At 36.4% G+C, this 237,555-nt stretch overlaps 9 protein-coding genes, 1 long non-coding RNA gene and 1 pseudogene across 19 annotated transcripts in view; 4 read left to right on the top strand and 7 right to left on the bottom strand.

Moving 5' to 3' along the window:
- The first annotated feature begins 2,038 nt into the window (after nt 1-2,038).
- Nucleotides 2,039-9,009, top strand: vps72a (vacuolar protein sorting 72 homolog a). The gene is made up of 6 exons (XM_048203389.1): nt 2,039-2,446; nt 3,826-3,978; nt 4,059-4,170; nt 5,141-5,320; nt 5,404-5,548; nt 8,360-9,009. The coding sequence occupies exons 1-6, from the start codon at nt 2,330-2,332 to the stop codon at nt 8,763-8,765; spliced, it is 1,113 nt and encodes a 370-aa protein (XP_048059346.1). The 5' UTR covers nt 2,039-2,329; the 3' UTR covers nt 8,766-9,009.
- Nucleotides 9,010-9,783: 774 nt separating this feature from the next.
- Nucleotides 9,784-15,151, bottom strand: tnfaip8l2a (tumor necrosis factor, alpha-induced protein 8-like 2a). Its single transcript, XM_048203408.1, has 2 exons — nt 14,678-15,151; nt 9,784-10,519 (listed from the first exon to the last, which is right to left on the bottom strand). The coding sequence occupies exons 1-2, from the start codon at nt 14,993-14,995 to the stop codon at nt 10,277-10,279; spliced, it is 561 nt and encodes a 186-aa protein (XP_048059365.1). The 5' UTR covers nt 14,996-15,151; the 3' UTR covers nt 9,784-10,276.
- LOC125276001 (NACHT, LRR and PYD domains-containing protein 12-like) lies at nt 14,988-43,753 on the bottom strand. 3 transcript variants are annotated; one of them, XM_048203393.1, is made up of 12 exons: nt 43,414-43,753; nt 42,721-43,226; nt 34,480-34,565; nt 34,029-34,145; nt 29,793-31,532; nt 22,338-22,511; nt 21,809-21,982; nt 21,278-21,451; nt 20,802-20,975; nt 19,162-19,329; nt 15,275-15,498; nt 14,988-15,127 (listed from the first exon to the last, which is right to left on the bottom strand). In XM_048203393.1, the coding sequence occupies exons 3-11, from the start codon at nt 34,527-34,529 to the stop codon at nt 15,459-15,461; spliced, it is 2,811 nt and encodes a 936-aa protein (XP_048059350.1). In that variant the 5' UTR covers nt 34,530-34,565; nt 42,721-43,226; nt 43,414-43,753; the 3' UTR covers nt 14,988-15,127; nt 15,275-15,458. The 3 variants fall into 3 exon arrangements, with proteins under 3 accessions (XP_048059350.1, XP_048059351.1, XP_048059349.1); XM_048203394.1 differs by lacking the exon at nt 42,721-43,226; XM_048203392.1 differs by having other exon boundaries at nt 42,721-43,753.
- A 7,403-nt stretch (nt 43,754-51,156) lies between these two features.
- Nucleotides 51,157-83,139, bottom strand: LOC125276000 (NACHT, LRR and PYD domains-containing protein 12-like). Its single transcript, XM_048203391.1, is given in 12 exon segments — nt 51,157-52,458; nt 52,843-53,013; nt 53,327-53,500; nt 55,831-56,004; nt 56,385-56,558; nt 58,463-58,636; nt 75,260-75,427; nt 76,115-76,288; nt 77,193-78,847; nt 78,849-78,930; nt 80,433-80,549; nt 80,887-83,139. Coding segments are annotated over 12 exon segments (3,306 nt in total). The 5' UTR covers nt 80,937-83,139; the 3' UTR covers nt 51,157-52,265.
- Nucleotides 83,140-87,338: 4,199 nt separating this feature from the next.
- On the top strand, nt 87,339-95,667 carry LOC125276010. The gene is made up of 3 exons (XR_007186564.1): nt 87,339-87,450; nt 93,162-93,228; nt 93,348-95,667. It is a non-coding gene; the product is annotated as an uncharacterized LOC125276010 (long non-coding RNA).
- Nucleotides 95,668-96,627: 960 nt separating this feature from the next.
- LOC125276282 lies at nt 96,628-143,083 on the bottom strand. Its single transcript, XM_048203782.1, has 22 exons — nt 142,933-143,083; nt 140,003-140,079; nt 139,781-139,874; nt 138,557-138,642; nt 137,038-137,154; nt 135,880-135,939; nt 134,026-135,792; nt 132,238-132,411; nt 126,840-127,010; nt 126,297-126,470; nt 125,782-125,935; nt 108,801-108,840; nt 107,710-107,824; nt 106,978-107,037; nt 103,322-105,112; nt 102,716-102,889; nt 102,153-102,326; nt 99,160-99,333; nt 98,568-98,738; nt 98,107-98,280; nt 97,209-97,382; nt 96,628-96,676 (listed from the first exon to the last, which is right to left on the bottom strand). Exons 4-22 carry the CDS (start codon nt 138,604-138,606, stop codon nt 96,670-96,672), a joined length of 5,721 nt encoding a protein of 1,906 aa, XP_048059739.1. The 5' UTR covers nt 138,607-138,642; nt 139,781-139,874; nt 140,003-140,079; nt 142,933-143,083; the 3' UTR covers nt 96,628-96,669.
- A 2,930-nt stretch (nt 143,084-146,013) lies between these two features.
- On the bottom strand, nt 146,014-160,023 carry LOC125276004 (NLR family CARD domain-containing protein 3-like). 4 transcript variants are annotated; one of them, XM_048203401.1, is made up of 10 exons: nt 158,945-160,023; nt 158,436-158,503; nt 157,525-157,610; nt 156,948-157,064; nt 155,256-155,372; nt 153,109-154,899; nt 152,518-152,691; nt 147,588-147,764; nt 147,013-147,152; nt 146,038-146,557 (listed from the first exon to the last, which is right to left on the bottom strand). In XM_048203401.1, exons 3-9 carry the CDS (start codon nt 157,572-157,574, stop codon nt 147,050-147,052), a joined length of 2,529 nt encoding a protein of 842 aa, XP_048059358.1. In that variant the 5' UTR covers nt 157,575-157,610; nt 158,436-158,503; nt 158,945-160,023; the 3' UTR covers nt 146,038-146,557; nt 147,013-147,049. The 4 variants fall into 4 exon arrangements, with proteins under 4 accessions (XP_048059355.1, XP_048059358.1, XP_048059356.1 ...); XM_048203399.1 differs by having other exon boundaries at nt 158,436-158,515; XM_048203400.1 differs by having other exon boundaries at nt 157,525-157,633; nt 158,436-158,515.
- Nucleotides 160,024-165,162: 5,139 nt separating this feature from the next.
- On the top strand, nt 165,163-183,519 carry LOC125276005 (semaphorin-6D-like). 2 transcript variants are annotated; one of them, XM_048203402.1, is made up of 18 exons: nt 165,163-165,313; nt 167,397-167,566; nt 168,175-168,304; nt 168,770-168,884; nt 169,938-169,995; nt 170,099-170,155; nt 170,568-170,669; nt 170,763-170,853; nt 174,730-174,855; nt 174,968-175,056; nt 175,173-175,390; nt 175,459-175,590; nt 179,651-179,806; nt 179,922-180,095; nt 180,184-180,312; nt 180,473-180,550; nt 180,647-180,705; nt 183,370-183,519. In XM_048203402.1, the coding sequence occupies exons 2-18, from the start codon at nt 167,489-167,491 to the stop codon at nt 183,429-183,431; spliced, it is 1,854 nt and encodes a 617-aa protein (XP_048059359.1). In that variant the 5' UTR covers nt 165,163-165,313; nt 167,397-167,488; the 3' UTR covers nt 183,432-183,519. The 2 variants fall into 2 exon arrangements, with proteins under 2 accessions (XP_048059359.1, XP_048059360.1); XM_048203403.1 differs by lacking the exon at nt 183,370-183,519 and adding an exon at nt 183,212-183,346.
- Nucleotides 183,520-183,968: 449 nt separating this feature from the next.
- LOC125276003 lies at nt 183,969-203,970 on the bottom strand (annotated as a pseudogene).
- A 3,031-nt stretch (nt 203,971-207,001) lies between these two features.
- LOC125276002 (semaphorin-6D-like) lies at nt 207,002-237,177 on the top strand. 2 transcript variants are annotated; one of them, XM_048203395.1, is made up of 18 exons: nt 207,002-207,152; nt 217,942-218,071; nt 218,523-218,637; nt 219,498-219,555; nt 221,456-221,512; nt 221,926-222,027; nt 222,121-222,211; nt 227,834-227,959; nt 228,072-228,160; nt 228,277-228,494; nt 228,563-228,694; nt 231,472-231,627; nt 231,765-231,938; nt 232,026-232,154; nt 232,315-232,392; nt 232,489-232,547; nt 233,781-233,834; nt 234,360-237,177. In XM_048203395.1, exons 1-18 carry the CDS (start codon nt 207,129-207,131, stop codon nt 235,319-235,321), a joined length of 2,754 nt encoding a protein of 917 aa, XP_048059352.1. In that variant the 5' UTR covers nt 207,002-207,128; the 3' UTR covers nt 235,322-237,177. The 2 variants fall into 2 exon arrangements, with proteins under 2 accessions (XP_048059352.1, XP_048059353.1); XM_048203396.1 differs by lacking the exon at nt 207,002-207,152 and adding an exon at nt 207,291-207,546.
- An 80-nt stretch (nt 237,178-237,257) lies between these two features.
- dus3l (dihydrouridine synthase 3-like (S. cerevisiae)) overlaps nt 237,258-237,555 on the bottom strand; it is a 12,454-nt gene continuing 12,156 nt past the window's right edge. For all 3 annotated transcript variants that reach the window (XM_048203406.1, XM_048203404.1, XM_048203405.1), the window contains exon 15: nt 237,258-237,555. This exon is cut by the window's right edge and continues 128 nt beyond it. The gene's annotated coding sequence lies outside the window, so the exon portion shown is untranslated.

Below are 237,555 nucleotides of genomic sequence, written 5' to 3' on the forward strand. Positions count from 1 at the left end.
CACTGACTGACAACTCTTTTAAAAATCGCTGGCAGGGAAAGAGTTAAATGAGCTTCTCCAGCTGTTTTATTATTACCCAGTCATTCGACTGTGATAAACCTTCACCGACAGGTCATAGGTCATTTGATTAGAGCGTCTGATGATTTGCATTAGAGGCGCTGTAAATGAATTTGCATTCCACATCAAATATAAAACACTTTCATTCAGAGCGACCTACAAAATATGTGTGTTGGTATGTTGGTTTTGTTACGTGACTGAGGCGTGTTTGAGTCTTTGTGTAACTGAGACAGTTGAGGGTGTGTGTGTGTGTGTGATAAGATTGTGATGCACGTCCTCGATTCAATCAGTTTTATCTAAATGCATGTATGACAACAATGATCTCCAACATGAAAGAGAGTTCAGACCTCGACCAAAGATCCCGTCATGTCAAAGACAGAGTTAACTCTTTCACGACTGCTCTGAGATGAAGTTTAACCCTTTAATATATTAAAAACAACAAATATGAATGTTTCTTCAACATTTGGTCATCATGGTGGTTTGAACGTAACAAATTATCTCTGTTTGAATCTGTTCGATCAATTCTTTTATTGGAAATTATCCTAAACTAATTTGCATTTAAACACCTCTCCCCTTCGACTCTTGAGTCAGACGCAGGATTGCTTCGGAACGATCAGAATGCGGCTCGAACACCTTTCTAACCGGATCATGTGTCAGTTTCTATGCATTATGAGCTACACAGAAGACAATAGCACAAAACATGAATCCTAGCAACACATGTTAGAGTTAAAGTCACCATGAAATCAAAATTGATTGTATTTTTTAAATTAGAACAGGCTAATGCTTTAGTGTTTAACATAAATGATTTATCGGTGCACATCATTATTGTTTTAAATTCGTGTTCCTCATAATCTTGAATCAGAATATCTTCTCCTTCTCTTCTCTGATGACGAGGGCGGGGCAACCTGTCACTCACATGAGATCAACCAATAGCAAACCACAACCTTCCAATCAATTCCCCACAGACAAAACCAAGCCCCGCCCTACATTTGTTCTTGTTTGCAAAGCAGTTTCACTCGGATATAGACTTTCATGTGGACTTTAACACATTGTAAAAGCATTGTAAATGCATAAATTAACTTTATTCATTGTTAAATGAATAAAATCAGGCTTTTAACTGCTTCAAATACTCTCCAAATATGTATTGAATTGAGACTAATGAAAGTTCACTGATGTTGACAGGCATGTTTGTTTGCTGCCATCTTATGGAGCTCAAAGATGACATGCTTTTTCATATTTTACATTCCTGAACTTCTGCTCAACAATGAAAGCACTTGAAGAATCCAGGAAGAACTTCAGTTTCTCAATTCTATGAATGCAAAGAATGGACTTGCATTCTTGTGTGGACACGGATATTCCGGGCTTCCTTAAAAGAATGAACTCGGAACGACACGAGGAAACAGAACGTGTCTTTTGTGAGAATTGAGATGTCAGGCACATGTTATTCAGTGCAGCACCAGCCAATACACACAACAAATAAAACAGAACATCACAGATATCATAACTATTCACTCACATCAATGTTATTATTTGATATCTTTTTATTTTTACATGAGTATTTGCATACATTTGCATATTTAAGATTCTTTTAAATGTGCCAATTAAAAAGTACTGCATGCTTTCTGACACGTGATGACATGTGATATCACCCTGAAACACGTGATTCAGGAACGTCTAGAAATGAAAAGCACTTTCAAAACAAATTAATAAATAAATAATGGGCATGATGACACTATCAAATGGGATTTTTTTTTCTGTTTTCCCATCATTGCTGGACATGCATTGCTTTGGGAAAAATCACGTGGCTTTGGAATGCCAGTAAGTGTGACTCATGAAATGTCACGTGCAGATCTCAGTGTCCATGTTAGGATTCGTTAATACACATTTCAGTTAACCAATATTAAGTTTGAAATAATAAATTATTAACACTGCGTTAGTGTCTATCCGGACAGTGTTTGTGTTTGTTTAGGTCCTCCAGTCCAGACGGTGTCAGTATCGAGCTGTAAATGCTGGTGCACCGGAAGTGAGGTTTCCCTGCTCTCATTGTGTTGTGGTGATTAGCGTTGTGTGTTTTGACATTTAACATTTTCATTTATAAACGTGATTTTGTCAGGGATTTGATATTATTTTCTTCAGACTTTATGCTTTGTGTGCATATTTACAGCCGGGGAGGAGAAAAGTGTCTTCCTTCATCAACTGTAGCGTGTATTTACACTGAGAGTTAACGATAGAAATTAAACAGAGTATTATAGAGTTGATCATAACTGTAGAAATGAGTTTAGCGAACAGCAGAGAGCAGCGCAGCACTGCGGGAAACCGCATGTCGAAACTACTGGACGCTGAAGAGGAAGATGAGTTTTACAAGACCACATATGGAGGATTCAATGACGTCAGTATTATACTATATACATATTGTGTGTGTGTGTGTGTGTGTGTGTGTGTGTGTGTGTGTGTGTGTGTGTATGTGTATATATACAGTACAGTCCAAAAGTTTGGAACCACTAAGATTTTTAATGTTTTTAAAAGAAGTTTCGTCTGCTCACCAAGGCTACATTTATTTAATTAAAAATACAGTAAAAACAGTAATATTGTGAAATATTATTACAATTTAAAATAACTGTTTTCTATTTGAATATATTTCACAAAGTAATTTATTCCTGTGATCAAAGCTGAATTTTCAGCATCATTACTCCAGTCTTCAGTGTCACATGATCCTTCAGAAATCATTCTAATATGCTGATCTGCTGCTCAAGAAACATTTAATGTGTACAATTGTACAAAATATTTGTGTACAATATTTTTTTTCAGGATTATTTGATGAATAGAAAGTTCAAAAGAACAGTGTTTATCTGAAATCTAATCTTTTGTAACATTATAAATGTCTTTACTGCCACTTTTGATTGATTTAATGCATCCTTGCTGAATAAAAGTATTCATTTCTTTAATTTCTTTTCAAAAAAATAAAAATAAAAATTCTTACTGACCCCAAACTTTTGAACGGTAGTGTATAATGCTACAGAAGCTTTGTATTTCAGATAAATGCTGTTCTTTTGAACTTTCTATTCATCAAGGAATCCTGAAAAAAAAAAGTACACAACTGTTTTCAACATTGAAAATAATCATAAATGTTTATTGAGCAGCAGATCAGCATATTAGAATGATTTCTGAAGGATCATGTGACACTGAAGACTGGAGTAATGATGCTGAAAATTCAGCTTTGCATCACAGGAATAAATTACTTTGTGAAATATATTCAAATAGAAAACAGTTATTTTAAATTGTAATAATATTTCACAATATTACTGTTTTTTACTGTATTTTTAATTAAATAAATGTAGCCTTGGTGAGCAGACGAAACTTCTTTTAAAAACATTAAAAATCTTAGTGGTTCCAAACTTTTGGACTGTACTGTGTATATATACATACATACATACATATACACACACACGTTTTATATATATATATATATATAAAATGAAATGAAAATTATTATTGCTGTTCTTCAATGATAATGTCAAGTTACTTTAATGTAATTGCACCAAAAAATGATAAGAATTTATGCTGATATCATCCAAAACCACACTTTGCCAGGGGTGTTTCCAAACTTTTGGAGGGCAGTGTATATATATGTATATGTATATGTGTATGAAAAGAAAATCAGTTTGTGTGACTGAATATCTACTTCTATAGTTTTATTCTATTATCTACAGTTCTTTCAATATAAATACACAATAACACATGATGTGTGTGTGTGTGTGTGTTGAGCAGGAGTCAGGTGATGACGAGTACAGAGGCGATCACTCAGACACTGAGGATGAGGTGGACAGTGATTTTGACATCGATGAAGGAGACGAGCCCGACAGCGACCAGGAAGATGACGCCCCGCGCAGGAAGAGCCGCGTCGTCACTAAAGCGTACAAGGTCAGGCATCATCACACACACTCATATCACAGGATTCACCGCCGCCAACACGTCTGCTCACGTGTGTGTGTGTGTTTCAGGAGCCTCTGAAGGTCTCGAAGCCCAAAGTCAAGCGAGTGACTGAAGAATTAAAGACTGAACGACCCAAAATTGAGAGGCGCATCATTCAAGAGCTGCAGGAGTTTGGAGAAAGTGAGACACACACACCAGTATCACTGCGATATTATATTTTATTTTACATTTTTAATTTATATTTTAAAGTTCTAGTAATTTTGGCCTGTCACAATTATTGTTCTCTAATTGTGGTTATTTAATCTCATCGCAAATATTTGAGATAACTGCAATAATTGTGCATTTTAAATCTCAGGTTATCCAAATAAGGGAAGTTATATTGCTATTATATTATATAATTATTATATTATATTTTAAGTAACTAATTATATATAGGCAAATCATATGTGCCTATTTTTATTATAAATTGTATTTTATTATACTATATACTGTTTATTAAATAATTGCTGAATAAAATTAATCACAAATATTTTTTATGACAATTAATTGTCAGAACAAAATTCATAATCGTGACAGACTTGGTGTGTTTTTTAAATGTCTATATTATATTTTTATTTTTTATTTCAGTTTTAATTTTAGTTATTTTAGTACATCAAGTTAAACTAAATGAAAATGAGAAATGTTGCCTTAGCTGAAATAAAGATTTTTAATTGTTTAATTCCAGTTAATGTTTATTTTATGAAAATGTTCATAAAAGTTTAACACGTAGTGTTCGAGGTTTGATCACACTTGTACTAGTAATGATTGATTTAACCAGCATTTATAATATCAAAAATAAAACACAATAATCAGGGTTCTTTCGTTAATGGAAAACATGGAAGAATAAGTTATAAATCAGTTAAAATTTATTGCTCAAAAAGGTGTGGAAACTGATAACTGAGTTTAATAAATAAGGTTTCATTTGTTAACATGAACTAACATTAAACAATCGTTCTACAAATCAAAGTTGTATTTGTTAACACTGTGAACTAACATGGTAATTTTACTAAATAGCATAAACAAAGATTAATGAAAATATGTTGTTCATCCTTAGCTCATGTTAGCTAATGCAGAATTAACCAGTAGCGCTGTTCTTGTCGCTGTGTTTCAGTGCGTAAGTCGGTGCGTAAGTCGACGAGCGAACACACGCGCAAGACGAACGAGCGTCTCCAGGAGCGGCAGCAGGAAGCGCCGCGGAAGAGGAAAGGCGCGTCGAGTGATCGAGTGCTGACGCAGGACGAGCTGCTCGCCGAGGCCAAACTCACCGCTGAGATCAACCTGAGATCGCTGGGTACAGAACGGTCCACACCTCACGGGAATATCACATGTGTTCAGATCATAGTGTAAGTGTGTGTGTGTGTGTGTGTTCCTCAGAGAACTATGAGCGCTTAGAGGCGGATAAGAAGAAGCAGGTCCATAAGAAGAGAAAGTTTGAAGGGCCGACGATCCGCTATCACTCGGTGCTGATGCCGCTGATGCCCGACGCTCACATGAAGGAGGAGAACGTGGATGTGGAAGGGTAAATATATTCTGTACATCATAGTGAACTGTAATTAATCATTATAATTATGAGTGACACAAAAAAACTGTTTAAGCTTTACTGATATTACTGGAAAACTGTAGAGCCTGTTGCTGGAAAACTGCTGTCACTTCACTGACAGATGAGAGTTAGATGTGTGTAAACTAATGCACTGTTTCAGGGATTTCCAAATAGTTTAACACGGATGGATGGAAGCAGGGATTAATGGATTGATGGATGGATGGATGGATGGATGGATGGAAGGATGGATTGATGGATGGATGGATGATTGATAGAGAATGGATAATGGATGGATGGATTGGTGGATGAGTGATTGATAGAAAGATGGATGGATGGATTGAAGGATGGATGGATGGATGGATGGAAGGATGGATGATTGATAGGAGGATGGATGATGGATGGATGGATTGGTGGATGAGTGATTGATAGAAAGATAGATGGATGGAAGGATGGAGGATGGATTGATGGATGGATGGATGATTGATAGGAGGATGGATGGATGGATTGAAGGATGGATGGATGAATTGATGGATGGATAGAATAATAGATGAATGGATAGATAGATGAATGGATAAATAGAAGGATGATGGAAGGATGGATGGATGATAAATAGATGGAAAGATAGATGGATGATAAATAGATGGAAAGATGGATGATAGATGGAAAGATGGTTAGTTGGATAGATGGATGGATGGAAGGATGGATGGATGATTGATAGGAGGATGGAGGATGGATGGATGGATGGATGGATTGAAGGATGGATGGATGAATTGATGGATGGATAGAATAATAGATGAATGGATAGATAGATGGATGGATAAATAGAAGGATGATGGAAGGATGGATGGATGGATGTTAGAAGGATGGATTGATGGATGATGGAAAGATAGATGGATGGTTAAATAGATGGAAAGATGGATGATAAATGGAAAGATGGTTAGTTGGATAGATGGATGGAAGGATGGATTGATGGATGGATGGATGATTGATAGGAGGATGGAGGATGGATGGATGGATTGGTGGATGAGTGATTGATAGAAAGATAGATGGATGGATGGATTGAAGGATGGATGGATGGATGATTGATAGGAGGATGGATGATGGATGGATGGATGGATTGGTGGATGAGTGATTGATAGAAAGATAGATGGATGGATGGATTGATGGATGGATGGATGATTGATAGGAGGATGGAGGATGGATGGATGGATGGATTGGTGGATGAGTGATTGATAGAAACATAGATGGATGGATGGATTGAAGGATGGATGGATGAATGGATGGAAGGATGGATGGATGGATGGATGGATTGATGGATGGATGGATGATTGATTGGAGGATGGATGGATGGATTGGTGGATGAGTGATTGATAGAAAGATAGATGGATGGATGGATTGAAGGATGGATGGATGGATTGAAGGATGGATGGATGGATGAATGGATGGAAGCATGGATGGATGGATGATTGATAGGAGGATGGATGATGGATGGATGATGGATGGATGGATGGATGGATTGGTGGATGAGTGATTGATAGAAAGATGGATGGATGGATTGAAGGATGTATGGATGAATGGATGGATGGATAGAATAATAGATGAATGGATAGATAGATAGATGGATGGATGGATGGATAAATAGAAGGATGATGGAAGGATGGATGGATGGATGTTAGAAGGATGGATTGATGGATGATGGAAAGATAGATGGATGGATAAATAGATGGAAAGATGGTTATTTGGATGGATGGAAGGATGGATAGAAGGATGGATGGATGGATAGAAGAATGGATGGAATGATGAATAGATGGATGGATGGATAGATGGATGAGTGATTGATAGAAAGGGATGGACGGATGGATGGATAGAATAATAGAAGGATGGATGGATGGATGATTGATGGATGGATAGGTGGAAGGATGGATAGATTGCTAGATGGATAGATGGATGGATGGATGATTGAAAGAAGGATGGATGGATAGAAGAATGGATGGAATGATGAATAGATGGATGGATAGATGTATGAATGATTGATAGAAAAATGGATGGATGGAAAGAAGGATTGATAGAAGAATGGATGGAATGATGAATAGATGGATGAGTGATTGATAGAAAGAGATGGATGATGGATGGATGAATTGATGGATAGAATAATAGAAGGGTGGATGGATAAATAGAAGGATGATGGATGGATGATTGATGGATGGCTAGAAGAATGGATGGAATGATGAATAAATGGATGGATAGATGGATGAGTGATTGATAGAAAGAGATGGATGATGGATGGATGGATTGATGGATAGAATAATAGAAGGATGGATGGATAAATAGAAGGATGATGGATGGATGATTAATGGATGGAATGATGAATAAATGGATGGATAGATGGATGAGTGATTGAAAAATAGATGGATGGATGGAAAGAAGGATGGATGGATGGATGGATAGAAGAATAGATGGATGAGTAATTTTGTGTGCTTTTGTTATTTTTATTAGTTTTTTAAAATTTCTAAAAGGTTTTAATTATTTTTTCAGTTTCAGTTTTCAGTCAGCAATTTTAACATCAACTTAATCTTATTTCAGTCAGTTGCCAATGCAAGATTTCATCTAATATTTATATTCTATTTCAGCTTTAAATGCATGTGTGTGTGTGTGTGTGTATGTATATATATATATATATATATATATATATAATATAGTTTTAGTTGCACAATATTAAAACTAACGATATCAACACTGCTTCTAATAATTAGGACACCTGATAGTTTGACTCTCCGTCTCTTGTTATAGGCTGGACCAGGACACGCCCCAAGCCACACCCACTTCCTCTTCCTCTGCACAGGGGGCGGGGTCTCTGTGCTCACGCACTTACATCACCTTCAGCGACGATGATGCATTTAACTCCGCCTTCCCGCAGACGGCTCGCTCCAGCCCGCCGCAGCCCGTTCAGGAGGTGTGTCCCGTTACTCATAAACCCGCGCTGTATCGCGACCCCGTCACGGACATCCCGTACGCCAACGCCCGAGCCTTCCGCATCATTCGCGAGGCTTACCAGAAATACATTGCGGCGCACGGCTTTCCCAACGCTTCCGGAAGCTTTAGCGGAAACAGTGACGTGAGTGATTCACCGGCAGCAGCTGCAAACAAGAGCGCGCGGCCGAAAGCCGTCGTCAAACAGGCCGTAGCCGCCACCTAGAGGAGCAGATGACTGTGATACATGTGTTCAAACGCACATCACTCAGGCTTGACTGTGTTTGAGGAGGATTTTTGAGACTGTAAAGTGTCTGTAATCTCATGACTCCAGCTGAATTAAGCTGATCTGAAGACTGTAACACACATGATCACCAGCACCAGCTCTCACGTTTCTTATCTTCTGAGTTCTTCTTTTGTATTTTTCTAGGTGTTTGTTAAAAAAATTGCAATAAAAGCATAGCAATAAATAGTGTTTACCTCTATTTTTCAGTTTATTTTGCAATCCAAATGTGCACTGCAAAAAATGATTCTTCTTTTCTTTGTTTTCCAGTACAAATATTTAAACATTCTAAAATCATGATACTTGAACACAATTTACTGGAGAAGCAAAATGACTTCAGAAATTAAGTCTTGTTTAAAATGTATCAAAATGAAGTGAGTTTATCAGAAAAATTACATTAATTCAAAAGGAGAAACAAGTTTATTTTTCTCACTCCATTGGCAGATATTTGTTCTTGTTTAAAACACAAATATTTTTTTCATTCCTTCTCAAAGTAAATGTATCTTGATGTAAGAATTTTTATATATTTGTAATTTTAAACAAAACAAAAATACTAAGGAAACCATTTTTGCTGTGAATAAAAGTAGTAAAAATGCAGAAATCTGTTAATGAAAATCGACTTAAAATAAATTCAGCCTCTCAGTTTCCTGGTAAATTTAAGCCCTGTTTTATATTTTTCTTGTACAAATACAGAAGTAAAATGGGTTGCAAACACAGTTTATAGTAGTGCACTGGTCTTGCTCCAACTTTAAATCAGAAAACAAACCCACAAATTGTGCAATTTTAGTATTTGTCATTCTTTGAAAATGCAAACGACAGTCAGGTCTTGTGGACCTCGATGGACTAGATCTAAACCAGGGTAAGATCTTCTCCTGGAAGCAGGACTTAAATGACAGACATGAGGAGAAACGGACCAGATCTTCATATAAAGAAATTTTCAAAAGAGGCTCCTGAAGGAATATTTGAAATAAAATAAAACAATATTTTATTATTAAACTTCAATACTGTTGCTTTTGAAGAAAATGCAATGAAACATGAAAAGAGAAACAGAAGTGGGTTATTTCAGAACTGTACAAAAGTCCGGAGTTGCTCAAGATCTCTTTGGTTTTAGTTGGAAAGACTGATGGAGGGAAATCATGTTAAATTGCAGAAACAAAATCTTAATTGTATTAAAAAGCCATATTGTTTTTATTTTCTTAAAGAGACCTGCCTTTCTTCTGTGGAGCACAAAAGATGTTTTGACTAAATTTCAGTCCAATCTTTTGCATTCCACAGAAGAAAGTCAGTCATTTTTGAGTGAATTCTCCCTTCAAATTCTCCTCCTGAATCTGGGATGAAGCACGTGTTCTAGTGAGAATCGCTGGATCAGACAAGCGTCTCACTGCAGCGTCTCTGTGGACTTCAACTCTTCCCTTTTTCAGTCTCTCTGTGAATCTCCATCTCTCAGTCTCTGTTCAGAGTTTGCCCTCCTCGATCATGCGGTTCAGGCCGCTGCAGATCTTGCTCAGGTTGGTGCTCAGCGTCCCCTGTGGCTCGTACAGGTGTGTGAGGAGCTCCGGATCTGCGTAATGGTTAAACACGTGCCTGATGCGATCCAGAGATTTGGGCGTCAGGTGCTTCTCCACCAGCTTCAGCAGTAAATCACGACAGCCCTCCAGCAGTTCTATCATGACGTTCTTATCGAACGTGAACTCCACCTGATGGAGAGAGATGCGGACACTCATGTAATTACTATTGTTTTCAATTGATTAAAAAAAAAAAAAATTCTGTAATTAATCATGATTAATTGCACCTTACATTTAAATTTTTTATTGTTAAAATTTTTACTCCATGTGGCACTGGCACGCTGTCTGAAGCGGCTTTCTGAGTATGTGTTTTGGATGAGTGAATATAAGCCCTGTTTACACCGGTATTAAGATGCGTTTTGTTCGATCGGATCCGAAGTGGACGAGGGAGACATTCCGTTTACACCTGGTGTTGTAAAGGGTTAGTTCACCCAAAAATGAAAATTCTGTCATTAATTACTCACCCTCATGTCGTTCTATAACCGTAAGACCTTCGTTCATCTTCAGAACACAAATTAAGATATTTTTGAGGAAATCCGAGAGGTATATGACTCGTCCATAGACAGCAATATAATCAAGACTTGCAAGGTCCAGAAAGGTACTAAAGACATTGTTAAATCAGTGGTTCAACCTTAATGTTATGAAGAGACGAGAATACTTTTTGTGCGCAAAAACAACAAAAATAACGACTTTATTCAACAATTTCTTCTCTTCTGTGTCAATGTTGTTCTCCGTCAGAACGCTGACTCATTATTGGCCGGCTCCTGCATCACACGCATCACATGACCAGCTTTGGCCAATCCTGAGCCGGCATTTGGACGTAAACACTGAAGCCTTCACTGTGCTTACTGCGTAAGGATAATGACACAGACAAGAAGAGATTGTTAAATAAAGTCATTATTTTTGTTTTGTTTTTGCGCACAAAAAGTATTCTCGTCTCTTCATAACATTAAGGTTGAACCACTGCAGTCACATGACTGTTTTAACGATGTCTTTAGTACCTTTCTGGACCTTGAAAGTGTTGATTATATTGCTGTCTATGGACGAGTCATAAACCTCTGGGATTTCATCAAAAATATCTTCATTTGTGTTCTGAAGATGAACAAAGGTCTTACGTGGTGTGGAACGACATGAGGGTGAGTAATTAATGACAGAATTTTCATTTTTGGGTGAACTAACCCTTTTGTTCACTTTTAACCACTTCTGTCCTCATTTCTTCGAGGGGAGGATCTATGGGCGGGTAATTGTATGTTTTTTTTTTTCAGATCTCTTGATCTAATGGACAAAATAAGCTCATGCAATTTATATATAAACATGCACGCAGACGACGGAAAATCATGGAGAACAGCAGCTTTCGTTTCTGCTCTGTCAGCTGTGAGACTAGCCGAACGCTGTGAGTGTGTGTTAGAAATCAGGAATGGTGAGAGAACATTGTGCTTGGTGCGTTTTTTGACTTCAAACCAAACTTGGGTCTTCAGCCAACAAAGTTTAAATCCCGTTTGGCTAGCATGCTTACCATAATGTTTACGAGTTTGGTCAGTAGACGGAGAGTAGGTGGTCTTTTGTGCTGTTCGAACACATGAGTGTTCACACTACGAATGCATTCTGGTCGAATGCGTTTTCGAGTACCTCTGGAAGTGGTTGAAAGTGGACAAGCTCAAAACATTTTGCACCCCATTTATACCTGTATTTAGCGTCATCCACTTGTGATCTGATCGACCAAAACACATCTTAATACCATCTTAAACGGCCATATTGCCACTTCCCAGATGCGTGCCAGTACAGATTTGAGTTCTTTTTTTGGATTTTTTGTTGCTTTTATGGTTTAATAGCACTTGAATGAATGATAGACTACTGATATAACACTCTGAGCCAAAGTATGACAGAAAAAACGGATGCTACGTTAAATGTGAAAAAGGTTACAATGAAAAATTTGCAAAATTAACATATTTATTTTGACAGCCCTAGTTTTTACAATTACATTCGTGCATTTAGCAGACACTTTTATCCAAAGTTAAGACCGTTCACACCAAGAACGATAACTATATTAGCATCCATATTAATGCATGATATTGTTCTGTTTATTATAACCCACTGAGCAAATTACGTCCAGAAGACGTCTTTTTCAGGTCTTGTCTCAGGTTGAAAAGACGTCCACTGAGGGGCCAGAATGAAAGTTTTTATGACGTCTTTTTTGGACATCTTCTGGACATCTGGCTGTCAGTTTTTATCATTTGGAGAAATTGTGGAGAATTTTACAAAAACGTGAAAAATGTTTGTTTTTTCTAATGGTCCGTTTTTACCAAGCACGTTAACTATAAGAACAAAGATTTGTTTTAAAATTAGTTCTAAATGTGAAGACAGAGACTTCACACCACAACAATGATGATAACAACACAGAGGAATCACTTTCAGGACAATTTTTCCCAGCCGATGAATGCTGACAGCCAATCAGATCCACCAGACTTTACTTTGAGCATTTAAAGCAGCAGGTCTTGTCTCAGGTTGAAAAGACGTCCACTGAGGGGCCAGAATGAAAGTTTTTATGACGTCTTTTTTGGACGTCTTCTGAACATCCGATATAGACGAACACGCACAATCACCAAAGGAGAAAAATCACAATTTTTAAGCCACCATCGTGGAGATGAGTGTTTGCTTTAGTTGGGCTCTTGACCCTTGCCTTATTAATATTAGAGTTTGTTTGGGCAGTTAACTGAGTCATAACAGCCAAACAAGTAAAGAGAAATGATCAGGTGTTGGTTATGTTTCACATAATCATTATTAGACCTGAATCACTGAACTCATTTAGAGCCCAATCTCCGAGTTAGATTTACATTATTGATTATAGCATCACTGTGATTCTACAGCAGAAGATCAGCTTTATCAATATAATCTGAAGGATTTCACAAACAGTTGTTCTGAGCAAAAAAAAAAAAAAAAAAAAATTCTCTTAGGCACACACAGACATCAAGAATCAGCCTGTGAATCTCAACGACGGTGACAAGCAACATATTCTGATCAACAGATCAACTCTGAACATTAGAAAACAAGCTACTAAAAAGTCACATAAACAGAACAAAATAAAATATGAGAATAAAGGAAATTACTAAAACAATTAAGCTCATAATTTATTAATGCAGCAATGCATGATGGGAGCCATGGATGAATTTTGATTGGTTGCTCCCAGAATGCACTGCAACATGCTTTTTGATGGTCACCACTGTTGAGATTCACAGGATGATTCTTGATGTCTGTGTGCCTAAATTAGAAGCTTTTTTTTTTTGTTCAACACACCTTTTCTGAAATCATGTGAATCACATTGATAAAGCTGATCTTCCGCTATAGAATCACAGTGCTGCTGTAATCAATAATGTAAATCTAACTCAGAGATTGGGCTCCTCATGAGTTCAGTGATTCAGATCAAACAATGATTATGTGAAAACATAACCAACACCTGATCATTTCTTTTTGCTTGTTTGGCTGTTATGACTGAGTTAACAACCCAAACAAATTCTAATATTAATAAGGCAAGGGTCAAGAGCCCAACTAAAGCAAACACTCTCTCCACGATGGTGGCTTAAAAATTGTGATTTTTCTCCTTTGGTGATTGTGTGTGTTCGTCTATATCGGATGTTCAGAAGACGTCCAAAAAAGACGTCATAAAAACTTTCATTCTGGCCCCTCAGTGGACGTCTTTTCAACCTGAGACAAGACCTGAAAAAGACGTCTTCTGGACGTAATTTGCTCAGTGGGAAGCTTGTGCTGCAGTTTTGTCTCCTGCTGCTTTAAATGCTCAAAGTAAAGTCTGGTGGATCTGATTGGCTGTCAGCATTCATCGGCTGGGAAAAATTGTCCTGAAAGTGATTCCTCTGTGTTGTTATCATCATTGTTGTGGTGTGAAGTCTCTGTCTTCACATTTAGAACTAATTTTAAAACAAATCTTTGTTCTTATAGTTAACGTGCTTGGTAAAAACGGACCATTAGAAAAAACAAACATTTTTCACGTTTTTGTAAATTTCTCCACAATTTCTCCAAATGATAAAAACTGACAGCCAGTCAGAATTGTTCCTGCTTTAACGAGTTGCTAGAGTGTTCTGGTTGGTTGCTAGGGTGTTTTATGCAGTCACTTCCTGTCTGGTGTAAAACGACAGCACAGACGCTGCAGGGCTAAGCACACGCTGAACTTTAAGAGGTTTCAGTAGTAGCACCAGTGATGATTGACTTAAAAGCACACATTAATCATAATTCCCCAATAAGCATGCAAACATGAATAATAATTTAATGTTGCACCTCCTGGAAGCTGATGGCCGTCATGGCTCCGTGATGCAGCTTCTTCCTGAAGTCCTGTGCCGTACTCAGCTCATCCGCACTGAACTTGTCGTGTCGGAACAGAACTCCAACCTTCACAGCGATCTTGATCATGTTCTTCACCACCTTCTGGGCCTCATTGCGGTTCCCCGTGTGCTCTTTGGAGACACGGTACAGCTCGTCCAGAACCTCGCTGCTGTTGTCGTCGATGAACATCTGAGCCATGGACTTGCTGGCCATGTGACTGAGGATCTTCTTCTGGGCCTTCATGGCCATGTCCTTGGAGCTGAACGCCTCCATCCCACGTCCTGCGCTCAATGTCACTCCAGAGAACAGATGGACGCAGACATACAGTGTGTGTTTACCTGCGTCGTGCAGTCGGAGGAGAGTGTGGCGAGTCTGTTTGAGGAAGTGGCGTCTTCCGCTGTGTAACTGTGAGAGGAAACGTGTGATCGGAGGAGATATGTCACTTCTGCTTTCTATCTCTCTCACACACTTAAATGCTGAGTTTCAGACTCTTAAGAGACGTTTCATATCGTTCAGACCATTGAAAGTTTGACAGTAAGAACACAAACTAACCTGAAGGCATCACATCTAAACTTCACATCAACCTCCAGCATGAACATACATGAGGCAGTGAAAAATCACACCAGATCTATCTGCTATCTCTGTTTCTACACAGCAGCAATGAGATAGAAACAGAAAGCTTCACCCAGTTGTGCCTCCTCTAGAGCAGGGGTTTACAAACCAGGGTCCAGGGCCCTCAGGGGCCGCAAGGGTGCTGGAGATGCTTTAGAGAAAAACTGTGAAAAAAAAGAAGAAGAAGAAGAAGGAAAAAAGATTTAACTAAATAAAAAAATTGATTAAAATAAAAAAAGATTAAAATAAAAATGTATTTACATAAATTGTATTAAAATTAATAAATTGATCAACACAAATAAATATAGTTTTATTTAAATATAAAATAAATAAAACATTTGATTAAAATTAAAAAAAAAAATAATATTTATTTAATTAAAATAAACTGATACAAAATAATTTATTGATTTAAATAAATAATACATCTAACAGTACAGTGCCGAAAAGATGGAATGGTATAATGTAATAGAAACTACTGTAAATAAATAAATCAGGATTTAAATAAATTTGATTAAAATAAATTGATTTAAATAAACAGTAAATTGATAAATTAGATTTAAAATTGACAAACAAAATTTTATGTAAATAAAACAAAATTTGATTAAATAAAACATGATTATAATTACTTTAAATTTAAAAGTTGATTAAATAAATGAATTAAATAAATAATTAATTTTGATTAAAATGAATAAATTGATTAAAACAAATAAAATGTAATGTAAATAAATAACTAAACAATCAAAAATATTTCATTAAAATACATAAATAAAACTTGTTTTAAAAAATAATAAAACTTACATTTAAAAAAATGATAAAATGAAATTTATGTAAATAAACAAAAACATTTGATTAAAATAAATAAAACCTGATTATAATAAATAACTTATGTAAAACTTGATTAAATAAAAATGTAAAATAAAAATAATAAAATTAAATAATGTGATTAAAATTATTAATTTGATTAAAATAAAAATAAAAAATGTAAATAAATAATAGATTAATATATTTGACTAAAATTGTATTCAAATGAATAACACATCTAACATTACAATAAAAGAATGCAATGATGTAACGAAATAGAAACGAAGTAATTTCAAAATTATATTACACATATTTATATATATATATAATATATTATTTTTTCATATTAATTTGGTCTTTATACATGAAAATATATAGTTGCCAAAGGAGGATGATCATATTTTTGGATCCATGGATCTGAAAGATTGAAAAATCTTGATCTAGATCTCTATTATTGATAGAGCACATTTAAAAACAACAGGATTTTAACCAAAATGCTTTAAAATACACATTCAATCACAACATAATATACCCTTCTATAAATACCAAAAGTATAAAATATCTATAATTAACACATATTCAAAAGTTAAAGAATAAAAAAAAAAAAAAAAAAAGAAAATCTCAACAATGTCTCAAACTGTTCTCAGATCAGTCGACAGAGTTTCTGGTCTGATCAGTCATTCTTCTTAAATCAGATTTAACAATTAAAAGGAATGATCTGGGATGTTGTTTCCATCACAGTGGGTTTGTTCAGTGTAAATCACTGTTTATAGTGTAAATGTCTTGATTGCATGAATCTTTTTGTTATCTGATTGCTGTTTCATTGATGTGAAACAAATATCCTGATCCAAATATCCTTTAAATATCCTGCTGTCTGTAGTTGTGAGAATGAAACCATGAAAGAATCAGCAGTGAACCAGACGTCACGATCAGTCAATATATTACACACATATTGCATCATGTTTATTGCACTAGTCAGTGTCAGCCTCACACACTTAATCACACACAAGATGATTCATGACTGCTGTTTGTATGAGTAATCTGTGTTCGTCAGGATTGTGTGTCATTCAGATTGCATTTTTTTTTTTAAAGTGTTCAGTACTGTGAGGTAGAAACAGGAATTATATTATGCAGAACAATAATTTGTATTTAAATTGAAGGAAGCTGAATTACAGTGCAACTGCTGCAAGACTCATAACAGACACTGACATGTTCTTATACATACAGCTGTTATTTTATTCAGACACTGAATCTTCAGCAGATTTGATTTGAATCTGCTTTGAACCAGTTGAAACCCATGACTTAAAGAATAAAAAAGAGTCATGAACAAAAGAGAGTTGGTATAAGTAACATAACAGAACAGAACAGAGATAATAGAATAGAATTCAATTGAGACAAGAATTCATATAGTTAATGTAACATAGATAAACCTCACAGAAAGTTCAATCTATCTAGTTAATTGTCCATAAATTATGAATTCAGATTTAAAAATTAGATTTCCACTTTAAATTTAAAAGTGGCAATGCACAATTCCTTTTAAATAAAAATAAAATAAAATTCAATCGATGATTTCAGTGTGAATGTTACTATAATCTATAGACATTTGAATATGTTTAGAGGGCTGAATTACTCTAAAATTAAATATCCATTAAATAAATCTTAAACATGGAGATGTCTGTAGTAGAGCATTTGCCTGTTTAAATATCCATTCTTAAGAAATAGGTTTCCTTGTTTGACTTTGGATGATTCTGTAAAGTTACACAAATGCATCCATGTGTGCTGATCACTATGGGTTTGTGTCTGTTGATTCTGTTGAATATGATGTCTGTAGTGGCTCTTTATTCACCATCAGCTGATCCAGAGAAGGCAGGTGTAGCGTGGAGACGATTTTGGATTGCCTTTAAATGCCTTATTAAAGCTGCACTTGGATCTTACCATCTAGTCTCTGTGCCTTCCGTGACAGCGTGTACATGTTTAAATGTTCGTGCTCCCCACCCCCAAGCTCGCGACTCCCATTAAACATTGCATAAACAATAGAATAAGTTCAAACAGCTAATGTAACTTTCAAAATGGATCTTTACAAAGTGTTTGTGATACAGCAAGTCAGATCATGTATGGCATGTATTTGGTGGATGTTTACATTTGATTCTGAATGAGTCTGCTAGTGCTGCGTGGCTAATGGGGCTAAAGCTAAAGCTGTTGGAGAGATTTATAAAGAATGAAGATGCGTTTATGAATTATACAGACTGCAAGCGTTTAAAAGTGAAAATAACAACATGGCTCTGGAATACAGTAAGAAACAATGGTAACTCTAACCACATTTAACAGTTCATTAGCAACATGCTAACGAAACATTTAGAAAGACAATTTACAAATATCACTAAATATATAATGTATCATGAACAGTTATTATCGAGCCATCTGCCATTTTTGCTATTGTCCTTGCTTGCTTCACAATACCTGCATAACTTCTGATGATTCGGCTGTGCAGCTTCACAACGTCAATACTGGCTTGTCTAATGCTTAGAACATGGGCAGGCATATGCAAAAGTTGGGGGCGTACATATTAATGATCCCGACTGTTGCATCACAGTCGGTGTTATGTAGAGATTCGTATGTTTTTCAGTGGTCTTTTGCATGAACGAGATTTACATAAGAAGGAGGAAACAATGATGTTGTAGACTCACTTTATATCATTTCCATGTACAGAACTCTTATTATTAAACTATGCCAAGGTAAATTCAATTTTACAATCTAGGGCTCCTTTAAACATGTTTATAGTGTGTAAGAAACCATTACCAGGAAAGTAAACTAAGAAGAAAAAAAAAATTAACTTAAAATATGAAAATTTTTAATCATCACTACTAATGCTGGAGTACTAACTCCAGTTTACAATGTGGATCATAGTGTGATCCACATTATAGTGTGTAAGAAACCATTACCAGGAAAGTAAACTAAGAAGAAAAAAAAAATTAACTTAAAATATAAAAATTTTTAATCATCACTACTAATGCTGGAGTACTAACTCCAGTTTACAATGTGGATCATCCTCCAGTATGTCAGAGAGCAGCTTCACTCCTGAATCTCCTAGTGAATTCATTGCCAGATCCAGTTCTCTCAGGTGTGAGGGGTTTGATCTCAGAGCTGAAGCCAGAGTAGCACAACCTTCATCTGTGACACCACAACCACTCAACCTGTAGAGAACAATGACACTCTTCAGTCACTCAGCTCAGGATCTACAGCTCAGATAAGCAGGAACTTCACAATTAGAAAAAGAGACTTAAAAAAAAAATCATAAAAAATTTAAACCGAGGTACCATGTTCAACAGCAAACTCACAAATCATGTTTTTTCACCTTCACAACATCTCTAAAGAACATGAGACCTATGTTGTGTGAGGCTTTTTTTTTTGTCATTTCTATCCATTTTACACACTGTCCCGATCACGTTTTTTTGCCCTCGAGTCCGAGTCCGAGTCATTTGATTTTGAGTATCTACCGATACCGAGTCCCGATCCGATACTTCTATAATACATGAAAAAGAATAAAGAAGAGCGAAAAAAACAGATCCAGGAACAGTGCTTTTCAGGTTTTTCAGGAATCTAACAATCGTTTTCACGTACAGAAAATGGATAAAGTAATCAAATATAAAATATCACTGCATATTATCTTTACTGTATAAAATAAATAAAGATGAATCATTATTGAAGTTACAAAAACTATTCAGTCAAGAGCAGTGAGTGATTTCTTTGTTATTTGTTGTTTGATTTAACATTAAAAACAGGCAGCAGGAATAGTTTTTTTTCCCTACAAGACATGCACGATCCAGTACATATATTGTTACATATATTTTTCTCGACTAATATACGTTCACTTAAGACATAACCGACTATGTTTGCTAGGATACACGCTAAGTCGGGCATGTTGACATAATTTTTGTATGAATTTTTCCGCTGAAGCGCAAGACTTGAAAGAGAACTCGGTATTTGCGCGCTGACTGAAATAAGCGTGTGCGCGCTTCGGATGAGTGCACACAAATCTTCTCACAGCGTGTGCGAGTTCTCTTTCGCGTCTTGTTCTTGAAGGTTTAAATCAGCAAGGCTTAAATGAGTTAAACACAGACAGCAACATGTGCTGTTCAGGTCTCACCTGTATCAACACCCGGGTGATGACGGCGTAAATGACTGGACATTAGAGCATACGGCACTCGCAGTTAACAGTTTACAAAGAGTGACTGTTTTGTCCACACTTTCTGAACTGTTGTAACGTTTTGCGCATCCATCGACTAAAACATACATTATTTGAACTCTTGTCTGTCTGTTTTCCATGTTGCTATTTTAAACAAACCATATTAACCAATAGATGCGTCGTCATTCGAGATTGACCGCGGTGCAAGTGCGTACCTAACCGTAAGTGGAGAACCGTAGGGTTCGATTTTTTACTGAGAACCGTTGCACCCCTAATACATATATATCCGAGTCCTGATCGGGAGGTAACGTCCGATGCCGATCGAGTCTGAAACCACGTGATCGGCCCGATTTCCGATCACGTGATCGGATCTGGACATCCCTAAATAAAACTACAGATTGATCCTACTGATTATAAGAACTATTTTTGAACATTTTTTTGTGAGTACCAGTGTGTGTGATTCTCAGACAGATGATTTACCACAGTTTCTCCAGTTTACAGTGAGGATTCTTCAATCCCTTAGAGAACAGCTTCACCCCTGAATCTCTTAGGTTATTCCATGAAAAATCCAGTTCTCTCAGGTGTGAACAGTTTGATCTCAAAACTGAAACCAGAGCAGGACAACCTTCATCTGTAACACCACAAAGCCTCAACCTGTAGAGAACAATGGCACTCTTCAGACTCTCTGTTTAAGATCTACAGCTCAGATAAGTAGGAACTTTACAATCAGAGAGAGAAAGACTTAATCTACAGCACCATTAACAGTTCCAATCTAAGATTCAGATCCGCTTCTCCATGCAGCTTAATTTCAATATCATAAAAAGTTAAAAATCCTATGCACCACCCAGTTGTTTATCATAAATATAGTATGTAAGACCCATTTTGTTTTATTGTATATCATTCATTAATCCCAGTAGGAGGAGAATGAGAATGTGGAGAATATTACACAATCTTACCATAGTATCTCCAGTTTACAGTGAGGATCCTTCAGTCCTATAGACAGTAGTTTCACTCCTGAGTCTTTTAGATTATTTGCAGTCAGATTCAGTTCTCTCAGGTGTGAGGGGTTTGATCTCAGAACTGAAGCAAGAGCAGCACAACCTTCATCCTTGACACCACAATTACTCAAGCTGTAGAGGATGACACATAATCTACACATAGCTGAAGTGGATTGATATTGTCTTGGTCTGGAGCAAGGTTTATGTAAGGTAACGTGAAATCTGCCCCAATGGCTCTCAATTAGAGCATGCTGCAGTTACATTTTTAACCACAGATTTACATAGGAAATTTATGGAGCATTGTACAGCTGGGGAGGGCTCAGAGACCGGCTGCCCCACTTTGTATCATGATACATGCCTGCCGAATCCATGCGTTAAAAAACATTTACAATTTATTATTAATTGAGTGTATATAGAGGTCTATGTTTTGAGGAATATTTCGCACTTACAGATGAGCAGTGGCTGGTTGACACATTTATACAATCTTACCACAGTTTCTCCAGCTTACAGTGAGGATGTGTCAGTCCCTCAGAGAGCAGATTCACTCCTGATGCTCCTGGTTTATTTCCACTTAGATCTAGTTTTCTCAGGTGTGAGGGGTTTGATCTCAGAGCTGAAGCCAGAGCAGCAAAACCTTCATCTGTAACACCACAATAACTCAACCTGTAGAGCACACTGACATTCATCATTCTCTCAGTTCAGGATCTACAGCTCAGATAAGCAAGAACTTCAAAATCAGAAAGAGAGACTTAATCAGAGGCACCATTAACAGGTCCAGTCTAAGATCCATAAAAATGCAAAAATCTTTTATTAAAAATGCATCACCAAATTATGTTTATACTCTCATAAATATAATATGTAATATGTAAAATTGTATCAGACACTTTGTAAAGAACCTAAAGTGACACCCCATAATCTGACAGGACAAATTATTTGTGTTCATTTTATTCTGCTGTATGTAATTTACTAATCCCAGTAGGACGAGAATGAGAATGTAGATACTTTTACACAATTTTACCCCAGTGTTTCTATTTTACAGTCAGGATCCTTCAGTAGATCATAGAGCAGATTTACTCCTTGGTCTGTTAGGTTGTTAAATGACAGATCCAGTTCTTTCAGGTGTGAGGGGTTTGATCTCAGAGCTGAAGCCAGAGCACTACAACCTTCATCTGTAATACCACAATTGCTCAACCTGTAAAGAACAATGACACTCTTTAGACTCTCAGTTCAAGAAAAAACTGAACAAATGACATGATATATATGAATGTCTCCTTTTATTGCTTTGGTACAAAAACACATGCTAACATCATAAATGCGATCATGTTTTATTAGTGTAATTATTTTAGTGTGATGTAGCTTTTTGGCAGGCCTGAACTGGGTCTTCTCGAGTCTACTGTGGGACATGTTCAGAAAAAAAACAACAACCCCATAATATGGTGGTGTTTATTTATAAGTGCACCAAAAATCTAATAATCTAGCAGTCAAGATATATACACAAGTGTACAGTCCCGTAAAACAAAGTACCAAACCAACAAAAAACAAAAGATTCTCCACCGGGCCCTGTGAACTCTTAGTGACTGAACAGGAACAGAAGAATCACTCTGCTCCGAAGCAAAAAGCTGATTGTGCATTGCATCTGCTTCCGTATTTATACCTGTGCTGTGGGGCGGAGTGCAAGATGCAAATCTCACATGCCAATGTACACTGGTTTGTTTAGTTCTCTCAGGCAAGAGCCCAATTCATCCCAATTCGACTGAAAGGGAACAGCTTATTTTCTGTAGCTTTTATAAGCTTTCACTTTTGTGAGGCTGTTTAGCACTCCGTAGGAAAATTAGCCATTGTTTTGTGATCGATTACTATTTATATTACCTTAGTTTTCCGACAAATATCATCAAATTTAACATTGTATCTATAGTGTATAAGAAAACACAAAAAAACACAGCACACTCTGAAACATCCTGTGAAATCTATGCTTGCAAAGTCCATGCATGAAATCCGTTATGGACGACCCTCGTGTTAGTTAAGGCGAGACACTACAGGTGAATAGGGATTTTTTTTAAATTAGAAGATATCACTGTGAAACTTCTCCAGTTTATTACTGGCATAAACATAAGAAAAAAATGTATTACATTATATATGCTCATTTGCATACATTTCTGAAAATTGGAAAGGTCCAGGTTTAAAATTTTTGGTTATATTTGTTGACATATTAGATGAAAGGGCTTTTACAGAAGGGATTCTGGATATCTTATTTTGTGCTTTAGTAAATTAGAGAATACTGACAATAGCCTTAAAAAACCTATTTTCGCCATGTTTTTTTGAGTAAAATTACCTATAATTCAGGATAGGAATGCTATATCAACAAATCCCTCTGTAAAAGCCTTCAGAATATAGTTAAGTATAAGTCTGGAAAAGTTGGTGCTTGTAGGTGCTACTGAAGTGGATATATCTGACTCTGAGTGTGAGAAAAAACTAATTTTGAGAAAACGGCCTTTAAAGTTTTTATATTGTATAATTTCATTTATTTCTATTGAAACCACCAACCTAAAAACAAAATATATATTCAGTTTATTAATAGCAGTATTATGTAATATTTAAAACACATGGAAATTGATAAATGAATAAATTATTAATAACAATAGCCTTAAGCTGAAGAGAACTACCTTAACAAACACACATAACAGTCACAAAAACTGCAAACTTCTGCAGTAGTCTACCTATCTCTCTCACACAGACTACACTCCAGCAACACACTGCTACAGAACCCATGATTCTGTGGATCGATGTTAATTTTCAGCCCTGATCCAGCACAGTTAGGACAACACAAACCACTTACTAATTCATACAATCGTGTGACATGAATTATGAGCCATTCCTGTGTGGCGCGGCTGTCATTCCCTCCAACACACTCTTTCCCTTACCAAACAATAGGTTACGCGATGAGACACTCGCTGATGGGGTTTCATCGTCTAATCTGTTGTTTACTTTCATTTTACTAGCTCTTGCAAGTGACAGCCGTTGCCGTATTTTGATTTCGGTGTTGTTGGCATTTTCTCTCAGGCGCAGAATAAACAATGAAGCGTGACGCCTGATAACCAATCACGTAGTCGGAAATTCACATGATCAATCAGATGTGGTTTTCGGCTGTAGATTCCCCGGCAAACTTTCGCGGTTGGTTATTTCTACAAAGGAAATGTCCATATTTGGATTAGACAGCGCTGTTAATGAGACTGAGAGCTTTACAATGATACCAGGCATGACATGTTTCTGTGAATGGAGGCGGCACGGGAGCTCGCGTTAGAATGCTAACTTTTGTTGATTTCCGATAGAAATCTAAAGGCGCAAGTTGACAAAATATAATGAAATAACCACCTTAACACTCTGAGGTCTGAAGGTATCGCCGGCGATACCACCGTGGTTTTTTCTTATCAGTGTGAAAGAGACTCAAAATACTCCGTCAATGTTGCACATACAATTAAGAGTTATACACCATTTTAATCTGTGGAATATCTTCTTTCATTTGTGTACACTCAGAGTAAAAACAAAATGTTGTGCTCTTTGTAAAATAAAGAAAACTAATATGATGCATGATCTCTCCTCTCCCTCTGAACGAAGTCCAATCTGATAGTTCTTAGAAAATGAACTGTAACTTAGTGAATACTAATGACAAAAAAATTACACTTATGTCTAAAAAAACGTTAAGATGTCAGGTTTTAAAACATGTAAGTCAAATCGAAAACAAACCTTCTGTGTTTATGTAATCTGTATGAAAAGAGAGCCATGTCAGAAGTCCGTGATTCAGCTCATTATCTGCTAATGCGGCCACGCCCACGGAGCCAGCGCTATTCAGACGCAAATTCAGAGGCAATACATGCATTCATCATCTCAATCGTGTATTTATTGTCTTCAAAAGTGTTTTGAATAGCCATATTTAGCGATCTCTTGCCTCTGTTAGTTCCTTGATTGTCACATGATATTCCTCTTCTTTTACTGAGGCATTTGTGGACAAAAGGGGCAGAGCGCCCTCCGGCTGCAAGTATGAATGATGAAAACACAGTATCCAGCACTCATAGTAATGACAATAAATATAGAATAATAAATATTATCTCTGTATAGAAAATTGATATAAACATATGAGAATCCATAAATATTTCTCCAAATGTGTATGCTTTTAAGCATATTAAGAAATTATGGTCAATATAAGATTTTAAGAGTCAAAATGTGAAGCTTGAGTCTTAGATCTTTTTAATGATGTATAGTTTGTCAACTGCACATCAACATTTAGGCTCTATAATATAACAAATATAGTAGCCTATATGAAATGCCCTAGAGGTAGGAATGTTCAGACGCTTTGCATCACAGAAATACATTATATTTGAAAGTATATTAAAATAGAAAACCATTATTTGCTTAGAGACTTGAGACTTCTTTTAAAAACATTATAATGGCAATATAATGTGTTCAATCTTTTGACTGGTAGTGTAATTTAACATAGGCCTATACAAAATTTTCTTCATATCATGTGCAATAATACGTGCATGCATGAGATCACAAAAATCATGTTTTTTTTGTCCTGAGTGGACTTTAATCCTGTTATCACTATGATCACAGAGGGTTTTTTCACAGCCTACCTGACTGAAAGGCCTCATTAATATGCAAGTCATTTCAGGTCATTATTATTCAATTCTTTTGTCTTCTCAGGTGAGAATCACCCATTATACATGAGGATTCCCGCCTCCTCGCATACTGTGTTTCTTGACCAAAAGTGTCTTAGAAAATTTAAATCTCTCTATTGTTTTATATGAAGGAGTAGGAAGGATAATTTTTACTTCATTCTGAAGCAAAAACTCTAGTCTACAACCTCCAATACCTAGAAGTCTTATGAACACAGATTTAATATACTTTTTTTGGCCTTATTTCAGTGACTTAAGTTTTTTGTTTTTTCAATAACCACGCATAAACGTTATTCCTTCAAAAACACAAACATGTACATACATGTTCCTCACATATTATTGTAGCCTAGTTTGTGCTGAATACAGTGTAATGACACTTTTTCCATTAATATGTTTATGAACAACTGAAAAAAGCACAAATGTCAGGGCATGTCAAAACTTCTCCAGGGCCCCAAAAATCCTCAGACCCCTGAGGGTTAATGTGTAATGTTGACATATTTTTTATTTTGACATGAAAGCTTACATGTTAAGGGAGCAAACTGGCCCAAAATCTCAAAATTGACCACTGCATGAAAAAACGATGTTTTCACCTGCCGTGTCTCGCCTTAAAGGTGATAGAGAGGATTTTTTCATCGACTGAGAATCCAAAGACTGTTACCCTCCTTCACAGCTCATTTCAAAGGAATGCCTCCCAAAACTCGTGCACGAGTATTGAAACATGAGTGTTTACCACCGGCATTCGCTGTGTCGTGTTTTTTGGATTCATAATGTCGGACTCACTGCAGGTAACTCATAATCTGCAGTTGTTACTCCTGTCTCCTGACAAAAACATTGCATGCGGCGCCTGTAGAGTGTGGAAAGTTACTGGAGAGTGCAGCCGCGTAAACGATTGGCTGATGTTTTTAAGGCCCTACCTCGTGCACAGATGATGTATATTAATATTATTCCTTTCAGTGCACCTAATAAATAGTCTTTTATCAGTTAGTAAAGACAGTTTCTAGTAATATTGCAAAAATGTATAAAACAAAACATCCTCTTTAGCACCTTTAACATTGTCAGAGTCTGAATCATGCTCAAATTGGTTTGAAATTGACACCATTCTTAATGTTTACATCTGAGTACTAGAGCTTGCCGTTATGGAGGGGTGGGACATTTCCCGAACATGCACTAATGCTGGGTACACACTAACAGATTTTTAAAATCACATAAGATTTTAAAAATGTAAGAGACCACAAACATGAGGACAAAAAATCCTAGATTTAACCATTTTGCTCTTATAGTGTGTGGTGTGCCGTGATGTGACAAAAACAGCATACCACACACTAACAGATTTTCATCCAGAGTCCTGACTGTGAACACGGGAAATCTAGCAAAATCTCTCAAGACTTCAGAATAAACATGGTGGATGATAGGCAGGAGGAAATTACGATAATATGGTTTGGAATGATTTTTACAGAAAATTCATGGAAAAAAAGAAAAGGGTTTGGGTGAAGTCGTGGAGACTGCAGGAACATGGTCTTTACTTTGTGCTGCGCCATGACTGCATTTGTCATGCTTCCATCTTCTGTCAGCTCGCTTTTCTGATAGGCTCCAATGTTTCCCCAAGCAGATTCAGTTACTCTTAACACACCCCATTATGGAAGTGGAAGAATTGTCAACACCGGACGCGCGACGCGTCAAAAGATAATAGAACCCATTATAATCAGTAATATTGTCTACACTGTATGCGGCGCAGAAGACAGCTTCCAGAATCGACATGAGTTCAATGCTGGATTTGCACAAAGGCTATTACTGAAAGATGAAGCAGTTCCCACTTTAAAAGCAGAAGCTGTTGTTTATGGGCCCTAAACTGCAAGTATGTTTTACTTTTGTAAATTTTTGTACATGTCTTTTAAATGTATAGTTCTGTTGCTATTTTTAGGTTGCATCAATGATGTAAACAAAGACCAACACAGTTTGACTAGCCAGTTAGCTAAATTCTATTGCATATTTCTCCAACAAACGCCAACACACTTCTATGTTCATAGACAAACAGTTGTTAATGCTATAAATTAAACGATACCTTTACAAAAATGCTACTACCCAGCTAACAGGGAACGTTTCCATAACTTAAAGAGAATGTTAACAAAACGTTCTGACAACTCCTTTTTGTTAGCTGGGTACTCAGTCATGTATTCGGCTACAGTAAAGCTTTAATCAGGATAAAACCGTATATTGAAAGCTAACAAAAAGCAGTAACATTTACAAGTGACAGCATATCTAAACACTTTGACCACTTTGACCAATACTGATGCCATTATTTACATTTCCACCGAAAGCATGCAACTATTGCCCGTAATGGTAAGGGATGTGGCGTTTCCGTACAACATGCGCTAGATGCTTCAGCGAATCCAGAGCCATTGAAAAACATATTTAATGGCTCTGAGCGAATCACAATACACTGGGCCAGGTAACTAATCTGAGCCCATTGTGTATTTCGGAGGGAGTGGTATCATAGAACCAGGAAGTCAAAGCGGCTGTTCAAACTGACAATGGAGACTGCATTGTAGAGGTAAAACATATGAAAAATACGGCGTTTTTTAAAAACAAAGCATTAAGACATGTTAAACTGTGCCTCATTATATATGAAAGATTTGACTGCACACTCACTTGCAGAAAGTTTTTATTGACCCAACATTTCGGCACAAAGTCTTTGTCAAGATTTATACCTTGTCATACCTTGACAAAGGCTTTGTGCCGAAACGTTGTCAAGGTATGACAAGGTATAAACAAGGTATGGCATGGTCAATAAAAACTTTCTGCAAGTGAGTGTGCAGTCAAATCTTTCATATATATTTAGATTTATCTCTCTTGACCTGCACCTTGGATGGAGTGCGTTTGTTTATGTATCTCTTGAACTGTGCCCCACTAACACAATCAAGCCTAGAAAAAAAACTGTGAACCATCCCTTTAAGATCCTTTTTTTTTTTTTTGCATACAAGGCATTGCAAAATTTGGCCCCGGATTACATTTGTGATCTTATTAGGCCATACACAGCTTCAAAGTCATTAAAGATGGCCTAGAACTTAATTTCACAAGATGTAATACTAGCTTAATACAGACGTTAATACTGGCTTGCCTAATGCTTAGAATACGAGCTGGCATATGCAAATATTGGGGGCCTACATATTAATGATCCCAACTGTTGCGTCACAGTTGGTGTTATGTTGAGATTCGCCTGTTTTTCTGTGGTCTTTTGCACGAACAAGATTTACATAAGAAGGAGGAAACAATGGTGTTTGAGGCTCCCTGTATGTCATTTCCAAGTACAGAACTCTTGCCAAGGTAAATTCTAGGGAACCTTTAAGATCTTGTGATCAGTTACTTTTATCTGTTCCTAGTTCTCGTTATAAATCAAATGGTGATCGAGCTTTCTCTGTAGTTGCCCCAAAGCTCTGGAACAGTCTACCTTTGAACATCAGGGCCTCTCCATCCCTGGATGCTTTCAAATCCAGTTGAAAGACATTTTTTTACTTTCTAGTGTTCAAGTGATGCTGTGTATGTATGTATTTTGAATAGCTGGTGTTCTACATTATGTATGTATGTATGTATATTTTGATTGATTTTGATACTTGATTTTGATACTTGATTTTTACTTCTATTACTGTTTTTTTCTTGTCTCTTTTAAACTCTGATTCATTTTTATTGTAAAGCACTTTGGATCAACTACGGTTGTTCTCTATATATAAAGCCTGACTTGACTAAAATCATAAATGTGATCATGTTTTATCAGTGTAATGATTGTTGTCAGTGTGACTTACTGAACAGATCTGGATTCCTTAACCACAGGCAGCAGCCTCTGAAGAACTTCACTTGCTGTATTTTGTGCTCCAATAAACTGTTTTAGATCAAAAACATCCATCCTCTGCTCTGATGTCAGCAACACATAAATCAGAGCTGACCACTGTAAAGAGGAGAGATTGGTTCGTCTTATTTCTCCAGATTTCAGATAACGTTGGATCTTCCGCATCAGTGAATCATCACCCAGTTCATTCAGACAGTGGAACAGATTGATGGATCTCTCTGGAGAGCGATTCTCGCAAATCATCTGTTTGATGTGCTCAACTGTATCCTGTTTGTTGTAGGAGCAGTTTCCTGTCTTTGTCAGTAGTTCTCGTAAGAGAATCTGATTGGACTCCAATGAGAGACCCAGAAGGAAATTCAGGAAAAGGTCCAGATGTCCATTCTTACTCTTTAAGGCCTTTTTTAGGGCTCTCTGATGCAGCTCAGATAATGGATTAAGTGTTTTGCAGTTGTTTGTAAAGGAGTGGTGAGCATATAGAGCTGCTAGATGTTCCTGGATGCTCAGATGAACAAAGAAGAAGACTTTCCCCTGATACAAACCAAACTCCTCTCTGAAGATATGAGTGTACAATCCTGAGTACACTGATGCTTCTGTCACATCAATGCCACATTCTCTCAGGTCTTCCTCATAGAAAATCAGGTTGCCTTTCACAAGCTGCTGGAAAGCCAGTTTCCCCAGTTTGAGAATCATGTCTTCATTCTTCGCTTTCTTCTCATGGTCCTTCTCATGTTTGATATTGGTCTGAATGATCAGGAAGTGTGTGTACATCTGAGTGAGAGTCTTGGGAATCTCTCCTCTCTCTGGTTCACTCAACATCTTCTCTAGAAAAGTGGCTGAGATCCAGCAGAACACTGGGATGTGGCACATGATGTGGAGGCTCCTTGATGACTTCAGGTGTGTGATGATTGTATTGGCCAGACTCTGATCACTGATTCTCTTCCTGAAGTATTTCTCTTGCTGTGGCTCATTGAAGCCTCGTACCTCTGTCACTCGATGGACACACTCAGAAGGGATGAAATCAGCTGCTGCGGGTCTGGAGGTGATCCAGATGAGAGCAGAAGGAAGCAGATTTTCCACAATCAGGTTCATCAGAAGCACATCCACTGAGGATGATTCAGATATATTACACAGTTTCACTTTGCTCTTAAAGTCCAGAGACACACGACACTCATCGAGACCATCAAAGATGAACAACACTTTATACTCTTCACTGGATATTTCCATTTCTTTTGTTTCAGGGAAAAAGACATGAAGAAGATCTGAAAGACTGAGTGTTTTTTCCTTCATCAAGTTGATCTCTCTGAAAGGAAGTGGAAATATAAGCTGGATGTCCTGATTCTCTTTCCCTTCAGCCCAGTCCACAATGAACCTCTGCACAGAGACTGTTTTTCCAATGCCAGCGACTCCCTTTGTCAACACAGTTCTGATGGGTTTGTCTTGTCCAGGTAAAGGTCTAAAGATGTCATTGCATTTGATTGGTGTGTCTTCTGTTGCTGCTCTCCTGGATTGTGTCTCAATCTGTCTCACCTCATGCTCATTATTGATCTCTCCACTTTCACTCTCTGTGATGTAGAGCTCTGTGTAGATCTCATTCAGGAGTGTTGGGTTTCCCTGCTTTGCTGTTCCTTCAAACAGACACTGAAACTTCTTCAGCAGATTTGATTTAAATGTGCTTTGGACCAGTTGAGAATCACAACTGAAAGAATAGATTATTCGATTATAACATTGAAGAAGTAAAAGTGATAGTAAACTATCTTTATGTCTAGACAGATCAGATTAGATGACATGTGTCTTCCCCAAAATGTTCCTTGAGTGTCCATAGACTGTTCACTAATTATGGACAAACATGGACAGAACAGAGACTATTCAATTGAGAAGAGAAAACAGAGACAATAATTCATATGATGTCATTCTGCGTCACCTTAACCAGAGGTCCCTGGCCACACATGTTAATTTTGATTTATTTTTCTGGTGAAAGAGATTCATAAATGAAGAAGAAAGTAAATATTAATTCCTGGCATTTAATAGTAATTCACTATTAAATAGAGTGGGATCAAAATGACACAGAGATATGTAGGTCTATTTGTAAAATTTGATTTTAGCAGTCTTTGTTTCATTATATGCCAATGGTGACCGTTCAAAAATGGGACTCTGAAGCACCATCAAATTTTGCATGCCTGTAACTCAAGAAGTATTAAATATATCTTAATAGCCTTTTTCAATTCTTAACAAAATTTTCTTTTGGTATCTTACATTTTTAAGGCCCTATATCTGGGTATTTACTTTAAAGTTCCAAGAGGTCTGGTCTCTACATTTCTTCCCCAGTGGAGTTCTGGACAGTACTGTTTTGGATCAGTTATACATTTCCATTGGGCAACAGTAGTAGTTTGTAAAAGTAAAAAAATCTTAAACACTCAAAATAGTCATCAAAGATGAGAATCTTGGTCCCCGAGAGCCAAAGTTGTGATGTCTAAGAATTTTTACCAATATTCAACAAAAAAAAGTAAATCATTTTCCCAAATGGATATGAATATAAAAGGTTAAATCAAATGTTTTATCAGGCTATTTTTATGTATTTATTTATTTTGTATTTATTTTTTTACATTTAGACACCTACGTGTTGGACACCTTGGGACAGAAAACATACTGAAACATTAACTTAGTTGTCACAAACCTGTTTAGTTAAACGGTAGGAGACATCTGTATGACAGATAAAAACAGGAATTGTATTTTGCTGCATTCTCGTTTTCTGCAGCGTTTTAGCAAAAGAATCTTGACTAAAAACTTTCACTAAAAGTATTTTTCATGAGCAGATTGCTGAATTTGACCAATTTTCTGTGGTCAAAAACTAAATGTGAATTACTTCGCATAGAGCTAATACTTATTTAAAGAGGAATGTCTGAAGAACAAGTAGAGAAACGTTCCTTTATTCATTCATATAAAAAGAAGTGATAATTGAAAATTGTAATTTTCACTGCCCTTTACAAACAGGGGTTCCCACTCTTTCATGAACACCAGATTCAAGGACTTTCAAGGACTTTTTAAAGCACCGTTTATTTTATATCAAGCACCTATCAAATTCACATCACATACAGAGCGTCATGAAAGACCTCTTACAATTCTTAACATTTTAATCCTAGTATTGCATTTGCATCCATTTTAACCTGGAAGAGGTACAGAATCATTTGTACATTCATTTTGTAAATAATTTAAAACCGTTTGCAGCTTTCTTATCCCTAATGTTAACAATTATTCCATACTAATTTTGGTTTTCATTTTTTATGAATCATTACTTGAGTAAAAAACATTATAATATAGAGGGAATATTATAAAAATACATTTTGCAATTGAGTGAAAAAAAAAGTATTATATGGATCGTAATTATGGCTTAAAGTCAGAATATATACAATATATTATAGATATAAGCTTGCAATTCTGAGAAAAGAAAGTCAGAATTGAGAGATATAAATGAGCACTTCTGAGAAAAAAAAAATCAGAATTGCAATTTATATCTCACAATTCTGACTTTATAAGACACAATGGTGGTTTTATAATCATGCAATTTTGACATTTTAAAGGGTTAGTTCACTCAAAAATGAAAATTCTGTCATTTATTCACCTTCAAGTTGTTCCAAACCTGTTTGAATTTCATTATTCTGCTGAACACAAAGAAAGATATTTGGAAGAATGTCAATAAACAAAAAGATCTCGCCCCCCATTGACTACCATAGTAATTATTTTTCCTACTATGATAGTCTATGGGGGGGGGGGGGGGGGGTGATATCTGTTTGGTTCCAAAACAATATTCCAAAACAAATATACTAGGACTAAGAGGGGCGTGTTATAATTTTCACAAAATTTATTTCAAATTTCATTCAAGCACTTTCAAGAACCAATATTTGTTTTCAAGTACTTTCCAGGCCTTGAATTCATGTGTCTGAAATCCAAGTACTATCAAGTACTTTCAAGGCATGTGGGAACCCTGTACAAAATAGTGGATCATGCAGTAAATATTTGTCCATGAAAATTAATAAACAATTTTGGCTTTCATCAGTGTGTTTGTCTTCAGAAAAAAATATTAACAAAATAAAAAAAATTCCTGGGAAACCTTAATTTGGTTGATTTGACACGGAATGACCCTATAGTTAATTTTCCATGTAAATAAATTTAACATAGAGGACAATCTATATACCTCAGATCAGTTGATGTGTGTTTTCCCTCAAGGTTTATTGACTCTCCCACAGATACGTCACTCTTCATGGACACACAGCTGGGCTCCGGTGAGATTGATCTGTCACCCTCAAATTGACTTTAATAAAATAGAGACAACAGAATAGAGATAAGACAAGAATCAATAAATTCCACATAAGAAGGTTGTTTATCAAAAAAGCATAAGATAGTATGTTGAAGAGTGACGACACTGTCCAAGGATAATGTCATATATCATCTAGTGGTCTACAGTATCTGTGTGTCTTTGGACTGTGTTTAAAGATCCTGAGTGGGTCCAACTACTGTATATCCCAAACCAGAATATGATAGAGACAACAGATCACAATACCAACCCTGACAAACACCCACAACACCCTGTTATGTGCAGAAAATGTATCCTTTATAAAACTAAGATCATATGAAGATTTAAGTACCTGCATCCTGGAGAAAAATCTCCATGGCTGAATGTCTGTGTGTCGTCCATGATTCATTCAGTCTTCATGGAGCTACTTGGTTAAGTCTGATCAGAAACATACACTCAAGATATCAGAATATCAGATATCAGAAGATTAATTCGACTCACTGGATCGTATAGAACTGATAACAGAAACTAAAGAAAGAAAACAACTCACACTCATAGGTAATTAATTGCTAGGAAATTAAATGTATTATTATTGAGTAAATTAAGTGAACTGAATCTTTTGACAAATAAAATAATATGAATAAACCCAAATAAACAGCAACAATAACAATAATTCAGTTCACAATCAACACTTCAGTTCAATTTAGGAATTTAGATTTCAAAATCAGTATACAAGTTTCAAGAATAAATTTCCAAGTTCAAAATCAGTATCCACAGTCATGAAGAAAATGTTCAGGAATTTGATTCAATGTCCAGATGTCACTCAGTATTTTAGTTCAGTTTCAGTTCAACAGGAAAAAACCAATGAGTGATCCAAGGGAATTCCAGAGGGAAAAAAAATAGCACAGTTCAAGGTGAGTATGGTTTATCCTACCAGTTCAGCAAAATTATTGTTCTTTTCACAAGTAGTACTTCCATACAGTTATTATGAAAATACAGATTAGATTACCGTTTTCAGATGCAGTGTATAATCCGTGTATTCTTCGTTCAGTCGTTTTTTGATTTAATATTGAAAGTGGAAAAATTAGAAAATGGCTCCTTTTTTGTTTTTTAGCTTGTTTAAAAAAAAAAAACGAGAATTTAGCTTGATTTTTCGTTTTTCGTTCATAGGTAGAAAAATGAATAAACTTGAATATTCGATTTCTAGACATAGGCGGGAATTAAATGCCCCTTTCTGCTGAATCAGGGTATCTTCCGTTCATTCATGTTTTGATTTGATATTGAAATCAGAAAAATTAGAAAAACCACACTTTTTTTCGTTTTTCATTTTAAAAATGAAAATGAAAAAAAACAAAAAATTGGCTTGATTTTTCTTTTTTCGTTCTGGGGTTGGAAACAAATAAGCACTTTGAATATTTGATCTCTACATGTGGGCGGGAATGAAACACCTCTTTCCGCTTATTGGTCAACCAGGGTCCGTGTACGTTTTGATAGTTTGTTTTCCAATTTGAAATGAAATACGCAGAAACGAGAAAACGGTCGTTTCCCGTTTTTTCCTTTGTTAAAAAAAACGGAAAAAGGAGATTTTGACTCGATTTTCGTTTTTTTCGGGTCACGGATAGAAAACGGAAACACGACTTCAAAATTCGTTTTCCACATGTGGGCGGTCATTACACACCCCTTTCAGACGATTGGTCAATCAAATCTGAGCCAGTGACGTCATCTTCAGTTCGTTCAACAAAATAGTAGTCCTCTGCCGCTATATCAGTAGATGTCATAAATCGGCTTTCTTCTGTGCAACCTAACGCGTATTTCACAGAAATATGTTTGCACAGATAAAAAAAGTTTTAAATTTAAGTAAATTTAATTAAGTCTGTTTTTAAGCTGTCATTGTGTTTTTAAAATGTAAAATGTAAATTCTCTACATCTGTTACCAAGCGCATGACATCCTTTGGGATACTACCACCGATCAATAGGCTATACATAATGATAGACTATTCTCTATTATAGATCAGTGGCTACTGCACTCATTTTTTTTTTCTTATTTTAATGTTTTGTTTTATACATTTAAATTCAATCATTTAGCAGACGTATTCCTTGCAGTAGGCTATGCAGGCATATTAGAAAATAGGCTATCCACTAGGTGGCAACACCTAATAACGGTATCACCATCGGGGGGCTTTTTAGTTTTCCTTACTTATAAATGGCCATGCAGATTTTATCTCTTAAATTAAACACTTTTATGAACACAGTAAACATTATTATATGTCACAGTTTACTTGCTATCCTCACTTTTTCTGTCTTTCCTTCGCTTTTGAATGAATTAGCTATAAATGGCCCTGAACATTTTACTTTCAATTTCTATTTAAGGGCTATTGGCGATTCTGCGTCAACTGCTTTAGTGGACAACAGCAAAACAAAAACTCTCGTATATTGAACATAGAACTTTTATTATCTTTGTAATTATTTTATTATCTTTTATTATCTTTGTAATTATTTTATTTTGTAAATATTCGTGGCTTAAACAGCGGGAAAATTTACTGTATGCAGTTCTGTGGATGTTTTGAAAAACTTAAACTAAACGAAAATTATTGTTGCCTTGTCAATATAATTTCTGTTTTTTCCCCCTGACTTTCAACTGACACGATCATCGTTTCATTAACCGACAAGATTATATTAAATTAGAATTAAACGAAATTTGATAAATGTCTGTGAATCATTAAAAATCCCAGGGGGTTAGTTTTAGCCTATGAACAAATAGCAGAATAAACAACAGAACATGAGGATTCATCATCATCACGCACCTGCCGCGCTTCTGTGTACGGAGAAAAAAGGATTAAATTATACAAAAGGAATAAATAGCCTATGTCTATGCGCGAAAATTATTTCACTTAAGTAATTAACATATTACCAAAATGAAAGGGGAAAAAATGCGACAATATGAGTGTCGGTTCATTTTTGAGAAGTTCACAGAAAGGAAAACGAGACGGCAGAAAATTTCTTTGTTTATTTTACGAGCAATGTTTTGTTTTTATTGTGAGTGTACAAAAATAATAGGCCTATTTAACCCTTCACAGATTCGAATGGTGTTACATATATTTGACCATAAATGTCTGAGTATTTTAAGTTGTTTCCGCTTTTATAAGAAAATTCAAGTGAACGCGTCGGCGCCTCATGCGCACACACATCAGTTTTAGTAACTTGACATCACAAACTGTCAAAATAACATAGCCTACATTCAACCAAATATAAAAAGCTATACTGCTCATTTTAAGTCTGTGTAGGCTACAATAAAAGCGTTTAAATAATAAATATAGTTTAGCCTCCAAATCGTGAATATTGAAACATTTGGATTTGTGTCAAATTAGAGAGGTATAGTTATAACGCCGGTTTCTGTTTCAGTTCAGCTTTAAATTAATTCGTTTTGGCTTAACATTTATATATTATTTTTGTCATAACTAAAATAGCTATGTAGCTGTAATTTTGATCTTTAATGTTTGATCTTTACATATTCCCTCAATCTTTTAACCAAAGGGTTATTAACATTAGCCTATATTCAGCAGGCAATGTTAGGCTATATAAAATAAATAGAGAGATGAGCTATTGTTCGTTTTTCAAAACTGCTTACACTACTTATTTATTGTGATTTATTCTATTTATTCAAAATAGAATAAAATAAAAACTAGTTTTTTTTGTTGTTGTTTTTTTTTTTTTTTAAATCTGTGCTTTTCATCCGCTCCTCTGTGTGGGTAGCGCAGTTTCACCATGCATATTAAACTACAAACAGCATTACAACAGTCTGTGTGCTGATTATGTTAACATTTCTAAAATAAATATTCTGAAATAAATATTTCTGTGAAATACGCGTTAGGTTGCACAGAAGAAAGCCGATTTATGACATCTACTGATATAGCAGGAGAGGACTGTTATTTTGTTGAACGAACTGAAGATGACGTCACTGGCTCAGATTTGATTGACCAATCGGCTGAAAGGGGCGTGTAATGACCGCCCACATGTGGAAAACGAGTTTTGAAGTCGTGTTTCCGTTTTCTATCCGTGACCCGAAAAAACGAAAATCGAGTCAAAATCTCGTTTTTCCGTTTTTTTTTTAACAAAGGAAAAAACGGGAAACGACCGTTTTCTCGTTTCTGTGTATTTCATTTCAAATTGGAAAACAAACTATCAAAACGTACACGGACCAACCAGACATCAAACCATGTCGTCATCAGTTGTTCATCGGTTCAGCTCAACAGAATAAAAGTCCCTCGCTCTACAGCTGTACGGATTCTTAACGCATTTATTCTACATTTCATCTCTTTCTCATCAAATAGCCAGACTAGTGAATGGCTTGACACAAATCGTTCTGATGCAGAGTCAGGGCTTAATTCTGTGTAGACATTAATTCATCTCAAGAAATATTAGTTTATCTCATAGATATTAATTTACTTTGCAGCTGCACACAACTACCCCCAGCCTACAACTTTGATACATTGAGTGTAAAAATGTCTTTTGTTTTAGAAAACATGGGATGGATTTGAAATGATAGATAGGCTATGAAAAAAAAAAATAAATAAATAAATATATATATATATATATATATATATATATATATATATATATATATATATTTGTGTATTTTACAGTCACAGCACATCTATTATGCCTATTCTATTTTGAGTTTTTTTTTTTCATAGAGAAGTGTAGGACATGTCAAATGTCACATATTCAGTTATCCTTCTGTTTCATAATATATGTATATAATAGGCAACATGCTATTTTTTCCTTTTCTTAAAGCTATAACTTTTGTTTAAGGCAATATTCTGAGTTTATTTCATTAATATTGAGTATTAATGAATGTCACACAAACCGGTGTTTTAATTTCTCTGCCAACTAAACTTCCAATGCATATCAGAACCGTTGTGTGACTGACTCCTAGCGCACAGAGCAGTGTTTCATTCCTGAATGAATCAGAGTCTTTGAACAAATCAGTTGACAGAGATTCAATGGCCCAAAAGATTATAGAGATCCAATTGATATATTCTTGAATGAATCAGTGTTTTGAACGAATCGCTTAAATAAATGACTCAATCATTAACACAATGACTTGCTGACACCTACTGGCGACATTAATTTCATAATCCAATTATCGTTTCATTTTGTCATTTAAAATTTTCTGTATTCAAAATGATGTGTAAAACATTAATATCATTACATTATGCAATTGTAATTCGTACACATAAACTGCCCTCTCTGAGCACAACTCATAAATCTAAAAGCAACTTCAGATGGTGCTTCTTTGCTACCTCTGCAAGCCTTTGGTTGATACTGATTTAATTGGTAACAACCTATAGCATCATATTATTCTAATTTAAATGACTAAATTTAAGAACTTAACATTAAAGAAAGCATACATATTTAATAAGATTAGGAAAAAATCCTAAAATCCCCTGTAAATCAATTAATCAATTTAATCAATTACAGTTAATTTCTGACACAGACAGATGACAATAAATAGGCTATAAAAATACTCTTTATCTCATTATTGTTAGCGTTATTTCAGGGTTTTGATATATAGCCTAATATTGATAAAGTATAATTGATATCTTCTTAAGAGAGCACTATTATGGTTATTTTTTTAACACTGTTTTAACATTTTTCCCTTTACTTATTTATTTATTTTACTTTTTTTAAATGTGTGATAGCTTATTTCAAATTGGCATAAACGAGTTCACCTCCATCATCAAATCATCCAATTCGCATTTTAAGTCCATCTCTCTATAGCACCGCTTTGATGAACTAATAACATGTAATATATTTTCATATCTGTCATATTTCAAATTCCTCCCAGATCCCAAAACTCAGGGTGTTGTCTAAAACAAAAATTATGACTGCTGCATATTTACATCGGCTACTGATTTGCACTTTTTAATTCAATGTGTGCCTATACATTCGCTGCCCAGTGCGTTGAGCAGCTTCGTTAGATTTTTATAGTTGGTCACTTCAATAAAACAGGCATTGTGCCAACGTTGTAGAATGGGGGTAGTTGTGTGCAGCTGCAAAGTAAATTAATATTTCGTGAGAAAGAGATAAAATGTAGAATAAACGCGTTAAGAATCCGTACAGCTGTAGAGCGAGGGACTGATGACGACATGGTTTGACATCTGGTTGACCAATCAGTGGAAAGAGGCGTTTCATTCCCGTCCACATGTAGAGATCGAATATTCAAACTGCCTATTTGTTTCCAACCCCAGAACAAAAAAAGAAAAATCAAGCCAATTTTTTGTTTTTTCATTTTCATTTTGAAAATGAAAAACGAAAAAAAAAGTGGGGTTTTCTTCTTTTTCTGAAATGAAAAAGAAGCCATTTTCTCATTTTTCTACTTTCAATATTAAAGGTGCAATATGCAATATTTTTGCAGTAAAATATCCAAAATCCACTAGGCCAGTGTTATATATTTTGTTCACTTGAGTACTTACAATTTCCCAAATGTTTCCAACTATTTGTAAATCGTGAGAAAATTGCAATTTTAACCAAGGCTCCGGGACCTGTGAGGAGTCGCCTGTCAATTGCGTCATAACCGGTTTTATTTTGTAGAAACTATGGAAACACCAAAGACGCTTTAAAATATTACACATTTTAATAGACAAGGGAACATCTGTTTTGATATATTTATAGACAGAAAACAAATTGTTATATAGCTCAACACGTTTAGTCTTATTGTTTAAATCAATTTTCTTGTTTTTTTTTCGAGTACCATGCTTTACCATGCCTCAGAGAAAAACACTATTTTGTGAAGTAGCTAACATAGCATAATCAGATGCAGCTTTATTTTTATTAACAGTAATACATAATTTTCTCCATCATACAATAAGTTTTAAAATTAATTGCATTTATCAACAAAGACATCCAATATTTAATATGATATTCTAAAATCGATCTATCTTACTGCAGTGTGTAACAGTGTCTCACAGCAGCCGCTGAGCGAACGCACAGAGTAACGTTATAACATCATTTTCAACACTCTCAAATGTATCTAATATGATAAACAGAGCTGCATTACCTCATACTCATGACCGGAAAAGCGAAAGTGGCGCCGGCGACTGTGTCATAATAAAAGTCCCGCTGCTCGTGAGGCGTGTGTTGATCAATCGCTCCAGCTCCTTGTTCAGCTCCACAACACTCGCTCCTGCTCTGCTTCATACTACAGTAACATTAATAATCACATCCATGAACATGATTTGTTCCCGTCTGTTGAGATGGAGAAAACATGTCCCAAGATTCCACTCTAAAACTTGGCGTCATCAAGCTACGCCTTTGTTTTTAATAGGCTTCCAGTGACCTCTAGTGGACAAAATTACATATTGTACCTTTAAATCAAGAAACGACTGAACGAATGATACACAGATTTGTCACTCATTTTTTTTTAATATAGACACCTTTTTCGTTTTTCATTTTTTGCAAACAAAATGAAAAACAAGAATTCGGCTTGGGGTAGAAATTGATAAATAATTTGAATATTTGATCTCTACATGTGGGCGGGAATGAAACACCCCTTTCAGATGATTGGTTGACCAAACATTAAACTGAGCCGTCATCAGTTCTTCTGCAGTTCAGCGCAGCAGAATAATAGTCCTCCACTGCGATGGATTCTTAACACGTTCATTGCAACTACATTTAATCTCTTTCTTATGAAACAGCCAGACTAATGAATGGCTTGACACATACCGTACCGAGGTAGAACCTAGACAAGGCTTTTTTTTGTGTGTCCATAAATTCGGCAACCTATGCGTTTATCTCAGAAATATTATTATTATACTAGCTTATCTCAGAAATAACAATTTACTTCGCACCTGCACTCACAACTACCTAATAGCCAATACCTTTTTATTACTGCTGACCACCTAACAAAATCTGTGTGGCAACGCTGCGCGACTCACTGGACAGCACAGAGATAGTGAAGCCCAGACCAGTATCAATTTAAGTCATCATACACAGATGTCATAAATTCTTGTTTTTCGTTTATTTGAAAAAAACGAAAAAGGTGCCATTTTTCCGATTTCTATATCAAATAAAAAAACGACTGACCAAAAGATACAGTGACCCATTACTTTCACATTACATTTCAAATAATAACTCTCCATATTTCAAAACCACTTAAAGGGGGGGGTATCACACACAGATTCTGACAATCTCATGTTAATCTTGAATACCTATAGAGTAGTAGTTCATCCTTCATATCTCCAAAAAGTCTTAGTTTTATCATATTTATAAAAGATACATATGCTGTACCGAGTATTTCCGAAAACAGCCGAGCGCCTGGAGGCGTGTCCTGTGAGCGGAGATAGAGTGACGAGCTGTCACGAGCAATCGCAGCTTTTGCGTAAACTATCAATGGTCACTTAAACAGATGTATTTAAACACACAATACACCATCGCATTATCCATGGATAACTTTTGAATCACTATAATGAATATAGCGTATAGTGAATGATGGATAATGAATTTATGAATTCATTACATTTGTGTTCTTTACATCATATGCACTTAGGCGCCTATTGCCAACAAAACAGACACTTGAAGCAGTTTTACTCACCACCTGCTGTTTCGACTCATAACTGGGATCATTATCGCTGTGACCGCTCCATCTTTCAGTTTCAAATGATCTGTAAATCCAGCGCTGAACTGGGCCTTGTTTATAAAACCATAAGCACTGATCCTGAGGGCTCGAGCAGCCAGGGAAAAACACGAGATATTCTCCATTCATTTTAACCAATAAAAAATTGCAACTATCAGTTTCTATGGTTATTTCAATGACCAATATCGAGAGCGCATCAAAGTAATGCTTTGCATTAGAGAGAGCACAAAACTCTCAGCTCCACTTAAAACTGGGCTCTTTGGGAAGCAAGGTTATCTTTCCCTAACAAACACACTTCTTTGGTGACATTGTTGAATTCGTGCAGTCCTGTGACTGGGCGTGCTCTTGCTCTCTCGCGCTGGTCGACGTGTGCGCGTGCGCCCTTCCGGGAGAAGTGCCAGTACAAGGAATTCCAACCTTGTTGACATCGCTGAGGCACATACTGGAAAAAAAGATCCCAAATCCTTCAAGGATTTGGAAGAGAATTTTTGGCACAGAAATACTCCGTCATTCGTCCAACACGTGTTTTGAAACTTTGGCCATGTTTAGCATGAGAATCCAACTCTTTAACCATGTAAATAAGTCAGAATACATGAAACAGCATTATACCCCCCCCTTTAATACATACATTACAGTGAAAATGGTCCTCACCAAGGAAAGGGTAAATGAAAGAAGAAAATAAAATAAAGTTTTCCTTTGATTTTGCCTTAATCCAGATTTTGTGTTCTTTCGTGTGCATGTCTAACTTTTCCCATTCGTCTCGATCTCTCTTTCCGTCGGCTTCTATTACCCTTAAAGGATGACTTCTGAGGATATTTTTCACAAAATAATCTATTTTTAGATTATTTACATTCTCTTTTGAGAGCTCTGAACACGAATGCACTTTCTCGCGTCAGTCTGCATCTTTTTTTTTCTTCTGCGTCACACTGGGCTTGTTTGAGATGCGCCTCTCCTCGCCTCGCCTTAAATTCAGTCAAGAGCAGGCGGCTGCAGTGAGGGGAGGAGTGAACAAAGTGCAGGACAGATCTCTGTTCTCGTAGTGGATCAGACACATGCGAGATCAAAGGTGGATATCGCGGGATTCACACTCGTGCTCTGTGTTGTTAATAAAATGGATGTAATTTAAGTTCTTTTGCTTTTATATGAAAATTAACGTAATGAACAATACACACACACACACTTGTTAATTATTTCCATTCGAAAGATGTGTGTATCAATCATTTTTACTTTAATTACAGACATGTTGACCGGTTCTGCGCAGATTTTGCTCATCTTTAAAAAAGCCTATTTTCTGCTGCTCTCGTTGGCTGATAGACAGTATAGTATAGTTGTGCTGTAAAAACACGTTTTTACGGTGGCCGAGAGAGCTCAACGCGCTGCAAATAAAGAAAACATCTTCATCAGTTTGACAAATTCCACAACACTTACAAATAGACAAACGCGCTGCAAATAGCACATACCAGGCCCAGCGATCTCAAGTCCTTCTGAGCTAAATGATGATGATGACGGTGACGATATGATTAGGCTACTTTTAGAATTAAAATAATAATTTAATTTGCCCCGCAGTAATTTATAGTGCAACATGCATAACCGACGCGATGAGACTAGCTAATTAGAAAAACTCAGCTAAAATGAAAGTAAAAACTCAGCGATGAGAGCTCTACTTCAACATGTTCTGATAACTATTTAACCATAATTTATTTCTTAATATTTCTCTTGTGGCCCATATGTATTGAAAAAAAATGAAAAGAGATATAGGTGTTACTTTTTTTTTTTTTTTTTTAAGTAACACCTATATCTCTTCTCATTTTTTTTCAATACGTATAGGCCACAAGAGAAATTAAGAAATAAATTAAGGTTAAATAGTTATCAGAACATGTTGAAGTAGAGCTCTCATCGCTGAGTTTTTACTTTCACTTTCTGCAGTGAATAATTGACTGGGATTTGAGACATAAAATCAAGTAAATTATTAAAAAATATATATAATTTATTATTAATCATTTATTAATAATATTTTAACGCAAAATAATATCCCCCAAATCGTTTGTCCTGGCACCGAGACTGGCACAGACCACAACGAAAATGTTATAGGGAACACATTGACGTACCTGTCTGGGACCGCTGGCTGGGATTGTTCATGTTTACTCTTAGGTGGTGTGCACCTGAAAAGTGAGTTTTTTCGTTTTGTTTGTTAACATTCTGATTATGAGCAGTTCTATTTGAAGCGCGTTTGTCTATTTGTAAGTGTTGTGGAATTTGCAGCGCGTGTGTTGTCAAACTGATGAAGATGTTTTCTTTATTTGCAGCGCGTTTGTCTATTTGTAAGTGTTGTGGAATTTGCAGCGCATGTGTTGTCAAACTGATGAAGATGTTTTCTTTATTTGCAGCGCGTTTCACTATTTGTAAGTGTTGTGGAATTTGCAGCGCGTGTGTTGTCAAACTGATGAAGATGTTTTCTTTATTTGCAGCGCGTTTGTCTATTTGTAAGTGTTGTGGAATTTGCAGCGCATGTGTTGTCAAACTGATGAAGATGTTTTCTTTATTTGCATGTGTTTTCTTCATTTGCAGCGCGTTGAGCTCTCTTGGCCACCGTACGTTTTATTGTGTATAGCTGACAGGGGAGCCCTAGTAAGTACATGTATGTCAAATGGATTTACATAATTTCTAAACCATATATACATCATCAAGATGCTTACTAAATGTTTATTTAACATCTGACAGGAAAATCTTCAATAAGCATTGCAGATGATGAGCACATTACTACATGAAATAGAAATCTGAGTGGTTTATGTGTGCTTATTATGTAGAATTCACTGTTGTCAACACTGCCTACATTACATGTACAGCCTACATTTACATTATGTACACAATGTAAATAAACAAATGTACAAGTAACTAGACATAAGCTATCTGTTTTAGTTGTCCATTAGTAGTGTTGATAAATTAAGGAACATTTGTGTTGGATAAAAAGTGAGTTAACACATCATCAACTCCCTCAACATGTAAATGTACACTGTTAGCAATTTCTGTAAATTACACAGTATTTTACTGTAATATGAACTGTATTTTACTGTAAAACAGTTATACAGTATGTTACTGTATTTAAAAGTTGCATTATGGGAAATATCCCATTGGCGTCAATAAAATACAGTATTTTTCATTTACTGTAAACTGAAATACAGTAAAAACAAATGAGCGTGAAAACTGACCAATCACAGAGAGGCTTATTTTTCCGCTTGGAGAAAGAAGAAAAGGAAGATACCGATGCAAGAACCAGGCAGCAGCAAAGGTGTGTACAAATATTCCTGCTTTTTACTAAAATAATTTGTATTTTTGGTTTAACTAAAAGTGTACATATATGAGTCCATCTTGCCGAGTGTTAAAAATTAACAATGAAGCAGTGTTAAAGTTAATGGGATAATTTATTGATGATTGAGTGATGATTGACAATTAGTGGTGACACCTGATGTTAATAAGCAGAATCACTGAAGGAAACAGAGAAAAAAGGTGTTAATTAATGGAATTTTTCATTTCAAGTCACCATGAAAGAGGGCAGCGTTTGCTTTAGTTGGGCTCTTGACTCTTTACCTTTTATTATTAATTTTTCTCTGATTGCTCCAACTTTGTGTTTGTAAAGCACATTTGTTATGGTCAGAGAAAATATGATCTGGTCACAATATGTTTTGGTGATATTGTCATCATGTGATGACCTGATGTCGTTTAGTGTCGAAATCTCTGATCATATGCTTGATGTGTAGCTTTAGTATTAATGATTGTAGTCCTGTGTTTTTACAGCTTGAGATCCAACAGTAGTAGAAACTTCTTTTTTTAAGAAAAATACATTACACACTGAAGCTTCAGTGTTTAAACACACAGACATCAAGAGTCAGCATATGATTCTCAAGAACGGTGACGATAAATAAATACAAAATACTGACAAACAGATCAACTCTGAACATCACAAAACAAGCTACTGTCACAACAAAACAACAGAAAAATAAAGCAAACATGAACAATCTACGAAAATTACAGGACAATTCAGCTGCATAATTTATTCATGCAGCAATGCATGATGGGAGCCATGGATGAGATTTGATTGGTGGCTCCCATCATGCACTGCAACATGAAGCACTTTGTTTGATTGTCACCATTGTTGAGGGTCATATGCTGATTCTTGATGTCTGTGTATGTTTAAAAAAAACCCTTCTGATTACAAAAGCTCTGCTGGATCTCAAGTGGTAACAGTGATGTACTGTAAAGAAATATTATAAAATCTGTGTAACCGGTTAATACTGGATGTCTGCAATGAATCTGGCCATTTCACAATGTTAATAAATAGAGTCAAGAACCCAACTAAAGGAAATGCTTTTCACCATCATGGTGACTTCAAACTAAACTTTCATTAAAACATTAACATCTAAACATCAGTTAATTCTCAGTAAGAACTTTTGTTGATGTATGACAGAAATCAAATCAAACTGGTTAATAATAAGTGTAATAATGTTTAATGGCTGGAAGTCAGTTGTAGTTGTTGTGTCTCTCTCTTTTTCTCTTGTTGTTTCTTCAGTGATTCTGCTTATTAACATCAGGTGTCACCACTAATTGTCAATCATCACTCAATCATCAATCAATTATCTCATTAACTTTAACACCGCTTCAGTGTATGAGAGAAAACACATTCCACTGCGGAGAGTTATTTTAAATTTGTAAGTTTTTAACATTGTTCTTATGACTGAATTTGTTCATTAATTGTTTTAAAATGCTGTAATGTTAAGCGTTTATGTATAAATGTTACTGCAGGCTTGGGAAATATCCGATTTTGTGAAGAAAACTGAAAGTTCAGTCTGCAAGAATATTAAAATGTTATTTCAAGTATTACAATTGAACAATTAAAAACAAAATTATAAACGTTATACAGTTGTCATTGTCTTTTTATTATTTACTGAGACCTGTTAAAATACAGTAATTTACAATTTGTACAGCTTTATAGTAAATAGAAACAGTGGACAATGAATTACTGGAAATTTTACAGTGTAAAGTTATATGTTTTTGATTGCATTAAAATATATTTCTAGAGAAAAGACCTTAAAATTATTGTATTTTTTACAGCAAAAGAATACTATACTGTAAATATGTTTACAGCAAGTTAAATGGTACTGTAAATACTGTATTAATACAGTATTTTTACTGTAAGTTCAATTTACAGTAAGTTACTGGCAAACTGCTGCCAGTAAGTTACTGTAATTTCTACAGGAAGTTTTTTACTTTTTGAAAGGGTCGATATTGTCCCGACCACGTTTTGAAACCTCTCGCGGCATGGATATGTAATACAAAAGAAACAGCTCTAGTTGATTATCAATTTGAGTTAATAATAGGCGATCTGGCGCTAGAATGTGTTGTTTTTGAAATCTTGTTGAGCGCTCGCAACAGTGTTCTCTTGGTGCTCGTGCACACTGAGCCGTGTTCACACGGACGAGCGCTTCAATCTATCGCTCTGTTGCAGAGACTCTCTATTTGTTAGGTTGAAATCACAAAACAAAATAGCTACACATAAACGTATCCCTGCTCTTGATATACAATCACTGATGAACATCTTTGGTTTTAATGAGAAAAAAAAATCATTCATGGTTGGGTTAGAACCCAGAACCTCTTGCATGCTAAATGAAAATGCTACCACAAGGCTATCAGGACAACAAGGTATTAACAGCGGATCCTCGTATTTATTAACTAAAATACATACTCTCAGTACTAATGGCATATTGTATTATAGCAGATGTAAGGAAAAAACTATCATATTAATTTACGCCACTGCAAACAGCATCCCCAGCTTCACTTATTACTAACCAGGGCAGAGTTTCCCAAAAGCATCGTAAGCTTAAGTTGATCGTAGCTCCATTGTCACCAATGGAGCTACGATCAACTTAGACTTACGATGCTTTTGGGAAACACTGCCCAGATTGACTTGATTTATGTTAGACATCAACAAAGGTTGTTATTGAGAATTAACAGAGGTTTTAACTCTGTTTCATTTGAAGTCACCATAATGGTGAATAGCTGTTCCATTAGTTGGGCTCTTCACTCTTAATATTCATTTGTCATATCTGATTGCTGTGACAGTGCGTTTGTTAAACACATTTGCAGTAGTAATGAAAGCTAAACAAAATATCTTCAGGTGATGGTGGCTGTCTGTTGGTTGCTTTGTGGGCATCATGAAATGTATCTTCATTTGAATCTAACAACTGTGTTGTGTTATTGATTCATCTATATTATAAACTTTGCGCAGCAGGGGCGCCTGAAAAATACTGTAAAATAATGGAAAATAAGTGTCTTACTAAATGTTTTAGAATAACGGTTATTTTACATTATTTTCTGGCGCTCCTGCTGCCAGAAAAGTACTGTCTTTTCACTGGATTTTTTTACAGTTTATCTATGCTTTTTTTCTGACAGTATTTTTCTGTTTTTAAACTGACATTTTCTGGCGCCCCTGTGTACTGTAAATATGTTTACAGCAAGTTAAATGGTACTGTAAATATTAATACAGTATTTTTACTGTAAGTTCAATTTACTGTAAGTTACTGGCAACCTGCTGCCAGTAAGTTACTGTAATTTCTACAGGAAATTTTTTACAGTGTAGTATTGAGCAGTAAAATCTCGGAGGTAACTTGAATCTTGTCTGATGTTACAGGGACAGATGATCATAGGTGTGTTTATCCGGTGGAGAGAGGCGGATGAAGGAATGATGCCATCAAAGGCTTTGAGTGAGCATACTACAGAAATGAAAAAAAAAATCTATTTAAATATTAAGTTGTAGTTTTTTTTAAAATACTGTAATTTCAAAGAGTTATTACAGCACTTTTCTGATTTTTGATTTTTGTGCATTTGCTGCAGAGCTTTTGTGAAGGAGCAGGACCTGCAAGGAAAGGTGACTCCAGCATTTGTGGGGGAAAAAGAAACCAGTAGGACAAACTTGACCAAAATCACCCTTTGTGTTCAGAAAAAACAAAAAAAACAAAAAACAAAACAGGGATTGAACAGCATGAAGGTGAGTAAATAATGACTGAATTTATATGTTTGGGTGAACTAACCCTTTATGCCCCCAAATAGAATTTGTATGAAATGTATGTATGCATTTATATTATAGCAATACCTTGAAAAGTAAACTTTATGAAATAAGCAGCTTTTTTGAGCATTTGTGCCCGAGACACTAACAAAAAAGGATTAACAAAAATCACATTTATATTTATTTACATTTATGCATTTGGCAGCTCCTTTTGTCCAATGTGACTTACAGTGCTCTTATTACAGGGACGATCCCTGTGGAGCAACCTGGAGTAAAATATCTTGCTCAAGGACATACTGGTGGTGACGGCTGCGGAGATCGAACCAGCAACCTTCTGCTTACCCCCTGGATTTTCTCACTTCATTTGAGCAAGACGTTTCCTCTCAGAATGACTCTATAAAAATCTTTCATATACATCTGAAGATGTATATTTTAATTGTCCAGGCCAGGGACTTGTAAGTATGCTAACAGTCAACTATCTAAATCTGAGGTTCTCATAGATTAATTTAATTGAATTTAATCTAAACCAAACTCTACTTGTGATCACATTTAAAAAAATAGCTTCAAGCAGCAATTACGGAGCCAAGCACAAAAGAGGCACAGGAAGCCAGCCAACATGGCTGGGAACATCAGACCAACTGCACCAGTGAGCAATTAAAGACCTATTAAGATTCATTTTAGGCAAAAAAGCTGAAAAATCACAAATACAGTCAATAATAAAGATTTACTGGTTTATCACTTTCGACCAATAGGTGGAACTGTGATTAAATTAATGAAGTATGGTCAGAGTGAGGTGACAATGACACTCGCAAAGTTTGGTGTCAATATGTCAAAGCATTGCAGAGATACAGCCTCAAGAGTCATTTTGGCATTAAGCCTCTAATTTGTTGCTGTGGTAAATGAATACGGTTTCGTCTATCAACACGAAATCCAGAACATTTTACCAGCATGGTCTGAAGATGATAGGATTCGATTTTGGTGAAAATTGGACCAACGATCTAGGAGTAGTTTGAAAAAGTGTTTTTAAAGAAAATCAAAATGACTGACAGGAAGTTTGGCTGACTGTGGCAAAATTGGCATCAATGTTCTCAGCATGACCCATGAAATTTGTTTGTGGTCTCATTAAAAAAGACCACTTTTATATAAATCTATTAGCATTTTTAAAAATTTCAATATGACATTTGACCACAAGGAGGCACTGTCTCAAAACCTATTGTGTACCTTCAGAGCATGGTACCATTGGCACATCCTGAGTTTCGTAATGGTACATCAATGCATTCATATAATATAGCATTTTATATCATAATACTGTATTGCAGTTAATGGAAATTTCATGTTTTGTTTAATTATAGCGCCACCAGGAGGCACAATCACACCACTTTTTTATGTGTTCTCAGAGAGAGCCCATACATGTGTGTGTCAATTTTGGTGAAAATATCTCATTTTAAGAATATATCATAACATTATTTTACAATACTTTGCATTGTTTTTAATTTTATTTTATTGACCCCCCCCAACTCCCCGCAATTTACGCCTATGATCAGACTAACATCTAAACCTGTAAGAAATACATAGATCTTCAAATGTTTGCGACATTATTGCATTATCCACTTTAAAACAACGAATAGAAACTACTTAGAATATTAAGTGAGAGTTTATAATATAACACTGTGATACATGATTTTTAAAGCTGTTTTTAAACATTCTGATTTTGATTTTGCATCCAAATCACCATAAATAATGACCCTTCACCCTTATCTATAATCCTGTAATACTGCTCTTTCTATGACATTTGGTAAGTTTTTATTTATGGCAAAGAAAGTAAATACTGATAAATATTTACCATTATCTTCCATTGCAATTGACATTTTCTCAAAATACATCATTTAGGGATAAAAAGACAATGATAAAAGCAACATATTGAATTGTTTTAAAGCGAAACCTGAAGATACTTAATTGTTATTATAAACTGTTATGTCCAGTTTATTGTTTCATTTTTATTTTGAATTTTTATTTTGACTTGAATGAAGTTATTTATATTATAATTATGGTAAATATTCATTTATTTGTATTTACTTTTGTATTTTATGTATAATTCAATGTACTTATTTCTATTGAATTGCAATAGTGGCACCCCCTGTGGTGACACATATTTAACTAGTGACAGGAAATGGCAGTGAACCTGGTGTGTGTATGCTTTTCGAAGGAAATAAGACAATAAACTGCTTATTTGAAAGAGGAATTATTGGACTGCTTGTTGATACTAGCCCCCAATGGTAGAAGTCAAAACTTAAAGGTCCTATATTTTTACATAAACTATTATAAAAAATAAATCAATCATTATTAAACATGTTTATAGTGTGTAAGAAACCATTGCCAGGAAAGTAACCTAAGAAGAAAAAACTAAATGAACTTAAAATATGAAAAGTTTTAATCATCACTACTAATCCCAGTTGTGAGCAAGTATTAACTCCAGTTTATAATGTGGATCATCCTTTAGATCAAAGAGCAGCTTCACATCTGAGTGTCCTAGATCATTTCCAGTCAGATACAGTTTTCTTAGATGTGAGGGGTTTGATCTCAGAACTGAAGCCAGAGCAGCACAACCTTCATCTGTGACACCACAATTACTCAACCTGTAGAGAACAATGACACTCTTCAGTCTCTCAGTTCAGGATCTACAGCTCAGATAAGCAGGATAAAAAAATGTTCATAAAAAAAAAAAATTTCATAAGAAAATTTAATCTGAGTAACCATGTTTAACAGCAAACTCACAAATCGCGTTTGCAAAACAGCATTTTATCAACTTCACAACATCTCTAAAGAAAATGAGATTCACCTATGTTGTGTGTGAGGCTTTCTTTGTCATTTCTATCCATTTTACACTTGGTACATTTCCTGACGTGAATAAAACTCAACAGATTGATCCTGCTTGTCAGAAGAACTGCTACAACTATAAGCTATTTTTGAACATTTCTTTGTGTGTACCAGTGTGTGTGATTCTCAGACAGATGATTTACCGCAGTTCCTCCAGTTTACAGTGAGGATTCTTCAGTCCTTTAGAGAACAGCTTCACCCCTGAATCTCTTAGGTTGTTTCCTGACAGATCCAGTTCTCTCAAGTGTGAGTTTGATCTCAGAGCTGAAACCAGAGCAGGACAACCTTCCCCTGTAACACCACAACGCCACAACCTGTAGAGAACAATGACACTCTTCAGTCTCTTAGTTCATGAACTATAACTCAGATAAGCAGGAACTTCACAATCAGAAAGAGAGACCTAATCCACGACACCATTAACAACTCCAGTCTAAGATTCAGACCCGCTTCTACATGCAGCTTGAGCAGGTTAGTTTCAATATCATAAAAAAGTTAAAAATCCTATCCATCACCCAGTTATGTTTATCATAAAATATAGTATGTAAGACCAATTTTGTTTTATTGCATATCATTCATTAATCCCAGTAGGAGGAGAACGAGAATGTGGAGAATATTACACAATCTTACATCAATATCTCCAGTTTACAGTGAGGATCCTTCAGTCCTTCAGAAAGCAGCTTCAATCCTGAGTCTTTTAATTTATTTTCATTCAAATCCAAATTTCTCAGATGTGAGGAGTTTGATCTTAGAACTGAAGCAAGAGCAGCACAGCCTTCATCTTTGACACCACAATACCTCAAACTGTAAAGGATGACACAAAATGACATGAATGATCTTCAGTCTCTCAGTTCAGGATCTACAGCTCAGATAAGCAGGAACTTCACTATCAAAGAGAGAGACTTAATCCACGGCACCTTTAAAAGGTCAAGTCTAATTTAAGCATGGTCCTTTTTAAGTATTTATCCTAGAAGAAGTACTTTCTCCTAGCACTGCAGCATGACCATCCACTGACTGTGTGCGAAACCTCAGAGGCTTTTATAGTCAACCCACTCACCACTAGTATCTTTTGAAACAAGGCAGTTAGGAGAAAAAAATCGTATAACTCAACAGAATGTAGCAGTGGGACAGAAGTTGGGAAGAATTATACAGTATTAATTATATATATATATATATATATATATATATATATATATATATATATATATATAACACACATGTAAGATTCTGAAACAGTTTCAACTCAAATAAATATTTAATGTCCACAAAATTATTCATTTAGTAAAAAGCCATGTAATAAGTGTTGACTCTATATTATATGATTGTTTTGTTTGAGACTGTTTGTTCATTTTGGTTCAAATCTTCTTTCTAGGAAAAATTCTACTTGGCGGAAGCATTGAGTTTTGTGATAAGATATTTAAACTCAAATCAATATATTGTGTTCAATTATTTAATCATGTGGCAAGTAGGTGTATAATAAGTAGGCTAATATACATTTAAATGGTTCTCATCACAAAATAAAGCTGATCAGGACCCCAGCTCGAAACTTTAAGTGTTATAACCTACTATTAATGGACTATTAATAACATTTAATGGATGCAAATCATATTCTGTACCAGTGTCATAACTATCAAATTTTCATTTTTTAGTTATCAGAGAAGAAAGAAGGTTGTCAATCCTGATCATCCACCAATCCATACAATGACACAATCTGATGCTGAAAATACCTAAAGTGATGTAATGTTGTGATATTACTTTGTGAAAGATATCCAATGTTTTGTGATGATTTCAAGGAAGTTTGTTTATAGACTTTTTTGTACAATGTTTCTGAAATGTTTTGTAATAGCTTTGTTGAAATGTTCAATGCTGATTTAATCCTACATGAATGAAATTGTACCTCTTGCGTCAGATAAACTATGTTGCATAGTAAAGTCCATTTTCTTTATGTGTGTGGCGTATGGATCATCTCTCACATTTCAAATATCTTCTCTAGTTTTTTTTTACAAAGTTTTATAACTTAAAAAATAGATAAAAGAAAAATACTATTGCTGCTACCTATAAAAAATCATGGGATCAGTACTGTTATTGCTGAAGCACTCACATTTAATCAATATTTTTAGGCTGTAGTGATATGTGTCATTCAGAGTAACAAAATATTGTCATACAGTATAACACCAGTATTTTATTTTAAAATACAATAATTTTGTTTTATTGAGATGAAAACAAATCTCAAAGGATGAAGTGAAAGATAATTTTAATAGATTTTAGATTTTTTTTCAGTGTAAGACAGGAAGTATGTGGTATTCAAAATAAAGTAATGTAATTTTTTTCTGGGTAGCTATATTTCTACAAGTCTAAGCATGGATATATAACCTTGTGATTAAGTGTATTTAAAATATATATATAATTTTATGCTCATTTTCCATAGTGTTATACTGACTGACTTTTTTACCAGGGTACATTCATATCAGTAACTATAGAAATTAATTACTGGCTTTATTCTTGAATATAACTAATATAAGGGCATAAGTAACACTTCAATGAACATAAAAAACCTTTTAGGGAATTGTAATTGCTATTTTATTTTTTGCTACTTTGAAAACTTGATACATCTTTGACCCTTATACTTCCATTAACCTTATATGCTACTCGACATAGGATGAACAAACATGCCAACTAGTTACTGACCTGATGCAGACTAATCTACACATAGCTGAAGTGGATTGATATTGTCTTGGTTTGGAGCAAGGTTTATGTAAGGTAATGTGAAAATAAGTGGGGCAGTTTGAAATCTGCCCCAATGGCTCTCAATTAGAGCATGCTGCAGTTCCATTTTTCACCACAGATTTACATTGGGAATTTGGGGGGCGCTGTACAACTGGGGAGGGCTCCGAGACTGGCTGCCCCACTTTGTATCATGATACATGCCTGCTGAATCCATGCGCTAGATTTTATAAGTTAAAATATTCTAGAAAATCTGAAAAATATTTGTTGCAGAATGCTGAACACATTTACAATTTATTATTAATTCAGTGTATATAGAGGTCTATGTTTGGATGAATATTTTGGTGGAGCTCTATCCCACCTACCCTTACAGATGAGCGGTGGCTGTTGATGCATTTATATAATCTTACCACAGTTTTTCCAGTTTACAGTTTGGATCCGTCAGTCCACCAGAGAGCAGATTCACTCCCGATGCTCCTAGTTTATTTCCAGACAGATCCAGTTCTCTCAGGTGTGAGGGGTTTAATCTTAGAGCTGAAGCCAGAGCAGCACAACCTTCATCTGTAACACCACAATAACTCAACCTGTAGAGCACATTGACATTCTTCATTCTCTCAGTTCAGGATCTACAGCTCAGATAAGCAAGAACTTCACATTCAGAAAGAAAGACTTAATCAACGGCACCATTAACAGGTCCAGTCTAAGATCCAGACCTGCTTCTACATGCTGCTTGAGGGGGTTAGATCTGATATCATAAAAATATAAAAATATTTTTTTAAATGCATCACCCAGTTATGTTTATACTCTTATAAATATAGTATGTAAAATTATATCAGACACTTTGTAAAGAACCTAAAGCAACACCCCGTAATCTGATAGGACACATTTTTTTGGTCATTTTGATCTATTGTATATAATTTATTAATCCCAGAAGGATGAGAATGAGAATTTTACACAATCTTACCACAGTGTTTCTATTTTACAGTCAGGATCCTTTAGTCTATCACAGAGCAGATTCACTCCTTGGTCTGTTAGGTTGTTCGATGACAGATCCAGTTCTCTCAGGTGTGAGGGGTTTGATCTCAGAGCTGAAGCCAGAGCAGTACAACTTGCATTTGTAATACCACAATTCCTAAACCTGTAGAGAACAACGACACTCTTCAGGCTCTCAGTTCAGGAAACACTGATACAAATGACATAATATATGAATGTCTCCTTTTACTGCTTTGCTACGAAAACACATGCTAACATCATAAATGTGATCATGTTTTATCAGTGTAATTATTTTTATGTGATGCAGTAGCCTTTTGGCAGGCCTGAACTGGGTCTTCCCGAGCCTACTGTGGGACATGTAAATCTAGATATATACACAAGTGTAAAGTCCCGTAAAACAAAGTACCAAACCAACAAAAAACAAATATTTGTTTTCTGACAAATATTTGTTGTACGACAAATATCATCAAATATAACATTGTATGTATAGTGTATAAGAAAACACAAAAAACATAGCACACTCTGAAATGTACTGTAAAATCTGTGCTTGCAAAGTCTGTGCATGAAATCCGTTCTGTATGATCCTCTTGTTCGTTAACATTGTCAGAGTCTGAATTGGGCTCAAATTGGCTTTAAATTGACGCCATTCTGAATATCTGAGAACTAGAGCTTGCAGTTATGGAGGGGTAGGACATTTCCTGAACATGCGCTAATGCTGGGTACACACTAAAAGATTTTTAAAATATGAGTGTGACGAGCAGGGCGGGCGAGAGCCGTGAGGGAACGGTCCTCGAGTCTCTCACGGAGGAGCTCCGGAGGCATAAAAGGAGGAGCGACATCAGTGAAGGAGGAGAGAGGACCAGGCCTGGACTTTATTTTACGTTTTATTATGTTTGTGTGGCCGGCAGACGTCCGCGAGGGTCTGCCGGCATTACTTTCGTTTTGTTCTTTGTTTATTTTGAATTAAAGTTACGTTGAATGTTCGCCGGTTCCCGCCTCCTTCTTCCCACATCTATGAACCGTGTTACAATGAGAGACCACAAACATGAGGGCAAAAAATCCTAGATTTAACTGTTTTGCTCCTATAGTGTGTGGTGTGCCGTGATGTGAAACAGATTTTCATTCAGAGTCCCGACTGTGAACAAGGGGAATTTTGGCAAAATCTCTTGAGACTTCAGAATAAACATAGTGGATGATAGGCAGGAAGAAATTGCGATAATAGTGTTTGGAATGATTTTTTAAAGAAAATTCACAGAAAAAAAGAAAAGGGTTTGGGTGAAGTCATAGAAATGACAGGAACATGGTCTTAACTTTGTGCTGTGCCATGACTGCGTTTGTTATGCTTCCGTCTTCTGTCAGCTCGCTTTTTTGATTGGCTCTGACATTTCTCCAAGCAGATTCAGTTACTCTCAACATGCCCCACACCAAAGGAAAATCTGATAAGATAATCTGTTGAACCATCAAGATTATCAGGACATTACCTAGGATTGTCGGAAGGGGAGAATTCGGCCCAAAATCAGACTGATTATCTTGTGGTGTGTACCCAGCATAAGCAGTGTCAATCATAACACTCTGAGCCAGCAAACTAATTACAGCACATTTTGTATTTTGGGGCTTAATTGAAATTGGCGTGTTCGAGCCAGAATGGGGAGAGAGGTGCTGTAATAATGTAAAATTTGTGAAAAATATTGAATATTTTTGAACAATCAAGCATGAAAACATTCTAGTAAACCGCGAAAACAAAATCAAGACTTTGTTAAAGGACATAATAGGACCGCTTTCATTCATTCATTCATTTGACTCACTCAAATGGCTGATTCATTCAAATGGCTCTCTTTATGAATGGTCCATTGAATCATTGGTTCACCTGATTGATTGATTCAAAACGCAGATTCAGAAATGAAACGTGTGTTGCCGCTGTGTTTAAGAAGTTTAAGAAAACATTCACTTCAGTTATCTGAGGGTGCACTTTTTTTAGCTTTATTTTTTTTTATCATTCTTTATTCACAGTGGGATGAGAAATGATGTTGTAATTTAATACACTCTTACTTCAGTTTCTCCAATCTACAGTCAGGATCCTTCAGTCCATCAGAGAGCAGATTTGCTCCTCGGTCTGTTAGGTTGTTCGATGACAGATCCAGTTCTCTTAGGTGTGAGGGGTTTGATCTCAGAGCTGAAGCCAGAGCAGTAAAACCTATAATTGTAATACGACAAACACTCAACCTGTAGAGAACAACAACACTCTTCAGGCTCTCAGTTCAGGAAACACTGATACAAATGACATGAAATATATGAATGCCTACTTTTATAGCTTTGGTAGGAAAACAAATGCTAACATCATAAATGTGATCATGTTTTATCATTGTCATTATTTTTGTGTGATGCAGTAGCCTTTTGAACTGGGTCTCCTCAAGTCTACTGTGGGACATGTTCAAAAAACAACCCCATAGTATGGTGGTGTTTATTTATAAATGCACCAAAAATCCAATAATCTAGCAGTCAAGATATTTACACGAGTGTACAGTCCCGTGAAAAAAAGTACCAAACCAACAAAAAACAAAAGATTCTCCGCCCGGCCTTGTGGACTCTTAGTGACTGAACAGGAACAGAAGAACTGAATGTGCATTGCATCTACTTCTGTATTTATACCTGTGCTGCGGGGCGGAGCGCAAGATGCAAATCTTGCATGCCAATGTCCACTGGCTCATTTAGTTTACACTTAAAGGTGATTGGGCTATCAGGCGAGATCCCAATTAGACTGAAAGGGAACAGCTTGTTTTCTGTATCTTTTGTATGCTTTTGCTTTTGTAAGGCTGTTTAGCACATAGGAAAATTAGCCATGGGTTTGTGATCGATTACTCTTTGTATTACCTTTGTTTTCCAACAAATATCATCAAATATAACATTTTATCTATAGTGTATAAGAAAACACAAAAACATAGCACATTCTGAAATGTCCTGTAAAATCTGTGCTTGCAAAGTCCGTGTATGAAATTTGTTCTGGACGATCCTCTTGTTCGTTAACATTGTCAGAGTCTGAATCAGGCTCAGATTGGTTTTAAACTGACTCCATTTTTAACATTTACATCCGAGTACTTTGCAGTTATGAAGGGGTGGGACATTTCCAGAAACAATAACACAAAATAACACAATATTAACTTCTTATTTATTGAACTGTTGTATAAAATCTGTATCGCATTTGCACTTGTGCTATTCTGGACAGAAAAACAGAACTTGTGTGATTATTGCGCTTATTACTTGTGTGATATTGCTTAACGACACAGTGGGTAAAATAAGTATTGAAGCTGTCACCATTTTTCTCAGTCAATATATTGCTACTGACATGAAATTTTCACCAGATGTTTGTAACAACCCATGCAATCCACACATGCAAAGAAATCAAACCATAGATGTAAATTAAGTGTAATAATGTTAAATGACATAGGGAAAAAGTATTGAACACGCTTACTGAAATTTATTTAATACTTCGTACAAAACCCTTTGTTGGTAATGACAGCTTCAAGACGCCTCCTGTATGAAAAAACTAGTTGCATGCATTGCTCAGGTGTGATTTTGGCCCATTATTCCACAAAAAAAAACAGTCTTCAAATCTTGAAGGTTCCGTGGGCCTCTTCTATGATCTCTGATCTTTGGTTGTTTCCATAAAATTTTCAATTGGATTCAAGTCAGGTGATTTGCTGGGCCATTTGAGCAGCTTTATTTTCTTTCTCTGAAACCAGTTGAGTGTTTCCTTGGCTGTGTGTTTGGGATCATTGTCTTGCTGAAATGTCCACCCTCATTTCACCTTCATCACCCTGGTAGATGGCAGCAGATTTTAATCAAGAATGTCACTGTACATTTTTCCATTCATCCTTCCTTCAATTATATGAAGTTTGCCAGTACAGTATGCTGAAAAACAGCCCCACACCATGATGTTCCCACCTCCAAACTTCACTGTTGGTATGGTGTTTTTGGGGTGATGCACAGTGCCATTTCTCCTCCAAACATGGTGTGTATTATGGCACCCAAAGAGTCTCATCTGACCATACCATATTCTCCCAGTATTTCAAAGGCTTGTCCAAATGTTGTGCATCAAATTTTAAACGAGCTTCAACATGCTCTTTCTTCAGCAATATAGTCTTGCGTGGTGAGCGTGCATACAGGCCATGGTGGTTGAGTGCATTACTTATTGTTTTCTTTGAAACAATTGTACCTGCTAATCTTTCTGAAGCTGTCCACAAGTGGTCCTTGGCTCTTGGACAACTCTTCTGATAATTCTTTTCACTCCTCTGTCAGAAATCTTGCGAGGAGCACCTGGTCATGGCCAGTTTATTGTGAAATTATGTTCTTTCCTCTTCCGGATTATGGCCCTAACAGTGCTCATTGGAACATTTAGAAGTTTTGAAATCCTTCTGTAACCAATGCCATCAGTAGTTTTCGCCACAATAAGGTTGCGAAGGTCTTGAGAGAGCTCTTTGCTTTTACCTGTCATGTTTCTTGTGTGACACCTTGCTAATGACACACCTTTTTATAGGCCATCAGTTGGGACTGAACTAGCTGACATTAATTTGCACTGACAAGCAAAACATGATTGCTTTCTAATTACTGATTGTCTTGGCTTTCCATGCCTTTTTGCACCTCCCTTTCTTCATGTGTTCAATACATATTCCCTGTGTCATTTAACATTATTACACATTACTTAATTTATGGACATCTATAGTTTGATTTCTTTGCATGTGTGGATTGCATGGGTTGTTACTAGGGGTGTCTCGACTACGGATTTACGTAGTCGAATCCGATTCGAATCCGATTGCCTGTATTCGACTGACAGTCGAATCATAAAGGGGGGGGGTCCATTAGAGCACTAGAGAGTGCGCACGGACTTTGAAAGGTTCGCGCTGAACTGTGCACGAGATGGAGCGGGACACGTAAAATGAAGTAGGCCTGGCTATAGTCTACCCGCGGCTTAAGACAACTTTTATTTTCTTTCACACACAGCACAGAGAAACATCTTTCTATAAACCGACCAAACTGCCTGTCAAGTGATAGACGAAACTGACAATGATTTTATATTTTTTAAACAAATGAAAGGCAATGCGGATAAACATTCACAGCCACGATGTACAGAACACTCTCAAAGATATAGAAGAAAATGAATAAAAACATTTTGGATCAATAAACTTTATAATATATATATATATTAATAACTGCAGAAAGGCCACACTGCAGATATACATTTCATATGTCGGCAAATCAAATTACATCGGCTAAATTGTCTGTGCGAGCAAGCTTTAACTAATCTACAGCGAACATTGATGCACCAAAAACCATAATAACCAAATATATATATATATATATATTTTTTTTTTTATCAAACATTAATTTACAGAATTGAATTAGAACAGAATATACCGTTCTAATAAATGAAAATAGTCTAATTAAAAAAAATGCAAAATGCCTGAAGTGCAGGGGAACATATATTCAAAACACAAGCCAGAAATAGTTAAATTAAATAACCCAGAGTGATCAATAAATAAATTAAAATTAAAGAAATTATTAAAATAACAAAATTATAGCTAGAATTGTCAACTTGTCGTTTTAACTGCAGAGACAATAAACGCTAAACTGGAGTGGCAGTCTTTTTAGCTAAACATTAACAGCATCCAAAGTTTGTTTGTTTAAAGTTTGAAATCACTTGTAGCTACCCTACCTGACTGAGAGAGAAAAATCCAGTCTTTCATGCGATCTGCCTGTGTCCGTTTGAGTCTTTTCAAATAGCGCGCTATAGTCAGCTCCTTGGCCGGCAGAAGCGCGCCGCAGTGTTTGTTGTTGAGTTGTATAGGACATGTTGGCACAACTTGCATCATACGTTTTTTTGATCATATTTTACCATTTCAAAGTGCATCCAATTGTACACTTTATCCCAGACATTGTTGAAGATTTAATCCCTGCCGTAAAGATGCTCATCTGCCGGTCACGGATCATGGAAGTGAAACTTAAATCGGTCACAGGTTGTATTTATTCACGCACATTAAAAATATTTATTAAAAGCTTCTTTCTTTTCACATTTTTATTTATAGTATAGTTAACATAATAGGCTGTATATTAACCTATTGGGAAAGAACCGGTATGTCTATGTAAAATCAGATATTGAGCGCCCCATATCTCGTCTCATAACACCTCTGCGACGATTCGACTGTGAGATTGGTAGTCGAATCAGGCTCCTCCTATCGAAGATTCGAATCGTCGACTTTTCAGGGTCACCCCTAGTTGTTACCAACATCTGGTGAAAATTTCATATCAGTAGCACCTTTAGAAATGGGAGCGTTTAGCGGAAGTTCTACCCGGAAGTCTATAATGCACGTCATTGCTCATTTTCTAACCAATCATTACACGTCACCTGAGTATATAAGTTCTGTTCCCACCCACTATCGTGTTCGCATATACCATCGCTGGCGTTCCTCACGACACATGTACAGGCCTATAATTGTGATTATCTAAATATTCACACAGACAATGTTAACGGTAGTCTGATGTACAGTACTACAATGTGAAAATGTTTATTTTAGATGGGATATAATGCTGCAGCGTCATTAAGTTCATGTTAGCCTATCATTTTGAACGTTCATTGAAGCGGTCGCGCTATGAGAGTGATCGTATTCGCCGTCTCTAAATTTAAGAAGTGTGCAGGTCCACCCACGGATTCTATTTTCGAATTTAGTTTCAGCAGTATCAACAAAGGGCCTAGCTATCATCAAAGCAATCTTCAATATTCTCTCGTCATCACTACAACAGCCACCTCATCTCAGTGATAAGTATTTTCATCGTTTTATGCATTTTGATGTCGTTGGGTGTATAATCATACTCTTTTGCTCTTTACATAACATCAGCAGAGCCGTACAGTGCAGTCGCACGCATTTATTTGAGACGGAACGGTGCTCGTTCGCATTGTTACATTCATAGCATGTCGTAATGATCCGCTTGAAAGCGGAGTTGGACTCGTCGTCTAACAGCAGATAGAACGACACGCTTTGTAACTTGGGTATGCATGGCGCATAGTGTCGAGTGACTTCCCTTGTAACGATAGAGGCAGAAACATGATTATTTATGTCCTGCGTGGTAATAAGGCTATGTCGTATGCATACTGCTTATAAACGTGTTGAATGAGAGGAAAAAAAAAAAGTTACATTTCTGCAGTTAAAGTCTCCGTAGATGTCCTATGTGCTCAGCTTCATGCACGTGCACCAGATTTTCTTTGTGCAAAAAAGGGACAGTCGATTTCATTCCATAGATATTGCGTTATCTTTCTGCGACTAACGTCATATATTGTGATATGACAAATTTAACAGATTATTTGAATAACCCTTTTCGGAAAGTAGCCTAATTCTAGAACATTTAGGGTGATTTAAATGAAATAAATGGTGTTTTGCATATTTCAGGTAAGTATTCAGATCCAGGAAATGATTAATATAAAATGACACTACATAGTCTATACTGTATTAAATGAATTTAATTTACCTGTGCTCAGAGTTGGGTAATCCAGGGGTCAAAGAGTAAAAGTCCTGCCATATTTTTATTCCACCCACTGAAGCATTAATGAGATAAATAAGTGATTAATTGAGTGATGATTGACCATTATTGAAGACACCTGATGATAACAAGCAGAATCACCAAAGGAGAAAATCACAATTTTTAAGTTACCATCATCGAGGTCAGGGTTTGCTTTAGTTGGGCTCTTGACCCTTCACTTTTTAATATTAGAATTTGTTTGGGCAGTTTTAACTGCATTAAAACCAACCAGACAAGCAAAGATAAAATATGATCAGGTGGTGTTGGTTATGTTTTCATATAATCAATGTTTGATCTGAATCACTGAACTCATTTAGAGCTCAATCTCTGAGTTAGATTTACATTGTTGATTACAGCAGAACTGTGATTCTACAGAAGATCAGCTTATACAATACAGAATTTTTATTTAAAAAAGTTGTCCTTATCACATACAAAAAAAATAAATAAATTATTTTTGGCACACACAGACATCAAGAATCAGCCTGTGAATCTCAACAACGGTGACAAACAACATATTCTAATAAACTGATCAACTCTGAACATTAGAAAACAAGCTACTAAAAAGTCACATAAAAACAGAACAAAATAAAATAGTGAGAATAAAGGAAATTACTAAGACAATTCAGCTCATAATTTATTCATGCAGCAATGCATGATGGGAGCCATGGATGAGTTTTGATTGGTGGCTCCCAGAATGCACTGCAACATGCTTTATTATTCTCACCACTGTTGAGATTCACAGGCTGATTCTTGATGTCTGTGTGTTTAAATGAACTCTGTTTTTTTTTTAAATCAGAACTCTAAAAAAAAAAAATTGTATTGATAAAGCTGATCTTGTGCTGTAGAATCACAGTTCTGCTGTAATCAATAATGTAAATCTAACTCAGAGATTGGGCTCTAAATGAGTTCAGTGATTCAGATCAAATAATGATTATATGAAAACATAACCAACACCACCTGATCATATTTTATCTTCGCTTGTCTGGTTGGTTTTAATGCAGTTAAAACTGCCCAAACAAATTCTAATATTAAAAAGTGAAGGGTCAAGAGCCCAACTAAAGCAAACCCTGACCTCGATGATGGTAACTTAAAAATTGTGATTTTCTCCTTTGGTGATTCTGCTTGTTATCATCAGGTGTCTTCAATAATGGTCAATCATCACTCAATTAATCACTTATTTAGCTCATTAATGCTTCAGTGGGTGGAATAAAAATATGGCAGGACTTTTACTCTTTGACCCCTGGATTACCCAACTCTGCCTGTGCTAAAGGCACAATCTCGGCATGGAATCGCGGGCGTGATTGCCAACAAGAGACTGATTTCAGTGTCACACCCGAGTCCCAGCCTGCACTTCCAGGAATAGGAATGAGTCAATTCATTCTACTGAAGTACTTGCAAGTGCTTAAATACTACTCATACAGGTAAGTTTATTTTATGAATTAAACTGAAGTAACGCATCGCTGTTTCACTTGGTCTAACGTTACACTATCATATTAAATTGCATTTGAGTGTTAAAGTTGTAGACTGCTATCTATTAGTCTGTTGACCGTAAGCAAGATCAACAGCATGATATTGAGCCATCTATGGTGTTGAGCTACATAACATTAATTCGTCTCGTGTACTTTTGCTCACCTGTCCATTAATGTGCTAGAGCGGCATCTGTCAAGACGAGTTCGTCGCAAAGCTGTTGCATTTGGTAAACGCCATGTTGATGTTGATCCTCGCTCCAATTCTTATTCCAGTTTGCTTGCCATGTTCCATAGTGTTGGATGAAACCGTGTGCCACTAGCTGTCACGCAGCTGCACAGCAAAAACTGCAGTGTTAAATTAACTCTCCTGGGAGTACATGTGAGACCATACTCAAGAGTGTTAAAGTGTTAAAATAAGAGTGTTAAATTAACACTGAAGCGGTGTTAAAGTTAATGAGTTAATTAAGTGATTAACAGTGATGATTGAGCATTATTGAAGATACCTGATGATAACAAGCAGAATCCCCAAAGGAGAAAATCACAATTTTTAAGCCACCATCGTGGAGATGAGGGTTTGCTTTAGTTGGGCTCTTGACCCTTGACTTTTTAAAATAAAATTTTGTTTGGGCTGTTTTAACTGAGTTATAACATCCAGACAAACAAATGGAAAAGATGATCAGGTGGTGTTGGTGGTGTTGGTTTTCACATAATCATTATTTGATCTGAATCACTGAACTCATTTAGAGCCCAATCTCTGAGTTAGATTCACATTATTGATTACAGCAGCACTGTGATTCTACAGCAGAAGATCAGATTTATCAATATAATCTGAAGGATTTCTCAGAAGTTGTTCTGATTTTTTTTTTTTTTAAAGAGAGCTCTTTCATTTAGAGACACAGACATCAAGAATCAGCCTGTGAATCTCAACAGTGGTGAGAATAATAAAGCATGTTGCAGTGCATTCTGGGAGCCACCAATCAAAATTCATCCATGGCTCCCATCATGCATTGCTGCATGAATAAATTATGAGCTGAATTGTCTTAGTAATTTCTTTTATTCTCATATTTTATTTTGTTCTGTTTATGCGACTTTTTAGTAGCTTGTTTTTTAATGTTCAGAGTTGATCTGTTTATCAGAATATGTTTCTTGTCACCGTCATTGAGATACACAGACTGATTCTTGATGTCTGTGTGTGCCTAAAAGAACGATTTTTTTTTTGAGAAATCCTTCAGATTATATTGACAAAGCTGATCTTCTGCTGGAGAATCACAGTGCTGCTGTAATCAATAATGTAAATCTAACTCAGAGATTGGGCTCTAAATGAGTTCAGTGATTCAGATCAAATAATGATTATGTGAAAACATAACCAACACCACCTGATCATCTTTTCCATTTGTTTGTCTGGGCGTTATAACTCAGTTAAAACAACCCAAACAAAATTTTATTTTAAAAAGTCAAGGGTCAAGAGCCCAACTAAAGCAAACCCTCATCTCCACGATGGTGGCTTAAAAATTGTGATTTTCTCCTTTGGTGATTCTGCTTGTTATCATCAGGTATCTTCAATAATGGTCAATCATCACTGTTAATCACTTAATTAACTCATTAACTTTAACACCGCTTCAGTGTTAATTTAACACTCTTATTTTAACACTTTAACACTCTTGAGTATGGTCTCACATGTACTCCCAGGAGAGTTAATTTAACACTGCAGTTTTTGCTGTGTGTCAATGCCTGTTTCCACGGTTACTATCAAAGACTATAAAATAACACACGACGTGTCACTCGTTTTTGAATGGGAGAAAGTGTATTGCGCAATATGGCGGAATATGTCCCGCCTTCTAAATAAGAGCCAGTCGCCGACTGCTAAAGTCATCACGTCACAGCAGCGGCTCTTAGAAGCACCGGTTTCTATAGAAACGGTCAGACGCGCGCCTCAGAAAGGTCTGCGGGCGGTCGACATACGGAAGCTGTAAGCTTTAAAGTTATTGTTCTCACTTATGAGATTCCCGCTACAAGCTCGCAAATACGTGACGGCTCATGAAAGTAAACCGTTTGTTTCGCTTAATTTTAATAAAGTGATAACCTGAAGAAAGCCTGCAGTATATTTATTGGAATATAAAAAATCTTAACATTGACATAGCATGTAACACTAAGGCTACTCATTTTCATAAATACACACGGTGAAATAAAAATATAAAATTATATGAAAATAATGTCTAATAATTTGAAAGAAATCTTTTAATAGGTTATGACATTTGTTTGTGATGTTATGTTGTATTTATTGTGCATTAGCCTTATAATATGCTGGGGTGGTCAGTTGAGCTACAAGTTTGCAGCACATCTCAATTCTTAAACAATACGTTCTGTGTCCTTGCGTCCTTCCGAGTTCGTTCTTTCAGGTCGCTGGCAAGACCAGACTCCACAAGAACGCAAGTCTGCAACTCTGCGTTCTTGGAATTGAGAAACGGCCCGAGAGGCATTTCAAAGATGGCCGCCGAGTGAAATGACTGTCTTAAAGGGACTTGTTACTTTGCAGTACAAGAAGAATCCAGGGATAATGCAGAATTGCAGTTATTACGCCATTGACGGGCATTATTTTAAATTTGTGACTTTCTCTGAATTTACAAATCTTGGTAACATTAGGATATGTACGCGCACAATTTACATAAAGTGTTCTATATATTATAAAAAAAAAAATAAAATAAAAATAAAAATATCAGAGCAAGTGGTTTTATCTTTCATATCATCTCTAAAGCTGCAAAGTTATTTATCTGTACTTTGTTGGTTTACATGAATGACACAGACAGCAGCAAGCCTGCTGTAAGTTAAGATCGAATGCGTGGAAACCCTATAATGATACACATCAGTTCTTCTTCACGTTACCTAAGCCATATGCACTGCGTGTACAAGGACATTTTGACATAAATCTGCATGTACGTGTCTATCCAGGCAAAAATAGATGCATAGGTAAAGCAATTCGTCTTTAACGTGTGCGTACACAGAATAGCGCGTAAACTGACAGGACCTAAACATGTGCTCCTATGCTATCCTTGCGTCATGACTTGTGGATGCGCACATTGCGTCATATCTAAAGTGATATATTGTGCTGCCTACTACACATCGAACATCAGAGTTACTGTGCTCCGTAGGCTACTTCGCACCCGCCTGGTCATAAGCATTTCACTTGTGCTCATTGTGCCCCTTCTGTGCAGGGCACTCCCGAATATCTCTTTTCACTTTACTAAGGTATTGAACAACGATGCTCATGGTGTTATACTTTTGCAAAGGTTTGCTAGCTTCAGCCAGGTTCAGCATTGTCAAGTAAAGTGCTTCCCTTTTGCAAGGGCATCGTACAACAAGGTTTCTCAATCTTTATCTGCCCCATGCATTAAGTATTCTTGTACTTATGTCATGCCAAATTGGTTAATTTCTTTGGGGGTTCTCTTAGCAGGTTCTGACAGTTAGACAAAGTTCTCTCTGCTTAGTTCTATCTAGCCGTGAGTGGGAGTCACGCCTAAGCATATTGAATGAGTCTTTCCTATAGAAAATAAATATACCTTTCATTATTTACTTAAAATTACTCAAATGCTCATTCACTCATAGCAATCAAATTACGTCGATTATTGGCTGCTAGTTACTATCGGTGGTGTCATTGTTTTCTACTCCATCTTCAGCTTCCGTCTTCACAAATGTGTACCTTTTTATATCATTGGCTTATCGTGACATTTAATCAGCATTCATTATGGGCCTTTCGTGGCCTTTACTTATAACGGCCTAATCATGGTTTCGTGTAACATAGCACATTGTTACTTTGCTTGGAATGGCCCCATGACTTTTGCGTTACATAGAATATATCACACTATCATACTAAATTGCCTATTATTGCTTTGTCTCTTAGCATTATAGGTATATCGTTGTTATCAGGCTTACTGTTGACATCTCATAAAATCGCCTATCATTGCTTTACATTGTATGGCCTCTCATTGCATTCACATTAGATGGCAATCATAACTTTTAGCTACATGGAATATTGTTGCTATAACATTAAAGGTTTAATATAATGGCCATCATGACAGGTCGTCGTCATCAGGCATATCGTTGCCATCGGGCATATCGTTGCCATCGGGCAAATCGTTGCCATCGGGCAAATCGTTGCCATTGGGCAAATTGTTTGCATCGGGCATATCGTTGCCATCGGCCATTGGGCATATTGTTGCCATCACATCAAATGGCTTATTACCTCACATTAAATGGTTTTCATTTTTGCATCAAATGGCATATCGTGGTTCTACACAAAGGCCTGTCTTAGCTCTTCATATAATTAAAACCTGTCATGGCCACCAGGTAGTCTGTTTTACGTAACTCCAAGGTCTTCTCGAATTGGCCTATATTGACTTTTCAAGGTACAGGACCTTTGCTGTTTTTACACGTAAATCAGATTAACGTAGCCTCACTCCATATCTTTATCAGTCAATGTTATTCATTATGTATGCCATTTATTTGTCATAATTTAATACTAGTACGTTACTAATGCAAACTACTGGTGGTGGTGTTTTCATATGATTTAATATCACTCGTTATGATTTCCCTATACTCAGGGTCAAGTGAACGCTATCTCTATGGACCATGGTCCTCATATGCAGTCTTCTAGTATCGCAGACTAACTTGTCTTTCTGACCATAGCATCAAATCACTATTCACACATCACTGGTACTCTTTTGTTAATCTAGGATTACCAAGGCTATGTTTATAACAAGCATTAGGTAAGGTTATAGCTTATCACAAAATCCTATATTTAAATCTTCTGTGGTAAGTATCCTATTGAGACAAACTACCTGTTACGGCGTCAGTTTCTATTCCTACCATCTACATGGCATGTTTATACGCTGGCCTATCAGCCTACTTGGCTTTCATGCTCGACCTAATGTGGCAATGTTATGGCCTATGCGGCATTCTTGACATCCTTAAAGCTATGACATAATGATTCTTTCTGTTAATGATTAAACATTCATTAATGTCTGTCCATTCATTATCTCTTTCTCTTTGGTAATATTTAGGAACGTATTCAAAGAATCCTCCAACTGGTGCGTATTTCATTCACATTCCCAGTTCTTTTGGGGGTAGGCTCCGCCCCTGCCTTCATCTTCAGGCAGGATCTGCAAACGTCTGCTACCCTCCGGATTGTACTATGGATGGGGCCTACGCCAAAGAACTTTATCATTCTTTGATATTTACATTCATACTGTTCAATAAATTGTATTCCAACGTTTCTTTGCTTCCCGAGTCTTTCTGGTAGAAATATATTTACTGAGAAAAATGGTGACGCATTCAATACTTATTTTATCCGCTGTATAATAATATAAATGTCAAAAAACTCAAACTGGAGCATTTCTGCCCCCAATATCTTGAATTTTAGGGACTTTCTGACTGTATTATATATGCTCCATCACACAGTGAGTTGTTGCCATGCATCATATTCGTCATCAATCAACTGTATGAAATGTAAGATGACCTACATAGGTCTGGGGCGGGGCAAGTGCATTAAATGTGTTAATAATTTTAACATTTTATTTTTTACTGCAATTAATTAATCTAATTAACACATTAAATTGACAGCCCTAATCATTACACAACACTTCGAAATATTAGTCAATTCACTTATGAACACAACACAGATACTGACACTTCTTAATTTATTTTATGCATGCTTTGGATCAGTTGAGGGTCATTGAAAGATTAAATAACAGATTACAACATAAATTAAAGAGGTAAAAGTGGTTGTAACATAAATTAACACTTGCTAATCAAGTAATTCCCATGACCAAAGGTGCTGTTTTTCCAAATGTCAGCATGGCAGTGATTTGTCTGTAGGCATGAGGTTGCTGGTAATCAAAGTTGTGCTGATATTCAGACCAACAGCACGATTGTCAGTCTGGTAAGTTCAATAACCGCTGTACCTCAGAGCAGATGAAGTATGCTCATTTAAAAAATTCTCATAAAAAACAGAATCATTTAATTTTTTTGTGAGTACCTTAATATCCTCAACACATTTGTATGAACATGGCTGTAACATCTCATCCAATAATGTTTTATATTAAACTATAACCAAGAAAAATTATGTCAGACACATTGGAAAGAATCTAATGAAAATAAAAACAACATTCCCATTAGTAAAGTGCTGGTTCTACTTGACCTCAGTGCTGCGTTTGACACTGTCGATCACAACATTCTTCTTGAAAGGCTAGAAAACAAGGTTGGGCTTTCTGGGATGGTCCTTAAATGGTTCAGGTCATACTTAGAAGGGAGAGGTTATTATGTGAGTATCGGTGACCATAAGTCAGAGTGGACATCCATGACATGCGGAGTCCCTCAAGGTTCAATACTTGCACCCCTCCTGTTCAACCTATATATGCTGCCACTGAGCCAAATAATGAGAAAGAACCAAATTGCATATCACAGCTATGCAGATGACACCCAGATTTACCTAGCCCAATCACCCAACGACTACAACACCACTGACTCCCTGTGCCAATGCATTGATGAAATTAAAAAATGGATGTACCAATGTAAACTTCCTTCAGTTAAACAAAGACAAAACTGAAGTCATTGCATTTGGAAACAAAGATGAAGTTCTCAAAGTGAACACGTACCTTCACTCTTGGGGTCAAACTAAAAATCAAGTCAGGAATCTTGGTGTGATTTTGGATTCAGACCTGAGTTTCAGTAGTCATGTAAAGACAGTAACTAAATCAGCATATTATCATCTCAAAAATATTGCAAGAATTAGATGCTTTGTCTCCAGCCAAGACTTAGAGAAACTTGTTCATGCTTTCATCACCAGCAGGGTGGATTATTGTAATGGATAAGGGGACAAACCATGGGGAAATTTGAGCTGTGGTGCATGGTTAAGATATCTCTGGGTTACAGTCAGGACACTTTCCAAAGGGGAAATTTGAACTGCGTTGCATAGATAAGATATCCCAGGAAGGGGGATTAGGGCTGTGTGGCGCAGTTTAAGGTGTCTTGGCAAAAGGGGAGATTGAAACTTTGTTTATCAGTTTGAAGTGCCTAAACAGGTAGAGCTAGACAGCAGTCCTGTACTGTGAAGAAGATCTTTATGTAAAGCACTTTGAATTACCATTGTGTATGAACAGTGTTGGGGGTAACAAATTACAAAGTAATGGATTACAGTAACGATATTACTTTTTTGGGTAATGAAGTAAAGTAACGCATTACACTAATAATATTGGTAACTACACTACTTTACTAGACTATAGGAACGCGCTTTCCTTCGTTACCCAAGCGATGTTTGCCTGTGTGTAAAGTTCTGTCTGTTTAAGTGGTGCGTGCATGCGTGTGCCTGTATGTGTGCCGTTGCCATAGAGATCGATTTGACGTAGCTGCTGGAGCGGGAAATGGAGATGGAGACAGGGGGTTTCGGCAGGACTGGCACCACGAGGGGGCAAAAGGGGGCATATTGCCCCCTCAGATCTGATTTGTGCCCCCTCAGTTTCAATTTGTCCCCTTTCACCCGATTGATTTTAACTTTTTTAACGTGTACGATAACACCGGTGTGATGAGAACGTTCAATACGCTAAATTCAAACCTGCTTTCCCGCTGCCGGCGCTGAGCCAGAGATTGACGCGCTCTGTGCTTTTCATATTTCACAACTAAGTTTTCAACCACATGTTTATTTGAGGTTTCAGAAGTTTGAATGAGGACTAGGCTATATATAAAAAACACATTTATAGTTTGTTAAATGCAGATTCCACTCATATGGAAGCTGCAATAATCCTTTAAATTATAATTTGACGAAGTTGTTTATTCATATCAGATACAATGCGTATGAAACAAAGTTTACTCTCTTATCCCAGTTCACCAGCCACTTACGTTTATTTCGGGAAAAAATGATGAATTTATGTAATGTAAATCCGACAGACAAAGGTGTTTAAACAAAACACATTCACTTCCACATATATGACAATCAGACAATATCATATAATTCATGATATAGCCTAGTTAACAAGTTTGTGAATATTTTAAATAAAAAAGGAAAAACAAAATAAACGCGATACCTGTAGCTTGGCTGCATGACGCGTCGCCAAGGAATGAATGTAAATAATGTTCTAAAAAACAGGGCTTCCCAAACGGGGATTCGCGAGGGAATTGCAAGTTGATGACAAGCAATTAATTAAATTATAATTCAATCATTACAAATCAAACAAATAGACTAAATAATATTCAAATAAAAAAAAAAAAATCTAAATTTGGCAACAAAAGTTAGGCTAATATTTTATTTCTTTATTTTGCATGTGACCATTCAGTTACAGAACTGAACGCCACACTGTAAAACTCAATAAGTTCAGAATACTCAAAACATTTGAGGTAACTTATTACCTCAAAACATTTAAGTTAACTAACTTATTTTTTTTAAGTTAGTAGAACTTAATTTTTTTTGTGACAAGTGGGGCAGGGCCGAGAGCCATGGAAGTGGAGCAATGCCAGTGTGGTGCACAGGTGTCTCTCATTAACAATCACATCACTGGCATTCCTTCGCTCCCACAGTTCTCAGCCTCACCCTACTCAAGTACATATAGTTAATTTACATAAACATCACATTCAAATCTTGGTTAAATGTTAGTTAGCAAAAAACACATGCTATTATAATTATCAAAGAGACTGTCAATATATACTTGCATGTATATAATCAAACAACATACAGTATATGTGGTCTTAAAAGTTTTGCAGCCCATCCTCAACCTAACCACACGGTCTACTCTTCACCAGAATGGTAACCCTACAAAACTAACATAACAGAACCCCTTGTCAATCCCAACATAACACAACATTAAACACTAACTTATGTCTCCCTATGTTAATCTTATGCAAAAACACACAAAATAACACTTAATTTCAACATTTAGACAGTCTGATGCAAAGCATGCTGGGAATTAGAAATCTGCTGCAACTAAAACAGTTTAGTTTACTTGAAATATGTCAGTGCTGTGAACTCAAAAGTAAAAGAAAGTTTTAAATACTCATAACTGTTAATTTAACTGAACTAATTTGTTTAATTTAAGTTTGTCCTACTCAAACGAATTAAGTATTTTGAGCGTTAGGGTTTGCCTACGAGTTTGTCATTGATTGTATTGTTTTGTTGTTGGGTTTTTTATTAAGAATAATAATAAACTCATCATTAATGAACCCATCATTAAAATGCATTCACGGGCGAATCATAACCGTACGTGCATGTCCACTGGCGCAGTGCCGTTATGAATGCCCGTGCGGCCGTGAGCATTATACTTTCACTTTTGAATTAGTGATTCAAAGCCTGTGTTTTGAAACTTGTGTGTTGACACCATTTTAAAATGACCCCACCATAGACTTCTTTATTTCTGTTGTTTACAGTGAGGCATATTTCTTTGTGCAGACGGGGTTATTGTTCTTTCATATGGTTCAATATTTATACAATAAACTATGCAGAAAGGTTAAGTGATGATAGGGCTATGATGTTTGTCCATGTATCTACACGGTAAATTAAGAAAAAGTAAAGTAAAGTAATAAGTAGTGAAGTTACTTTTCAAATGCAGTAACTAGTAAAGTAATCTCATTACAATTTACAGAAGTAACTAGAAACTAATTAAATTTTTTGAGTAACTACCCCAACACTGTGTATAAAATGTACTATACAAATAAAATTTCCTTGCCTTGCCTTGCCATTAGTAATTTCACAGTAGATTTTTGATATGGCAGTCATTATTTACCATAAAAATAGAGGACGATGTTGAGAGATTTTATACAAACTTACCTCAGTATCTCCAATTTACAGTAAGGATACTGTAGCAGATCAGAAAGTTGCTTGACTCCAAAATCTCTCAAGAGATTTTCACTCAGATTCAGATGTCTCAGGTGTGAAGAGTTTGATCTCAGAGCTGAAGTCAGAGCAGCACAACATTTAATGCCACAATCACTCAACCTGTAGAGAACAATGACACTCTTCAGTCTCTCAGTTCAGGATCTACAGCTCAGACAAGCAGGAACTTCACAATCAGAAAGAGAGGATTAATCCATGGCATGATTAATGGGTCCACTGTAAGGTTCAGACCTGCTTCTACATGCAGTTTGAGGGGGTTAGTTTCAATTTCATATGAATGTAAATCTTTAAATTTTTCTGTGTGAAAACCTCAAAATACCCAACACATCGGTATGATATGAAAACAGTTTTCACATTTTCACTTCATCCAATCATCTTTACACTGTAAAAAGAATATTAATCAATCCTGTAGCTCAGAAAGGTAGATCATGGAGCAAACAACACCAAGGTCATGGGTTCAGTTCCCAGGGAATGCAAAACCTGATTAAATGTTTATCCTGAATGCAATGGAGGTCACTTTGTATAAAAACATCTGCAAAATGCATTAACTGTAATTATAATGTCAGACACTTTGAAAATAATCTAATTAAGTAATAATCTAATTAAGTTCAATCTAGGTGACATTCACTAAATTAAACGTGTGTTGCCGCTGTGGAAGTTTAAGAAGTTTAAGAAAACATTCACTTCAGTCATCTGAGGGTGCGCTCTTTTAGCTTTATTTTTTTACCATTCTTTTTTCACAGTGGGATGAGAATGAATAAGAATGATGTGGCACTATTACACTCTTACTTCAGTGTCTCCAATCTACAGTCAGGATCCTTCAGTCCATCAGAGAGCCGATTCACTCCTCGGTCTCTTAGTTTATTCCCTGTCAGATCCAGATGTCTTATGTGTGAGGGGTTTGATCTCAGGGCTGAAGCCAAAGCAGCACAACCTTCTTTTTTGACACCACACCTCTTCAACCTTTAGAAAACAATGACACTCTTCAGTCTCTCTGTTCAGGAAACACTGATAAATAATAACATATATATGAATTTATCCTTTTATTGCATTGGTCAGAAAGCACATGCTAAATTTTTTTCAACTCATATCTATAGCAAAACTGAAACACTTTCTTTCTAGTAAAGACCTTGAAATTGTGATTCATGAACTAATTTCTTCATGATTGGATTACTGTAACACTCTGTATGCTGGCCTACCTTAATCTATACTGTCTTGGTTACAGATGGTTCAAAATTCAGCAGCCAGATTGTTAACAGGAACCAAGAAAAGTGATCATATTTCTCCTGTCCTTGCCTCATTACATTGGCTCCCTATAAAATTTAGAGTCAACTTTAAGATCCTTCTTTTTGCATACAAGGCATTGCAAAATTTGGCCCCGGATTATAATTGCGATCTTATTAGGCCATACACAGAATCTTGGTCATTGAGATCTTGTGATCAGTTACTTTTATCTGTTCCTCATCAAGCTTTCCCTGTAGTTGCCCCAAAGCTCTGGAACAGCCTACCTTTGAATATCAGGGTCTCTCCATCACTGGATGCTTTTAAATCCAGTTTAAAGACTTATTTTTACTCTCTAGCATTCGAGTGATGCTGTGAATGTATGTATGAATAGCTGGTGTGTTCTACATTATGTATATATGTATGCATATACATTCTGATTGATTCTGATACTTGATTTTTATTTCTATTACTGTATTTTTCTTGTTTTCTCTTAAATTCTGATTCATTTTTATTGTAAAACACTTTGGATCAACTATGGTTGTGTTAAACTTGTGCTCTACAAATAAAACTTGACTTGACTTGACTAAAATCATAAATGTGATCATGTTTTATCAGTGTAATAATTGTTGTCAGTGTGACTTACTGAACTGATCTGTATTCCTTAACCACAGGCAGCAGCTTTTGAAGAACTTCATCTGCTGTATTTTGTACTCCAATAAACTGTTTTAGGTAAAACTCATCCATCTTCTGCTCTGATGTCAGCAACACATAAACCAGAGCTGACCACTGTAACGAGGAGAGATTGGTTTCTCCTATTTCTCCAGATTTCAGATAACGTTGAATCTCCTGCATTAGTGAATCATCACCCAGTTCATTCAGACAATGGAACAGATTGATGGATCTCTCTGGAGAGCAATTCTCGCTGATCTTCTGTTTGATGTACTCAACTGTTTCCTCTTTGTTGTAGAAGCAGCTTCCTGTCTGTGTCAGTAGTTTTCGTAAGAGAGTCTGATTGGACTCCAATGAGAGACCCAGAAGGAAACGCAGGAAAAGGTCCAGATGTCCATTCTTACTCTTTAAGGCCTTTTTTAGGGCTCTCTGATGCAGCTCAGATAATGGATTAAGTGTTTTGCAGTTGTTTGTAAAGGAAATGTGTGCATATAGAGCTGCTAGATGTTCCTGGATGCTCAGATGAACAAAGAAGAAGACTTTCCCTTGATACAAGCCAAACTCCTCTCTGAAGATATGAGTGCACAATCCTGAGTACACTGATGCTTCTGTAACATCAATGCCACATTCTCTCAGGTCTTCCTCATAGAAAATCAGGTTGCCTTTCACAAGCTGCTGGAAAGCCAGTTTTCCCAGTTTGAGAATCATGTCTTCATTCTTCGCTTTCTTCTTATGGTCCTTCTCATGTTTGATGTTGGTCTGAGTGATCAGGAAGTGTGTGTACATTTGAGTGAGAGTCTTGGGAATCTCTCCACTCTCTGCTTCACTCAACATCTTCTCTAGAACAGTGGCTGAGATCCAGCAGAACACTGGGATGTGGCACATTATGTGGAAGATCCGTGATGACTTCAGGTGTGTGATGATTGTATTGGCCAGACTCTGATCACTGATTCTCTTCCTGAAGTATTTCTCTTGCTGTGGCTCATTGAAGCCTCGTACCTCTGTCACTCGATGGACACACTCAGAAGGGATGAAATCAGCTGCTGCGGGTCTGGAGGTGATCCAGATGAGAGCAGAAGGAAGCAGATTTCCCACAATCAGGTTCATCAGAAGCACGTCCACTGAGGCTGATTCAGATATATTATGCTTCACTTTGCTCTTAAAGTCCAGAGACACATGAAACTCATCCAGACCATCAAAGATGAACAACACTTTATGTTCTTCACTGGATATTTCCATTTCTTTTGTTTCAGGGAAAAAGACATGAAGAAGATCTGAAAGACTGAGTGTTTTTTCCTTCATCAAGTTGATCTCTCTGAAAGGAAGTGGAAATATAAGCTGGATGTCCTGATTCTCTTTCCCTTCAGCCCAGTCCACAATGAACTTCTGCACAGAGACTGTTTTTCCAATGCCAGCGACTCCCTTTGTCAGCACAGTTCTGATGGGTTTTTCTTGTCCAGGTAAAGGTCTAAAGATGTCATTGCATTTAATTGGTGTGTCTTCTGTTGCTACTCTCCTGGATTGTGTCTCAATCTGTCTCACCTCATGCTCATTATTGATCTCTCCACTTTCACTCTCTGTGATGTAGAGCTCTGTGTAGATCTCATTCAGGAGTGTTGGGTTTCCGCTGCTTTGCTGTTCCTTCAAACAGACACTGAAACTTCTTCAGCAGATTTGATTTAAATGTGCTTTGGACCAGTTGAGAATCACAACTGAAAGAATAGATTATTCGATTATAACATTGAAGGAAGTAAAAGTGATAGTAAACTATCTTTATGTCTAGACAGATCAGATTAGATGACATGTGTCTTCCCCAAAATGTTCCTTGAGTGTCCATAGACTGTTCACTAATTATGGACAAACATGGACAGAACAGAGACTATTCAATTGAGAAGAGAAAACAGAGACAATAATTCATATGATGTCATTCTGCGTCACCTTAACCAGAGGTCCCTGGCCACACATGTTAATTTTGATTTATTTTTCTGGTGAAAGAGATTCATAAATGAAGAAGAAAGTAAATATTAATTCCTGGCATTTAATAGTAATTGACTATTAAATAGAGTGGGATCAAAATGACACAGAGATATGTAGGTCTATTTGTAAAATTTGATTTTAGCAGTCTTTGTTTCATTATATGCCAATGGTGACCGTTCAAAAATGGGACTCTGAAGCACCATCAAATTTTGCATGCCTGTAACTCAAGAAGTATTAAATATATCTTAATAGCCTTTTTCAATTCTTAACAACATTTTCTTTTGGTATCTTACATTTTTAAGGCCATATATCTGGGTATTTACTGAGTAGTTCCAAGAGGTCTGGTCTCTACATTTCTTCCCCAGTGGAGTTCTGGACAGTACTGTTTTGGATCAGTTATACATTTCCATTGGGCAACAGTAGTAGTTTGTAAAAGTAAAAAAATCTTAAACACTCAAAATAGTCATCAAAGATGAGAATCTTGGTCCCCGAGAGCCAAAGTTGTGATGTCTAAGAATTTTTACCAATATTCAACAAAAAAAAGTAAATCATTTTCCCAAATGGATATGAATATAAAAGGTTAAATCAAATGTTTTATCAGGCTATTTTTATGTATTTATTTATTTTTTATTAATGTCTTTATATATTTAGACACCTACGTGTTGGACACCTTGGGACAGAAAACATACTGAAACATTAACTTAGTTGTCACAAACCTGTTTAGTTAAACGGTAGGAGACATCTGTATGACAGATAAAAACAGGAATTGTATTTTGCTGCATTCTCGTTTTCTGCAGCGTTTTAGCAAAAGTATCTTGACTAAAAACTTTCACTAAAAGTATTTTTCATGAGCAGATTGCTGAATTTGACCAATTTTCTGTGGTCAAAAACTAAATGTGAATTACTTCGCATAGAGCTAATACTTATTTAAAGAGGAATGTCTGAAGAACAAGTAGAGAAACGTTCCTTTATTCATTCATATAAAAAAAAAATGATAATTGAAAATTGTAATTTTCACTGCCCTCTACAAAATAGTGGATTACACAGTAAATATTTGTTCATGAAATTTAATAACAAATTTTTGGATTTCATCAGTATGTTTGTCTTCCTTCAAAAAAAAATATTAACAAAATAAAAAAAAATCCTGGGAAACCTAAATTTGGTTGATTTGACACGGAATGACCCTATAGTTAATTTTCCATGTAAATAAATCTAACATAGAGGACAATCTATATACCTCAGATCAGTTGATGTGTGTTTTCCCTCAAGGTTTATTGACTCTCCCACAGACACGTCACTCTTCATGGACACACAGCTGGGCTCCGGTGAGATTGATCTGTCACCCTCAAATTGACTTTAATATAATAATGACAATAGAATAGAGATAAGACAAGAATCAATAAATTCCACATGAGAAGGCTGTTTATCAAAAAAGCATAAGATAGTATGTTGAAGAGTGATGACACTGTCCAAAGATAATGTCATATATCATCTAGTGGTCTACAGTATCTGTGTGTCTTTTTTGACCGTGTTTAAAGATCCTGAGTGGCTCCAACTACTGTATATCCCAAACCAGAATATGAGAGAGACAACAGATTACAATACCAACCCGGAAAAACACCCACATCACCCTGTTATGTGCAGAAAATGTATCCTTTATAAAAATTAAGATCATATGAAGATTTAAGTACCTGCATCCTGGAGAAAAATCTACATGGCTTAATGTCTGTGTGTCATCCATGATTCATTCAGTCTTCATGGAGCTGCTTGGATAAATCTGATCAGAAACACATACACTCAAGATATCAGAATATAAGATATCAGAAGATTAATTCGACTCACTGGAGCGTATAGAACTGATAACAGAAACTAAAGAAAGAAAACAACTCAGACTCATAGGTAACTGTTAATTGCTAGAAAATTAAATATATTATTACTGAGTAAATTAAGTGAATTGAATCTTTTGACAAATAAAATAATATGAATAAACCCAAATAAACAGCAACAATAACAATAATTCAGTTCACAATCAACACTTCAGTTCAATTTAGGAATTTAGATTTCAAAATCAGTATACAAGTTTCAAGAATAAATTTCAAAATCAGTATCCACAGTCATAAGGAAAATGTTCAGGAATTTGATTCAATGTCCAGATGTCACTCAGTATTTTAGTTCAGTTTCAGTTCAACAGGAACAACCCAACGAGTGATCCAAGGGAATTCCAGAGAAAAAAAATAGCACAGTTCAAGGTGAATATGGTTTGTCCTACCAGTTCAGCAAAATGATTGTTCTTTTTACTCCCAGGTAGTACTTCCATACAATTATTATGAAAATACAGATTAAATTACCGTTTTCAGATGCAGTGTATAATCTGTGTATTATTCTTTCAGTCATTTTTTGATTTAATATTGAAAGTAGAAAAATAAGAAAATGGCTTTTTTGTTTTTTCGTTTGTTTAAAAAAAAAACAAAAAACAGGAATTTAGCTTGATTTTTCATTTTTCGTTCATAGGTAGAAAAAAAAATAAACTGCTTGAATATTAATATTCGATTTCTACACATAAGCGGAAATTAAATTCCCCTTTCTCCTCATTGGTCAGCAGACGATCAAACTGTGCCGTCTTCAGTTCATCCGCACAGCAGAATAACAGTCCTCCTCTGCAGGTTCTTAATGCGTTTATTGTAAATACATTTAATCTTTTTCTCATCAAACAACCAGAATAGTGAATTGCTTGACACAACCTGCACCAGAGCACAGCCTAGACAGGGCTTTCTTCTGTGTAGGCTAGCAGTTCTCAAAGTGCCAGGGGGCCCGCAAAATAATTTGCTATATTGTACTGTATTTTCTGGACTGTAAGACACGTTATTATCACATGCGATCGTTAGTGACTTATATAATGCACTTAACATCAAATAATCTAAACGTAGACTTTTAAAAGTAGACGTGTCAAGTATTCGCTTTATCTTGGTTCATAATTGTGGCGTGCATCAGAAAGATGTTAAAGGAGATCGAGACACACTAAAGCAGCGCATTCTGATGTTTTCTTTATTTTTCAAGTTATGACATTTTGTAGTCATTTTGAATGTACACACACACTAATACATTTTACCACTTTGAATGATGTCCTTCTTTCATCTGTATGACTATAAAGAGTATTAGTTTACGTTATTCCCCTTCTATCTAAGTGATCACGCCGGCGCACTCACACATATCAGTTCTGGCAGTGCTGACATGACATCGCAGTGTTAATTATAAAAATAAAATATTCTTAATTTCATTTGTCTGTAGTACAATATAAAGGTCAATCATCTGTCACTTTCCGGTATTCCAAACTCATTTCTCTGTGCTGATTTACATGTATACTGTATTTGGACACGACTGAAGTACGAGCCTTCTTTGCATAAATACTTTAGCATCCAAGTTACATCACAAATATGGAAACTTTGGACTGAATGAGAGATTGAGAGAGATATTTAAATAAATTAGTTTAGACTCGGTGTTTAAAATAAATGTTGTTTGTAACCAATGGCACTATATATAGGCTATTTTTATAGGCTACAATTTATAATTTATTATAAGCCTACATGGCTACTTAAATTTTTTCATTGTTTTTTTTTTTTTTTTTTTTTATGAATTCCATTCATTTAAAGATTTGTCATGGAGTGACAGGAGGTAAAATATGCATAGCCTACATGTTAATAGTGTTTATAATGTTTGTTAATGTTTTATTTGTGTAGACAAATTCACTTATGGCTCTACGCATGTGTCACGATCCCAGTTCTGTTTTGTATGGACTCTTGCACCACACTAACTTTTGCACTTCACTGGACTACATTTCCCATCATCCATTGCACTGATTACACACATACCTGCAGCCAATCACACACCCTACATAAGCCATGCCCTTCCTCTCTCTCATGGCCATGTATTGTTTAGCGTTTATGTTGTTTTGTGTAGCTACTTTACAGAGCCAGTTCCCAGTCCTTGTTTGAGTGTCTAGTTCTAGTCTAAGTCTAGTCTTGTCTTGTTTTCTGATTGCCTATTTTCTGATTACCTGCCTGTCTTGGACTTCTCTCTCGCCTTACCTTTTGGACTCTGTTTGCACCTCTCTTGGACTGTTGCCTGTTTCCTCTGGATTATTTTTTAGCCTAGCCCTCTTGGATATTATTTGCCACAGTACGGTCACGCTTCTCCCTGGATTACTCTTCTGTCTTGCCCTCTATATGTATGCCATTGTCAGACCCTTGACTGTTTTGGAATAAAGCTTTGCATATGGATCCTCACGCCTCCCGTTAACAGCATGTAAGAGAAATAGGCTATTATAAGTGTTTATTTAATAAATATGAATGTACGTCACATCTTTTACAGTACACTTCCCATTAGCCTACTTCTTAGGCCTGTTTTGTTTAGAGGGCCAACTCTCAAAATCTGTGTGGGAAAGTTGCGGGATGAACTGGACAGCATGGAGAGAACGCACAATAACTTTCCTATGGAATTTTAGTTGGCAGAGAAAATAACACACACCGTTTTGTTTGACATCAGTTAATACTCAATATTAATGAAATAAACTCAGCAAATCAAAGTTATGACTGCTGCATATTTCCTGTGCACTTACAATACTGGTCTGTGCTTGACTGTAGGTGTGTTTATTTGTTTAGAGTTTAACCCATCGCAACTTACTGGAACTGTGTGAACTTGGGTAACTACTCAGATTGATGTTGTTCTAAAGGCTTATTACCTTCTTTTTTTGGAACACACTCACACACACACACACACACACATACACACAAAGTCCTGCTCGTACTCGCCAAAGAGGTAAGTTATTACATTTATAAGAATCGTAGAATCAGTATTGTATGCGAGTGCGCAGCAGTTTACGGTGTGTCCTTTGGAGATATTGTAAGGTAACCAGAACCTCAGATACTTTGATCTCCTGAGATATGGACAGTACAAACACATACAGCCATTTGTTTCCACACCCCACAGAGTGAAGTTGCGGGTAAGCTTCTTTCCATCCCATCCTTCCTTCACTTTGTGAGAACTGAATGAACGAGTACAATAAGAGTAAAGGGTTAAGTAGAATAATCAAATGTCTAGATAAATTATAAATATAAATGGTCAATAATCAATTGGCATTCCAACTTAAATTCGAAGTCATAGTAAAATGAAGTCAGATAAGAGTTTTAATGGAATTAAACTACTTTGCCACATTGAAAAGACCGAATGCGCAAGAAACCTTCCCCATCCTATGGGAAAACCGACACTGGGCCAATTGTGCGGGCCTTACAATATCAATTATAATACATTTTAATAAAACACAAGGGCAACATTATCTCAGAAGAGTATGTATTTTAGTCTCTCTGTTGTTCTCTGGATATATAGTTCTTGCGTGAACGTTATAGGCCTATTATATAGGCTACCCATCAATTATTCTTTCCTTTTTGTATTAGTGTGTAAAAATAATTAATTAGGCCTAATTATATTTAATTTATATTTAATTTCATTGTTAGTCTGGTTGTTTGATTAGAAAAAGATTAAATGCATTTGCAATAAATGCGTTATTTGCAGCAGAGGAGGACTATTATTCTCCTGTGCAGAACTGAGGAAGAACTAATGAGGCAAGAACTGAAGAGTTAAGCCAGTGAAAATGTCTTAACCTCGGTCAGTATCCACTAACCTAGAAAGTGAGAGTAAAAAGTGACGGAGCTGTAGGCATCTGACGCTGCATAAACTGAGCATATTATCGACAAGAGACAAATTTCAACATACTATGCTGATAATGGTAGGCTATTTAACTGACTGAATTTATTCCAATATTTCTCTTGTGGCCCATTCATACAGTGAAATAAATTAAGAAGAATGGTATTTTGTTAAACAGGTTGTTTTTTTAAAGTTGGTGCTTGAAGTAAAGCTGCTCTTAATTTTTTAATTGTGGGCGGGAATGAAACACCGCTTTCAACTGATTGGTCACTGGTTTGATAGATTCTTGCCACTACATTTAATCTCTTTCTCATCAAACAGCCAGACTAACGAATGGCCAACGGCTTGGCACATACCATACCGAGGCAGAACTTAGACAAGGCTTTCTTTTATGTGTCCATAAATTCAGCAACCTACGCGCGTTTATCTCAGAAATATTATTATTATTATTATTATTATACTATCTAATCTCAGAAATAACAATTTACTTCGCACCTGCACTCACAACTACCTATTAGCCAACACCTTTGGCACACTGCCTGTTTATTATTCTTGACCAAAAATTTTCTCTGCCAACTAAACTTCCAAAGCAAATAAAGTCACAGAACCATGAGCGACTGACTCGCAGTAGGCGCACAGAGTTGTTTTTTTCCTGAATGAATAAGATACTTTTAACAACGTATTATTATAGACGATGATCAGTGTTTCGAATGAATTGTCAAATGAATAAATGACTCCTTCCTTAACACAATGACTTACTGTCACCTAGTGGTGATATTACTTTCATAATCCAAGTATCATTTCATTTAGTCATTTCATATTTCTGTATAAAAATGTTGTTTAAAATATGAATCTCATTATATTATTGTCACAGACACGTCAGGTTCCAACATCCACCAATCACAGCGCACACCTTCCCCAGAGTACTGATCACCGCCACCTGCACCTCATCACCTCACCCATTAGCAGCACCATAAAGAGCACACGCACACAGCACTCCATGTCCGGTCTCGTTCGCATATACCTGCGTTAATGCTTACCTCAAGGACTCCTCTCTACATACCTACCAGTCTCCAGCGTGTCTCCTTCCCTCTGTGTGCCTCGTCTACTGTGTGTGTGTGCTTCAGCCAGCTCCAGTCACCTCCAGCGATCTCCAAGCTCCAGCGTATCCATTCATCTCTACATCTGAAAGAAAAGGACAGTAACTATCTCCATTATCATCATCATAACATTCATTGACTCACCTCTGCTTACCTGTTGAATGCTCCTTGCTCTACTGGTGTCAATAAAACCATGTTACCTGTTTACATCTGTGTCTGCCTCCTGTGTACCGTAACAATTATACAGTAGTAATTGCTGTTAAATATATTTAGTGTAAGTATATCAGAAAGCAACTTCATGCAGTTGTTTGATACTGATTTAATTGGTAACAGCATATGTGTCATATTATTCTAATTTATTTGACTACATTTGAGAATTTAACATTATAGATAGCATACATATTTAATAAGATTAGGAAAGAAATTCTATATAAAGGTAAAAAAAAAAAAAACCCTGAAAATCATTAATATGAACCATATGGGAAAGTTAATTTCTGACACTGGTAGATGGCATTCAATATGAAAACCCTTAATCTCTGGTTTATTGTACAAAGTCTTATTTCAGGGTTCCATTAAAATAACTCAAACAAGTTCACCTTAAAAGCATAATGTCAAATTCATATTTCACTATAAAGTCAATCACTGAAACATTCTGTGGGATAACAACATTATGATATCAATCTGTGTAAAGTGTTTTATGAATAAAATAAGAACTATATTAGATGTGCTGTGAACATAAACTATGATATGATGTCATTTCGATGTCATTACGAAGTTCATTTCTGCCCACATGTAGAGATCAAATAAAGTTGTTTATTGATTTTCTATCCCTGAACGAAAAACAAAAAATCAAGCCGAATTCTTGTTTTTCGTTTTGTTTGAAAAAAAGAAAAGCGAAAAAGGTGCCGTTTTCTATATTAAATCAAAAACCAACTGACCAAAAGATACATTGACCCATTTCATTCATATTACATTTCAAATGATAACTCTCCATATTTCAAAACCACACATACATTATAGAGAAAATACTCACCAAGGAAAAAGTAAATGAAAGAAGAAAATAAAATAAAGTTTTCTTTTGATTTGGTTTTAATCCAGAAGTGTTCTTTCGTGTGCATGTCAAATGTTTCCCGTTCGTCTCGACCTCTCTTTTCTTGAGCTATTACCCTTAAAGTATGATTTCTGAGGATATTTTTCACAGAATGATCTATTTTTAGATTATTAAAATTCTCTTTTGAGAGCTATGAACACGAATGCACTTTCTCGCGTCAGTCTGCGTCACAGTAGGTTTGTTTGAGATGCGCCTCGCCCTTGCCTCGCCTGAAACTCAGCTGAGAGTAGGCGGCTGCAGCGAGGGGAGGAGTGAACAAAGTGCAGGCAAGACGGACAGTTCTCTGTTCTCGTAGTGGATCAGAACCTACAAGATCAAAGGAGGATATTGCGGGATTCACACTCGTGCGCTGAGTTGTTGCTTCTACCTTCTAACTGCTAACAGTGATTGTAAATTACAGTAGGTGGACAACCAAAATGGGTATTACCGCCGCGCATACCGCCGCCGCGGGGCCGTTGCATTAACTGAAATTCAGTCGCGTGTAAAAAAACTACCGCCAGGTGGCGCAAAGGGACGGATTGGAAAGTGACTGTAATAATAAAATGTCGGTTTGTAAACGGAGATGAAAGGATGAAGTAAAACAACAATAACATTATAATATAACATTTTAACATCCTTAAAAACCATCAGAAAATTTAAACTGAGAGTTAATTTCAAAACGTGGGATAGTCTTAGGCTACAGTCTATGCATCAAAAATTAAAAGAAAGACCTTTACACAAAGTCTTACTGCATGCTATTGTCATTAAACAGTCATTACTAGGCATATATATATATATATATATATATATATATATATATAGGAGCACACACACACGGATTAAAAATTTAATATTTTCATTCTGGTTGGCTCTTAGCAAAAAAAAAAAAAAAAAAAAATCCTTCAAGTTCCAAGTTCCATATGCGGAGCGAAATGAGAACGGTCCAGCATTAAGACCGCATTAAGAGCAATAATTCTTATTAAGTGCTATTCATCTTGATTTTTTATTGTTCTTGATTTTTTTTTTTTTTTTTTTGGCTATATTTTACATATATGCTATGTAATGTGATGTTTAGTGATGTTGATATCACAGACTAAAATACCGGCAGGAATAAATATTTAGGCTAATTTACTCATTAAAACCAAAGGTGTTCATCAGTGATTGTACATCAAGAGCAAGGACACGTTGTGTACATTTTGTTTTGTGCTTTTACCAGAACGAAACGCTCGACTGTCTGTGTGAAAACTGTGTGAAATCCATCAGAACTCGCCGGCGCTTTCGTCGGCCAGAGGGATAAAAATGTAGCCAATTTAGTTTCATATTTATATTTAAATATTGGGCTATAACCTAATATATTTTTTTAAGATGTCACCAATGTTCATTATGAAAAGTGAATAGCATGACGGATGCGCAATGTCGGGAGACATGCAGCAGGTCAGACATAAGTTTGACCACTTCATTAAGTTTTGTTTTATAGTAAGTCTTTCTTTAAAGTGAATTTCGTTTTGTAGAAATTGTATCTTAATTTCAATCAATGTTTCATCAACCAATTGCCTATATTTAATAATTAGGAAGAAAACCATGAACGTGTGTGGAATGGTTTGCGTAACAAACGAACTCATGTTTCCGCGGCCTTTAAATAAGGCTCAATCAATATATGTCTTTCTGTTTTAATTAAATTTATTACTTTGTCTTTATTACTTAAATAATTGATAAGATGTTTTTGGTCGAACAATATATTTTAGCTGGTCTAGTTAGACACAAATTTGCGTAGTGGCTTATTGTGCAAACGTATTTTTCCTACCACATGCCAAACTCATAACTTTTCTTGCAGATTTGCAAAAAAAACTTCGCACATACTCTGCTCGGCAGCAGCAGACGCTGGCAAACGCGCGGGGGAGGGTTGATCGATTCCATTCGGAACTTCTGCAAATCCCCATAACACAAACAGACAAAGAAACTTACTGCAAATACTCATAACAGAGTCTAACAATTGTGTATTTCATCAGCTTATTTCATATGATCAGATCAGGATGTTAAAATTAACAAAAAGCACCAAGATTTCAAAAAGGTCTGTCACGCGCATAGCTTAGGCTAATATTTTGAGTCTCCCGCCCTCTGGATTAATGGCTTTGGTGACAAACATTTTAAACAAAGCGCCCTTCCCCCTATCTCGAACTTGTCAAGTGTTGCAGAGCAAGCACTATTAGGTTGAGTAGCCCATTGTGGAGAGTCAGATTAGGCGCAAACTATCTATAGCAGAAACTTTTTATCTTAATAGCCTAGTACTTCTTGAATAACAAAATGTTGATTATTGGGATATCAACATTTTTTTTTTTTTTTTTTTTTTTTTTTGTAGCTTATGGCATGACATTTCTTTTTGTAATGTTTATGAGCGTGTTAATGGATACAAACTGCACAATTGCAGTTTATCAGATTGTTGCATAGCTATAATTGCACGATATGGTTGAAACATTAACACATTAAAATCGTCTGATAATCATACAGTAGTTAACATGAACCCTTTGTAAGCGATGTGTTACCATTACATCATGGGCGTACGGGACACCCCCGCAGCCCCCACCCTATGATGGGCCCCGTCGCAGATTTACTAGCCTTTGCTTTTTTTGAACTAAACTCAATTGACTATAAAGATAAAAATAAAGCATCCAACTGAAGCCCAAAAATGCAAGCAGAATACCATAGAAACTAGTGCTAAATTACCACAAAAGGGGGAAAAATTCACTGTTGTTTCCATCGCCGTTTGTAAGGTAGCCAAGACAACAGCAAGCTTTGATGTGCTGTGTTACTGTGTTACTGTTAGCGGTCAAGTGCCGAGACAAATAAATATGTTAATTCTTTGCTGAGATATTATTATTATTATTATTATATTGCCCAAGCGTAAATATCATAGCCAATAAGTCTAGAGTTAGGCTATTTCTTTATTCTTTTACTGTAAATACATGAATTTAGTTTAGGCCTATATCATTTGATGCACCGATCGAAATTACTGAAAATTTGCGGCCGAAACAGCAATTTATGTGCTTGTCTAGAAGGGAACCTTATATAGCCTAGCCTATACGCAAATTTGTGTCTAACTTAGAATTTAGACCTGCTAAAATATATTGTTTGACCAAAACATCTTATCAATTAATTAAGTAATAAAGACATGTATTTAATACATTTAATAAAAACAGAAAGACGTCCATTGCTTCAGCCTTATTTAAAGGCCAGGAAACATGAGTTTGTTTGTTACGCACTTCAATCCATTCCACACCCGACGTTCATGTTTTTCTTCCTATTTATTAAATATAGGCAATTGGTTGTTGAAACATTGATTGAAATTAAGATACAATTTATACAAAACGAAATTCACTTTAAAGAAAGACTTACTATAAAACAAAACTTAATGAAGTGGTCAAACTTATGTCTGACCCGCTGCATGTCTCCCGACATTGCGTATCCGTCATGCTATTCCCTTTTCATAATCAACATTGGTGACATCTTAAAAAAATATATTAGGTTATAGCCCAATATTTAAATATAAATATGAAACTAAATTGATTACATTTTATCCCTCTGGCCGACGAAAGCGCCGGCGTGTTCTGATGGATTTTCTCCTCATGACAGCTGAAACAACTTAAAACAGGCCTTCCGTCATTTTGGCGATAGCCTATTGATGCAAGACTACAAATGGTCTACTTTTATTTGTGTAAGCTCACAATAACAACAAAACCTTGTGCTTTAGTAAAATAAAATAAATAAAAAACAGGGTGAGCTTTTAGCTGTCTCTCTGTGAGAAACGTCTCAAAAATGAACTTAAAGTCAGCGAATAATTGTACCTAAAAAGAAAGAAATATCTCAATTCGATAATAAATTTGTAGGTCTGTGTTTAGTAAGAGGCGATCTATCCGCTGGAATGTGTTGTTTCTGAATTTGATATTTTAAGGAATAGAATACACTCCTGCATTTTTATGACGTTTTATTAATCCGTCCATTCTTTTTAGTTTCAATTATTTAGCTAATTCGTGCCTTAATAATGGGAGTGAAATTATTCGGTGACTCACGTTTTACTAAAATAAAGGATATAATTCATGAAACACGCAACAATTTCTTAATCAGTGTCCAAACAGGCTATATTTTTCCTAAGTAGTTTTCTGTCAAATAAAGGACAGGTAACGAATAACAAAGAATGTGCGTGTCAAAAATCCATGCTGTTTTATTAAAGGAGTTTAACATATAAATAAAAAAATGTATTTGTGATAAATATAGGCCTAATATGTGAGAAAATTGACATTTTGCATAAAGATAAATGTGCTTTGATGCATTTGTTGGATAACTTGTGGTTAAAGCGCCACTCAGCGGTCAAAAGCTGCAAATGCACTTTGCGACGCGGCGGCGGCGGCACGCACGGCGGTAGAAACGCCGTTTTGGATGGCCACCTACTGTAATTGCCTAAATTATTACATTATTTGCTAACTGCATTCTTTAAATTGTAATGTTGACATGCATTCTCTGTAAAGCGGCTTTGAAACGATATGTGTTGTGAAAAGCGCTATACAAATAAATGTGAATTGAATTGAATTGACTAAACTGGATATAATTTAAGTCATGTTGCTTTTAAATAAAAATTAAACAAAATGAACAATGCACACAAAGTGCTTGTTAATTATTTCCATTCGAAAGACGTGTATCATTTTATTTTCACTTTTTTATAAATGACAACAATCATGTAACCCATAGAGAGATCGCACTGTCAGAGAGTTTTCACACATAATTTATACACATAAAAACACGATATTAGAGTTTTAAAATAAAACATTTTAAAAGAAATCAATACATCACGGTTGTTTAAAACAATAAGCATTAAGCTGTGTAGTCAGCAAGTCGTTTCCTATCGTGCTTTTGGTCAGCGCAGTCGGTGGAGAGCAGCTGCGCTCGACTGCAGAATCCGACACGGCTGCCTCGGCCTCGCGAGAGGTTTTTGACATTCGTCAGCATGACATCAGAGTAAGGTGGACCTCGGACACATTTCTAACCGCATACATCTCGCAGTGATCATCCGTGATCAGTTCTGCGCAGATTTTTTTCTTTCTTTCTTTTTTTTTTATTATTAATGCAGTAATAAAAAGAGAGTAATGAACAATATTATACAATAATAAACAAAAAAAAGACAGAGGGTTACATACAAAAAAACAAAACAAACAAAAAAAAATACTAAAGTAGCTTATATAATTATATAATAAAGCTTATATAATAACACCATTGCAGAGTCTTATATGCAATAGAATTTTTAGAGTTCTTCAAAGAATTTAAATATATATCAAAATCTTTCTTAAAAGCAAAAAAAGAGTTTTCTTTGAAATTTGGCCAGAAAAAGAAAAATTTCAAAGAGTCACCAAAAAAAAAAAAATTCTTTGGCTTATACAGAAGTTTGAGGAAAGAAACATTTTAACAATGTTTAAGAAGTCAACCCAACTTATTTTACAATACATATGATCTCAAAACAACTTAATAATTGTCTCCTCAAAACAAGCCTCTCTGCTGCTCTCATTGGTTGATAAACAGTATAGTATAGTTTTGATTTTGCTGTAAAAACATGTTTTATTGTGTTTAGCTAACAGAGGAGCTCTAGTAAGTACATGTATGCCAACAAATTGGACTTACATAAATTCCAAACCATAAAGATGCTTACTAAAGGTTTATTTAACATCTGGAAAATCTTAAATAAGTATTGCAGGTGATGAGCACATCACAACATGAAATAGACATCTGAATGGTTTATGTGTCCTATTATGCAGAATTCACTGTTGTCAACACTGCCTACATTACATGTACAGCCCACATTTACATTATGTAAGTCATGTAAATAAACAAATGTACAAATAACTAGACATAAGTTATCTATTTTATTTGTCCATTAGTGCTGTTGATAAATTAAGGAACATTTGTGTCAGATAGTTAGTTAACGCATAGTGAGTTAACGATAGTGAGTTAACGCATCATCAAATACCTCAACATGTAAATGTAGTATTGAGCACATAAATCTCAGAGGAAACTTGTTTGGATGTTACAGGGACAGATGATCATAAGTGTGGTTATCCGTGGTGGAGAGAGGCTGATGCTACCATCAAAGGCTTTGAGTGAGTATACTAAAAAAATCAATTTAAAACTTAAGTTGTAGTTTATTTTAATTATTGTAATTTCAAACAGAGTTATTACAGCACTTTTCTTATTCTTGATTTCTGTGCATTTGTTGCAGAGCTTTTGTGGTGGAGCAGGACCTGCAAGGAAAGGTGACGACGGCATTTGTGGGAAAAAAGGGAAAAAAATCAGTAGGACAAACTTTACCAAAATCACCCTTTGTTTTCAGAAAAAAAAAGGGATTGAACAGCGTGAAGGCGAGTAAATAATGACTGAAATTATATATTTGATTGAACCAGCAACCTTCTGGGTCCGTGTCCTTTTGCGTCATTTTTTAATCAGAGATGAAATATGAAAAAATGCGGTTTCTTCCTTTTTTATTTTAACACTGATGAATAGAATTAGCAGATACAAGATGATTTTCCTCATGCAAGATTATAATTTTATTAAAAATAATATAAATGATACAACTTGTTTTTTAATATGTAAAAATGCTAAATTTAATTTCTACTGTTTTTGCGTCATACAGATGCTAAAAACCTTTTCCTCTGGCGTCAATAGAATATGACTCCTATCAAAGTGCCTAAAAAGAAGACATTGATTAATTTTCATTCTAATTCTTTAAATTATTATGTTTTTACAATTATATTTTAACCTAAACATGACCATTTCTAAACTTTAGCTCTTATTAGCGCTGCAACACATATTGAGTTCCCGCTTGCAATATAGTCTCAATCCCATTCTCGCTCTGTTTTATATGAATAAAGGCCAAAACGACATCTAAATTACTGTAACTTTTTTGGTGTTTTATATTGTTTTAGATCGAGAAATTGTTTATGATTAGGATTTGCTTTATAGGCTATAGCCTACGCTGGTGTCCTGCTGTTCAAATTGAAAATACCCCAACATATGTCATGATGACAAAATTATACCCCAATATGCAATTTTCATGAAGTAAAAAATCCCATGCCCTTTGCCTCAGTGGAGGTTTGACATGAAATGTTTCTCAATTCTTCATTGAAAGCAATGCATATGGCTGCGCTGCTGGGACATTAATGCTTTACGTGGCTTAATCCTACTAAAACAACCAGGGAGAAACTAATTTCTCACACATTTTCTTGTCATCAACAGCATCTAAGACTAAGACGATGGCAACATAAACAATGTGGCAGGACAGTATTTTTATATTTAGCATTTCTAACGGTTTTCTATAATGCTGAATGTATAAATTAACATTTCTTCGACTTTAATCTGTCCATTTTTAATTTTAGTTTATAAAGATGCAAAACGTAATGAATAAAAATCTAAAAAGAAGCCAATATTTATTTTGTGCATATGAAATTTGTGTATTCGGTTTTAATTTAAATTTTGGTATTCAACATAGCATTTAAGAATACAACCACCGTTAATTTTTTGTTTTTCTCGACGTGGTTAAAAAACTAAAAAGGGATGGACACAAAAGTACACGGACCCTTCTGCTTACCAGTTCAGTGGTTTAACCCACTACACCACAAAAGTAATAAAGCTACAACAAAAATGGCACGTAAAAATATGAAATGAAAAATGGCAAGAAACAGAATACTGTCATGAATTGCAAAGCGTTTTAGCCTGTTTAATTGTTTTACAGGTAGACATGCTCATGGAGAGAGCATGGATGTGAGTGAGGTTTAGTGGGGTGAGTGTAACAGACATAGGCTGGTAAGTGCTGTGCATGTAAAACCTCACTCCCCTGATCTCAAGGGATGCTCTAGCAACTGAAGCTAGGGGTTGCAGCCTTTAGCCTCCTTTTTAGAGCGTCCAACTCCCATGCAGAAGGGCTCGGGTTCGTGTCCCGCTTGGAGTGGGCAGGTGCGAATGGGAGGGGCTACACAGACACAGCAGCAATCAGATTGTCCCGCACATCTTATCCCACTCTTGCTTCAAAGTTGTGGCGTCCAGGGGAGCGACATCATGGTCTTCCTCATCCTCTGGATCAACAATGTCCCCATTGAGAAGAGCAGCAATGAGGGACATTATGGACAGCAAAGACCGGCGAAGGTGTTTACGGAGGTCAGCTGCTTCATCAAAATAAAGCTGCAGAATTGGCACAACTGTGTTGAGATGGCAGTAGGTGTAAATAGGTGATTGTTAGAACAATAAGTTTGAACAAAGCTTTGTTTCATGTGTTGTTGACTTGTGTATGTATTTATTTATTGTGATGGCTACTTTTATTCATTCTTTTACTCATTTATGTGTCCTATGGTTGTCAGTAAATAAAATATAAATATTTTATAAATTCTTGCATTAATTCATTGCTTGACTGAAAATTGAGATATATTCACATCAGCTGCATTTGTCTATTATGTATTCATGCATAGCTATGTCATATGACAAAACTTTACATTTTGCTTGTTTCTTGTTTTACTAAAAAAAGTTTAAAAAAAAAGTTTTAAAAAAGTAATGGTGAGTAAAACAAATAGTGAGGAAAACCTTACAAGGTAGGGTTGTCGAGTTACTGGTGTTATGAGGTGTTAGTGCACCTGTCACTTATCTTTTTTTTATTATTATTTTATTGCAGAACTTATAATTACATACAAGATCAGGGAAAATACCATGGTTGTATCTTTAACAATGAACAATCATAAAAACAAACAAAAACACATAAATATCATGGGTTTGTGTAAATCATAGTATGAGATTATATACACATTGAAAAAGCACGATGGAAAGGTTAAATATCTTTGAATAAATCCTCATCATAATGCATCAAAAAAATATATTTATTTATTTATTTAGTGAAGCCTGAGGGATGAAACGAGAGTTAAATTTAACAAGAAAAAGAGGAAAACATAAAGGAGATTTAAGCCACTTGGACGAACATTTTTGCATATACAATAAATTAACAACATATTCAAGAGATCACAATTTTGGATTTTCGTAATAAAAAAAATATATCTTTAAGGATAAAACTCTGGGTCACATTAGTAGGGTTAAAAATATAAGAACTTAAATTAAGCCCAAATGTATTGGTTATACTAAAATCACAAAATACATGGGCAGCTGTTTCTTCAACAAGACCATAAAATAAGCAAGTTAAATCAATATCAAGATATTTACAGATAGATTAATTAAACCTGTCACTCATATCTTTTAAGTTGTTGCGCTTGTAATAACGTTGTAAGTCACATGATAACATCAACATGGTGGATGATGTCCGTTCCACATTCATACTCAATGAGATCAGGCTATTTAGTACCTACTCTTATTGAAATTAAGTACCTACTCAGTGAGTAAGCAGTTTCGGATGCAGCTATTCTGTTTCTTCATGCTCTGCTCCAAACTCACTTCGAGGAGACGGGATGATCACTATAGGTTTGTGTCTGTTGATTATGTTGGATGTGATGTGTCTGTAGTGACTCTTTATTCACCATATGCTGTTCCAAAGAAGGTTATGTTAACATCTAAAACCTGTAAGTAAAACACAGACAAATGTGTGTGACATTATTGCACTATCCACTTTAGACCAACTAAAAGAAATATTAAGTAAGAGATAATATAACACTGTGAAACATTATCGTTTAAGCTGTTTTTAAACATTCAGATTTTGAATTTGCATCCAAATCACCATGAATGATGACCCCTGACCCTTATCTATAATCCTGTATGACTGTCCTCTTTTGTTATGTCAATGGGTTAGTTTTATATATGACAGAAAGTAGTGATAAATATTTAACATTATCTTCTATTGCAATTGACAATCTCTCAAAATGCACAATTTAGAGATAAAAAGAAAATGATGAAAGCAAAAGATTGTATTGTTTTGAAATAAACTAAAATTAAAGATACTTCATTGTTAATATAAACTATAAAAAAAATTAATTTGAAAAAATATATATTAACTTATAGTGTTTCAGTCACAATTACCAGGAAAGTAACCTGAGAAGAAGAAGAAACTAAATTAATTTCAATTAAAACATGAAAAGATTTAATCATCACTCACTTAAGCACCTCCAGTTTATAATGTGGATCATCCTTCAGATCAGAGAGCAGCTTCACTCCTAAGTATCTGAGTTTATTCAGTGACAGATCCAGATATTTCAGATGTGAGGGGTTTGATCTCAGAGCTGAAGCCAGAGCAGCACAACCTTCATCAGTAACACCACAATCACTCAACCTGTAGAGAACAATGACACTCTTCAGTCTCTCAGTTCAGGATCTACAGCTCAGATAAGCAGAAACTTCACAATCAGAAAGAGAGACTTAATCCACAACACAATTAACTTGTCCAGTTTAAGGATCATACCTGCTTCTGCATGCTGCTTGAAGGGGTTAGTTACCATATCATAAAAAATGGTAAAAATCTTATGATCACCTAATTATGTCTATATTATCAATATATGCTCTGTTGAATGTATGTTTCAATTCCATTGTTGAACAGTGGGTGGAGTGTGTGTTTAATTAGTATATAGTTAGCCAAAGAGTAAGAGAAGTGATATGTAATGGAGGGAAGCACAACAATTTTTGACCATGTCAGGACATGCAAACTTGTGGGATTACAATATGTTTGAGCATCGGAACTGTGAGTTAAAATTGTCATATGTGACCTTTGTGATAAATAGATTTGATAAATGCAGTACTGGACTGGAAGCATTTTGTTTGGATCTCACACGTCAAAAACAACACTACCTCTAAGTGACAAGATGGTCATTTGTCACTTCAGATATAATGTATAAATTATATCAGACACTTTGTAAAGAACCTAATGAAGGTTAAAATAACATCTCCAGTTATCTGACAGGACACATTTTTAGTTTCTGTGTAAATTTTGTTTTACGCATTTAATTTATTAATCCCAGTAGGAGGAGACTGAGAATGTGGTGACTTTTATACATTCTCACTTCAGTTTCTCCAGTTTACAGTGAGGATCCTTCAGTCCATCAGAGAGCAGATTCACTCCAGAGTCTCTTAATTTATTTCCTTTCAGATCCAGTTCTCTCAGGTATGAGGGGTTTGATCTCAGAACTGAAGCCAGAGCAGCACAACCTTCATCTGTAAGGTCACAATCATACAACCTGTAGAGAACAATGACATTCGTCAGTCTCTCAGTTCAGGATCTACAGCTCAGATAAGTAGGAACTTCACTATAAGAAAGAGAGACTTAATCCACAGCATGATTAACAGGTCCAGTCGAAGTTTCAGACCCACTTCTACATTCAGCTTGAGTGGGTTAGTTTCAATATCATAAAAATGTAGAATCTTACATTTTTTGTAGTACCCTTTAGTTTTAATTTCAATTTGGTTTATTATTCACCACAGAAGGACAATGGAAGAGGATGTTGAAACATTTATACAATCTTACTTCAGTATCTCAAGTTTACAGTGAGGATCCTTCAGTTTATCAGAAAGCAGATTCACTCCTGAATCTCTTAGTTTATTCCATGACAGATCCAGTTCTCTTAGGTGTGGGTTTGATCTCAGAGCTGAAGCCAGAGCAGCACAACCTTCATTTGTAATGTCACAATCACTCAACCTGTAGAGAACAATGACACACTTCATTCTCTCAGTTCAGGATCTACAGCTCAGATAATCAGGAACTTTGCAATCAGGAAGAGAAACTTAATCAACGGCATGATTAATAAATCCAGTCTAATGTTCAGACCTGGTTCTACATGCTGCTTGAGGGTGTTAGTTTCAATATCATAAAAATTTTAGGTAGCCCAAAATTCTCAACATATCTGTATGATTTGAACTAACTTGTCACATCTTTTACATCATCCAATCGTGTTTATAATATCATTGATATTGTAAAATTATGTCAAACACTTTGGAAAGAATCTACTGAAGTTAAAATCACCTACAATTACCTGCCAGATATTATTGTTTTAATTTTGTTCATTATTCACCACAGCAGGAAAATGAAGAAGGATGTTGACAAATTTACACAATCTTACCACAGTTTCTCCAGTTTACAGTGAGGATCCTTCAGTCCAGCAGAAAGCAGATTCACTCCTGAGTCTTTTAATTTATTCAATGACAGACTCAGTTTTCTCAGGTGTGAGGGGTTTGATCTCAGAGCTAAAGCTGGAGCTGCACAGCCTTCATCTGTGACACCACAATCAATCAACCTGTAGAGAACAATGACAATGTTCAGTCTCTCCGTTCAAGATCTATAGCTCAGATAAACAAGAACTTGACAATGAGAAAGAGAGACTTAAGTAAGGAGCTTTTACTTAACTGACAATCATTTGATCATTTTATCATTCAACTGTTTTGTTATTGTATTAATTACAGATTAAATTTTTTTTATTTTAAATACATTTGTAAGAAATGTAAGAAAACAGAAAATGCTTTATAAAAATACAGCCAGCTGCTGGATTACGCAAAAAGTACTGAGAGTGATGGACACTGAGACAATGCCGGAACAAACTTGGAATCTTGTGGTCTTTAATAAAAATGAGCATTCATTGGAACTGACAAATGGTTTGGATACATATGGCTTGCTACTGGTGGCCAAAATCCAGGATATACTGGGCCAAACAATGGAGATTCAAAGCCCAAGGAGGTATTGGTAGTTGCACTACAGGTCTAGCTCCTGGTATTGTCCTGATAGATGCATATCATCCCGATGATTTAGAGCAGGTAATATAGGGGCATAAACTAACTGACCGAAATTAGTGTTTATCTGAGGTTGAGGAGTTGGTACCATAGAGGGAGGAGGTGGAGGCAAAGAAGACTGAATATTGACAATGACGTATATCCGAGTCCACGAGACTGAGGGAAGTTAGCGAGGGAAGGGCATAAAAAATGAACTGGAACACAGCCATAGTTCTGCAGAGTTTATCTCCAACCCTAATTAAACACCTGAACAAACCAATCAAGGTCTTCAGACTAACTCAGGGGTCACCAACATGTCTGGTCGCCCGCAAGGACCACATGAGTCGCCTGTGGGAATGTTCTAAAAATAGCTCACCATAGTGCCACTTACCAGTGAGCTGCATCTAATTAACCCTTTGACGTGTACGATCACACCGTTGTGGTCAGTCTTGGCTGGTCCCTGGAGCGTACGATCACACCGGTGATTTAGAACATTCAGCGCATCACGTGATCAACTGCCAAATTCAAATATGCTTGCGTGCTTTGGCTGGCGCTAAACCAGAGATGGACGCGCGCATCGCTTTTCATATATCACATATATGCAGTGTTTTCAACCAAATAATGTTTATTTTAGGTTTCAGACATTTAAATACACATGAGTACTAACAAAACAATATATTTAGAGTTTAAAAATACACAATGATGTCTATAGAAGCAGAAATAATCCTTTCCATTATAATTAGTCGACACGTTTTACTCATATCAGACACACATTGTGAAAGTAACTTTAAAGTTTACTCTATTCTTCCCCAGTTCACAGACTCACTTACTTTCATGTATTTCGGGAGAAGTGGATGAATTCACATGTTGTAAATCCAACAGATCCGATTCTCTGTGCGGCACAAACTAACATGGCGGCGCCCATCACGCATGCAGCTCAACTAACGCGATCGATATAAAGGTGTTTAAACAGCAAAACACATCCACTTGCTCATATTTGACAATCGGAATATCAGATATTTCATGCTATAGTTAACAAATTTGTAAATATTTTGAATAAAAAAGGAAAACTGAAATAAAAGCAGATCATCAGTCATACAGTGCTGTGGTGTGTTTACGTGACAAGCAATGACATGTCACCATGGAAACAATAAAGTGATACTTTCTAAATAACGGTCACCTTATAATACACATGTAAGATTTTGAAACAGTTTCAATTAAAATAAATGTGTAATTTCCACAAAATTATTAATTTAGTGAAAATCTGTGTAATAAGTGTTATGACTGCATATTATCCCTTAAATGGTCGTCTTGTTTGAGCTTGTTCATCTTGGTTCAAATCTGCTTGTTTGGAATATTTTTACTTTGTGGAATCATGTGGAGTTTTGTGATAAGACATTTAAACTCAAATCAATATTTTGTATCCAATTATTTACTTATGTGGCAAGTATATTGATAATAAGCAGGATAATATACATTCAAATGATCAGTTCAGACTGCACTATTTTCAAAGTAGTCGGGTCACTGTTCTTTTCACACTGCATGACTATCTTAGCCAGCATTCAGTCACTGCTGTGTTCATACTGCACGATGGATCGGCAACAGAAGGTTTCACACTGCATGACTTTACAATAGGAAGATTCGCCGACAACTCTGTCTGGCACGCAAACTACGTTTCACAACCAAAAACACGTGAGATGTGACAAGGAAACAACGCGATATCACGTGTGCACGACCGGAGTTCTCACATGAGACTGGGATTATTATTAAAAATGGTAGGCCGCAAGAAGCTTGCAATATAAATTGCCTGTGTGCTGATTTGCAGCAAAAACAAGAAAAAGAAAAGAAGAATATGGAGGATGAAATGGTTGGGAAGACGCAAGGAACTATGTATATGGTCTATAACTCCTAAATAGCTCTCTCATTGGCTGTCGGTCATCGCCGATGTAGTTTTCAGTCAGAACACTTTTAACACAGCAGTATTTTGAATCGCCGACAGGTCCAGATATTTAGCATGCCAAATATCTCACGGGCGTCTGCGACTCGTCTGCGATTCTCTCAGATCGCGTCTTTGCTCATTCACACTGCGTGATTGTCACTCACGTGAACGAGCAGCGATTTGCCTGTTATTTCGGGCATTTGTCTGCGATTTCTCCAAACCTGTCAGCGAGCCAAAATCAGGGCTAAAATTGTGCAGTCTGAACTCGGCTTAAGTAAAAACTGTCAAAAACTTTGAAAGAATCTAATGAAGATTAAACAACAAAATTATTTTTCAATTATCTATCTTTTTTTTATTTTGTCCATAATTGACCATATGAAGAAAATGGAGGAAAAATTTTTGCAATCTTACCCCAGTGTGTCCAGTTTACAGTGAGGATCCTTCAGTGCATCAGAGAGCATATTCACTCCTGAGTCTCCTAGTTTATTTCCAGTCAGATCCAGTTTTCTCAGGTGCGAGGGGTTTGATCTCAGAGCTGAAGCCAGAGCAGCACAACCTTCATCTGTGACACCACAATAACTCAACCTGTAGAGAACAATGGCACTCTTCAGTCTCTCAGTTCATGATCTATAGCTCAGATAAGCATGAGCCTCATTATCAGAAAGAGAGACTTACTCCAAGGTACGATTAACTGGTTCAGTCTAAGGTTCAGACCCTCTTATACATGTTGCTTGAGCGGGTTAGTTTCAATATCATAATAATGTCAAAAAACTTATGCATCATCCAATTACGTTTACACTTTCATAAAGATCATATGTACAATTATATTAGACACTTTGTAAAGAACCTAATGAAGATTAAAATATCTTCAGTGATCTGACAGGGCACATTTTTAGTTTTCTGTTTTATTGTATATCATTCATTAATCCCAGTAGGATGAGAATGAGAATGTTGAGAATTTTACACAATCTTACCACATTGTTTCCAGTTTACAGTGAGGATCCTTTAGTCCATCAGATAGCAGATTCACTCCTGATGCTCCTAGTTTATTTCCAGACAGACTCAGTTCTCTCATGTGTGAGGGGTTTGATCTCAGCGCTGAAGCCAGAGCAGCACAACCTTCATCTGTGACACCACAACCAATCAACCTGTAGAGATTAAAGATGCATGGTGAACTGATACCAGCTGCAAATATAGAATAAAATGTGTTAACTACAACTGTAATTTATAGAGGCAGTAAAACATTCACATAAACATCATTAGAGGACAAACAGTCCTAACCATACAGCATCAATATATAGAAAAAGGCTCTCTTGTTGTCTTCTGTTTTTGATCCTCATCACATTCAATCACATCTCACACACTGACCTCTACAATCCCCCATCTCTCATACAGACACACAAAAACCTCCTCAGCTGCTTTAGTAAGTGTCTCACACACTCTCCTACTCACTGCTAACTGTTTGTGATGGGATTTTGTGAAAACTTTATCATTTTGTTGCTTTGGTTAGAAAGCATATGCTAAAACCTTAAATGTGATCATGTTTTATCAGTGTAGTGATTGCTGTCAGTGTGACTTACTGAACTGATCTGGATTCTTTAACCACAGGCAGCAGCTTCTGAAGAACTTCATCTGCTGTATTTTGTGCTCCAGTAAACTTTTTTAGATCAAAAACATCCATCTTCTGCTCTGATGTCAGCAGCACATAAACCAGAGCTGACCACTGTGAAGATGAGAGTTTGGTTTCTCTTATTTTTCCAGATGTCAGATAATCTTGTATCTCTTGCACCAGTGAATCATCACCCAGTTCATTCAGACAGTGGAACAGATTGATGGATCTCTCTGGAGAGCGATTCTCCCTGATCTTCTGTTTGATGTACTCAACTGTTTCCTCTTTGTTGTAGGAGTAGTTTCCTGTCTTTGTCAGTAGTTCTCGTAAGAGAGTCTGATTGGACTCCAATGAGAGACCCAAAAGGAAACGCAGGAAAAGGTCCAGATGTCCGTTCTTACTCTGTAAAGCCTCATCCACAGCTCTCTCATGAAACTCAGATAATGAATGACATTTCTTCCGGTTTAAAACCTTAGACAAGAAACTTGGTTTGGATATTTGAAAAAATGCATTTCTGTTCTTCTTTATAAAGTAAATGTGAGCATATAGAGCTGCTAGATGTTCCTGGATGCTCAGATGAACAAAGCAGAAGACTTTCCCCTGATACAAACCAAACTCCTCTCTGAAGATCTGAGTGCACAATCCTGAGTACACTGATGCTTCTGTCACATCAATGCCACACTCTCTCAGGTCTTGCTCATAGAAGATCAGGTTGCCTTTCACAAGCTGCTGAAAAGCCAGTTTTCCCAGTTTGGCAATCATGTCTTCATCTTTCTTCTCATAGTCCTTCTCATGTTTGATGCTGGTCTGAATGATCAGGAAGTGTGTGTACATTTGAGTGAGTGTCTTTGGAATCTCTCCACTCTCTGCTTCACAAAACATCTTCTCTAGAACAGTGGCTGAGATCCAGCAGAATACTGGGATGTGGCACATGATGTGGAGGCTCCTTGAGGATTTCAGGTGTGTGATGATTTTATTGGCAAGACTCTGATCACTGATTCTCTTTCTGAAGTATTCCTTCTTCTGTGGCTCATTGAAGCCTCGTACCTCTGTCACTCGATGGAAACACTCAGAAGGGATGAAATCAGCTGCTGCGGGTCTGGAGGTGATCCAGATGAGAGCAGAGGGAAGCAGATTTCCCACAATGAGGTTCATCAGCAGCACGTTCACTGAGGCTGATTCATATATATTACACATTTTCACTTTGCTCGTAAAATTCAGAGACAGGCGACACTCATCCAGACCATCAAAGATGAACAACACTTTATAGTCTTCACTGGATATTTCAATTTCTTTTGTTTCAGGGAAAAAGAGATGAAGAAGATCTGAAAGACTGAGTGCTTTGTCCTTCATTAAGTTGAGCTCTCTGAAAGGAAGTGGAAATATGAGATGGGCATTCTGGTTCTCTTTCCCTTCAGCCCAGTCCACAATGAACTTCTGCACAGAGACTGTTTTTCCAATGCCAGCGACTCCCTTTGTCAGCACAGTTCTGATGGGTTTGTCTTGTCCAGGTAAAGGTCTAAAGATGTCATTGCATTTGATTGGTGTGTCCTCTGTTGTTGCTTTCCTGGATTGTGTCTCAATCTGTCTCACCTCATGCTCATTATTGATCTCTCCACTTTCACTGTCTGTGATGTAGAGCTCTGTGTAGATTTCATTCAGGAGTGTTGGGTTTCCCTGCTTTGCTGTTCCTTCATACAGACACTGAAACTTCTTCAGCAGATTTGATTTAAATGTGCTTTGGACTAGTTGAGAATTACGACTGAAAGAATCAGTTATTAGATTACAACATAAATCAAAGAAGGAAAAGTGGTAATAAAATATTGTTCCCATTCTGTCAGTCACGTTCTACAACTTGTCAATACTGATGTAATGGGTTCTTGCATGGGTGCCCAATCACCTTGAAGTGGTAACTAAATAAGCAAATAGACATTGGCCAGTGAGATTTGCATGCCCCAAGATGGGCATGGCACCATGGCACGCTCTGTGTGGCCATCGCACCGTGCTGTCACCAGACATTCAGCACCTGGTCAGACCTTGTCTTTCTACAGGCCGGAGTGCCCACAGAACAAATGTCCAGGCATGTTACATCAGATGCCTCCAGAAAAGGTTGGAGCACTGTGTGCAATGAGCATGCATCGGTTTTGACCATTCCTGCAGGGAAAGCAAGTGTTGGTCCGCACGGACAACAATGCGACTGTTGCGTCCATCAACCAACAAAGCGGGGTACACTCACGTCACTTGTAACAACTCGCCCGCCAACTCCACTTCTAGAGTCAGCGGCCGCTCAAGTCATTGTGTGCTGTTCATAACCCGAGTGAGCTCAATCATGTGGCCAACGGACTCTCAAGACAGCTCACATTTACAGTAAAATGGAGATTACAACCCTTAGGTTGTCCAGCTGATCTGAAATTGATTTGGAGATGCACATGTGAACCTGTTTGCCTCACAGGAGTCCTCCCACTGCCAGTTTTTCTATTCCCTGACTGAGGGGACCCTCTGCATGGATGTGCTGGTATACAGCTGTATGCATTTCTCCCAGCCTTTCCTCCATGGCTGTGCCCTACTGGCCCACCCGGACCTAGTTTTCAGACCTGACCCATGCAGATTCCCCTGAGGAACGACCTGCTTTTCAGGGACAGGGGTTGTTCCCCTCCACCTTGAAAGTCTTTGTCACCATCATTGCAGCACACCCCAGTGCTCTTAATGCCTGGTCACTTGGAAAGCACAATCCGGTCATCAGGTTCCTGAGAGGCACCAGGAGGTAAAAGCCTCCCAGACTGCTCCTCATCCCCTCCTGGGACCTCTCTGTGGTCCTTCCTAGTATACAGAGAGCTCCCTTCGAGTTGCAAGAATCAGTTGAGCTTAAGATTCTGTTACTAAAGACAGTAACAGACCACGCCCCTGACCATGCTCGCTTCCATCACCAGGGTGAGGGACCTGCAGGCATTTTCGGACATGAGTTCGGGCTGGATTTGTCTCATGTGATCCTGAGACCCCGGCCTGGATACGCACACAAAGTTCCCACCACTCCTATTAGGGACCAGGTGGTGAACTTGCAACTCTGTCTGCTTTGGACGTCAGCAGAAGGGAAAAGCTGTCTTCAAACAGAGGTTATCTCACTGGATAGTGGTTACCTTAATTGAGGTGCTGGGTGGGTTATGACTATGTAGAGAGCAGTTGCCAAATGGGCATGCAGCTTCAGTGACTGTAGCACTTTCCACAGGGAGCCCATTATGTCAGTACTGACTTAACATAAAACATAACTGGCTGAAAGGGAATGTCTATGTTAGTGATGTAACCCTTGTTCCCTGAAGGAGGAAACAGAGATGTTATGTCCCTCCTGCCACAACTCTGAAGCACCGCTGAATAGCTGGGATCACTGTCTCGGCTTCTCAGAAAAACAGAAAATGACTGGCATTACTCAATGAATTGAGTAATGCCAGTCATATTTATACCCATACATCCGGGTAGGTGTGACTTGGCATGCAAATCTCAATGTTATCACTTGGAGGTGATTAGGCTCCCAGGTGAGACCCCATTAAATCACTGTAAATCAAATTCTTCATGGAAGGAGGGTAACATCAATAACCATAACCATGATATGTCTAGACAGAAATGTTGTACCTCAGATTAGATGACATGTGTCTTCCCCTAAATGTTCCTTGAGTGTCCATAGACAGTTCACTAATTATAGAAAAGAGACTATACAATTGAGTAGAGAAAACAGAAACAAGAATTCATATATAGTCATTCCGTGTGACCTCAATCAGAGGTCCTGGCCAAACATGTTAATTTTTATTTATTTTTCTAGTGAAAGAAATTAATAAATGGAGAAGAAAGTAAACATTTATCCATAGCATTTAATATTTATCTGAGTAATTCACTATTTTGTACACATGGGTAAAATCTATTAGCAAGATCTATTAGCAAAATTTGACTTCACCAATGCTTGTTGCTTTATTGCCAATGATGAAAGTTCAAAAATGGGACTATAATTTTAAAGGCCCTATAAGGTTAAATTCCAGAGATATGTATAGTCACTGTCGCTCCAGGAGTAAATTGTTAAACTACAAACACCTTTATTCATCAAAAATGATAACTGAAAATTTTACTGCCCTCTACAAAATAGTGGATTACTATTTAATACAATTTAATACAATATTTTGTACTTTAAATACAATATCTTTCATGCTTTCATCACAATATTTGTCTTTCTTAAAATAATCCAAAAAAAATTATCTCGGGAAACTTCTGAAATTTGGTTGCTTTTTGACACAGAATGACCATATAAAGTTGTGTAAATTTGTAAATAAACCTCACATAGAGAACAATCTATCTATCTATGAAATGCTGTACCTCAGATCAGCTGATGTGTGTTTTCCCTTAAATGTTATTGGCTTTATCATAGACTCGTCACTCTTCAGGGACATGCAGCTGGGCTCATGAGATCGATCTGTTACCCTTAAATTGACTTTATTAGAAGAGGAACAACAGAACAGAGAATCAGCAATCAATATGGCTGATTTTACATGAAAATAATTTTCACATTAGAAGGCTGTCTATTAATAAAAAAGCGCAAGATAGTATGTGTCAGTGTTGACTTTGGACAGTGTTTAAAGTGGGTCCAACTACTATATATACTATAAGTTGACATTTAATACATCTGTAAAATGACTTTACAAGAAATGAAATGAACATGCACAGATATTTGTGATGTTGATAATCATGTTATTGGCTATTATTCATGTTTCTTAAGGTACTCCATGATTAGGTTTTTAATATACTTCAAGAAAGTTTCTTAAGTTAATGAGGAAGTAAAGCAGCTCACCTGACTAATCTTCATTCACCTTGATTAAAATACAGGTTCCCGTCATGGTTTCTCATCTAGTGTTTCCCCACAATGTAAATTCCTGTAGAGGCAACTAGAAATATTACTATTCAACACTTTGATGCTTGGCTTTTCTGAGTTAAAGAATCGTATTAAGACCTGGTGTAAAATGGCACACAGTAAAACACTGAAAATACTTCCACTTCTAGAGGCAAAAGTTGCTAAACCTGTTTGAAGAGAAACACCAGCAACCAGCAGATCAAGTTCATAAACAATTCAATAATGAGAGAGACTAATAGCTCACTATTTTAGTTCAGTAATCATTTGAAGAATTTATATGTTTAATCTCATGAATATTAATGATTATGCACAAATAAGATTATTTTAAATCCAGAGATTAGAGTATTTACTAATTTCAAAGAAAATGTTAATAATAATATTACATTAATTAATATACAAAAATCTTTCATTTCAGTTCAGACAGGACCACTTTGACAAGTTACTTTGAGTTTGTTGAAACAAGTTATTTTTGGCGGTATGGTTCCTTATGGGTGTTCTTACTCCGAAATTAATTGAACATACAAGAGCTTTAGCATTAACCCTCCAAACATTAACTTGCCCATAGAAGAACCCGCCAAAACCCTATCCATGTTCCATTCCTGCAATAGAGAAAAGACGATGTTATTGAAATATACCTTAATGTACTCATGGCTAGCAGAGCGGTATTCTCCCCTCTAAAACGAGGGAGAGAGTAGAAGGCCCCTCTTAAAATTAAAGTAGTGAGGGGTGTTTATCCTTTGCTGAGGGATTGAACAGCAGGCCCCTGCAGTTATAGCAGCAAAAGGGTGTTCTCAACAGCGGGAGAAAAACAAGAATAAAGCAGCATGTCCCTGAAATTATAGCATTAAGGGGTAAGAGAGCAGTGTGCCCCTTATAGTATAATAAAATACTATGTGAATGCAGCAAAGTGCTTTTTTTATTCTATTTTATTTGAAAGAGCTGTTTAAAGCTTTTGGGGCTAATATTATATCCTGAGTTCTAGCCCTAATGTATCCCTGATACGCTGATGATGACCACCAAGCTGCGGTGGTTTCCACACCTAGGCGAAATGAATGGCTGGCATAAAGTGTGGGGTCCATGCCACAATGGAGGCATACGGTCCAGAGACGTGAGGCAAACCAATGCTTGGACATAGCTTCTCCTTTTTCTGGCTGTGAGGGGGCAATATCCGTCACTGGTTCTAGAAATGTTAATGGTTCTTCCGTTATTATCTCTGTCTATTTTAGAATGTTTCATTTGTATTTGTATTTATTCCGATCTCCATTAGCTGTGAAAACACAGCTATTCTTCCTGGAGTCGATACTTCAATACAAAGCATTTACATGAATAATATGACAAGAATATCAATAATACAAACAGAAAATTCATGACATCAACAAAAACAACACATAAGTACATACTCACACCCATACACAAACACGCACACATCCACACACAGGACCTAGTTTATGTTAAAGTAGTAATAGAGAGATAATATTACTCATTGCGATTAGTAGAAATTTTAATGATACAAAAATACTATAGAAAATCCAATTTTCTTCTTGGTTGCTACTGGAATAAAAGAAAGTGCCTCTTCAGGAGGACTTTAAATTGATGTTTGCTATTTGCATTAATTATCTCACTTGGCAAGTTGTTCCAAGAATACATGGATCTGTATTTTACAGTATTTTTTCCATAATTTGTTTTTACTTTAGGTAATTTGAATCTGCCCTCTATAGCATGTCTGGTTTCATAATTATGCTCCTTATAACTAAAACATAGCTCCTGATAAAGCACATTTGGTAATTTAGATACTACAATATTTCTTGTCAGACTAAGCAATGAGGCTTCAAATCTCTCTTTTACCTTTAACCAGGATAACATAACATGCATCCAATTTACATTTGTTCTATACAGACATCGAAGAGCACATCACGCTGCCTTGTTTTGGACCATTTGAAGCACTTTGATATGGGAAGCAGCAGCACAGGACCAAATCTCAGAACAATAGTCTAATTGTGAGAGTACAATTGTTTTTATAACATCTGCCACCATATTAAAAGGTAACAAATGGGAGCACCGTTTAACCATCATGAGACTTCTGCCCATCTTACGTACTACAGTGCTGATATGTTTGGACCAGGACAGCTTGTTATCAAGTTCTACTCCAAGAAGTTTAACCTCTTGTACCTGCTCAACATTTGTATCTTTCACAGTTAGGCATAATTTGGGCTCATCCAACAGCATACATCTGGTTCCAAACACAATACTTTTTGTCTTTCCAATATTTAGTGCTAACTTATTATTTATGACCCACTCATATACCAATTTTAATTCTTCCATTAAGACATTTTGAAGTTCACCAATTGTACTATGTGATGAATAAATTGTTGAATCATCAGCATACATAGATATTTTTGCTTTTTGTAACACTAAAGGCAAGTCATTTGTATACATAGAAAACAGGAGCGGACCTAGACAGCTTCCTTGTGGTATACCACAGCAAACATCTCTTTCGTCTGAAAAACTTCCATTAAAGAAAACAGTCTGTTTCCTATTCTCTAGGTAACTCTGAAGCCAAAGTAATGCTGCCTTACTGAAACCGTAACATTTCATTTTTCTTAATAAAAGATTATGGTCAATAAGATCAAAAGCTGAACTAAAATCTAATAACACTGCTCCTGCCAAAATCTTGTTATCTAATGCTGTAAGCCAGTCATCTGTCATTTGAGCCATCGCTGTAGTGGTTGAATGACCAACCCTGTAAGCATGCTGAAAGTCAGTACTTAAGTTGTTATCTGAAAAATAGTTCTGAATTTGTTCAAAAACTATTTTCTCCATAACTTTACTCAGGGTTGGTAACAGACTAATTGGTCTGCAATTAGGACCACAAAAAGGTACAGCTGTGCTCTTTGGTAATGGTACAATCTTTGCTGTTTTCCAAGATTGCGGATAAATACTCTTCTGTAAACTCAAATTCAAAATATGAGTAATCGGAACTGCAATTATGTTTGCCACTTGTTTCAGTAACTTTGAGTCAATATTATCTACACCCGATGGTTTTTCTTTACATTCTAATAGTAATTTTTTTACTTGACTCTCTGTTACTTCAGTAAATTCAAATTTACAAGTCTTTCCTACCATGATCTTATTTCCTATTAGCATTTCTGCTTTTGTATTATTTGTTTGTATTTGACCCATTTCATCTCGAAACTTATCAATTTTCTCATAGAAATACTTACTTAAATAATTTGCTATTTCCAGTGGCTTTGTAAGAAACCTATCCCCTGATTCAAGAAATGTTGGAGCATTTTTAACATTTCTTCCCAACATGTTATTTAAAATATTCCATAATTTCCTGCTATCATATTTATTGTTTGATATCCAATTTCCATAATACAGCTTCCTTTTCTTTTTATTCAGTTTAGTCACATAATTTCTCAATTTTCTGTAGACTTGCCAATCTGATTCATAATTGGAGTTGTTTGCAACTTTTTTGGCCTCATCTCTTTGTGCCATACAGTCCTTTAGTTCAGCATCTATCCAACCAGCTCTTGTTTTCCTTACAGTTCTCTTTATTAAAGGGGCATGTTTATTACTTACTTCTAAAAACAATGAATTAAAAACTTCTACTGCATCATCAGGATTATCTCTCAATATATAGGTGGAAAAGTAATCAGTGTGAAATGATATGTCTTTGATTGTGAGGTTATGTGAAGGGTTGAATATTTTGTTGTTAATAGTGAATTCTCCTCTTCTTAATCCATAATAGGCGGTGAAGAATGTTGTTTCTAGGAGTAAATTTGTGTGCAGAGTAAAAAGGCCTGATCTTAATTTAACTACTATCGTGTGCACCTGTGAGAGAGACAGTGGTAGTCGTTTTTCTGGAACTGTGGGCTTTCCTTTTATAACCCATTGAGAAGAAGACTTATGGAGGTGATTTTGTAACAGGCTTTGAGAGGAAGGATCTAAACATAAAGTGGAATTGAATGCCTGAAATAATAATCTTGATGGTGGAAGGCTTAAGCTTCCTGGATTCAAAGCAGTGTGTAATGAAAGCACATATAATGGTATATTTGCTGGGAGTTTACGAGAAAGCATTGCAGAAATCTAAAAAAAAAAAAGCTGTAAGTCCTGTCTTTGCTACACTGTTAAAAAAAAACTGTCAAATTTACGGTAAAATACCGACAGCTGTGGTTGCCAGGAATATACCGTGAAAAAAATGTGGAATCTGTAAAAGACAATACGGTATACTGGTTTTGTAACCCTAAATTTTACAGTAGACAACGTATTTTTTTTTTACCAAAATCATGGTAGAAAAAAACAAATATATTTGTCAATTATACAGTAATTTTATGTAAAAAATGCAACTTTCCATAGCTTTTTACGGATATTTGCAGTAAAAAAAAAGTTATAATATAATAATATATACAGTAATTTGTTGTTAATTTAACAGTAATACACTGTAAAAAAAAAATCCCAGTAAAATTTACGGTAAAAAACCGGCAGCTGTGGTTGCCAGAACTTTACCGTAAAAAAATACAGTAGCAACGTAAAAAAAAATTTGTTAAATTTACGGTAAAATAACGTATTTCATTAACTGATATAAGGTTATTTTACTAACCTAATGAAGTACTAATATCTGTTTTGTACCTTTATAATACACTGACAGTCACCAAACACAGTGGTGATAAGAGTCACATGATGAATCAAAGTTCATCACAAGCAGCTTTTCCACAAGCTGAGGAGGACAATACTAATATATAGAAGGTGCACAAAGTGTCATTCACACACACACTAAACACCATCATGGTAACATGCATGAAATTTTAAAAATGCAATAAACATTAATTTAACAACATTAGATGTAACATAAAACCCTAATGTACATAACTGATTAGAAAAAAATGAGAAAAACTAAGAAGAAACAGTTATTTCAACGAAAATATATCAATTGTGAAGTGTCATGCAGGGAATTGTGGGAATGTCAATTTACGGATTTTCACTGTAAATTTTACAATGAATTGTTATTTTTCACTTCCAAAAACTGAATTTAACGGTATTTTACCGTAAAATTACATTAAATGTACCGTTAGATCTATTACAGTTATTCACCGTATATAGTACGGAAACTTTCTGTAAACCAATTGACAGTTTTTCGAAACGATCACTCATTTCAAAAATAAATAAAAAAGTTTAAGTTTTATAAGCACAAATGCTCGCCTTGCTCTGTTCTGTGATGCGCGTTCGTGACGTCACGTAATACGCAATTACGTTGAAAAGGTCAAGTTGACGTGTTTACAAATGTGCGGAAGGAGGACCATATACACCACATATTCAAATGTATTTGTGTCAGTTTATCGTTTAAAATGCCCATTTCGTGTGTGTATCCTGGGTGCTTTAATATTAAAAAGCCTAAAAGAAAATTTTCTTCAGGACAGAAATTTTTCAAGCGTGACCTTTTCAACGTAATTGCGTATTACGTGACGTCACGAATGCGCATCACAGAACAGAGCAAGGCGAGCATTTGTGCTTATAAAAATTAAACTTTTTTATTTATTTTTTAAATGAGTGATCATTTCGCTAGATAAGACCCTTATTCATCGTCTGGTATCGTTTAAAGCCCTTTGAAGCTGCACTGAAACTGTCATTTGGACCTTGAACCGTTTGGGTCCCATTGGAGACCATAATATAGGGAAAAATCCTGGAATGTTTTCATCAAAAACCTTAATTTCTTTTCGACTGAAGAAAGAAAGACATGGACATCTTGGATGACATGGGGGTGAGTAAATTATCAGCAAAAGTTTTTTTAAAAGTGAACTAATCCTTTAAGAACTGCATACTTTACACCTAAGAAATCATTTATCATTAGATCTGTTTTTGACAGCACGTTTTGTTCATTTCTGTGCATTTTGCTCAAGCACTGATCAAACTTTTGAAACTTTATCCATTTTTTTGCTGCAGAGGGGATCCTGCCAGTCCAAAGTGAACTCCTGATGGACATTGAAGTACTCCTGCAGAGCTTGTATCTTCGACACCATGCGCATTAGAAACTCCACTGAGTGCTTTCCTTCACCAAGGCAGGACCCAGTGACTCATTACTGTTGATCGGTCAGGGGCAGGTCATTTTTTGTTTCATGTTTATTCATTTCTCCATGGATTACCAGCCATATATATGGACACATGCTGTATTCTCAAGATCTATGCTGTTTGGTAGGAATAGAGAAAATTATATGTTTAGTCTGTTTTCAAATGGTATGTCAAATTTTCTCATTGTTTATCAGTAATATTCACTACCTTGGTTATATATGAGCATCTTTAGATTTTTCTATATTTAGCGGTTGCAAGTGTAAAATGTACGGTAAACTATTTATGTTCCTTATATTGTACTGTATTTTTAGCGGTAAAATACCGGCAGCTGTGGTTGCCAGGAATTTACCGTAAAATGTATCTGGTCATAATAAAATGCTGTAATTTGTTATACAATTTCACTGTGTTTTTTACTGTCAAAGGTTTTAATAAGGTTTAACATATTTCTGTTATTTTTACAGTTATTTACCATAATAGGGTCTATCCTATTACTGTTAAATTAACAACAAATTACTGTATATATTATTATATTATAACTTTTTTTTTTACTGCAAATAACCGTAAAAAGCTATGGAAAGTTGCATTTTTTACATAAAATTACTGTATAATTGTCTTTTACAGATTCCACATTTTTTTCACGGTATATTCCTGGCAACCACAGCTGCCGGTATTTTACCGTAAATTTGACAGTTTTTTTTTAACAGTGTAGGCCTAATATATGCTACCATGAAATTATTTTCTGAACTATAATTTCCCACAAATTGCATTTCCAAATAAATAAACAGATACATGCAAAAATACATATGCATAAAGAAATAACTTGATTAGGCTACTTTAAATAAACCAGTTAAAGAAAAACAGGAAAATGTAAAAAAAAAAAAAAAAAAAAAAACATGGCCTGAAATAATAAATAGGCATTCACATAATAAATCGTGTTTGTTTCTAAATGTGACACTCACAAAATAAGTTTTGTTGAGATTATTACTTTTTGTTTCCTTTTATTGCAATAGTATTTTATTTTATTCTGATTTATCTAACTGAATGAAAAGCACATAATGACATGTTTTTCATAAAATGGACACAGGGTGGCAGTAGCTGCAAGTAGCGTCACACTGGGGCATTTAGCGATGCAGAGCAAGATGAGCTCATAATCCGAGTGAATGGAGAATGAGCAACTGTTGTCCTGCGTCACTGATTTTCTGTGTAATATTTATAATATTTTCAGGTTAGTTACACACCTTTTATGTGACTACAAATGTTTATAAGCTACTATGAATCCCCGGTGATGTATGCTCTGTAAGCTAAAAGTATGTCAAAGGTGTAAACCGTTAAGTTTAACAGTACACAGTTGAGAGAATGGCGGCCGACGTCCTCAGATTGTTTATTTTATTTGTTCCTTACGGCTCCGGGGCAGTTGTGGGTTATTTCAGTGTGTGAAAAACAGCTATGTATGTTGTCCAATGTTAAGAAGATAAAAAGTTAATGTGAATGTACAGCGTACGACCAGTTACGGCTGCGGCCTTGTTTAAGGGCGCATGCATGTTAGTATTACAATTTACAATAATATAATAATATAATATAATAATAATATTACAATACGACTTAGTTCATAGAACTGAGCGCCAAGTTATGAGGCAGATGCTTATTATTGAAGTTTGTTTTTCTATAGTCTGAATGTAATACAGCTTAAATGCAAATGAGAATTATTCTGTTATATAAAGTGAATACTTATAAAATGTACAGTTATTACAAAAATACTCTTTTAATAAGAGGACAAAGATGACAGTTGTTTAAAGGAAGAAGTGCAGACATGATTGAGGATAGACCAAAAATGGGATTTAAAAGGAAAATGTTTGTTTTTGGTTTCATACAAACTTTAATAAGTTAATGTTTGGAAAATATGTGAGGATACATCTATGTGAAAACAGACCTTTGAAGAATATATGGCTTCATGTTATCCAAATGTGGATATCACCTGTGCTTCAATGCAAAACAGACAAAAATAACAGAAAATAATTCATGATTGCAGAAACAAAGTTAAAATGAAGTTAAAAATAAATATAATCCGAGTGAATGGAGAATGAGCAACTGTTGTCCTGCGTCACTGATTTTCTGTGTAATATTTATAATATTTTCAGAGAACTCCTGTCAGAGGATTATCTATATATCTGCCAGCGGAGACCTAGCCGGGACCCGCTACATAAATAATCTGTATGTGAAGAGTTCAGATGCAAAAGCCTCTAAGTGCCATCTGAATTTCTTCTAGAATGATCATTTTTATAAAGCAAAATCCCCAGTGTTAAATTAACACCCAAAGTGAACATATGAGTCCATCTTACCGGGTGTTAAAAAGTAACACTGAAGCAGTGTTAAAGTTAATGAGATAATTGATTGATGATTGAGTGATGATTGACAATTAGTGGAGACACCTGATGATAATAAGCAGAATCACTGAAGAAACAACAAGAGAAAAAGAGAGAGACACAACATCTACAACTGACTTCCAGCCATTAAACATTATTACACTTATTATTAACCAATTAATTATTTGATTTCTGTCACACATCAACAAAAGTTCTTACTGAGAATGAACAGATGTTTAGATGTTAATGTTTGAATGAAAGTTTAGTTTGAAGTCACCATGATGGTGAAAAGCATTTCCTTTAGTTGGGCTCTTGACTCTCTTTATTAACATTAATTTATCTCTGGCTGCTCCAACTTTGTGTTTGTAAAGCACATTTGTTATGGTCAGAGAAACTATGCTATGGACTGTGTTTCCCAATAGTGATGTGAGCTAAAGTTGATTAATTTAGGTTTACAATGCTTTGGGAATCACAGTCATGATGGTTTTGTTTTGATGATGATATTCTCTTTGTGAAATGGTCAGATTCATTGGTGACATCCAGTATTGTCAGTCATATAGATGTTATATTATTTCTTTAGTTTTTAGCAAATCTGTTACCACTTGAAATCCAGAACAGCTTTTATAATTTGAAGACTCAAGAAAAAAAAAACACACACACACAGACATCAAGAGTCAGCATACGATTCTCAAGAACGGTGACGATAAATAAATACAAAATACTGACAAACAGATCAACTCTGAACATCACAAAACAAGCTACTGTCACAACAAAACAACAGAAAAATAAAGCAAACATGAACAATCTACGAAAATTACAGGACAATTCAGCTGCATAATTTATTCATGCAGCAATGCATGATGGGAGCCATGGATGAGTTTTGATTGGTGGCTCCCATCATGCACTGCAACATGAAGCACTTTGTTTGATTGTCACCATTGTTGAGGGTCATATGCTGATTCTTGATGTCTGTGTTTTTTTTTGTTTTTTTTTTTCTGTTCTTCAGATTATAAAAGCTCTTCTAGATTTCAAGTGGTAACAGATTTACTAGAAAGAAATAATATAGCATCTATATGACTGACAATACTGGATGTCACCAATGAATCTGACCATTTCACAAAGAGAACATCATCATCAAAACAAAACCATCATGACTGTGATTCCCAAAACATTGTAAACCTAAACTGATAACCTTTGGTTCACATCACTATTGGGAAACACAGCCCAGATTACAGTTTCTCTGACCATAACAAATGTGCTTTACAAACACAAAGTTGGAGCAGCCAGAGATAAATTAATGTTAATAGAGTCAAGAGCCCAGCTAAAGGAAATGCTTTTCACCATCATGGTGACTTCAAACTAAACTTTCATTCAAACATTAACATCTAAACATCTGTTCATTCTCAGTAAGAACTTTTGTTGATGTATGACAGAAATCAAATCAAACTGGTTAATAATAAGTGTAATAATGTTTAATGGCTGGAAGTCAGTTGTAGATGTTGTGTCTCTCTCTTTTTCTCTTGTTGTTTCTTCAGTGATTCTGCTTATTATCATCAGGTGTCTCCACTAATTGTCAATCATCACTCAGTCATCAATCAATTATCTCATTAACTTTAACACTGCTTCAGTGTTACTTTTTAACACCCGGTAAGATGGACTCTTATGTTCACTTTGGGTGTTAATTTAACACTGGGGATTTTGCTGTGTGTATAGTTAAGTACTTTTGCATTGCCATTTAAGTGAAATTATTGAACTTAAATATACAAGCTTGATAAAAATGATAATTCTAGAAGAAAATTTCAGATGGCACTTAGAGGCTTTTGCATCTGAGCTCTTCATGTATTAATCATGTTGATAGGCCCTATAAAACAAATATTACATATTAATCATGTCAATTTCCTGCATCTGTTATTGACGTCCAAATGATGTCCAAAAAAATTACCCCGTTCAAAGGTCAAATGTTGAACGTCAAGATGACGTCCAAGTTGGGTCATGGTTGGACGTCCAAATAGTGGACCTGTATAATTGACAAATATATTTGTTTTTTTCTACCATGATTTTGGTAAAAAAAAAAAAAATACATTGTCTACTGTAAAATTTAGGGTTACAAAACCAGTATACGGTATTGTCTTTTACAGATTCCACATTTTTTTCACGGTATATTCCTGGCAACCACAGCTGCCGGTATTTTACCGTAAATTTGACAGTTTTTTTTTAACTGTGTAGTTTGGACGTCGAATAGATGTTCAGAAATGGTCATGGACCGACGGACCTAATATAGACATGATCTGCATGTCTATCCGACGTCCAGTGTTTAGTGGGATTTTTTAACATCTTGCTTCTGTAAAAATGAATGTTTTTGTTTACTTAAAAATCTACAGATTTATACTGTGAATTTCAATGTGCACAACCCCAAAAGATGTAGTTTTACTCAAATAATACCATAAAATCTAAGGTTTTTAGACATTTTCAACATTACAATATTTAATTGTAAAATGTATGCATATTTATTTGTTTTCACAGAAAATATTTATAATTTCAACATTTTATTACAGTAAAAAACAAAATTTTATCCAGTCTCACAATTAACGGTTATTCAATCTATTTAATACAGTAAAAGGAAGTTTTTGGTTTTACGCTCCATTACCGTTGGAATTTGACGGTGTTTTGCTGTATATTTTACTGACTTTTTTTACAGTGTAGCCCTGATCTCATAGAGTGCGCAGCTGATATTTTTGCAATGTTGCATTCAGTCTAGGACTGACTGAAGTCTAGGCAGCCCAGTTGTGATGAAACAGCTCTTGGAAACAGTTGTCTAAATTCCTGGAAATTAAACCGAGACAAAGAGTCAGGGTCAGTGGTGTATAAAGTACTCGCAAACCATACTTGAGTAAAAGTATAGATATCTTACCAGAAAATGACTTTGGTAGAAGTTAAAGTTGCTGTTTAGAATGTTACTTGAGTAAAAGTTTTAAAGTATTTGATATTTTTTGTACTTAAGTACGAAAAGTATTTTTTTGATATTAAACGTACTTAAGTATTGAAAGTAAAAGTACAAGTAAATGTAAAATACAAAAGGAGCAAAAAAATATTATTAAAAATTGTTCTATACACAGTTTGAGCAGTAAGATTGTGTTCAGTTTTAACTCTCTTACATCTTGTTTCTTTAAATTAAAAAAATGGCTAAATGTTTATTGTAATTTTTATACATAAAAATACTAATATATTAATTATACATTGATCGTTCATGTTAATTCATAGTGCATTATAACTAATGTAAGAGACAACTTTAAAAATGTTAAAATGTAAATGTTGAAATTAAAAATGAACAATACTTTTATTAACCTTATTTAATGTTACAAATGTACTCTTATTGTAAAATGTTACTATTTCATATAAATCCAAACAGTCATGCATAAAAATTACCATCTTTACACACAAAGGCATAGCATGGGTCTATTATATGTATACTTTCACACATTATTTGGCTCTATTTTAGAAAAATTGATGATTATCTAATCAAAATATGTGTTACAGTGCCAATAAAAACTGAAATTGAATAGGCTACATTTCTGATTTGTTATGCTTCTGTCGCTGTATGATGAGAATACAGTTTAAATATGCAACTTTGCCAGATAATGAATGCATAACAGCGAACAAATAGATATAAACTAATGCAAATGAATGGTAACAATTGTGGCATACAGTTTTTTTTGTTTGTTTTTTTTTGTTTTGTTTTTTTGTCACATTGTTTTAAACGCTTGAGGTACTTCTAATGTTAGCATCCTCTCAGCCTCGACGGCAAACATACTGTTCTCCACTAATGCAGCATCTAGTCAACAAACTAATTACTTTATAGTGATATGAAAATATGTACTGTAGTGTACACTGTATAACATACTGTTTTGTTGTCCGTTTTAAATCGTTTTTGAAGTGCAGCTCTGTGCAGCGCGCAGCCTCACATCACGTGTCAAAACAAACAATACGAGGCATCAGTGATAGTTTTTATTTCACCTCTAGAGGCCGCTCTAGTAATGTCTCATAATGACAGCGCACTCTTCTCAGCCGCTCCAGCAACGGACGCAACCCGGAAAATGAAATCAACCGTGGTTGTTTGCACATGCTTGCTTGCAGTCTGTGTTCTTCCGACTTTATTTTGTAGTAAGTAACGAAAATGCTTTGGGAAAATGTATCGGAGTAAAAGTATACAATTTATTTAGGAAATGTAGTGGAGTAAAAGTAAAAGTTGACAGAAATATAAAAACTCAAGTAAAGTACAGATTCTCCCAAAAAATACTTAAGTACTGTAACAAAGTATTATTACTTCGTTACATTACACCACTGGTCAGGGTGTACTCACACTAGGCATGGTTGCCTTGAACCGAGCCCAAGCGCGATTGTCCCCCCTCCCCTGCTGGCCTGCACTCACATTGTACTTAACGTTTGAGGCCAGAGCATGCTTACGTCATATACGATGCAACTTTCTAAATGGAAAAAACAGGAAGAAATTCACTTTCGGTAAGATACTGCCTAATTATATTTATAATTTATGCCGCGCAGCAATTTTCAATACCACATATCAGAGGATTATTGTTAAGGCAGCTGACGTTAATGGAAGAATTTGCAGCTTTACTTACAAACTAATTTCAACAATATGCAAGTGTTGTGTCAAGCCCCAGTTATTCCAGCAAAGTAGTCGTAGCAAAGATTTTTTTTTAATTAATAAAGAGAGAATAGGAATAGAAAACATAAAAAAGTAAGTGCTAATATTACTGGGTCAAGTGTTGACAAAATAATGCCTTTTCATGCATAGTTATATGCAACTAATCCTTAACCAAATCAAACCCTAATCCTAACTCGTTACTTAACCCTCTGGAGTCGGGAAATGGACCAGTGCATTTTGCAGGATTTTTTTTCACATTGCAGCAAAACAGACTTAACCCTCTGGAGTCTGAGGCTGATTTGGGGCCTGGAGAAGTTTTGACATGCCCTGACATTTGTGCTTTTTTCAGTTGTTCATAAACATATTAATGGAAAAAGTGTCATTACACTTTATTCAGCACAAACTAGGCTACAATAATATGTGAGGAACATGAATGTACATGTTTGTGTTTTTGAAGGAATAACATTTATGCGTGGTTATTGAAAAAACAAAAAACTCAAGTCACTGAAATAAGGCCAAAAAAAGTATAGTAAATCTGTGTTTACAATACTTTAGGGTATTGGAGGTTGTAGACTAGAGTTTTTGCTTCTATATTATACTTTAAAATATAATGTATTTCTGTGATGCAAAGAGTCTGAATATAGGCTTTTAGTTTAAAAGCATGCACATTTGGAGAAATATTGGATTCTCATATGCTTATGTCAATTTTCTATACAGAGGAGTTATATTTATTTAATATTCATTGTCATTACTATGAGCGCTGGTGTTTTCAATTCATACTTGAAGTCGGAGGGCGCTCTCTGTGCATTTTTAGTCCACAAATTCATCTAAAAGAAGAAGAGGCTATTCCATGAATGGAGTTTCCAATTCATACTGCAGCCGGAGGGCGCTAAAGAAACAAAAACTCATCTAAAATTCATCTATAGAAGAAAAGAAAACAGGAACTAACTGCATGTCTTCTAGAGCTCGCTAACCATGACTTTTACATCCAGATAAACACTTTTCAAGACAATAAATACACGATTGAGACGATGAATGCATGTATTGCCTCTGAATTTGCGTCTGAATAGCGCTGGCTCCGTGGGCGTGGACGCATTATCGGATAATGAGCTGAATCACGGACTTCTGACATGGCTCTCTTTTCATACAGATTACATAAACACAGAAGGTTTGTTTTCGATTTGACTTACATGATTTAAAACCTGACATCTTAACGTTTTTTTAGACATAAGTGTAATTTTTCTGTGATTAGTATTCACTAAGTTACAGTTCATTTTCTGAGAACTATCAGATTGGACTTCGTTCAGATGGAGAGGAGAAATCACGCATCATGTTAGTTTTCTTTATTTTACAAAAAGCACAACATTTTGTTTTTACTCTGAGTGTATACAAATAAAAGAAGATATTCTATAGTTTTAATTGATATATTACTTATGTCTCTATGACAAAAAATGACGGAGTATTTTAAGTCTGTTTTGCTGCAATGTGAAAAAAAACCTGCAAAACGCGCCGGCGCGTTTTCAGACCTCAGAGAGTTAAAATACTTTTTTGTCATAGAGACAGAAATAATATATCAATTGAAACTATAGAATGTCTTCTTTTATCTGTGTACACTCAGAGTAAAAACAAAATGGTGTGCTTTTTGCAAAATAAAGAAAACTAACCTGATAAGTGATCTGTCCTCTTTCTCTGAACGAAGTCCAATCTGATAGTTCTCAGAAAATTAACTGTAACTTAGTGAACACTAATCCCACAAAAATGATACTTATGTCTAAAGAAACGTTGAAATGTCAAGATTTAAATCATGTAAGTCAAATTGAAAACAAAAATTCTCTGTTTATGTAACCTGTATGAAAATAGAGACATGACAGACGTCAGCTTGAGTCAGCTTATTATCCACTTATTCACCCATGCCCACGGAGCGAGCGTATTCAGATGCAAATTCTGAGGTAATACATGCATACATCGTCGCAATTGTGTATTATCTTCAAAAGTGTCTATCTGCATGTTATAGCCATGGTTATAGAGATCTCTGGAAGCCTCTGTTAGTTCCTGTCACATGTCACATGGTATGCCTATTCAGGAGACATTTGTGGACTAAAGGGTGCACAGAGCGCCCTCCGGCTGCAATTATGAATTGAAAACATACTGTTTTTTCAATTCGGAGTATCCAGTGCTCATAGTTATGACAATAAATATTGAATAAATATTACTGCTCTGTATAGAAAATTTACATAAACATATGAGAATCTATCAATATTTCTCCAAATGCATGCTTTTAAGCTAAAAGCCTATATGAAATGCCATAGAGGGAAAATGAATGTTCAGACGCTTTGCATCACAGAAATGCTTTATAAAGTATATTAAAATTAAAAAAACAACAACATTATTTTAAATTGTAATAATATTTCTTTTAAAAAAACAATCTTTTCACTGGTACTGCAATTTAAACTATAATAGGCCTGTACAAAATTTTCTTCACATGATGTGCAATTATACGTGCATGCATGAGATAACAAAAATCATGTCTTACAAAATTTAAATCAATATATTGTTTTATATGAACGAGTAGGCAGGACACGTTTTACATCATTTTGAAGCAAAAATTCTACTCTACAACCTCCAATAATAAGTCTTGTGAACACATATGACATAAGTTTTTTTTTTTCAATAACCACGCATAAACGTTTTTCATTCAAAAATACAAAAATGTACATAAATGTTGATCACATATTATGGTAGCCTAGTTCGTGCTGAATACAGTGTAATGACACCTTTTCCTTTAATATGTTTATGAACAACTGAAAAAAACACAAATGTCAGGACCAGTGATGCGCGGGTTGATCCAAAATGAGCGGGTGCCTGCGGTCACCCACGGTTACCCACGGTTACAAGTCATCCAAAAATGTTTTCAATGATATTCGGGTCACGGTCGGTCGGGTTGTTTAAAATAAAGATACCAATTAAACCTTTGTAATTTATATAATACTAGACACAGTTTTCTATTAAATACATAGGCCTACACTTTATTGGCTGAATAACTTGCGCGAAGATGACGCATGAGCTCAGTCTGCAGGTAGAGATGGAGGCGGCAAGAGAAAAGGTGAAGACTGGGGAGTGGAAGCTCCGCAAATACACAAATAGAAAGAGCAAAGTGTGGAAGACATTTGCTGAAATAATGAAATAGTAACATTATTAATGTTGAGCGTTATTAACTTTTGAATAAATGCTGACGCGGGACAAAATGCCCAATTTCCCAACACGTTGAACTGAGCCATTGCACCATTTAAATAGGCTACTTTTAAATGCATATAGCTCAGTAATGTCAGTTTTATGTAGGAGAGGGGGCGGGATTTTTCTTGGGAAAGTCGGGGGAGAGACACACACTTCGATTAGACTGGATAAACACATGCAGCATCTTAATTGTTAAGAAAATGAAACGAAATAAATTAATAAATCAAGCCTTTATTACATAACAGTTTGCGCTCCCAAGGGGTTTTCACACTTTTCCAAATATGGCCCAATGACGCTACGATGAGCATTTACTACTTTTAAAAAATGCGGGTAAGGAAGCGGGTCGGGTACAATATTTTCTTTTTTTTTTTTTTTTTGCGGTCCGAGTTGCGGGCGGGTTAGTTGAAAATGTCGGTCGGGTGTGGGTTGTTTATACATTGATCCGCGCATCACTGGTCAGGACATGTCAAAACTTCTCAGGGCCCCAAATTAGCCTCAAAGTCCAGAGAGTTAATATTACTCAGTACTTAAATATATAATTCACAGTATAAAAAGACACTTTAAAATAAAGTGTAACTGAGAATGTGACATTAACTCACACCTGACAGAAAACACTAACTAAAGCGATTTAAAGTGTCTGTTTTCTCTCAACTCAACATAGTCCGAACTTCTCTGAGCTGGATGGTTTCTCTCAGGTATGTTTTCTATATTTTAGCTCACACTTGAAAAGTAAGTTACAAAATTCACATTGACCAAAAGATACACAGACTGTCACAAACTAATATTAATATTATTACGTAAAAAGGGGCACAGGTACAAATGTCACTTCTGAAGAAACAAAAGGTTTCTTGGTTTTTTAATTTGGATGAAAGATTGGATCATTCTGGAAAATTACACAAACATTTCCGTGTGTGATGATCAATATGGGTTTGTGTCTGTTGATTCCGTTGAATGTAGTGAATGTAGTCTGTAGTGGCTCTTTATTCATCATCTGCTGATCCAGCGAAGGTCAGCCTAACTTCTGAACCCATCTAATAATGTAAAATACAGACAGTAAAACGTCAAGATACTTAACTGCTATAAACTACTACAAAAAAATTAACTTATTTGTTTTTAAACATGTTATAGTGTGTAAGTACCAATTATCAGGAAAGTAACCTAAGAATAAACTAGATTGACTTTAAAATAAATTTGTAATCATCACTACTCACAGAAGTGTCTTTCTTTAGATCAGACAGCAGCTTCATTCCTAAGTCTATTAGTTTATTTCCTGACAGATCCAGATATCTCAGGTGTGAGGGGTTTGATCTCAGAGCTGAAGCCAGAGCAGCACAACCTTCATCTGTAACACCACAATAACTCAACCTGTAGAGAACAATGACACTCTTTAGTCTCTCAGTTCAGGATCTACAGCTCAGATAAGCAGGAACTTCACAATCAGAAAGAGAGACTCAATCCACGGCACCATTAATAGGTCCAGTCTAAGGTTCAGACCAACTTCTACATGATGCTTAAGGGGATCGATTTGAATATCACAGGAAAACATACAAATCTTTTTTTTTTTGTGCATCATCCAATTATGTTTATATCATAGTAAAGAACTTAATGAAGATTAAAGCAGTTATCTGACAGAACACATTTTAGTTTTTGTTATTTTTTTATTGTATATAATTCATTAATTCAGGTAGGGGGAAATGAGAATGTGACGACTTTTACTCAATCTTACCACAGTTTTTCCAGCTTACAGTGAGGATCCTGCAGTACATCAGAAAGCTTCTTGACTCCAAAATCTCCCATTTCATTTCCAGTCAGATCCAGATATGTCAGGTGTGAGGGGTTTAATCTCAGAGCTGAAGCCAGAGCAGCACAACCTTCATCTCTGAGACCACAATCACTCAACCTGTAGAGAACAATGACACCATTTACAGTCTCTGTCTCTGAGAGACTTAATCCATGACAAGATTAACAGCTCCACTCCAAGGTTCAGACCCGCTTCTACATGCTGCTTGAGTGAGTTAGTTTCAATATCATAAAAATTAAAAGAATCTTGTTTGTTTTTTTGTTTTGTTTTTTTTAATGTACCCCAAAATTCTCAACATATCTGTATGATGTAAAATGATCAAATTATCAGCTTTGGTACAGATTTAATGAAGATTAAACAACTAAATTCAAGACAATATTTCAGTCTTGTTAGTTTTTGTTTATTCTGTTCATTATTGACCATAAGAAAAAAAAAGAGGAGAGTGTTTACACATATAAACAATCTTACCACAGTTTCTCCAGTTTACAGTGAAACTTCAGTGCATCAGAAAGCAGCGTCACTCCTGAGTCTCCTAGTTTATTCAATGACAGATCCAGTTCTCTCAGGTGTGAGGGGTTTGATCTCAGGGCTGAAGCCAGAACAGCACAACTTTCAACTGTGACGCCACAATTATACAACCTGTAGAGAACAATTACACTCTTCAGTCTCTCAGTTCAGGATCTACATCTCAGATAAGCAGGAACTTCACAATTAGAAAGATAGACTTAATCCATGGCACCATTAACAGGTCGAGTCTAATTTAAGCATTGTCTTTTTTAAGTATTTATATTTTTTCCTAGCATCACATTATGACTGTCCGCTGACTGTGCGCACACCTCAGAGGTGTTTTCAGTCAACCCACTCGCCCACTTGAAAGGGGGCAGTTTGGAGAAAAAATCTTATAACCCAACACAATGTAGCTGTGAGACAGAAGTTATAATTATACAGTTTTCATTTCTATGTTAAACATTTAAATAATATAAAGATTGTTTTGGATGTGGAAACTTATATTGAAAAGGATTAATAAAAAATTTGTTGTTTTCATGTATTTTTTATGTTAAAGTTATGACAGAAACTAACAGATTTATACAGATAAATAATAAATATCATAGCATTCAAAGATAAAACATGTATTATGCAAAGATAATAACATGTAAGTGCAATATATAAAGTACAGTTAATGATTTTATATGGAAAACATGCTACCTTATAAACCATAATTTAAAGCTGCTGTTCGTAACTTTTTTGGTTAAAAATAATCCAAAAACAATTTTTGAGCATGTCCATAACCAGCCAGTGTTCAAAACTATCTCCTTACCTTAGCACGATTCACAAAGGTAAGCTCGTAATAATGTTTTATAATACGGGTGGTACTGGTGGGCTTTCACAGGAAATTTGAGCATGTCGCCATTTGTCTTTGCGTCACGTCTGTATACATAAAGAATGATTACCAGCTAGTAGGCTATATGGCATGTGAGGTGAATCATTTATAGCCTTTTCTCACAGCAGCTGCAATAATTAAACTTATTATTTGGATGGTGGTATGGTATGACAAATTAACTTTAGAGATTGTACAGACTGTACAGAAATTAAAATCTACAGGTAATGCTAATACACACTAAATACACAGCCACGCAATGCTGTTTTTAACATTGACAATTTGAGAACGTAGTATAACAATAATAATAATTTGCACTGTATCACGTGAGACTTAAGATTTAATGGCAGCCACTGGCAGCGCGATTTACTGTAATGCTTTTTTCCCTCAGTCAGAATAAAAGTGGCAGACATGTTACATACTTGTTCACAGTAAGTGATGTTCAGATCACTTACTGTGATTCTGAAGTACAGTATCCACACCGATGTGGTGATTGACAGCAAACATTAGATTCATCCATGCTGAAGAGCCATGCCAAGGCACAACCCACGTAAAGATAATTCCACAAACAACTGCAATTGCAGGCTTCAAACAGAGATGGCGAGAAAGAGGCAAAACTTATGGACTGCAGCTTTAACATATGACTTCTATTCCTATGTATTTAGTTTATTTTGATCCATAAACATAAAATCAAAGCCAAAAGTTAAAAATATATTATAAATTAGTTAACAAGAGTTATACAACTCAGTTAGGAGTAGTAGAAGCCATTTCTTATTACAACACTTCTCACAATATCAAAGTTAATGTTCATTCAGTCTCTCTTAATATTTTTCATTTTTCTGTTAACCTGTCAAACAGAATATGACCATTCAACAATATCTCATCAACAGCTCCTTAAATATTTATTCAGCTAAATTTAAATAATATAACCATTTTTTAAGTAACAATTTTTGGATATTAAATACAAATATATAACATTTATTCATGTATGATTTACTCATATGTCACAGAAAATCAGATCTCATAGCTCAAACACAGGGCAAATTGAAAGGCGCTGAATATGCGGTGACTGGCAGCAGAGATTAAAAGCATGTGTGAACAAGTTTTTAGTTTGTATTTATTGTGCAATTGTTATTTTGGAAAATTTTTTGATAAAACGGAAGTTAATGAGCTATTTCAGTGTGGAAAGCAAAGGTGGAGTTACCAGTCACAGTCAGAATTTGCATCGCTGCTGTTCCATACAGTGAACCATTGGATAACACTGGGAAAGCATACCCATGTAAGGGAATGCTACGGACACCACATCCTGCACATAGGAGGTATTATGTTGAAATTGCACAAATACACTAGAGCTACGCCATTTGACATTGTAGCCCAGGCACACATAGCTATACTGTTCACTAGAGCTAAGCCATTCGGCGTGGTAGCCCAGACACACATGGTCTAATAGGCCACTAGAGCCAAGCCTTATGCCACAAAATACTTAGTTTAGTGGCACGCATACACTGGTATGTAGGCTCATATGTAGCTAACACCACATTGGTAAGTCACCAGGAACACCCCTTAAAAAAGGGGTACACTAGTTTATATAGGGCTACACTGAGAGATGCTTCAAGTGCCTTATATGCACCTCATGGCAACCCACATGTCTAAACACTAGATTTGCTTTGGGGGGGAATAATGTGTTGACAGATCTAGTCTGCCAAGACCAAGCATATGCCCCATTTCTCGTACAAAAACCAAGGGGCCAGGCACACATAGCTAGCATACACGGTTCCTATGGCTCTTTGGAGCAGCAGCAGTACATATGGTTTTGGCTATAGATCTGTTGGGGGTGAGGGCTGAATTGCCATCTTGCCTTTCAGCATAATGGGGGATTTTCTGACATACAGTATACTTGGCTTGTATTGTTCAAATATCATTTCACCTGCTCTGTTGGGGGGTAATTCACACTATATTGTACAGCAGCAGCATGTCTTACTTGCTCACAGCAGTGTGTCGTGTATGTACTGGCTGTAGCAAGTCCCATTCTTGCGCTGCAGCAGCAGCAGTAATAATCAACAGCAGCAGCAGAAATAAAAGCAGCAGCAGCAGCAGCGTAGCAGGGGCCCATTTCAGAAAGGAGGTTAAGTAAAAACTCTGAGTATGTTAACCCTGAAATGAGGGAAACTCTGGTTTTCCATGTCAGAATAGGAGGTATGTCAAACCTGAGAAAGCAGGGTAAGTTAAGCCTGTTTCTGAAAGAAAGGAGTTTCTGAAAAGAAACTTATACTCAGAGTCAGTTACCATGGTAACTTACTCTTTGAACCTAACCTGGTCAGAAGCAGGTTTTCTTCGGTAAACCCAGAGTTTCTTTAGGTCTCCTCCCCCTTTTTAACATTTAGTCTTGTTTTCTTGGGGGAATCTAAATTAAGTGCATTTTACTTAAATGAAAAATTATTTGCCAGTGTGGTAATAAAAATAATCTTAATGCAAACGGAAAATAAAATTATTCCGAGTGTCTATTACTAAGTGCAAATTTACAGTAGCTCACCCACCAATGTCACTGTTAAAAACAAGGCTCGTGATTAATGGCTTCAGTGGTGAATGGCTTGGGGCACGGAGAACTAACTTGTGAGGTTATTGTCTGGGTTTAAATCCGCCTTTTGGCCAGCTCACTCTTCTCCCTTTTCACATCACATATCACATTAGTAATTTTAATTAATAATAATTTTGATAAATATAATCAGTTACACTCTATGTTATTATTGCATCCTGTTAATGTACAACAATACTGAAGTGCAAATAGTATATGTCTGCCAGCATGCAGTATAAATAGCATCTAATTTATATTTGCACTTATTGCAAAGAACTGTTACTTTTACATGGTAAATAGAACATAATTAGCAAAAATAAAAATAAAATACACTTAAATTATTATTTTATTTTATTTATTTATTTTTATTTTTTTGCATGTAGGATAACATTAAAATAAATATTAGTTCAATAACTTACCGTTCTGCCAGGTTTCACCTCAGATATTATAACAGTGATAAGAATTAAACTTGTATTGACTTGGAAGTATGTGGACGTCGTTTTGGTGGGTGCTGTTGCCACGGTGAATCATAATATTGGAGCTCCATTGATAATGGCTTTTCATAGTTGTGGTGCACATGTTTAACTCAGAGTCAACCTACCCAGATTCAATTGAACTAACTCAATTCAGCTGTTCTGAAACAGAAAACTCAGAGTTTCCCATCTCAGGGTAAGTCAACTCAGAGTTCAAGTTTTAACTCAGAGTTGGTTGAACCCTCTTATTGAAATGGGCCGAATGTCAATACAAAGGGAAAATACATAACACAGGTTTTGCTAAAAAGTTGTTACTCAAGGATGGTTCAATCCCAACTGTTTATGATCCTGCTTACAGTCCACAGAGCTGTACTGTCTACGGCAGTATGAAGGTGAGATCATGCACTTTATTATAGTTCATCTGAGTTCATTTATGGATATAAACTCTACTAGTTTATTAAGCACCAGCCGAAAAGGCTTAAGGTCTGCATATATTTGTTTACTGCAATTGTAACGAGTGTGTCTGTTGATGATAATGCAAGGGAGAGAGATTTTATGGATATTTTAATGCACACTTCTTGTAGTGTTTTATTAAGCTATTATAGTGATTTTCTGGAGTGAAAACAGATGCTTCATCTTTTGTATGAAGAAAAGTAATTGTCATAAAACTCATCAGTAAAGTTTTGGCAATCATTTGGACGGGGTCTGGTACAACAGGCTTGTACTAATAATGTATAAAAGCTAAATGGCAACATAAGTTATAATCATAATTAAACAAACTATACCTGTTCTATCTCCATGCAGCACATATTCTCTGGCTCTGTAGGCATTATTGTCTGAATCCAGTTTGGACTGAACACCATTACTGACAGGTTCTAACATTATTTGTGCGTCCTGACTCCTGACACTGGAAAATCTGCTCATTTGCATTTAAAGGGACACACAAACAGCACATTCTCACCCCCCAAAACTGGCCATTTTAACACGCTTTAAATATATATTTGTGGGGTATTTTGAGCTAAAACTTCACAGACACACTCTGGGGACATCAGAGACTTATTTTAAATCTTGTAAAAAGGGCATGATAGGTGCCCTTGAAAGTATAGAATTAAATAGAATAATCAGGTGTCTGAATAAATTATTAAAAGAAAAATAATGAATTAGCATTTCAACATAAATTTGAGATGGAAAAGATAGAATACACAAGAAACCATCAGCCACACACTGGATACTTTCTTTGGGTCAAACCTGTGTGGCCCTTACACTACTCATCCCAGTACCTAAAGCCTGTGCTATTTTAATTAATAGTCAAAAACACTGGAAAGAATTTAATGAAGATTAAACAACAAAATAAACTATAAGGGAATTTTTTTTAGTTTAGTTTTTATTTATTTTGCACATTATTGACCATAAGAAGAAAATGGATGAATGAAATCTTACCACAGTACTTCCAGTTTACAGTGAGGATCCTTCAGTCCATCAGACAGCAGATTCACTTCTGAGTCTCCTAGTTTATTTCCAGTCAGATTCAGTTCTCTCAGGTGTGAGGGCTTTGATCTCAGAGCTGTAGCCAGAGCAGCACAACCTTCATCTGTAACACCACAATTCCTCAACCTGTAGATTAAAGATGCATGGTGAACTTAACACTCTGAGGTCTGAGGTATCGCCGGTGATACCACCGCGTTTTTTTTCTTACCAGTGTGAAAGAGACTCAAAATGTTGCACATACAATTAAGAGCTATACACCATTTTAATCTGTGGGATATCTTCTTTTATTTGTGTACACTCAGAGTAAAAACAAAATGTTGTGCTTTTTGTAAAATAAAGAAAACTAACATGATGCGTGATCTCTCGTCTCCCTCTGAACGAAGTCCAATCTGATAGTTCTCAGAAAATTAACTGTAACTTAGTGAATACTAATGACAAAAAAATTACACTTATGTCTAAAGAAACGTTGAGATGTCAGGTTTTAAATTGTGTAAGTCAAATCGAAAACAAATATTCTCTGTTTATGTAATCTGTATGAAAAGAGAGCCATGTCAGAAGTCTGTGATTCAGCTCATTATCCGCTAATGCGGCCACGCCCACGGAGCCAGCGCTATTCAGAAGCAAATTCTGAGTCAATACATGTATACATCGTCTCAATCGTGTATTTATTGTCTTGAAAATTGTTTTGAATAGCCATAGTTAGCGATCTCTGGCCTCTGTTAGTTCAGTTAGTTCCTGGATTGCCTATTCTTCTTTAGCAGGCATTTGTGGACTAAAGGTGCACAGAGCACCCTCCGACTGCAAGTATAAATTGAAAACACAGTATCCAGCGCTCATAGTAATGACAATAAATATTGAATAATTACTCCTCTGTATAGAAAATTGACATAAACATATGAGAATCCATCAATATTTCTCCAAATGTGCATGCTTTTAAGCTAAAAGCCTATATGAAATGCCATAGAGGTAACATAATTGTTCAGACACTTTGCATCACAGAAATACATTAGGCCTATATTTTAAAGAATATAATAGAATACCATTATTTTAAATTGTAATAATATTTCACAGTATTGCTGTTTTTTCTGTATGTTTAACATGATCACAGAGGGTTTTTCACAGCCTACCTATCTGAAAGAGCTCATTATTTATGCAGGTCATTAGAGCTCTTTATGTGATTCTTTTGTCTTCTCAGGTGAGACTCACCCATTATTCATGATGATTCACGCCTCCACGCATACTGTTTCTTGACCAAAGATGTTTTAGAAAATTTAAATCTCTCCATTGTTTTATATGAAGGAGTAGGAAGGCTAATTTTTACATAATTTTGAAGCAAAAACTCTAGTCTACAACCTCCAATACCCAGAAGTCTTGTGAACACAGATTTAATATTATTTTTTTGGCCTTATTTCAGTGACTTAAGTTTTTTGTTTTTTCAATAACCACGCATAAACGTTATTCCTTCAAAAATACAAACATGTACATACATGTTCCTCACATATTATGGTAGCCTAGTTTGTGCTGAATACAGTGTAATGACACTTTTTCCATTAATATGTTTATGAACAACTGAAAAAAGCACAAATGTCAGGGCATGTCAAAACTTCTCCAGGCCCCAAATCAGCCTCAGACTCCAGAGGGTTAAACCAATAGCAATTATAAGAATAAAATATGTAAAGAAGGTTTTAAAGTTTAAGGTTTATGTTAATTAATTCCTTCTTTGATGTCAGAGTGACTTACCAAACTGATCTGGATTCTTTAACCACAGGCAGCAGCTTCTGAAGAACTTCATCTGCTGCATTTTGTGCTCCTATAAACTGTTTTAGATCAAAAACATCCATTTTCTGCTCTGATGTCAGCAACACATGAACCAGAGCTGACCACTGTAAAGAGGAGAGTTTGGTTTCTTTTATTTTTCCAGATTTCAGATAATCTTGGATCTCCTGCATCAGTGAATCATCACCCAGTTCATTCAGGCAGTGGAACAGATTGATGGATCTCTCTGGAGAATGATTCTTCCTGATCTTCTTTTTGATGTACTGAACTGTTTCCTCTTTGTTGTAGGAGCAGCTTCCTATCTGTGTCAATAGTTCTCGTAAGAGAGTCTGATTGGACTCTAATGAGAGACCTAAAAGGAAACGCAGGAAAAGATCCAGATGTCCATTCTTACTCTGTAAAGCCTCATCCACAGCTCTCTGATGGAGGCAATACATTGGATTAAATGACACCCAGGAAATGTCTTTCATTATATTTATGCAGTTGTTTGTAATGGAGCGGTGCACACAAACAGCTGCTAGATGTTCCTGGATGGTCAGATGAACAAAGCAGAAGACTTTCCCCTGATACAAGCCAAATTCCTCTCTGAAGATCTGAGTGCACAATCCTGAGTACACTGATGCTTCTGTCACATCAATACCACACTCTCTCAGGTCTTCTTCATAGAAGATCAGGTTGCCTTTCACAAGCTGCTGGAAAGCCAGTTTACCCAGTTTGAGAATCATGTCTTCATCCTTCACATCATTCTCATAGTCCTTCTCTTGTTTGACGTTGGTCTGAATGATCAGGAAGTGTGTGTACATTTGAGTGAGAGTCTTGGGAATCTCTCCACTCTCTGCTTCAGTCAACATCTTCTCTAGAACAGTGGCTGAGATCCAGCAGAACACTGGGATGTGGCACATGATGTGGAGGCTCCTTGATGACTTCAGGTGTGTGATGATTAAATTGGCCAGACTCTGATCACTGATTCTCTTCCTGAAGTATTCCTCCTTCTGTGGCTCATTGAAGCCTCGTACCTCTGTCACTCGATGGACACACTCAGAAGGGATGAAATCAGCTGCTGCGGGTCTGGAGGTGATCCAGATGAGAGCAGAAGGAAGCAGATTTCCCACAATGAGGTTCATCAGCAGCACATCCACTGAGGCTGATTCAGATATATTACACAGTTTCACTTTGCTCTTAAAGTTCAGAGACAGGTGACACTCATCCAGACCATCAAAAATGAACAGCACTTTATATTCTTTACTGGATATTTCAATTTCTTTTGTTTCAGGGAAAAAGAGATGAAGAAGATCTGAAAGACTGGGTGTTTTGTCCTTCATCAAGTTGAGCTCTCTGAAAGGAAGTGGAAATATGAGCTGGATGTCCTGATTCTCTTTCCCTTCAGCCCAGTCCAGGATGAACTTCTGCACAGAGACTGTTTTTCCAATGCCAGCGACTCCCTTTGTCAGCACAGTTCTGATGGGTTTGTCTTGTCCAGGTAAAGGTCTAAAGATGTCATTGCATTTGATTGGTGTGTCTTCTGTTGCTGCTCTCCTGGATTGTGTCTCAATCTGTCTCACCTCATGTTCATTATTGACCTCTCCACTTTCACTCTCTGTGATGTAGAGCTCTGTGTAGATCTCATTCAGGAGTGTTGGGTTTCCCTGCTTTGCTGTTCCTTCACAAAGACACTGAAACTTCTTCAGCAGATTTGATTTAAATGTGCTTTGGACCAATTGAGAATCATGACTGAAAGAATAAATTAGTAGATTACAAAAAATATATTTTACTATCACTTTTACTTCTTCTATTTATGTCTAGACAGAAATGTTGTACTTCAGATTAGATGACATGCGTCTTCCACTAAATGTTCCTCGAGTGTCCACAGGCTGTTCACTAATTATGGACAAACATGGACAGAACAGAGACAACAGAATTGAGTAGAGAAACATAGACAAGAATATAGAGTCGTTCTGTGTCACCTCAACCAAGACCCTGGCCAAAAATCTTACTATTTATTAATGGCATTTGATACAGGTTTTTGGCTTTCATCACTATGTTTGTCTGTGTGGAAGAAATTTTGAGTTTATGTATAATTTCCATATGATTTTACTTATATGCTTATGGCTAAATGATTTTGTTTTTTTTCTGGAATTGTTTATGTATGTATTTTTTAAGTTCCTCTTTCCAGTGTCCAGACAACACTATATATGTTCTAAATTGTATGGCAAGATGTGTGACTGTCATATGGCCAGGGTAGAAAATACTGGAAGCAAAGAAAGATGGTAAAAATATTCCTAATATGGTTAAGGGAACGATAATAGGACAGAGGCATCAGCCTTGGAGGTTACAGATATAAAAGTGAGGGGAAACCTTCATTCTTTGTCTTACACTACTTTTGTTTCTGTATGACTGTCTGACCTTTCTTGCAAGAAATAAAACCTTTGGACATAAAGACAATTGGACATGTTTGTCTCTTATTGAGGTGTCTTGGCAAAAGGGGAGATTGAAACTTTGTGTATCAGTTTGAAGTGCCTTAACAGGTAGCAGTCCTGTCGTGTGAGGAAGATCCATTCAGATCTCCTCTGATGGATAGATCCGTTTAGATCCACTCTGATGGACAACAACAACAACAACAACAACAACAAACTCCCTGAGACTTCCTAGCTCATCCATCCAGATAGCAAAATTCTCTGTTTTTACTGTTATTTCTATTCCTTATGTTCTATTTTTATTATTCTTCTTTATGTAAAGCACTTTGAATTACCATTGTGTATGAAATGTGCTATACAAATAAAATTGCCTTGCCTTGCCTTGCCTTATGCAGTAAGAGTCCTTTTTATTTTTACCACAACATCTGTCTGCAGAAAAAAAATATTAACAACATAAATTATCCAGGGAAACTTTTGAAATTTGGTTGATTTGATACAGAATGACCCTAAAGTAAACCATATATAGTAAACTATCTATCCATTTGTCTATGAAATGTTGTACCTCAAATCAGTTGATGTGTGTTTTTCCTTGAATTCTTCTGGATTGTCCATAGACCAGTCACTCTTCACAGATACACAGGTGGGCTCTGGTGAGATTGATTTGTCACCCTCAAATTGACTTTAAAAGAGACAAAAAAGAGAACAGCGATATAGGTTATTAATATAATAAAGACAACATATGGAAGGCATATTTTGGCACTTTTAAATAAACTAATAAGATGGTCAAACCTAAATAGCCATTTCATTATTGGAAAGTCATAACAAAAGTCCACTAATAACAAGCATTGTGAACCCAAGTGCAATTTATTGATGTGATACTTTAACAAAGACTTGAAGAATCTAACTAAAAGATGACTTGACTTGAAAATAACCATAACCATAGATTTAAGCATAAACATTGACTTGACATCATCTCACCAAACAATGGGTTACAAGAACAAAGCTAGACAATAGAACAATAAAGCATGAGGGCTATTTCTACAGAGATATTAAAGACAAATAACACCTGTGATCAATCAAGACAATGACCTAATCACAAAAGAGAACTGAGAAACCACATGACTAAATCAATCAATGACAACATGAAACATAATGCTTTTGCAAGATGTAGTGATTTTTACTCCATTCACCAGTGACGTAAGGCTTGTTCGACTTGATGCAACTAAGTTTTTTTTCCAGCTACTGTACTATATCCCTAGCCTGGATGCCAGCCGAACTTAGCCCCGCCCACAACATTTTGGTCTGGACTCGATCCGTAGAGGAGTAATTATGTTCGGACCAATCACATTGTCAGGGCGATGATTGACAGATTATCACCAGAAACGTAATCAGCCACGTCATCAAAGAGCGCTTGGGGAGTTTGATTGACAAGCATCCGACATTTTGTCCGACAAAGCAGTCAGGAGTTAGAAGATTAACCTCGGTGGAGTTAAACTTGAAAAATTGTGCATATTGACGTCTTTCCGCGTTTGAAACAACATTCATTCTCATGTTCATTCATGTTTATTTGATGCTATAAATGGACTAGTAGGAAGAGATGATCGGTTCACGAGCCTCTTGAGCTGAGGCGCTACAGCAATCTGTCACGATCATGGTCACAACCCATTAAAGAGCCACAAAACGGTTTTTATTGCTTTAATTTTTTTCCTTCCTACGGGATTCGGCAAAAGTTTGATTTATCAGCTGGCCCCGATGGTCGCTAAGAAGAGTTCTGTTGACAACTATGCGTTGCTCAACATACGTCACTTACTCTGTAGCTCTGATTGGTTGTAGGTCTATCCAATTGAGGTCTTTCCTGGATCGGTTGAAATACGCCCCCATAATCAAAGCCCAATGGAGCAGTATCAGACTCATATTCGAACTAGAATTGAGTATGACCACGTCAGGCTACTATATCCCAGCACCATAATATGATAGATACAACAGATCACTAAACCAACCCTGGCAAACACCCACAACACCCTGTTATGCACAGAAAATTTATTTTCTATAACATTGAGATCATATGAAGATTTAAGTACCTGCATCCTGGAGAAAAATCTCCACGGCTGAATGTCTGTGTGTCATCCATGATTCATTCAGTCTTCATGGAGCTGCTCGGGTAAATCTGATTAGAAACACACATTCACATACAGTCAAATACAATACATTTAATTTCTAATTTTTTGAATGTGTTTATGGAGACAAATCAGATTTCTGATTTATAATCAGTAATTATCATAATTTCACTCCTGGTTTATTTGATTTGCATCATGTTAATGAATGTTCAGAACTGGTATCATCTGAATCAGCAGATTCTCTTTTTCAGTCAGATATGTAATGTTTGCACCAGTATTTCATCTGTGTGCATTTAAAACAAATATTTTTTTCTGAACAGCCTGGGAAGTTTGTTACACTAGAGTTTAATGTACTTCCACTGAAGCCTCAAATATTTTCCAAATAGGACATTTTACAATTTGAGCTTGACAGGCCCTGCCCAACATGAAAAAGCAAGAAATAAACAATGTAAAAAATTACATAGTTGCCTGCTTTTGTTCTTGGTGGCTATAAGGCTCAAATGATGTCACGTTCGCTTTGTGATGTAATTTAAAGAACAGTGCATTATTTATAGATAAAACAAGTTAGTGTGACAGGGTGGTAAGTCACAGGTTTATTGTGAATCAATATATCTTATGTAAACAGGGACACACATATAATCCTGAAAATAGTATATGTTTGAAAAAAATGTATAACTTATTTTGTGATATTTTGGATATTTTTGATCATGCTGGTTAACACAGACGTGAAATTGGAAATGTAATAATGAAAAATGATTAAAAATAGTATGTTAATCTTAAAAAAAAAAACATTTTATCACATATTATGTTAGAAAGAACACTTGAATGAATAACTTTAAGCTTTGCAACATTTTTTGTGCCTTATGCATCTGATCAAACGTTGCGGGCGCAAATGGCAAATGGTTTCGCAGAATGACTCACATGTGTTTAGCTTGTGCTATCATTCGGTTACATCTGGTTTGGTTGAGTGTTACAGTATTGTTCTGGTCCAGATTATCAGTGATTTGGGGGTCAGTAGATGTTAGTGAAACATCAGGACTGAAGTTCAGGTGTGAGAAGAGACCTGATCCTGTGCTTAATCGCCTATTCTGCATTTTGTTAATAAGGGGATACTTGCCAAATTCTGGCATACATGCATTATTTGTGTGTGTCTGTGGTCTCTCTGTCTCAGTACAAACAATGTTGTACCTCAGAGTGTTTTCCCTTGAATGTCACTGGCTCTATCATAGTCCGGTCACTCTTTATGGACACACAGCTGGACTGTGGTGAGATTGATCTGCCTCTGGAATTGACAAATTGAATACAGACAATAGAATAGAGGAGAGCAAGAGAGAAAATCACTAAAATGGCAAACACTGTTATGTGACATACAATGTATTTCTATAACATTAAAATAAAAGTTTGATGTACCTGAATCCTGGAGAAAAATCTCCATTGATCTCAATCTCAAGTGTCTTTGTCCTTTATGGTTCACCCAGTCAGAAACACTGAAATTAAAAAAAGTATTTTTAGATGAAGGGTCAGGACACCGGTTTAATGTCTCATCCGAAGGACAGTGCTTTTTGACAGTATAGTGTCCCCATCACTATACTGGGGTGTTAGGACTCACACAGACCACAGGGTGAGCACTCCCTGCTGGCCTCACTAACACCTCTTCCAGCAGCAACCTAGTTTTCCAGAAGGTCTCCCATTCAGGTATTAACCAGACTCAGCCCTGCTTAGCTTCAGTGGGCAACCGGGGTGATATGGCTGCTTCCTGATAGGGGATTTTATAAAATTTTATAAAACATATTTCAGTAAATTTGATTCACGAAATAACACCTCGTTTAGGACTGTATCCTGGATTCCCTGAAGAGGGAATGAGATGCTGCATTGAGAAATGATGCTGTGGGAACACTCTGTGTCATTCTGTCATTAGGGAAGCCAAACCAATCCAATGGTGTGATGGGATGTAAGACGCGGTTGACATGACAAACAGGGCCGGCCCAAGCCTTTATGAGGCCTTAAGCAGAATTTTATTTTTGGAGCCCCTGGGTGCCTCCTATATGATTGACTATTGTTAATGCTTGATTATTCACATACTGTAAATCTAACAAATCCATTATCAATTTTATTAGTTGTAGCTGTGTTGCTTACATCTTGCTTACATCAAGATGGGGAGATGGTAAGTGTCAACAGTTTATTTCATTAATAGTCAGCAGCAGAATAGCAGGTAAGTTGAGCAGTAAAATGCTGTGCAAATGAACAGAAGGAGAAAGAAAAAAAATACTGTCCTTTTAGAGTGATGGGTAATCATGCACGCTAAGCAGAGGGTGAAGACTGAACGGAGAGAAGCAGACAGCTCGCTTTTAACTGGTACAGATTGTTTTGCGATGCGTCTCTAAGCACCTTTACCTTATTTTTATTATTCTCAGGTTAGGTAAGAAAGTCAAATCTGACCTAAATTATAAGCATTTTAAAAATACTTACAATCAGACAGAAGACTTCTCCGTGGTCTGTTCAGGTTCAACGACTTAAATTAATGCCACATGAGGCCGAGTTTAGTTATAAAGTTATAAGTTCATTTATTTATTACACTAATACTACTAACATTACATATATTCTACTATCATTCTATACAAGTAATTAAATAAAGTATAAGTATTAAAAAGTTCTTCAGTCAAGGCAATATCAGCGATGGAGGCATCATCAGCTGGTTCTGGTGTCGGAGGTACAGCCTCAGGTGTGAAGCAGCCCCTCATGCTCTCTTCATGGTCCAGCCTTTTATAGACTATCTGACCACTTGATGTCATCTTCTTGGGAATTCCCCTCAAATGTCTATATATAGAGGCTCGTCTCTTTGTTCTGGACTCTTCTCTTCTGCTGCATCCTGCGCTTCTGATCAAGACATCCTTCAACGGTAAGATTGCCTTTCTTTCTAATACATGTTATTTCCTTTCTAATCTACTAACATGTTACTAACAAATGCATTTCCAGTTGTTTTGTATTCTTTCATAAGTGATTAATACATGCTTTAATAAAGGCATTACAATACCAGTTGTCTGTCATTCTTTAGTATTTAATACATGCCTTAATAAAGATGTTACAATACCAGTTGTCTGTCATTCTTTAATGGTTAATATATGCTTTAATAAAGACGTTACAATAACAGTTGTCTGTCATTCTTCAGTGGTTAATATATGCTTTAATAAAGACGTTACAATACCAGTTGTCTGTCATTCTTCAGTGGTTAATATATATGCTATTGGGCTCTTTTTTTTCTACATTCTTTTGATGTGATCACATCTTTTCATTTACATAAACAGATATCAACCTTTTTTGTTTACATGAACAGATATCAACCTTTTTGTTTACATAAACAGTTATCAACCTTTTTGTTTACATGAACAGTTATCAACCTTTTTGTTTACATAAACAGATATCAACCTTTTTGTTTACATAAACAGTTATCAAACATTTTGTTTCACTGTTTACCCATAAACAAGTTATCTATATATCTATATATACAAGTTATCATAACAGCTGTACTTCATAAAAGGCTAACTTCTTTTCACTTGTTTACACACAAACATGTCATTGAACATGTTTCTTCCTCCAAGGTATCTCTTTATGATAGCTGTACCTCATAAACAGCTAACTTCTGTTTATCTTCAAATCAAAGTTGTGTTGTCATTATTATTACTTATAAATCACTTATTTCAATAAACGTTTTTTCCTCTTAAATCTCAGTTGTGTTGTCATTATTATTCTTTATAAGCAGAAGACCTAGATATAAGTAGCCTAGAAAAGTTGCATTTCCTATTGAAGCAGGGTGTGGCTCATATCAACAAGATCAACAGGTGTAGGAGAATCTGGGATAATATTAAAGGAATCAGAATAACACAGTGCACACTTCCAAACACTGAGACAGGCACAGGATCAAGCTGGTGAGGGCAGAGATAAGGCGAGGCCCATCTCTAAGCCCTGTTAGATCCATTTGCGATCCAAGGAACACAAGCCTAAGCGCCCTCCTCAAAGAGCACCAGGTGGGAGAAGAGTGTCCGTAATGGAAGCTGACAACACATATATCATGTGTATCCCCACTCGTGATGTAGTGTGGGCAAGGATTACAAGTAACATTCACCAATTTATACCGGTAATTAAACAACTTCATATATTTTTAATTATTGACCTACAGTGTATGTCCAACCCCTCCTTAAACATCAATAAGATTGAGAAATTCATGTTTCTTGAAGTACTTCATGTTTAAGTTTTTTTTTTAAAATGATTCAAGAAAGTGTTTCATGGTTTCTTAAGTTAATAAGGAAGTAAAGCAGCTCACCTGACTGAAGTTCACTCACCTGGATTAAAATGTTAGGTTTCAGGTTCCCGACATGTTCATGGTTTCTCATCAAGTGCTTTCCCACAATGTACATTCCCGTGGGGGAAACTAGAAATATTACTATTAAACAATTTGATGCATGTTTTTTCTGAGGTAAAGTCCTGATGTAAAATGGCACACAGTAAAAGACTAAAAATACTTTCACTTCTGGAGGCAAAAGTTGTCAAACTTGTTTGAAAAGAAAACACACATCCAGTTCATAAACAGTTTGGTTATGAGAGAGAGACTAGTGATGGCTTTATGAGATTTTTAATAACATGAATATTAATTATGCACAAATAAGATTATTTCGGATGCAGAGATTTGAGTATTTACTAATTACAAATAAAATGTTAATAATAACATTACATTAATAAATATACAGAAGTTCTTTGTTTTTTGTAGCACACTGACTTATTTTTTCAGACATAAAACTATAGTTCTCTTTCAGTCAGTCACGTTCAGCATTACTTCAGAACTGAGGAATTACGATCTGAGAGGCCAATCACCTTTGAGTGTAAACTAAATGAGCCAATGCACATTGGTGTGCATTGGCATTGGGACTTTTTGTTTGGCTTTTACTTTGGGCGTGATAAAGAAACGTATAATGTAAACGTATAAATGTATAACTAGTCAGTCACACACTGTGAATGCCACAAATTAAGCCATTCTTCTTCTGGGATAGAAATCTGCAATTCCTTTTCCCACTTTTTTAATATAATTAGTTGAGTGACCTTTAATATCTTGGATACAAGTATGTATACCAGATATTAATCATTTTTTACTGCCATTTGTATTATAAGCTTTAATGTATATATTTATCATTTATCATTTATTGCTCTTCTAATTGTTGTATCAAAATAATGTCTAACTTGTAAAAATCCTCTTTCTTCACATATCTCTTTAATTTGTTATCTCCTAGAAGTGACTGAATAGGGATTGGGGTTTGCAAGATATCCAATTGTTTCTATTTAGCAGTATATCTCATATCAAACCAACAAAATAAATTTATTAATTGGGCAGCAATACAGTAATTTTGCAGGCATGGTAGATACCTTCCCCCTTTTTCTTTTGGTAATTGTAAAGTTTTAAATTTAATATGTGTTTTTTACTATTCCAGATAAATTTAGAAATTACTCTGTCCCAATCTGAGCTGTTTTTATCGTAAACTGTGAGGTATTTTCAACACGACATAGAGACAGTGCAGTCAAGCGATAGTGTCCTCTGAACCATGTCATCCAGGCATATCAAGCCCTGGGACAAAACATCATACAGAAAGAGAAAACATTCCAACATCACTATCAGCATCAGAGAAGCTCAGAGCAGCAGTAGTCAGCTGATGTCACATGGGGGCGCTGTTCTACAACAAAACACATCAGCATTAAAATGGATAGTGGAGGACAGAAACACTTCAGCTGACAGCCAGTTCAGCATTAAAGAAAAATTATGTTTCACTCAGATATTTTTCAGCAGCTTCAACTCAGTTTGAGAGGTCAAGATTGAGCTAACTGGACAGAAAGAGAGAGACCTGCGGTCAGTATGTGATAGTGCCAGTTGTTCTTCCCTGGTGAAAAAAAGTACATTTCTATAATATACTTAAAGTGCTCTATTTTCATGCAATAATTATGTACTTAATATACAACAAAAATTTCTTTAGTACTTCTTAAGATCATCTTAAGAACATCTAAGTGTACTAAGTGTAGTGCTATTTTGAGATACCATGAAATAGGAACTAAAATGTGCTTTTAATATACTATCTCTGTATTTTGTATTTAAAAAATGTTTTTGATATCACTTATAGTACATTTCAACCCATAGTGTACTACAAGTGGTAGCTCTATATTTTTTTTAAATGTCTCAAAATAGCACAGTTGAGTACACTTAGATGTTCTTTTGATGATCTGAAGTTGTACTAAAGAAACATTTTTAGTATATTAAGTACAAAATTATTGCTTGAAAATAGAGCACTTTAAGTATATTAAAGAAATGTACTTTTTAAACCTGGGATACTGTAATAATGGATTCTAGGTTTGGAGAAACACATGGGAAAATGAACAAACAAACTCTGAGCATATAGGACAGTGAAATCCAGCTAAAAATCTAAAATGATCATATTTTTTCCCATTTACTTTTCCTGTATTTAATAACATAGAGTAGTTGAGAAAAATCAAAGCTATTTATTTGCTCTCAGTATACATTTAGAGAACATTGCTATAATAACATGGACCACACAAACCCCATGTTCCTGGTAGCAAACTCCACTGAAACATCATTAAGAAACATCAACAAGAAAACTTTTCACTAGTACTGCTTGTCCTGGTCAGGATCACAAAACAAAAGGCCCAAATCACTGTTAAAGACCCGCAAGCAGACTGAACTGGCACAGGAGTCGTGCTGCTCCGGTACTGATCACACAAACATGATCTGCATGTAAGGCTCATCAGAAAGAAACCTGACCTGGGATCTCATCACAAAACCCAATGTCTGAGGTCTGTAAAAAACACTTAGATAAGCCAGTCTTTTTGGAGTGAAGTATTGTGGTCTGATGAAGTTAAAACTGAACTTGTTGGCTACAATCTCCAAAAGTATGTTTGGAGAAAAAAAGGGAGAAGAATGTGAAGAAAAGAACATCTAAACATGGCAGTGGATCTTGGTTATGCTTCTGGGTTTGTGTCGCTGTCAGTGTAAAGGGAGAGAGAAGAACGGATTCTACTAAACACCAACAAACTCTGGAAGTTAATATCCCACAGTCAGTGAAGAAACTGAATCTGAAGAGAGGTTGAGGAATTCATACGCCAAACATACTTTAAAATCCATCATGAACCTTCTCAAAAAACAAAAGTTTATGAATGTCCATCATAGTCCTCAGACTTGAATATTATTGAGCATCTCTGGGTAGATTTACATTTACATTAATTTAGTAGATGCTTTTATCTAAAGTGATTTACAGATGAGGAACATAAGCGATTTGTCACAGATCACCATATTCATAGTATACAATGCCAGCTTTAACATGCATAAACAGAGGTAAAATAAGGGGAAAAACAGAAATAGGTTTTTTTTATTGTCTAAGGAGAACATGTGACAAACCGAACAAAGTGAAAAACAGACAGACAAGTGACAAATATAGGTTGTTAAAAAAGAAATGTTTTTTAATGTGTTAAATTCGTGCTTGACGTTTATATAGCCTGAATAGGCCTACTGTTAACTTTAGAGGTTTTGCTGTGGAGTACATATTTATTTTTTAATTAATAAAATGCTGTACATATTATTATTATTATTATTAAGTAGGCTACATGCAAAAACAAAAAAGTAAAAAAAAAAAAAAAAAAAAAACTGTTATTAACCGTTATTTTTTCTAATCAAACCGGTTAGGCATAGTCTATATGGCTAATCATAAACACCACTTTAACACGATCTCTAACTTAAGCAAAAGATTTTAATAGACATTTAGTCAACACAATAAAATCATGCACATTATAATGCAAGTAAAAGTGAAACAAGGAAACAATCCACCCGCATTTCTCTCAGCCATGGTGCCTTCATCTGTGCTGATCTGCATCTCAAGCAGATGACGTCACTCGAGGGAGGTGTGACCAGGCCCGCTGAAGACACCCCAGGTCAAAACAATGAAATAAAGAGAAATGCACAGAAAAGTGAAGCGCAAAGGGAAAACGGTATCACGACCACACACTTTACTGAAACGCAGAACAAAAAAGCGCTGCAAATGATGCTTTAAATGTTTTAAATTGACTCCATAACAGTCTACCTTCTTATCAAATATTGACAAGCATTTAAAAGTCTAAATTCACTGGAGATCAAGATGTTCTTAATATGTGTGTATGTTATAAAGACATCTATAATACATACATATTACAGACCATAAACATTTCTAGTAAGTTTTCTAGTAACATACTCATGTTTCTCTTTTTAAATTAAATGTGTTTATCTTGTCTCATTTTGTGTGTTTAGAGGCTCAATAGAATGGCTTGTCTTAAAACTATATACAAAAGCTTCTGACATTGTAGACAGCGGTAGTTTACAGACATCCAGAAATTACCTGCAGGAAACAGCAGTTTGTTGATTATCATCAAACGCTACTTAGGTTTGAAACACTGATCAGAAGAATCAGTAGAAGTATGTTTGACTTTGGATAAATGATTGAATAAATTATCAGGTTTGATAGTGATTCTTGTTAACCTGTAAATAAAACACAGACAGTCAAATGTGCACAACATTATTTCATTATCCACTTTAGAACTAAACAAAACTACTTAGACTATTAAGTGAGAGATTATAAAATAAAACTGTGATACATGAATTTTAAAGCTGTTGTTAAACATTAAGATTTTGATTTTGCATCCAAATCACCATGAATGATGACCCTTGACCCTTATCTATAATCCTGTATGACTGTATGAAAAAATATTTACCACTATCTTCTAATGCAATTGACAATCTCTCAAAATACATAATTTATGTATAAAAAGACAATGATAAAAGCAAAAGATGTTTTGAAATAAAAAGAAACTCTTATTAAACGTTTATAGTGTGCAAGACACCATTAGCAGGGAATTAACTTAAGATGAAGAAACTAAATTAACTTTCGTTAAAGTTTTAACCATCACTACTCACCCATTCACCTCCAGTTTGTAATGTAGATCCATCTTCAGATCAAAGAACATATATCCTTTGGATGCATCTAGGTTATTTCCAGTCAGATCCAGTTCTCTCAGGTGTGAGGAGGGGTTTGATCTCAGAGCTGAAGCCAGAGCAGCACAACCTTTATCTTTAACACCACAATAACGCAACCTGTAGAGAACAATGACACTGTTTAGTCTCTCTCTTCAAGTTCTACAGCTCAGATAAACAGGAACTTCACAATCAGAAAGAGAGACTTGATCCACGGCACCATTAACAGGTCCAGCCTGATTTAAGCATTGTCCAAAGTATTTACTCTTTCTCCTAAAACTGCAGCATGACTGTTCGCTGACTGCGTGAGAAACGTAAGAGATGTTTATAATCGACCCGCCCTCCACTGTACTATTTTTCTGAAATGAGGCAGTTTGGAGGAAAAAACCCATAACCCAACAAAATGTAGCAGTGAGACAGAAGTTTGAAGGAACTGAAGGAATATATATATATATATATTAGTTTTTACAGGCCAACAGCGCAACAGGATGGGTTTTGTTTAAAATGTTTAAGAATGCAAAAAAAAAAGGCTCATGTCCGACGCTGCCAATGCCTAAAATTAACCAAACTCTTTTCAAAGGGATTAAATTCGGCTGCTGCAGCGGAGGATAGTGCTGTAGAGGTGAGAAAAAAACTGAAAATACAGCTAGTCATTTTCAAGTAATTCACAATACTTTGCTCCAGTGTTTTTTTGTTTTGTTTTGTTTTTGTATTAAACAGTTGTAAGTTTTGTGTATAACCCTGTATATTTTAAAATGTCATTGCTTCGTGATAATTGGTCACAAGTGTTAGCTAGCCTGTTACTGAATTACATGACTGAAATATCAGAAGATACGGTGGGATTCACCATAAACAGACTTGCAATATAGTCAAAAACACGTCAAAATGTATAGCAACCCAAAAAGTACACTTCTATAATGAACATAAAGTGCTCTATTTTCGCACACTAATTTTGTACTTAATAGATTGTTCTTAATTTTGTACTTCCATAGTACTTCCATAGTATTTTTTAATAAAATTCTTCTTTGTACTTAAGATAATCTTAAGAACATCTAAGTGTACTCAACTGTGCTATTTTGAGACACCATGAATTAGAACTAAATGTGCTTTTAACATACTATCTTATGTATTTGTAGTGTTATGGGTTCAAGTGTACTACAAGTGGTAACTAAATGGTGTCTCAAAATAGCACAGTTGAGTACACTAAGATGTTCTTAGCATTATCTTAAGAAGTACTAAAAAACAATTTTTAGTATATAAAAGTACAAAATTTGTGTGTGAAAATAATACTTTAAGTAAATTATGGAAGTGTACTTTTTCACGTGGGAATGCGCATGTCCGTGGTAATGTGTGGGCGTGGTAATGTGTGTCCGTGGTATTGTGTGTCTATGGTAATGTGTGTGCGTGGTAATGTGGGCTGATGTGGCTACAGTGCCAGGGCTGATTTATTCTGGTGTTTGTGACATGTTGTATCAGTCATTATATTCGATTATTAAATAAGTAATTTAATAAATTATCAATCACATTAACTAATTTTACAATCCTACTATCCCTTTATTTACATTAAAACACTTCTCATTCATTTGGTAAGGAACATGGTGTTTTGAGCAGCATTTGCACACCCTGTCATGCTGTTGGCTAATTTATTATTCACTGTATTATTTGTTCGTTAATTTAAACGCCAGTCGATCATGGGAATTTGTGTAAATTGACATCCCTAAATAGAAATGAACAGAATAAAGATACTATACAGATGAATAATATAATTAAATATAATAAAATTAATTAAATTAAAACATTAACCCTATAAACTTCAAGTGTACCGCCAGATGGTTTTTGTATGTGAAGCCACCGCCAGGACCAGTTACATTTGCTGCCGTGGCCCGGATGGTAATGAAGTTTAGAGGGGGTGAGTGTAACGTAAGGAACTAGCTAGCTGTGCGTGTAAACCTCACTCCCCTGGCCTCAAAGGGCATGTTAGCGACTGACATGGTTGTGGCTCCTAAACAGTAGCCCTACGTCATACAGTGAAAGAGTTTCAAAGATGCCCATTGTCACAGTCTTGTGACCAATGACAGCCTGCGATAATGTTCTGACAGTGTCAGAAATTTAGCATGATCATCTCAGTGTAACTGAAGGATCCACTGGAGGCAAGTGTAGTTAGAACCCAAGTGCAGTTTATTAACAATATCCCAAAACAAGAACAAAAACAAAGACTTGACTTGACTACTGACACTGACACTGACCATTAGCGGGTTACACGGACAAAGCTAGACAAGAGAACAATGAAACATGAGGGCTATTTATACAAAGAGACTAGTGACAAACAAGGAACACCTATGAACAATCAAGACAAAGAACCAATGATAGGACAGAACTGAAAACACATGACAATGACAACCTATAGGCTTGTTCGAGATGCATCAGCGCTGCGCAGACCGATCGGCGTATGACATTAAACTACTGCGAGAGCATTTGGAGAGCAAATGATTTCTTATGCTTTTGAATCGCTCTCGCGGTACTTTGATGTCATACACCGATCGGTCTGCGCAGCACCAATGCATCTCGAACAAGCCTAATGAGAACATGACACATGAGACAGGGGAAACACATGACATGATCACATGAGGGCAATGGGAAATCACATGACTCAAAAGCACATGCCAAACAAGGAAAACAACCAAAGCAATGAAAAAGCATAACTATAACATAAACCATGAAAAGTGAACATGAAACAACACCAAAACAAGACATGACACTCAGTGTGTTCGCTGCTATGACCTGTCTACTGAAAAGCCAATAACAATGCAAAATATAAAATTATATTCAACCCGCCAATGTGGCTAGAAGGAGTGGCTGTCTTACCCGGCACAACTGAAATCCACCCGCATTTGGCGGGTGTTAATGTCAAGCCTTGTTTGTATTGATCTCATAGGATTACAGAAATCACACATTCAATAGCAGGTATAAGGCTTGGAGAAGCTCAGATACTTTGATCTCCTAAGATACAGATAAAACAAACACACACAGGCATCTGTCTCCACACCCCACAGAGTGAAGATGTGGGAAAGCTTCTTTCTCTCCTGTCCAGGAGAAATGCAGTTCCATACGCTCAGCACTATGAATCATACTGATGTCAGGTATGCATATTTTACTCTTAGACTTATGTCTGTAAATGTGATGTTTTGTGATTATATCTGAACTGCCTGATTATGTAATTGGCATGATATATGTTTACCTGACTAATAATGAATTGTTACATTTATTTTATTCAGACTTATTCTGACATTATTGGCTCTAGATAACTACCCACTACCCATAACCTGATTATTGTTTAGACTTTAAGTTGTTATTTAGGTAACTTCTATCCTGGCTAATATGGCAACAGGTGCATTTGGCATTGTGACTTTGGCTCTGGCATTTATTAGTTTATGTAATTTGTGTCCGTCAAGCAAAGCTTTTATTGATAATAAGCAGTGTTTTAATTTATTTTCTGAAGAATTATGCAAAGTGGTGCCCATTGGTTACGGACCAAGTTTTTTTTTTTTCTTTTACATTTACATGTACCGACATTTAGGCTGACCGACATCACGATGGAGAAACACCATTGTGATGACATGCCCCCGCCCCCCCTCCCGCTCCGCTGCGAGTCTTGCGGATCGACACCATAGACTGTAACCATGTGTTCACAGCATCTAAGTGACAGGAAGTCATTCATTTTCAATGAGAGCCAGCGGCGAGCTCCGGCGAGCTAACTAATGCATACGTGTTATTTTAAATACTGTAGTCTATGCCAGAGACGTGACGTGTGTTAGTTTGTGAAAATACCGTGTCAGACATTTGATCTTGACATTGTTAGAATCTTGTCTTTTTTACATGTCTAATACTGTACAATTAACTTAAAATATTTAATTTTGTACAAGAAAAAAGCCCATATTAATGAATTATTAGTAGCCTTTTGATCGTGCTCATTATTACATAGCTCTGTGGCTATACTCCATATAAACCCAGAATTCAGCGAACGTCAATTAACTTTTGTCTGGTTGATAAATATCTTTAAAGACAATTTTCCTCGGCCAAGTAGAAAATAGTATTTATGTAAAGAAATATATTGAAATAAAAAGTGCACAACTCTTCTTAAGTAGAAGGAAGCTACTTCCCCCCCCCTCCTTTCCCCTAATGTGCAACCTATTGGAAAGTGCAGATGAGTCATTAGTTGGGTTAGTAAAATAACAAAATTATAGGTTTTAAGTAAAAAAAAAAATAATGTAAAGAGACATATTAAAACAAAAAGTGCTTAAAAGTGCACAAATCTTTTTAAGTGGAAGAAAGCTACTTTTTTTCCCCCCTTAAGTGCAACTTGAAAGCCCGGATGAGTCATTATTTGGGAAATAAAATAAATAAAGTAATAAAGTAAAATAACAAAATTATAGGTTTTAAGTAGAAAATAATATTTATGTAAAGAGATATATTAAAATAAAAATGAATAATAATTATATTGAATGGTGCTTGTTTAATTAAAAGTATTTAAATTAAAATAAAATGTAAAATTTAAATTTAAAATTGGACATTGCCCAACCCAAGTCTTATAATATACCTTATCTTTGCATGGATGATGGTGTGGTTGGGATGGGTGCTGAGTCAGAGAAGTTCTGAGTTTCTTGTATCACCCTGAATGCACAGCTAGCCACGGTTTATCCATCACATATAAGTATTATTAAGTAAAAACTGTCAAAAAACTTTGGAAATAATTTATTGAAGATTAAACAACAAAATTATCAGGACAATTTTTAGTCTTGTTTAGTTTTTGTTTATTTTGTTAATTATTGACCATATGAAGAAATTGGATGTTGACACATTTACATAATCTTACCACAGTATCTCCAGGTTACAGTGAGGATCCTTCAGTCCACCAGAGAGCAGATTCACTCCTGAGTCTCCTAGTTTATTCCATGACAGATCAAGTATTCTCAGGTGTGAGGGGTTTGATCTCAGAGCTGAAGCCAGAGCAGCACAACCTTCATCTCTGACACCACAAAAACTTGACCTGTAAAGATTAAAGAAGCATGGTGAACTGATACCATATGCAATTATAGAATAAAAGTTGTGCACTAAAAATGTGATTTATAGAGGCAGTAAAACAGTCCTAATCATTCAGCATCAATATATAGAAAATTACACTGTTAAAGTCACTGTTGCTGTTTGCTGTCAGTTTTGATCCATCACATTCTATCCTTCATCACGTCTCACACACTGACCTCTACAATCATCAGCTCTCACACAAACACACAAAAACCTCCTCAGCTGCTTTAGTAAGTGTGTCTTAAACACTCTCCTGCTCACTACCAGTGATGGGATTATGAGAAAACTTCCCCTTTGTGTTGCTTTGGTTAGAAAACACACGCTAAAACCATAAATGTGATCATGTTTTATCAGTGTAGTGATTGTTGTCAGTGTGACTTACTTTACTGATCTGGATTCTTTAACCACAGGCAGCAACTTCTGAAGAACTTCATCTGCTGTATTTTGTGCTCCAATAAACCTTTTTAGATCAAAAACATCCATCTTCTGCTCTGATGTCAGCAGCACATAAACCAGAGCTGACCACTGTGAAGATGAGAGTTTGGTTTCTCTTATTTTTCCGGATGTCAGATAATCTTGGATCTCCTGCACCAATGAATCATCACCCAGTTCATTCAGACAGTGGAACAGATTGATGAATCTCTCTGGAGAGCGATTCTCGCTGATCTTCAGTTTGATGTACTGAACTGTATCCTCTTTGGTGTAGGAGCAGCTTCCTGTCTGTGTCAGTAGTTCTTGTAAGAGAGTTTGATTGGACTCCAATGAGAGACCCAGAAGGAAACGCAGGAAAAGATCCAGATTTCCATTCTTACTCTGTAAAGTCTCTTCCACAGCTGTCTGATGAATCTCAGATATTAAATGACATTTCTTCCCGTTTAAAACCTTAGACAACAGACTTGGTTTGGTGATTTGTTCAAACACATTTCTGTTCTTCTTTATAAAGTAAATGTGTGCATATAAAGCTGCTAGATGTTCCTGGATGCTCAGATGAACAAAGCAGAAGGCTTTCCCCTGATACAAGCCAAACTCCTCTCTGAAGATCTGAGTGCACAATCCTGAGTACACTGATGCTTCTGTCACATCAATGCCACACTCTCTCAGGTCTTCCTCATAGAAGATCAGGTTGCCTTTCACAAGCTGCTGAAAAGCCAGTTTCCCCAGTTTGAGAATCATGTCTTCATCTTTCTTCTCATAGTCCTTTTCTTGTTTGATGTTGGTCTGAATGATCAGGAAGTGTGTGTACATTTGAGTGAGAGTCTTGGGAATCTCTCCACTCTCTGCTTCACTCAACATCTTCTCTAGAACAGTGGCTGAGATCCAGCAGAACACTGGGATGTGGCACATGATGTAGAGGCTCCTTGATGACTTCAGGTGTGTGATGATTTTATTGGCCAGACTCTGATCACTGATTCTCTTCCTGAAGTATTCCTCCTTCTGTGGCTCATTGAAGCCTCGTACCTCTGTCACTCGATGGACACACTCAGAAGGGATGAAATCAGCTGCTGCGGGTCTGGAGGTGATCCAGATGAGAGCAGAGGGAAGCAGATTCCCCACAATGAGGTTCATCAGCAGCACATCCACTGAGGCTGATTCAGTCACATCACACAAAATCACATTGCTCTGAAAATCCAAAGACAGACGACACTCATCCAGACCATCAAAGATGAACAACACTTTCTGTTCTTCACTGGATATTTCCATTTCTATTGTTTCAGGGAAAAAGAGATGAAGAAGATCTGAAAGACTGAGTGTTTTGCCCTTTATCAAGTTGAGCTCTCTGAAAGGAAGTGGAAATATGAGCTGGATGTCCTGATTCTCTTGCCCTTCAGCCCAGTCCACAATGAACTTCTGCACAGAGACTGTTTTTCCAATGCCAGCGACTCCCTTTGTCAGCACAGTTCTGATGGGTTTGTCTTGTCCAGGTAAAGGTCTAAAGATGTCATTGCATTTGATCGGTGTGTCCTCTGTTGCTGCTCTCCTGGATTGTGTCTCAATCTGTCTCACCTCATGCTCATTATTGATCTCTCCACTTTCACTCTCTGTGATGTAGAGCTCTGTGTAGATCTCATTCAGGAGTGTTGGGTTTCCCTGCTTCGCTGTTCCTTCATACAGACACTGAAACTTCTTCAGCAGATTTGATTTAAATGTGCTTTGGACCAGTTTAGAATCATGACTGAAAGAATAAATTATTAGAATACAACATAGATTAAAGAAGTAAAAGTTATAGTAAATTAACTTTATGTCAAAATGTTGTGCCTCAGATTAGATGACATGTGTCTGCCCCTAAATGTTCCTCAAGTGTCTATAGACTGTTTAATTATTATGTACAAACATGGACAGAACAGAGACTATACAACTGAGTAGAGAAAACAGAGACAAGGATTCATATGCAGTCATTCTGCATCACTTCAACCAGAAATCCCTGGACAAATATGTTCATTTTGATTTATTTGTCTGCTGAAAGAAACTCATGAATGAATAAGAACTTTTTTCCTGTCTTTCTGTCTGTCTATCTATGAAATATTGTACCTCAGATTAGTTGATGTGTGTTTTCCCTCGATGTTTACTGGTTTGTCCATAGACCAGTCACTCTTCATGGGCATACAGCTGGGCTCCGGTTTGATTGATCTGTCACCCTCAAATCGACTTTAATAAAATAGAGACAACAGAATAGAGATAATAGAGAACACTCATATAATTGATTTTATGTAAAGCTGTCATTAATATAATAAAGACAATGTATGGAATGTATATTTTTTCAGTTTTAAATAAGTCTGAATAACCATTTCATTATTGAAAATGTCCACAAGTTGTAATTTTATTCTATACAGCTATGATACTTTTTTTTTTTGCCCTAATTTATTGCTTTGCACTGTTTATATTTTGCATTCATTCAGCACTGCAAATGCTATGGCAATACCAATGTAAAAATATTTGTCACAACAGTAAAAGACATTATAACTGAAAAATGAAATGGTCAGATAGACCAAATAAAAGTAATGCTAATAATCTTAAAGTGCTGGAGACACAGACTCAAGTCAGAAGACTCACAGTCACTCATATTGTGACAGGTGAACACACACTGTACTGCTAGAACAATGCAGTCTGAACATTCATCTACTAAGATGAGCAGATTGTCAAAACTGTAGGGTATGTGAGTCCTTTGTAAATTCTGCCAGAGAGTGCAGCTTTGTCTTAATTGACCTTAAACAGTAGTTACTTAACCAAGCTCAGCACTTTTCAAAGGCGGGTTCGGAGAGGGATCCGTCAATTAACAGACAGGGGCTTTTGAATCACTAATTCAAAAGTGAAAGTAAAATGCTCACGACCGCACCAGTGGACACGCATGGTTATGAACGCCCGTGAACGCATTTTAATGATGGGTTCATTAATGATGAATTCATTATTATTCTTAATAAAAAGCACAAAAACAAAACAGTACCATCAATCATAAACTCGCTTAATTAGGCGCTTTTACATTTCTCTTTGAAACCAAATTTTCCTCCATCATCTTGTCAGTCAAAGGTGAGGCGAAATGGGTAAAGTGAGGTGCGACTCTCCTTCAGCCCACTTTGAATTGAGCAGACGTGTTCAGTTCTGTAACTGAATGGTCACATGCAGAATAAAGAAATAAAATATTACATGTTGTTGCCAAATTTAGATTTTTTTATTTGAATAGTATTTGTTTGATTTTTAATGATTTAATTATAATTTAATTAATTGCTTGTCATCAATTTGCAATTCCCTCGTGAACCCCCGTTTGGTAAACCCTGTTTTTTTAGAACATTATTTTAAATTAATTCCTTGGTGACGCGTCATGCAGCCAAGCTACAGGTATTGTGTGTATTTTGTTTTTCCTTTTTTTATTTAAAATATTCACAAACCTGTTAACTATATCATGAATTATATGATATTTTCCGATTGTCAAATATGTGGAAGTGAATGTGTTTTGTTTAAACATCTTTATTGATCATGTTATTTGATAAAACAGAGGATATCTGTCGGATTTACATTACATAAATTCATCCATTTTTCCCGAAATAAACGTAAGTGGCTGGTGAACTGGGATAAGAAAGTAAACTTTGTATCATACGCATTGTATCTGATATGAATAAACAACTTAATAAGATAATAAGTGGGTATTTGCCAAATTCTACCATACATGGATTATTTGTGTGTGTGTCTGTGGTCTCTCTGTCTGTCTAAAGAAAAATGTTGTACCTCAGATCAGTTGATGTGTGTTTTCCCTTAAAGTTTATTGGCTCTCCCATAGACCGGTCACTCTTCACGGACACACAGCTGGGCTCCGGTGAGATTGATCTGTCACCCTCAAATTGACTTTAATAGAATACAGACAACAGAACAGAGATAACAGAGTAGAGACAAGAATTAATATGGTTGATTTTACGTTAAAATCAGAGCTGCTGTATAAAGGAACTAAATGAATACCTAATGATTTTTATAATGGAAATGAATCAATAATGAATAAAGCTGGACAATGACACTAATTTCTTCTAGAGCTGCCGTGCAGACAAAATTATGTTTCTGCTATCATTGTAAAGCTGCTTTGACACACTCTGCATTGTTAAAAGAGTTATATAAATAAAGCTGACTTGACTATCTGTGTGTCTTTGGACAGTATTTAAAGACTCTGAGTGGCTCCAACTACTGTATATCCCACACTAGAATATGATAAAGACAAGAGATCACTAAACCAACCCTGACAAACACCCACAACACTGTTATGTGCAGTAAATGTATCTTCTATAACATTAAGATCATATGAAGACTGAAGTACCTGCATCCTGGAGAAAAATCTCCACGGCTGAATGTTTGTGTCTCATCCATGATTCATTCAGTCTTCATGGAGCTGCTCAGGTAAATCTGATTAGAAAATGTGTTATTTTCTTGAATGTGTTTATGGAGACAAAACAAATCAGATTAGTAATCAGTAATTGCCAACATTTCATTGGATTTGCAATCATGTTAATGAATTGACAGAAATAATATCATCTGAATTAGCAGATTCTCTTTTTACTTTTTACTCTTCTCTTGTTAATCTCACCCAACAACACACTTTGTTTTTGACAAGTATATCAAATTTATCAAAGTTTAAGACATGTAACCAAAAAGTGTTCACAAAAACATTACCAACGTAAAAAATTTACAACCTCCATTGTCTATTATACTATTATTTTTTTAGTAACTGAAATATGAAAACTATGTCAATGTTTTATATTTCTGTCATTATACCCCATCTTACCCTGGTAGTGAGGTAGGTTGTAAACAGAACTCTTAATTTACTTACATTAATTTACACAGAAATTATATAATTTATATAATTATTTAATTTAATTTTGAGACACTAAGCAAAAATTACAAAATTAAACATAGATGTTAAAGTACAAAAAAATTTACAACACTCATTTTTTGGACATATAAATATGTAAACTACACCATTTTAAGATTAACTATTTTTTAGTGGTGTCTTTTATAATGTTGGATATCTCCTCCTATCTTTACTGATAATTCAGTGTAATTTAAGCATATAGGGCATGTGTCTACCAAAAAGAGAATTCAATATAATAATAATTTCAAGAAAATCATGTTTCGTTAAGTACTTGATGTTTAGGATTTCACAAGGCATTTCATTGTTACTTTAATGAGGAAGTCTCTCAAAATCAGCTGACCTGTCTAAACTTCACTCACCTTGATGAGAAAGTAGGTTTCAGCAGGTTCCCAACATGTCTGTGTTTCCCATCATGAACTGTATATTCCTGCAGAGGTAACTAGAAATATTAAATGATACTCGGTTTTTCAGACTTAATCAATCGCCCTGGTGTAAAATGGCGCACGGTACAACTGAAAATACTTTCAATTCTGACAGCTAAAGTTGCCAATCTTGTCTGGTGAGAAAACTCAAGCTCATGTCCTCTAGTTCATAAACAGTTCCGGTATGAGAGAGACTAATACCTCACTAGTTTTGAGCAGTAAACATTTAAAGATTTTATGATTACGTGTTGGCAAAAAAATAAATAAATAAACAAAGACCGGTTTGAGGGTAGCCGGTTATTAGCATGGGTTATTTAATCTCATGAAGTTATGCACAACATGCTCAAACATGCTCTAGATTACTGCTAACTACAATTCTGTGGGAAGAGTGGAGGACCCAAAGACTTTTAGCAAGATAGAAAAAATATTTAGAAGCTGTCACTTACTTACGCACATTTTCTTTTTCTTTTCATGAAAATGCAATGTCACTCTCTGCCAGCAGGTGGCGCTTTCATCCCTCTTGCATTACATTGATTCAAGGCATTATGATTCGAAGTTTTGAAACCATGGTGTTTCTACTACCACGTGCCACTGTCTCAGTTACAGGAATATATTGCGCAAATTTGCCCCCAAAGTATAGTTTGGCCATTTGGTGACATTTGCTCGTTGAAACTCTTCAAAATGAAATTTTATTTTTTATCTTTTTTTAACACTGAATCTAATACTACACATATGTAACTATCCAAAATGTGTATTGGTCAATCTCAGGCAACTTTATTTAATTTTTTACAAGGTTTCAAAGCTGAAGATGGATACATGTTTTCTCAGTCCTGTTACCAAAACTCATGTGCTGTTTTAAAAGCATGTCAATTAATTCCTTTGTATTCACCTCAAGAAAGTGTTTATTTTAAAGAAATGGCTGGTTATTTGTTCAAATAATTAATATTTGTTACGAAAGAATCACTTTATATTGAGTTGTATTTTAATTTTAAAATTTTAAAAACATTTTTTTTTTATTTAAAAGAAGACAGAAGCCTCAAGTATATCAGTTTTTTAATAATTTAATTTATTTAACAATTGTATAAATGATGGACCAAATAAAACTGATGAAAACAGTGGTTTAACAATAAATAAATAAATTTAGTAACAGGAATGAACACTGAGTAACAGGAATGAGTGTCCATATGTGTGTCTATGTGTGTGAGAAAGAGAGTGTGTACATGGCCCTGTGTGAGTGAGATTTTGAAGTGTTGAAGGGATGTTGTATGTGATAATAGTACTTCACAGTGAAGGAGGTGAAAATAGAAATAAGGAGAGAGAGGAGAAGAAAGAGAGAGAGGGAAGGAAAGACAAAAAAGAGGGAAAAGAGGGTGAGTTTCACTCCTTCCCTTGCAGCATGCTATGGGTGTGTGTTTCTGGCACCTGCAAAGTATGTGCTCTCTCCATCTTCTACAAAAGATAAGAAAGACAAAGACGAAAGATGAAGTCACATCCCTGCAAGTATGGTAATTTAAGTCATTTCAACTGTAAAACTCATGATACAGGTGAATAGTTTTATATCAACTAATATTCACACAATTAAATCAACAAAACAGAGGACTCTCCTGTTACTTTTACTCACTCCTGATATTTTTCATATGAGTAACAGGACTGAAAGTAACAGGATTGAGTTTTAAGCAAAAAATAATCAAATACATGACATATGGCCACACGGCGTACATGTTAATATCATGAGGACACTGAGCAAATACTAGTGACTTACCTGAAGTTAATATTTTCTAAACTAAACAGATAACATCAAAGAAATAATTTAGATAACAGGACAGTATGTTGAGATTGACCTTCTCAGTCACAGTTACAATTTCATTAAATATACAGAAATTAAAATGAAAGGACTTACTTTTCGTCTCCTCATGGCTTGTGTAAGATCGAGATGATGCAACTTCCTGTTGGAACTTGGCATATTCCAAGTTTTTTAGAGGAGGAAATGTGTGAGGGTAACAGGACTGAGTGAAAACCAGGGGACACGACTAAAATCTGTATTTTATATAATATATTATGGATTTCTCTAAAAATTTATTTTTGTTTAACATAGATTGTATATGGAGTAACACAACAATGCAAAAATAATAAGATTTCTAAAAGATTTTAATGATTATATTTCATGATAAAGTTTAGGTTTATATAGCGGGGACATGCAACAGATGCTATTTTTTAGTGTTCTGACTAGTTTTAAATAATGTTTTAAATTATATATTTTAAATTTGCAGTTAGAGTAATGTTCAGGACATTTTGCTTGATAATAAAATGTATTTTAGAGTTAAATTTCATGCATATTTATACATATAATGTCCTGGGAACAGAAATTGCACCCATTTGGTGGAATGGCCTAGTTACATATTATTTATTATCTTTCTGTTTTTATGTAAAGCCTTGTGAATTACACTGTATATGAAATGTACAATATTAATAGAGTTGCAGTGCAGCGCTGTGTCCTGTAGGGGGCAGAACACAAAACTGTGATCAAAGTGTTTTATTATTACACTGCCACGAGAGGGAGCAATTCCCTTTAAATGTTTCTGCATTAATACATGAACATGCATAATCTATAATGTGTGTATATAACAAGATACAATGATGCAGCGTATTTTCCTTTATCTTTTGAGATACTTTTACTTTCAGAACTCAACCTCTCCAGTCCACAAAAAAAAAAAAAATATTGAAACTAAAAAAAACTGTCTTCTGAAATTTTTAAGTCATTTATGGCCACATTTACATGCAAAGACAATCATAGCCACTACCAGTGTGTTACTGCCTGCTCATTTGCATAAAGTAACATTATCATGTGACAGAGATGATATTTGAAATAAATCTCTAAGGTCTCTGTGTCTCTAGAGGCATTTTTCCACATGTTTGTGATTGCGTGTTTGTGTCTGTAAATGTCTTCGGAATAACAGCACATTTTCCAGAAAAAACACGCACAGCGTCCAACACACACCATCCTCCTCCACTGTGTGTGTGTGTTTAGGGACAGAGCAAGATCTGCAGGTCAAAGGTCACGATGGGACTGAAGCAGGACGTGGGAATGAGGCGACAGGAAGAGGAGGCAGTTCCTCTCAATGTTTATCTGCCCTGAAAAACAGCAGAAATCAAGAAAAGAGCAGATGGAGGGATGTTCCCTTTACAACAAGGATTATTATTATAATGTGACACTTTTTGGCCCAATTATAATGCATTAAAGTTCTAGTGAGCTGAGCATGACTGAGAATTTATGTTTTTATGTTGAAATACATTATATGTGGCTTGATTTCTGAATCATGAGGACTTTTAATTGTGCTTAAGTAATATATTTCTACACAAATGCTTAGAAATTACTTCATGTATGACCGCAGAACTGAACACAATCACATATTTCTGATTGAAAACAGTAAAATTTACATGCTATTGTTCTACTTCAACATACTCCATAAGCTGCTTTGATAAAAGAGAAGCTCCTGCCATCTGCATGACTGTAAATACAGATCCAGATGCATTAATCTCTGATTTCTTCTGCGAGTGTCCTGCATTTAACCACTGTGTGTGTGTGTGTGTGTGTGTGTGTGTGTGTTTGAGTGTGTGTGTTGATCTTTGTAAAGCGGAAGCTTTACAAAGATCAACATATCTTTGTAAAGTAAAAAGAAAAGCAATTCCACAGTGTGTGTGTGTGTGTGTGTGTGGCGGGTTATTTCTGATTTACCCTGTGGAATTGCTTTCTTTTTTAATATATATATATATATATATATATATATTATTATTTAAATATAATACAAAAGGAAAGCAATTCCACAGGGTAAATCAGAAATAACCCAGCACACACACACACACACACACACACATATATATATATATATATATATATATATATATATATATATATATATATATATATATATGAGCAATATCACACGAGTAGCCGTGCGATATGGCTGTATATCAGCACGCTGTGATTCGTCCGTAGGCACGAGGCCGCAGGCCGAGATGATATTTGAAATAAATCTCTAAGGTCTCTGTGTCTCTAGAGGCATTTTTCCACATGTTTGTGATTGCGTGTTTGTGTCTGTAAGTGTCTTCGGAATAACAGCACATTTTCCAGAAAAAACACGCACAGCGTCCAACACACACCATCCTCCTCCACTGTGTGTGTGTGTGTTTAGGGACAGAGCGAGATCTGCAGGTCAAAGGTCACGATGGGACTGAAGCAGGACGTGGGAATGAGGCGACAGGAAGAGGAGGCAGTTCCTCTCAATGTTTATCTGCCCTGAAAAACAGCAGAAATCAAGAAAAGAGCAGATGGAGGGATATTCCCTTTACAACAAGGATTATTATTATAATGTGACACTTTTTGGCCCAATTATAATGCATTAAAGTTCTAGTGAGCTGAACATGACTGAGAATTTATGTTTTTATGTTGAAATACATTATATGTGGCTTGTTTTCTGAATCATGAGGACTTTTAATTAAGTAATATATTTCTACACAAATGCTTAGAAATTACTTCATGTATGACCGCAGAACCGAACACAATCACATATTTCTGATTGAAAACAGTGAAATTTACATGCTATTGTTCTACTTTAACATACTCCATAAGATGCTTTGATAAAAGAGAAGCTCCTGCCATCTGCATGACTGTAAATACAGATCCAGATGCATTAATCTCTGATTTCTTCTGCGAGTGTCCTGCATTTAACCACTGTGTGTGTGTGTGTGTGTGTGTTTGAGTGTGTGTGTTGATCTTTGTAAAGCGGAATCACAGCGTGCTGATATACAGCCATATCGCACGGCTACGAGTGTGATATTGCGTTTATACAACAGTTCGACGGCACGAGTGTGTAAATAAATAAGAACAACAACGGAGTGTCTTTAAAACCGTCTTTTGTGCAGCACTACTTCCTTCCGCCACGGATTCAAATCTCAATTTGACAGTTGGACCAAGCCTCCGTTACTAACTCTAAAACGTCACTTTAGAACTAGGAACGTTGAGTCGCTTCATTGAAACACATTGAATTTTGTACAGTATTAGAGAGAGAGAGAGAGAGAGAGAGAGAGAGAGAGTAGGCTATTACCTGTGTCTGGTATATTGCATTACATTCATTCTTCAAGTCGATGTCCATAATATTATATCCTTTATACAAGTCCGTTTGAATGTCAGCTGAGGAAAGCGATCTTTGTATTTGTCCTTTTTTACATCCATTACACCACAGCGCTAAAACAACTTCCTTTTGCAAAAGTTCCTTTCAATTTAAAAGTTTCTTGTGCTTCACTGACTCATTCTCCTGTAAAGTGTTGCCGCCATCTAAAGGCGTATTAATGTAATGTTCACTCAATCCATATTACTTAATGGACATATTTATATAAAATCATATTTATTAACAATAATATTTAGAACAACAAATAAGCACAATTGTACAGTTCAGTCAAACATAAAGCACTAGTTATTAAAAAAAAAAATAGGTCACCATTTACGCTTGTATGTGGGTTTTTACAAATATTTAACGAATGAAAAGGATTTTAAAGAGCGTGTGACAAAACCTCCTAACTCCATTGGATCCTCAAACTGTCAATCAAGCCTCATTAATCTGCCTCACCTCCTGAATGAAGTGCGCACGCAGTTTGGACATCTCCTCTGTGCAATGCAAAGGTAAATAAAGATCTGATGTTTGGAAAAAAAAAATTGTAAAGCGTTTTCTTTACTCAAAAACCATATGTTTATAAAGTTTAATGTTTTACGTATTTGAAGAGCGGAGAAGAGTCTGATATGTCCCGTCTAGTTGTAGCCAATATGCTATATAAGGATGTAATGTAACGTTTATTATTATCAAATTTAATATAGCACAATTCGACTTGCTCTGGAACAAATAATAGATTAATAAGACCAAAGATTGCCCGTTCTATGTACTCAAATTGAATTATGTCTCGTGTTTAACCACTATAAGAGCCAGCGGCAAATCCCTGAGGCACTGGCCGAGATTAAGCTGTTGTCGGCGGTTACAGAAGCACTGAACGACCGCTGACGCACTCGAGCTTGCATCTCCGAAAACGTCAAAACAAATTGTAAAATAGGCGCTGTTATTAAATATGAGTCACATATTTCAGGTCTAAACAACAACATTCTCGCCTAAAAACTATTAAAACTACAGTTCGTGGTACAAGAAGTAGTATTTGTAAAAATTATGGTTGATTTGATCGGCCGCCATGACGGTCACTTCAAGCGGAGTGATACAAACGGTGAAAAGGCAGTAGGAGTGCTGTTATCACTGAAATATCGCATGGCCATCAGCCAATCAGATTCGAGAACCAGACAGAACTGTTGTATAAATATATATAATTATTATTATCATTATTATTATTTTTATTTAAATATAATACAAAAGGAAAGCAATTCCACAGGGTACATCAGAAATAACCCGCCACACACACACACACACATATATATATATATATATATATATATATATATATATATATATATATATATATATATATATATTATTATTATTATTATTTTTATTTAAATATAATACAAAAGGAAAGCAATTCCACAGGGTAAATCAGAAATAACCCGCCACATCTGTTTTGATTGGACGCAGGGAGTAAAGAGACCGCGCCACATGCAAATGAAGGGGCGTGTCTGTTGTATCTGTAGTCCCGCCTCGTTTCCTCTCGCAGTAGATTACACTGAATTAACAGCTCTGTGTGTGTAACTCACTCTCTGACGCTCAGATTTGAAGAAAACGCAGAAAATATGGAATATGACGGTTTTTGAAGCAAAACAGGTAAGTGTCAGTGTAGTTTTGTAAGACTGTGGTTAATTATTATGAGTAGTGTTTTTGAACCGGTCATGCGAGCGCAGATGTACATGAACGCATACGATTAAGTAAAGTTGGTTTTATATTCGCACATTCGGACTTCTGATAAATTCAGACTTTCCAATAAATGTGCAATAAATTGAATGTTTGCGAATTTTAAGCAGCGACATGATATTGACAACCAACGATTGTCAACTTACAACATTTTTCACAGTCAATCAAAATAGGCAACTATTGTTTTAATGGCATATTTACTTGTGAATGTCCACTGAATGTCCAATGTAGTGTGATTAACAAGGCTATTGAATACGGATGTCCGAATGTGCGAATATAAAACCAACTTTACCGAAGTAACGCATACGAGTTATAAATCGCGCCACAAAAGTTTTAAAAAGCTTTTAAACTGCGACCGTTAAACCGTCAGACGCGTAAACTCTTCAGTCAGTGGCGAACACTTCACAGAAACGCGGTGTTTGGAGAGCTGTCACGATTGTTTTAGGAGGAAACGGTGAAGATGCTGGAGGGTAAATGTGGTAATCCTTTGCTCTCTGAGGGGATCTGGGCTTTAAAGCTCATGTCTGACCATCTGCCCTCAGAAAACTGACAAAACACGCTTAAATTAGCCAGATACCGCCAGTCCGGAGAACAAGTCTGAAAAGTGAGTATATGAAATTACATCAACAATTCAGTCAGCTGGACCAGAACGTTCTTCAGTCATATACAATTATGATTTTGAGTATTTAAAAAAACACGTTTCAGTTCCTCAGTGTCGTTTGAGAAGGTTAGTGGTTTTGATTCAAGAGATAAGCTGTTTCTGGTAATAAAAACAAAGTATACTTAGTCATCAGTGTAATATCATGTATGTGTGTGTGTGTGTGTGTGTGTATGTATATATATATATATATATATATATATATATATATATATATATATATATATATATATATATATATATATATACTAGACTAATGATAAATCTAAGATAAGTTTACACAGCGCCAGAGACACAATGAGCTCATGGCAAACATTGTATTATTATTAATTAGTATTCTGACTCTTCTTAATGTTTCTAGGCCTGTCTCTTCATGTTAGGCTGTCTTGTTCTTGTATGCGTCTTCTGCATGTTTTCCTCCTTCTTCATCGTACGTTCCTTTCTCTCCCTCTATCCGTCTCTCTGCCCACTCCAGCATTCCTGGAACACTTGTAGAGTTTCTGTTGGGTTCTCTGATATCGGCACAGAACCGACGGGGTCGGAGAGAAACTCCCCTGAATTCCTCAACGTGAAGGTCAGGAGGGAGAAAGCTGGGGTCCAAGCGCTCCTTAACACGGCATTATAGTTTATCCCTAACCCTCACCCTGACTAACCCTGACCGTAACTAACCCTAACCCTAGAGCTAAAGCGATAGTTTCCCAGAAATTAAAAATCTGTCATCATTTGTTTGCCCTCAAGTTGTTCTAAACCTTTATGACTTTTATTCTTCTGCTCAAACACACACACAGACACACAAAATAATACATTCTAGTAAACAAACAGTATTGGTTACCAAACCAACTTCCATTTTCCATGTATTTTATGGCCAAAAAAACAAACATTTTCAAGCATTCAAAAAATTAAAGTGTAATACAACTTTAAATTTAGTCTTTTTTCTGTACATTCGAATGTGTTTTTCTGAGCGAAAAATAATGGCCTTTATAACATGATTTACAGAAGACACCCACTAAAATGTCATTCAGTAGTTTATATACAAAAAAAGTATTGACATTAAAATGCTTTAAAGGATTAGTCCACTTTTAAATTAGATTAAATTTAAATTAAACTTTTAAATTTCTAAAAACTCTGTTACCTTAAACCAGATCTAAAGTCCAGATAAATTTATCATTGTCCTGCTCACATTAAAATGTATTGTGTTAATTTAAAAAGTAATGTACAAGAATGACTCCGTACATCAATAATGATTATTTTAATGTCTTGATGATTTAGATGTCATAAGAATGTGCTAACTCAAGAGGATTTGTGTGCTGTATGTTTATGTTTGCATCTATTTATTAGGTGCGTTCCATTCGACCGTAAGTGGACTGCGAAGTGGACTTCACAGGGTATTTCGCCATCTTAAGTGAGATTCCATTCCGAAGGGAGCGAACATGTTCAGTTCGAAGGGCACTGTGAACGGCATAGGGAATAAGGGAAGATCGATACATCACTTCACAGGAAGTAGAGAGGTAAAATCACCCAACTGTCATTGCGCACCGCGTCACCAGTCAGAACTACAATGGAGCAGAGCTGTTGAAAGAGTTTTTTAACGGCTCTCCGATGGAGGAATTTACATTTGAATTTTGAGTATTCATAAATTTTGTTATTATAATACGAACGAAAGTATGAATGGTTATGGCCATGAGTGTATATTTTATTGTATGAATAGGCATGACAAAGTAAAAGTGTTGAAAAACAGCTGAGGCTCTGTCATTTGAATGTCATTTGCGTGGAAAAGAAAGCGCACAAGATGAGACCCAGATGGTGGATTAAGAATACATTTATAATGAGAATTTATTTTCATATGGCATGAGAGGCTACAGCTTCAAATCTGTTAAGAGTCCATTTTAAATTTGAAAGTAAATTATAATATCTATTTATTTGTTATATCATAATCACCGTCGTTGACTTTCTTTGATGACGTTTGTAGTGTGTTCCAAATGATTATTGTCAGCGAAGTCCACTTCAACGGATATACCATGCTCATGGAGTAGGGAGAAGTGAACACAGCGTAGGGACCCTGTCGAATGGAACGCAGCTATTGTCTTAGTATTTTTTATTCATTCTAACTCTGCAGATGACTGACAGGACATGGCGTTACTCTGTCGTCATGACGATGGTCTCTTTAGCCTGGCTCCTCCCTGTCATCGCTACTGCCACGCCCTTCCCCAGGGATCTGCAGCCAATCAGTGTGGTGGGACTGGAAGGTGAGTCACATGACTGACAAGAGTTCATTGTGCTGGTCAGATTCTGTCCTCCATCCAAACTATTTCTCTGCAAAATTTGTGTTTGTTTTCAATGGCCCGTCTTCAAAAATGCTGTTCTGTTGTAACTTTTTAAAAATAGTTTGTCTGAAGCAAAATGCATCTCTATATTTTTGCTCATAATTCTCCTAACTTAGTGGCTTTTAATCGTAATCGATGGCATATTTTTGCAAAATTTGTTTCCAACAAATGGAACAGTATTTTTTCTTTTCCCATTATTCTGACAGAAATGCATCTCATATAGCTACTTTAGTCAGCTAGACAACATTAATGCTAACACTAACATGCAGTAAAGTCAACTACATACAAACACCCAACGGCATTTCTGAGATTCAGAGCCTCACAGTTTTGTTGATCAGTTCAAGGGTTGATGTGTAAATTGACTGAAGTGTTTGTTGTGCTCCACAGACTCACTCCTGTATCCCAGTTTCCAGGGTCTGATGTCACACAATAACTCGGAGCGTCTCGGTCTGGACTATCAGCGGATGATCAGGATCCAGCATATGCTGTACATCGCTGCCAGGTCCTTCTCTCTCGCTGGTTTATTCCAGTCAGTCCGTTCACACGCGTTCCAGATAACTGAAGAGAAATCTGTGCACCAAAACACATGCAGGCTGGAAAAACCACTCGAATTATACTGAAGTGAACGTATGGATTCAGAGAAAAAATTTGACTCGAGTATCTTGTCAAAGCATGCTTGAGTGAAAGTAAAAAAGTACAACTTTAAATTTTTAGTATTAAAAAGTAGAAATAACCACTTTTTGTGATGCCCAGTTAGTGCTTCTGTCTGCAGATGTCTTTACATGGTTTATTTGAGGCATTTGGATGTTTTTAATTTATTAATCAGCATTTAATGTAATTAATTTGATTAAATATTAATTAATTGACAGCCCTAATTGTTACTCAATATATTTATTTACCTTAATATAATTACAATACCATTGATCTACAGCAATTATGTTTACAATGAATTTAACATTTATAATGTTTATTTAAACAGCAGTTGTTTTTGAGGTTTAAAACTGTAGTGGACAGTTACTGCTGACCAATCAATCAATCTCAGTGTTAAAAATTAAGTTATTTTGTCTTTTACAGAAGCATATCTCTTAACCTCAGAGATCAAAGTTCTGTTTTGAAAGGTTTATACATCCTATTTTTAAAAAAAAAAAAACTTTATGGATTTTTTAAAATTGTATTTTACTCCCAGAAGCATATTGTTGCACTCTATTGCTCAGCTAGAAAATATAAATAACCCAAAAAACCTGATTGGATAATAACATAGTGACTGTCAAACATCAGAACACCAATAAAAATTTAACAATAACTTTTCAAGTCGAAGTAAAATGTACTTTTTCTTTCTTTGGAAATGTAAAGGTACAAGTTATTCAGTTTAAATTACGCCTGAGTACAATAATAAAATAATACTTAAATACAATAATCAAGTAAAATTACTAATTTACACTCCTGATTCTATTAGTCTTTGATATATTTTGTCAAATGTATAATTTCACTGAAAACAGCTGGAGAAATCATGAAATACACAGTATGACTGTTTCTTGTGTTTCCATATGTTTAGAGATCATGTGTTTGTTGTGAATCTCACTGCGTCAGTGGATAGAATCATCCCACAGCAGGTAAACACACACACACACACACACACACACACACACACACACACACACACACACACAGGTGTAAGCTTCATACGTGAGGTCTGACAGTAATCTGTTCTTTCAGATTCTGACGTGGAGATCTACAGACGTGTCGATGTGTGCCTTGCGAGGAAGAAACAGCGTGAGTATCTCATTAGAGCAGATCTGAGATCAGATGAAGAGTGATAGGACACACAGCTGGACTAAAGATGTGTCTCTGCTGGGAAAGTGTTAGCTGACGAAGCCACACAGCCAGAAGAGCCACTGAATTTATTTTGTGTTGGACCACAAACCTTCAGAGACGTTTAACAGATGTTTTTCACTCAGAGAAGCTCATGTTGGGACTGTGTCTGCCGTGTTTTGCTCTGTTTACACCTTATGTTAAAATTAATCTCTTATGTGTTTCCTGTGACCACTTGTATTTGGATTTCATCTATGTCAACAAGTGAACGGATCACAAAACATTTGCTTCTGTCCATATAGACGGATGCTAACGGCAGGTGTAAACGGACTCTTGTGTGTTTGACTTTAAATCACCTTCTGTCTACTTTCAGGATGAATGTTATAATTACATCAAAGTTCTTGTGCCTCATAACGACGAGACTCTGTTTGCGTGTGGAACCAACGCTCTGAACCCCGCCTGCCGAAACTACAGAGTGAGTTCCCTGATTTCAGCTGCTTGTAATCAGCGCCATCTCATGGACAGATGTTTTAATGCTCACCCTGTTGTTGTGATGGTTTGTGGTCAGTTGAGTTCGCTGGAGCAGGTCGGTCAGGAGCTGTCGGGTCAGGCCCGATGTCCATTTGAGTCTCGCCAGTCCAACGTAGGAGTGTTTGCAGGTGAGCTGCTGAAACACACACACTACATTCACATCCAGTCAGGTGCTCAGCAATGTTCCCTCTAATTTTTTTTCTCGCTGAGCAAAACTTTTCTCTGTTGAGCGCACATTTTGGCCACCTGAGCAAAAACATACTTTATATCAGACCTGTACAATCAACGTAAACACACACACACACACACAAAAATGGTTTTATCATGCAACTGTAACATTTAACTTTAATGTGCCGTTTCTATTTTATTTCACCCTTGATGTAACTTAGTGATTTATTAAATAATATGTTTGAAAACAAGCAGTTCAGTCACTAAATTAAGCACATTTTAGGTTACTTGAGATTTTTTTCACATTGCTGTATTAACTTTACCAGTCTTTACCAAGAAATTATATTAAAAAATAATTTCTGTCCTCCTGCAGCTGCAGGACAGTTCAATTCTTTATAATAATATAATATGAGCAGTTACAATGATGGTTTGGGACAACCATAATGTGTTTTTGTACAGTCAATTATTAGCAACAGACAGTGTTAAACCATCAAAATTACATGTTTATTGCTTATGAATTTCCCAGATTTTATATACCAGGAGGTTAAGATTTTTCGTGGCAAGGAGCCCTAAACAATCCCCTTGTGAGATCAATTTTTTATTAGGCTTACATTATAATAAAATATAATATAATGTAATATTTAAGTATTTAAACTGATATACAGTATTATATCAGTTTAAATACTTCCATTTGTTTTAATATATTATATAGTGAAAACAAACTGAAGCATTTAAACAGATCTGATAGCTAAATATAAGAAAAGTGAACGTTAACGCGTTTATAGTTATCTAAACATCCCTGAAACCCACAGCACCACCACACACAAAAATATATTTAAACTGAAGTATATCACTTATGTATTTTGAGTTTGCAAGCTACACCTGTGGTGAAACAAGATAATATTAAAGGTGCCCTAGATTCAAAAATTGAATTTACCTCGGCATAGTTAAATAACAAGAGTTCAGTACATGGAAATGACATACAGTGAGTTTCAAACTCCGTTGTCTCCTCCTTCTTATATAAATCTCATTTGTTTAAAATACCTCCGAAGAACAGGCGAATCTCAACATAATACCGACTTTTACGTAACCGTCAGGGTGTACGCCCCCAATATTTGCATATGCCAGCCCATGATTGAGGCATTACAAAAGGGCAGGCAGTATTAACGTCTGGATGAAAGGCATTAGACAAGGGCAGAACGTCTGGATCTGTGCACAGATGAATCAACAGACTAGGTAAGCAAGCAAGGACAATAGCAAAAAATGGCAGATGGAGCAATAATAACTGACATGATTCATGATATTTTTAGTGATATTTGTAAATTGTCTTTCTAAATGTTTCGTTAGCATGTTGCTAATGTACTGTTAAATGTGGTTAAAGTTACCATCGTTTCTTACTGTATTCACGGAGACAAGAGCCGTCGCTATTTTCATTTTTAAACACTTGCAGTCTGTATAATTCACAAACACAACTTCATTCTTTATAAATCTCTCCAACAGTGTAGCATTAGCCGTTAGCCACCGAGCATAGCCTCAAACTCATTCAGAATCAATGTAAACATCAAAATAAACACTGTACTTACACGATTAGACATGCTGCATGACGAACACTTTGTAAAGATCCATTTTGAGGGTTATATTAGCTGTGTTAACTTTTTTTATGTTGTTTAAGGCAAGCGTGAGCTCTTGGGGTGTGGAGCACCAGATTTAAAGGGCCACACACCCTGAATCGGCTCATTTCTAATTATGCCCCAAAATAGGCAGTTAAAAAAATGAATTAAAAAAAATCTATGGGGTATTTTGAGCTGAAACTTCACAGACACATTCAGGGGACACCTTAGACTTATATTACATCTTTTTAAAAAAAGTTCTAGGGCACCTTTAAAATTGTACTGTTGTTCTGTAAAATAATAAAAATTCAATTCACATTTATTTGTAAATGAAATGTAATAAAACATTTTAATTGACACTAAATAGTAGGGATGTCCCGATCACGTTTTTTTGCCCTCGAGTCCGAGCCATTTGATTTTTAGTATCTACCGATACCGAGTCCCGATCCGATACTTCTATAATACATGAAAAAGAATAAAGAAGAGTGAAAAAACAGATCCAGGAACAGTGCTTTTCAGGTTTTTCAGGTATATAACAGTAGTTTTCAGGTACAGAAAATGGATAAAGTAATCAAATATAAAATATCACTGCATATTATCTTTACTGTATAAAATAAATAAAGATTAATCATTATTGAAGTTACAAAAACTATTCAGTCAAGAGCAGTGAGTGATTTCTTTGTTATTTGTTGTTTGATTTAACATTAAAAACAGGCAGCAGGAATAGTTTTTTCCCCTATAAGACATGCACGATCCAGTACATATACTGTTCCACATGCGCTGTCTTTCTCGACTAATATACGTTCACTTAAGACATAACCGACTATGTTTGCTAGAATACTCGCTAAGTCGGGCATGTTGACATAATTTTTGTATGAATTTGCCCGCTGAAGCGCAAGACTTGAAAGAGAACTCAGTATTTGCGCGCTGACTGAAATAAGCGTGTGCGCGCTTCGGATGAGCGCACACAAATCTTCTCACAGCGCGTGCGAGTTCTCTTTCGCGTCTTGTTTTTGAAGGTTTAAATCAGCAAGGCTTAAATGAGTTAGTTTAAACACAGACAGCAACTTGTGCTGTTCAGGTCTCACCTGCGCTCGTGCGCTATCAACGCCCGGGTGATGACGGCGTACATGACTGGACATTAGAGCAGACGGCACTCGCAGTTAACAGTTTGCAAAGAGTGACTGTTTTGTCCACGCTTTCTGATTATTGTTGTTGTAACGTTTTGCGCATCCATCGACTGAAACATACATTATTTGAACTCTGTCTGTTTTCCACGTTGCTATTTTAAACAAACCGTATTAACCAATAGATGCGTCGTCATTCGAGATGGACCGCGGTGCAAGTGCGTACCGAACCGTAAGTGGAGAACCATACGGTTCGATTTTTTACCGAGAACCGTTGCACCCCTAATACATATATATCCGAGTCCTGATCGGGAGGTAACGTCCGATTCCGATCGAGTCTGAAACCACGTGATCGGGCCCGATTTCCGATCACGTGATCGGATCTGGACATCCCTACTAAATAGTAATATATTTCTTTGATTTGTTTATTTTTACAATATAAATAATACCTTATGAATACTATTATTAATAAAAAAAAGATAAATAAATAACATTTTATTTGACATTAAATAGTAATATTTCTGTATTGATTTGTTTTAATTTTTACAATTTAAATATTACTTAAAAACAGTGTTTTGATTCATAATAATAATAATAAATGAAATGTAACATTAACACTAAATATTAATATATTTTTATTGATTTGTTTACAATATAAATAATACATTAAAACTATTTTAATTATTATTAATAATCAAATGAAATACGTTTAATATTACATTTTATTTGACATTAAATGGTAATATATTTGTTGATTGTTGTAATGTTTATTTTGTATAATTGAAATAATGCATTAAAGCAATATTTTGATTTTGTATTATTATTATTAATAAAATTAAATAGATTTAATAAAACAGTTTATTTTACATTAAATTGTAATATATTTCTTTATCAATTTGTTTAATTTTTAACATTTAAATAAAACAATAAAAACAGTATTTTGATTATTTATTTATTGTATAGTCATATTGAATGTTTTTTTCTGTAGCCGATCACCTGCCTGTGATTGATTGATTAAATTGCTTTTGATTGGCAGTCTCACATTTTAACCAGAGACCTGCGTTTGAGTCTCTTCACTTCATGTACGTTTCTATTTCAGGCGGTCATTTCTATTCTGCCACAGTGGCGGACTTCCAGGCGAGTGACGCAGTGATCTACAGGAGTTTAGGAGAAGAGGGGCGGCCCTTCCTGCGTACGGTCAGATATGACTCCAAATGGCTGAGAGGTGCTGCTTTAACTTCATCAAGATGTTTACATGAACATGAATGATTCCTCAGATCATGTGTGTTGTTGAGGAGAGTCAGACGCACCGTTTTCAGCTTTATTTGTCTCTGCAGAACCTCACTTCCTGCATGCTGTAGAATACGGCAACTATGTGTATTTCTTCTTCAGTGAGATCGCAGTGGAGCACACCGCCGCTGGGAAGGTAAATCATGAGTCTGTGCTGTTATGAAATGAGATCCAAACAGAAGCATTCTGTATAAAAACAGTTGAAATGTTCCTGTTAGTCATTCTCCTCATTTCTCTTCCTCGTTGGCGTAGGTGGTGTATTCACGAGTGGCTCGCGTGTGTAAGAACGACGACGGCGGCTCCAGGCGTGTGCTGCATCGACACTGGACATCGTTTCTGAAGGCACGGCTGATCTGCTCAGTTCCTGGAGACACGTTCTTCTACTTCGACGTGCTGCAGTCCGTCACCAACGTGCTTCTGATCAACCAGCGGCCCACTGTGGTCGGAGTCTTCACCACACAGACCAACAGGTACACACAATCACAACACACACTCACAGAAACACCGTATGTCTGTTAACTCTGTCTGTGTGTCTCAGCATTCCCGGTTCAGCCGTCTGTGGGTTTTATCTGGATGACATCGAGCAGGTTTTTAATGGGAAGTTTAAAGAGCAGAAGAACAGCGATTCGATGTGGACGTCAGTGCCTGAGGAACACGTGCCCAAACCACGGTGAGATGTTTGTGATGAGAAACGTCTAGGTTACTATTGTAACCCCCGTTCCCAGAAGGAGGGAACGGAGACGTTACGTCGATACTGACGTAATGGGGTCTCGCCTGGGAGCCCAGTCACCTCCAAGGATACAAAACAAGCCAATCGGAATTGGCCAGTGAGATTTACATGCGGGACCACACCCCCGGCATCCGGGTATAAATAGGGCTGGAATACTCGCCTTCATTCATATTTTTGCTGAGGAGCCAAGATAGGTATCTGGCCGCTCAGCGGTGACTCGGAGCTATGGCAGGGGAACGTAACGTCTCCGTTCCTTCCTTCTGGGAACAGGGGTTACAGTAGTAATCTAGACGTTCCCATTCAGTCAGTCACGTTCAACGTTACGTCGATACTGACGTAATGGGGTCCCGTGGAAAACGCCATAGCAACTGAACCACGTTACGAGTGTTAGGGAGGCAGATGCTAGCAGGCTGTAGCGTGCCCAATGCAAGTGCGGCCCATACTCGTAACCCTTCAGCGCCCAGAGCAAGCCCAGGAATGTCTTCCATACCAGTGGGATGGAGAGGACCGGGCATTACAGTGGAGAGGTCGAAGCTGCTGTTCCTTACCCACGGGGAAGAGTGCTTCGGAACTCAGTTCCCCCTTTTTTCAGCCATGACCAAAACGCCAGGAAAGCGTTCCCCGAGGAGGGGAAAGCTACGGAGACCACACCCTGCCCGAAGGGAGGTAATGTGTGGAAAACACATATGGACTGGCCTGAGGACAGTAACGGAAGATCTCTGATGTAGGTCCTACCTTCCGGGAGGAACATACTAGCAATCAGAGATAGGGCAAAACGAAGCCGCCCAGGGAAAGACACGGGTTTACCATCAGGGAAACCGTACCGTGGACAAACACATATGGGATTACCTGGGGGGAATCACAACATATGGGCATCTAGCCCAGTACAAGGACAGACCAATCGGGCATACACACGAGTACTGGGCCTAGTGCCGGACGCCTCCGCCGCGTCTGGCTGCCGCATGATGCAGGAGGAACTCCACAGGGTTCACCGTTACGGGGAACTGAACTGAGGAGCGGGAAAAGTGCTCGCATTCCCTCTCCCTAGGGAAATGGCACAGCAAGCGGACACCCATGGCTATCTACGAGTAGACAGCACACGGGTGGACACCGGTTCTACTCGGAGATTGTAATATCTCATGAATGTATTCGGTGTCGCCCAGCCTGCAGCTCTGCAAATGTCTGCAACAGAGGTGCCGTGTGCCAACACCCAGGAAGAAGCAACACCCCAAATGGAGTGAGCTTGCAACCTGAGGGGGCATGGCTCGTCTTGCGATTGGTACGTCAAGGCGATGGCATCCACTATCCAGTGGGCCAACCTCTGTTTGGAGACAGCCTTTCCCTTCTGCTGACCTCCAAAACAGACAAAGAGTGTGCGGTCCACGTAAACGCGCAGGGCACGAACGGGACACAGCAACGCAAGGGCTGGGTCTGCCTCCTCTGGGGGCAGTGCTTGCAAGTTCACCACCTGGTCCCGGAAGGGAGTGGTGGGAACTTTGGGCACATATCCAGGCCGGGGTCTCAGGATAACATGAGAGTAGTCCGGCCCGAGTTCCAGGCACGAATTGCTGACCGAAAATGCTTGCAGGTCCCCAACCCTCATGAAGGAGGCGAGCGCAGTCAGGAGCACTGTCTTGAGAGACAGATGTTTCAGCTCAGCTGACTCAAGGGGCTCGAAGGGAGCTCTCCGTAGGCCCGTGAGGGCAACAGAGAGATCCCAGGAGGGAATGAGGCGAGGCCTAGGGGGATTTAACCTCCTGGCGCCTCTGAGGAACCTGATGATCAGGTCGTGCTTCCCTAGTGACTTGCCATTGAGCACATCGTGATGTGCTGCGATGGCAGCCACATAGACCTTCAGGGTGGAAGGGGACAGCCTCCGTTCCAAACCCTCTTGAAGGAAGGAAAGCACAGCACTGACTGGTCATTTCCAGGGGTCTTCCCGGTGGGAAGAACACCACTCAATGAACAGACTCCACTTCATGGCATAAGCACACCTCATAGAGGGGGCTCTGGCCGAAGCGATGGTGTCAACTACCGCGGTCGGTAGGCCACTTAAGTCGCGGGTGCCATATGGTGCCCTGCCCCTGAGAAAGGAGGTTCTTCCTCAGGGGGATGCGCCAGGGATGGGCTGTCGCGAGGAGCATGAGTTCTGGGAACCATGTCCGGTTGGGCCAGTACGGCGCAACTAGCAAGACCTGCTCCTCGTCCTCCCTGACCTTGCACAATGTCTGTGCGAGAAGGCTCACTGGATCGGCCCCAGATCAGCTGGACCGCCTGGGGGTGGAGTCTCCATTCTCCCGGGAGCGTGAGCTGTCGTGAGAGAACGTCGGCCTCACGATTGAGCTCGCCCGGGATGTAGGAGGCGTGCAGCGACCTGAGTCGGCGCTGACTCCACAAGAGGTGATGGCGGGCGAGTTGCAACGGGAACGTAGACCACCCTGATGGTTGATGTGTGCTACCGTCGATGTGTTGTCCGTCCGGACCAGTACATGCTTGCCCTGCAGCAACGGTCAAAACCGGCGCAGCGCAAGGAATACTGCCAGCAACTCTAGGCAGTTGATGTGCCAGTGGCGCTGGGGTCCTGTCCAGGAAGATCAGCCTATCGGCTCCGAAGCAAAAATATGAATGAAGGTGAGTATGCCGGCCCTATTTATACCCGGATGCCGGGGGTGTGGTCCCACATGAAAATCTCACTGGCCAATTCCCATTGGCTTGTTTTGTATTCTTGGAGGTGATTGGGCTCCCAGGTGAGACCCCATTACGTCAGTATCGACGTAACGTTGAACGTGACTGACTGAATGGGAACTCACTTTCAAAAAACAGGGAGAATCTCATTAAACCTGTCAGAAACAGATTTCCCAAAATCAAAAGGGAAAAATTAAGAAAAAGCATTTTGCAGACATATTCAAATCATAGGCATTTTAAAAAAAATAGGGCTGGGTATTGACACAATTTTCACAATTTGATTCGATTACTATTCACATGCATTCAATTCGATTGCAGTTACAGTAAAAAAAATCTCTCCACTAATGCTGTAAACTACACATGGGAGTCACCTGGTACTACTATAATAATATTGAAGGTTAAATTAACTTATTTATATACAAACACTTAAATTACACTCAATGTTTTTATTATAGATAAAGTTTAGAATTACATAATCATATTTCTACTCCAATTTGTTTTTTTGAAATATAAACATTTAAATCGCGGCTGTCATATCTAATTTATTCAAACATGCATTAAATATTGAAGAACAATAAAAATTATAATGAATATGTAACGGTGCATAGCTATATTTATCAGAATGTTGCTTTCTAGAGCACTTTTCTAGCTGACTAATGAGTTTATGGTCACTGAATATGTTTTTCTGAGGTAAATGTGACGTCACGTGACATTGTTTACAAGCTGTTTTATTGACGTCTTTCCGAGGTTGAAACACTGATTGAGCGATTACACGAGACATGATACGGATTTCAGTAAGTTGTACTGTATGTTTTAACATACCTTCAGATGTTCATGCATGTTTATTTTGCTTGTTTATTATGCTTCTCTTTAACTGAGGCGCTAAAGCGATCTGTCACGCCACATTAAACAGCGCCAAAACTGTATTTATTTTCTGAATCTCATAATAAGATGGACGTCATTTGAGACTTTGCTTCATATCAAAAGTAACAAAGCACAAAGATTATTGCGATTTATTGGATGGGAGGTGCTACATATTCTGCTCATTCATCAACTGAAAACAGACTAGACTAATCGATTCTTGGGATTTAAGAATTGATATTGGTTCGTAAAAACGAGAATCAATTAAAATCGAGAAATCAATATTTTTTACCCAGCCCTATTAAAAAACTGATAAAAATGACTAAAAACATACACAAAGTAACGTTTTAACTAATATTAAAATGAAAACGGAACATATAAAACAAAATAATCTGTATCAATGATAGTAAAGTAACACTGGTCTGTGTGTGTGTGTGTGTGTGTGTGTGTTCAGTCCAGGTTCGTGTGCAGGTGAAGGTTCGGCGTCCTCGTTCTCGTCCTCTGTTCACTTCCCAGACTCTGTGCTGACATTCATTAAGACACACCCACTGATGGACGAGTCTGTGCCGTCAGTCAACAGCCAACCACTGATCACCAACACCACCAGCAGGTACTACACACACACACACACACACACACACACATACACACACACACACACACACACTCACACACACACTGACCATGTGATTCTGTCATCACGCTCATGAGCTTGTATTGTGCAGGTATAAACTGACTCAGATTGTTGTGGATACGGCGGCCGGGCCTCATAAGAACCGCACCGTTGTGTTTCTGGGCTCTGAGGACGGACGGGTTCTGAAGGTTCTGACCAGCATTCAAGGCAACAGCTCTCATGGATCCAGACTACTGGAGGACATCGATGTGTTCAACCCCACGCAGTGAGTGTCTGAATTACACTTCTGCTTGTAGATCAACATGACTTTGTTTCCTTGTCGTACTGATGTGAACCCGAACATCGTGTTGCAGGTGCAGCGGTGAGCGCAGGGTGTTGGGTCTGGAGCTGGACAAGGAGCATCACGCTCTCTATGTGGCGTTTTCCAGCTGCATCATCAGAGTTCCTCTCAGCCGCTGCACTCGACACGCCACCTGCAAGAGGTGAGACCAGGTCACATGGGGTTAAATTACCTGTGCTTACTTCATGGTGAATATGTAACGAATGAAGTTTACATTAAAATACTAGATTTACCTTGATAAAACCTGCAGAGACTCTGTAACCAGTGAAGATTGTGTCTTTTATCACTCTGTTCCTCCACAGCCGCTGTCTCTACACACATGACCCATACTGCATCTGGCTGCAGACGGGACGCTGCGCTGACGTGGCTCCAGGATTTATGTAAGAGTGACATCACTTCCTGCTGCATGATCACTGATTGGTCATATCACATGGAGCCCAAACTAAACTATCTGTCTGTGTTTTTGTGATGAGCAGGGCAGGTTTTGAGCAGGACATCGATGGTGACCAATCACATTTATTTGACACATGCACTGGTAAGTGAGTCTGTGACGCGTTACAGCAGTGATGCTTCAGTTGTGTCATATTTTAATGTCACATGCACTACCAGTCAAAAGTTTGGAAACATTACTATTTTTAATGTTTTTGAACGAAGAATAGAAATAGAAATAGAAATAGAAATCTTTTGTAACAATATACACTACCATTCAAAAGTTTGGGGTCAGTAAATTTTTTTTCTTTCTTTTTTTTTTTTTTTGAAAGAAATTAACACTTTTATTCAGCACGGATGTGTTAAATTGATAAAAAGTGATAGTAAAGATTTATATTGTTCGAAAATATTTATATTTTGAATAAATACTGTTCTTTTCAACCTTTTATTCATCAATGAATCCTGAAAAAAGTATCACAGGTTCCAAAAAAAATATTAAGCAACAGCAGCAGACAGATAAGGAGACATATGAATGAAGTTCCAATATGACGTTTAATATAAATAATACAAATGGGAAGAGATAACACACAGTAATCATAAACATAACCAGACCAACTAAAAGGGAACACACATTAACTTAAAGATAATAAGGTGCGCAAACTGAATAGAATAACTGTTCTGATGGTAACCATGACAACTAAAAAGTGATGGGAGTCTAAACAAAGGTAAACAGGAATAAATGAAATACAAATTAAGAGTCCATGAAACTAAACCTAACTGAACATAACTGTGACATTATGGAAGGTATATTTTGTCAACTTTAAATAAACTGGTAAGATGATACAAACGAAAATGAAAACCTGAATTACCATTTCATTTGGTAAATTTTATATACTGCAAGAAAGTATTTCATAGTTTCTTAAGTTAATAAGGAAGTAAAGCAGCTCACCTGACTAATGTTCACTCACCTGGATTAAAATATTAGGTTACAGGTTCCCGACATGTTCATGTTTTCTCATCAAGTGTTTGCCCACAACGTAAATTCCATTAGAGGCACTATTACTATTCAACACTTTGATGCTCGTTTTTTTCTGAGTTAAAGAATCTTATTACTTCCTGATGTAAAATGTCACATGGTAAAACTCTGAAAATACTTCTGGAGGCAAAAGTTGCCAAACCTGTTTGAAAAAACAAAAAAAAACAAAATAAACCAGCAGATCCAGTTAATAAAGAGTTCAGTTATGAGAGAGAGACTAGTAGCTCACTAGTTTAGATCAGTAATCATTTGAGGCCTTTAAGAGATTTTTAATCTCATGAACATTAATTAATTATGCACAAATAATATTATTTTGGATCCAGAGGTTAGCATATTTATTCTTTTCATGTAAAATGTTAATAAAAACTTAATAAATATACAGAAATCGCTTCTTTGTTATATAAAACTAGTTCTCGTTACACAGTGATCTGAGGGAGTCATTAAATTTAGTAACTAGTTTAAGGGGAAACTAACATTTTTTAGTTTTCTCAGTTTGTGTAAATTCACTTGTAGTTCACTTGTTGTTTATTTTCATAACACTGCGACACAATGAGCCCTGCCAGAGCAACTGGGATTTAAACTTGCTAGTGTCTTCTGCTAGGTAGCTGCACATTAAAAAACTATCCATCTGTCTTGTTTTGAATATACACTAAAAACAACTTCAGTATAACTTTTCAGTATAATTAGAAAAAAAAATCAGTGATACCTTTTATTTTGAAAGGTTTTTTTGGCACAATTTTTCCTCTACATAATGCTGATATGGTGACTAGTAAATAAATGAAGCTTCATCATGCTTGCATATTTCAAAACTTTTAAAACATGTTACAGCTCGCGTTAGGTTGGGTAACGCTCTTCCCTGGTTAATGCATGGATCAACATTTACCTAAAATATATTGTAACATAAATATTTTCATTTTTTAAAGCAACTATTCAAGTATCAGTAGATGTATATCAAGAGTGGAAACTGATTTGTTTGTGATTGAATTTGTGATTTCGCTACAACGGAAAAGCACAGAGAAGCACGTTACTTTACGCCACTGAGAACTGCAGTGACATTCAGAAAAACACAGCCACACTTATTACAAACATGAACTAAAAACATGAACATGAAAACTCCAGCTCCACAACTGAAAATGCCTTTATGCTTCTGCTATCTGTGACACTTAAAGGTTCTTCTGATTCAAAATTTTTTATTTATAATTTTATTTATTTTTATTATGATCTTCCGCTATAGAATCACAGTGCTGCTGTAATCAATAATGTAAATCTAACTCAGAGATTGGGCTCTAAATGAGTTCAGTGATTCAGGTCAAACAATGATTAAGTGAAAACATAACCAACACCTGATCATTTCTTTTTGCTTGTCTGGCTGTTATGACTGAGTTAACAGCCCAAACAAATTCTAATATTAATAAGGCAAGGGTCAAGAGCCCAACTAAAGCAAACACTCATCTCCACGATGGTGGCTTAAAAATTGTGATTTTTCTCCTTTGGTGATTGTGCGTGTTCGTCTATATCGGATGTTCAGAAGACGTCCAAAAAAGACGTCATAAAAACTTTCATTCTGGCCCCTCAGTGGACGTCTTTTCAACCTGAGACAAGACCTGAAAAAGACGTCTTCTGGACGTAATTTGCTCAGTGGGGAGGTTGGGGAATTCATGCGCCAAACATACTTCAAAATCTACCTTTTGAATGGCCAAGTGCATGATAACTAACACCTGTCTCTAATTCCAGTAACTGGTGAAGAGACGGGATATAAGCACCCCATGGACCTAGGACAGGGAGAGAGAGACTGATTCATGCTGTGGTGTATTGTGTTTGAAAGAGTGCCCAAAGATTTTTCTTTGTGTTTATTTTGGTTAATAAACTTGGATTATTCGCTAACCCTGACTTCTTTGTGCTTCTTTATTTGAACCCTGTTACAGTATACAGTGCCAGCTTTTAAGAAAGTTAGATTTGGAAACATACTAGTATAGAGGTGAAATGCAGAAAATAAAAGATTTGTTTCTTGTCTAAGTACCTTGTTTTTTTTTAAGATTGTGATCAAGCTCAGTTAGTGCTTGACATTCTCTATTTTTACCTTTAGCGTACCACCAAATTTCCTTATGTACCAGCAGACTCCAGTTTAACAATCAACTGATGGGGAAGGAGCTCCATCTTTGCCAGGCTGAGCTGTAGGTGATGCTCCTTCATCCAAGCCAAGATGTCTGAAAGGCAGGCAGAGATACTAGCTGACACAGTGGGATGTGTCAACCACATATAGAGCTGCATGTCATCTGCATAGCAATGGTAGTGATATCTGTCACGGTACACACAGAAACAAGACGTTAGGATCCAAGTGCAGCGATGTTTATTAAAGGGAACTCCAAACACGTAATCCAAGACACAGGCAAAGGTAAAACTCCACAAAAAACAGTCCATGAAACAGAAAGCCAGAGAACTAAAGTGCACGTAACATTAAACAACGAACCACAACCAAAGACAGACACAACTCAGTATAAATAGACAGACACTAATAACATAATACAGTCCAGCTGCGTGCAATGAAGTGATGATGAGTCCAGGCAGTGTGTTATGGGATATGTAGTGTAAGTAACAGGTGGAAATAAGAGTCTGGGATGGAGTGCCCTCTAGTGGCTGATAGGGCACTCTCACTGGTGATCATGACAGATATCCAAGAGTTAGAAATGAGCAAACCTGTTCTTCCATCCCAGTTAGTTGGAGGAGGGATGTGGGAGAAAACTAAGCTGGTAAAGAAGGCTGAAGGAGTCGCTGTGTTTCTGCTGAGATCCATGATAGTCAAAGCCAATATATTAAGTTTTGACTGACTGGCAAATGCTGGAATGAAGTCAGCTTTGTTGACAGCAGTTGATGAATGGAGAAAACCACATAGAATGACAAAGTTATATACATTAGAAATCTTGTCTCCCTTAAATTTACCATGGTACCAGGGCAGTAGTGAGTGTTACTACAATAAAATTGTGGAGAATTGGTATTCACCACCACTGTCATTAAAATAAACTAAGTTACATAAATAACAGTAACGAAACAACAGTGATTAAAATGAATTTAATAACCCCGGTGGAGTGTCCACAAGAAAGTGAAGAAGATGAGGTTTGGGGGTCGTGTGGAGGATAGACAACCAAAACCTGCACAGTTTAGACAGGTGAGACCAGCTCTGATTGTAATGTCTCCCAAATCAATCTTTCATATTCTATTTATGTTCTGTATTGTATTAAATATTGCACTCTTTCTTTTAAAATATAATAAACAAGTATTTCATGTACTAAAAAAAAAAAAAAACCAGGAATGTATTTTACATCTTGCAGACAGGAACAGGTTCATGAAGGTCATTAGAGTCCATTACAGTCCATTAGAGGTCAAAGTGGAAACAAGTGAGGGGTCACTTCTCTGCCGGACATACAAGATGAACAAATTCAGACCCTTTCCATCTTCACCACAATATAAAAAGGTACATTTTACTGCCCATCATAAACTGGATTGGTCTAAACTAAAGCATAATGTTTACTCAAAGAGTACAAATATTAACAAGTGTTTTAGAGTCTAACTAGAGATTAAGATGTTCTCAATATGTGCGTATGTTATAAATACAACTATATTACAAGATTATAGACCATAAACATCTGTGAGTTTCTAGTAACATTCTCATGTCTTTCTTATTAATTTAAATGTGTTTATCTCAACTGAATCTTTATCTAGGTTGTGTGTTTCAGGGATCAACAGAACGGCTTGCCCCAAAACTACAAACATAAGCTTCTGGCAAGACAAGCGGTGGTTTACAGACATCATAGAACATTGTAGAACAAAAGGCAGAAATATCTGAGATGACTAAAATATATTGATCTGGAGAATATGGAGATGTCTGTAGTAGAACATCTGCCAGTATAAATGTAATTTCTGAAGAAACAAAAGGTTTCCTTGTTTGACTTTGGATGAAGGACAGGATCATTCTGGAAAGTTACACAAACACATGTGTGTGTGTGTGTGATGATGGGTTTGTGTCTGTTGATTCTGTTGAATGTAATGTGTCTGTAGTGACTCTTTATTCACCATCAGCTGATCCAGAGAAGGTCAGACTAACATTTAAACCTGTAAGTAAAACACAGACAGTCAAATGTGTGTGACATTATTACATTATCCACTTTAGAACAACAAAAAGAAACTACTTAGACTATTAAGTGAGAGATTATAATATAACAATGTGATACATTATTTTTTAAGCTGTTTTTAAACATTCATTTTTTTTTTATTTTGCATCCAAATAACCATGAATAATGACCCTTGACCCTTATCTACAATCCTGTATGACTGTCCTCTTTCTATGTCATTGGGTCAGTCTTATTTATGACAAACAAAGTAGTAAAAAATATTTGGGGCTTACGCACCAGAGGAATATTTCAATTCAATTCACATTTAGAACTATCGGCTGAACTACCCAGATTTTTCCGTGTTTGCACCGCAGGAACTAGGAACGATTTTAGTTCTAGGAACTCCTTTTGGGGAAAACTAAATTAGCTCCTACTTCAGAGTAGGGTCTAAAGCAGCATATTTACTTCACGAACACAGAAAACAGTGATAACAGCATTTACTTGTTGTCTGCAGGGTTGTGTTCTTATCTCTGCCTTGATGATATGTAATACTGAAAGTTGTCATAGGAGATTTTGTCTCATAGTCCCACTTTTTGCTCTTTCAGTCGCATAAATTATGCATTTACATTCCATCTCTGTTATCATGAAACCCACGACCCACAACAAACATAGCTCCGGTCATGGCATCCTCCATCCACTGGTTTTTAGTGTTTGAAAATGCCATGCTAAAATACACCACTGTCGGCCGCTTCAGAGTTCCTATTTCCGGCGTGAATGCAACCAGGAACATAGCCCAGGGGAGAAATTAGTTCTCGGGGAACTATCCTATTGGCTAGTTCCAATAACTGAGTTCCTAGAACTTTTCAGTGCGAAAGCCCCTTTTACCATTATTGTCTATTGCAATTGATATTCTATCAAAATACATCATTTAGGGATAAATGACAATGATAAAAGCAAAATATTGAACTGTTTTGAAATTAAAAGAAATGTAATTGTTACTAGAAACTACTATAAAAATAAATGAATCAAACTCTTATTAAACATGTTTATAGTGCATAAGTCACCATTACCGGGAAAGTAACCTAAGAAGAAGAAACTAAATTAACTTTTAATCATCACTACTCACCAAAGCATCTCCAGTTTGTAATGTGGATCATCCTTCAGATCAGTGAGCAGCTTCAGTGCTGAGTATCTTAGTTTATTTCCTGTCAGATCCAGTTCTCTCAGGTGTGAGGGGTTTGATCTCAGAGCTGAAGCCAGAGCAGCACAACCTTCATCTGTGACACCGCAATTCCTCAACCTGTAGAGAACAATGACACTCTTCAGTCTCTCAGTTCAGGATCTACAGCTCAGATAAGCAGGAACTTCACAATCAGAAAGAGAGACTTGATCCACGGCACCATTAACAGGTCCGAGTCTAAGGTTCAGATCCACTTATATGTGCTGCTTGAGTGGGTTAGGTTTCATTTAATAAAAATTGCAAGAATTTTTTTTTTTTTTTTTATGCAAGTACCCAAAAATCATCAACATATCTGTATGATTTGAACATAGCCGTCATATCCTTACATAATCCAGTCGTGTTTATGCTTTCATTAATATTGTAAAATTATGTCAGACACATTGGAAAAAATATAATGAAAATAAAAGCAACATTTCCATTAGTAATTTCACATTAGATTTTTAATATGGCAATCAGTATTTACCATATGAGAAAAATAGAGGACGATGTTGAGGTATTTTATACAATCTTACCGCAGTATCTCCAGTTTACAGTGAGGAAACTTCAGTCCATCAAATAGCAGATTCACTCCTGAGTCTCTTAGTTTATTCTGTGACAGATCCAGTTCTCTCAGGTGTGAGGGGTTTGATCTCAGAGCTGAAGCCAGAGCAGCACAACTTTCATCTGTAACTCCACAATCAATCAACCTGTAGAGAACAATGACACTCTTCAGTCTCTCAGTTCAGGATCTACAGATAAGCAGGAACTCCACAATCAGAAAGAGAGATTTAATCCACAGCACGATCAACAGGTCTAGTCTAATTTAAGTCAAGTCAAGTCACCTTTATTTATATAGTGCTTTTTACAATGCAGATTGTGTCAAAGCAGCTTTACATTGACAACTGGTACATAATTTTGGCTGCACAGCAGCTCTTAAAGAAAATGGTGTCATCGTCCAGCTCAGTTCAGTTCACATACAATGGTGTCAATGCAGGCAGATCAAAACAATGTTGAATATCACATGTCAAATTTAAGCTAGGTCTTTTTTAAGTATTTATGATAAATTCAGATTTATGACTGCACGTGCACCTCAGAGGCGTTTATTTACTCGTCACTGTACTATTTTTTGAAGTGGGGCAGTTTGTGGAAATATATATTGAGGTAATATTATGCAAAGACATCAACAATATATAGTACACTAAATAGTTTTATTGGGAAAACATGATACCATATGCACAAGGAAAAATTATCTCTTTGTAAACCATAATTTTATATATGAATTCCATTCATATTTTTTGGTCCATAAACTCAAAATCAAAGCTATGACATTAAAAAATTATAAATGATATGTAGTTAACAAGAGTTACAACTCAGTAAAGAGTAGAAAAAGCCATTTCTTACAACAATACTTCTCACAATCTCAAAATTTACATTCATTCAGTATCTCTTTACATTTGTTTAGTTTGTCTGTTCACCCGTCAAACAACAGAATATGGCCAATCAACAATATCTCATCAACAGCTCCTTAAATAATTTATTCAACTGAATATAAAGAATATAACTTCCCTTTAAGTAAATTAAGAGTCACATAATTTTTCAATATTAAATACAAATATATAATATTTATTCATGTTTGATTAACTCATATGAAGTCACACACAGAAAGATTCAGGAGCACAGAAACTTGTTGTCATTGCTGCCCAGTGACTTAAAATTAATTATTAATAAAAATAAATTAAATTAATTAATAAAATAGCTTTGCTACTGAAAAGCAATATAATTCTAAGCAACAAGGTGGTAATTAAAGTTAAAGCTTCACTATTAGTAGAGAGATGCTGCATAAATGCAGGTAATTCACACACACACACACACACACACACACACAATCCCTCTCTTCACATCCAGTGGTTCTTTACCTCCACGTCATGCATTAAAATAATTTATTACACAATGGCATATTATTTTCCTTTTACCTCCCTGAAATAAGTAGCTATTTATAAGCGCAGTGCTGCTTTGTTTACAGCGGTAACCAAGGAAACGCTGTATATCATGTGTCATGTGATTAAAATTCAGATGTTACCTCTATTTGAAATAGCTAGATATTTGATAATAATAATAATAATAATAATAATATATATATATATATATATATATATATATATATATATATATATATACATACATACAGTGGCATGAAAAAGTATGTGAACCCCTTGCAGAATCTGAAAATGAGAATTATTTTAATAAAATAAGAGAGATCATACAAAATGCATGTTATTTTTTATTTAGTACTGTCCTGAGTAAGATATTTTACATAAAAGATGTTTGCAATTTAGTTCACAAGACAAAACAATAGCTGAATTTATTAAAATAACCCCATTCATAAGTATATGAACCATTGATTCTTAATACTGTGTGTCGTTACCTGATGATCTATGACTGTTTTTTTGTTTTGTGATGGTTGTTCATGAGTTTGTCCTGAGAAGTTAAACTGAGCTCTGTTCTTCAGAAAAATCCTTCAGGTCCTGCAAATTCTTCAGTTTTCAAGCATTTTTGCATATTTAAATCCTTTCCAGCAGTGACAATGATTTTGAGATTCATCTTTTCACACTGAAGATAACTGAGGGACAAGCTCAACTATTAAAAAAGGTTCAAACATTCACTGATGCTCCAGGAGGAAACACGGTGCATTAAGAGTTGGGGGGTGAAAACTTTTGAACTCAACTGTCAAGGTAAATCGTACTTAATTTTTCTTCCGGGAAACATGCAAGTATCTTCTGTTGCTTCCGAAGGAAAAAAAAAAAGGGTCCCACTTTATATTAAGTGGCCTTAACTACTATGTACTTACATCACAAAATAAGTACAATGTACTTATTGGGTTCATATTGAATTGCAAAACACTTTTGCAGCTATTGAGGTGGGATAAGGGTAAGGTTAGGGGAAGCTTTGGTGGTATGGGTAGGTTTAAGGGTGGGGGTAAGGTGTAAGGGATGGGTCAACAGTGTAATTATAAATGTAATTACAGAAATTAATTACAGATGTAATTATATGCAGGTGTTTTTAAAATATAAGTACAATGTAAAAACATGTATGAACACAATAAGTGCATTGTAACAAATGATTAATTTAAATGTAAGTACACAGTAGTTAAGGCCACTTAATATAAAGTGGGTCCAAAAAAAGATATTTAAACAAAATAAGAAAAACTGTGACATCTTCATCCTGTTCAAAAGTTTTCACCCCCGGCTCTTAATGCGTCGTGTTTCATTGTGGAGCATCAGGGAATGTTTGAACCTTTTTTAATAGTTGAGTTTGAGTCCCTCAGTTGTCCTCAGTGTGAAAAGACGGATCTCAAAATCATTCAGTCACTGCTGGAAAGGGTTCAAATATGCAAAAATGTTTGAAAACTGATGAATCTGCAGGATATGGAGGATTTTCTGAAGAACAGAGCTCAGTTTAACTGCTCAGGACAGACAAGAGACTCATGAACAACCATCACAAAACATAAAAACAGTCGTAGATCATCAGGTAACCACACACAGTATTGAGAATCAATGGTTCACAAACTTTTGAATGGGGTTATTTTAATAAATTCAGCTATTGTTTTGTCTTGTGAACTAAATGCAAACATCTTTTATATAAAATATCTTACTCAGGACAGTACTAAACAAAAAATAACACGCATTTTGTATTATCTCTCTTATTTCATTAAAATTATTCACATTTTCCCAGATTCTGCAAGTGGTTCACATACTTTTTCTTGCCACTGTATATATATATGCAGCCAGTATTGGAATCGGCCAATTTGCTTGTAAAAATAAATAAATAAATTAGAATCTGAATTGGCCATGAAGAAATACAATCTGGTCTTTTTCTATCAATTCTTCAATAGGTAGATCTTGTCTTTCATAAAGGTCAAGGTCAGTGATCTTGGGCTTAAAAAGGTTGGTGACCATTGATCTAGATGCACTTCCACCTCTGAGCATTTTTAGACAGCTCTGGCTTAATGTTTTGAAGGACACTTGTAAATGTTTTTTCTTGACTTCCTTTTGTGTGTAACTTTATGTGCTGCTATCTTAACCGTCTTGAAACAGAGTCACGGTTTATCTTTACATATTAATACATATGTATTAGTAAGTAAAAACTGTCAAAAACTTTGGAAAGAATCTAATGAAGATTAAACAACAAAATTATCTGTCAGGATCATTTTTAGGTCTTGTTTAGTTTTTGTTTATTTTGTTTATTATTGACAATATAAATAAAGTTAAGGAAGATGTTGACACCATTACACAATCTTACCACAGTATCTCCAGTTTACAGTGAGGATCCTTTAGTCCTTCAGAGAGCAGATTCACTCCTGATGCTCCTAGTTTATTTTCAGTCAGATCCAGTTCTCTCAGGGATGAGGGGTTTGATCTCAGAGCTGAAGCCAGAGCAGCACAGCCTTCATCTGAGACACCACAATCCCTCAACCTGTAGAGATTAAAGATGCATGGTGAACAGCAGTAATTATAGAATTAAATGTTTAAACCAGGGCTTAAAATTAAATTCAATTAATTCACTGAGCTACTGCACAGCATTTTCACCCCTTTTCTTGCACGTCGCATATTAAGAAAATGTCCTGCATTTTCATCAGTCTGTTGGTTTTTAATTATCATGTTAAGGAAACGTGGATGTGTTCTTTTGCCTTTTGAAGTAGCATTTTATTTATTCTTTTTGCAGCGTAGTTTCACCTATATTTAACGCTTCGTCAGAAGTAACATCCCGCCTTACACAAATACAACAGCAGACCGTTTTTTAAATCCTATCCAATGGTTGAAAAGAAAGGAGTAAACACGGTAACTAGTAGGTTATGACGGCTGTCAATCAAAATGTGGCACGGTGATTCATTCCATGTGTTCCCTGTCAGAAAACAAATGGATCATTTGGTAAATTAAAAATTTACAAGGTGGCATAATGGCAACAAAAAAGCCAAGTTTGCTCTCTGGTGCTGGAGGAGAACAGAATTTATCAACTTGTTGCCTGCTGTGGTTACTGGAAGCTCCACGTTCAAATAAACAGTATAAATTGTGCATAAAGTAAGGTAAAATATTGAATTCTTTACAATATAGAATATATCTATATCTTTACAGAATAGAATAATGTGAGCCTCCAGCATGTTTTTAATATTTGGTTGGTATGGTGCTGTTTTCTTGTGTTTCAGTCATGTGTGCTTTCTTGATCAGAACTGTTTCAAAAATAGTTATCTGCATGATGCCTGCTGCCTTTGGGCTCAGTGATGTTGAATTTAAATGACATGTAAAATAAAGACATGTTATGTTACATAGTGATGTAATGGTGTTTTCTGGAAGGGACTAAAGAACAAAGTATTTTTATCAGCTGCAAGGCAGAACACAAATGTTTTTATTAAGTTAGATAGACATTATATAACTGTTTTTATTTTTTAGTGTTGGTAACATGTCCCACATTGTCCCACACAAACTTAGTAATCATCCCAAATTTGGTTTGTTTGATGGTGGTCACCCTACTCCGAGCAGAATCAGTATTCTTAAAGGTTCATTCATTACCATTACGAAAAATGTTTAATTAGAAATCGGTTCATTGGTGACTTATCTTCAGAAAAAATCCTGAGATCCAGAAGCTAATGCAGCTCATTGCCATTGATGACTTGACAACTGAGCACAGGCATTTCACTCACTCTTGGATGCGTCAACATCACATCTGCATAGGCTGTATTATTTGAATTTATGATTGGTTGACTGCCAAATTAAAATATTAAAGACCCCCTGTGGTGAAAATCAAGTTTTTAATGTTGTTTATATGTCTATGTAGTGTTTTTAATATGCTTTAGACAAACCACGTGCAAATTCATAAGTCAGCACCATTGCTGAGTATTTTATGTTTGAAACTGCAGTAAACCAAAAACCCACGGTTTGAAATCGGTGGTGTTTGTGATGTCACAGACTACCTTGTAACCAATCAGAACAATGTGCCGGCAGGCTTTAGCATATCATTAACTATGACTGCTCTGAAGCAGGAAAGTCTCAAGGGAAGCCAGGTTATCCCAGTATATATTCTGTTGATATGAAAAATTGTGTAGATTTATCAATATAGCGGGTCTATTACAATGTTATGATGAACTATAAGCCTTTCTCCACTGACGTTCTGAGTTGTTCAAAGCGTTTGTAAGGATAATGATTGTTTGAAGGCAGCTGTCTGACTCTCAGATGAAGAACAGGAACGGTGTGTGTAACATTAGCAACACATTATTAGCTGTTTGATAACATAGTCAAGCAAAAGGCTATCTATATTAATTCATATTAATTAATGACAGAACCGTTGCAAGGGCTGTGCCAAGTGTGCAAGTGTATAGGGGCTCGAGCCAAAAAAAAGTGACAGCTGACTTGAAGCAAAGCCAATAAATTTCATGTTTTTGTCTTGAAATATTTTAATACTATAAAACATAGCTAAAACAATATTGCTCTGAGCGTGAGCATGTGATCGTGGTTCATTTATAATAATTTAAAACACAATTTAAGCGTCAGAAATTAAACTGAATATACGAAACGAAACAAGCTTTTTTCTTAGATATCCACAACACAAACAACAAATTGATCATCACTACAGCAAGAGTAGACTCTCCGAGCTGGTGTGGGTGAGTGGAGGCGGGGCTAATTTGCATATTCATTGATCCATGTATATTAAATGAGGCAAGGGTGTAGAGTTACATTCAAGCTATTTTAAGGCATGGAGAAATTTTTTTCACTTGAATTTTTTTTAATATGTCATTTTGGTTATCAAAGATGAGATTTTTAAGGGATAAAATTATTTACTACAGGGGGACTTTAAACAGAAAGATAAAATAAATGTATTAACCGGTTAATGGTCATTCCAAATAAGCGTTTCCATTCAGAACATTTTAACTTGATTTTGTTTATGTTTATGTTCCTGTTTAAATTTTGTTTCATTTCCGGTGGGTTTTTTTTTTTCATTCCTTGAACCGGTTCAGAGCCCTGGTGTAGACCACAAATGTGATTTAGAGAGACAGTAAAACACTGACATGAACATCATTAGATGACAGACAGTCCTAATCATAAAGCATCAATATATAGAAAAAGACACTGTTGCAGTTTGCCATCAGTTTTGATCCCTGTCACATTCAATCTTTCATCACGTCTCATACACTGACCTCTACAATCACCTCTACAATCACCCATCTCTCACAGAGATAAACAAAAACCTCCTCAGCTGCTTTAGTAAGTGAGTCTCACACACTCTCCCGCTCACTGCCTAGTGATGGGATTATGAGAAAACGTTCCCCTTTTGGTGCTTTGGTTAGAATGCACTTGCTAAAATCATAAATGTGATCATGTTTTATTCAGTGTAGAGATTATTGTCAGTGTGACTTACTGAACTGATCTGGATTCTTTAACCACAGGCAGCAGCTTCTGAAGAACTTCATCTGCTGTATTTTGTGCTCCAATAAACTTTTTTAGCTCAAAAACATTAATGTTCTGCTCTGATGTCAGCAGCACATAAACCAGAGCTGACCACTGTAATGAGGAGAGATTGGTTCCTCTTATTTCTCCAGATTTCAGATAATATTGGATCTCCTGCATCAGTGAATCATCACCCAGTTCATTCAGGCAGTGGAACAGATTGATGGATCTCTCTGGAGAGTGATTCTCGCTGATCTTCAGTTTGATGTACTGAACTGTATCCTCTTTGTTGTAGGAGCAGCCTCCTGTATGTGTCAGTAGTTCTAGTAAGAGAGTCTGATTGGATTCCAATTAGAGACCCAGAAGGAAATGCAGGAAAAGGTCCAGATGTCCATTCTTACTCTTAAAGGCCTCATCCACAGCTCTCTGATGCAGGCCAGACAATGGATTAAATGACACCCAGGAAATGTCTTTCATGATATTTATGCAGTTGTTTGTAAAGGCGTGGTGCAAATATAGAGCTGCTAGATGTTCCTGGATGCTCAGATGAACAAAGCAGAAGACTTTCCCCTGATGCAAGCCAAACTCCTCTCTGAAGATCTGAGTGCACAATCCTGAGTACACTGATGCTTCTGTCACATCAATGCCACATTCTCTCAGGTCTTCCTCATAGAAGATCAGGTTGCCTTTCACAAGCTGCTGAAAAGCCAGTTTCCCCAGTTTGAGAATCATGTCTTCATCTTTCTTCTCATAGTCCTTTTCTTGTTTGATGTTGGTCTGAATGATCAGGAAGTGTGTGTACATTTGAGTGAGAGTCTTGGGAATCTCTCCAGTCTCTGCTTCACTCAACATCTTCTCTAGAACAGTGGCTGAGATCCAGCAGAACACTGGGATGTGGCACATTATGTAGAGGCTCCTTGATGACTTCAGGTGTGTGATGATTTTATTGGCCAGACTCTGATCACTGATTCTCTTCCTGAAGTATTCCTCCTTCTGTGGCTCATTGAAGCCTCGTACCTCTGTCACTCGATGGACACACTCAGAGGGGACGAGATGAGCTGCTGCTGGTCTGGAGGTGATCCAGATGAGAGCAGAAGGGAAGCAGATTTCCCACAATGAGGTTCATCAGCAGCTCGTCCACTGAGGCTGATTCAGATATATTACACAGTTTCACTTTGCTCTTAAAGTTCAGAGACAAACGACACTCATCCAGACCATCAAAGATGAACAACACTTTATGTTCTTCACTGGATATTTCCATTTCTTTTGTTTCATGGAAAAAGACATGAAGAAGCTCTGAAAGACTGAGTGTTTTGTCCTTCATCAAGTTGAGCTCTCTGAAAGGAAGTGGAAATATGAGCTGGATGTCCTGATTCTCTTTGCCCTTCAGCCCAGTCCACAATGAACCTTCTGCACAGAGACTGTTTTTCCAATGCCAGCGACTCCCTTTGTCAGCACAGTTCTGATGGGTTTGTCTTGTCCAGGTAAAGGTCTAAAGATGTCATTGCATTTGATCGGTGTGTCTTCTGTTGCTGCTCTCCTGGATTGTGTCTCAATCTGTCTCACCTCATGCTCATTATTGATCTCTCCACTTTCACTCTCTGTGATGTAGAGCTCTGTGTAGATCTCATTCAGGAGTGTTGGGTTTCCCTGCTTTGCTGTTCCTTCATACAGACACTGAAACTTCTTCAGCAGATTTGATTTGAATGTGCTTTGGAAAATAAGATATTACAATTATGAATTAAAGAGGTAAAAATAGTAGTAAAATAAATTAACACTAGTTAATCAAATAATTATGCAATATTATGCAAACAACAGTGCTGTTTGTATTAAAACGAGCCATTAGAGCTGTCCATGAGCATTGATATAGATTTCATGATTCAACTCTGTTCTCAATTTGATCCTGTTAATTAAATTGGAAATACTTTAGGTACGTCATTTTTTTTTAATAAAATAAAATAAAATATATTTTTGGCAAAATGATCCTCTCCAGTGTTCTTTGTTCTAGTTTACTAATGAACTATGAACGGTGAATAACTTTCCTGGGGTAATCTTAACATTACATTGCTGTTTTATTGACATCTCTCTGCTGATCCTGCCAATGATATAAGAGATGATACATTTCAGTAAGTTGTATTGTATCCTTTAACATACTTTCTAAAGTTCATTTATGTTCATTATCATGTTTTCATGCTAAAACTGGTAGAGAAGAGGAAGAGATGATTGGCTCAATATTTTAAATACATATTCAGAATTTTGACAGAAATGTTGTACCTCAGATCAGTTGATGTGTGTCTTCCCTGGATTGTTTCTGGCTCCATCATAGACTGGTCACTCTTCATGGACACACAGCTGGACTCTGGTGAGATTGAACTCTGACTGTGGAATTGACATTAATAAAGCAGAAACATTAGAATAGAGATGGTAGATTAGAGACAAGAATTATTTTACTTGATATAACATGTACAGTATATAAGAATAGATTTAACATTAAGAGAAACCTCACAAAGAGAAATCTATCTATCTATCTATCTACCTATCTATCTATCTATCTATCTATCTATCTACCTATCCAGACAGACAGAAATGTTGTACCTCAGAACACCTGGTGTTTGTTGTCCATCAAATCTTACTATGTTATTCATAGACGCGTCACTCTTCATGGACACACAGCTGGGCTCCTGTGATCTTGAACTCTGACTGTGGAATTGACATTAATAGAGCGGAAACATTAGAAAAGAGACAAAGTTATATGAGAGATTTTACCTGAAGAGAAACCTCACATGGAGAATCCATCCATCTATCCATCTATCTATCTATCTATCTATCTATCTATCTATCTATCTATCTATCTATCTCCATCTATCTATCTATCTATCTATCTATCTATCTATCTATCTATCTATCTATCTATCTATCTATCCATCCATCCAAACAGAAATGCTGTACCTCAAAACAGCTGGTGTTTGTCGTCCATCAAATCTTACTATGTTATTCATAGACGCGTCACTCTTCGTGGACACACAGCTGGGCTCCTGTGATCTTGAACTCTGACTGTGGAATTGACATTAATAGAGCAGAAATAACAGAATAGACACAAGAATTCTTTTATTTGATTTAACATGTACAGTATATAAACTTTAGAAATGTTGAAGAGTGTTGACACAAGAATATGAGAAAACCATTCAGATCACCTAAACAACCCTGGCAAACACCCATATCCATATACAGTATGTAAACTACATAATATCATTTGAATGTACCTGCATCCTGGAGAAAAATCTCCATGGCTCAATGTTTGTTTTTCGCCCATGATTCATTCATTCAGTCTTCATGGAGTTGCTCGGGTAAGTCTGATGAGTAAGAATTTAAATTTCATTTGCAGTTTACTTGAAGTTTACAGTGTAACTTATTTTTTCTAACTTGTTTGCAAATATAGAAAAATATTTTCCCTATTTATTTGCCCTATCCACAAGTTTCCTACGCCCCATGAGGCCTTGCGTCAAACGTGGGAGCGTCTTCCAGTTCGAAGTAAACAAGCTGGACGTGACACTCATTCATTCAACAGTTGACAGTCATTCAAGATTTAACGATCCAAACTTGCCAACGTTTGTTTTTTACTTAAAGATTTAAGATTCCAGCATAAATATTTGAACAATGTTTTACAATAAAAAATGTTACATTAATAGTAATGTATTAATTTATGTCAGGAGTGCAGATCAATCATGCTAAATCTAACAGACCTATTCAGTTGCGCCTGCTTCCATTTATTTACGATCACGAGAATGCACAAAACAACTCCACTAAGGCTTTTAAATCCAAAGGCTTACACATTTAGAAATATATTGATAACATACCCTATGTTTACGTCACTTTTCTGAGCATTTCTATTTATTTTCCTCTAAATTATGCGATGATTGCAATCCGAGGATGTTTGCGCGATCTCTTGTCTATCTATCCTGATCCTTTCAGCCAGAGCAACAGAGGGAGCTCATGAGAAAACAACAGGAGTTATGAGTTATACGAGTTAACCGGAGTGTGTGAATCTGTGAAAGATATGCATTTGTCAGGAATCAACAGGCACAGGGAAGAGACAGATAAAACATTAAACTAAATAAATACACGATTATAATCATATAAGAATTGTCTTCGTCCCTCAAGCAGTCTCTAATATTTTCCATAAACGTGTGTATTTATCGCAATGGTTAACATCAGTAGCCTTTAGCATTGCATACAGTGGAAACGCGACTGGCTCTGGCACGCACGATACGTTAGGAGTAAAATCACATCATAAGGCTTTGGTGCATCAGTGACAGGTGAAGTACAGACAGCGGGTTGTTCATGTATTGCAGGGTCAGGATGCTCTAGTCATGCAGTAGCACTGTTGTGGAAGGTCAGTAAAGTAAAGGGCAATTAAGGGCACGAAAACTGTTTATTGTATTGTGATATTATTAACTAATAAATGTACTAAACTGAGATGTTGTCCCTGAGCGCCGTAACGACATCTCTCATAAAGATTTGCAACTTTGCAAAGTAAACAATGATCCAAAAAACACTTAGCCTCTTCGCTACTTAGCACACTAAATACCATTGGTATGCTACTTCCGCCGCCTCACCGGAAGTTGTACCCACGTTCTCTTTTACAGTAGCGGCCCGCAGAAACAGGTGGATAGGTTTAAATAAAATAATTTAAATGAATTGAATACATGTGAGATGGTGGTCAGTTCTTTTGTAAATACTTTTTTATAAAGGACTTCCGGTGGCAGCATGAGAGAACTGCTCTCCCAACAAATACTTCTAAAAGCTCCTAATTATTTAAATATTCAGTCAAAATTAATATAAAATATCACAATGGAGTTCAGGGCAGGGATAGAAAAAAGGGCGAAACAAAAGAAAGTTCCAGGTCGCCAAGAAAAGACAGGTGAAATAGAGCCGAGAGCTCACTGTCATGCTAACACTGAGGGGGAAATTAGCCTGAAAAAGATCCCGTAGAGTTGAAAGAATTCAGGAAGGTAAATAATGAAAAACTACTGGACATCAAGAAGGATTTGAACACTACAAACAAGAGAATTGAAGAAGCTGATCGCAGAAGCCGAGGAACAAATAAAACAGACTGGAGAGTTGCTGTCTGAACTGCTGAAACTTCAGGCTCAGCTCGAGGTGAAGTGAACAGATCAAGGCAGGTAGAGGCTGGATAACATTCGAATATATGGAATTCCAGAGGGCAGCGAAAATGGCTCATCGACTATCAAGTTCACTGAAGAGTTGCTGAAGGATGGGCTGGGGCTTGACCCAACGATGTACCTCCATATTCAGAGGGCTCAGAGCTTTAGCGCCAAAACCAACAGACAATATGAGACCATGCTCCATTATCGCTGAATTCCTGAGCTTCAGAATGAAAGATGAGATTTTGGGACAGGTGTGGAAAAAAGGAGTGCTGAAATGGAACAATGCAAGAATTACATGTGACCATGAATACCCCCTGATGTCCTAAAGAAACTTAAGGAATATGGACAGGCAAAAGCAGTGTTGAAGGAAAAAAGACCAGACTACATATCCAGCAAAATCTTAGTGTTCTAAAAAGGCGAGACAGTGCTCTATAATATAGACAAAGGACATAAAGGACAGAGGCCTTCAGGTGGATCTCATCCAACCACAACAGACGCCACTAGAATGCTTTCTGCACCAAGCAGACCAGAGAGGAGGAGGAAGAGGATGAGCAAGAGTGGTAAAGAGTGGAAGAAGAGGTGAGGGAAGAGGATGAGGATGAAGATGAGGGGCAAGGAGACAAGGAGTCTTTGATGAAATTTGTGCCACTAGTCAATGTCCATGTCCATGGTATGACTATGAGGGAGGCTGGGCAATGAGTTCAGCCAAACTTAAAGGATTAGTCCACTTTTAAATGCACTTTTCCTGATAATTTACTCACTCCCATGTCATCCAAGATGTTCATGTCTTTCTTTCGTCAGTCGAAAAGAAATTAATGTTTTTGATGCAAATTATTCTCCATATAGTGGATTTCAATGGCTACCAAAAGGTTGAAGGTTCAAATTGCAGTTTCATTGCCGCTTCAAAGGGCTTTAAATGATACCAGACGAGGAATAAGGGTCTTATCTAGCGAAACAATCGGTCATTTTCGAAAAAAAAATACAACCGTTTATGCTTTATAAACAAAATATCACCTTGAACGTACTTTCCGTTTCCGTATTCTTCAAAACGCTTACGCTGAATGTTCTACGCCTTCCCTATTCTACTTACGGAATGAACACGGTGCCAGTTTTGTTATACTAGCCACTATAATTGACTAATCAGAAAACAATAGATCTTCAATGACTAAACTTGTTATTTTTTCTAAACTAGCTATTTTTTTTTTTAAATATAAGTACAATGTAAAAACATTTACACAATAATTCAATGATTAATTTAAATGTTAGTACTTAGTAGTTTAAGACACCTAATACAAAGTCAGGACAAAAAATAATAGATAGAAAAATGAATCGAATCCATCGTTTGTTACAGCTCTAAATACAAGAAGTCCTTTCTTTCTTTATTTCTTTGTGGCGGGGCCACCTCCAGAACACGGAACAGACATGTGCGTTGGCTCTTTTGATTCGGGCTGCCCATCAAGGCTTTCCCAAGCCAACATCAAAGTTTGTTTACGAACTTTATCTTCTAGTTAAAATAAATATGCTCCCAAGGCTTTTATATCTTTTTCAGGTACTCCCAGTAAAGATCTCAGAAGAAAAATTTAAAGACTGCGACAAATGTATTACAAGTGTCACGATCCCTGCCTGTGTTACCTGTGTCTGTCTTGGACTCTTATTTTGAAGTTTTTGTGTGGCTTCTTTTGCTCTGTTCACTTATGTTTCCCTGCTGCTTTTCCCTTGTTAGCTACCACAGCTACCCACCTGTGTTCCTATGACAATTAACCACACCCTCTCGTTACCTTGTTAAGCTTGTCTTGTGCTGTGTTTAATTAGCCCTGGTGTTTCACTTGTTCTCTGTCAGCCGTTGAATGTTTATTTTCTGGTTTATATTGTTTCCTCCTGTTCCGTGTCTTCATTGTCTATGCAAGTTACCTTGAGTTTTTGACCTTGTGTATTATTTTAACAAATCTCTAACTGCATGTGGATCCGCTTCTCAGCCTGCCTGAATGCCCACACTCTAAAAAATGCTGGGTTAAAACAACCCAAGTTGGGTTGAAAATGGACAAACCCAGCGGTTGGGTTAAATGTTTGCCAAACCTGCTGGGTTGTTTTATTTAACTCAACTATTGTTTAAAAATGACTGTATTGCTTAATTAAAATTAACCCAAAGTATGTTGGAAATGAACATTTATTAATGTTTAATGAATAATTATTAAACAATAAACATTTATTAAATTGCTTATTAATAAATTTATATTAATAAACTATTAAATTTATATTAATAAAATATTAAAGCTTATTAATAAACATTCACATTTTGTCTATTATTGTTGCCTCTAATTGCATCTGGTTTTTAATTTCCCAACTATTTTGGGTTCATTTTAAGCTAGCCATATAGCAATTATTAAACAATAGTTGGTTTAAATAAAACTACCCAGCAGGTTGGGCAAACATTTAACCCAACCGCTGGGTTTGTCCATTTTCAACCCAACTTGGGTTGTTTTTAACCCAGCATTTTTTAGAGTGCATTCATTACAATAAGGTTTATTTGAGAAGATTAAAAAATCCATGGTTAGGGTTTGGGTTTTTAAGAAATGGATTAAGAAAGGAGTTATGTCGTATTATTCTATCACGAACAACAATATTTTCTTAACATTTCAAGAGTTTAAAAATCAGTTCAAGTTTGGTAATCATGATTTGTATCACTTTAACACAACAGTGAATAAGAAAGGGAATTGGGAACGAAATTATTTTGTGAAGATACTTTTATCTGCATTTAGGGCTATTACAAACACGTAGAACTCAATGGAAAACCACAGGATCTCACCAATGGAGGTTATTCGCCTGGAAAAATGTAATAAATTTTTTTTTATTTCACCAGCTCAAAAATGCCATAGTGAAACAGGATCACGGCGTTGGAGAAACTGTAATTCAGAAGTAGCAAATCTTCACCATATATTCTGAATATCTCCAGTCATTCACATATTTTGGAAAGTTTACGCAGGACACACGCTATCTCACGACCAATTCGTACGTATTTTACGAGGTGGATAATCCGTACGCATTCATACGATTTGTCTAAACCCTAGTGATGGGTAGGTTTAGGGGCGGGGTTATGAGTAGGTCATTCATACGAATTCAAATGAATTTGAATATAAAATATAAGATAAGCACGATTTAGCAACAAATTTTACGTATTTTACGATACGTAAAATAAAAAAAAAATTACGAGATGGCTAATACGTACAAATCCGTACGACTTTATTCATATGAATTTGTACATATTAGCCATCTCGTAAAATACATACGAATTGTCATGAGATCGGGTTGGGAAAAGGTGGAAGGAATTTGTGAAAAATTTAGTAATTATATAATCGATGTAATCATAGATTATTGTTGTAAATTAAACACTGCAATTATGCAAATTTGCCACTAGACTGTACTGTACCCTATTTGTTCTTTTGTTTTGTTTTTTCATTATACAAGTATGCACATTTATACATACGTGATATACATACAATCTTTTGTTTGTTCTCACCCTTATTTTTGATTTTATTTTTATTGTGTTAGTGTTAGGTTCAGGTTCTGTAAATATTACAAATTTATTTAGAAATTTGTAGGGTGTCAGCTGGACTGAATGTATCCAATTTTTCTTTTAATTCTGTAATGTATTTTTGACTCCTACACAGAAAAATAAAATAAAAATAGTTTTTATAAAATCCCCAAAGTAGATTTGAAGAACAAAATAAATGCATGTCAGTGTTTTGTATTTCTATCATTACAGACCACTTTACCTGATGTTACCCTGGTAGTGAGGTATCAGAACTCTTAATTTACTGACATTAATTTACACAGAAATTATATAATTTATATAATTATTTGATTAATTTTTGAGACACTAAGTAAAAATTATAAAATTAAACATTTTTTGGACATTTAAATATGTAAACTACACCATTTTAAGGTTAACAATACTGATAATTAGTGGTGGCTTTTATAATGTTAGATATCTCCAATACTGATAATTAAACAGTGTAATTTAAGCATATAGTGCATGTGTTCACCAAAAAGAGAATTCAATATGTTTATAATTTCAAGAAATTCATATTTGATTAACCTAATGTTTAGGTTTTTACAAGTTATTTAAAACACAAGAAAACATTTCGTTGTTACTTTAATGAGGAAGTAACTCAAAATCAGTTCACCTGTCTAAAGCTCACTCACCTTGATCAGAATGTTACTGTAGGTTACCGCAGGTTCCCAACATGTCTGTGGTTCCCACCGTGAATTGTATATTCTGCAGAGATAACTACAAATAATAAACACTTTAATGCTCAGATTTTCTGACTTAAACAATCGCCCTGGTGTGAAATGGCGCACGGTAAAACTCTGAAAATACTTTCAATTCTAAAGTTTCCAGTCTTGTTTGGTGAGAAAAATCAAGCTCATGTCATGTAATCAACTGTGCTATTTGAGTATGAATATGAATATGAACTGAAATGTTCTTTGAACAAAAAAAAAAAAAAAAATTATTTAGTTACCACCATCTTGATGGGTTCAATTGTACCACAAGGGGTAACAAAATACATTTTTTAATATGAGATAGTATGTTAAAAGCACATTTTAGCATATGGTGTCTCAAAATAGCATAGTTGAGTACACTTAGAAGTACTTAAGATTATCTTAAAAAGTACTAAAGAAGAACTTTTAGTATATTAAGGACAAAAGTAGTGCACAAAAATAGAGCACTTTAAGTGCATTATAGTGTACTTTTGTTTCACCTGGGTACGTCATAAACGGTTCAGGTATGAGAGAGGCTAATACCTCACTAGTTTTGAGCAGTTCATTTTAAGATTTTATGATAACGTTGGCAAAAAATTTAATAAAGACAGGTTTGAGGGTAGCTGTTATTAGCATGGGTTATTTAATCTCATGAATATTAAGTTATGCACAAAGAAGATCATAACATCTTGGATCTGTATATCAATAGTAAAGTATCAAGAAAAATGTTAATAAAAACAACATTCAATTTTAAGCACATCAAGTTCTCATTACACAGTGATTTCAGGGAGTCCATCCTAACGCCATTTAACTTTATAAAGATGGATTTACTACTTATGAAGGAAAATATGTGAGAAAAATAGCAGAAGGAAGTTGTGCTGCCAAGAGAACGTAAGAAACCTGGAATGTAATCTGACTACCTGTTTCTACTTCTACCTGCAGTAAACAACAGAGATGAACTGACGGCATGTGATGTGATTATACAAAATGAGAGTATTAAGGAAGAAAGAAGAAATAAAGACTTATGCGTAACCTTACCTTATCTGTGTCTCAGTGGACTCTCAGCTCTTTACCAGAGCAGATCTTCACTGAAATGCTGATGCTTCAGTTCAGTATATCCCTTACAAATAAAACCAAAAAAACATGGTTATTGTAGTTAAACCATAGTTTAACCGATAGTTTAACCATAGTATTTGGAGTAAAACTGTGGTTATACAAATGGTAATCAATCTGCCAAAAAACATAAACATAACATAATAAAGCCAAGGTTCATTTTCTAATTAAGTACCTCACTGATTGCTTCATTACTAAGTTCACTTCCTCCATTAAGTTTTGCACGTTTTTTTTTTCTTTTCATGAACATGTAATGTCACTCTCTGACAGTAGGTGGTGCTTTCATCCCAAAGCCTACATTACATTGATTCAAGGCATACCTGTTTATGATTCGAACCCATGGTGTTTCTACTTCCACACTCTACACTGTTTGAGCTACATGAATATATTACCCTCAAATAAAGAACTTTTGTTCCCAAAATATAGTTACATATTATTTATTACCTTTCTAATCTTCTTAAATGATTTCATGTAAAGCATTGTGAATTACACAGTGTATGAAATGTACAATATTAATAGAGTTGCAGTGCCGTGCTGTGTCCTGTAGGGGGCAGAACACACACATAAACTGTGTTCAAAGTGTTTTATTATTACACTGCCACGAGAGGGAGCAATTCCCTTTAAATGTTTCTGCATTAATACATGAACATGCATAATCTATAATGTGTGTATATAACAAGATACAAGTTTGCAACATATTTTCCTTTATCTTTTGAGATATGTGAAACATACTGTTGTTTTCAGAATTCACCCTCTCCAGTCCACACAAAAAATGTTTTATTGAAACTAAAAAAATGTCTTTTAGTAAAAGTAATTTATGGCCACATTTACACATCAGACACCTATTGGGTGAACAAAAAATAGCTGCTACCAGTGTGTTACTGCCTGCTCATTTGCATAAAGTAACATTTTCATGTAACAGATGTGGTGTTTTAATAAATCTCTAAGGTCTCTGTGTCTCTAGAGGCATTTTTCCACATGTTTGTGATTGCGTGTTTGTGTCTGTAAATGTCTTCGGAATAACAGCACATTTTCCAGAAAAAACACGCACAGCGTCCAACACACACCATCCTCCTCCACTGTGTGTGTGTTTAGGGACAGAGCGAGATCTGCAGGTCAAAGGTCACGATGGGACTGAAGCAGGACGTGGGAATGAGGCGACAGGAAGAGGAGGCAGTTCCTCTCAATGTTTATCTGCCCTGAAAAACAGCAGAAATCAAGAAAAGAGCAGATGGAGGGATGTTCCCTTTACAACAAGGATTATTATTATAATGTGATGCACTTTTTCCCAATTATAATGCATTAAAGTTCTAGTGAGCTGAGCATGACTGAGAATTTATGTTTTTATATTGAAATACATTATATGTGGCTTGTTTTCTGAATCATGAGGACTTTTAATTGTGCTTAAGTAATATATTTCTACACAAATGCTTTGAAGTTACTTCATGTATGACCGCAGAACTGAACACAATCACATATTTCTGATTGCAAACAGAGAAATTTACATGCTATTGTTCTACTTCAACATACTCCATAAGCTGCTTTGATAAAAGAGAAGCTCCTGCCATCTGCATGACTGTAAATACAGATCCAGATGCATTAATCTCTGATTTCTTCTGCGAGTGTCCTGCATTTAACCACTGTTGTGTGTGTGTGTGTGTGTGTGTGTGTGTGTGTGTGTGTGTGTGTTTGATCTTTGTAAAGAGGAAGCTTTGCCTTCTGAACATGAGCATATATATATATATATATATATATTATTATTATTATTAAAAAAGAAAAGCAATTCCACAGGGTAAATCAGAAATAACCCGCACACACACACACACACACACACATACATATATATATATATATATATATATATATATATATATATATATATATATATATATATATATATATATATATATATATAATTATTATAATCATTATTATTATTATTATTTAAATATAATAAAAAAGGAAAGCAATTCCACAGGGTAAATCAGAAATAACCCGCCACATCTGTTTTGATTGGACGCAGGGAGTAAAGAGACCGCGCCACATGCAAATGAAGGGGCGTGTCTGTTGTATCTGTAGTCCCGCCTCTCTTCCTCTCGCAGTAGATTACACTGAATTAACAGCTCTGTGTGTGTAACTCACTCTCTGACGCTCAGATTTGAAGAAAACGCAGAAAATATGGAATATGACGGTTTTTGAAGCAAAACAGGTAAGTTTCAGTGTAGTTTTGTAAGACTGTGGTTAATTATTATGAGTAGTGTTTTTGAACCGGTCATGCGAGCGCAGATGCACATGAACGCGTATACGAGTTATAAGTCGCGCCACAAAAGTTTTAAAAAGCTTTTAAACTGCGACCGTTAAACCGTCAGACGCGTAAACTCTTCAGTCAGTGGCGAACACTTCACAGAAACGCGGTGTTTGGAGAGCTGTCACGATTGTTTTAGGAGGAAACGGTGAAGATGCTGGAGGGTAAATGTGGTAATCCTTTGCTCTCTGAGGGGATTTGGGCTTTAAAGCTCATGTCTGACCATCTGCCCTCAGAAAACTGACAAAACACGCTTAAATTAGCCAGATACCGCCAGTCCGGAGAACAAGTCTGAAAAGTGAGTATATGAAATTACATCAATAATTCAGTCAGCTTGACCAGAGCGTTCTTCAGTCATATACTATACAATTATGATTTTGAGTATTTAAAAAAACACGTTTCAGTTCCTCAGTGTCGTTTGAGAAGGTTAGTGGTTTTGATTCAAGAGATAAGCTGTTTCTGGTAATAAAAACAAAGGACTAATATACTTAGTCATCAGTGTAATATCATGTATGTGTGTGTGTGTGTGTGTATATATGTATGTATATATATATATATATATATATATATATATATATATATATATATACTAGACTAATGATAAATCTAAAATAAGTTTACACAACCCCAGAGACACAATGAGCTCATGGCAAACATTGTATTATTATTAATTAGTATTCTGACTCTTCTTAATGTTTCTAGGCCTGTCTCTTCATGTTAGGCTGTCTTGTTCTTGTATGCGTCTTCTGCATGTTTTCCTCCTTCTTCATCGTACGTTCCTTTCTCTCCCTCTATCCGTCTCTCTGCCCACTCCAGCATTCCTGGAACACTTGTAGAGTTTCTGTTGGGTTCTCTGATCTCGGCACAGAACCGACGGGGTCGGAGAGAAACTCCCCCTGAATTCCTCAACGTGAAGGTCAGGAGGGAGAAAGCTGGGGTCCAAGCGCTCCTTAACACGGCATTATAGTTTATCCCTAACCCTCACCCTGACTAACCCTGACCGTAACTAACCCTAACCCTAGAGCTAAAGCGATAGTTTCCCAGAAATTAAAAATCTGTCATCATTTGTTTGCCCTCAAGTTGTTCTAAACCTTTATGACTTTTATTCTTCTGCTCAAACACACACACAGACACACAAAATAATACATTCTAGTAAACAAACAGTATTGGTTACCAACCAACTTCCATTTTCCATGCATTTTATGGACAAAAAAACAAAACTTTTCAAGCATTCAAAAAATTAAAGTGTAATACAACTTTAAATTTAGTCTTTTTTCTGTACATTCGAATGTGTTTTTCTGAGCGAAAAATAATGGCCTTTATAACATGATTTACAGAAGACACCCACTAAAATGTCATTCAGTAGTTTATATACAAAAAAAGTCTTGACATTAAAATGCTTTAAAGGATTAGTCCACTTTTAAATTAAATTTAAATTAAAGAAATTATCCTGATAATTTACTCACCCCCATGTCATCCAAGATGTCTTTCTTTGTTCAGTCAAAAAGAAATGAAGGTTTTTGATTGAAACATTCCAGGATTTTTCTCCATATAGTGGACTTCAATGGCCTCCAAATGGTTGAAGGTCTAAATTACAGTTTCAGTGCAGCTTCAAAGGGCTTTAAACGATCCCAGACAAGGAATAAGAGTCTTATCTAGAGAAACCATCGGTCATTTTTGAAAAGAATTCAACTGTATATGCTTTATAAACACAAATTAACGGCTTGCACGTGCTTCTGCTTTCCGTATTCTTCAAAACGCTTACGCTGTATGTCCTACGCCTTCCCTGTTCTAATTGCGGAAAAAAACGAAACTGGTGCCGCGTTCGTTCCGTAAGTAGAATAGGGAAGGCGTATGTATTATATATACACATCATAAATCTTTATACTTTGCCAATATTCTTCAAATCTAGGTTTTATCGATTTGTCACCAAGATGTTTTTGTTAAAAAATCTTTTGTTGAAGTGAATAAGGGATCTGAGCTCAGCAGCCCATATAGAATATGGATCCCAAATTCTTTATTATATGAAAACAACTTCTGTTTTGTGCAAGAAAGTAAGTCATATGACGTAAATTTTTATTTAATGTTAGTATTAACCCTCCCTTAAGACAATGCATTTTTAAAAGAATGTCATTTACCTTTGCAAAGCAAGTACCACACTTTTGGACCTTCTATAATGAACATTTTTTTTTATGTAAAAACTCGATAATAGGGCTGTGCAATTAATTGAGTTTTCGAATTAGATTTTGGCTTCCAACTATTATGAAAACAACATAATCAAGGAAAAACAATTGACCCTTTGCAAAGACCCGCCCCCCTTAGTTACTGTTGCTTTGTCCGACAAGCCGTGGCGCAACACACAGTCACGCCACACACAGTGAAAAATACATGACAACACGTCGACAGACAAGACAAAGCAGGTTACTTATGATATTAAACAAAGTCTCAGCTTTCAAACTGTGTAGTTTTTTAAGAAATTCAAACAATAAAAACCATTTTGTGGCTCTTTAATGTGTCGTGACAGATTGCTGTAGCGCCTCAGTTCGAGCGGCTCGTGAACCGATCATCTCTTTCTACTAGTTTATTTATAGCATCAAATAAACGTGAATGAACATCAGAAGGAATGTTGTTTCAAATGCAGAAAGATGTCAATACACACCATTTTTCAAATATATAATATTCCAACTCCTGACTGCTTTGTCGGACAAAATGGCGGATTCTGCATTCTGGCTGGTTAGATCGCTTGTCAATCAAACTCCCTGCGAAGGGTCAATTATTGTGCCACATTCCGTCCATCAATAATCGTGTTAAATAATCTTGATTTCAATATCGACCAAGAATACGCAGAGACACATTTATACTTTGGGAAGTTACGTAAGCGCTGTTTTTAGAATGCTGTGTCATGTGAGAAGCTGCAAAAAACATGAACACAGCGATTAAACACATGCATCTTGTCAAGTGATGAAAAACAATTAAAAAGCAGGAATGCAAAGACACTTTCTGTGCGCAACACATTTTTGCATTTAACAATGCGAAACGCAGGGCAGTGAAGTAAAAAAACAAACACTTTTTTTTTTAAAAACTCCATTTGACTTGAGTTTTTAGAGCGCGATGTCATGGGCAGGACATTGCAGAAGACACGTGACCCATGATCAACGGTCAAAGACATCCATCTTGTATATGTTTACATAAAAAAAACAATGAAAAAGCTGCGCAGTGGAATGCAAAAACACGTTCTGTGTGAACGACCTCTTATGGCACAGCATGTTTACATAGACCAACAGTTAAAACACTGCACTGATAGAAGAGCAACACGTCTGGTGTGAGCGGCCTGAACACTGTGTTCATGAGTAACCACCACTAGACACTCGCTGGACATTGTTGTGTCCGAGAAGTGCAGTACAAGTTGAGAGAGAAGGAAACGAGAGAGACGATTCTGAGCTCTGGACAGGAAGCAGAACGGCTGCTTTATGTCAAAGGTGGCGAGTATTTTTACTGAGAGCGTGAGAGCCGTCAGAGAGAGAGACGTTACACACACTCACAGTGTTTACTCTCACTGACTTCTTCACGTCTGCATGATGGGACTGTGATCGCCATACACGTGCAGCTACAACTTTGACCAAATTAATTTCTTTAACAAATGACATCTTCGAATGCATAAACAGGACAGGATGGATTTTAGTGCTTGTGCAACAAAATGAGGTGGATTTTAGTGCTGGGAAATGTAGTCACTCTGTTTGCTTAAGCCTGTCACTTGATTAATAAGTATAGAATATTATTATTGTGGCAACGTTATCAGTTCATTCCTTCTCTGGGAATCAAACCCGTGACCTTGACGTTGATAGCGCCACACTCTACTGTTTGAGCTGCATGAACGCTGTAAGCTCTAAATATATTCTTTAAAGACCGTAAAACATGAACGATCTAAGCTGCATTCACATTTCTTTAAGTCATTGACTGACGAGGCAGCAGTCGGTTCTTCTGTTTTGGTCTCACTTTGAGCTTCAGGAAACACTACAGACCAGAGAAGATTTCCAGCCGCTTCGACTGAAGTGTTCCTGGAAAATAGCAGGACAGAAGAACATTCCCAAAGTGTTTATTATATCTCAAAGTCCTGTAAGATCGATCATAACACAGGCGAGAGTATGTGGATCTGTGTTCGCGTTTCTCTAAACATGACAACAAGCGCTGTTGATCTCGGTCAAGTGCAGGAGTGTGTTATGCACTGGATTCACACTGCGTGTTTATTATTTACTTCAATTTGAAGTCAGAAGGAATGACTGAATTATTTCATGATTCTCTAAGTGAAGTTTTTTGATTCTCTGATGCATCACAATTCTCACTTTAACAATTCTGAATTGATAATCAATTATGCTGAGAAAAAGAAAAATCCCCCCTTTCAAAGCACTTTTAGTTCATTGCTTTATATTTGCTTGTATTTGAAGTTATATTTAGTTAGTTAATAACATACCATTGTTTTGATTTATTATTAATTTGTAATTATTTAAAAAAGCACTTATAATTATATGAATAATTTATTAAAAAATGCACAAATAAATTACATTTTCAACATTGGTAAATTAAACTCATTAGGCTAATTAATCGTTTTAGAACGGGATCATGCGGTGCCTAAAGATTCCCACCCTTAGTGTTTTCCATACACATGATTATTATTGTTAATGCATTTACTGTAAATTAAATTCATACTAAACATAGTCTAAAATTACTAAAATACTGTGGAGGAAAATGTCAATACTCTCATATTTTATTGGTATTTGAAACCCCATGTGAATTTTGCTGTCTTAGTGTTAAGTTATTGATTTAAAATGCACATCCTATTTTATAAAAATATGAGATGCTTAGCATCATGTTCTCATGGAAAACAAGAACTATGCTTTAAAAAGCAGTGTAAGACACTTTGGATAAAAGCATCTGCCAAATGCATATGATGACTTTAGTCTGGACTTGTATTGTCCTATAATGCTTCTTATGATGAGGTGATGTGCTGCTTTAGGGAAGCTTCAGTGTGTCAGGGTCTGCTAAACTAATACAGAAAATACTGGAGGAAAGCAGGTTGACAATTGCCAACAGGACAATGACCTGAAAGTTAGCCAAAGTTAAAGCCAGTTCAACTGGTCTCACGATTCAATCCGATAACGATTCGATTCCATGATGCATCACGATGCGTTGCATCCCCAATTTTCAATGTTACTGCATATGGCAACTTTTTTGTCAGTGAATACAAGCAGTCGGATATATGAACTCTTTTTATTTTTTTATCTGCTCAAGTCTTAAGTATGAACACAGCTTACGACAGGAGCATTTAGAACTAGTAAACAGTAGTAAATACTAAAAGCGCATGAAACTGTAGTGTACTTGAGTTACAATAACACACACACACATTCGCACACACTCTCTCTTTCACACACTGTAAATGTTAAAATATTGAGTGCATTTTTTATTACTTGCTTTTGTGTTTCGCCTTCCCCCCATCATTTTACACTAGCGCTTAGAAGCACGGATGCAAAGAAAGACATCAGAGAAACATCAGTTTGATATAATCGATGCAGAATCATCCACATCCGCATCGCGATGCATCGTAGAAACGATTAATTTCAAAACTTCTAGTTCACACCAAGAACGATAACAATAACGATAACTATATATATATATACAGTACAGTCCAAAAGTTTGGAACCACTAAGATTTTTAATGTTTTTAAAAGAAGTTTCGTCTGCTCACCAAAGCTACATTTATTTAATTAAAAATACAGTAAAAAACAGTAATATTGTGAAATATTATTACAATTTAAAATAACTGTGTACTATTTAAATATATTTGACAAAGTAATTTATTCCTGTGATGCAAAGCTGAATTTTCAGCATCGTTACTCCAGTCTTCAGTGTCACATGATCCTTCAGAAATCATTCTAATATCCTGATTTGCTGCTCAAGAAACATTTATGATTATTTTCAATGTTGAAAACAGTTGTGTACTTTTTTTTTCAGGATTATTTGATGAATAGAAAGTTCAAAAGAACAGCATTTATCTGAAATACAAAGCTTCTGTAGCATTATACACTACCGTTCAAAAGTTTGGGGTCAGTAAGAATTTTTATTTTTATTTTTTTGAAAAGAAATTAAAGAAATGAATACTTTTATTCAGCAAGGATGCATTAAATCAATCAAAAGTGGCAGTAAAGACATTTATAATGTTACAAAAGATTAGATTTCAGATAAACACTGTTCTTTTGAACTTTCTATTCATCAAATAATCCTGAAAAAAAATATTGTACACACATATTTTGTACAATTGTACACATTAAATGTTTCTTGAGCAGCAGATCAGCATATTAGAATGATTTCTGAAGGATCATGTGACACTGAAGACTGGAGTAACGATGCTGAAAATTCAGCTTTGATCACAGGAATAAATTATTTTGTGAAATATATTCAAATAGAAAACAGTTATTTTAAATTGTAATAATATTTCACAATATTACTGTTTTTTACTGTATTTTTAATTAAATAAATGTAGCCTTGGTGAGCAGACGAAACTTCTTTTAAAAACATTAAAAATCTTAGTGGTTCCAAACTTTTGGACTGTACTGTGTATAACGATATTTTTCTCTGTGCCATTATTGTTATAGTTGTGCTGTGGACTTTGTTTTATATTTAGAACAATTTTAGAGCTATATCACTGTTATTATTCTTGGTGTGAACGGCCTTTAGACAGGAGTATCTTGCAGCCAGAGAGGTTTGTGTCCTGATCAGTCGAAGCTCAGAGCGTGTCCAGCTGAGCATCTGTAGAGGAACTCAGAAATGGTAGTTTGTCAAACGTTCCCGTCCAACCTGACAGAAATCTCGCCAAGAAGAATGGGCAGGAATTTGAGAGATACAGACGAACCCAAAGAAATCACAGCTGCACTGTGGGGTTTTTATGAGACTATAACATTTTTCAGTTAAGCATGTGATGGTTCAGTAAAAGAAAATGTAAAAAATATGTATAAAAGACTTTTTATAGGCAGAAAACACAAGCTCTTGCTCTGTTTTTGCAAGCGTTGCTTTTCTCTCGTCTCTGTTCGTTGCCGCTCAGACTGTCTGTGGTGTTTGTGTTGTGGTGTTTTTGGATGTGGTTTCTGTGTTTTGGGTCGTGTTGATCTGTGTTTAGCTGTGAACAACATTCACATTTGAATAAGTATGAACAACAGCTGCAGAGAGAGAACAAATACTGAGGTGGTTCAGTGGTTGTGAAGTGTGCTTGTGTTTTCGCTCTTTACAGTAAAGGACACTTGATATTATGTAGATTATTAAATACAAAATTGGCTCTCTGTGCTCCATTAATGAGCCTGAACGTTACTGTTAATTACAGGCCTGTAATGCAATTTAATTAAAGGAGAATTCAGGAAATCAAGCACTTTAGCTTCTAGTATATAAAACTGTATAATTGAATAAGCCTGTGCATTAAAAGATCCAGATTAAACCCTCGACTCGTGTGTCCCGGTTCATCTGCCTAATGGAAGATTAGCTCTGATTAGCCTTTAATTAGCTAAAGTGTCTCCCACTGACACACTCAAAGCTTCTCTGCAGATTAGCTTCAGGTTGGATCTGTTTTTAAACATTGTCACGGATTGTTATGGGATCATAGTTCATCGAGGCTACCGAGATATATATATATATATATTATAGTTTTATATCCCGCCCACTTTTTCAGCTGTGCTGTTCCGGAAGTATTTTTTGCCGTTAAATTCTATGATATGGATTTAAAAAAAACAAAACAACAGCTATGTTTTTAAGTAAAATACTTATTTGAAAATCACTAAGGTAAAAGACTGAACGTAATGTAAGGCCCTATGAAATCCGTTTTATTTTTTCCTGAATTCTGTTTTATTTTTTTCCCAAATTCCGTGTTTTCCGTTTTAATTTTTCTGGATTCCTTTTTTTTTTTTTTGGACTCCATTTTAATGGTTGCATTAAATTTTAGTAATCAAAAATTTACAATTAATGGAAATAATGACAATTATCCAATTTACCAACAATTAATTAAACGTTGAACAAAAAATGACATCCATTTTATTTTTTCCCCAAATTTTATTTTTTTTACCAAATTCTGTTTTAACTTTTATGGATTCCATTTTAATGGTTTAATTACATTTTAATAATCAAAAAGCATGTGTAATTAATTGAATTCTTAAAAACAACAAAATTTATTAATTAATTAAATAAAATATTTTTTATGAAGCGTTTTTTGTTTTTTTTCCCCTCAGAAATTCTGTTCCGTATTTTATTTTTCCAGCAATCAAATGAACGCATACCATTTAATCGATCTTTTAATCATGAAATTAAATTTATTAATTAAAATTAATTTTAAAAATTAATTAAAATTTTGTCAAAATTTTTTGTGCTGCACAACAGAGCTTTACTGTTAAAATTAAAACACGGAAGAAATTATGATGAGATTATGATGAAGCGCTTAAATTCAGTGTGAGGTAAATGAAACCGCGCTTCCGCGTCATTCGTTTCAGAGGCACACAGATATGCAGGATTCATATTTAATATTATAGTCTATTTGTGGTTTAATATTCACGGACACTAGTCTGTATCGCGATTAGATTTAATTAGCTTTTTATTCATTAATCAAAAATTTGACAAATTCCGTGGCATTCTGCGTTATATACTAAATTCCATTTTTATGACTGGATTTTCTGCATTGCGGAAATCTGGCTTTAGTGATGGAAAGAACTACAATCCCATGAAGCATTGAGAACAGTATAATCCAATTAAAAACAATAAATATAAACTACTCATTTAAAAATGTTGTATATATATTTGAATTTTTAGAAAACAATATTCGCAGTGTTTCGTGGGAGTTTTTGAGAGCTTTTGGCAATTCAGCTTGTTTCGACTCGGATTCGTGGAATTTTCTGTTATAGCATCATGGGTAATGTAGTTTTTCACCACGAATTCTGCTGTTAAACATGATTATTTTGAAAAATACGCTGAAATAATATAGGTTGACGGATTTGACAGAAGCAAATACCATGGATTTAACCTCGTCGCTCACAGTTGACTATAGAGAAAATGAATGGAGATTTTACTTCTGGAACTGACTGTTGCGTGAATAGAGGAGTGTATCGCAGCACACATTAGAGTAGATAAATACAGCAGCTCATGTTAACACTGACCTTTAACACTAATGTGTGTCTGACCTTAATCTCAACTATACACACCAACATAAAAACAAGATGATTCCGGAATTACAGTCCAATTTGACATTCGCTCCGGAGGCTTAACAGTGCTCAAATACATGTTTATTAGGTCATTGTGATTTATTGTTCATGTTTGTGTGTTTGATGTGATTTTTGACTGTTGAAATCTATTGTGTTCTTGAAATGTGATGCACATTTACACCGTCATGTAAAATAATCTAGATTAACCTTTAGACCAGGGCAGGGCTGCATAAAGTACACAGAATAGTCTTACAAATTAGTCAATTTTTTATCTTTAAGACTGTTTATCACTCTGAGTCAGTTACATAAAAATGTAGATTGGTCTAATTTGATTCTGAACAGTGAGACCAACTACTGTTTGGTTATACTAGTATGCTAGTATGACACTGGCCAAAGAGTCTAAAATTATTATTTAAAATAACTGTTAAAATGGTTTTCTATTTTAATATACTTTATTCCAGTGATCAAAGCTGAACTTTTCAGCATCATTACTCCAGTTTTCAGTGTCACATGATCCTTCAGAAATCATTCTGATATGATGATTTGATGCTCAGTTATTATCAATGTTGGAAACAATGTTGCTTAATATTTTTTTGGAACCTGTGATACTTTTTCAGGATTCATTGATGAATAAAAGGTTAAAAAGAACAGCATTTATTCAAAATATAAATCTTTTCTAACAATATAAATCTTTACTATCACTTTTTATCAATTTAACACATCCGTGCTGAATAAAAGTATTAATTTCTTTCAAAAAAAAGAAAGAAAAAGAAATTACTGACCCCAAACTTTTGAACGGTAGAGTATATTGTTACAAAAGATTTCTATTTTAAATAAATGCTGATATTTTTTAACTTTTTATTCATAAAAGAATCCTGAAAAAGTATCACAGGTTATAAAATAATATTAAGCAGCACAACTGTTTCCAACATTGATAATAAATCATCATATCAGAATGATTTCTGAAGGATCATGTGACACTGAAGACTGGAGTAATGATGCTGAAAATTCAGCTTTGATCACTGAAATAAATTGTATTTTAAAGTATATACAATAAAGTATAAACCATAATTTTTAAATTGTAATAATATTAATGAGCATAAGAGACTTCATTCAGAAACATTAAAAATAGTAATGTTTCCAAACTTTTGACTGGTAGTGTGTGTGTGTGTGTGTATATATATATATATATATATAAATGAAAATGCTAAAAACTCTATATTATGTTACCTTAAACCAAATCTAAAGTCCAGATAAATTTATCATTGTCCTGCTCACATTAAAATGTATTGTGTTAATTTAAAAAGTAATGTACAAGAATAACTCCGTACATCAATAATGATTATTTGAATGTCTTGATGATTTAGATGTCATGAGTATATGCTAACTCAAGAGGATTTGTGTGCTGTATGTTTATGTTTGCATCTATTTTTGTCTTATTTTTTTCTCATTCTAACTCTGCAGATGACTGACAGGACATGGCGTTACTCTGTCGTCATGACGATGGTCTCTTTAGCCTGGCTCCTCCCTGTCATCGCTACTGCCACGCCCTTCCCCAGGGATCTGCAGCCAATCAGTGTGGTGGGACTGGAAGGTGAGTCACATGACTGACAGGAGTTCATTGTGCTGGTCAGATTCTGTCCTCCATCCAAACTATTTCTCTTGTTTTCAATGGCCCGTCTTCAAAAATGCTGTTCTGTTGTAACTTTTTAAAAATAGTTTGTCTGAAGCAAAATGCATCTCTCTCTTTTTGCTCATAATTCTCTTAACTTAGTGGTTTTTAATAGCAATCGATGGCATATTTTTGCAAAATTTGTTTCCAACAAATGGAACAGTATTTTTTCTTTTCCCATTATTCTGACAGAAATGCATCTCATATAGCTACTTTAGTCAGCTAGACAACATTAATGCTAACACTAACATGCAGTAAAGTCAACTACATACAAACACCCAACGGCATTTCTGAGATTCAGAGCCTCACAGTTTTGTTGATCAGTTCAAGGGTTGATGTGTAAATTGACTGAAGTGTTTGTTGTGCTCCACAGACTCACTCCTGTATCCCAGTTTCCAGGGTCTGATGTCACACAATAACTCGGAGCGTCTCGGTCTGGACTATCAGCGGATGATCAGGATCCAGCATATGCTGTACATCGCTGCCAGGTCCTTCTCTCTCGCTGGTTTATTCCAGTCAGTCCGTTCACACGCGTTCCAGATAACTGAAGAGAAATCTGTGCACCAAAACACATGCAGGCTGGAAAAACCACTCGAATTATACTGAAGTGAACGTATGGATTCAGAGAAAAAATGTGACTTGAGTATCTTGTCAAAGCATGCTTGAGTGAAAGTAAAAAAGTACAACTTTAAATTTTTAGTATTAAAAAGTAGAAATAACCACTTTTTGTGATGCCCAGTTAGTGCTTCTGTCTGCAGATGTCTTTAAATGGTTTATTTGAGGCATTTGGATGTTTTTAATTTATTAATCAGCATTTAATGTTATTAGTTTGATTAAATATTAATTAATTGACGGCCCTAATTGTTACTCAATATATTTATTTACCTTAATATAATTACAATACCACTGATCTACTCTGAACATCAATATATATTTACAATGAATTTAACATTTATAATGTTTATTTAAACAGCAGTTGTTTTTGAGGTTTAAAACTGTAGTGGACAGTTACTGCTGACCAATCAATCAATCAATCAATCGATCTCAATGTTAAAAATGAAGTAGTTTTGTCTTACAGAAGCATATCTCTTAACCTCAGAGATCAAAGTTCTGTTTTGAAAGGTTTATACAAGCTATTTTTTTATTTATGGATTTTTTAAAATTGTATTTTACTCCCAGAAGCATATTGTTGCACTCTATTGCTCAGCTAGAAAATATAAATAACCCAAAAAAACTGATTGGATGGTCACTATGTTATTATCCATTGAAATTATGCATTTGACTGAAAACAGCTGGAGAAATCATGAAATACACAGTATGACTTTTTCTTGTGTTTCCACCTGTTTAGAGATCATGTGTTTGTTGTGAATCTCACTGCGTCAGTGGATAGAATCATCCCACAGCAGGTAAACACACACACACACTAGGGCTGGACGATATGGCCAAAATTTATATCACGATATAATTCTTAATTTCGGTCGATATGATATAATTCCGATATCGATATGAACTATATAATAGCCTCAGAAACGGCTACAACGGATGTCTGTACCTACAAACGTCTGAAAAATGAATTTGCCAAATCTATGAAATCTCTTCCTATAAAACTATATAATATTTTAGAAATAAAAACAGTACAAATAAATTTATGTTCAGCTTTTATTTGTATTTAGCCTTCATACAAACATAAAAAATAAACATAAGACTCACTCACTTTAGTAATATTAATATCTTTAACATTAAACTATAACGTAGGCTGATTTTATTATCCTTAATATAGATTAAAACAAAAGTGCTTCAGCCAAGATAAAGATTGTGAACAGTAAAAACAGTGAGAAACAACAAAAACACATTGCTGGGGCAGGGACGTTGTTGAGTGTTGATGACACTAGGGGTGCAACAGTTCAGATTGCTCACGGTTCGGTTCGTATCACGGTTCGGTTCGTATCACGGTTTTAGGGTCACGGTTTCGGTACGGTTCGGTATGTACCGAACCGTACAGAAACCGTGACACTAAAAATAGGACTACTGTCAAATAAAAATAAAGAAAATAAGAACAAACGATCAAACTACAAGCAACATCACAAATAAGTACAATAAAGCAAATATTCAAATAAAATAAACAGTGCTTTTCAGGTTTTTCAGGTATCTAACAGTAGTTTTCAGGTACAGAAAATAAAGTAGATAGATAGTGGATAAAGTAATCAAATATAAAATAACACTGCATAGTATCTTTACTGTATAAAATAAATAAAAATGAATCATTATTGAAGTTACAAAAACTATTCAGTCAAGAGCAGTGAGTGATTTCTTTGTTATTTGTTGTTTGATTTAACATTAAAAACAGGCAGCAGGAATAGTTTTTTCCCTTTAAGACATGCACGATCCAGTACATATACTGTTCCACATGCGCTGTCTTTCTCGACTGTTATACGTTCACTTAAGACATAACCGACTATGTTTGCTAGGATACTCGCCAAGACGGGCATGTTGACATAATTTTTGTATGAATTTGTCCGCCGAAGTGCAAGACTTGAAAGAGAACTCAGTATTTGCGCGCTGACTGAAATAAGCGTGTGCGCGCTTCGGATGAGCGCACACAAATCTTCTCACAGCGCGTGCGAGTTCTCTTTCGCGTCTTGTTCTTGAAGGTTTAAATCAGCAAGGCTTAAATGAGTTTAGTTTAAACAGATAGCATCATGTGCTGTTCAGGTCTCACCTGTATCAACACCCGGGTGATGACGGCGTAAATGACTGGACATTAGAGCATACGGCACTCGCAGTGAACAAAGTTTACAAAGAGTGACTATTTTGTCCACGCTTTTTGATTATCGTTGTTGTAACGTTTTGCGCATCCATCGACTGAAACATACATTATCTGACTCTGTCTGTCTGTTTTCCATGTTGGATGGAAAAACAAACTATTTAAACAAACCATATTAACCAACAGATACGCTGAGCACTGGCTGATGGCTGCGTGTCTCTGTGGTGTACGTCATCACGCAAATAGCCAATCGCGTTCTGCTCTTTCTAACGGCTGCGCCTCAAGTCAGTGAGAAATGTTGTAATGTATATATCGAAATACCGGAAATGTGTTTAAAAATCATATTACCGTTATCGGAAAAAATTATATCGCGATATATATTGATATTGAATTATTGTCCAGCCCTAACACACACGCACACACACGCACACACACACACACACACACACACACACACACACACACACACACACACACACACACACACACACACACAGGTGTAAGCTTCATACGTGAGGTCTGACAGTAATCTGTTCTTTCAGATTCTGACGTGGAGATCTACAGACGTGTCGAAGTGTGCCGTGCGAGGAAGAAACAGCGTGAGTGTCTCATTAGAGCAGATCTGAGATCAGATGAAGAGTGATAGGACACACAGCTGGACTAAAGATGTGTCTCTGCTGGGAAAGTGTCAGCTGACGAAGCCACACAGCCAGAAGAGCCACTGAATTTATTTTGTGTTGGACCACAAACCTTCAGAGACGTTTAACAGATGTTTTTCACTCAGAGAAGCTCATGTTGGGACTGTGTCTGCCGTGTTTTGCTCTGTTTACACCTTATGTTAACATTAATCTCGTTATGTGTTTCCTGTGACCACTTGTATTTGGATTTCATCTATGTCAACAAGTGAACGGATCACAAAACATTTGCTTCTGTCCATATAGACGGATGCTAACGGCAGGTGTAAACGGACTCTTGTGTGTTTGACTTTAAATCATCTTCTGTCTGCTTTCAGGATGAATGTTATAATTACATCAAAGTTCTTGTGCCTCGTAACGACGAGACTCTGTTTGCGTGTGGAACCAACGCTCTGAACCCCGCCTGCCGAAACTACAGAGTGAGTTCCCTGATTTCAGCTGCTTGTAATCAGCGCCATCTCATGGACAGATGTTTTAATGCTCACCCTGTTGTTGTGATGGTTTGTGGTCAGTTGAGTTCGCTGGAGCAGGTCGGTCAGGAGCTGTTGGGTCAGGCCCGATGTCCATTTGAGTCTCGCCAGTCCAACGTAGGAGTGTTTGCAGGTGAGCTGCTGAAACACACACACTACATTCATATCCGATCGGGTGCTCAGCAATACAGGCGTCCAAATCATTTGGGTTTTTCCAAAGCTCCACAGTTTGTGATTCTCGTATTTTCTGACCACAGAAGTATGACCTACATTAATTGATTAAATAAAAAAAAATTCAGTGTGTGGTGTGTTTTGGAGCAGCTCGATTCACAATAAATGCTATGTTTTATTATCTGAAGCAAAAAAAAATTATAACAATATTAAAATTTTACTGTTGTTCTGTAAAATTATAAAAATTCAATTCACATTTATTTGTAAATGAAATGAAATACATGTAATAAGACATTTTAATTGACACTAAATAGTAATATATTTCTTTGATTAGTTTATTTTTACAATATAAATAATACGTTTTGATTACTATTATTAATAAAAAAGAAAAAGAAATAACATTTTATTTGACATTAAATAGTAATATATTTCTGTATTGATTTATTTTCATTTTTACAATTTAAATATTACATAAAAACAGTGTTTTGATTCATAATAATAAATGTAAAAACATTTTAATTTACACTAAATATTAATATATTTTTTATTGATTTGTTAAATTTTTTACAATATAAATAATACATTAAAACAATATTTTAATTATTATTATTAATGATAAAATGAAATACATTTAATAATACATTTTATTTGACATTAAATAGTAATATATTTCTTTATTGATTTGTTTTAATTTTTACAATTTAAATATTACATAAAAACAGTGTTTTGATTCATAATAATAATAAATGAAATGTAAAAACTTTTTAATTTACACTAAATATTTATATTTTTTATTGATTTATTTTTTACAATATAAATAATAGATTAAAACAATATTTAATTATTATTATTAATAATAAAATGAAATGCGTTTAATAATACATTTTATTTGACATTAAATAGTAATATTTTAGTTGATTGTTGTAATATTTATTTTTATATTTGAAATAATGCATTAAAGCAATATTTTGATTATTTGTAGTATTATTATTAATAATAAAAATTAAATAGATTTAATAAAACAGTTTATTTTACATTAAATTGTAATATATTTCTTTATCAATTCGCTTAATTTTTACAATTTAAATAAAACAACAAAAGGTCTCGGTTATGTATATAACCTTAGTTCCCTGAATAGGGAACGAGACGCTGCGTAGTCGCTATGGGAACGCCTCTGCGTGATGTCGTCATGAAGCACGTATGAAATCTGTCCAATCAGGTGGCGGAACGTCATAGGCGGGTGACGTCACTGACCAGGAACTATAAAGCCAGCCCAAACACACTCACATTCAGCTTCTGAAATACTAAAGCAAGTCGCTTACGGGCATGCTGGGAGTATGGCACGGAATCGCACCGTCTCGTTCCATATTCAGGGAACTAAGGTTATATACATAACCGAGACGTTCCCTTTCAAGGGAACTCGCGCTGCGTAGTTGCTATGGGAACGACAATACCAACTTCCGGCATATGAGCAAATGACCGTACGTATGAAGCCGGGGTGCACACATTACAGAAACACTTGTGCCCCTGGAGTGGAGCCGAGGTCTAGTTCATAGAACCTCATGAACGTATGTGGTGATGACCATCCTGCTGCATTACAAATGTCAGATAGGGAAACCCCAGATATAAAAGCCTTAGAGGCAGCCATACTCCTCGTGGAATGAGCAGCCAATGGTGAAGGCTGTCCAGTTGACTCATAAGCAAGTGAGATGGCCTCAACCACCCACTTGCTCATTCTCTGCTTGGATGCAGGTAGACCTTTTCTTGGTGCTCCAAAACACACAAATAGTTGATCACATTTTCTCCACATGGCAGCTCTGTGGACATATGCATCCAGTGCATGTACTGGGCACAGCAGATTAAGTTTTTGTGGTCCAATGAAACAAATGGAGGCGGACAGAATGCCTGCAGTACAATAGGTCTCACAGGATTAGTGAGGACCTTAGGGATATACCCTATCCTGGGATGTAAAAATGCTTTCACATTCCCAGGCGCAAATTCTAAGCACGATGGAGAAACCGACAGGGCTTGAATGTCTCCAATTCTTTTGAGAGACAAAATGGTTAAAAGGAACACTTTTTAAACAGGAACTGTTTTAAGTGTTAGAAATTTTTCTGGTACCTCTTTGAGAGGCTCGAAGGGTGCCATAGACAGGCCCTGTAATACAACGGCTAAATCCCAAGCCGGTACTCTCGTGCATACAGCAGGTCTGAGCCTCAAAGTGCCACGAAGGAAACGAGTTATATGTGGGTGTCTCCCCAAAGAGACTCCACTGATAGGAGTATGGTAAGCAGCTAAGGCCGCCACGTGCACCTTTAGTGTAGAGGGGGATAACCCTGAAGAGAATCTTTCTTGCAGGAAATCCAGAACTGCGCTGACCGGCAGTTAACAGGATCCCACTGACGATTCTCACACCAGGAAGTGAATAATCTCCACTTCAAAGCGTATAGTTTCCTCGTGGAGGGAGCTCTGGACTGGAGTATGGTCTCACCTCTCACCTCAGTTGAGAGACCGGAATCTATGAGCTGTGCCCTCTCAGAGGTCACTCCCACAGCATCCATGACTCCGGGTGGGGGTGCAAAATCAGACTGCCCGCCTGAGAGAGAAGGTCCCTCCTGATCGGAATCTCCATCGGAGACCCGTCGAGAAGGGACATCAGGTCCGAAAACCATACTCGGGCGGGCCAGAACGGGGCTATTAATAGTAGACGGGCCCCGTCCCGGCGTACTCTCTCCAGAATTCCCGGGAGCAGCGCAATCTGATCGAACTAACACATGTTGATCCCTGAAGTCTGGGAGGAAGTATTTCAAGGCTAGAAATACCGCCATCATTTCTAAGCAATTTATGTGTCAAGAGAGATGATGGTCCTGCCACAGACCCTGGGTCGAGCGAACACTGATGATCGCCCCCCAGCCCGTGAGGGATGCATCTGTCATTAGAGTGACTTGATGACTGATGACACCCAACACCTGTCCTTGGGACAGAAACCAAGGTTTCTTCCATATGTTCAGAGCACGTAGGCATCGCCGCGTGACTTTGATCATATGAAATAAATTCCCCTCGGTGAGAACCCCTTGGTTTTGAGCCACCACTGCAGTGGTCTCATGTTCAGCAGGCCAAAAGGTATCACGTTGGACGCTGCTGCCATAAGACCTAACAGTCTCTGAAACTGTTTGACAGTGAGTGACTGGCCTAGCTTTATGTGTGAGACATTCGACAGAATTGATGTCATGCGCGCCGGAGATAAATGGGCCCACGTGATCACCGAATCCCATACCACGCCTAGATAAGTGGTTCTCTGAGCTGGAGAAAGCACACTTTTCTTTGCGTTTAGTCTCAACCCCAACCTTCTCATGTGAGCGAGAACAACATCTCGATGTTGAACCGCCATCTGCTCCGATTGGGCCAGAATCAACCAATCGTCTATGTAATGCAGTATGCGGATGCCCTGCATACGCAAGGGCACCAGTGCCGCGTCTACACATTTCGTGAAGGTTCGAGGTGATAATGCTAGGCCGAAGGGAAGAACCCTGTATTGGTATGCTTCGCCCCCGAAAGCAAACCTTAGGAACTTCCTGTGTTGCGGAAGGATTGATACATGAAAGTATGCGTCCATTAAAGATCTATCGTGACAAACCAGTCCTCGGACCTGATTTGTGACACGATATGTTTTACTGTCAGCATCTTGAACTTGAGCTTCGCTACTGTTTTGTTCAGCTGACGAAGATCTAAAATTGGACGCAACCCTCCGTCTTTCTTTGGCACAATGAAATAGTGGCTGTAAAATCCTGACTCCCTGCTGGGAGGAGGAACCCTTTCTATAGCCTCCTTTCGCAAGAGAGTCTCTACTTCTTGTGCCATCACCATAGCCTGCTCTGAATTTTCACAGGCACCGATTTTCACGCCGAAGATTCACAGGCACCGATGGAAGAGGTGAACACCGTTTGTCTCCGGAGGGGAGCATCCTCAGGATCCTGACACTTTTGGCGTCAGGATTTCTTTGCCGAAGCCCTTTTAGCAGCAATGACAGCCCTCAAGTCTGTCTTGCCCTTAGGGAGCTTCGGCTGAGAGCGCCGCTCCGGCTCCCAACTCCTCGGAGGGGGAGTACGGGTAGCAACGCTCTGCTTCTGGTGTTGCCTGTGACTGTGCGAGGAGCTCGTACTTGGCTTCGGCTGCTCCTGCGCCAGCAGCCTGCTTCCTCGCCTCCTGAAACCTCTCAGTGACCATGGTGATAGCGTCACCAAAGAGGCCAGAAGGATTAAGTGGGGCATCCAGGAGAAAGGACTTTTCTTTGTCCTTAATGTCGGACAGATTCAGCCACAGATGGCGCTCCATTGCCACTAGAGCTGCCATGGAGCGGCTGATGGACTTGGCCGTCTCTTTAGTGGCACGGAGGGCTAAATCTGCCGACTTACGGAGTTCCTGGATGAACTCCGCCCCCACTTCATCACTATGGCCCAAATCCTTCAGCAGGTCAGCCTGGTATGCTTGGATGATAGCCATAGTGTGCAAGCATGCAGCTGCCTGACCTGTTGCCGAGTATGCTTTGCCCACTAACGCTGAGGTAGTTTTCAGTGGCTTAGTGGGCAACATCGGGGCTTTGAGGGACGACGCCGCCTGCGGAGAGAGATGGCTCGCAAGCGTCTCTTCCGCTCTTGGCATCGCCCCATACCTGTGTTTTCTCATTCCAGCCACGTTACTGTAAGTGGAGGTCTGAGTGGTGAAAACACGGGGAGATACCGGTCTCTTCCACGATCTCGACACAAAACGGTAGCGCCCGACGTGGAGGTTGAGCAGCCCTTGATGGTAGGAAGCGTTCATCAAGCTTACTGCGGGATTGCTGCTCTTGCTTCTCGGCTGGCCAATCGATATTGAGCTTGGCGACAGCGCGAGTAAGCATAAATGTGACAGTGTCAACTGGAAAGGAAGAAACCGCAACGCGTGCATCCTGCCTCCGAATTGACACAATGGATCCAGCAGGTGAGGGCTGAGCGCAGCGTTCTCAGCAGGAACTGTTCACAATGCTCGCAGGCAGCCCCTTCGAGAGCTGCCTGAGCGTGCTGCGCTCCCAAACAAACAACACAAAGGTTGTGTGTGTCCCCACCCGTAATGAAACGAGGGCAAGCGTGCACACACTTCCTAAACTCCTGCTGTTCACTCACCATAATAACTTTCACCTGAAAGATGGTAGACAGACAACAATAAATAAGACAGACAAGATCACACGTAGCGCTTGCTGAAGACACAGAAGCTGAGTGTGAGTGTGTTTGGGCTGGCTTTATAGTTCCTGGTCAGTGACATCACCCGCCTATGATGTTCCGTCACCTGATTGGACAGATTTCATACGTGCTTCATGACGACATCACGCAGAGGCATTCCCATAGCGACTACGCAGCGCGAGTTCCCTTGAAAGGGAACCAGTATTTTGATTATTTATTTATTGTATAGTCATATTGAATGTTTTTTTCTGTAGCCGATCACCTGCCTGTGATTGATTGATTAAATTGCTTTTGATTGGCAGTCTCACATTTTAACCAGAGACCTGCGTTTGAGTCTCTTCACTTCATGTACGTTTCTATTTCAGGCGGTCATTTCTATTCGGCCACAGTGACAGACTTCCAGGCGAGTGACGCGGTGATCTACAGGAGTTTAGGAGGAGAGGGGCGGCCCGTCCTGCGTACGGTCAAATACGACTCCAAATGGCTGAGAGGTGCTGCTTTAACTTCATCAAGATGTTTACATGAACATGAATGATTCCTCAGATCATGTGTGTTGTTGAGGAGAGTCAGACGCACCGTTTTCAGCTTTATTTGTCTCTGCAGAACCTCACTTCCTGCATGCTGTAGAATACGGCAACTATGTGTATTTCTTCTTCAGTGAGATTGCAGTGGAGCACACCGCCGCTGGGAAGGTAAATCATGAGTCTGTGCTGTTATGAAATGAGATCCAAACAGAAGCATACTGTATAAAAACAGTTGAAGTGTTCCTGTTAGTCATTCTCCTCGTTTCTCTTCCTCGTTGGCGTAGGTGGTGTACTCACGAGTGGCTCGCGTGTGTAAGAACGACAGCGGCGGCTCCACGCGTGTGCTGGATCGCTACTGGACGTCGTTTCTGAAGGCGCGGCTGAACTGCTCAGTTCCTGGAGACACGTTCTTCTACTTCGACGTGCTGCAGTCCGTCACCAACGTGCTTCAGATCAACCAGCGGCCCGCTGTGGTCGGAGTCTTCACCACACAGACCAACAGGTACACACACTCACAACACACACTCACAGAAACACCGTATGTCTGTTAACTCTGTCTGTGTGTCTCAGCATTCCCGGTTCAGCCGTCTGTGGGTTTTATCTGGATGACATCGAGCGGGTTTTTAATGGGAAGTTTAAAGAGCAGAAGAACAGCGATTCGATGTGGACGTCAGTGCCTGAGGAACACGTGCCCAAACCACGGTGAGATGTTTGTGATGATGAGCTCACTTTCAAAAAACAGGGAGAACCTCACTAAACCTGTCGGAAACAGATTTCCCAAAATCAAAAGGGAAAAATTAAGAAAAAGCATTTTGCAGACATATTCAAAACATAGGCATTTTAAAAAATAGGGCTGGGTATTGACACAATTTTCACAATTTGATTCGATTACTATTCACATGCATTTAATTCCATTGCAGTTACAGTAAAAAAATCTCTCCACTAATGCTGTAAACTACACATGGGAGTCACCTGGTACTACTATAATAATATTGAAGGTTAAATTAACTTATTTATATACAAACACTTAAATTACACTGTTTTTATTATAAATAAAGTTTAGAATTACATAATCATATTTCTACTCCAATTTGTTTTTGTTTTTTTTTAAATATAAACATTTAAATCGCGGCTATCATATCTGATTTATTCAAACATGCATTAAATATTGAAGAACATTATAATGAATATGTAACGGTGCATAGCTATATTTATCAGAATGTTGCTTTCTAGAGTCACTTTTCTAGCTGACTAATGAGTTTATGGTCACTGAATATGTTTTTCTGAGGTAAATGTGACGTCACGTGACATTGTTCACAAGCTGTTTTATTGCACTGATTGAGCGATTACACGAGACATGATACAGATTACAGTAAGTTGTACTGTATATTTTAACATACCTTCAGATGTTCATGTTTATTTCGCGCTGTAACTGGTATTAAAGCGGAGGAGAGGATGGTCACATGCTTCTCTTTAACTGAGGCGCTAAAGCGATCTGTCACGCCACATTAAACAGCACCAAAACGCTATTTATTGAATCTCATAATAAGATGGACGTCATTTGAAATCTGAGACTTTGCTTCATATCAAAAGTAACAAAGATTATTGCGATTTATTGGATGGGAGGCGCTACATATTCTGCTCATTCATCAACTGAAAACAGACTAGACTAATCGATTCCTGGGATTTAACCCTCTGGAGTCTGAGGCTGATTTGGGGCCTGGAGAAGTTTTGACATGCCCTGACATTTGTGCTTTTTTCAGTTGTTCATAAACATATTAATGACACAAGTGTCATTACACTGTATTCAGCACAAACTAGGCTACCATAATATGTGAGGAACATGTGTGTACATGTTTGTGTTTTTGAAGGAATAACGTTTATGCGTGGTTACTGAAAAAACAAAAAACTTAAGTCACTGATATAAGGCCAATAAAAGTATATTAAATCTGTGTTCACAAGACTTTTGGGTATTGAAGGTTGTAGACTAGAGTTTTTGCTTCAAAATTATGTAAAAATTATGCTGACTACTCTTTCATTTATAACAATATACTGATTTAGTTTTTGTAAGACACTTTTTGCCAAGAAACACGGTATGCGAGGAGGCGTGAATCTCCATGAATAATGGCTCATTCTCACCTGTGAAGACAAAAGAATTGAATAGTAATGACCTGAAAAGACTTGCATATTAATGAGGCATTTCAGTCAGGTAGGCTGTGAAAAAAAACTTCTGTGATGTCTCAAGCTCATCATGGTATATGAAACATACAGAAAAATTTATTACAATATAAAATAATGGTTTTATATTATACTTTAAAATATAATGTATTTCTGTGATGCAAAGAGTCTGAATATAGGCTTTTAGTTTAAAAGCATGCACATTTGGAGAAATATAGGATTCTCATATGTTTATGTCAATTTTCTATACAGAGGAGTTATTTTTTATTTAATATTCATTGTTATCTCTATGAGCGCTGGTGTTTGCAATTCATACTGCAGCCGGAGGGCGCTCTGTGCATTTTAGTCCACAAATTCACCTAAGAAGAAGACGATATTCCATGAATGGTGTTTACCAATTCATACTACAGCCGGAGGGCGCTAAAGAAACAAAAACTCACTTAAAACTTATCAATAGAAGAAAACAAACAGGAATTTACTGAATGTCTTCCAGAGATCGCTAACCATGGCTTTTTCATCCAGATAAACAATTTTCAAGGCAATAAATACACGATTGAGATGATGAATGCATGTGTTGTCTCTGAATTTGCCTGTGAATAGCGCTGGCTCCGTGGGTGTGGCCGCATTAGTGGGTAATGAGCTGAATCACGGACTTCTGACATGGCTCTCTTTTCATACAGATTACATAAACACAGAATGTTTGTTTTCGATTTGACTTGCACGATTTAAAACCTGACATTTCAACGTTTTGTTAGACATAAGTATGAATTTTTTGTGATTAGTATTCACTAAGTTACAGTTCATTTTCTGAGAACTATCAGATTGGACTTCGTTCAGAGGAGATGAGAGATCACGCATCATGTTAGTTTTCTTTATTTTACAAAAAGCACAACATTTTGTTTTTACTCTGAGTGTATACAAATAAAAGGAGATATTCTATAGTTTCAATTGATGTATTACTTATGTTTCTATGACAAAAAATGACAGAGTATTTTAAGTCTGTTTTGCTGCAATGTGAAAAAAAACCTGCAAAACGCGCCGGCGCGTTTTTAGACCTCAGAGTGTTAAGAATTGATATTGGTTCGTAAAAACGAGAATCAATTAAAATCGAGAAATCAATATTTTTTACCCAGCCCTATTAAAAAACTGATAAAAATGACTAAAAACACACACAAAGTAACATTTTAACTAATATTAAAATGAAAACAGAAAATATAAAACAAAATAATCTGTATCAATGATAGTAAAGTAACACTGGTCTGTGTGTGTGTGTGTGTGTGTGTGTGTGTGTGTGTGTTCAGTCCAGGTTCGTGTGCAGGTGAAGGTTCGGCGTCCTCGTTCTCGTCCTCTGTTCACTTCCCAGACTCTGTGCTGACATTCATTAAGACACACCCACTGATGGACGAGTCTGTGCCGTCAGTCAACAGCCAACCACTGATCACCAACACCGCCAGCAGGTACTACACACACACACACTCACAATCTCACACACACACACACATACACACACACACACACACACACACACTCACAATCTCACACACACACTGACCATGTGATTCTGTCATCACGCTCATGAGCTTGTATTGTGCAGGTATAAACTGACTCAGATTGTTGTGGATACGGCGGCCGGGCCTCATAAGAACCGCACCGTTGTGTTTCTGGGCTCTGAGGACGGACGGGTTCTGAAGGTTCTGACCAGCATTCAAGGCAACAGCTCTCATGGATCCAGACTACTGGAGGACATCGATGTGTTCAACCCCACGCAGTGAGTGTCTGAATTACACTTCTGTTTGTAGATCAACATGACTTTGTTTCCTGTCGTACTGATGTGAACCCGAACATCGTGTTGCAGGTGCAGCGGTGAGCGCAGGGTGTTGGGTCTGGAGCTGGACAAGGAGCATCACGCTCTCTATGTGGCGTTTTCCAGCTGCATCATCAGAGTTCCTCTCAGCCGCTGCACTCGACACGCCACCTGCAAGAGGTGAGACCAGGTCACATGGGGTTAAATTACCTGTGCTTACTTCATGGTGAATATGTAACGAATGAAAATTACACTAAAATACTAGATTTACCTTGATAAAACCTGCAGAGACTCTGTAACCAGTGAAGATTGTGTCTTTTATCACTCTGTTCCTCCACAGCCACTGTCTCTACACACATGACCCATACTGCATCTGGCTGCGGACGGGACGCTGCGCTGACGTGGCTCCAGGATTTAAGTAAGAGTGACATCACTTCCTGTTGCATGATCACGGATTGGTCATATCACATGGAGCCCAAACTAAACTATCTGTCTGTGTTTTTGTGATGAGCAGGGCAGGTTTTGAGCAGGACATCGATGGTGACCAATCACGTTTATTTGACACATGCACTGGTAAGTGAGTCTGTGACGCGTTACAGCAGTGATGCTTCAGTTGTGTCATATTTTAATGTCACATGCACTACCAGTCAAAAGTTTGGAAACATTACTATTTTTAATGTTTTTGAACAAAGTCTCTTATGCTCATTAAGCCTGCATTTATTTCATAATAAATACAGAAAAAACAATAATATTGTGAAATATTATATGGTTTTCTATTTTAATATACTTTAAAATATAATTTATATCCAGTGATCAAAGCTGAATTTTCAGCATCATTACTCCAGTCTTCAGTGTCACATGATCCTTCAGAAATCATTCTGATATGATGATTTATTATCAATGTTGGAAACAGTTGTGCTGCTTAATATTATTTTATAACCTGTGATACTTTTGAAATCTTTTGTAACAATATACACTTCCGTTCAAAAGTTTGGGGTCAGTCATTTTTTTTTTTTTTGAAAGAAATTAATACTTTTATTCAGCACGGATGTGTTAAATTGATAAAAAGTGATAGTAAAGATTTATATTGTTAGAAAAGATTTATATTTTGAATAAATGCTGTTCTTTTTAACTTTTTATTCATCAGAGAATCCTGAAAAAGTATCACAGGTTATAAAATAATATTAATCAGCACAACTGTTTCCAACATTGATCATAAATCATCATATCAGAATGATTTCTGAAGGATCATGTGACACTGAAGACTGGAGTAATGATGCTGAAAATTCAGCTTTGATCACAGGAATAAATTATATTTTAAAGTATATTAAAATAGAAAACCATAATTTTAAATTGTAATAATATTTCACAATATTATTGTTTTTTCTGTATTTATTATGAAATAAATGCAGCCTTAATGAGCAGAAGAGACTTTGTTCAAAAACATTAAAAATAGTAATGTTTCCAAACTTTTGACTGGTAGGGTAAATGTAAATATTGTTCTAGGGAGTATTTGTGAGAATTTTGCTGTTTGTAAATCATTGAGGGACTGATGTTTGATTAAAGTTTCTCATTAAAATCTCCATCTAAAAGGAAATGTTAATAAACTAGAGGAATTGAATGTAACATGTTCAGTGCAGAAGCTGGAATATTCTGGAATTGTGTTGTACAATGTAGCAAAATATATATATATGATTATATAATATATAAAGGTCACGGTTTGCACATCCATCACTGTCATAATACTAACTGTTCTAATACTAATTGAAACTAATTCTAATCTCTTCTATATTTACATGTGCTCAGATGTGATGTCAGCAGCAGGAAGTGATGTGAGCTCAGCCGTGGATTCAGTCTCTGGTCAGTGTGACACACATTATGATCTTGTGTCTGATTATTAGTGTGTGAGGTTCAGTGCTGTCTGTGTTTGTACCGACTTAACCATATTTTGGAGACAAATTTGTACCTAGATGTGAGCTAAATCTGATAAAACCTTCTTCTGAAAAAACGAACTTTTTCCAAATTTGACCAATCATTGTTTAATCATTATTGATCGTTTGTGTCTCTTCAGTGTAGTCGTTCACATCTCTAGTAATAGTAAAATGTATTATGTGTAGCTAGTGTTATATTGTAATGCTCGAAACATATTTGAAACAACAACACAATAAATTCATTAAACATCTTACCTTTGGTGATTTAAGACAAGATGGAGATTATGCTGATTTTAAGATAGTTATATTACTTTATAACTTGTTAAATATGGATATTTTTCTTACAGAAGCGCATCACTTTGCTTCAGAAGGCCTTTCTTGACATAAGAAAGAACAAAAGAAAACAGTAAATCAATGACATTGAAAGATAAAATGAATGTGTCTGTCTCTGTAGGAGTGAAGCAGCTTCCTGATGCGGCGAGTCTGAGCGGCGGCTATCACTACACTCTTCTGGGCGCGTGTGTGCTGGTGGCGTTCATGTTGGGTGCCATCGTGTCGGGTCTGCTGGTGTCGTGCTACTGCAGTCAGAGATCCCAGCGAGCACAAGAGCCCGAGGCGGCACTTCCTCACGCGCTCTCGCTCAACAGCCTCGCCAAGCTCAACCGCCTGCTGGACGCCAACCCGGACAAGAACGACGTCACGTCCTCCCAGATCTACAGCTCCGGCCCGCCCTGCCGGCAGCCGCCCGTTAATCCACACGCAGCTGTGGAGGAAGAGTTGGTCTCGACGCTGCCCACCCCGGATTCCACTCCCGAGCTGCCAATCAAGAACTTAAAGACTGTGAACAGCCAATGGGAGAGAAGCCACACCCACAACTCCACCCTGCAGCTGTTTCCAACAAATCAGACACTTTCTAGCAATCACACTCCTTCAGAAAACCACAGCGACGACATACTCGAACACATCCAGCATCAGGAAGGACGTGATGTCACCATTCCAGGGTCGTATATGATGCCAACATCATATTACAGTTGCCTAAAAGAGACGCCTGAAACCACAACACTTCAACAGATTCCACTGCAAACGCTTCTCGAGCGACCGGACGCCATCACAGGCCAATCACAGCGCAAAGTCCTTATCAAAATGGGCAACGGGGTCACAACGGCCCGCCAGCACACTTTCAACCAGAAGTCGCTGCAGTCGGCCAACATCTACGAGACACACAGGCCGCTCCTCGCGGGCGGCTCGTGTCTGACGCGACAGCACAGCTACAGCGAGCCTCCTCACCTCCAGAGGGCGGCCATCATCAGACGCACGGCGTCGCTCAAACCGCAGATCCCGCCTAAACCCATAAACATTCCCGCCAAAACGCTACACCTGCCCTCTGCTGCCACGCACGGCAGACACAACTACTGACCTCTGACCCCGAGAGCTGCTGTCTTCACTCGGCAAAGTACGACTAGAGGAAAGTTTGGAATTGAATACAAGCATACTGATTACTGCACAGTACATATCAAACATGATTTCAGATAAAACCACCATTTTGCATTTTAAAACCATTTTAAAAGCTCAACAAATGGGATTTTTTAATTGTTTTTGGGATTTTTGCAGAAAATAAGATCTGTGACCAAGAAAAATTTGATTTTTACGTGTTTTCTTCATGATCATTTTCACAAATGAACACAACCTTTATTAACTTTGAAGGCTGAATACAATCAGCAGAAGCAAAAAGCTTCAAACACGGTCACATGACTTCAACATCACCACCATTAAGCTTCAACAACTCGTTCAGTCTTTAGTTAAAATCGTCAAGTTGGAAACTTTGAATTTTGAGAATGAGTTTCAAGAGCACGATTATAAACACATCGAGTCTTTGAAAGCAGCTAGTGAGATGAGTTTACCTGTTTAATGTCCCATCTTCCCGTTTAATGCCACTCGGAAGCAAACATCATTTTTGAAAGCTTAAAAATCACGAACGGGTGGAAATTAATGATTCATTTTATATATTGTAGAATAAAACGTGAGAATATCTTAAGATTGTTCACAACAGACTTTACAGGCATTTAACCAAAGACACATTCAAAAAACTCAATGACTTCAGGACGATGGAAACAGTAATACTGACTCGTTTCTTGAACGTCAAGTGAATTGCATTGTGGGATACAGTATTCCATGTTAGTATTCATTTACACACTGTGTCCAGTAAACATACTGCAGTAGTATGAACAGTATGCTCTTCTGAACATGACTCCAGCTCAGAAAATGGGATAAAATAATGCAGTTGTCGCAGTGAGACTCGAGAGCACCATGTGACCCGGAGAACAACACGAGCCGGATTGAACCCACCGATATCTCACAAGCATCACATCAGACTGACATTATTAAGGCTGAGGAATTAATGATACTGTGTTTGGATTCATTTGTGCCTTACATGATGTTTGTGAGAGAGCTGAGGTCAGAGGTCATGGTGCTGACACTAACCCATAACCCCTTCCCTCTCTAAGGGACGTCTCCTGGACTCTCAGTGGCCGTCGATCAGCTGGTTTTCATTTTGCTTGCAAAAACACACTTCTTTGATCAGAAAACACAGGTGCTTTTGGAATATTTTCAAAAGTAACTATTTTCAGCAGATATGAGCGACAGGATGTGATGTCATGCTTGAATAATAAATGCTGTGCTCTCACACTATAGGACATTCTGAAGGCTTTACTCTTTTAGATTCGTTTTGATGCAAAACCACCTAAATGAGAGTCCAAAATACACAAACTCTTTATTTTTATGAATATTTCAGAACACAAGACTTCATATCGTCAGTCATTCTGCTTCTCCAGTAAATGTTTAGATATTTGCACAGGAAAACGAGACAGAGGAAGAACAGAGTTTTTTGCAGTGCATGATTGGTTTTCAGCCGAGATCTGTGACGTTTAGAGCCTCTGCTCGTCTTTCAAGGCACAGAATCACAGGTCAGAGTTCAATCCACTTCTGTACGCTGTAAGACACAATGATTTCATGTTTGTATACCAGCCGCCATGCATTTCTGTGTGTGACACACCCCTCCGCTCTGACAGTAGCTCCGCCCACCTGATCAGCAGAGGCCGTGATTGGTGCATTGTCACAGTATATTTTTTGTGTACTTGTTTAATAAGATATTCTGAGAGATGAGTGTGAATTTGTGAACTTCTCAGGTTATTGTGTGTCATCTGAACAAACTCGCTGATCATTAATGATGATAAACACTTGCTATGCACTTAATAAAAGAAACATTGCTAAGACATGCTAACGTGTGTTTCACTAGATCACATGATCTCTTCAGATCCCTGGAGCGACGGTGATTAAATATGAACTGCAGTCATTAGTGAGTATTTGACTTTATTCTCTTTCGTGTCATCAAAGATGATGTTTTCAGCTCAATACAGAACCAGAGAAGATGAGTGTGATTCATTAGCGTCGATCTGAAGGCCGTGATTAACACTTCAAGATTTATTCTATTGATCAGTTCTGCTTTAATTATAAAACATGCTGCATTAATATCCAACACACACACACACCTCTTCAGTCTTCAACATCTTTAATACATCTAAAATAAATCCAACCTGAATATGAACAACTTCAGCTTCATAAATCATGATCAAACTAGATATAAATAAAAT

Source organism: Megalobrama amblycephala, linkage group LG9 (genome assembly GCF_018812025.1).
Source record: "Megalobrama amblycephala isolate DHTTF-2021 linkage group LG9, ASM1881202v1, whole genome shotgun sequence".
Lineage (NCBI taxonomy): Eukaryota > Metazoa > Chordata > Actinopteri > Cypriniformes > Xenocyprididae > Megalobrama > Megalobrama amblycephala.

Excerpts from the sequence above, each read along its gene's own strand:
- vps72a (XM_048203389.1), top strand. The coding sequence starts at position 2,330 with ATGAGTTTAGCGAACAGCAGAGAGCAGCGCAGCACTGCGGGAAACCGC. Across the intron at positions 3,979-4,058 it reads TCGTCACTAAAGCGTACAAG|GAGCCTCTGAAGGTCTCGAA; the intron begins GTCAGGCATCAT and ends TGTGTGTTTCAG. Across the intron at positions 4,171-5,140 it reads GCTGCAGGAGTTTGGAGAAA|TGCGTAAGTCGGTGCGTAAG; the intron begins GTGAGACACACA and ends GCTGTGTTTCAG.
- LOC125276001 (XM_048203394.1), bottom strand. The coding sequence starts at position 34,529 with ATGGACGACACACAGACATTCAGCCATGGAGATTTTTCTCCAGGATGC. Across the intron at positions 20,976-21,277 it reads TGTAAACTGGAGATACTATG|GTTGAGGCTTTGTGGTGTTA; the intron begins GTAAGATTGTGT and ends TGTTCTCTACAG. Across the intron at positions 15,499-19,161 it reads GATCCACATTGTAAACTGGA|TTTTTCTCTAAAGCATCTCC; the intron begins GTTAGTACTCCA and ends TTTTTTTCACAG.
- LOC125276282 (XM_048203782.1), bottom strand. The coding sequence starts at position 138,606 with ATGGATGACACACAGACATTCAGCCGTGGAGATTTTTCTCCAGGATGC. Across the intron at positions 126,471-126,839 it reads TGTAAACTGGAGAAACTGTG|GTTGAGTGATTGTGGTCTCA; the intron begins GTAAGATTGTTT and ends TGTTCTCTACAG. Across the intron at positions 105,113-106,977 it reads CACATGTCATCTAATCTGAG|TCGTAATTCTCAACTAGTCC; the intron begins GTACAACATTTC and ends TGATTCTTTCAG.
- tnfaip8l2a (XM_048203408.1), bottom strand. The coding sequence starts at position 14,995 with ATGGAGGCGTTCAGCTCCAAGGACATGGCCATGAAGGCCCAGAAGAAG. Across the intron at positions 10,520-14,677 it reads CGGCCATCAGCTTCCAGGAG|GTGGAGTTCACGTTCGATAA; the intron begins GTGCAACATTAA and ends TCTCTCCATCAG.
- LOC125276004 (XM_048203398.1), bottom strand. The coding sequence starts at position 157,574 with ATGGATGAGACACAAACATTCAGCCGTGGAGATTTTTCTCCAGGATGC. Across the intron at positions 152,692-153,108 it reads AAAGAATCCAGATCAGTAAA|GTCAAGTTTTTGTGGTGTCA; the intron begins GTAAGTCACACT and ends TAATCTTTACAG. Across the intron at positions 147,765-152,517 it reads TGTAACCTGGAGATACTGTG|GTTGCGTTATTGTGGTGTTA; the intron begins GTAAGATTATGT and ends TGTTCTCTACAG.
- LOC125276005 (XM_048203402.1), top strand. The coding sequence starts at position 167,489 with ATGTTCAGTTCGAAGGGCACTGTGAACGGCATAGGGAATAAGGGAAGA. Across the intron at positions 168,305-168,769 it reads CAGTGTGGTGGGACTGGAAG|ACTCACTCCTGTATCCCAGT; the intron begins GTGAGTCACATG and ends TGTGCTCCACAG. Across the intron at positions 170,156-170,567 it reads CCTTGCGAGGAAGAAACAGC|GATGAATGTTATAATTACAT; the intron begins GTGAGTATCTCA and ends GTCTACTTTCAG.
- LOC125276002 (XM_048203395.1), top strand. The coding sequence starts at position 207,129 with ATGACGGTTTTTGAAGCAAAACAG. Across the intron at positions 218,638-219,497 it reads ATGCTGTACATCGCTGCCAG|AGATCATGTGTTTGTTGTGA; the intron begins GTCCTTCTCTCT and ends CCACCTGTTTAG. Across the intron at positions 228,161-228,276 it reads AGCACACCGCCGCTGGGAAG|GTGGTGTACTCACGAGTGGC; the intron begins GTAAATCATGAG and ends TCGTTGGCGTAG.